Source organism: Sinohyriopsis cumingii, chromosome 4, assembly GCF_028554795.1.
Source record: "Sinohyriopsis cumingii isolate HCF-2022 chromosome 4, ASM2855479v2, whole genome shotgun sequence".
In the NCBI taxonomy this organism is placed as follows: domain Eukaryota; kingdom Metazoa; phylum Mollusca; class Bivalvia; order Unionida; family Unionidae; genus Sinohyriopsis; species Sinohyriopsis cumingii.
The window spans coordinates 11,444,475-11,685,979 of NC_142964.1; the positions used below are offsets into that span (position 1 = coordinate 11,444,475).

At 37.2% G+C, this 241,505-nt stretch overlaps 1 protein-coding gene across 3 annotated transcripts; it reads left to right on the forward strand.

Moving 5' to 3' along the window:
* Nucleotides 1-97,284: 97,284 nt before the first annotated feature.
* LOC149800628 (coiled-coil domain-containing protein 87-like) lies at nucleotides 97,285-234,186 on the forward strand. 3 transcript variants are annotated; one of them, XM_089954623.1, is made up of 33 exons: nucleotides 97,285-97,450; nucleotides 98,638-98,792; nucleotides 113,303-113,375; nucleotides 115,741-115,790; nucleotides 117,403-117,516; nucleotides 117,864-117,935; nucleotides 131,244-131,340; nucleotides 131,775-131,856; nucleotides 137,708-137,846; nucleotides 140,807-140,878; nucleotides 142,791-142,881; nucleotides 147,498-147,549; nucleotides 149,282-149,305; nucleotides 158,931-158,973; nucleotides 161,040-161,177; nucleotides 161,574-161,705; nucleotides 164,368-164,468; nucleotides 165,167-165,230; nucleotides 168,247-168,348; nucleotides 170,921-171,037; nucleotides 175,440-175,600; nucleotides 176,916-176,967; nucleotides 180,172-180,201; nucleotides 188,702-188,884; nucleotides 194,121-194,374; nucleotides 195,414-195,529; nucleotides 196,829-196,940; nucleotides 205,893-205,974; nucleotides 211,137-211,271; nucleotides 215,355-215,469; nucleotides 226,548-226,609; nucleotides 227,903-227,983; nucleotides 233,018-234,186. In XM_089954623.1, the coding sequence occupies exons 2-33, from the start codon at nucleotides 98,646-98,648 to the stop codon at nucleotides 233,177-233,179; spliced, it is 3,255 nt and encodes a 1,084-aa protein (XP_089810749.1). In that variant the 5' UTR covers nucleotides 97,285-97,450; nucleotides 98,638-98,645; the 3' UTR covers nucleotides 233,180-234,186. The 3 variants fall into 3 exon arrangements, with proteins under 3 accessions (XP_089810749.1, XP_089810751.1, XP_089810750.1); XM_089954625.1 differs by lacking the exon at nucleotides 180,172-180,201; XM_089954624.1 differs by lacking the exon at nucleotides 149,282-149,305.
* Nucleotides 234,187-241,505: the final 7,319 nt, after the last annotated feature.

The window sequence follows — 241,505 nt, forward strand, 5'->3', positions numbered from 1 at the left end:
AATTTTATGCTGTTTAACTTTAAACTTAGCCCTTTCTTTTTCAAGTGTATGGCAGTTGTTAAAAATATGCTCTATGTCTTCTGGGACCCTGCAGTGGTAGCAGTTAGGGTTATGTGGTTGTGGTCCTATGTACTGTCCGAAGCTGTTAGCCAGCCTGGTTTTGCCCGTGAGTATTCTATTTATGAATTTTTGTTCACTGCCTTTTGTTTTGGGTGGTTTCCTATTTCTACATACTTCTTTAATGATGGTTTTTAGTTTCCTGCCTTGAGTGCTTGTGTTCCATAATTCCTGCCATTTATTATCAATGAGGGTTTTAGATATGCTATTGAGTTCGCATATGCTATAATCTAGGTTGATGTGAGTGGTTTCGTTTAGTTTTTGTTTAGCTGTTATATCTGCCATATCGTTACCTGGTATGTTAATATGGGATGGTATCCACATAAATTCTACTTGTAAGTTATTATTGTTCAGTATTTTTAACAATAAATTGGTTTGCCTAAGATAGTTTTCTCTTGATTTGGTGTTGTTATTAAGTATTGAGTTTATGACGCTTAGCGAGTCACTTATTATTACCGCTTGGGGTATTTTGTTCTCTTTGATCCATTTGAGTGCTTCAAGTATGGCCCAGAATTCAGCTGTGTATATAGAGCAGAGGTTAGGTAGTCTTCTTCCTACTTTAATGTTAAGTTCGGGGATTACGTAAGCTGCTGCTGTTCTGGGTGGTTCTGTAATTTTGGATCCATCAGTGTAAATCTTAATGTAGTTGCAATATTTTGAGTTGATTTCTTCTGTACAGATTGTGTTTAGTTTGAGTTCCTGTTCGTTTTTATTGCCATATTTCGTAATGAGGGTGTTAACTGTGGGGTTGATATTTATCCATGGTTCTTTGTCATAGTGATTTGCAATTTCTGCTTGGAGTTTGTCTATAGGAAGTTGTTCAACTAATTGATGGACTAATTTCCCTGCTGGTATGTTTTGTGATAATTTAGTTCTAAAAGGTATGTTGCATTTATTTATAGCTAGCCGGGTGGGGTGTGTGTCGGGGTGTGTTGTTAGCCTGGCTGCATATCTGAGGGTGAGTTCTTGTCTTCTAAGGTGGAGCGGCAGTTCTCCAGTTAAGATTTGAAGTTCCACTAGTGATGTGGATGGTAGTGCACCAGTGCAAATAATTAGGGCCTTTCTTTGTATGCTATCTAGTTTTTTGAGGTTATTTTGCGGTGCCGAGTTGTAAATTTGGCATCCGTAATCTAGTTTAGATCTAATTAACGATTTATATAAAGCTAGTAAGGTTTCTTGATTGGATCCCCAGGTGGTTCCTTTAAGGGTTGTAAGGAGGTTAAGGTCTTTATTACACCTTTTGACTAGTTCGTTTATGTGGTGTCCCCAGTTTAGCTTGGAGTCATAATGCATTCCTAAAAATCGTGCTACATTTACGAATTTAATTTCTTGATTTTGGATGGTGAGTTTGGGAAACTGATTTTGTAATTTACGTTTGGTGGTGAATAATACTGCTATGGTTTTTTCATGGGATATTTTGAAACCCCATTTATCAGCCCATTTCCCTATTTTGTTTAAACTTGTTTGAATATCGCTGATTACTTTGTGGTTGGAAGGGTTTCCTGCTCTCCATAATCCACTATCATCAGCAAATTGTGAGAGTTCAATTAGTTTTGATGTTAAGTTGGTGTCCAAGTCATTAATCATGATGTTGAAAAGGGTTGGGCTGAGTACGCTCCCTTGTGGTGTACCGTTTTCAAGTGTGTGTGGTTCAGAGTAGGTGTCGCCGACTCTGGTTGATATTTTACGGTCAGCGAGGAAGTTTTCAATGAATTTAAACATTCGACCTGTGATGGCGTAGTGGTTGAGTTTGGCTAATAAGCCTTTGGTCCATACAAGGTCGAATGCCTTTTCGAGGTCAATAAATACTGCAATTAAATTCCTATCAGCTTTGCGTTTGGAGTTGAACGCCAATTTAATTGCGGTTTCTAATCGTATTAGTTGATCCGTGGTGGATCTTTTGTTTCTAAATCCGCATTGACTATCGGAGATTAAATTATTGCTCTCTAGGTGGTGTTTGAGTCGGTTGGTGACTATGGTTTCCATGATCTTACAAATGTTGTTTGTTAGGGAAATGGGTCTGTAGGAGCTAATATCGTTAGGGTCTTTTCCTTGCTTGGGTATTGGAATTACTATTGCGTGTTTCCATTTATCGGGTAGTTTGCCTGAGGTCCATATTTGGTTTAGTAATTTAATAATTGTTTGTTTAATGTTATTTGGGATATTTTTGTATATTGTGTATCCTATTTGATCTTCCCCTGGGCTAGTTTCGTTTTTGGTTTTCAATGCTAGGTCCCATTCGTAAGTTGTAATGTCTTTATTTAGGTTCGAGACTTTGGGACCGAGGTCTTTAAAGAGATTACTATGGGTTCTTTCTACTTTGTCCCTATGTAATTGAAATGCTGGGGTGTGGTTGGTGTTGCTACTCATATCTGAGAAATGCTGAGCTAGTCGGTCAGCCTTTTCTTTATTAGTAATGGCTCCAGCTATTTTTGGAGTGGTGTTAGTTGTCTTTCCTCTAATTGATCTAATCTTATCCCAGACTTGTTTGGTACTAGTTGTGATATTGATATTCGTGCAGTAATTATGCCAAGTTGATTCCTTTGCCTGTTTAATTATGTTTTTAAGGTTTTTCTCCTTTTGTTTATATATAGTGAAATCAATAGAGTTTTTAGTGCGTTTGAATTTATTGAGGGCTTTTTTCTTATCAGTGATGGCTTGTTTGCATTCATCATTCCACCATGGGACTCCTTGTTTATGTGGGTTACCACTGGTTTTGGGTATGTTAGTGGTGGCTGCCTTTAGTATGGTATCAATCAGGTCTTCGTAATATTTATTAATATTATCATTTTCTATGTTTTTGGTGTCTATTTTGCTTAGTGTTTCATTAAATGAGGTCCAATCTGCTTTTGAATATATCCATCTAGGGGTTCTTTTTAGCGAGTTGTATTGGACCGTCATCTGCAGGGTGACTATTACTGGAAAGTGGTCACTGCCCAAGGGGTCAGTTTGATCCACTCTCCAGTCCGCCACCTGGGTTATTGATGGCGAGCAAATGGTGAGGTCGATGGCGGACATGAGACCGTTTTCTGGGTTAAGGCGTGTTTTTGTACCGTCATTTAAAATGGCTAAGTTATATTCTGCGGTCCATTCTTCAATCAATTTGCCTCTTTTGTCCGTCACACCGCCCCCCCATAGCTCGTTATGGGCATTGAAATCTCCACAGATGACGATCTGATTTACTCGTTTGTGATCATTTATTTGTTTGTAAGTAATTAAGTTAGCTGTGCCTGATGTTCCCCCTGGGTCATAAATATTGAATATTTGTATTTGACCCTTGCCTGTATGAATTATGAGGGACTGAATTTCGAATGCTTCGTTGCTACCTGGGGTTGGTGTTATGGTTATTGTTGTTACATTCGGGATGTTATCTGCTATATAGATGGCTAAACCCCCACCTCCTTGTCCCGTGGTTCGATTTTTGAAGTGACCTGGGGCATATCCTGGGAGTTTGGGTATTTGTTTGGTTCTACTTGTTATTTTTGTTTCTTGAATGCATATAATATCTGGTTTGTGTTCTAAGCTTTGTAATTTGGCTTTGAGTTCACTGATATTACTTATTAAGCCTCTAGCATTCCATTGCCATATTATAATGTTCCGGTTTGTTGTATAATCCATTATTGGGGTGGTCATTTATTGATTCTTTTGTGTTGAGGGTTATTATGTTAACTTCAAATTTGATTCGATTTTGCTTATTATGCTTATTATCTGTGTTATTTTATCCACGATGTAGTGGTGGTTGTTGATAAGTTCGGCTTTGATCTCTGTGAGTAACTTTTCTATTGTCGGGTTTGACAGTGATTTGTTTTTGGTGTTAGTGTTATCTGATTCTTCGGGGTGGAGTTGTGAGTCTTTGTGGGATTTGATTAAGAATGTATCTTGTTTATTTAATCTTGTTTGATCTTGTTTGACCTTGTTTGACCTTGGTAGGTTGGGTGTTTGGGCTGTGGTTGCTTCAGTTGCTGGTTTGTTTGGGGTCATGATGTGGTAATTTTTATTACTGGGGGTTAGTTTTTTCGCCGCATGATACGGGATTTGCTTGTTGTTCATGATATCTATGGTTTGATATTCCTTGATAGTGTTGGGGCATTCGTGGGATTTAGGTAGGTGCGGGCCCCTGCAGTTGGTACATTTGGGTGTGGTTCTACAACATACATCTTTGTGGTTTCCCCCACATTTGTAGCATAGTTGGGTATATCTACATCTGTTAGAGAAATGTCCCCAGTGTTGGCAGTTGCTGCAGAACCTGGGTTTGTTTATGTATGTCTCAAGGCGGTGGCGTGTCCCAGAGTGATCTAGTCTTATCATGGTTGAGAGTGGAGAATTTGATTCTAGTATCGCTGTATTGGTTTCCTGTCCTAAATGATTTTTGAGTTTATACGCCCTATTTATGGGGGTACCACTGTCTTTGAGTTTGGCAGTGAGGGTTTCATTGTTTATCCCTTTATTTTGTCCTGTGAGTTTTAGAACTGCTTTAAATGTGGGGGTGTTCGTGCGGGAGTATGTGGCTAAGTCATTTGTTCGTGTGTTATTGTTTATTGCCATGAGGGTCTGGTTGCTATTGTGTGTTTTGGTTATTATGTTCTTTGTCCCTATTTGTTTGTGTCTTTCGACGTTAACCCTAATGTTGTTAATAATTTCAATTTCTAGGAATTTGGCCATTTGACTGCGAGTGCTGCAGTGTACTATTATGTATCTTGTGTTTGGCCTAAATATTTTGAATTGTCCTTGATGAACCCTAAGGAGGGCCTGTGTGAGACTGTTAACAGTTAAGTTTATCAGTTTATTGGAGTTGCTACTGATATAAAGTGTGTGTTCTATGGGGTGGTATGAAAATTTGGCCTGTTTCTTTGGTTCTTTGTGGGGGTGTGAGTTTGAATTATTTTGGGGGGCAGGTTTGTTCTTGGTAAACATGGGTCCCTTCCCTTTACCCTTGCCATCCCACACGTTAGGTTTTGATTTAGTGGTTGGGTTAGCTTGTGTTTTGTTTCGGCTGCTGAGTAATTGTTCTTCAGTTAAGGGTTTTGATGGTCCAGGGGTCTGACTGTTAGGTTTTGATTTAGTGGTTGGGTTAGCTTGTGTTTTGTTTCGGCTGCTGAGTAATTGTTCTTCAGTTAAGGGTTTTGATGGTCCAGGGGTCTGACTGTTATGATATTTCGGTTTGTTGTTACTGATATGAATGGGTGGAGTTATCGTTACCATGGGCCCCATTTTGGGTGTAGTTTTTCCTTTGTTACATGAGTTGGGCCCTATTTTCGGTGGGTTTCTTATTATCATGGCTATATGTTTTTTTTCCGGGGATTGTGCAATGACCATGTATTTGGGGGTGGGTGGCTGGTCTTGTTTTTCGAGTGGCGATATTGGTGTTTCTATAGGTATTGTATCATCCAGGTCCTTGTTTGCCGATGGAGCTAGTAAGTTTTTGAAACTTACAGTTGAGTTGATACTTAAGTCGGCTGCTGATATTTGAATTAGTTCATTTCTCTCAGGGGTGGTTAGATGCGGTGTTGTTAAATCTTTCCTTTCAGGAGTGGATGAGAAGTTGAGATTCTTCTCGCAAAGTTCAAGGTGCTTGGAGTTTTCACTGAGATCCAATTTCCCCGTGATTATTTGCGGGTTTGGTGTCATAGGGGTGGGAGGTTTATGTGATTTCATTTCCTTTTCAAGCCTATTGTTTCTCAGAATTTGGTTTCTAGTGTTAAAGTTAAGTTTGTTTGTGATTGATTGAGACATTCCTACTTTGGTTTTGAATAAGGTTTAGGTTACTTATTGTTGTTAATAGTGGTTGTGGTTATGAAGAAACAATGAGAGATGAGATTCTGTTACGTTCCGTGAATCGGAAAATCTCACAGCGGTTAGCTTGTGCTTGTAATTTGTGAGATTCTGACCAGGCGTGGTATCAGTGTGTTTCCTAGTGCCTGTTTTCGGGAACAGTGCTAACAGCTAGAGTTGTTATTATAAGAAAAAGGTAGTGGTTAGTTGTGTAATTTGTCGAATTTATTCTCTATGATTGAAAATCACACAATGATATTTGGTGCTTGTATCATGTGTGGGTTCAATCCAGTCGGTTCTAGTATGTTTCTTAGAGACTGTTTAAGAGAATAGGCGGCAAATTGAGTAGATACGGAATTTAGTACAAGTAAGGTAAAATATATTATAGTGAGATGTAAACAGCATAGAGTTTTAATTGCCCGCAGGCTTAGTAATTTTCCTACCTTGTACTAAAGTACTTAGCTTTTATACGAGGTGGTATGATCCAAAATGGCTGCGTGGCGGGCTGCTTGGCTGGATTTCCTTTGTCTGATATATTACTATCTTACTGCGTGTTCCTATCGTTCCTTTGTGAGAGTTCCTTAGATCTGTGCAATTCCTTTGTTCACGGCTTGCCGGGTTGCTAATCGTTTCCTCTTCTTAGCATTATTTCTTTGCACAAGTTGTCCTGTTCCTTTTTTTTATATTAATTGGTGTTGGTGGTGGCCGCACTCAGTAGAAATTTTAAAATTATACACCAAGCCGGTTTTAAACAGTAAACAAGTCAAGCAAATTCAGAGATAGTTTTCAAACTTGAAATTGATGTTACCTACATCATGACCAAAAACAACAACGCGCGGACCTAAAAGAAACACTCACTCACTTTTTTTATGCTACCCATCACTATTTTAAAATTTTTTATAAATCACTTCAATAGACTATCCACATACGCAAAGCAATCCAATCTAACCTCAAATCTACACCTCAAACACGAAATAAAGACATCATTTTAATCTACTATCCACACCAATGTACGTGAGCACTTACAAACACACAAACACATACACTCTCACTATCAATAAAGAGTTAGTGTTTATATTCACACTACTCTACCTACACACATTGGCAAATCGATCGTTATTTCTTTTCTAGAGTATTTGGGTAGCCCTGAAAAGGGCTGTTTTTTTGTTTGCTATGGCATTCTTTTTTAGTTTCTAAGAATGCGATGTCCTCTGAGGATAGACTTTCTGGCGATAGGTCTGCTTCTTCGGAAAGAGAAGAAGAACTCTTTGGTGTCGATACGGCAATCGACAAAGCCTCTGTCAGCTTCAGGTTGCTGCTGTTGTTGCTGCTGTTGCTGCTGTCTCTGAAGTCTGTACTTCTCTGTCCATTCTTCTTTCTCCCTGTTCATTTCTTCTCTGAAGAGCTCTTCTATCAGGTCTTCAGTGACTTTTAACATTCTCACATTCTCTATTTCTTCTGGCTTCGGTATCAGACTGTGTCTGACCCTATGCAAATTCACGTAGGCTTCGTTGAGTTTAGCTAGTTTGGAGCACATCTTCTTAGGAGGATGAGTCGACAATGGATGGTTAGACTGGAAACAACCCGGTTCTTAAAGTCAAAGCGCGGACGTGAAGGAAAACATCCCCCACACGGTTTTTGAGTCGCAACGTTTAGTGAGTGTCATCAGAGGGATAGTAAGAAATGAAAGAGCATCAATCCAACATTCTTATAGCTAAACAAAAGACAAAGGCATTTTTTCAAAACACAACATTTTTTATTCAAAAATCACTTAACACTAAACAACAACTCTAACATTTTAAACAATAATCCAACATCATAACATCAAACAATTTTTTTCAAAATACAACATTTTTTCCACAGTCTCATCACATTCCATCTTTAAAGTTTCTCCACTAGGTAAAGAGGGATAACAGTCTTCCATGGTTTCTAGTAATCTAGGATGACTTCTCTCAAACTGTTGATTTCTATGGTATTATCGAATTCTGCATACAGGATGACGTTCACCGTTTCATCAGGGTCTCGGTCTTTAAACTGAATTTCCACACGAATCTGACCGGATTTTATAGGGTGGAAATGTCCCTCGTCGCTGCCTTGGTCTGGAGTGAAATCGAAAGCCCACAAAGCGTAGCCTCCTGCATAATCCTCGTACGTAATACCGTGACTGGTATTGGTTCCTAACTGTCCGGTGGCTTCGTACAGGGACAAGTACGATCTCAAGTAATTCTTCTTGGTAAAGTCAGGTTCGAAAGGTCGGGTACACAAGGTCTTGCCATCGCGACTGACTTCGATTTTGGACACGCCAAAGTGTTGAAAGTAGAAAGGATTTTTTTTCGGCAGCTCCGTTGAAGGCTGTATTCTCGACGATACCAACGATCAAACGTTTGGGTAACTGTCCTTGGAACAGATGATCTTCGATCATGGATCGCTGTCCCTTGGGAATGGTGAAGGTTTTCACTTCCACGCGTCGTATGGGATACTTGGCGGTCGTTCTGCTCAACGTCTGACTGATGTCGTTTCCCACTTTAGGTAACACTTCCACACGGCGTACGTAGAGTCTGGCTTCTAGGATTTTGGTTTTGTAACCGTCACTATCAGCCATCAAATGGAAAGCGGCACTGCTACGATTCAGTCTCAGGCGGACATCCACCCCGTTCAGCAAATACTTTTCTTGCAACCACATGTCCAAATGCAAACGATCCATCAGTTCTAAACTTGTGTCGGCTCCCGTGATTCTCTTTCTTCGTTCTACAAATCCATCATTGTTGTCTTTCTTTTCATCAGTTTCCAATATTTCAAACTTGGTAGGTTCGTCAGCTTCCCATACCACACAGGCATTGAGATGAGTGTTCTTGGCATCTATTCCGTACGTCAAGAGATTTTCCAGGTAGGCACGATAAGGGTAAGTATCCATGCTGCTACTGACCAGTTTGTTATTCAAGTACAAGTCCACTCCACTGAACAAGGAATGCATGAAATTGTTGACGGGAGCTACTGCTTCATCGTCTATAGCACCTCCAGTCTTATCTAGAATTTTGACTTTCAGGTACAAGTAACTGCTATTCAGATCGATGTAATCTTCGGGCTGTCCTTTGATTTCAAACTCGATGGGAGCGGAATCGGTCAGTGAGGAGACGGGGTGAAATTCCACCCACTGGGATTCTTGCATCGTCATCATGGTGGGGGGCATGGCAAACAGATCCAGTTCCGTCTTGGAACAAGCGCAAGATTCTCGGTGCATCATTTTTTTTGTCTCTTTTCTCAATAATCGAAAACGTCTAAGTCTCGAACGGTTCTTCTTTTCTTGGCCTTTCTAGCTTGAAGTCTGGTGAAAGGGTGTTTTCTTCGTCGTCTCTTTCTGCCTTGTCCTTGCTGAATGCCTGACTCGGTAGCGTGCAGGGCATTTATAGGTGTTTCTCGTTGGCTTAAAATGTCTTTGCCCGTTTGCAGCAAGACATTTTTGCCTGCCCTCATGAAGGCTTCTTTAGGGTTTTGTTTGTCGATGATGACATTTTGGAGAAATTCTTTGCCTTGCGTCAGTGCCGCATCTTTCAAGGCGTGCAATCCGCGTGTCACCATCGGTTTCAACACCGGGGCCACCGAACGAAAGGCCGATTTTAACATGTCTCCTAAGCCGTGTCCTCGCTGTCGAGCAACCCCTCGGTACACTGGATACATGACTTACGAGTCGTGAGAGAACCGTTTTCGAAAATGGAGTTTCACCGTGACTTTTCCTTTGGTGAATGGAATATTTTGTCCCAGATCTCCTTTTATAGCAATGTTGACCGTGTCCAAATACGACTTACTGACAGGCAAATAGTGAGGATGGACAAATTCGCGGTGGACGTGGTAAGTGTTTCCACCTTCCTCGTCAGTGTTCGTGGCAGAATCCACTTTGAAAGGAATGACACGCAGTAACGGTACGGAGGTGTGTCCCACAACGTTGTACTCCACCACATCGGAATACACGAACATCAAATTCAGTCCTTGGTTCAGTTCTACCGGGGCACGAAATAACCTGCTAAAAGACTCGTTGTCGTAAACGATGGGTAATTCGTTTTTCTTGATCATGGTCTTTCTCATGTCCATGTATCCGCCCAACATGTCATACAATTCAGGACAAAATAAAACGGACAGGATTTTACTCCGTTCAAATTTCATCAAGAAGCGACGAGCTGCTTTGTGGTACTCCATGGTGACATTTTTGTTGACATGCTCCAAAGCTTTCAGAAACACGACATTAAACCTGGAGGTTATGGTGCTGACCAAATGTTGACCACTAAAATAATAGCCTGGGGGAATGAACAAGTGATAGGTGGTGTACTTTTGTGTACGGGTTTTCTTGTCATATTTGACATTGCTATCCATCCACTGTTGCATTTGCTCGTCATGAACTTCCACATCAAAAAAATTTTGATTGGGAAGGACATTGAGGACTTGGGTCGGGTAAATCATTTCTACTAAAGCCACTTCCCAATGGGCTTCGTGATCTAACTGGATGGCCTGAGGTAATTTGGCCGTGTAACAGCACAACGTGTTCTTGGGAAACACCTCCATGGAACTGTCACTGGGTAAACTTAAGTAAAATTGGTTTTGGTGACTCATAATTCCAGAGTTCTGTGGCTGTCCGAGGGGTTACTGGACGTCAGAGGCGTGTCTCCGCCCAAAATGGGGTTCTGATTGTTGTTGGAGTGGTGACTGACACTGGCACTGGACACAAGGTTTCCGTGGTTCCCGTTCGAGGAGAATTTCAGGGAGGGATTGGGAAGCAGGTAACCGATGAAACTGCTCAATAAAATGGTCCACAATTGTTTGTCTCCTTGTTGCAAACTCAAATTGGCGATGGCTGCCCCGATGACACAATACACCACGAAGATTTGGCAGAAAAAGACGATTTGCGTTTTAGGCACACGTTCTCCACACCACACCCACAAGGGTTGTTTTTGTAAATCTTGCACAGAAGAACTAGATGAAGGAGGAGTGGTCGACGTAGCTGCGTCTGCTGTGTGAAAGGGCATGATGGTCACTTCTTTTTATAGTCGATGACTTGCGAAGCGTCGATCCAAGAATCGAAACTGGGTGGATATCCTTTCCAACGTACTTTGACTTCTTTGACACGTCGTTTGCCCACTTTACGGGTTCTGCGTTCGAGAATGCTTTCGATGTCGTACACGTCGTCTTCTTTTTTGGTGACACGTTGTAACTCGGGCAAATAAAACGTTCCTTTGAGCACTTCTCCGTTCATGTCTTCCAATTTATAGACGGCAGGATGACGGCCATCCACTCGTTCAGTGACGCGAAACAATTCGGTCGTCCAGTTAGGTAAGTAACCTTTGTCAAAAGTGCGTTTGGTTTTGCCAATGCGCACCCAATCTCCTACGGCCAACACTTCACTTTTCTTGGGGACAGCCCTCGTCGGGGACGTACCGAACAGACGCTCGAACACCAGCACTTCGTTGTCGGGAGTCACGTCTTGCAGGGCACGTCCGATGCTTCGATGGTAAGATTGGTTGTACGCTTGCACCAGATGCGGTAAGATGTCGATGTACTTCAGAGTGTGGTGATGCGTAAAATATTTCCACATGCGTTCTTTCAAAGTGCGTTGAAAACGTTCCACGATGCTGGCTTTGGTTTCGGGATTCTCGGTGGTAAAAAAATGAATGTCACGTTTCTTTAATTCTTTTTGGAAAGCTTGGTTCAGAAATTCGGTGCCTTTGTCCGTTTGCCATCGAAGAGGGTGACGACCGCTTTGTTTCAACACCCGTTGCAGGGCTCGCACTAACTCGCTGCTCGATTTGGAAGCCAAGGGCACGACCCAGGCAAATTTGGAAAAGACGTCGATGACACAAAACAAATATTTGTAGCCACGATTGTAGCTGGCCAAATGAGAGACATCGGCTAAATCGGCTTGCCATTGATGATCGATGCCTTCCACTCGGGTGCGACTTCTGGCAAACTTGCGTCGAATGGGTTTGTGTAAAGTGTAGGTAGCTTGTTCTTGTAACCATCGTTGCACTTGAGGTAAACGGAGACTTTTTAGTCGCGTTTTGGCAGCACGATACAATTTTTGAACTCCTGCGTAACCTGCAGGATGGGAGGGATCGTAGTAAATGCTGGCTAAGACTTTTTCCATTTTTTTTTGTTAATAAGTCACCCACTCTTCGGTGATGCTACTTTGGGTGGGACGAAAGGGTGGTTTGGAAACGGATTTACGTGTCCGATGGGCTACGGGAGTAGAAGTCGAAGGTAGTGGTGGTGGAGGTGGAGGTGGCAATGGAATGGCTTTGGTTTTCTTTTCTTTTTTCACTTCTGGTTTCCCTTCTTTCTTTTTCACTTCTGTCGAAGGAGGCGTGGACATCATCTTTTTAACCCAAGCTTTCATTTCTTCTCGTTGGGGTGTGGGGGACGGGGTCAATAAGGATGCTGCAATCTTACTCGAAATGGGAGCTGCTGACGGTGTTTGAAACACTTCCCGCATCTCTTCTTCCTCAGGTCTTTGTGGGGTAGCATCTCTGGTGACCCTTGGGGATGGTAGTGGTGGTGGTGGTAATGATGATGATGGTGCTGGACTTTTCATCAAGGTCTTAAAATCTTTTAGAGTGGGTAAAGCTGTTTCGTCTAAAGCTTTCTGGTGAAAGAGTTGCAGTCTTTGCAAGAGTTGACCGTACTTTTGCGATTTTTCTGTTTCGGACAAATCTTGGCGATCCATCAAGGATTGCAATTCGTGTTGTAACTGGGACATCTCGCTCAAATTGGGATTGGGAGGTAAATGCGGGGTGCGTTGTTCTTGCCACCGATGGTATTCCGTCCATCGTTTGTAAGGCACTAAAGCTAGTTTTCGTCCTTCCATGGGGTTGTCAGGGGTCGATTCTGAGATCTTGGGACTTCCGAGGGCCTTTTATCTTGCTCCCACCAGTCCTCCCAACATGGTTCCCAAGACTCCTTTCAGTATGGGGCCTAGCAAGAGAGGTAAAATGCCTCCACGTTGGACCAACATCTTCTTTTTTTGACGAATGGGAATTTTCTTTCGAACCATTTGGCGAAGAACGTGACGATGTTTGCCTAAACATTGTTTCTGGTGTTTGGACAAAGGGATCGTGCCTTTCAAAACGTTCAAACAGCATTCGCACACGGTATCGATGACCTCTTTGGAGGCCGTTTGAATGAGTTTTTTTCGTAGGGGTGGAGAAGCTTTGGACAGGACAGATAACATGTCCCCATGTTTGGCTAAACGTGGTGGCAGTCCTTTCCTTTTCTTTCCTTGTGGTTTTCTGGAGGGTGACATTTTTACTTGTGGGTTCCGGGACATTCACCGAACAGACACTAACGTCGATGACTTAACGCACACCCTTTTATCTTTTTTTGGGGACTATCGCTTTGTCATAAAGGTGACAATGTTTTTCCCAAAATCGCCAAGGAATCCTCCCCTGTGTTGACGCCTCTTTTTCTTGGAACGACTGTGTCTTTTCTTAGGGTAATGTCGATAATTGGCTAAGCGCTTTGCCGGATGACGCGTCTGCCTTTGTCTCTTTCTTTTGTGGCTTCTTGGAGGTGACATCTTTTACAAGTTCACTGATACCCCGACTTGGTCATAGGCCTTTTTTATACTGGAACGCGTCGCCACTGATTGTCTTTACGTTTTATCAGTTTGAGGACAGGCATGACACGTCGTGCAGGGGTACGCAACGGACTAAATCGAGCCAGTTCTTGCTTGGACAAATCCAGTAAACTTTGTAACATGCCCGATCTTTCTTGGACTTTGATTTTGGGAGAAGGTACTTTGTGAGCAGCAGCCACTGCCGCTAAATTGGAAGGTCCTGCCACTGGGGAAGTTCTTTTGGGGGTCATCAACGGAGATGTTCTTGGTGTGATCAACGTCTCCAAGTACTCTTCAGTTCTGGGTGTCATCAACGGAGAAGTGGATGAACGTGAGGATGCCGGAGACGCAGTCACTGCCGTGGCAGGTTGTGGTTTGCGAGTGTAAGGTTGCGTCCTGGCCGAAGTGCCTCTCTTGCGACTAGTTTTCTTCTGTGGACTTTTCTTTTTCTGGGGACTTTTTCTCTGTTTCTTTTTCTGGGGGCTTCTTTTCTTTTTCCGGGGTGGTGGTGTCTGGTAAGAGGAGGGTCCTGCCACTGGAGAAGTTATTCTTCTTGGGGACCTGGTCTTTTTCTTTTTCTTCTTGGGGCTTCGTTGGACTTTTGTCTTGGGGATAACTTTGGGGGCATTAGGATCCCATCTTAAGAGTGAGCGAATGATGACCACTCCTAGAGTACCGCTCCCTCCAGGTTTCAAAATGATTTGTTTTTTGGTTTGAGTGTCGATGCGGGGATCGGCCAGTTGGACCAAAGCGACTTTGTTTCGATCGAAAAAGCGTTTGGTTTGATGAGGAATCTGAATGATTCCTTGGAGTAATTGACGTGCCGTCACCGTGAACCATCGTAAGACTTCTTTGAGACTAGCTTCTAAGACACGGGCTCGTGTTTGTGGATTTTTTTCTCGACTGATGCCATACAAGGCACGAATCAATTTGACGGGAAGATGCGACTGAAGGGACGTCATGTTCACACTGTGTGAGACAGACGAAAAAGGGTCTGAGGTTTTTATAGATTTTTTGATGGGGAGTGAAATGAAGTCGAGGACGGAGACGTGTACAGGACAGGCCCTCCGTCTTGGCACCAGTGGTGAAACAAGTGGGTACGAAATCGCAAATCCTCGGGGGTCGTAGGTTTCAAATCGACGAGTAAATAGGCGTGTGGCGTTTGAGTGGCATCGTCGTACGCCTGAGTCAGCCAAGGCGTTCCTAACTGTTTGGCTAAGACTTGCACTTGCGATTTATCTCGAGGGCTTTTAAACAAGACCACGTAATGCGCATTGAGACTGATGGTGCGATGGGCTTTACTTTGTTGAAACAAATTTTGGGTGATGTAAACGACACTGGCATTACGGTGATGCCCTTTGCGCGTGAACCACAATTTAATTTCTTCTTCGTCTTCTCCTAACATGTCGTCGAAAATGACCAAATGGGTTTGACGGGAGTCAGAGACGATGCCGTCGTCTTCTTTAGGAATGCCTTCCACAAACACGATGGAATCGCCTTGACTTTCTCGCAAGAGGCTGTACGCCGATTGCCACTCTTTGTACCACCACACGATCCTTTGAGGGGGCCGATCGATCAAATGATGTTTATGTTCGATCAAACGTTTGACGAATTCGGTTTTGCCAGAACCGCTAGGTCCAGCAATGAGCATGTTAAAGGGATGGCGAAGATACAAAGCCTCCCAACTGGCACGATCTAAGTGTTCGTCGATGACTTTGACAGTAGAGGAAGAGGGAGCAGAGACAGTAGAGGTAGCCATGGTGAGAGAAATGTCACTTGTGACACGAAAACAAACAAGACAAGAGTTTATATACTTTTTTCAGAACACGTTTATTGAATGTTTCAAACATGAATACGAAAGACAAAAATGCATAAAAGCCAAAGGCTTAAGTACAAGGATAAAAGGCACATGATAACGATGAACGTGGAATAAACACAAGTGTCTGTACAACAACATGTTTTGGGTAATGTTCTAACCAGTTCTATAGTAGGGGGTAAGGTCACACAAGTGTCCTCCCGAAAGGGTCTTTCAGGTCTGTCCACGACAGTCCTGTCCTGGGTGACGGGTTCTTCTGGCACCGTCACTAACACGGGTTGAAAAGTAACTTTTTTCCTTGAACAACTCTCGTGCATACTGGGCCACTTCTTGGGTCCAAGCCTCAAAATCCCATTCTTTCCAGGCACGGACATCTGTCCAATGGGGATGTAAGTCACAAGGTACACACACATCGTCATACACGTCTTGGGTAGCTAAAAGTTGACGAATCTTTTTTTCCCGTAGAGGTCGAGAAGTATCCAGATGAAAACGCAAGGCTTTGAGCAAAAGAAGTTTTTCGTGACCATTTAAGGCCATGGAGGTGGTAAGTACTGATCGTAAAGAGTCCACAAAGAATCGGCTGGTAAACGAAATCCCAGAAAACAAGTCACTAAAACACACACCACTTGTCGTCCCAAATTGAATGGATACAGTTCTTGTAATAATCGATGGTAATGATCCACGGTTTGAATATGGTCATTGAGTTCCTTCCACGGAATCTGTTGGATGACATGTGACATAAGTCGTGGCATGGCAGCCTGTTTTTATAGTCTCTTTGTTTCGGAAACAATACACGTACTTTCTAGCCAGAGATCTTCGTTCTCCAGTAGGGAATCTAAATCTTGCATACTGTAACCGAAACTTCAGAGTTCGTTTAGAAGTTTCCTCTTCCTCTAAGTAGATTCCACGTAAAATATGTTGATAATCCTTTAACTTGTCTTCCTCAAATGTATTGCTGTAGGTGAATCTCGAAGTAACCAAAATAATGAACATTTCGATCATTCACTAACTCAAAGTGTTGAACAAGGTCTGACCACTGAAACAATTTCTGACGAATCAGTTCTCTTATACCATTCAGGTACCAGTGGTTAAAGATCTGGTGACGTAACGGATGCAATTGTTCTTTACGTTTCACTTGTATTTTCACCAGCTCTCGGTAAATCCTTTCTCTCAACTCCACAGGCAAAGCACGAATGTTCTCTAGCAAAGTATCCATGAATAGGTTATACTAAATCCTCTTTGGTCTGACACAAGAAATGTACTGTTTGCACAAACATGGTTTTACTTCAGTGTCGAATTTAAATCGTTGAGTCACTAATCTACACATTACAATTCGTTCAGAAGTTTCCTCTTTCACCAAGTTGACATTGTGTTCAAGATGTTGGTAATTCGTTAACTCTTCCTCTGGAATTCGATGCAGTACGTTTACAATGATGTAGGTAGAATCGTCCATACCAAACCAATCCTTTTTAAAACTAGAGGATCGTTGATCAATGTCTGTCCGATGGAACACTTTCAATTGAATCAATCCTTGTATAGCCTTCAGGTACCAGTGGTTCAAACACCGGTGACGTAACGGATGCAATTGTTCTTTACGTTTCACTTGTATTTTGACCAGTTCTCGATAAATGCATTCTCTCAACTCCACAGGCAAAGCACGAATGTTCTCTTGTAAAGTATCCATGAACAGATTATTATGGTAAGAAGTTACTTCAATGTCTCGGTCCCACTAAGGGTAAGTAATGACAATTCGGTGACCATCGAGCATGTTCAACGTAGGCCGAATCTTGCGGTTCCCAGTGGTGAAGTGACACACCGCAACTGAAGCACTTGACTTTATCTCCTTCGCCCAAGTAGAAAAATCCGGCTCTGGCTAATTCTTCAGGGGTCGGTCCTCCCAGATACTTAGGCCATTTTCCTTTGAACGATTGAAGACGATTTTCAAAGTCGCAGTATTCCGACAAACGCACAGGAAACGAATATTCGTCTTTCACAGGTTCGTTTCGATGAGGGTTGAGTGACATGGGTAGGAGTTTGCTCAGGGCTGGATGACATCCGTAGGGGGATAGACGTGAAGGTGAACATTCTCCTTTAAAACGAAACCCAGTAAAATGTCCAAGAGGACGAGCAGCATCGCTTTCGCATCCCACAGGTTTGACACGCACAGCATCACTTTCCATGATAGGGGTAGGGGCACTAAAGTTCCCATCATGCTTTACGGCATCGCTCAGGTCACAAGGTACAGCATCGTATCCATCGCAAGGCTCACAATCGCACTCGTCTGCAAACTCCGTTACGCAATTACAATGGTAACCACATGGACAATCGCAGTTTCCTTCCGGACATTTTCCGTCGCAATGCATGGGTCTTATCCATCCAATATTAGTCACACTAGAGGAAGATACAACTTTTTTACAATCCCCAAACTGGAACGATGCCTCTTTCAAAGTATTCATCTTGTTCGCTCGGTCTTGGTAGTCACAATGAACTATCGATCTTGCCTAGGGTTCCTTTTTTATATACAGACCAATACCGACGTGACCGTACGGTAAGGTGAAATGATTGGGAAGTCGCACTCACTTCTGGTATACAATTTGATAGACTTTTTCCAAGGGTCGACTGACGATGTGGTGAGTGGGTAAACGTACAATCTTGTTCGGTTGATAGGTGGTCACTTTAAAGTTTCCATCCTCTCCCGATTGCAAGGCTTCTTTCAATACCCCCAAAGTTGACCACACGACTGGTACGATAATTCAGAGTCAGTCCTTTCACTTTGCACGTTGTGTGCACTTCTCCTTGTTTGTCCCGGTATTCGTAGCCGTAATTTTTGGGACCGCCACTGACGAAACTTAGAATCTTGTCGTCGGGATGCTCGTCTGTCCAGGCTCCTAAACGGTCTCCTTCGATGTTAGGGTGATGTTGAATCGGGTGATGGATGTAAATGCAACTGTCCGTGTCAAAGTACAGGACGCGTTCCCCTAACAGTTCTAAAGCTTCGTACAATTTTAAGCGAGCATGAGCTGTCACGTAAGCCGCAATGATGACATTTCCAAAAGGGTCGTCTTGTGCAAAGTCCAGATCTTCTTCGTAATTGACCAAGATCAAATTCTCTCGAACGACGTCCACGTGTTTCATGTATTTGGTTTTGTCGTGAATCATCTGGAAGTAGCGGAAAGGTTCTGTCAAATACTCCGTCTTGGGTAAACACGGTCGTTGTGCCATTTTACCCCACAAGCATTTTAACATCACTTTGGCAAACGATCGCCTGCCTTCGTTTTTCTCGATGTGGTCTAAAGTGATGCCTTCTTGTTCGTAGTATTTCTCTTTGAATTGTATTTGGTCTTCGGGAGTGTGACACCAGGAAGGATAGCCGCTGGCTTCTTGCTTCAGTTTCAAAAAGGCATCCACGTAGTCGGCGAAAATGCCTTTCTGACTGGGATCACCCTTGTGGTATTGTTGTGTCTTGGGAAAGTGACAAATTTCGTACACTTCTAACAGTTGGTATCCCATGTCCAGAGCTTTGAACAATTCCACGCTGACCCAGGTTCCCGTCAAGGCCCGTTCTTCCTGGCTGTGATGACAAGGCTGGTCTTGGTTGCACGTTTCGGCACAAGTACGGCACAAGGGAAACATCAGTTTGCCTTGACAATGGTGAGGTAAGACGGGATGGTATAGGTTCGTGGGAGGCAAAACTTTACACTTGATCAAGCCTTCGTATTGTCGAATGTTGACCAGGTCCATGTGTTCCGTCAGCAATTGCGGGTGCCCTACAGGAAAGCGACAATATTTGCACACGTAGGGATACAGCGAACACACGTCCAAGTATTTGATTTCTTCTCCTTTCTCTTCGTCGGCTTGGTACAGCAAACAGGTGGCATTGGTCCTTCCTCCGTACAAACTATCCCTCGGGTTCAGCGGGTACATGAACTGGTAACTTTCCACGAGGCGTTTAAACTCGGGATCGGTTTTCATACGGTGATCGTACTCGTGTTCCCACATTTCCACCACTTGGTATCCTTGCTGTTCTAACTTTAGGCGCCGCTGACAAGTGTCCTGGTACAAGTCTTCCATGGTTCGTTGTAAAAACTGAGTTTTAGTGCCACGGTCAGGGTAACAAACAGGACATCCGTGAAATAAGCAACCGTTAAACTCGTACACGATCTTGGGGTTTTCTAAGTCCCAGCCATCGACCGAATACGTTCCGATGGTCTTTTCGCCCCCTCCGTTGCGGGCATGCTGAATCCACTTGTCTTCCTTGTCGCACAAGTAATGTAACCAGCGCAGGGCTTTGACCGAGTATTGACGTTTGACAAAGTGGGTCGTTTGAGGGCTGATGACAGCCACGGTGTTTTCAGGCATGAATCGTTGTCGATACACTAGGGAACACGCTTTGGCAATGGTGCAAGCTTCTTTCAAAGGATCGACCCCTCCGTGTTCCATGAACAGTTCTCGACATTTTCCACAGCAACGCCGTAAAATGTCCACGTCGGAACGACAATACTTTAGCATTTCTTCCTGAAAGTCGAAAGGGTCCGAGGCGTGAATCTGGTACCAAGCGTAGAAAGCTTCTCGTTGTTCGGTACGCATGTTGTCGGGGTCGTAATAGTGAGCCTCAGGCAAATGGGGTAGAACGGCATGTTGATTGGCTTCCGTATTGAAAAAGTGTGGAAAGTACCCTTTAGCCATTTCTGTCATTCCAAACGTTTTAGGCATTCGACTCAAAGGCATGGCCAAATAGCTCATCGAATCTTTAAACTGTACTTGTCCCACTTGCATGAAAATGATTTTGGCTCCGTTCAAAGTCACTTTAGGACGCTCGGTGCCTTGTTCCGTATAGTACCTCAAAAGAAACTGTCCATCGTATCCGGAAACATTGTGAGCCATCACCGTGGCATGACGATGACAATCTCCGTAACGTTCGATGTCCTCTTGGCTCCACGTCTTGTCGACGGGGTCTAAGACCCATTGGGCAAAATCGGCTAACGTGTTTGGTCCCCGAAAGATTTTTTCACGTCCTCCAGGAATCTTGCTGCAGTGAGGGCAATGACTGAAGATAGGTTCTTGAATGCACTTCTCGCACGCTCGATGAGCCACGCAGAAATTAGGAATGTGAATGCCAGTCTCTTGCATGCATTCGAAATCGAAAAAGATGAAATTGCCTTTCTTCTTGTGACCGTCCTCTTTCTCTGTTGGGGGTTGGTATTTTTGCACGCAACATTCGTGTTCCAAGTCCACGATGTGGTGACAAATGTGACAATTTTTCTTTCCTGAACATACGTGTGCCTTGGTATTATTGGTACGTATGACTTGTTCACACGTAGAGCACAATCTCAGGAGTTGACAAGCGCATTTTTTCTGTGAACCTTGCGTCTTCAAATGTTGTTGGTAACAGGTAGGGCTGACAAACGTGCGCAGACAAGTCGAACAAGGCACTGGTTCTTCGCTCAGACAGGGTGAAGAGGCCAAACATCCTGTGCATTTCCATCCACAATGCTTGTGTTGCTCTCGATTGTTATAACCATGGTCACATTTCTCACAGTAATAACCGTATCCCAGGAATCCGGTGATACTGGTAATGGTATCAAAATGGTCATCGTGATGATAAACATGAATGTATTTTCCGTCCTTAAAATCTTGGCCTCGAAACAATAGAGGCCCGCGCATTTCTTGAGGGTGCATTTTCAAGGTGTAGCGTGGAGCTAGGACATCTTGCAATTTTTGCATCTCAGGAATGCCACAGGGTGTGTCTTTGGACAGTCCGGCTTGTTGTAACAGGAGTTCTGCTTCGTTTCGTTGTTTGGCTCGGTCGGAACGTTGAATAGTGTTCCAGGTTCTTTTCCATTCTACCGTGTCGTTCTTGTTGGCATAGGTTCGTCCCACCACGATGGCACGGGCTAAACACATCTGGTCATGAGGGTTGTTAATTCGGACGAGACTCTTTTTGGTGTTGCGAAGGTCGTCCACCAATAACATCTTTTTGCGTCCAGTCCCTTGAGGAGGAGAGACGTGGGTCATGTCCAGTGTGGCTTTACCATCGGTGATGTCAAACTGATCATTAGATTGTTGTACGTGTTGAATCTTGTCCATGACTTTGGAAGCAGTCAATTCTGCAGGGGTGCTAAACTCGATCCAAACAGGGGATTTCAAACCGTCGTGTTGTATGGAAAGTCTCAAGCGATCGTCTTCTTTGGGTTGACATTGTCGCTTGAGTGCAGTGAGCAAAGAATCCCACACCTCAGTGATGAACACTTCTGCTTTCTCTAACGGCACTTCAGCCTTGAAATCTTTAAACTTCACTGTGTATTTGTAAGCCGTGGTTCTAAATTTTCTAGAGGAGCGCTTTTCCGTCTCTCGAATGGAATAGTACTTTTCAGGGTTGACTAAGGGTGGTGAACTTGGTTTAGAGGGTTCGGATTCTGGTTCACTCATGCCCTCTTCAAAATCACTGGCATGAATTTGTGCCAAGATTTCAGCCCTGGTACGAGGCGATAGATCACGTTTCTGCCTCTTACTTTCTTCTTCTTTCTTCTCGAACGAATTAGATCGTTTCATCTTGAAAGCAAAAAGTCAAATGACTCAAGTTCAAACACCATGAGCTACTTTATAGTCATAGCAGACCAGCGTATATAAAAGGGTGTGTGTCTTGTCCTTTCACTATTCATTTCACTCTCAAGCCGAGCACAACGATGGAAGAGACTAACCAGATGGAACGTTTCGTCAGAGCTTTGCGAGGGGTCATTAGAAAATTCTCTTCAGACCAGCCTACGGACTACTCTCCTTCCTTTCGAGATAAAAGTCAAGATACTTGCTATATCTGTCAGAAGAAAGGGCATTGGTCTTCAGAGTGTCCAGACCGTCAAAAAAGAACAAAAACAGGGGCTAAAAAAGACAAAAGTCAAGATACCTGTTATTATTGTAAAGAAAAAGGACATTGGTCTCCAGATTGCCCAAAAAAGAAACAAGAGGAGTCAGAAGAAAAGAGGGATTCTTCAGAAGAAGAGAGGGGTTCTTCGGAAGAAGAGAGGGATTCTTCAGAGGAAGAAAGCAGACAGGTGAAGAAAAAGAAACAGGAGAAGAAAAGAAGAAGGGAAGAAAGTGAGGAGGAAGAAGAGGAAAAGAGTGTGACGGTGAAGAAATTCAAAAAACAGAGAGACTAAACAAGGAGACAGAAGAAGTCAATGAACTTTTAATGAAAGTGTTGTGTTGAGAATTGTGAATTGGATTGTAACAATGGATAAAAGAATAAATGAATGATATAAGGTAAGTGTCTTTGAGTTTTGATTTTAAAATAAGAAGCTACACTCACGCACTCATACACAGACACGTACTATAAGGGTAAAATGGGTGGGTTTTTTTTTTTTTGAGTTATTGGCAAATTGAAATTGTATTTCTTTTCGAGAAATGTGGGTGGCCCTGAAAAGGGCCTTTTTTTATTTATGGTGTAGGGGTGAGTTTAAGCAATCAATTTTAACTGCCTTAAGCCTTTGCCACGGCCAAGGCCTACTTCTGGACTGCGTAATGTTGATGTTGATGATGATAATGATTGGGTTGAAATCACTAAGGGTGGTACGGTAGGCTTAGTCACAGGGTTGACGTGTTTAGCTCGGGAAGGTCGTATTCTCTTTGGTCGTGATAAAGAAGTCTGATACATTTGTTTCAGACTTCTTAACTCCGCTAAAATGTCCAACAGTACCGTAGCCGTTTGATTTTCACCCTCTTGTTTCTTTGCTGCTACTTCTTCTTGCTGTTGTTGCTGTTGTTTTTTTCTTACCTCTTGTTCTTGCTGCTGTAGGAGAAAAGCTTGTTCCGCTTCCTTTTGTCGTTGTATAAATTTCTCCAATTCTTCTTTCTGTCTCTGTCTAAAATTCTCCACTTGCGGTAATGAAGAAGGTAACGAAGGTTCCGGAACAAACTCTTGCGAGGAGAGAAAATCCACAAAATCCCAATTCACCTCTTCTGAAAGTAAGTCCGGGTTCCCTTGGGCGGTCTCCCCTGTTGGTGCACCCCATTGGATCGTTTTCTGAGTTTCCGTCATGTTGAATCACTGTCGCATAGATTGACTGCACACAAGCGCTAGCGAATCTATATAGACCAACTGACGTCACAGACTACTCTCTTCGGATTGGATGCGGGCTGACTGAATTTTGTAACGCGTGTTCGGATTGGTGAATGAACTCAATCCGTTTCAATCCTACCTCTGCCTATAAATAAGCGCAGTTCAGTGCATTGATTCACCTGTTCTCGTCGCTTCAAGATGTGGACCACAGTTGAGTCATCCACCCTTGTGTCTTCAATGATGTTTCGGACAGACTTGCTCATGTATGTCCGATCCAAGTGGACCGTTGTCCACAGGACAAACACCAGCCTGTGGATACGTAGGATTTACGTGGAGAGGCAAGGATGCCTGAAAAGAGTGCTAATTTACGGGCCAACAGTGAGACGCAGCCTAAGGACAAGAAGAAGACCAATGCGGTGCCATTTATGTTAATGAATACATTAACATAAACCCAAAGGCCCTTTTCAGGGCCAGCCATATTTCTCGAAAAGAGATAGCCTTTCCATTGCCTACCCCTTTTTTAAAATTTAAAAAAAAAATCCCATGTTAAATTCCCCTTGTACGTAAAGTGACCCACGATTTATTCCCATGTTAAATTCCCCTTGTACGTATAGTATCCCACGATTTATTCCCATGTTAATTCCCCTTGTACGTATAGTATCCCACGATTTATTCCCATGTTAATTCCCCTTGTACGTATATGTTCCCACGATTGTTCGCCATGTTAAATTTCCATTGTACGTATATGTTCCCAAGGGGGTCTGTAATGCTAATTTCCATTGTACGTAATGTATCCCCCTTCACTACTCACGATGGGGACTATAGGAATAATGGTCTTCAACCAGTCTTATCAACATCTGCTCCATCATTCCTAAGTTGTCTAAAACGTCTTGTAATGTTTGTATTTTGTCCATTTGGTTAGAAGCCATCTTCTTTTTTTATTCTTTGCAGAATGGTTTGAACGATGTTGTTGTTGTTGAGTTGGATTATAGTGGTGTGCGCTCGCAATGAGCATGTACCACTGGTTTGTGGTGCCACAGGCACCTTTTTGATTGCTCCTGGGGGAAGGAATGGTGCCACTTCCTCCAGGCATTTATGTGTTCACAGAACACTTTTTGATTGGGCCGTCAGGTCGAAGTACTTTTGTGTACATATCGACCTGATTGTAAGGCCTATATTTTTGTTTTTATTTGTAAGAGTGGGATTGGACTCAGCACGCACTCTGTCATTCATTTGCATTGATGAGCGACCAGTGGGATTGCACCCGATCTAGTTCGCGTTTAAATTTATGATGCGTGCACTGCACGTATGGGTTTTGATGTCTGTCCGTGGTAAGGGGTGAAAGTGGTCGGGCTCGGGCGGAGTTGTCTTGCCACAGGTTAGCAGGGTTTTTCCGATCCAGGATATTTGTTCTAAATTTCCGTCTTTTGGAATTTGAATAAAAAACTCTGTGCTGTTTTTAAGAGAGGTAGAGTTTATTGAGGTAGATGTTAGCTAATAGGTGACAGCAATTTGATTGGTTTGTTTTGCAGCATTGTGCTGCTGGCCCTGGATGGAATTGGTGTTTTTTCCATCTTATTGAGTAATTATTTAGGGTCCTATTTTTCTAGTTATAAGTTTTGGTTGCAGCCTTGTGCTGCTGGCCCTGATAGTCATTGGGTTTTTTGACTACCTTATGCTTGTAATGTTTTGGGGTATTGTTCTATGTTATTGTTATATTTGCAGCATTGTGCCGCCGGCCCTGATAGTCGTTGGGTTTTTCGACTACCTCATATGTGTAAGTTTTGGGGTCTTAATAAGGGTATCCCTGATGGTCTATTCTTGCGACCACCTTATGCGTTCTATTTTTGGGATTACATAGTTATATCTAGGTTTATCTTGGCTGTCACCTATGTATAGAGAAAAGAGTTTTTGTAGCTGTTGGTTAGGATGTTAGGAGAAGGATAGGTAAGGAGGAGTGGAGTAGGATTTTATTTTCACCACCTACCCCCCTGTACATTTCTTCCTGGTTTTTGTACTAGTTGTTTTTTTTTTATTATGGTTGGTGTTTTCTATTTTATTCTTGTTATTTGTAAAGTTTTATCAGCCAGTGGATTTGTTTTGCTTATAATTGTTTGGATTTATCCTTAGTTTGTTTTAGTTTATCAGGTCCCTGAACGGTCGTGTTAGTCTGTGAACCCACCAGATCTATCCGGCCGTCCCAGTTCCTAATTAATTGTATTTAAATTTTTGTATAAAGTTCGATTTTTTAATGAAAGTAATTCCTTAGTTTGTTTTAGTTTATCAGGTCCCTGAACGGTCGTGTTAGTCTGTGAACCCACCAGATCTATCCGACCGTCCCAGTTCCTAATTAATTGCATTTAAATTTTTGTATAAAGTTCGGTTTTTTAATGAAAGTAATTCCTTAGTTTGTTTTAGTTTATCAGGTCCCTGAACGGTCGTGTTAGTCTGTGAACCCACCAGATCTATCCGACCGTCCCAGTTCCTAATTAATTGTATTTAAATTTTTGTATAAAGTTCGGTTTTTTAATGAAAGTAATTCCTTAGTTTGTTTTAGTTTATCAGGTCCCTGAACGGTCGTGTTAGGCTGTGAACCCACCAGACCTATCCGGCCGTCCCAGTTCCTAATTAATTATATTTAAATTTTTGTATAAATTTCAGTTTTTTTAAGGAAAGTAATGATATTGTTGTATGTGGTGTTTAAGTTGGGGTTTGTGCTATTGAGGAATTCTGGATATGTACTCGTCGATCCTATTTTATTCTGTTCCGTTTTGAAAATTTCCCTTTCTTTCCGTAATTTGTAACATATGTTAAAGATATGGTGCAGGTCTTCAGGCTCCCGACAGTAGTAACAATTTGGGTTGTGAGGTTTTGGTCCTATGTGTTTTCCGTAGCTGTTGGCCAACTTGGTTTTTCCTGTATAAATTCTATTTATTACTTTTTGATCTTTCCCTTTAAGTAAAGGCGGTTTCCTATTTCTAGTGGTTTCTTTGAGTGTGGTATGTAGTTTTTTGCCTGTCTTGCTATTGTCCCAATATTCCTGCCATTTCTGATTTATCATGACTGTGATTAGGCTGTAGATTTCACTAACACTATAAGCCAGTGGTACGTGGTTTAGCTCGCTCAGTTTTAGTTTAGCTAAGTCATCTGCTAGATTGTTTCCTAGTATGTTTATGTGGGATGGGACCCATAGGAAAACGACGAATACTGTGGGTTCTTATACTTAAAGCGCGTACGTGAAGGAAAACATCCCCCTAAAACGTAAAATTGATCTTACCTAGATCATGACCAAACAACGCGCGGACGTGAAGGAAAACATCCCCTACTTTTTCATTTCATATAATAAAACCCAAACTATACTCTCCACATACGCTAAGAAACAATAAACAAATCCATAATCTACTATCCACACAATCGTACGTGAGCGGGTACAAACACAAACTCACAAACACAAACACACAAACACATACGCTAACAAACAATAAACAAAATCCATAATCTACTATCCACACAATCGTACGTGAGCGCTTACAAAACCCAAACTATACTCTTCACATACGCTAAGAACAATAAACAAATCCATAATCTATTATCCACACAATCGTACGTGAGCGGGTACAAACACAAACACACAAACACAAACACACAAACACATACGCTAAGAAACAATAAACACAATCCATAATCTACTATCCACACAATCGTACGTGAGCGCTTACAAAACCCAAACTATACTCTTCACATACGCTAAGAACAATAAACAAATCCATAATCTACTATTCACACAATCGTACGTGAGCGGGTACAAACACAAACACACAAACACATACCCTCACACTATCTTAAAAAAGAGTTAGTGTTTATATTCACACTACTCTACCTACACATTGGCAAATTGATGGTTATTTCTTTTCTAGAGTATTGGGTAGCCCTGAAAAGGGCTGGTTTTTTTTTTGTTTTTTGTTTTTTTTGTTTTTTTGGGGACTTCATGGACACCTGGTTAATGGTGGCACCTTCCAGGCCTGGCGCCACATACACATCTTATCCCCCAGTTACTTTACTTTTTTGGGGGAGAGAGCAGAGGCAGGATATGTCGCTTCAGAATCCCAATTTTCGCTCTCTGGGATTCTGAAATTTATTCTTCTTCTCTTCTTTTCCTTCTCCTCCTCCTCTTCTTTGTTTCTTCTCTCCTCCTCTTTGTATCTTCTTTCCTCTTCTTCTTCTTCTTTATATCTTCTCTCCTCCTCTTCTTTTTTTCTTCTTTCCTCCTCCTCTCTTATCCTTCCCTCCTCCACAATGGCTTCCGCGGCCAGTTCATTCAACAGGCGCCTGGCATATTCCAGATGCACATGAAGTTCCAACAGTTTAGACAGTCTCGTGTTCATTTTTGGTGTTGATCAATCAACAAGGGTAGCTAGACTGCCCAGCGAGTTTCAATTTATAGTGAAAGCGCGGACGTGAAGGAAAACATCCCCCTAAAAAACATAAAATTGATGTTAGTTAGTTAGTTAGTTGGATTATAGTGGTTTTCGTTCTTTTGAACATGTACCACTTTTTTATTCACGCACTGCGTGATTTTTAATTACTCCTGGGGGAAGGAAAAGGAGCCTCATCCCCCAGGCTTTTATGTACTCAAAGAGTACTTTTTAATTTAGCCACTCAGGTGTAGGACTAACTAGTCCTTAACAACCTGACTGAAAGGCTAATAGACATGAGTGGGAATAGTCACACCACACACTCGTGTTTCTTAGTTGGATTGAAATGCCCCAGGTGTCAAACCAAGCAGTATGTGACTCCCGCCACGATTGGTCGGCAGCGATGAGGTCACATTAGGACACCCGGTCTTGTGGCATTGACGAAGTGGCCCGCTTTTTTGATATCATCAATTGCCTTTCCCAGTCCGATATTCCGGTAGACAGAGCCTTCCTTTTTTCCACTCTGTTTAGGTGGTGCAGGTTCATCAGCTTCATCGCCGCTGGATGATGATACTTCCAGGGCCGCTGCCAGCGTGGAAGTTTCAAATTCTTCAGTGTCGTCTGCCAACATTGCCTGGATTTGGCTGAGTATGTTAGTAGAAATAGCTGTGGAAGCTTGATTTAAAAGTTCAGCCAGATGTTGTTTAAGAGACAAGGAGACGGTTAGGAGTATTTTGGTTTTTTTTTTGTTTTTTTTTTGTTTTTTTTTTTGTTTTCTTTTTTTTTTTTTATTCATCAATTCCTTATTTATTTTGATTCCCTATCTTATTGGTTTGGAATGAAAACTTGTTTTTATGGTTGTTTGTATGTTATTATGGAGTCCTGTTTTAATTAATTCCTATTTTCCTATTTTAATTTTTTGTGGCCTTAATTGGTTTTTATTATTCGGGGTATGAACGGCTGTGTCAGTTTGTGAACCTACGAGACCTAGCAGGCCGTCATAATTCCCAAACAGTGATTTTGTAATATTCGTCCTTAACTGGTTTTTATTATTCGGGCTATGAACGGCTGTGTCAGTCTGTGAACCCACGAGACCGAGCCGGCCGTCATAATTCCCAAACAGTGATTTGTTATATTTTTAACTGGTCTTTGATTTACTTTCTTAGATTTTTTTGAGTAGATTGGATTCGTGTATAAAACTTATGATATTTTTGAATGTTAGATTAATATTGGGGTTTGTGTTCATCAAGAATTCTGGGTATGTTGTAGGGGATCCAATTTTATGCTGTTTAACTTTAAACTTAGCCCTTTCTTTTTCAAGTGTATGGCAGTTGTTAAAAATATGCTCTATGTCTTCTGGGACCCTGCAGTGGTAGCAGTTAGGGTTATGTGGTTGTGGTCCTATGTACTGTCCGAAGCTGTTAGCCAGCCTGGTTTTGCCCGTGAGTATTCTATTTATGAATTTTTGTTCACTGCCTTTTGTTTTGGGTGGTTTCCTATTTCTACATACTTCTTTAATGATGGTTTTTAGTTTCCTGCCTTGAGTGCTTGTGTTCCATAATTCCTGCCATTTATTATCAATGAGGGTTTTAGATATGCTATTGAGTTCGCATATGCTATAATCTAGGTTGATGTGAGTGGTTTCGTTTAGTTTTTGTTTAGCTGTTATATCTGCCATATCGTTACCTGGTATGTTAATATGGGATGGTATCCACATAAATTCTACTTGTAAGTTATTATTGTTCAGTATTTTTAACAATAAATTGGTTTGCCTAAGATAGTTTTCTCTTGATTTGGTGTTGTTATTAAGTATTGAGTTTATGACGCTTAGCGAGTCACTTATTATTACCGCTTGGGGTATTTTGTTCTCTTTGATCCATTTGAGTGCTTCAAGTATGGCCCAGAATTCAGCTGTGTATATAGAGCAGAGGTTAGGTAGTCTTCTTCCTACTTTAATGTTAAGTTCGGGGATTACGTAAGCTGCTGCTGTTCTGGGTGGTTCTGTAATTTTGGATCCATCAGTGTAAATCTTAATGTAGTTGCAATATTTTGAGTTGATTTCTTCTGTACAGATTGTGTTTAGTTTGAGTTCCTGTTCGTTTTTATTGCCATATTTCGTAATGAGGGTGTTAACTGTGGGGTTGATATTTATCCATGGTTCTTTGTCATAGTGATTTGCAATTTCTGCTTGGAGTTTGTCTATAGGAAGTTGTTCAACTAATTGATGGACTAATTTCCCTGCTGGTATGTTTTGTGATAATTTAGTTCTAAAAGGTATGTTGCATTTATTTATAGCTAGCCGGGTGGGGTGTGTGTCGGGGTGTGTTGTTAGCCTGGCTGCATATCTGAGGGTGAGTTCTTGTCTTCTAAGGTGGAGCGGCAGTTCTCCAGTTAAGATTTGAAGTTCCACTAGTGATGTGGATGGTAGTGCACCAGTGCAAATAATTAGGGCCTTTCTTTGTATGCTATCTAGTTTTTTGAGGTTATTTTGCGGTGCCGAGTTGTAAATTTGGCATCCGTAATCTAGTTTAGATCTAATTAACGATTTATATAAAGCTAGTAAGGTTTCTTGATTGGATCCCCAGGTGGTTCCTTTAAGGGTTGTAAGGAGGTTAAGGTCTTTATTACACCTTTTGACTAGTTCGTTTATGTGGTGTCCCCAGTTTAGCTTGGAGTCATAATGCATTCCTAAAAATCGTGCTACATTTACGAATTTAATTTCTTGATTTTGGATGGTGAGTTTGGGAAACTGATTTTGTAATTTACGTTTGGTGGTGAATAATACTGCTATGGTTTTTTCATGGGATATTTTGAAACCCCATTTATCAGCCCATTTCCCTATTTTGTTTAAACTTGTTTGAATATCGCTGATTACTTTGTGGTTGGAAGGGTTTCCTGCTCTCCATAATCCACTATCATCAGCAAATTGTGAGAGTTCAATTAGTTTTGATGTTAAGTTGGTGTCCAAGTCATTAATCATGATGTTGAAAAGGGTTGGGCTGAGTACGCTCCCTTGTGGTGTACCGTTTTCAAGTGTGTGTGGTTCAGAGTAGGTGTCGCCGACTCTGGTTGATATTTTACGGTCAGCGAGGAAGTTTTCAATGAATTTAAACATTCGACCTGTGATGGCGTAGTGGTTGAGTTTGGCTAATAAGCCTTTGGTCCATACAAGGTCGAATGCCTTTTCGAGGTCAATAAATACTGCAATTAAATTCCTATCAGCTTTGCGTTTGGAGTTGAACGCCAATTTAATTGCGGTTTCTAATCGTATTAGTTGATCCGTGGTGGATCTTTTGTTTCTAAATCCGCATTGACTATCGGAGATTAAATTATTGCTCTCTAGGTGGTGTTTGAGTCGGTTGGTGACTATGGTTTCCATGATCTTACAAATGTTGTTTGTTAGGGAAATGGGTCTGTAGGAGCTAATATCGTTAGGGTCTTTTCCTTGCTTGGGTATTGGAATTACTATTGCGTGTTTCCATTTATCGGGTAGTTTGCCTGAGGTCCATATTTGGTTTAGTAATTTAATAATTGTTTGTTTAATGTTATTTGGGATATTTTTGTATATTGTGTATCCTATTTGATCTTCCCCTGGGCTAGTTTCGTTTTTGGTTTTCAATGCTAGGTCCCATTCGTAAGTTGTAATGTCTTTATTTAGGTTCGAGACTTTGGGACCGAGGTCTTTAAAGAGATTACTATGGGTTCTTTCTACTTTGTCCCTATGTAATTGAAATGCTGGGGTGTGGTTGGTGTTGCTACTCATATCTGAGAAATGCTGAGCTAGTCGGTCAGCCTTTTCTTTATTAGTAATGGCTCCAGCTATTTTTGGAGTGGTGTTAGTTGTCTTTCCTCTAATTGATCTAATCTTATCCCAGACTTGTTTGGTACTAGTTGTGATATTGATATTCGTGCAGTAATTATGCCAAGTTGATTCCTTTGCCTGTTTAATTATGTTTTTAAGGTTTTTCTCCTTTTGTTTATATATAGTGAAATCAATAGAGTTTTTAGTGCGTTTGAATTTATTGAGGGCTTTTTTCTTATCAGTGATGGCTTGTTTGCATTCATCATTCCACCATGGGACTCCTTGTTTATGTGGGTTACCACTGGTTTTGGGTATGTTAGTGGTGGCTGCCTTTAGTATGGTATCAATCAGGTCTTCGTAATATTTATTAATATTATCATTTTCTATGTTTTTGGTGTCTATTTTGCTTAGTGTTTCATTAAATGAGGTCCAATCTGCTTTTGAATATATCCATCTAGGGGTTCTTTTTAGCGAGTTGTATTGGACCGTCATCTGCAGGGTGACTATTACTGGAAAGTGGTCACTGCCCAAGGGGTCAGTTTGATCCACTCTCCAGTCCGCCACCTGGGTTATTGATGGCGAGCAAATGGTGAGGTCGATGGCGGACATGAGACCGTTTTCTGGGTTAAGGCGTGTTTTTGTACCGTCATTTAAAATGGCTAAGTTATATTCTGCGGTCCATTCTTCAATCAATTTGCCTCTTTTGTCCGTCACACCGCCCCCCCATAGCTCGTTATGGGCATTGAAATCTCCACAGATGACGATCTGATTTACTCGTTTGTGATCATTTATTTGTTTGTAAGTAATTAAGTTAGCTGTGCCTGATGTTCCCCCTGGGTCATAAATATTGAATATTTGTATTTGACCCTTGCCTGTATGAATTATGAGGGACTGAATTTCGAATGCTTCGTTGCTACCTGGGGTTGGTGTTATGGTTATTGTTGTTACATTCGGGATGTTATCTGCTATATAGATGGCTAAACCCCCACCTCCTTGTCCCGTGGTTCGATTTTTGAAGTGACCTGGGGCATATCCTGGGAGTTTGGGTATTTGTTTGGTTCTACTTGTTATTTTTGTTTCTTGAATGCATATAATATCTGGTTTGTGTTCTAAGCTTTGTAATTTGGCTTTGAGTTCACTGATATTACTTATTAAGCCTCTAGCATTCCATTGCCATATTATAATGTTCCGGTTTGTTGTATAATCCATTATTGGGGTGGTCATTTATTGATTCTTTTGTGTTGAGGGTTATTATGTTAACTTCAAATTTGATTCGATTTTGCTTATTATGCTTATTATCTGTGTTATTTTATCCACGATGTAGTGGTGGTTGTTGATAAGTTCGGCTTTGATCTCTGTGAGTAACTTTTCTATTGTCGGGTTTGACAGTGATTTGTTTTTGGTGTTAGTGTTATCTGATTCTTCGGGGTGGAGTTGTGAGTCTTTGTGGGATTTGATTAAGAATGTATCTTGTTTATTTAATCTTGTTTGATCTTGTTTGACCTTGTTTGACCTTGGTAGGTTGGGTGTTTGGGCTGTGGTTGCTTCAGTTGCTGGTTTGTTTGGGGTCATGATGTGGTAATTTTTATTACTGGGGGTTAGTTTTTTCGCCGCATGATACGGGATTTGCTTGTTGTTCATGATATCTATGGTTTGATATTCCTTGATAGTGTTGGGGCATTCGTGGGATTTAGGTAGGTGCGGGCCCCTGCAGTTGGTACATTTGGGTGTGGTTCTACAACATACATCTTTGTGGTTTCCCCCACATTTGTAGCATAGTTGGGTATATCTACATCTGTTAGAGAAATGTCCCCAGTGTTGGCAGTTGCTGCAGAACCTGGGTTTGTTTATGTATGTCTCAAGGCGGTGGCGTGTCCCAGAGTGATCTAGTCTTATCATGGTTGAGAGTGGAGAATTTGATTCTAGTATCGCTGTATTGGTTTCCTGTCCTAAATGATTTTTGAGTTTATACGCCCTATTTATGGGGGTACCACTGTCTTTGAGTTTGGCAGTGAGGGTTTCATTGTTTATCCCTTTATTTTGTCCTGTGAGTTTTAGAACTGCTTTAAATGTGGGGGTGTTCGTGCGGGAGTATGTGGCTAAGTCATTTGTTCGTGTGTTATTGTTTATTGCCATGAGGGTCTGGTTGCTATTGTGTGTTTTGGTTATTATGTTCTTTGTCCCTATTTGTTTGTGTCTTTCGACGTTAACCCTAATGTTGTTAATAATTTCAATTTCTAGGAATTTGGCCATTTGACTGCGAGTGCTGCAGTGTACTATTATGTATCTTGTGTTTGGCCTAAATATTTTGAATTGTCCTTGATGAACCCTAAGGAGGGCCTGTGTGAGACTGTTAACAGTTAAGTTTATCAGTTTATTGGAGTTGCTACTGATATAAAGTGTGTGTTCTATGGGGTGGTATGAAAATTTGGCCTGTTTCTTTGGTTCTTTGTGGGGGTGTGAGTTTGAATTATTTTGGGGGGCAGGTTTGTTCTTGGTAAACATGGGTCCCTTCCCTTTACCCTTGCCATCCCACACGTTAGGTTTTGATTTAGTGGTTGGGTTAGCTTGTGTTTTGTTTCGGCTGCTGAGTAATTGTTCTTCAGTTAAGGGTTTTGATGGTCCAGGGGTCTGACTGTTAGGTTTTGATTTAGTGGTTGGGTTAGCTTGTGTTTTGTTTCGGCTGCTGAGTAATTGTTCTTCAGTTAAGGGTTTTGATGGTCCAGGGGTCTGACTGTTATGATATTTCGGTTTGTTGTTACTGATATGAATGGGTGGAGTTATCGTTACCATGGGCCCCATTTTGGGTGTAGTTTTTCCTTTGTTACATGAGTTGGGCCCTATTTTCGGTGGGTTTCTTATTATCATGGCTATATGTTTTTTTTCCGGGGATTGTGCAATGACCATGTATTTGGGGGTGGGTGGCTGGTCTTGTTTTTCGAGTGGCGATATTGGTGTTTCTATAGGTATTGTATCATCCAGGTCCTTGTTTGCCGATGGAGCTAGTAAGTTTTTGAAACTTACAGTTGAGTTGATACTTAAGTCGGCTGCTGATATTTGAATTAGTTCATTTCTCTCAGGGGTGGTTAGATGCGGTGTTGTTAAATCTTTCCTTTCAGGAGTGGATGAGAAGTTGAGATTCTTCTCGCAAAGTTCAAGGTGCTTGGAGTTTTCACTGAGATCCAATTTCCCCGTGATTATTTGCGGGTTTGGTGTCATAGGGGTGGGAGGTTTATGTGATTTCATTTCCTTTTCAAGCCTATTGTTTCTCAGAATTTGGTTTCTAGTGTTAAAGTTAAGTTTGTTTGTGATTGATTGAGACATTCCTACTTTGGTTTTGAATAAGGTTTAGGTTACTTATTGTTGTTAATAGTGGTTGTGGTTATGAAGAAACAATGAGAGATGAGATTCTGTTACGTTCCGTGAATCGGAAAATCTCACAGCGGTTAGCTTGTGCTTGTAATTTGTGAGATTCTGACCAGGCGTGGTATCAGTGTGTTTCCTAGTGCCTGTTTTCGGGAACAGTGCTAACAGCTAGAGTTGTTATTATAAGAAAAAGGTAGTGGTTAGTTGTGTAATTTGTCGAATTTATTCTCTATGATTGAAAATCACACAATGATATTTGGTGCTTGTATCATGTGTGGGTTCAATCCAGTCGGTTCTAGTATGTTTCTTAGAGACTGTTTAAGAGAATAGGCGGCAAATTGAGTAGATACGGAATTTAGTACAAGTAAGGTAAAATATATTATAGTGAGATGTAAACAGCATAGAGTTTTAATTGCCCGCAGGCTTAGTAATTTTCCTACCTTGTACTAAAGTACTTAGCTTTTATACGAGGTGGTATGATCCAAAATGGCTGCGTGGCGGGCTGCTTGGCTGGATTTCCTTTGTCTGATATATTACTATCTTACTGCGTGTTCCTATCGTTCCTTTGTGAGAGTTCCTTAGATCTGTGCAATTCCTTTGTTCACGGCTTGCCGGGTTGCTAATCGTTTCCTCTTCTTAGCATTATTTCTTTGCACAAGTTGTCCTGTTCCTTTTTTTTATATTAATTGGTGTTGGTGGTGGCCGCACTCAGTAGAAATTTTAAAATTATACACCAAGCCGGTTTTAAACAGTAAACAAGTCAAGCAAATTCAGAGATAGTTTTCAAACTTGAAATTGATGTTACCTACATCATGACCAAAAACAACAACGCGCGGACCTAAAAGAAACACTCACTCACTTTTTTTATGCTACCCATCACTATTTTAAAATTTTTTATAAATCACTTCAATAGACTATCCACATACGCAAAGCAATCCAATCTAACCTCAAATCTACACCTCAAACACGAAATAAAGACATCATTTTAATCTACTATCCACACCAATGTACGTGAGCACTTACAAACACACAAACACATACACTCTCACTATCAATAAAGAGTTAGTGTTTATATTCACACTACTCTACCTACACACATTGGCAAATCGATCGTTATTTCTTTTCTAGAGTATTTGGGTAGCCCTGAAAAGGGCTGTTTTTTTGTTTGCTATGGCATTCTTTTTTAGTTTCTAAGAATGCGATGTCCTCTGAGGATAGACTTTCTGGCGATAGGTCTGCTTCTTCGGAAAGAGAAGAAGAACTCTTTGGTGTCGATACGGCAATCGACAAAGCCTCTGTCAGCTTCAGGTTGCTGCTGTTGTTGCTGCTGTTGCTGCTGTCTCTGAAGTCTGTACTTCTCTGTCCATTCTTCTTTCTCCCTGTTCATTTCTTCTCTGAAGAGCTCTTCTATCAGGTCTTCAGTGACTTTTAACATTCTCACATTCTCTATTTCTTCTGGCTTCGGTATCAGACTGTGTCTGACCCTATGCAAATTCACGTAGGCTTCGTTGAGTTTAGCTAGTTTGGAGCACATCTTCTTAGGAGGATGAGTCGACAATGGATGGTTAGACTGGAAACAACCCGGTTCTTAAAGTCAAAGCGCGGACGTGAAGGAAAACATCCCCCACACGGTTTTTGAGTCGCAACGTTTAGTGAGTGTCATCAGAGGGATAGTAAGAAATGAAAGAGCATCAATCCAACATTCTTATAGCTAAACAAAAGACAAAGGCATTTTTTCAAAACACAACATTTTTTATTCAAAAATCACTTAACACTAAACAACAACTCTAACATTTTAAACAATAATCCAACATCATAACATCAAACAATTTTTTTCAAAATACAACATTTTTTCCACAGTCTCATCACATTCCATCTTTAAAGTTTCTCCACTAGGTAAAGAGGGATAACAGTCTTCCATGGTTTCTAGTAATCTAGGATGACTTCTCTCAAACTGTTGATTTCTATGGTATTATCGAATTCTGCATACAGGATGACGTTCACCGTTTCATCAGGGTCTCGGTCTTTAAACTGAATTTCCACACGAATCTGACCGGATTTTATAGGGTGGAAATGTCCCTCGTCGCTGCCTTGGTCTGGAGTGAAATCGAAAGCCCACAAAGCGTAGCCTCCTGCATAATCCTCGTACGTAATACCGTGACTGGTATTGGTTCCTAACTGTCCGGTGGCTTCGTACAGGGACAAGTACGATCTCAAGTAATTCTTCTTGGTAAAGTCAGGTTCGAAAGGTCGGGTACACAAGGTCTTGCCATCGCGACTGACTTCGATTTTGGACACGCCAAAGTGTTGAAAGTAGAAAGGATTTTTTTTCGGCAGCTCCGTTGAAGGCTGTATTCTCGACGATACCAACGATCAAACGTTTGGGTAACTGTCCTTGGAACAGATGATCTTCGATCATGGATCGCTGTCCCTTGGGAATGGTGAAGGTTTTCACTTCCACGCGTCGTATGGGATACTTGGCGGTCGTTCTGCTCAACGTCTGACTGATGTCGTTTCCCACTTTAGGTAACACTTCCACACGGCGTACGTAGAGTCTGGCTTCTAGGATTTTGGTTTTGTAACCGTCACTATCAGCCATCAAATGGAAAGCGGCACTGCTACGATTCAGTCTCAGGCGGACATCCACCCCGTTCAGCAAATACTTTTCTTGCAACCACATGTCCAAATGCAAACGATCCATCAGTTCTAAACTTGTGTCGGCTCCCGTGATTCTCTTTCTTCGTTCTACAAATCCATCATTGTTGTCTTTCTTTTCATCAGTTTCCAATATTTCAAACTTGGTAGGTTCGTCAGCTTCCCATACCACACAGGCATTGAGATGAGTGTTCTTGGCATCTATTCCGTACGTCAAGAGATTTTCCAGGTAGGCACGATAAGGGTAAGTATCCATGCTGCTACTGACCAGTTTGTTATTCAAGTACAAGTCCACTCCACTGAACAAGGAATGCATGAAATTGTTGACGGGAGCTACTGCTTCATCGTCTATAGCACCTCCAGTCTTATCTAGAATTTTGACTTTCAGGTACAAGTAACTGCTATTCAGATCGATGTAATCTTCGGGCTGTCCTTTGATTTCAAACTCGATGGGAGCGGAATCGGTCAGTGAGGAGACGGGGTGAAATTCCACCCACTGGGATTCTTGCATCGTCATCATGGTGGGGGGCATGGCAAACAGATCCAGTTCCGTCTTGGAACAAGCGCAAGATTCTCGGTGCATCATTTTTTTTGTCTCTTTTCTCAATAATCGAAAACGTCTAAGTCTCGAACGGTTCTTCTTTTCTTGGCCTTTCTAGCTTGAAGTCTGGTGAAAGGGTGTTTTCTTCGTCGTCTCTTTCTGCCTTGTCCTTGCTGAATGCCTGACTCGGTAGCGTGCAGGGCATTTATAGGTGTTTCTCGTTGGCTTAAAATGTCTTTGCCCGTTTGCAGCAAGACATTTTTGCCTGCCCTCATGAAGGCTTCTTTAGGGTTTTGTTTGTCGATGATGACATTTTGGAGAAATTCTTTGCCTTGCGTCAGTGCCGCATCTTTCAAGGCGTGCAATCCGCGTGTCACCATCGGTTTCAACACCGGGGCCACCGAACGAAAGGCCGATTTTAACATGTCTCCTAAGCCGTGTCCTCGCTGTCGAGCAACCCCTCGGTACACTGGATACATGACTTACGAGTCGTGAGAGAACCGTTTTCGAAAATGGAGTTTCACCGTGACTTTTCCTTTGGTGAATGGAATATTTTGTCCCAGATCTCCTTTTATAGCAATGTTGACCGTGTCCAAATACGACTTACTGACAGGCAAATAGTGAGGATGGACAAATTCGCGGTGGACGTGGTAAGTGTTTCCACCTTCCTCGTCAGTGTTCGTGGCAGAATCCACTTTGAAAGGAATGACACGCAGTAACGGTACGGAGGTGTGTCCCACAACGTTGTACTCCACCACATCGGAATACACGAACATCAAATTCAGTCCTTGGTTCAGTTCTACCGGGGCACGAAATAACCTGCTAAAAGACTCGTTGTCGTAAACGATGGGTAATTCGTTTTTCTTGATCATGGTCTTTCTCATGTCCATGTATCCGCCCAACATGTCATACAATTCAGGACAAAATAAAACGGACAGGATTTTACTCCGTTCAAATTTCATCAAGAAGCGACGAGCTGCTTTGTGGTACTCCATGGTGACATTTTTGTTGACATGCTCCAAAGCTTTCAGAAACACGACATTAAACCTGGAGGTTATGGTGCTGACCAAATGTTGACCACTAAAATAATAGCCTGGGGGAATGAACAAGTGATAGGTGGTGTACTTTTGTGTACGGGTTTTCTTGTCATATTTGACATTGCTATCCATCCACTGTTGCATTTGCTCGTCATGAACTTCCACATCAAAAAAATTTTGATTGGGAAGGACATTGAGGACTTGGGTCGGGTAAATCATTTCTACTAAAGCCACTTCCCAATGGGCTTCGTGATCTAACTGGATGGCCTGAGGTAATTTGGCCGTGTAACAGCACAACGTGTTCTTGGGAAACACCTCCATGGAACTGTCACTGGGTAAACTTAAGTAAAATTGGTTTTGGTGACTCATAATTCCAGAGTTCTGTGGCTGTCCGAGGGGTTACTGGACGTCAGAGGCGTGTCTCCGCCCAAAATGGGGTTCTGATTGTTGTTGGAGTGGTGACTGACACTGGCACTGGACACAAGGTTTCCGTGGTTCCCGTTCGAGGAGAATTTCAGGGAGGGATTGGGAAGCAGGTAACCGATGAAACTGCTCAATAAAATGGTCCACAATTGTTTGTCTCCTTGTTGCAAACTCAAATTGGCGATGGCTGCCCCGATGACACAATACACCACGAAGATTTGGCAGAAAAAGACGATTTGCGTTTTAGGCACACGTTCTCCACACCACACCCACAAGGGTTGTTTTTGTAAATCTTGCACAGAAGAACTAGATGAAGGAGGAGTGGTCGACGTAGCTGCGTCTGCTGTGTGAAAGGGCATGATGGTCACTTCTTTTTATAGTCGATGACTTGCGAAGCGTCGATCCAAGAATCGAAACTGGGTGGATATCCTTTCCAACGTACTTTGACTTCTTTGACACGTCGTTTGCCCACTTTACGGGTTCTGCGTTCGAGAATGCTTTCGATGTCGTACACGTCGTCTTCTTTTTTGGTGACACGTTGTAACTCGGGCAAATAAAACGTTCCTTTGAGCACTTCTCCGTTCATGTCTTCCAATTTATAGACGGCAGGATGACGGCCATCCACTCGTTCAGTGACGCGAAACAATTCGGTCGTCCAGTTAGGTAAGTAACCTTTGTCAAAAGTGCGTTTGGTTTTGCCAATGCGCACCCAATCTCCTACGGCCAACACTTCACTTTTCTTGGGGACAGCCCTCGTCGGGGACGTACCGAACAGACGCTCGAACACCAGCACTTCGTTGTCGGGAGTCACGTCTTGCAGGGCACGTCCGATGCTTCGATGGTAAGATTGGTTGTACGCTTGCACCAGATGCGGTAAGATGTCGATGTACTTCAGAGTGTGGTGATGCGTAAAATATTTCCACATGCGTTCTTTCAAAGTGCGTTGAAAACGTTCCACGATGCTGGCTTTGGTTTCGGGATTCTCGGTGGTAAAAAAATGAATGTCACGTTTCTTTAATTCTTTTTGGAAAGCTTGGTTCAGAAATTCGGTGCCTTTGTCCGTTTGCCATCGAAGAGGGTGACGACCGCTTTGTTTCAACACCCGTTGCAGGGCTCGCACTAACTCGCTGCTCGATTTGGAAGCCAAGGGCACGACCCAGGCAAATTTGGAAAAGACGTCGATGACACAAAACAAATATTTGTAGCCACGATTGTAGCTGGCCAAATGAGAGACATCGGCTAAATCGGCTTGCCATTGATGATCGATGCCTTCCACTCGGGTGCGACTTCTGGCAAACTTGCGTCGAATGGGTTTGTGTAAAGTGTAGGTAGCTTGTTCTTGTAACCATCGTTGCACTTGAGGTAAACGGAGACTTTTTAGTCGCGTTTTGGCAGCACGATACAATTTTTGAACTCCTGCGTAACCTGCAGGATGGGAGGGATCGTAGTAAATGCTGGCTAAGACTTTTTCCATTTTTTTTTGTTAATAAGTCACCCACTCTTCGGTGATGCTACTTTGGGTGGGACGAAAGGGTGGTTTGGAAACGGATTTACGTGTCCGATGGGCTACGGGAGTAGAAGTCGAAGGTAGTGGTGGTGGAGGTGGAGGTGGCAATGGAATGGCTTTGGTTTTCTTTTCTTTTTTCACTTCTGGTTTCCCTTCTTTCTTTTTCACTTCTGTCGAAGGAGGCGTGGACATCATCTTTTTAACCCAAGCTTTCATTTCTTCTCGTTGGGGTGTGGGGGACGGGGTCAATAAGGATGCTGCAATCTTACTCGAAATGGGAGCTGCTGACGGTGTTTGAAACACTTCCCGCATCTCTTCTTCCTCAGGTCTTTGTGGGGTAGCATCTCTGGTGACCCTTGGGGATGGTAGTGGTGGTGGTGGTAATGATGATGATGGTGCTGGACTTTTCATCAAGGTCTTAAAATCTTTTAGAGTGGGTAAAGCTGTTTCGTCTAAAGCTTTCTGGTGAAAGAGTTGCAGTCTTTGCAAGAGTTGACCGTACTTTTGCGATTTTTCTGTTTCGGACAAATCTTGGCGATCCATCAAGGATTGCAATTCGTGTTGTAACTGGGACATCTCGCTCAAATTGGGATTGGGAGGTAAATGCGGGGTGCGTTGTTCTTGCCACCGATGGTATTCCGTCCATCGTTTGTAAGGCACTAAAGCTAGTTTTCGTCCTTCCATGGGGTTGTCAGGGGTCGATTCTGAGATCTTGGGACTTCCGAGGGCCTTTTATCTTGCTCCCACCAGTCCTCCCAACATGGTTCCCAAGACTCCTTTCAGTATGGGGCCTAGCAAGAGAGGTAAAATGCCTCCACGTTGGACCAACATCTTCTTTTTTTGACGAATGGGAATTTTCTTTCGAACCATTTGGCGAAGAACGTGACGATGTTTGCCTAAACATTGTTTCTGGTGTTTGGACAAAGGGATCGTGCCTTTCAAAACGTTCAAACAGCATTCGCACACGGTATCGATGACCTCTTTGGAGGCCGTTTGAATGAGTTTTTTTCGTAGGGGTGGAGAAGCTTTGGACAGGACAGATAACATGTCCCCATGTTTGGCTAAACGTGGTGGCAGTCCTTTCCTTTTCTTTCCTTGTGGTTTTCTGGAGGGTGACATTTTTACTTGTGGGTTCCGGGACATTCACCGAACAGACACTAACGTCGATGACTTAACGCACACCCTTTTATCTTTTTTTGGGGACTATCGCTTTGTCATAAAGGTGACAATGTTTTTCCCAAAATCGCCAAGGAATCCTCCCCTGTGTTGACGCCTCTTTTTCTTGGAACGACTGTGTCTTTTCTTAGGGTAATGTCGATAATTGGCTAAGCGCTTTGCCGGATGACGCGTCTGCCTTTGTCTCTTTCTTTTGTGGCTTCTTGGAGGTGACATCTTTTACAAGTTCACTGATACCCCGACTTGGTCATAGGCCTTTTTTATACTGGAACGCGTCGCCACTGATTGTCTTTACGTTTTATCAGTTTGAGGACAGGCATGACACGTCGTGCAGGGGTACGCAACGGACTAAATCGAGCCAGTTCTTGCTTGGACAAATCCAGTAAACTTTGTAACATGCCCGATCTTTCTTGGACTTTGATTTTGGGAGAAGGTACTTTGTGAGCAGCAGCCACTGCCGCTAAATTGGAAGGTCCTGCCACTGGGGAAGTTCTTTTGGGGGTCATCAACGGAGATGTTCTTGGTGTGATCAACGTCTCCAAGTACTCTTCAGTTCTGGGTGTCATCAACGGAGAAGTGGATGAACGTGAGGATGCCGGAGACGCAGTCACTGCCGTGGCAGGTTGTGGTTTGCGAGTGTAAGGTTGCGTCCTGGCCGAAGTGCCTCTCTTGCGACTAGTTTTCTTCTGTGGACTTTTCTTTTTCTGGGGACTTTTTCTCTGTTTCTTTTTCTGGGGGCTTCTTTTCTTTTTCCGGGGTGGTGGTGTCTGGTAAGAGGAGGGTCCTGCCACTGGAGAAGTTATTCTTCTTGGGGACCTGGTCTTTTTCTTTTTCTTCTTGGGGCTTCGTTGGACTTTTGTCTTGGGGATAACTTTGGGGGCATTAGGATCCCATCTTAAGAGTGAGCGAATGATGACCACTCCTAGAGTACCGCTCCCTCCAGGTTTCAAAATGATTTGTTTTTTGGTTTGAGTGTCGATGCGGGGATCGGCCAGTTGGACCAAAGCGACTTTGTTTCGATCGAAAAAGCGTTTGGTTTGATGAGGAATCTGAATGATTCCTTGGAGTAATTGACGTGCCGTCACCGTGAACCATCGTAAGACTTCTTTGAGACTAGCTTCTAAGACACGGGCTCGTGTTTGTGGATTTTTTTCTCGACTGATGCCATACAAGGCACGAATCAATTTGACGGGAAGATGCGACTGAAGGGACGTCATGTTCACACTGTGTGAGACAGACGAAAAAGGGTCTGAGGTTTTTATAGATTTTTTGATGGGGAGTGAAATGAAGTCGAGGACGGAGACGTGTACAGGACAGGCCCTCCGTCTTGGCACCAGTGGTGAAACAAGTGGGTACGAAATCGCAAATCCTCGGGGGTCGTAGGTTTCAAATCGACGAGTAAATAGGCGTGTGGCGTTTGAGTGGCATCGTCGTACGCCTGAGTCAGCCAAGGCGTTCCTAACTGTTTGGCTAAGACTTGCACTTGCGATTTATCTCGAGGGCTTTTAAACAAGACCACGTAATGCGCATTGAGACTGATGGTGCGATGGGCTTTACTTTGTTGAAACAAATTTTGGGTGATGTAAACGACACTGGCATTACGGTGATGCCCTTTGCGCGTGAACCACAATTTAATTTCTTCTTCGTCTTCTCCTAACATGTCGTCGAAAATGACCAAATGGGTTTGACGGGAGTCAGAGACGATGCCGTCGTCTTCTTTAGGAATGCCTTCCACAAACACGATGGAATCGCCTTGACTTTCTCGCAAGAGGCTGTACGCCGATTGCCACTCTTTGTACCACCACACGATCCTTTGAGGGGGCCGATCGATCAAATGATGTTTATGTTCGATCAAACGTTTGACGAATTCGGTTTTGCCAGAACCGCTAGGTCCAGCAATGAGCATGTTAAAGGGATGGCGAAGATACAAAGCCTCCCAACTGGCACGATCTAAGTGTTCGTCGATGACTTTGACAGTAGAGGAAGAGGGAGCAGAGACAGTAGAGGTAGCCATGGTGAGAGAAATGTCACTTGTGACACGAAAACAAACAAGACAAGAGTTTATATACTTTTTTCAGAACACGTTTATTGAATGTTTCAAACATGAATACGAAAGACAAAAATGCATAAAAGCCAAAGGCTTAAGTACAAGGATAAAAGGCACATGATAACGATGAACGTGGAATAAACACAAGTGTCTGTACAACAACATGTTTTGGGTAATGTTCTAACCAGTTCTATAGTAGGGGGTAAGGTCACACAAGTGTCCTCCCGAAAGGGTCTTTCAGGTCTGTCCACGACAGTCCTGTCCTGGGTGACGGGTTCTTCTGGCACCGTCACTAACACGGGTTGAAAAGTAACTTTTTTCCTTGAACAACTCTCGTGCATACTGGGCCACTTCTTGGGTCCAAGCCTCAAAATCCCATTCTTTCCAGGCACGGACATCTGTCCAATGGGGATGTAAGTCACAAGGTACACACACATCGTCATACACGTCTTGGGTAGCTAAAAGTTGACGAATCTTTTTTTCCCGTAGAGGTCGAGAAGTATCCAGATGAAAACGCAAGGCTTTGAGCAAAAGAAGTTTTTCGTGACCATTTAAGGCCATGGAGGTGGTAAGTACTGATCGTAAAGAGTCCACAAAGAATCGGCTGGTAAACGAAATCCCAGAAAACAAGTCACTAAAACACACACCACTTGTCGTCCCAAATTGAATGGATACAGTTCTTGTAATAATCGATGGTAATGATCCACGGTTTGAATATGGTCATTGAGTTCCTTCCACGGAATCTGTTGGATGACATGTGACATAAGTCGTGGCATGGCAGCCTGTTTTTATAGTCTCTTTGTTTCGGAAACAATACACGTACTTTCTAGCCAGAGATCTTCGTTCTCCAGTAGGGAATCTAAATCTTGCATACTGTAACCGAAACTTCAGAGTTCGTTTAGAAGTTTCCTCTTCCTCTAAGTAGATTCCACGTAAAATATGTTGATAATCCTTTAACTTGTCTTCCTCAAATGTATTGCTGTAGGTGAATCTCGAAGTAACCAAAATAATGAACATTTCGATCATTCACTAACTCAAAGTGTTGAACAAGGTCTGACCACTGAAACAATTTCTGACGAATCAGTTCTCTTATACCATTCAGGTACCAGTGGTTAAAGATCTGGTGACGTAACGGATGCAATTGTTCTTTACGTTTCACTTGTATTTTCACCAGCTCTCGGTAAATCCTTTCTCTCAACTCCACAGGCAAAGCACGAATGTTCTCTAGCAAAGTATCCATGAATAGGTTATACTAAATCCTCTTTGGTCTGACACAAGAAATGTACTGTTTGCACAAACATGGTTTTACTTCAGTGTCGAATTTAAATCGTTGAGTCACTAATCTACACATTACAATTCGTTCAGAAGTTTCCTCTTTCACCAAGTTGACATTGTGTTCAAGATGTTGGTAATTCGTTAACTCTTCCTCTGGAATTCGATGCAGTACGTTTACAATGATGTAGGTAGAATCGTCCATACCAAACCAATCCTTTTTAAAACTAGAGGATCGTTGATCAATGTCTGTCCGATGGAACACTTTCAATTGAATCAATCCTTGTATAGCCTTCAGGTACCAGTGGTTCAAACACCGGTGACGTAACGGATGCAATTGTTCTTTACGTTTCACTTGTATTTTGACCAGTTCTCGATAAATGCATTCTCTCAACTCCACAGGCAAAGCACGAATGTTCTCTTGTAAAGTATCCATGAACAGATTATTATGGTAAGAAGTTACTTCAATGTCTCGGTCCCACTAAGGGTAAGTAATGACAATTCGGTGACCATCGAGCATGTTCAACGTAGGCCGAATCTTGCGGTTCCCAGTGGTGAAGTGACACACCGCAACTGAAGCACTTGACTTTATCTCCTTCGCCCAAGTAGAAAAATCCGGCTCTGGCTAATTCTTCAGGGGTCGGTCCTCCCAGATACTTAGGCCATTTTCCTTTGAACGATTGAAGACGATTTTCAAAGTCGCAGTATTCCGACAAACGCACAGGAAACGAATATTCGTCTTTCACAGGTTCGTTTCGATGAGGGTTGAGTGACATGGGTAGGAGTTTGCTCAGGGCTGGATGACATCCGTAGGGGGATAGACGTGAAGGTGAACATTCTCCTTTAAAACGAAACCCAGTAAAATGTCCAAGAGGACGAGCAGCATCGCTTTCGCATCCCACAGGTTTGACACGCACAGCATCACTTTCCATGATAGGGGTAGGGGCACTAAAGTTCCCATCATGCTTTACGGCATCGCTCAGGTCACAAGGTACAGCATCGTATCCATCGCAAGGCTCACAATCGCACTCGTCTGCAAACTCCGTTACGCAATTACAATGGTAACCACATGGACAATCGCAGTTTCCTTCCGGACATTTTCCGTCGCAATGCATGGGTCTTATCCATCCAATATTAGTCACACTAGAGGAAGATACAACTTTTTTACAATCCCCAAACTGGAACGATGCCTCTTTCAAAGTATTCATCTTGTTCGCTCGGTCTTGGTAGTCACAATGAACTATCGATCTTGCCTAGGGTTCCTTTTTTATATACAGACCAATACCGACGTGACCGTACGGTAAGGTGAAATGATTGGGAAGTCGCACTCACTTCTGGTATACAATTTGATAGACTTTTTCCAAGGGTCGACTGACGATGTGGTGAGTGGGTAAACGTACAATCTTGTTCGGTTGATAGGTGGTCACTTTAAAGTTTCCATCCTCTCCCGATTGCAAGGCTTCTTTCAATACCCCCAAAGTTGACCACACGACTGGTACGATAATTCAGAGTCAGTCCTTTCACTTTGCACGTTGTGTGCACTTCTCCTTGTTTGTCCCGGTATTCGTAGCCGTAATTTTTGGGACCGCCACTGACGAAACTTAGAATCTTGTCGTCGGGATGCTCGTCTGTCCAGGCTCCTAAACGGTCTCCTTCGATGTTAGGGTGATGTTGAATCGGGTGATGGATGTAAATGCAACTGTCCGTGTCAAAGTACAGGACGCGTTCCCCTAACAGTTCTAAAGCTTCGTACAATTTTAAGCGAGCATGAGCTGTCACGTAAGCCGCAATGATGACATTTCCAAAAGGGTCGTCTTGTGCAAAGTCCAGATCTTCTTCGTAATTGACCAAGATCAAATTCTCTCGAACGACGTCCACGTGTTTCATGTATTTGGTTTTGTCGTGAATCATCTGGAAGTAGCGGAAAGGTTCTGTCAAATACTCCGTCTTGGGTAAACACGGTCGTTGTGCCATTTTACCCCACAAGCATTTTAACATCACTTTGGCAAACGATCGCCTGCCTTCGTTTTTCTCGATGTGGTCTAAAGTGATGCCTTCTTGTTCGTAGTATTTCTCTTTGAATTGTATTTGGTCTTCGGGAGTGTGACACCAGGAAGGATAGCCGCTGGCTTCTTGCTTCAGTTTCAAAAAGGCATCCACGTAGTCGGCGAAAATGCCTTTCTGACTGGGATCACCCTTGTGGTATTGTTGTGTCTTGGGAAAGTGACAAATTTCGTACACTTCTAACAGTTGGTATCCCATGTCCAGAGCTTTGAACAATTCCACGCTGACCCAGGTTCCCGTCAAGGCCCGTTCTTCCTGGCTGTGATGACAAGGCTGGTCTTGGTTGCACGTTTCGGCACAAGTACGGCACAAGGGAAACATCAGTTTGCCTTGACAATGGTGAGGTAAGACGGGATGGTATAGGTTCGTGGGAGGCAAAACTTTACACTTGATCAAGCCTTCGTATTGTCGAATGTTGACCAGGTCCATGTGTTCCGTCAGCAATTGCGGGTGCCCTACAGGAAAGCGACAATATTTGCACACGTAGGGATACAGCGAACACACGTCCAAGTATTTGATTTCTTCTCCTTTCTCTTCGTCGGCTTGGTACAGCAAACAGGTGGCATTGGTCCTTCCTCCGTACAAACTATCCCTCGGGTTCAGCGGGTACATGAACTGGTAACTTTCCACGAGGCGTTTAAACTCGGGATCGGTTTTCATACGGTGATCGTACTCGTGTTCCCACATTTCCACCACTTGGTATCCTTGCTGTTCTAACTTTAGGCGCCGCTGACAAGTGTCCTGGTACAAGTCTTCCATGGTTCGTTGTAAAAACTGAGTTTTAGTGCCACGGTCAGGGTAACAAACAGGACATCCGTGAAATAAGCAACCGTTAAACTCGTACACGATCTTGGGGTTTTCTAAGTCCCAGCCATCGACCGAATACGTTCCGATGGTCTTTTCGCCCCCTCCGTTGCGGGCATGCTGAATCCACTTGTCTTCCTTGTCGCACAAGTAATGTAACCAGCGCAGGGCTTTGACCGAGTATTGACGTTTGACAAAGTGGGTCGTTTGAGGGCTGATGACAGCCACGGTGTTTTCAGGCATGAATCGTTGTCGATACACTAGGGAACACGCTTTGGCAATGGTGCAAGCTTCTTTCAAAGGATCGACCCCTCCGTGTTCCATGAACAGTTCTCGACATTTTCCACAGCAACGCCGTAAAATGTCCACGTCGGAACGACAATACTTTAGCATTTCTTCCTGAAAGTCGAAAGGGTCCGAGGCGTGAATCTGGTACCAAGCGTAGAAAGCTTCTCGTTGTTCGGTACGCATGTTGTCGGGGTCGTAATAGTGAGCCTCAGGCAAATGGGGTAGAACGGCATGTTGATTGGCTTCCGTATTGAAAAAGTGTGGAAAGTACCCTTTAGCCATTTCTGTCATTCCAAACGTTTTAGGCATTCGACTCAAAGGCATGGCCAAATAGCTCATCGAATCTTTAAACTGTACTTGTCCCACTTGCATGAAAATGATTTTGGCTCCGTTCAAAGTCACTTTAGGACGCTCGGTGCCTTGTTCCGTATAGTACCTCAAAAGAAACTGTCCATCGTATCCGGAAACATTGTGAGCCATCACCGTGGCATGACGATGACAATCTCCGTAACGTTCGATGTCCTCTTGGCTCCACGTCTTGTCGACGGGGTCTAAGACCCATTGGGCAAAATCGGCTAACGTGTTTGGTCCCCGAAAGATTTTTTCACGTCCTCCAGGAATCTTGCTGCAGTGAGGGCAATGACTGAAGATAGGTTCTTGAATGCACTTCTCGCACGCTCGATGAGCCACGCAGAAATTAGGAATGTGAATGCCAGTCTCTTGCATGCATTCGAAATCGAAAAAGATGAAATTGCCTTTCTTCTTGTGACCGTCCTCTTTCTCTGTTGGGGGTTGGTATTTTTGCACGCAACATTCGTGTTCCAAGTCCACGATGTGGTGACAAATGTGACAATTTTTCTTTCCTGAACATACGTGTGCCTTGGTATTATTGGTACGTATGACTTGTTCACACGTAGAGCACAATCTCAGGAGTTGACAAGCGCATTTTTTCTGTGAACCTTGCGTCTTCAAATGTTGTTGGTAACAGGTAGGGCTGACAAACGTGCGCAGACAAGTCGAACAAGGCACTGGTTCTTCGCTCAGACAGGGTGAAGAGGCCAAACATCCTGTGCATTTCCATCCACAATGCTTGTGTTGCTCTCGATTGTTATAACCATGGTCACATTTCTCACAGTAATAACCGTATCCCAGGAATCCGGTGATACTGGTAATGGTATCAAAATGGTCATCGTGATGATAAACATGAATGTATTTTCCGTCCTTAAAATCTTGGCCTCGAAACAATAGAGGCCCGCGCATTTCTTGAGGGTGCACTTTCAAGGTGTAGCGTGGAGCTAGGACATCTTGCAATTTTTGCATCTCAGGAATGCCACAGGGTGTGTCTTTGGACAGTCCGGCTTGTTGTAACAGGAGTTCTGCTTCGTTTCGTTGTTTGGCTCGGTCGGAACGTTGAATAGTGTTCCAGGTTCTTTTCCATTCTACCGTGTCGTTCTTGTTGGCATAGGTTCGTCCCACCACGATGGCACGGGCTAAACACATCTGGTCATGAGGGTTGTTAATTCGGACGAGACTCTTTTTGGTGTTGCGAAGGTCGTCCACCAATAATATCTTTTTGCGTCCAGTCCCTTGAGGAGGAGAGACGTGGGTCATGTCCAGTGTGGCTTTACCATCGGTGATGTCAAACTGATCATTAGATTGTTGTACGTGTTGAATCTTGTCCATGACTTTGGAAGCAGTCAATTCTGCAGGGGTGCTAAACTCGATCCAAACAGGGGATTTCAAACCGTCGTGTTGTATGGAAAGTCTCAAGCGATCGTCTTCTTTGGGTTGACATTGTCGCTTGAGTGCAGTGAGCAAAGAATCCCACACCTCAGTGATGAACACTTCTGCTTTCTCTAACGGCACTTCAGCCTTGAAATCTTTAAACTTCACTGTGTATTTGTAAGCCGTGGTTCTAAATTTTCTAGAGGAGCGCTTTTCCGTCTCTCGAATGGAATAGTACTTTTCAGGGTTGACTAAGGGTGGTGAACTTGGTTTAGAGGGTTCGGATTCTGGTTCACTCATGCCCTCTTCAAAATCACTGGCATGAATTTGTGCCAAGATTTCAGCCCTGGTACGAGGCGATAGATCACGTTTCTGCCTCTTACTTTCTTCTTCTTTCTTCTCGAACGAATTAGATCGTTTCATCTTGAAAGCAAAAAGTCAAATGACTCAAGTTCAAACACCATGAGCTACTTTATAGTCATAGCAGACCAGCGTATATAAAAGGGTGTGTGTCTTGTCCTTTCACTATTCATTTCACTCTCAAGCCGAGCACAACGATGGAAGAGACTAACCAGATGGAACGTTTCGTCAGAGCTTTGCGAGGGGTCATTAGAAAATTCTCTTCAGACCAGCCTACGGACTACTCTCCTTCCTTTCGAGATAAAAGTCAAGATACTTGCTATATCTGTCAGAAGAAAGGGCATTGGTCTTCAGAGTGTCCAGACCGTCAAAAAAGAACAAAAACAGGGGCTAAAAAAGACAAAAGTCAAGATACCTGTTATTATTGTAAAGAAAAAGGACATTGGTCTCCAGATTGCCCAAAAAAGAAACAAGAGGAGTCAGAAGAAAAGAGGGATTCTTCAGAAGAAGAGAGGGGTTCTTCGGAAGAAGAGAGGGGTTCTTCAGAGGAAGAAAGCAGACAGGTGAAGAAAAAGAAACAGGAGAAGAAAAGAAGAAGGGAAGAAAGTGAGGAGGAAGAAGAGGAAAAGAGTGTGACGGTGAAGAAATTCAAAAAACAGAGAGACTAAACAAGGAGACAGAAGAAGTCAATGAACTTTTAATGAAAGTGTTGTGTTGAGAATTGTGAATTGGATTGTAACAATGGATAAAAGAATAAATGAATGATATAAGGTAAGTGTCTTTGAGTTTTGATTTTAAAATAAGAAGCTACACTCACGCACTCATACACAGACACGTACTATAAGGGTAAAATGGGTGGGTTTTTTTTTTTTTGAGTTATTGGCAAATTGAAATTGTATTTCTTTTCGAGAAATGTGGGTGGCCCTGAAAAGGGCCTTTTTTTATTTATGGTGTAGGGGTGAGTTTAAGCAATCAATTTTAACTGCCTTAAGCCTTTGCCACGGCCAAGGCCTACTTCTGGACTGCGTAATGTTGATGTTGATGATGATAATGATTGGGTTGAAATCACTAAGGGTGGTACGGTAGGCTTAGTCACAGGGTTGACGTGTTTAGCTCGGGAAGGTCGTATTCTCTTTGGTCGTGATAAAGAAGTCTGATACATTTGTTTCAGACTTCTTAACTCCGCTAAAATGTCCAACAGTACCGTAGCCGTTTGATTTTCACCCTCTTGTTTCTTTGCTGCTACTTCTTCTTGCTGTTGTTGCTGTTGTTTTTTTCTTACCTCTTGTTCTTGCTGCTGTAGGAGAAAAGCTTGTTCCGCTTCCTTTTGTCGTTGTATAAATTTCTCCAATTCTTCTTTCTGTCTCTGTCTAAAATTCTCCACTTGCGGTAATGAAGAAGGTAACGAAGGTTCCGGAACAAACTCTTGCGAGGAGAGAAAATCCACAAAATCCCAATTCACCTCTTCTGAAAGTAAGTCCGGGTTCCCTTGGGCGGTCTCCCCTGTTGGTGCACCCCATTGGATCGTTTTCTGAGTTTCCGTCATGTTGAATCACTGTCGCATAGATTGACTGCACACAAGCGCTAGCGAATCTATATAGACCAACTGACGTCACAGACTACTCTCTTCGGATTGGATGCGGGCTGACTGAATTTTGTAACGCGTGTTCGGATTGGTGAATGAACTCAATCCGTTTCAATCCTACCTCTGCCTATAAATAAGCGCAGTTCAGTGCATTGATTCACCTGTTCTCGTCGCTTCAAGATGTGGACCACAGTTGAGTCATCCACCCTTGTGTCTTCAATGATGTTTCGGACAGACTTGCTCATGTATGTCCGATCCAAGTGGACCGTTGTCCACAGGACAAACACCAGCCTGTGGATACGTAGGATTTACGTGGAGAGGCAAGGATGCCTGAAAAGAGTGCTAATTTACGGGCCAACAGTGAGACGCAGCCTAAGGACAAGAAGAAGACCAATGCGGTGCCATTTATGTTAATGAATACATTAACATAAACCCAAAGGCCCTTTTCAGGGCCAGCCATATTTCTCGAAAAGAGATAGCCTTTCCATTGCCTACCCCTTTTTTAAAATTTAAAAAAAAAATCCCATGTTAAATTCCCCTTGTACGTAAAGTGACCCACGATTTATTCCCATGTTAAATTCCCCTTGTACGTATAGTATCCCACGATTTATTCCCATGTTAATTCCCCTTGTACGTATATGTTCCCACGATTGTTCGCCATGTTAAATTTCCATTGTACGTATATGTTCCCAAGGGGGTCTGTAATGCTAATTTCCATTGTACGTAATGTATCCCCCTTCACTACTCACGATGGGGACTATAGGAATAATGGTCTTCAACCAGTCTTATCAACATCTGCTCCATCATTCCTAAGTTGTCTAAAACGTCTTGTAATGTTTGTATTTTGTCCATTTGGTTAGAAGCCATCTTCTTTTTTTATTCTTTGCAGAATGGTTTGAACGATGTTGTTGTTGTTGAGTTGGATTATAGTGGTGTGCGCTCGCAATGAGCATGTACCACTGGTTTGTGGTGCCACAGGCACCTTTTTGATTGCTCCTGGGGGAAGGAATGGTGCCACTTCCTCCAGGCATTTATGTGTTCACAGAACACTTTTTGATTGGGCCGTCAGGTCGAAGTACTTTTGTGTACATATCGACCTGATTGTAAGGCCTATATTTTTGTTTTTATTTGTAAGAGTGGGATTGGACTCAGCACGCACTCTGTCATTCATTTGCATTGATGAGCGACCAGTGGGATTGCACCCGATCTAGTTCGCGTTTAAATTTATGATGCGTGCACTGCACGTATGGGTTTTGATGTCTGTCCGTGGTAAGGGGTGAAAGTGGTCGGGCTCGGGCGGAGTTGTCTTGCCACAGGTTAGCAGGGTTTTTCCGATCCAGGATATTTGTTCTAAATTTCCGTCTTTTGGAATTTGAATAAAAAACTCTGTGCTGTTTTTAAGAGAGGTAGAGTTTATTGAGGTAGATGTTAGCTAATAGGTGACAGCAATTTGATTGGTTTGTTTTGCAGCATTGTGCTGCTGGCCCTGGATGGAATTGGTGTTTTTTCCATCTTATTGAGTAATTATTTAGGGTCCTATTTTTCTAGTTATAAGTTTTGGTTGCAGCCTTGTGCTGCTGGCCCTGATAGTCATTGGGTTTTTTGACTACCTTATGCTTGTAATGTTTTGGGGTATTGTTCTATGTTATTGTTATATTTGCAGCATTGTGCCGCCGGCCCTGATAGTCGTTGGGTTTTTCGACTACCTCATATGTGTAAGTTTTGGGGTCTTAATAAGGGTATCCCTGATGGTCTATTCTTGCGACCACCTTATGCGTTCTATTTTTGGGATTACATAGTTATATCTAGGTTTATCTTGGCTGTCACCTATGTATAGAGAAAAGAGTTTTTGTAGCTGTTGGTTAGGATGTTAGGAGAAGGATAGGTAAGGAGGAGTGGAGTAGGATTTTATTTTCACCACCTACCCCCCTGTACATTTCTTCCTGGTTTTTGTACTAGTTGTTTTTTTTTTATTATGGTTGGTGTTTTCTATTTTATTCTTGTTATTTGTAAAGTTTTATCAGCCAGTGGATTTGTTTTGCTTATAATTGTTTGGATTTATCCTTAGTTTGTTTTAGTTTATCAGGTCCCTGAACGGTCGTGTTAGTCTGTGAACCCACCAGATCTATCCGGCCGTCCCAGTTCCTAATTAATTGTATTTAAATTTTTGTATAAAGTTCGATTTTTTAATGAAAGTAATTCCTTAGTTTGTTTTAGTTTATCAGGTCCCTGAACGGTCGTGTTAGTCTGTGAACCCACCAGATCTATCCGACCGTCCCAGTTCCTAATTAATTGCATTTAAATTTTTGTATAAAGTTCGGTTTTTTAATGAAAGTAATTCCTTAGTTTGTTTTAGTTTATCAGGTCCCTGAACGGTCGTGTTAGTCTGTGAACCCACCAGATCTATCCGACCGTCCCAGTTCCTAATTAATTGTATTTAAATTTTTGTATAAAGTTCGGTTTTTTAATGAAAGTAATTCCTTAGTTTGTTTTAGTTTATCAGGTCCCTGAACGGTCGTGTTAGGCTGTGAACCCACCAGACCTATCCGGCCGTCCCAGTTCCTAATTAATTATATTTAAATTTTTGTATAAATTTCAGTTTTTTTAAGGAAAGTAATGATATTGTTGTATGTGGTGTTTAAGTTGGGGTTTGTGCTATTGAGGAATTCTGGATATGTACTCGTCGATCCTATTTTATTCTGTTCCGTTTTGAAAATTTCCCTTTCTTTCCGTAATTTGTAACATATGTTAAAGATATGGTGCAGGTCTTCAGGCTCCCGACAGTAGTAACAATTTGGGTTGTGAGGTTTTGGTCCTATGTGTTTTCCGTAGCTGTTGGCCAACTTGGTTTTTCCTGTATAAATTCTATTTATTACTTTTTGATCTTTCCCTTTAAGTAAAGGCGGTTTCCTATTTCTAGTGGTTTCTTTGAGTGTGGTATGTAGTTTTTTGCCTGTCTTGCTATTGTCCCAATATTCCTGCCATTTCTGATTTATCATGACTGTGATTAGGCTGTAGATTTCACTAACACTATAAGCCAGTGGTACGTGGTTTAGCTCGCTCAGTTTTAGTTTAGCTAAGTCATCTGCTAGATTGTTTCCTAGTATGTTTATGTGGGATGGGACCCATAGGAAAACGACGAATACTGTGGGTTCTTATACTTAAAGCGCGTACGTGAAGGAAAACATCCCCCTAAAACGTAAAATTGATCTTACCTAGATCATGACCAAACAACGCGCGGACGTGAAGGAAAACATCCCCTACTTTTTCATTTCATATAATAAAACCCAAACTATACTCTCCACATACGCTAAGAAACAATAAACAAATCCATAATCTACTATCCACACAATCGTACGTGAGCGGGTACAAACACAAACTCACAAACACAAACACACAAACACATACGCTAACAAACAATAAACAAAATCCATAATCTACTATCCACACAATCGTACGTGAGCGCTTACAAAACCCAAACTATACTCTTCACATACGCTAAGAACAATAAACAAATCCATAATCTATTATCCACACAATCGTACGTGAGCGGGTACAAACACAAACACACAAACACAAACACACAAACACATACGCTAAGAAACAATAAACACAATCCATAATCTACTATCCACACAATCGTACGTGAGCGCTTACAAAACCCAAACTATACTCTTCACATACGCTAAGAACAATAAACAAATCCATAATCTACTATTCACACAATCGTACGTGAGCGGGTACAAACACAAACACACAAACACATACCCTCACACTATCTTAAAAAAGAGTTAGTGTTTATATTCACACTACTCTACCTACACATTGGCAAATTGATGGTTATTTCTTTTCTAGAGTATTGGGTAGCCCTGAAAAGGGCTGGTTTTTTTTTTTTTTTGTTTTTTTTTTTTTTTTGGGGACTTCATGGACACCTGGTTAATGGTGGCACCTTCCAGGCCTGGCGCCACATACACATCTTATCCCCCAGTTACTTTTTACTTTTTTGGGGGAGAGAGCAGAGGCAGGATATGTCGCTTCAGAATCCCAATTTTCGCTCTCTGGGATTCTGAAATTTATTCTTCTTCTCTTCTTTTCCTTCTCCTCCTCCTCTTCTTTGTTTCTTCTCTCCTCCTCTTTGTATCTTCTTTCCTCTTCTTCTTCTTCTTTATATCTTCTCTCCTCCTCTTCTTTTTTTCTTCTTTCCTCCTCCTCTCTTATCCTTCCCTCCTCCACAATGGCTTCCGCGGCCAGTTCATTCAACAGGCGCCTGGCATATTCCAGATGCACATGAAGTTCCAACAGTTTAGACAGTCTCGTGTTCATTTTTGGTGTTGATCAATCAACAAGGGTAGCTAGACTGCCCAGCGAGTTTCAATTTATAGTGAAAGCGCGGACGTGAAGGAAAACATCCCCCTAAAAAACATAAAATTGATGTTAGTTAGTTAGTTAGTTGGATTATAGTGGTTTTCGTTCTTTTGAACATGTACCACTTTTTTATTCACGCACTGCGTGATTTTTAATTACTCCTGGGGGAAGGAAAAGGAGCCTCATCCCCCAGGCTTTTATGTACTCAAAGAGTACTTTTTAATTTAGCCACTCAGGTGTAGGACTAACTAGTCCTTAACAACCTGACTGAAAGGCTAATAGACATGAGTGGGAATAGTCACACCACACACTCGTGTTTCTTAGTTGGATTGAAATGCCCCAGGTGTCAAACCAAGCAGTATGTGACTCCCGCCACGATTGGTCGGCAGCGATGAGGTCACATTAGGACACCCGGTCTTGTGGCATTGACGAAGTGGCCCGCTTTTTTGATATCATCAATTGCCTTTCCCAGTCCGATATTCCGGTAGACAGAGCCTTCCTTTTTTCCACTCTGTTTAGGTGGTGCAGGTTCATCAGCTTCATCGCCGCTGGATGATGATACTTCCAGGGCCGCTGCCAGCGTGGAAGTTTCAAATTCTTCAGTGTCGTCTGCCAACATTGCCTGGATTTGGCTGAGTATGTTAGTAGAAATAGCTGTGGAAGCTTGATTTAAAAGTTCAGCCAGATGTTGTTTAAGAGACAAGGAGACGGTTAGGAGTATTTTGGTTTTTTTTTTGGTTTTTTTTTGGTTTTTTTTTTGTTTTCTTTTTTTTTTTTATTCATCAATTCCTTATTTATTTTGATTCCCTATCTTATTGGTTTGGAATGAAAACTTGTTTTTATGGTTGTTTGTATGTTATTATGGAGTCCTGTTTTAATTAATTCCTATTTTCCTATTTTAATTTTTTGTGGCCTTAATTGGTTTTTATTATTCGGGGTATGAACGGCTGTGTCAGTTTGTGAACCTACGAGACCTAGCAGGCCGTCATAATTCCCAAACAGTGATTTTGTAATATTCGTCCTTAACTGGTTTTTATTATTCGGGCTATGAACGGCTGTGTCAGTCTGTGAACCCACGAGACCGAGCCGGCCGTCATAATTCCCAAACAGTGATTTGTTATATTTTTAACTGGTCTTTGATTTACTTTCTTAGATTTTTTTGAGTAGATTGGATTCGTGTATAAAACTTATGATATTTTTGAATGTTAGATTAATATTGGGGTTTGTGTTCATCAAGAATTCTGGGTATGTTGTAGGGGATCCAATTTTATGCTGTTTAACTTTAAACTTAGCCCTTTCTTTTTCAAGTGTATGGCAGTTGTTAAAAATATGCTCTATGTCTTCTGGGACCCTGCAGTGGTAGCAGTTAGGGTTATGTGGTTGTGGTCCTATGTACTGTCCGAAGCTGTTAGCCAGCCTGGTTTTGCCCGTGAGTATTCTATTTATGAATTTTTGTTCACTGCCTTTTGTTTTGGGTGGTTTCCTATTTCTACATACTTCTTTAATGATGGTTTTTAGTTTCCTGCCTTGAGTGCTTGTGTTCCATAATTCCTGCCATTTATTATCAATGAGGGTTTTAGATATGCTATTGAGTTCGCATATGCTATAATCTAGGTTGATGTGAGTGGTTTCGTTTAGTTTTTGTTTAGCTGTTATATCTGCCATATCGTTACCTGGTATGTTAATATGGGATGGTATCCACATAAATTCTACTTGTAAGTTATTATTGTTCAGTATTTTTAACAATAAATTGGTTTGCCTAAGATAGTTTTCTCTTGATTTGGTGTTGTTATTAAGTATTGAGTTTATGACGCTTAGCGAGTCACTTATTATTACCGCTTGGGGTATTTTGTTCTCTTTGATCCATTTGAGTGCTTCAAGTATGGCCCAGAATTCAGCTGTGTATATAGAGCAGAGGTTAGGTAGTCTTCTTCCTACTTTAATGTTAAGTTCGGGGATTACGTAAGCTGCTGCTGTTCTGGGTGGTTCTGTAATTTTGGATCCATCAGTGTAAATCTTAATGTAGTTGCAATATTTTGAGTTGATTTCTTCTGTACAGATTGTGTTTAGTTTGAGTTCCTGTTCGTTTTTATTGCCATATTTCGTAATGAGGGTGTTAACTGTGGGGTTGATATTTATCCATGGTTCTTTGTCATAGTGATTTGCAATTTCTGCTTGGAGTTTGTCTATAGGAAGTTGTTCAACTAATTGATGGACTAATTTCCCTGCTGGTATGTTTTGTGATAATTTAGTTCTAAAAGGTATGTTGCATTTATTTATAGCTAGCCGGGTGGGGTGTGTGTCGGGGTGTGTTGTTAGCCTGGCTGCATATCTGAGGGTGAGTTCTTGTCTTCTAAGGTGGAGCGGCAGTTCTCCAGTTAAGATTTGAAGTTCCACTAGTGATGTGGATGGTAGTGCACCAGTGCAAATAATTAGGGCCTTTCTTTGTATGCTATCTAGTTTTTTGAGGTTATTTTGCGGTGCCGAGTTGTAAATTTGGCATCCGTAATCTAGTTTAGATCTAATTAACGATTTATATAAAGCTAGTAAGGTTTCTTGATTGGATCCCCAGGTGGTTCCTTTAAGGGTTGTAAGGAGGTTAAGGTCTTTATTACACCTTTTGACTAGTTCGTTTATGTGGTGTCCCCAGTTTAGCTTGGAGTCATAATGCATTCCTAAAAATCGTGCTACATTTACGAATTTAATTTCTTGATTTTGGATGGTGAGTTTGGGAAACTGATTTTGTAATTTACGTTTGGTGGTGAATAATACTGCTATGGTTTTTTCATGGGATATTTTGAAACCCCATTTATCAGCCCATTTCCCTATTTTGTTTAAACTTGTTTGAATATCGCTGATTACTTTGTGGTTGGAAGGGTTTCCTGCTCTCCATAATCCACTATCATCAGCAAATTGTGAGAGTTCAATTAGTTTTGATGTTAAGTTGGTGTCCAAGTCATTAATCATGATGTTGAAAAGGGTTGGGCTGAGTACGCTCCCTTGTGGTGTACCGTTTTCAAGTGTGTGTGGTTCAGAGTAGGTGTCGCCGACTCTGGTTGATATTTTACGGTCAGCGAGGAAGTTTTCAATGAATTTAAACATTCGACCTGTGATGGCGTAGTGGTTGAGTTTGGCTAATAAGCCTTTGGTCCATACAAGGTCGAATGCCTTTTCGAGGTCAATAAATACTGCAATTAAATTCCTATCAGCTTTGCGTTTGGAGTTGAACGCCAATTTAATTGCGGTTTCTAATCGTATTAGTTGATCCGTGGTGGATCTTTTGTTTCTAAATCCGCATTGACTATCGGAGATTAAATTATTGCTCTCTAGGTGGTGTTTGAGTCGGTTGGTGACTATGGTTTCCATGATCTTACAAATGTTGTTTGTTAGGGAAATGGGTCTGTAGGAGCTAATATCGTTAGGGTCTTTTCCTTGCTTGGGTATTGGAATTACTATTGCGTGTTTCCATTTATCGGGTAGTTTGCCTGAGGTCCATATTTGGTTTAGTAATTTAATAATTGTTTGTTTAATGTTATTTGGGATATTTTTGTATATTGTGTATCCTATTTGATCTTCCCCTGGGCTAGTTTCGTTTTTGGTTTTCAATGCTAGGTCCCATTCGTAAGTTGTAATGTCTTTATTTAGGTTCGAGACTTTGGGACCGAGGTCTTTAAAGAGATTACTATGGGTTCTTTCTACTTTGTCCCTATGTAATTGAAATGCTGGGGTGTGGTTGGTGTTGCTACTCATATCTGAGAAATGCTGAGCTAGTCGGTCAGCCTTTTCTTTATTAGTAATGGCTCCAGCTATTTTTGGAGTGGTGTTAGTTGTCTTTCCTCTAATTGATCTAATCTTATCCCAGACTTGTTTGGTACTAGTTGTGATATTGATATTCGTGCAGTAATTATGCCAAGTTGATTCCTTTGCCTGTTTAATTATGTTTTTAAGGTTTTTCTCCTTTTGTTTATATATAGTGAAATCAATAGAGTTTTTAGTGCGTTTGAATTTATTGAGGGCTTTTTTCTTATCAGTGATGGCTTGTTTGCATTCATCATTCCACCATGGGACTCCTTGTTTATGTGGGTTACCACTGGTTTTGGGTATGTTAGTGGTGGCTGCCTTTAGTATGGTATCAATCAGGTCTTCGTAATATTTATTAATATTATCATTTTCTATGTTTTTGGTGTCTATTTTGCTTAGTGTTTCATTAAATGAGGTCCAATCTGCTTTTGAATATATCCATCTAGGGGTTCTTTTTAGCGAGTTGTATTGGACCGTCATCTGCAGGGTGACTATTACTGGAAAGTGGTCACTGCCCAAGGGGTCAGTTTGATCCACTCTCCAGTCCGCCACCTGGGTTATTGATGGCGAGCAAATGGTGAGGTCGATGGCGGACATGAGACCGTTTTCTGGGTTAAGGCGTGTTTTTGTACCGTCATTTAAAATGGCTAAGTTATATTCTGCGGTCCATTCTTCAATCAATTTGCCTCTTTTGTCCGTCACACCGCCCCCCCATAGCTCGTTATGGGCATTGAAATCTCCACAGATGACGATCTGATTTACTCGTTTGTGATCATTTATTTGTTTGTAAGTAATTAAGTTAGCTGTGCCTGATGTTCCCCCTGGGTCATAAATATTGAATATTTGTATTTGACCCTTGCCTGTATGAATTATGAGGGACTGAATTTCGAATGCTTCGTTGCTACCTGGGGTTGGTGTTATGGTTATTGTTGTTACATTCGGGATGTTATCTGCTATATAGATGGCTAAACCCCCACCTCCTTGTCCCGTGGTTCGATTTTTGAAGTGACCTGGGGCATATCCTGGGAGTTTGGGTATTTGTTTGGTTCTACTTGTTATTTTTGTTTCTTGAATGCATATAATATCTGGTTTGTGTTCTAAGCTTTGTAATTTGGCTTTGAGTTCACTGATATTACTTATTAAGCCTCTAGCATTCCATTGCCATATTATAATGTTCCGGTTTGTTGTATAATCCATTATTGGGGTGGTCATTTATTGATTCTTTTGTGTTGAGGGTTATTATGTTAACTTCAAATTTGATTCGATTTTGCTTATTATGCTTATTATCTGTGTTATTTTATCCACGATGTAGTGGTGGTTGTTGATAAGTTCGGCTTTGATCTCTGTGAGTAACTTTTCTATTGTCGGGTTTGACAGTGATTTGTTTTTGGTGTTAGTGTTATCTGATTCTTCGGGGTGGAGTTGTGAGTCTTTGTGGGATTTGATTAAGAATGTATCTTGTTTATTTAATCTTGTTTGATCTTGTTTGACCTTGTTTGACCTTGGTAGGTTGGGTGTTTGGGCTGTGGTTGCTTCAGTTGCTGGTTTGTTTGGGGTCATGATGTGGTAATTTTTATTACTGGGGGTTAGTTTTTTCGCCGCATGATACGGGATTTGCTTGTTGTTCATGATATCTATGGTTTGATATTCCTTGATAGTGTTGGGGCATTCGTGGGATTTAGGTAGGTGCGGGCCCCTGCAGTTGGTACATTTGGGTGTGGTTCTACAACATACATCTTTGTGGTTTCCCCCACATTTGTAGCATAGTTGGGTATATCTACATCTGTTAGAGAAATGTCCCCAGTGTTGGCAGTTGCTGCAGAACCTGGGTTTGTTTATGTATGTCTCAAGGCGGTGGCGTGTCCCAGAGTGATCTAGTCTTATCATGGTTGAGAGTGGAGAATTTGATTCTAGTATCGCTGTATTGGTTTCCTGTCCTAAATGATTTTTGAGTTTATACGCCCTATTTATGGGGGTACCACTGTCTTTGAGTTTGGCAGTGAGGGTTTCATTGTTTATCCCTTTATTTTGTCCTGTGAGTTTTAGAACTGCTTTAAATGTGGGGGTGTTCGTGCGGGAGTATGTGGCTAAGTCATTTGTTCGTGTGTTATTGTTTATTGCCATGAGGGTCTGGTTGCTATTGTGTGTTTTGGTTATTATGTTCTTTGTCCCTATTTGTTTGTGTCTTTCGACGTTAACCCTAATGTTGTTAATAATTTCAATTTCTAGGAATTTGGCCATTTGACTGCGAGTGCTGCAGTGTACTATTATGTATCTTGTGTTTGGCCTAAATATTTTGAATTGTCCTTGATGAACCCTAAGGAGGGCCTGTGTGAGACTGTTAACAGTTAAGTTTATCAGTTTATTGGAGTTGCTACTGATATAAAGTGTGTGTTCTATGGGGTGGTATGAAAATTTGGCCTGTTTCTTTGGTTCTTTGTGGGGGTGTGAGTTTGAATTATTTTGGGGGGCAGGTTTGTTCTTGGTAAACATGGGTCCCTTCCCTTTACCCTTGCCATCCCACACGTTAGGTTTTGATTTAGTGGTTGGGTTAGCTTGTGTTTTGTTTCGGCTGCTGAGTAATTGTTCTTCAGTTAAGGGTTTTGATGGTCCAGGGGTCTGACTGTTAGGTTTTGATTTAGTGGTTGGGTTAGCTTGTGTTTTGTTTCGGCTGCTGAGTAATTGTTCTTCAGTTAAGGGTTTTGATGGTCCAGGGGTCTGACTGTTATGATATTTCGGTTTGTTGTTACTGATATGAATGGGTGGAGTTATCGTTACCATGGGCCCCATTTTGGGTGTAGTTTTTCCTTTGTTACATGAGTTGGGCCCTATTTTCGGTGGGTTTCTTATTATCATGGCTATATGTTTTTTTTCCGGGGATTGTGCAATGACCATGTATTTGGGGGTGGGTGGCTGGTCTTGTTTTTCGAGTGGCGATATTGGTGTTTCTATAGGTATTGTATCATCCAGGTCCTTGTTTGCCGATGGAGCTAGTAAGTTTTTGAAACTTACAGTTGAGTTGATACTTAAGTCGGCTGCTGATATTTGAATTAGTTCATTTCTCTCAGGGGTGGTTAGATGCGGTGTTGTTAAATCTTTCCTTTCAGGAGTGGATGAGAAGTTGAGATTCTTCTCGCAAAGTTCAAGGTGCTTGGAGTTTTCACTGAGATCCAATTTCCCCGTGATTATTTGCGGGTTTGGTGTCATAGGGGTGGGAGGTTTATGTGATTTCATTTCCTTTTCAAGCCTATTGTTTCTCAGAATTTGGTTTCTAGTGTTAAAGTTAAGTTTGTTTGTGATTGATTGAGACATTCCTACTTTGGTTTTGAATAAGGTTTAGGTTACTTATTGTTGTTAATAGTGGTTGTGGTTATGAAGAAACAATGAGAGATGAGATTCTGTTACGTTCCGTGAATCGGAAAATCTCACAGCGGTTAGCTTGTGCTTGTAATTTGTGAGATTCTGACCAGGCGTGGTATCAGTGTGTTTCCTAGTGCCTGTTTTCGGGAACAGTGCTAACAGCTAGAGTTGTTATTATAAGAAAAAGGTAGTGGTTAGTTGTGTAATTTGTCGAATTTATTCTCTATGATTGAAAATCACACAATGATATTTGGTGCTTGTATCATGTGTGGGTTCAATCCAGTCGGTTCTAGTATGTTTCTTAGAGACTGTTTAAGAGAATAGGCGGCAAATTGAGTAGATACGGAATTTAGTACAAGTAAGGTAAAATATATTATAGTGAGATGTAAACAGCATAGAGTTTTAATTGCCCGCAGGCTTAGTAATTTTCCTACCTTGTACTAAAGTACTTAGCTTTTATACGAGGTGGTATGATCCAAAATGGCTGCGTGGCGGGCTGCTTGGCTGGATTTCCTTTGTCTGATATATTACTATCTTACTGCGTGTTCCTATCGTTCCTTTGTGAGAGTTCCTTAGATCTGTGCAATTCCTTTGTTCACGGCTTGCCGGGTTGCTAATCGTTTCCTCTTCTTAGCATTATTTCTTTGCACAAGTTGTCCTGTTCCTTTTTTTTATATTAATTGGTGTTGGTGGTGGCCGCACTCAGTAGAAATTTTAAAATTATACACCAAGCCGGTTTTAAACAGTAAACAAGTCAAGCAAATTCAGAGATAGTTTTCAAACTTGAAATTGATGTTACCTACATCATGACCAAAAACAACAACGCGCGGACCTAAAAGAAACACTCACTCACTTTTTTTATGCTACCCATCACTATTTTAAAATTTTTTATAAATCACTTCAATAGACTATCCACATACGCAAAGCAATCCAATCTAACCTCAAATCTACACCTCAAACACGAAATAAAGACATCATTTTAATCTACTATCCACACCAATGTACGTGAGCACTTACAAACACACAAACACATACACTCTCACTATCAATAAAGAGTTAGTGTTTATATTCACACTACTCTACCTACACACATTGGCAAATCGATCGTTATTTCTTTTCTAGAGTATTTGGGTAGCCCTGAAAAGGGCTGTTTTTTTGTTTGCTATGGCATTCTTTTTTAGTTTCTAAGAATGCGATGTCCTCTGAGGATAGACTTTCTGGCGATAGGTCTGCTTCTTCGGAAAGAGAAGAAGAACTCTTTGGTGTCGATACGGCAATCGACAAAGCCTCTGTCAGCTTCAGGTTGCTGCTGTTGTTGCTGCTGTTGCTGCTGTCTCTGAAGTCTGTACTTCTCTGTCCATTCTTCTTTCTCCCTGTTCATTTCTTCTCTGAAGAGCTCTTCTATCAGGTCTTCAGTGACTTTTAACATTCTCACATTCTCTATTTCTTCTGGCTTCGGTATCAGACTGTGTCTGACCCTATGCAAATTCACGTAGGCTTCGTTGAGTTTAGCTAGTTTGGAGCACATCTTCTTAGGAGGATGAGTCGACAATGGATGGTTAGACTGGAAACAACCCGGTTCTTAAAGTCAAAGCGCGGACGTGAAGGAAAACATCCCCCACACGGTTTTTGAGTCGCAACGTTTAGTGAGTGTCATCAGAGGGATAGTAAGAAATGAAAGAGCATCAATCCAACATTCTTATAGCTAAACAAAAGACAAAGGCATTTTTTCAAAACACAACATTTTTTATTCAAAAATCACTTAACACTAAACAACAACTCTAACATTTTAAACAATAATCCAACATCATAACATCAAACAATTTTTTTCAAAATACAACATTTTTTCCACAGTCTCATCACATTCCATCTTTAAAGTTTCTCCACTAGGTAAAGAGGGATAACAGTCTTCCATGGTTTCTAGTAATCTAGGATGACTTCTCTCAAACTGTTGATTTCTATGGTATTATCGAATTCTGCATACAGGATGACGTTCACCGTTTCATCAGGGTCTCGGTCTTTAAACTGAATTTCCACACGAATCTGACCGGATTTTATAGGGTGGAAATGTCCCTCGTCGCTGCCTTGGTCTGGAGTGAAATCGAAAGCCCACAAAGCGTAGCCTCCTGCATAATCCTCGTACGTAATACCGTGACTGGTATTGGTTCCTAACTGTCCGGTGGCTTCGTACAGGGACAAGTACGATCTCAAGTAATTCTTCTTGGTAAAGTCAGGTTCGAAAGGTCGGGTACACAAGGTCTTGCCATCGCGACTGACTTCGATTTTGGACACGCCAAAGTGTTGAAAGTAGAAAGGATTTTTTTTCGGCAGCTCCGTTGAAGGCTGTATTCTCGACGATACCAACGATCAAACGTTTGGGTAACTGTCCTTGGAACAGATGATCTTCGATCATGGATCGCTGTCCCTTGGGAATGGTGAAGGTTTTCACTTCCACGCGTCGTATGGGATACTTGGCGGTCGTTCTGCTCAACGTCTGACTGATGTCGTTTCCCACTTTAGGTAACACTTCCACACGGCGTACGTAGAGTCTGGCTTCTAGGATTTTGGTTTTGTAACCGTCACTATCAGCCATCAAATGGAAAGCGGCACTGCTACGATTCAGTCTCAGGCGGACATCCACCCCGTTCAGCAAATACTTTTCTTGCAACCACATGTCCAAATGCAAACGATCCATCAGTTCTAAACTTGTGTCGGCTCCCGTGATTCTCTTTCTTCGTTCTACAAATCCATCATTGTTGTCTTTCTTTTCATCAGTTTCCAATATTTCAAACTTGGTAGGTTCGTCAGCTTCCCATACCACACAGGCATTGAGATGAGTGTTCTTGGCATCTATTCCGTACGTCAAGAGATTTTCCAGGTAGGCACGATAAGGGTAAGTATCCATGCTGCTACTGACCAGTTTGTTATTCAAGTACAAGTCCACTCCACTGAACAAGGAATGCATGAAATTGTTGACGGGAGCTACTGCTTCATCGTCTATAGCACCTCCAGTCTTATCTAGAATTTTGACTTTCAGGTACAAGTAACTGCTATTCAGATCGATGTAATCTTCGGGCTGTCCTTTGATTTCAAACTCGATGGGAGCGGAATCGGTCAGTGAGGAGACGGGGTGAAATTCCACCCACTGGGATTCTTGCATCGTCATCATGGTGGGGGGCATGGCAAACAGATCCAGTTCCGTCTTGGAACAAGCGCAAGATTCTCGGTGCATCATTTTTTTTGTCTCTTTTCTCAATAATCGAAAACGTCTAAGTCTCGAACGGTTCTTCTTTTCTTGGCCTTTCTAGCTTGAAGTCTGGTGAAAGGGTGTTTTCTTCGTCGTCTCTTTCTGCCTTGTCCTTGCTGAATGCCTGACTCGGTAGCGTGCAGGGCATTTATAGGTGTTTCTCGTTGGCTTAAAATGTCTTTGCCCGTTTGCAGCAAGACATTTTTGCCTGCCCTCATGAAGGCTTCTTTAGGGTTTTGTTTGTCGATGATGACATTTTGGAGAAATTCTTTGCCTTGCGTCAGTGCCGCATCTTTCAAGGCGTGCAATCCGCGTGTCACCATCGGTTTCAACACCGGGGCCACCGAACGAAAGGCCGATTTTAACATGTCTCCTAAGCCGTGTCCTCGCTGTCGAGCAACCCCTCGGTACACTGGATACATGACTTACGAGTCGTGAGAGAACCGTTTTCGAAAATGGAGTTTCACCGTGACTTTTCCTTTGGTGAATGGAATATTTTGTCCCAGATCTCCTTTTATAGCAATGTTGACCGTGTCCAAATACGACTTACTGACAGGCAAATAGTGAGGATGGACAAATTCGCGGTGGACGTGGTAAGTGTTTCCACCTTCCTCGTCAGTGTTCGTGGCAGAATCCACTTTGAAAGGAATGACACGCAGTAACGGTACGGAGGTGTGTCCCACCACGTTGTACTCCACCACATCGGAATACACGAACATCAAATTCAGTCCTTGGTTCAGTTCTACCGGGGCACGAAATAACCTGCTAAAAGACTCGTTGTCGTAAACGATGGGTAATTCGTTTTTCTTGATCATGGTCTTTCTCATGTCCATGTATCCGCCCAACATGTCATACAATTCAGGACAAAATAAAACGGACAGGATTTTACTCCGTTCAAATTTCATCAAGAAGCGACGAGCTGCTTTGTGGTACTCCATGGTGACATTTTTGTTGACATGCTCCAAAGCTTTCAGAAACACGACATTAAACCTGGAGGTTATGGTGCTGACCAAATGTTGACCACTAAAATAATAGCCTGGGGGAATGAACAAGTGATAGGTGGTGTACTTTTGTGTACGGGTTTTCTTGTCATATTTGACATTGCTATCCATCCACTGTTGCATTTGCTCGTCATGAACTTCCACATCAAAAAAATTTTGATTGGGAAGGACATTGAGGACTTGGGTCGGGTAAATCATTTCTACTAAAGCCACTTCCCAATGGGCTTCGTGATCTAACTGGATGGCCTGAGGTAATTTGGCCGTGTAACAGCACAACGTGTTCTTGGGAAACACCTCCATGGAACTGTCACTGGGTAAACTTAAGTAAAATTGGTTTTGGTGACTCATAATTCCAGAGTTCTGTGGCTGTCCGAGGGGTTACTGGACGTCAGAGGCGTGTCTCCGCCCAAAATGGGGTTCTGGTTGCGATTGAAGTGGTGACTGGCACTGGACACAAGGTTCCCGGGGTTCCCGTCCGATGCTTCGATGGTAAGATTGGTTGTACGCTTGCACCAGGTGCGGTAAGATGTCGATGTACTTCAGAGTGTGGTGATGCGTAAAATATTTCCACATGCGTTCTTTCAAAGTGCGTTGAAAACGTTCCACGATGCTGGCTTTGGTTTCGGGATTCTCGGTGGTAAAAAAATGAATGTCACGTTTCTTTAATTCTTTTTGGAAAGCTTGGTTCAGAAATTCGGTGCCTTTGTCCGTTTGCCATCGAAGAGGGTGACGACCGCTTTGTTTCAACACCCGTTGCAGGGCTCGCACTAACTCGCTGCTCGATTTGGAAGTCAAGGGTACGACCCAGGCAAATTTGGAAAAGACGTCGATGACACAAAACAAATATTTGTAACCACGATTGTAGCTGGCCAAATGAGAGACATCGGCTAAATCGGCTTGCCATTGATGATCGATGCCTTCCACTCGGGTGCGACTTCTGGCAAACTTGCGTCGAATGGGTTTGTGTAAAGTGTAGGTAGCTTGTTCTTGTAACCATCGTTGCACTTGAGGTAAACGGAGACTTTTCAGTCGCGTTTTGGCAGCAGGATACAATTTTTGAACTCCTGCGTAACCTGCAGGATGGGAGGGATCGTAGTAAATGCTGGCTAAGACTTTTTCCATTTTTTTGTGTTGGTTGGTGTGTTAATAAGACACCCACTCTTGGAGGATGCTACTCTTCTTCTCTTGGAGTATTTTCTTGGATTGCAATGCTTTGCGTGTGCGGCCAGCAATAGGTGTCGAAGAGGAGAAGGATGTCTGAGCGGGGGATATCGGTTCTTGTTTCACTTCTGTCTTCACTTCTGTCTTCGCTTTCTTTTTCTCTTGTGAGGAAGAAGGGGTGGCCATCATCTTTTTAATCCATCCAATTCTGGAGGTAGGTGGTGTTGTTAACTTGCGTACTTTTTCTGGTGGAGTTTGACACCCTTCCTGTTCTTCTCCTTTTTCTGTCTTGGTCACGGGTACTGGTGGTACTGGTACTGGTACTGGTACTGGTGATGGTGCTGGACTTTTCATCAAGGTCTTAAAATCTTTCAGAGTGGGTAGAGCTGTTTCGTCTAAAGCTTTCTGGTGAAAGAGTTGCAGTCGTTGCAAGAGTTGACCGTACTTTTACGATTTTTCTGTTTCGGACAAATCTTGGCGATCCATCAAGGACTGCAATTCGTGTTGTAACTGGGACATCTCGCTCAAATGGGGATTGGGAGGTAAATGCGGGGTGCGTTGTTCTTGCCACCGATGGTATTCCATCCATCGTTTGTAAGGTACTAAAGCTAGTTTTCGTCCTTCCATGGGGTTGTCAGGGGTCGATTCTGAGATCTTGGAACTTCCGAGGGCCTTTTTATCTTGCTCCCACCAGTCCTCCCAACATGGTTCCCAAGACTCCTTTCAGTATGGGGCCTAACAAGAGAGGTAAAATACCTCCACGTTGCACTAACATCTTCTTTTTCTGACGAATGGGAATTTTCTTTTGAACCATTTGGCGAAGAACGTGACGATGTTTGCCTAAGCATTGTTTCTGGTGTTTGGACAAAGGGATCGTGCCTTTCAAAACGTTCAAACAACATTCGCACACGGTATCGATGACCTCATTGGAGGCTGTTTGAACGAGTTTTTTTCGTAGAGGTGGAGAAGCTTTGGACAGGACAGATAACATGTCCCCATGTTTGGCTAAACGTGGTGGCAGTCCTTTCCTTTTCTTTCCTTGGGGTTTTCTGGAGGGTGACATCTTTGAGTCTTCAGGAGCACCAAAAAAACACTGATACCCGACTTGGTCACAGACCTTTTTTATACTGGAACGCGTCGCCACTGATTGTCTTTACGTCGTATTAGTTTGAGGACAGGCATGACACGTCGTGCAAGGGTACGTAACGGACTAAATCGAGCCAGTTCTTGCTTGGACAAATCCAGCAAACTTTGTAACATGCCCGATCTTTCTTGAACTTTGATTTTGGGAGAAGGTACTTTGTGAGCAGCAGCCACTGCCACTAAATTGGAAGGTCCTGCCACTGGGGAAGTTCTTTTGGGCGTCATCAACGGAGAAGTTCTTGGTGTGATCAACGTCTCCAAGTACTCTTCAGTTCTGGGTGTCATTAACGGAGAAGTGGTGGACAAACGTGAAGCTGCCGGAGACGCAGTCACCGCCGTGGCAGGTTGTGGTTTGCGAGTGTAAGGTTGCGTCCTGGCCGAAGTGCCTCTCTTGCGACTAGTTTTCTGTGGACTTTTCTTTTTCTGGGGGCTTCTTTTCTTTTTCCGGGGTGTTGGTGGTGTCTGGTCAGAGGAGGGTCCTGCCACTGGAGAAGTTCTCCTTGGGGACCTGGTCTTTTTCTTCTTGGGGCTTCGTTGGACTTTTGTCTTGGGGATAACTTTGGGGGCATTAGGATCCCATCTTAAGAGTGAGCGAATGATGACCACTCCTAGAGTACCGCTCCCTCCAGGTTTCAAAATGATTTGTTTTTTGGTTTGAGTGTCGATGCGGGGATCGGCCAGTTGGACCAAAGCGACTTTGTTTCGATCGAAAAAGCGTTTGGTTTGATGAGGAATCTGAATGATTCCTTGGAGTAATTGACGTGCTGTCACCGTGAACCATCGTAAGACTTCTTTGAGACTAGCTTCTAAGACACGAGCTCGTGTTTGTGGATCTTTTTCTCGACTGATGCCATACAAGGCACGAATCAATTTGACGGGAAGATGCGACTGAAGGGACGTCATGTTCGCACCGAGAGTGAGACAGACGAAAAAGGGTCTGAGGTTTTTATAGATTTTTTGATGGGGAGTGAAATGAAGTCGAGGACGGAGACGTGTACAGGACAGGCCCTCCGTCTTGGCACCAGTGGTGAAACAAGTGGGTACGAAATCGCAAATCCTCGGGAGTCGTAGGTTTCAAATCGACGAGTAAATAGGCGTGTGGAGTTTGAGTGGCATCGTCGTACGCCTGAGTCAACCAAGGCGTTCCTAACTGTTTGGCTAAGACTTGCACTTGCGATTTATCTCGAGGGCTTTTAAACAAGACCACGTAATGCGCATTGAGACTGATGGTGCGATGGGCTTTACTTTGTTGAAACAAATTTTGGGTGATGTAAACGACACTGGCATTACGGTGATGCCCTTTGCGCGTGAACCACAGTTTAATTTCTTCTTCGTCTTCTCCTAACATGTCGTCGAAAATGACCAAATGGGTTAGACGGGAGTCAGAGACGATGCCATCGTCTTCTTTAGGAATGCCTTCCACAAACACGATGGAATCGCCTTGACTTTCTCGCAAGAGGCTGTACGCCGATTGCCACTCTTTGTAACACCACACGATTCGTTGAGGGGGTCGATCGATCAAATGATGTTTATGTTCGATCAAACGTTTGACGAATTCGGTTTTGCCTGAACCGCTAGGTCCAGCAATGAGCATGTTAAAGGGATGGCGAAGATACAAAGCCTCCCAACTGGCACGATCTAAGTGTTCGTCGATGACTTTGACAGTAGAGGAAGAGGGAGCAGAGACAGCAGAGGTAGCCATGGTGTGAGAAATGTCACTTGTGACACGAAAAACAAACAAGACAAGAGTTTATATACTTTTTCAGAACACGTTTATTGAATGTTTTTTTCAAACATGAATACGAAAGACAAAAAATACATAAAAGCCAAAGGCTTAAGTACAAGAATAAAAGGCACATGATAACCATAAACGTGGAATAAACACAAGTGTCTGTACAACATGTTTTGGGTAATGTTCTAACCAGTTCTATAGTAGGGGTAAGGTCACACAAGTGTCCTCCCGAAAGGGTCTTTCAGGCCTGTCCACGACAGTCCTGTCCTGGGTGACGGGTTCTTCTGGCACCGTCACTAACACAGGTTGAAAAGTAACTATTTTCCTTGAATAACTCTCGTGCATACTAGGCCACCTCTTCTGTCCAAGCCTCAAAACCCTGGTCTCGGTGATGTCCAACATTTGACTCCTAACCAATCTGGTTTCTTCTTCGTCAACGACATGGTAAGTTACTTCAATGAACAATGAACTATCGATCTTGCCTAGGGTTCCTTTTCATATACAGACCAATACCGACGTGACCGTACGGTAAGGTGAAGTGATTGGGAAGTCGCACTCGCTTCTGGTATACAATTTGATAGACTTTTTCCAAGGGTCGACTGACGATGTGGTGAGTGGGTAAACGTACAATCTTGTTCGGTTGATAGGTGGTCACTTTAAAGTTTCCATCCTCTCCCGATTGCAAGGCTTCTTTCAATACCCCAAAGTTGACCACTCGACTGGTACGATAATTCAGAGTCAGTCCTTTCACTTTGCACGTCGTGTGCACTTCTCCTTGTTTGTCCAGGTATTCGTAGCCGTAATTTTTGGGACCGCCACTGACGAAACTTAGAATCTTGTTGTTGGGATGCTCGTCTGTCCAGGCCCCTAAACGGTCTCCTTCGATGTCAGGGTGCTGTTGACTCGGGTGATGGATGTAAATGCAACTGTCCGTGTCAAAGTACAGGACGCGTTCTTCTAACAGTTCTAAAGCTTCGTACAATTTTAAGCGAGCATGAGCTGTCACGTAAGCCGCAATGATGACATTTCCAAAAGGGTCGTCTTGTACAAAGTCCAGATCTTCTTCGTAATTGACCAAGATCAAATTCTCTCGAACGACGTCCACGTGTTTCATGTATTTGGTTTTGTCGTGAATCATCTGGAAGTAGTGGGAAGGTTGTGTCAAATATTCCGTCTTGGGTAAACACGGTCGTTGTGCCATTTTACCCCACAAGCAATTTAACATCACTTTGGCAAACGATCGCCTGCCTTCGTTTTTTTCGATGTGGTCTAAAGAGATGCCTTCTTGTTCGTAGTATTTCTCTTTGAATTGTATTTGGTCTTCGGGAGTGTGACACCAGGAAGGATAGCCGCTGGCTTCTTGTTTCAGTTTCAAAAAGGCATCCACGTAGTCGGCGAAAATGCCTTTCTGAGTAGGGTCACCCTTGTGGTACTGTTGTGTCTTGGGAAAGTGGCAAATTTCGTACACTTCTAACAGTTGGTATCCCATGTCCAGAGCTTTGAACAATTCCACGCTGACCCAGGTTCCCGTCAAGGCCCGTTCTTCCTGGCTGTGATGGCAAGGTTGGTCCTGGTTGCACGTTTCGGCACAAGTACGGCACAAGGGAAACATCAGTTTGCCTTGACAATGGTGAGGTAAGACGGGATGGTATAGGTTCGTGGGAGGCAAAACTTTACACTTGATCAAGCTTTCGTATTGTCGAATGTTGACCAGGTCGATGTGTTCCGTCAGCAATTGCGGGTGCCCTACAGGAAAGCGACAATATTTGCACACGTAGGGATACGGCGAACACACGTCCAAGTATTTGATTTCTTCTCCTTTCTCTTCGTCGGCTTGGTACAGCAAACAGGTGGCATTGGTCCTTCCTCCGTACAAACTATCCCTCGGGTTCAGCGGGTCCATGAACTGGTAACTTTCCACGAGGCGTTTAAACTCGGGATCGGTTTTCATACGGTGATCGTATTCGTGTTCCCACATTTCCACCACTTGGTTTCCTTGCTGTTCAAGCTTTAGGCGTCGCTGACAAGTGTCCTGGTACAGGTCTTCCATGGTCCGTTGTAAAAACTGATTTTTAGTGTCACGGTCAGGGTAGCAGACGGGACATCCGTGAAATAAGCAAACGTTAAACTCGTTCACGATCTTGGGGTTTTCTAAGTCCCAGCCATTGACCGAATACGTTCCGATGGTCTTTTCGCCTCCTCCGTTGCGGGCATGCTGAATCCATTTGTCTTCCTTGTCGCACAAGTAATGTAACCAACGTAGGGCTTTGACCGAGTATTGACGCTTGACATAGTGGGTCGTTTGAGGACTGATGACAGCCACGGTGTTTTCAGGCATGAATCGTTGGCGGTACACTAAGGAACACGCTTTGGCAATGGTGCAAGCTTCTTTCAAAGGATCGACCCCTCCGTGTTCCATGAACAGTTCTCGAAATTTTCCACAGCAACGCCGTAAAATGTCCACGTCGGAACGACAATACTTTAACATTTCTCCCTGAAAGTCGAAAGGGTCCGAGGCGTGAGCCTGGTACCAAGCGTAGAAAGCTTCTCGTTGTTCGGTACGCATGTTGTCGGGGTCGTAATAGTGAGCCTCAGGCAAATGGGGTAGAACAGCATGTTGATTGGCTTCCGTATTGAAAAAGTGTGGAAAGTACCCTTTAGCCATTTCTGTCATTCCAAACGTTTTAGGCATTCGGCTCAAAGGCATAGCCAAGTAACTCATCGAATCTTTAAACTGTACTTGTCCCACTTGCATGAAAATGATTTTGGCTCCGTTCAAAATCACTTTAGGACGTTCGGTTCCATGTTCCGTATAGTACCTCAAAAGAAACTGTCCATCGTAGAAATTGTGAGCCATCACTGTGGCATGACGATGACAATCTCCGTAACGTTCGATGTCCTCTTGGCTCCACGTCTTGTCGATGGGGTCTAAGACCCATCGGGCAAAATCGGCTAACGTGTTTGGTCCCCGAAAGATTTTTTCACGCCCTCCGGGAATCTTGCTGCAGTGAGGGCAATGACTGAAGATAGGTTCTTGAATGCACTTCTCGCACGCTCGATGAGCCACGCAGAAATTAGGAATGTGAATGCCGGTCTCTTGCATGCATTCGAAATCGAAAAAGATGAAATTGCCTTTCTTCTTGTGACCGTCCTCTTTCTCTGGTGGGGGTTGGTATTTTTGCACGTAGCATTCGTGTTCCAACTCCACGATGTGGTGACAAATGTGACATTTTTTCTTTCCTCGACATACGTGTGCCTCGGCATTGTTGGTAAGTATGCCTTGTCCACACGTAGGGCACAATCTCAGGAGTTGACAAGCACATTTCTTCTGTGAACCTTGTGTTTTCAAATGTTGCTGGTAACAGGCAGGGCTGACAAACGTGCGCAGACAAGTCGAACAAGGCACTGGTTCTTCGCTCAGACAGGGTGGAGAGGCCAAACATCCTGGGCATTTCAATCCACAATGCTTGTGTTGCTCTCGATTGTTATAACCATAATCACATTTCTCACAATAATAACTGTATCCCAGGAATCCGGTGATACTGGTAATGGTATCGAAATGGTCATCGTGATGATAGACATGAATGTATTTTCCGTCCTTAAAATCCTGGCCTCGAAACAACAGAGACCCGCGCATTTCTTGAGGGTGCACTTTCAAGGTGTAGCGTGGAGCTAGGGCATCTTGCAATTTTTGCATCTCAGGAATGCCACAGGGTGTGTCTTTGGACAGGCCAGCTTGTTGCAACAGGAGTTCTGCTTCGTTTCGTTGTTTGGTTCGGTTCGATTTTCGAATGTTCTCCCAGGTTCTTTTCCATTCTACCGTGTCGTTCTTGTTGGCATAGGTTCGTCCCACCAGGATGGCTCGAGCTAAACACATCTGGTCTTGAGGGTTGTTAATTCGGACGAGACTTGTTTTGGTGTTGCGAAGGTCGTCCACCAATAACATCTTTTTGCGTCCTGTCCCTTGAGGAAGAGAGACGTGAGCCATTTTCAGTGTGGCTTTACCATCGGTGATGTCAAACTGGTCATTAGATTGTTGTACGTGTTGAATCTTGTCCATGACTTTGGAAGGGGTCAGTTCTGCAGGTCTGCTAAACTCGATCCAAACAGGGGATTTCAAACCGTCGTGATCTATGGATAGTGTCAAGCGATCGTCTTCTTTGGGTTGACATTGTCGCTTGAGTGGAGTGAGCAAAGAATCCCACATCTCGGAGATAAACCCTTCTGCTTTCTCTAAGGGTACGTCGGCCTTGAAATCTTTAAACTTCACCGTGTAGGTGTAAGCCGTGGTTCTAAATTTTCTAGAGGAGCGCTTTTCCGTCTCTCGAATGGAATAGTATTTTTCAGGGTTGACTAAGGGTGACGAACTTGGTTTAGAGGTTTCAAATTCTGGTTCACTCATGTCCTCTTCAAAATCACTGGCATGAATTTGTGCCAAGATTTCATCCCTGGTACGAGGCGATAGATCACGTTTCTGCCTCTTACTTTCTTCTTCTTCTTTCTTCTCGAATGAATGGGATCGTTTCATCTTGAGTGCAAAACGTCAAATGACTCAAGTTCAAACACCATAGACTAATTTATAGTCATGGCAAACCAGCGTATATAAAAAGGGGGTGTGTCTTGTCCTTTCACTATTCATTTCACTCTCAAACCGAGGAGAACGATGGAAGAGACTACCCAGATGGAACGTTTCGTCAGAGCTTTGCGAGGGGTCATTAGAAAATTCTCTTCAGACCAGCCGACGGACTACTCTCCTTCCTTTCGAGATAAGAGTCAGGATACTTGCTATATCTGTCAGAAGAAAGGGCATTGGTCTTCAGAGTGTCCAGACCGTCAAAAAAGAAAAAAAAACAGGGGCTAAAAAAGACAAAAGTCAAGATACCTGTTATTATTGTAAAGAAAAAGGACATTGGTCTCCAGATTGCCCAAAAAAGAAACAAGAGGAGTCAGAAGAAAAGAAGGATTCTTCAGAAGAAGAGAGGGATTCTTCGAAAGAAGAGAGGGATTCTTCAGAGGAAGAAGAGGAAGAAAAAAGACAATTCTATTTAAAAGAAGCAAAGAAACAGGAGAAAAAAAGAAGAAGGGAAGAAAGCGAGGAGGAAGAAGAAGAGGAAAAGAGTGTGACGGTGAAGAAATTCAAAAAACAGAGAGACTAAACAAGGAGAAAGAAGAAGTCAATGAACTTTTAATTAAAGTGTTCTGTGGTGAATTGTGAATTGGATTGTAACAATGGATAAAAGAATACATGAATGATATAAGGTAAGTGTCTTTGAGTTTTGATTTTAAAATAAGAAGCTACACTCACGCACTCATACACAGACACGTACTATAAGGGTAAAATGGGCGGGGTTTATTTTTGAGTTATTGGCAAATTGAAATTGTATTTCTTTTCGAGAAATGTGGGTCGCCCTGAAAAGGGCCTTTTTATTTTGGTGTAGGGGTGAGTTTAACCAATCAACTTTAACTGCCTTAAGCCTTTGCCACCGCCAAGGCCTACTTCTGATGATTGGGTTGAAATCACTAAGGGTGGTACGACAGGCTTAGTCACAGGGTTGGCGTGTTTAGCTCGGGAAGGTCGTATTCTCTTCGGTCGTGATAAAGAAGTCTGATACATTTGTTTCAGACTTCTTAACTCCGCTAAAATGTCCAACAGTACCGTAGCCGTTTGATTTTCACTCTCTTGTTTCTTTGCTGCTACTTCTTCTTGCTGTTGTTGCTGTTGTTTTTTTCTTACCTCTTCTTGTTGCTGTTGCTGTTGCTGTAGGAGAAAAGCTTGTTCCGCTTCCTTTTGTCGTTGCATAAATTTCTCCAATTCTTCTTTCTGTCTCTGTCTAAAATTCTCCACTTGCGGTAATGAAGAAGGTAACGAAGGTTCCGGAACAAATTCTTGCGAGGTAAGAAAATCCACAAAATCCCAATGTACCTTTTCTGAAAGTAAGTCCGGGTTCCCTTGGGCAGTCTCCCCTGCTGGTGCACCCCAATGGATCGTTTTCTGAGTTTCCGTCATGTTGAATCACTGTCGCATAGATTGACTGCACACAAGCGCTAGCGAATCTATATAGACCAACTGACGTCACAGACTACTCTCTTCGGATTGGATGCGGGCTGACTGAATTTTGTAACGCGTGTTTGGATTGGTGAATGAACTCAATCCGTTTCAATCCTACCTCTACCTATAAATAAGCGCAGTTCAGTGCATTGATTCACTTGTTCTCGTCGCTTCAAGATGTGGACCGAAGTGCAATCTTCTACGCTTGTGTCTTCCATGATGTTCCGGACGGACATACCCATGTATGTCCGATCCAAGTGGACCATTGTCCACAGGACAAACACCAGCCTGTGGATACGTAGGATCTACGTTGAAAGACAAGGATGCCTGAAAAGAGTGCTGATTTACGGACCAACAGTGAGACGTAGCCTAAGGACAAGAAGAAGACCAATGCGGTACCCTTTATGTTAATGAATACATTAACATACACCCAAAGGCCCTTTTCAGGGCCAGCCATATTTCTCGAAAAGAGATAGCCTTTCCATTGCCTAAATTTAAATTTAAATTTAAAAAAATTTTAAAAAAAAAAAAAATCCCATATTCATTTCCCCTTTTCCCTAGACAAGCCCAAACTCTATTCCCATGTTAATTTCCCCTTGTCCCTAGACAGACCCAAACTCTGTGTTAAATTCCCATTGTCCCTAGAGTTGCCCACGATTTTTCTCCATGTTAAATTTCCATTGTCCCTAGAGTTGCCCAGGGTTTTTTTTAATGCTAAGTCCCATTGTCCCTAGGGTGCCCCACTTAACTACTGTCGCGTTAGCCGGGTGGCCTTTCGCGAGAGGTACTTTTGAACACAAGCTCGTCGGTGCCAACGGATTCTGGCCGTAAGGAGCGGGTGGCAGTTGGTCAGGGGGCCGTTCAAGAGGGGGACTACTATAGTGCTTAATCATACATGCTACGAATTTATATACTATCACACGCACAAGACAGAGGAGTGGAGACAGGGCTTAAATTTTATTTGTTAAAGACAAGACACGGACAAAGACATACAGGCATAAAAGTAGATATATGGCAACAAATGAGTTGTATATATCTTTTTCTGAGAGAACTTATTGATCATGAAAATGGTGTTGTTGTTGTTTGACCTTTCTGTTGTCCTGCGTCATTTATATGATCGATATTCAGTACAACTGCACCTCCCGGACCAGGTTCTGCAACACGGACACATCTGATCGTTGGTTCTCCATTTCACTACGGAGACGGAAAGTCTAAAATGTATAGCCTCTCTCTCTCTCTCTCTCTCTCTATCTCCCATCCTTCCGTTTGCATCATCAGAACCTGTTCTGGCTGTTTATATTGCTGCTGATGGTGTACTTGCTCTCACAAGAGCTATTCGTCTTCGTGTTTTCCTCAGACGAATCCTTTCCCACCATTACATTGTCTAGTTCTTTTGCCGTTCTCAGCGTGATCATCTGAAGATGCTTGGTGTTGGGGTAATACACTTGAATCCCTTCCATGCGCTTCTCCACCCTATCTAACCAGCAGAGGTTTTATGGCTGTGCGGGTCCGGTGAGAAATTAGGACACTGTCCCCCTCAACCTAATTTCTATATCCATGAAATATTCGTAGAAAACTACAGGTTTGTTTTCAAAATCAAATTTAATTTTAATTAATGTGCTTTTATTATAATATGTATTAAACAAACTCCAAACTTTTCGGGACCTCCATAGCTTCTGGGCCCGGTTGATTGCACCTTTCGCACCTCTCTAAGACTACTACTAATCTAACAGTGCTATGGCCCAAATCTCATCCTCTACAATGTTCTCTCATTCCTGTCGAGTTATCGATGGATGTCAAGACTCGCGAATGCACCGTTTCTACGTTAGAGACCCGGAAGGGAAGGGAATCATCCAGTTGAGACACTAGTAGTAATATGAGGCAATATAGGGACACATAGGACTTAATGTTAAAAAAGGGTGGATGTACCATGGGGACAAAATTTTATAGGGACACATAGGACTTAATGTTAAAATATGGTGTATGTACTTTGGGGACATAATGGGAAATTTAACATAGGTTGGGTTTGTATATGGACAATAGGAATGGAACAAGTGGGCTAACGTCACGGTGCTGGACATTGGCAACAATGTTGCAAGTGGCTGACCTCAATCGGGCCAAACAGGGACAGCGGGGGAAAAAGCTAGAACGCTTGGCGGGACGGGACGCATAACTTTATATAACGCCTGGCGGATAGAGACATATAACTTTATATAACGCCTGGGTGGCGGGACATATAACATCTTTTTAGACACAGACAAAGAAACACATGCACAAACAAACAAAAAATACATAAATACGGTAAGAGAGTAAATATTTTCGAAGCATATGAGTGGACCTGAAAAGGGCCTTTGGTTTTATGTTAACACCATTCAAGTGACATAGAGGGCATCGCATAAGTCTTCTTCTCTTCCTCATACTTCGTCTGAACTCTGGTGCGTAGACGAGGAATCGCTTCAGATAGCCTTGCCTCTCCACATAGATCCTTTGTTTCCAAATGGTCGTATCGGTGATCTTGATGATTGTCCACGATGATTTAACATACATGGGTAAGTCTGTGCGGAACAGCATCGACGATGCGAGGGTAGATGATTCTACGTTAGTCTACATCTTGGCGTGAGAACAGGTGAATGGAATGAGATAGACCGCGGTTATTTATAGTGGAAGCGGATTTAGTTTTTCTCACCAATCCCAACTAGCGTTACAAAATTCAGTCACAAAATTGCTTTGACGTTGTGGGCATCCTAAAGACCAATGCCCTTTCTGCTGACAGATATAGTATGTATCTTGACTTTATCTCGAAATGAGGAGGAGTAGGCCGTCGGCTTCTCTGACACCTCGCAAAGCTCTGATCAGAAATTCGATCTGTGTTGGCTCTTCCATCTTTCTGGCAGGAATTAGAGTGAAATGAATACTTTGAGGGAAGGCAATGACCTTTTATATGGAGAAGACACTGGTCTTACATTGATATAGGGGACCATGACGTTTCAAATGTTGTCATTTGACTTTTTGCCATCAAAATGAAACGATCGCATCATTTCGTGCAGAAAGGAGAAGAAGAAAGTGATAGGCAGAAACGTGACCTATCGCCGCGCACTGTAGCTGAAGTCTTGGCTCAGAGATCCAGAGAGTCTACACCAAACCAAACTTCACCCCCAGTAACCCCTGAAAAGCACATTCGAGAGATCAATAAACGCTCCTCTAGAAAATTTAGAACCACAGCATACGCAGTGAAGTTTAAAGATTTCAAGTCAGAATTACCGTTGGAGAAAGCAGAAGAGTTCATCACCGATATGGGGAATTCTTTCTTAACCACACTGAAACGACAATGTCAGGCCAAGAACACGATCGCTTGACAGTCTCCATTTATCACGATAGTCTGAGTCCTCCGTTTGGATCGAGTTTAGCAGACCATCAGAATTGACACCTTCCAAAGTCATCTACAAGATTCAACACGTACAGCAATACAACGACAAATTTCACATCACCGATGGAAAAGCGACACTGAACATGGCCCACGTTTCTCTTCCCAAAGGGACCGAACGAAGAAAATGTGTTATTGGTGGACGACCTTCGCAGCATCAAGCTCACTTTCGTTCAAATTAACAATCCTCAAAACCAGATGTGTTTAGCTCGTGCCATCGCGGTGGGACGAACGTATGCCTCCAAATAATGACACGGCAGAACGGAAAAGAGCCTGGAAAACTATTCGACAATCGGACCGAGCCAAACAACGAAGTGAAGCAGAACTCCTGTTACAGCAAGCCGGCCTATCCAAAGACACACCCTGTGGCATTCCTGAAATGCAAAAACTGCAAGACGTCTTAGCTCCACGCTACACCATGAAAGTACACCCTCAAAAAGTGCGCGGCAATCTGTTGTTTCGAGGCAAACATTTCAAAGACTGAAAATACAATCACATCAATCATCACGATGAACATTTCGATACCATTACCAATATCACTGGATTCCTCGGATACAGTTATTACTGTGAGAAATGTTGCTATGCCTATAATAATCGAGAACAACACAAGCATTGTGGATCGAAATATGAAGGATGTTTGGCCCCTAAACCCTGTGGACGAAGGAAAAGAACGAGAGCATTGTCCAGCTTGTCAGCGCACTTTCGTCAGCCCTACCTGTTATCAACAACATCTGAAGACGCAAGGTTCAAAGCAGAAAAGTGCTTGTCAACTCCTGAGATTGTGTCCAACTTGTGGACAAGTCATACGTACCAATTGTGCCAAGGCATACGTATGTTCATGGTAGAGCCGATGTCACATTTGTCACCAGAAGAAATTCAATTTAATTTTTTTTCGATTTAGAATGCATTGCAAGAGACCGGTATTCACATTCTTAATTTCTGCGGGCTCATCGAGCATGCGAGAAGTGCATTCAAGAACCCATCTTTAGTCATTACCTGCACTGTAGCTAGATTCCTGGAGGATGTGAACAAATCTTTCGGGGACCGAACACGATGGCCGATTTCGCCCAATGGATCTTAGACCCCATCGACGAGACGTTGAGCCAAGATGACATCGAACGTTACGAAGATTTCCGTCGAAATTCCACGGTGATGGACACAATTTATTGGGGTACGATGGGCAATTTCTTCTGAGATACTACACGGAACAAAGCATCGAACGTCCTAAAATCACATTGAACGAAGCCAACTCATCTACATGCATATTGGGACTAGTGCAGTTTAAAAATTCGATGAGTTACTTGCCAATGCCATTGAGTCGAATGCCTAAAACTTTTGGAACGACAGAAATAACCAAAGGCTGAATCCGCACTTTTTCAATACCGAAGCCAATCAACATGCCATTCTACCCGATTTGCATGTCTCACTACTATGACCCGGAAAACATGGCACCGAACAAAAAGAAGCTTTCTACGCTTGGTACCACTCTCACGCTTCGGACCCATTTGACTTACAGGAAGAAATGTTAAAGTATTGTCGACCCGACGGGGACATTTTACGGCGTTGCTGTAAAAAATTTCGAGAATTGTTCTTGGAGAACGTATTGATCGATCCTTTGAAAGAAGCCTGCACCATAGCCAAAGCATGCTCCTTAGTGTACCGCCAACGATTTATGCCCGAAATCACAATGGCTGTCATCCGCCTCCAAACGACGAACTTTGTCAAACGTCAATACTCAGTCAAAACTCCTACGCTGGCTAAATTACTTGCAAGACAAGGAAGACAAATGGATCCAACATTCCCGAAACGGAGAAGATTAAAACCCTCGGATCGTGAACGACAGAACGGTTGCTTATTTCACGGATGTCCGAACTGCTGCCCTCACCGGTACACCCGAAATCAGTTTTTACAACGTACCATGGAAGACTTGTATGAGGTCACTTCTTAGCGGCGCTAGAAGTTAGAACAGCAAGGATTCCAAGTGGTGGAAATGTGGGAACACGAATACGATCACCCTTTGAAAAATGATCCCGAGTTTAAACGTATAGTGGAAAAGTTACAAGCTGGTGGACCCACTGAACCCACGGTATAGTTTGTACGGAGGACGGACGAATGCCACGTCTTTGCTGTACCACACTGACGATGAGAAAGGAGAAGAATCAAATACTTGGACGTGTGTTCATTGTATCCTTACGTGTGCAAATATTGTCGCTTTTCCACAGGGTACCCACAATTGCTGATCGAACACATTGACCTGGAAAACATTTGACAATACGAAGGGTTGATCAAGTGCAAAGTTTTACCTCCCACGGACTTGTACCATCCCCTGTTACCTCACCATTGCCAAGGAAAACTAATGTTTCTCTTGTGCCGTACTTGTGCCGAAACGTGCAATCAAGACCGACCTTATCAACACAGCCAGAAACAACGCACCTTGACGGGAACATGGGTCAGCTTAGAATTGTTCAAAGCTCTGGACATGGGATACCAACTGTTAGAAGTGTACGAAATTTACCACTTTCACAAGACACAAAAATAACACAAGGGCGACGAGACTCATATAGGCATTATCGCAGATGGATGTGTTTTTGAAACTGAAACTAGAAGCCAGAGGTTATCCTTCCTGGTGCCACACTCCTGAAGACCAAAAGAAATTCAAAGAGAATTACTGGGAGCAGGAAGGTATCACTTTAGACCACATCAAGAAAAACGAAGGCGATCGTTTGCCAAAGTGATGTTAAATTGTTTGCTGAGCAAAATGGCATAACGACAGTGTTTACCTAAGACGGAGTACTTGACAGAATCTTCCCGGTACTTCAGATAATTCACGACAAAACCAAATACATGAAACACGTGGACATCGTTCGTGAGGATTTGATCTTAGTCAGTTACGAAGAAGAACTGGACTTTATACAAGCTGACGATTTTGGAAATGTCATCATTGCGGCTTACGTGACAGCCCATGCTCACTTAAAATTGTAAGAAGCTTTAAAACTGTTAGGTGATCGCGTCCTGTACTTTGACACGGACAGTTCCATCTAAATCTATCACCCGGGTCAACGTCATCCTGACATCGAAGGAGACCGTTTAGGAGCCTGGACAGACAAATACCCGGACGAGAAGATCCTAAGTTTTGCTAGTGGTGGTCCTACAAATTATATACCCAATTTGACACCAGTTCTTCCTCATTTGATGAAAAAATGGAAACCCACGTCTCCAAGAACATCTCCTCCAGCGGTGACACCCCCCTCCTCTTTAGCTGCAGTGGCAGCTGCTCATAAAGTACCTGCTCCCAAAATCAACCCCCAAAAGAGATCGGGCATGTTACAGAGTTTACTGGATTTGTCCAAGCAAGAACTGACCCGATTTAGTCCGTTGCGAACCCCTCCACGACGCGTGATGCCTGTCATAAAGTTGATACGACGTAAAGGCAATCAGTGGCGAGGCGTTCCAGTATTAAAAAGACCTGAGACAAAAAATGGGCATCAGTGTTTTTTGTGCTTCTGAACTCCCAAAGATGTCAACCCCCAGAAGTCATCCTTCTTCTAAGCCCTAAGGAAAGTAATGGAATGGACTGCCTCCTCGTTTAATCAAACATGGGGACATGTTGTCTGTCCTGTCCAAAGTTTCTCCACCCATGCGAATAAAACTCATTCAATCTGCATCCAAAGATGTCATTGACTCAATTTGCGAATGTTGTTTGAACGTGTTGAACGGCACAATACCTTTGTCTAAACACCAGAAGCAATGCTTAGCCAAATATCGTCACGTTCTTCGTCAAATGGTTCAAAAGAAAATAACCATTTGGCAAAAGAAGAAGATGTTGCTATAACGAGGAGGAATTTGGCCTCTGTTGTTAAAACCCTTAATGAAAGGAGTATTGGAAGCCATTCTGGGAAGACTCGTAGGATCACGATAAAAGGGACCCCAGGGTCAAAAGATCTCAGACGTGACTCTTTAAACCGAATGGAAGGACGAAAACTGGCTTTAATGCCTTACAAACGATGGGTGGAATACCATCGTTGGCAAGAAAAACGGACCCGCATTTGCCTCCCAATCCGAATTTAACCGAGATGTCCCACTTAAAACACGAACTTCAGTCATTTATGGATTGCCGCGATTTGTCCGAAACAGAAAAATCGCAAAAGTACAGTCAGCTCTTGCAAGGAATGCAACTCCTTCACCAGAAAAATTTAGACGAAACAGCCCTACCCACTCCAAAAGATTTTAAGACCTTATGAAACGTCCACCACCACCACTACCACTAACCCAGTGGTCAAGACAGACGCAAGCCCATAAAAGCCTGAGGAAGAAGAGGTACAAGAAGTCTTTCAAACACCGTCAGCAGCTCCCATTACTAGTAAGATTGCAGCATCCTTGTTGACCCCTTCCCCCACACCACAACGAGAAGAAATCAAAGCTTGGGTTAAAAAATATGTCCACTCCTCCTTCGATAGAAGTGCAAAAGTAAGAAGGGAAACCAGAAGTGAAGAAATAAAAGAAGACCAAAGCCATTCCATTACCACCTCCACCACCACTACCTTCGTCTTCTACTCCCGTGGCACATCAGACACGTAAATCCGTTTCCAAACCACCCTTTCTCAGCGTCCAAAGTAGCATCAGCGAAGAGTGGGTGACTTATTAAAAAATGGAGAGGTGTTAGCCAACATTTACTACGATCCATCCCATCCTGCAGGTTACGGAGGAGTTCAGAAATTAAATCGTGCTGCAAACACCTGACATGAAGTGTCCTTTTACCTCAAGTGCAACGATTGTTACAAGAACAAGCCACGCACACTTTTCGATGAAACTTTTCCAGAAGTCGCACCCAAGTGGAAGGCATTGATCATCAATGGCAAGCCGATTTAGCCGATGTCTCTCCTTTTACCACCTACAATCGTGGCTACAAATGTTTGTTTTGTGTCATCGATGTCTTTTGCAAATTTGCTTGGGTCGTGCCATTGACTTCCAAATCGAGTAGTGAGTTAGTGCTAGCCCTCCAACTGGTGTTGAAACAAAGTGGTCGTCACCCTCAACTGACAAGGTCACGAATTTCTGAAGCAAGCTTTCCAAAAAGAATTAAAGAAACGAGGCATTCATTTTGTCACCACCGAGATCCCGAAACCAAGGTCAGCATCGTGGAACGTTTTCAACGCACTTTGAAAGAATGCACGTGGAAATATTTCATGCATCACGACACTCTCAAGTACATGGACGTCTTACCGCACCTGGTCCAAGCATACAGCCAATCTTACGATCGGAGCATAGGACGTGCCCCCCCCTCCCAAGAAGTGACTCCCGACAACGAAGTGACCGTTTCCGAGCGACTGTGTGGTACGTCCCCGACAGTGGCTGTCCCCAAGGAAAGTGAAGTAATGTGCTAGCAGTAGGAGATTGGGTGCGCATTGGCAAAACCAAATGCTCTTTCGACAAAGGTTAGTTACCCAACTGGACTACCGGATTGTTTCTAGTTACTGGACAAGTGCTTGGCCGTCACCCAACCGTCTATATATCATAAGACGTGAAAGGGGAAGTGTTAAAAGGAACGTTTTACTTGCCCGAGTTACAACGTGTCACAAAAAAGAAGACGAAGTGTAAGACATCGATAGCAATTTTGAACGCAGAACCCGTAAAGTGGGAAGACGACGTGTCAAAGAAGTCAAGGTACGTTGGAAAGGATATCCTCCCAGTTTTGATTCTTGGATCGACGCTTCGCAGGTCATCGATTATAAAAAGAAATGATCATCATGCCCTTTCATACAGCCTCAGCTACAGCTACCACCGCAGTAGCCATTCCTTCGCCGAGTTCTTCTCTGCAAGATCTACAAAAACATCCATTGTGTGGAGAACGAGTACTTAGGACTCAAATCGTCTTTCTCTGCCAAATCTTTGTGGTGTTTTTTGTCATGGTGCAGCCATTCCCAATTTGAGTTTGCAACAAGGAGACAAACAAGTCTGGACCATTTTACTGAGCACTTGCATCGGTTACCTTCTTTCCAATCCTTCCCTGAAATACTCCTCGAACGGGAACAACGGAAATGTTGTGTTCAACGTCAGTCACCACCCCAAAAACAACAACATTTTGAGCTGAGACACTCCTCTGACTTCCAGTGACCCCTCGGACAGCAGCAGAACTCAAGAATTATGAACATAAATAACCAATTTTACTTGACACTACTCAGTGACAGTTCTGTGAAGGTGTTTCCCAACAATACTTTGTTGTCACACTACCAAATTACCTCAGGTCATCCAATTAGGTCATGAAACCCACTGGGAAGTGGCTTTGGTGGAAATAATTCACCCGATACAAATCCAAAACATCACTAAGAATCAAAACACTTTTCACGTCGAAATCCTGAACGAACAATTGCAACAAATGTTGGATGCCGAAGATAAAAAAATTCAAAGACAAAAACCCATCACTAGCCAAAACTACATTAAGCATCTTTAAAATGGAAATTCCAGTAGGCTATTATTTTAGTGGTCAACATTTGGTGGACACGATTAAAACAAAAACCCATCACTAGCCAAAACTACATTAAGCATCTTTAAAATGGAAATTCCAGTGGGCTATTATTTAGTGGTCAATATTTGGTGGACACGATTGCCAGTATTTTCAACGCTCAGTTTGTCAAAGTCCCGATCAAACAACTGAACAAACCTGTTACCATTGAGTACCATTAAGTGGCTCGTCGCCTACTAATGAAATCTGAGGATCCCAAAATGTTGTCCATTACATTTTGTCCTGAATTGTTTGAAAATTTGGGTGGAGATATCTTATGGTCCCCCAAATCCATTCACATTAACAATAACGATCGATTTTGTAGATATTTTAAATCCGCTGTAGAACTGAACCGAGGACTGAATTTGATCTTTGTGTACTCCGATGTAGTGGAGCAAAACATGGTGGGACACACCTCCGTGCCGTTCCTGCGTGTGATTCCTTTCAAAGTGGATTCTGTCACGAACGCTGACGAGGAAGGTGGAAACACCTATCACGTTCACCGCGAATTTGTACATCCTCAATATTTACCCGTCAGCAAGTCGTATTTTGACACTATCAACATTGCTATAAAAGGAGATCTGGGACAAAATATTTCTTTCACCAAAGGGAAAGTCATAGTGAAACTCCATTTTCGAAGACGATTCTCTAACGATTAGTAAGTCATGTATCCAGTGTACCGAAGCGTTGCTCGACAGCGAGAACATGGTTTAGGAGATATGCTGCAATCGGCCATTCGTTCAGTGGCCCCCGTGTTGAAACCGATGGTGACACGAGGATTGCACGCTTTGAAAGATGCCCCGTTCACGCAAGGCAAAGAATTTCTCCAAAATGTCATTATCGACAATCAAAACCCAAAAGCAGCTTTCTTGAGAGCAGGCAAAAATGTGTTGCTGAAATGGGCAAAGATATTTTCGGTGGAGGAGAAACGCTTATAAATGCCCTGAAAGCTGCCGATTAATGCATTTCTGCTTCCTTAACGCCACAGCTAAAGAAGGCAGACACAGACGAATAAGAAAACACACCTTAAGAGGCCTTCACACTCATAACGCTAGAAAGACTAAGACAAGAAGAACCGTCCGAGACTTAGACGATTCTGATTATTAAATCTTAGAGACAAATAAATGATGTACTGAGAGTCTTGTGCCTGTTCCAGGTCGGAACTGGATCTGTTTGCCAAGCCACCCACCATGTTGACGATTGCAATAATCCCAATGGGTCGAAATTCACTCCGTCTCCTCTTTGACTGATTCCACTCTCATTGTGTTTGAAATCAAAGGACATCCCGAAGATTACATAGATCTGAATAGCAATTACTTGTACTTGAAAGTGAAGGTGATCGAACCGGCTAACAATTAGCTAGACCCCAATGATGTAGTAGCTCCCGTCAACAATTTCATGCATTCCTTGTTTAGTGAAGTGGATTTGTATTTGAATAACAACTTGTCAGCAGCAGGATGGATACTTACCGTTACCGTGCCTACCTGGAAACATTTTGACGTACGGAAGAGGCCATCAACACTCATCTAGATGCTTGCGTGGTATGGAAACCTGACACGCCAGGCCATTTGACAAAACCGAAGTGGATGTAGGAAAACATAAAAAATATGGAATTTATAGAGAGACGAAAGAAAATTGCTGGAAGACGTAGTTTAGAAGCAATGGATTGTTTGCATTTGGACATGTGGTTGCAAAAGAGAAGTCTTTGCTGAACGGCGTAGATGTCCGACTAAGACTGAATATAAGCAGTGCCGCTTTCCATTTGATTGCTAAAGGTGATATTCTTTTCAAAACTGTCATCGAAGAAGCTAGACTCTACGTACAACGTGTGGAAGTGTTACCTAAAGTGGGAAACTACATCAGTCACACTTTGAGTAGAACGACCGCCAAGTATCCGAAACGACGCATGGAAGTGAAAACTTTAACCATTCCCAGGGGACAGCGATCCATGATCGAAGATCAACTGTTCCAATGTCAGTTACCCAAGCTTTTAATCCTTGGCATCAAGAATGAAGCCTTCAACGGAGCATAGAAGGAAAATCATTTCGAGTTTCATCACTTTGGCGTGTCCAAAATCTAGGTCAGTCGCGATGGCACTAACTTGTGTACCAGACCCGTCGAACCTAAGTTTGTTAACGAGAAGATTTACTTGAGATCGTACTTGTCCTTGCATGAAGCTACCGGGCAGTTAGGAACCAACACCACTCAAGGCATATCGTACGACGATTATGCAGGAGGCTACGTTTTGTGGACTTTTGATTGTACTCCAGACCATGAAATTTTCACCTATAAAATCCGGCCAAATTCGTGTGGAAATTCAGTTTGCACATCGAATTCCTGAAGATACAGTGAACGTCATCCTATGTGCTGAATTTGATAATACGATAGAAATCAACAGTTTGAGAGAAGTCATTCTACACTATTAGAAGCAATGGAATACGCTTATCCTTCTATGAATGGGGGATAATCTAGCATGGTAGGATACCGTGGAAGCAGAACCCCAAGACAAAGACGAAAAGGACATAGTGATGAAGTCCAGATGACCTGAACAAGAACAACATTTAGTCTCCTGTCTTGCGAAACACCTGGCAGACAAAATTACGGAATAGATCAAGAATTATTGCTATGGATGTCAAAACGATCATCCCAGTCTAATTCAACACGATAAATGTCTGATGCTGAGTCAAGAAGAGAAATTGGACGAGTATCTGGACGAAGCTTGGAATCTCATCTCAAAAGAAGTCGTGTTGCATCAGTGATATAAAGACTTACGTAAACATTCCTGTCTTTCATTGATGACTCTAGAGATCCATCACATCGAAGCTCTCTTGGCTCAGAGTGCAGAGACGAAACGAAGAAACGGTTATTTGTCAGACATTTTCAAGCAAAAAGTCAGGATTGAATTGATTACTTATCAATACCTGTGAAGAAAAACAAGAAGAAAAAACAACATAAAAATGGATACCTGGGAACTTTATTACCTTTTGAACCACATTTCGTACACTGCTTCTTGGAATCCTGTCGTGTGTGGTAAAGATGAACTGCCTTATCACAAACCTCAAGACCATCAAGCTTATGTCGTCAACACGGACGACAGCCATTTCCCAGGAATCCACTGGGAAGCCGTCTACTTTCCTAAAAAAGGTTTTGTGGAGTATTTTGATTCGTATGGATTCACCCTTTGGAAGACTATATCATTGATTTTATGAGAAGAAATGCCCAGACAACACGATTCAATAATTGAATTTACAAGGCACGGATTCCATGGTGTGAGGTCAATATTGTGTGTATTTTCTTCATTATCACAGTCTTGGATATTCTTTAGAACATTTAGTGACTGATTTTGATCGTCACTGATCTAGAAACGATGACAAAGTAGATCAATGGTTTGGTGACCATTATGGTTATCTTTTGTATTTAGCTAGGAAACGTAGTGTACATCAATGGCCCAATGACTTCCAATGGTGCAAGTCTAACTTAAGTTCACAACGTTGTCAACCTTGTCCACAATAGATTGTTATAACAAGAAAATGTTTGATTGTTTAAAAATTGTTAATTATTATTTGTTGGTTGTTAGTTATCTGAATAAAAAATGTTGTGTTTTGAAAAAATGCGTCTGTCGTTTGTTTGCCATTTTTATCATGAACCATGTTCTTTGACTTCTCTCTATCCCTCAAATCAAACTATCCTAGCGTTCCGACTCTAAACAGTGTAGATACGTTCTATATCGCGTCCGCGCTTGAACTATATAAAGTGAGGCAGTCTCCAGTCTGGCAAACAACGCCATTTACTATTCGAAAATTGGGGAGAAAAATCGATACCGGAAGTAGGGTGCATCCCTTCGACTGAGCTCGATGATCCTTTGCCGCCTCCAGACATGTACCAACTAGGTGACTGCGTGTGGACCATTCCCACTCACCACTAGTCCCGTGCGACATAAATGTCTCGAAACCGGACAAATCAAATAGCACTTCTTAAGTGCATTAATGCGTTGGGGGAAGTGGCACCATTCCTTCCCCCTCGAAAAAATCAGTCATTCCCAAATGGGAAATAAATCGGTCGTACATGCCCGAAAATGCGATAAACGACCTTAATTCCATCAGTCAGTCAGTCTGACCATCCATTGTTGACTCATCCCCCTATGAAGATGTGCTCAAGACTAGCCAAGCTGAACGAAGTTTACGTGAATTTACATCATGTCAGGCAAGGCCTAGAGAATGTCAGAATTTTGAAAGTGACTGAAGACCTGATCAGAGAGGAAATAAAGAAGGAGAAAGAAGAATGGATGGAGAAGTACCGACATCAGAAACAGCAGAGAGAGCAGCAGCAGCAGGAACCAGAGGTTTTGTCGACTGCCACGTAGACACCAAAGAGTTCTCCTTCTCTTTCCGAAGAAGCAGACCCTATCCTGTGGGAAAGCCTGCTGCCAGTCGGGATACAGTCTTAGACAATAAAAGATTGTCGTAGCTCCTCGTCCACAAAAACAGCCGTTTTCAGTTATACCCAATACTCTAGAAAAGAGATACTAATTCAATTGCCAATGGAATGTTAGTATGTTAGAAACAATAGAAGTGTGTCTATAAGCACTTTATTTCTTTAAGTTTATTAGAAGTGACTGTAAGCACTTCGTTTCCGTAGCTTGTCAAATAGTCAGTGAGTTTTTTTTATAGTAGTTAGGGTTTGTAAGCAAAAATGTGAGTATTTATTTTAAGTCCGCGCGTTCCATGTTAGATGGGATAATGATATAGGCAATGTAAGTTTGGTGATGTTTTTTTTTTTCCTCCACGTCCGTGTTTGGCACGTATAAAGGGAGCGCTTCTTAGTCTGGCTACTCATTGTCAAAGAGAAAACTAAAAGAAGATGAGCAGACTCACCAAGCTTATTGAACTCCAGATGCACCTGGAGCCTTCCATGCGCCTCCTGGATGAGCTTACCGTGGAAGTAGTCCAGGAAATGGATAGGATAGAAGAGATGGAGGAAGAAAAAAAAGAAGAAAGAGGAGGAAAAGGAAAAGAAAAGAACTATTCAAGCTCACCTCATGCTGAGACCTCTGTGTGAGGTCAAGCCTGAGGTGAGGAGACCTACACAGGCGCCACCAGTACCACATACACTACCAACACAGCAGCCTCTTCTAGTAGCAGGACAGGTACGTGTGGAAAATATAAGAGTGATGGAAGTCTTCACTATCCCTGAAAGTGAAGATTGGGAAAGTGAAGCGAATCAACACCCTCCTCTGCGCTCCCAACAACAACGGTGAATTGGGCGAACGATTGGAGTCGCCGTTGTATCTGTGGTGCCATGCCTGGGAGATGTCACCATTAGCCAGGTGAATCTGAAGATATAAAAAACCAGCCCTTTTTCAGGGCTAACCCAATACTCTAGAAAAGAGACGCTATTCAAATTGCCAATTTGAGATAGTGGGGAGTAGTGTGGTTATAAACACACTCTTTTACTGATGTGATTGTGTGTGTGTGTGTGTGTGTGTGTGTGTGTGTTTGTATGTATGAACTCACGTACGTTTGTGTGGATCTTAGAGAGTGTGTTTCAATAAGTGAGTATACGTTTGTGTGGATAGTGGGTTTTGGGGGTTTGTAAGCGTTCGCGTACGTTTGTGTGGATAGTAGAATATGGTTTTTTTTGTCTTTTTTTTTTACCTTTCCTTCTTTGTGAATGGTATTTTTAAGTTTGTTTCTTTTTCCTTTCCCGTGTGTGGATAGCAATATTGTGGTTATGTTAATAGTATAGTAAGGTTTTTTTTATCATTCTCGTGTGGATATTATAATTTGGTTTTCTTTTTTTTTCTCTTCCGTGTGTGTGGATAGTATACTTTGTTGTTTTGTTTTTGTTTTTTCTTCTTCCCCTGTGTGGATAGTAGATTTGGGTTTGTGGATAGTATATAATAGTTATTATCCTCTCTGCGTGTGTGGATAGTAGATAATATGAGAAGTGAATGTAATGGATGTTTTCCTTCACGTGCGTGCTTGACAAATATAAAGTCAAAGCGTTCGTCGTTCGCGCCATTCTACGGAATAACAAAAGAAGATGACAACCGCTTTATTAAACATCTTGAAGGACAGTTGGTACTGGATGGTGGATGCCACCTATGTAGTGGAAAGGCTTGAGATGGAATGGAGGTATCCAGTTACAAAAGACTTTGGAACAAGACAAGTGACAAGCTTAAAAGTAGCCACGGATCTTGTGAAAGACATGATAGAGGAAGAAGTGAAGAGATTAAGAGGCTTCATTCACCCTCAATATCTGAGAGTGGGAACATTGAAGGAGGCCATTGATGATGTGATGAAAGTCAGGTGTTTTTTTACAAGATATATTGAATTACACAGAGTGGTCTTTTGTAAAGTGGGGGCTGGACCAGCTAAAGAAAGTCATTCTGGCATCCACAAAGAAAGTTTTGTTAGTCTTACCCCAACTTCGTCGGGTCTTCAGATTGCACCATTGTCGTTGTTTTTCTAACAAGTACAACTGTATGCTTTGTTCCGAAAATAACCTTTCTGACATGTCTGCAAAATCCAAATTTAAGTGATAGTGGAATCGCACATGAACATTCTTCATCATCATTTAACATTAATCTACGTACCGCAAATCCCAAGTTGAATTCATCGCTCATTGATATTACTGTACAGGTCGGTCCTTCCCCTGTAGCGTTTCTTACGTTACCGATATGTACGTTTCTGCTTTCTGAATGATCAGTTGTATCCATTGCAAACATCATTGACCGACCAGCTGGTCTCGAGTAATCATCGCTGTACCTTGCCATGCCAAATATCATCATGGTAATATCGACGTTTTTCAGGCATAATTCAATGGATCTTCCGTCAATCATGTATATGGCATTTTAAATAACGCCATAATACCATTGTTAACAAAACCAGGTCGATCACCATTTCCGATTCCTGTACCATCTGCTTCTGAAAGTCTACCTTCTACTTCAACGAATGCCTCAGCCGGAAAGGAATATCTGCTTGTATCCTGAACTTTTATTCGATTCTTCCACATGCGTTAGATTCACGTGCGGAGTAAGAATAATATTGATAATCGCGCATAGATTCATCTTTGAGAACTGGTGCATCCATGTTAAATGCGGGATCAGATACACGTTTGAACATTATTTATATTCGTTACAGTCTAACACGAAGACCACTTCCTGCTATTAAACTAGCAGCTATATATTTTTTATTTTTCTGACATGGGTATACCAGCCAACTCTGCTAGTTTTTTATTTGCAACTTGATTCGTTATTTTACTGACATTTGCAGGCATAACTTCAGTGCTGGGTGGTTTAACTGGCTGAGGTTTTCGTCGTATTCATCGTGAGAGTCTATCCTTGATTGCTGAGAATGCGTTGCTAGCAACATCACCAACATCTTTCTAACGAACAACGTCAATAGCCTTCACTCCCAGTTGCTTTGCAATCGGTATTGCTTTTGGTGCTATCCTTCTAAGTAGAGACCGATATACATTAATATGCATGATACTGCCTGTAAATAATCTCTGACAAATAGCAGCTGTTTCATTGATGATTTCTGGGGAATTATTGCCGGCTTGTTTTCCGCCAGTCAGAATTTCTAATCGTTCAACATCGGCAAGGACGAGTGACCCAATCGCTCAGACCACTTCCAGTTGTTTCTTCTGCTTTTTTCTTACTTGGTGAACGTAATTTCTTCCTGCGTCTAATTTCTTCAAATTCCAAATCTTCTTCTTCTTCTTGTTTCCTTGCTCATTCAACCTCTTTAAGTTTCGACTTTATTTTTTTTTTCTTTTCGTTTCATTGCTGCTTTTGATTTTGCAAGTTGCTGCTCCATGTCTTCATATCTTTGTCCCCTTTCCTGCATTGCTTGTCTAAAATACTCATCTACTATCCGGTTAAAGATGCCAAAATTATTAGCATCTTTCTCAGAAGTATCAGTAGCAATGCGATATACATCCCTTATCGACATATATCATCGTTCTCACATATTCGGGAAATACATATTGATCTCGTTCATAATATCCAAACGCGGCAATATCAATTATTTGGTCTTGGTCCTTGATAGCGGCAATATTTTCAGGCGTGAATTTATCTGTAATGTTAATTCTAACTCTTGGCAGAGGTTGTGGTTGAGAAGGTTGCTGGAGTGGTGGTTGAGCTCCTTGAAGACGACCAACACTATCAACAGGTAATGTCTCAAGAGCTTTCTGAGCCGCCTCAGTTGCTGTGACAATTTTCTTTGTTGGTTTGATAATTGGTTTAAATAACTGTTCTGTACCTTTTCTATATTTCACCTGAGACCCCTTACGCGCTTGTAGTTGTTGTTTGACAGAATCATGGACTGGAAGATATTTCTTAATTGCCTCTAGTCGCTGTCGAGCTAGTTTAGTTGTGTGAGATTCCATTATTGATATAAAAATGATTTAATTACACCACACTGGATCAGCAGAGAGTGTGATGACAAATATTGAGTGTCCGCGTGGGTAAACGAACATGCATAAAAATTTGAAAATACAAACGTCAAAAATAAAATAACAAAATGAGCTAACCCAATTAGAGAAAATCTCGGTTGGTTAGAGGCTTCAATTTGGCTTTATTGACCTTGTATTTTTTTTTTTTTCGTAGGAATCTTTATTTTCAAAAAAGACTTGCTCCAAAAGTTGTAGGGTTCACCCTCCCTACTTCTGGAGGTCACGTGTTCGGACCCAGCCGATTCATACCAAAGAATTATATTTAAAACATTGTACTATCGGCTGGCTCGCCAGACACTCGTCATTAAGAGGTTAGTGTTAGGACTGGCCGGCCAATTATCAGGATAATGTGACTTGGTGAACCATGATGCTTGTCTGCGGCCCTTTCACCAAAAGGACCCGTTTAGCGAAAAGGACCGATTTCACCACTTTATTTTAAAAAAGTTACATTAAATGCGATGAGAAATGGGTTACTCCATGCAATAATTTAATTTGTGAAATATAAATATTGACTGAAACTTTCAGTAAAATCATCGTTGGTCCTTTTCGCAGACGGCAAGTCCTTTCCGCACTTCATTCACTTAGTCTGTTTCAGAAATTGTATTGTAAACCATTCAAGGAACTTGACAACACATCGCGGACACTAGAAAATGTACAACAAGCACTGATAGCAGAAATTTAATTGGAATTATATTTACTTTATGACATCGACATAATAAATAAATAGGAAGAGTGATAAGCATTATGATTCTTTTGAAACGACTATTCCGAAGTAGCATAACTGTAAGTCTTCTGGGCGTTCTATGTCGCGAAGATAAACAAATATGGCCGCTGCTGCTGATTCTGCGTTCGCTAAAGTTTCAGGCACCGTAGACTCTTAAGAACCTGCAAAAAAACTCAAAAATAAAACTGTATGAAATTACCTGGATATATACATCAGTATATTCCAAGATTATCAAATAGCTTATTAGTGATTTTTTAAAATCTAATTTCGTGATCATTGAGGGCCCACTTTTCGATAAATTGTTGGCAAGCTATATTATTCGTCTTTCCGTTCACCAGACTTTTTATTGCTTAAAATTTCCATAACTCTTGGAAATATCATGAAACTTTGTATGTTTTGTGTCCTGTAAAATATGGATTCTGATCAGCAGTTTAAAAGTTATCCCCATATTGTTTTATTACCAATGATGTCCACTCATCATTCACAATTTTGTCTGGTAATAATATCTCCAGAACCATTTAGATCTTTTCATAAAACTTGTTATGCACAATAATTATATCATGATATGGCTTTATCAGATTAGTATGTTTAGAATTTGTATCCCTTTCATTTTTGAACATTGTATTTACACATATCATGTGGAGAGTACTCCATAATCACACACCCAGTGATAGGTATAGTTATGTCCAGCTGATATTGTATACAGTGAGGAATACTAATGTATTTGAAGTAAGACAGTGCGCAGCTTTTTTTTAAAAAGTTGAACCACAGGAGTCTGACATTTTATCAATAAAGTATGATGAAATCTCAGACAACACGAAATCAACTTATCAGTACTATAAATTAAACTAGGAGTGCAAGTGTAACTCCAGCTATCTGCTCAATACAACTTTTATCACATGTCTTTTATCACTTCAAAATCACTAGAAGACTGAAAAATGGATATGTGTAGCTTTTTCATCATTTCTTATTGATAAAACGTCAGACTCCTGTGGTTGAACTGAGGCCATGTGTGAATGCATGCATACATGATTTGACTTTTTTTTCGCAAGGTATATCTGTCCCATGTTGTACAGAATTAGCATTTCATTCCATTTATTAATTTCTATGATCCACATGTTCAAAAGTTTTATTCCTGAAACTCAGAAATTCTAATCATAATATTGTTCCACTTTTAAAAGACTTTCTTAGATGATATAAGCTATTTTGTTCTTTAGCTATCAGTGTCTTATGTATTCTATTTCAGTCATAAAAATGCCAGCTGAAACAAAAACTGTCCAGTTCCGAGGATTCAAGACAGACTCTCAATTCCAGAGGCACAAGCAGGATGGGAGTCACATACCTGACCGTCCTGAAAAACATGGAGATATGTATTCAATCAAATGGCCAGACTTTGACAGTGTTAGTATTTTTAAAAAGTATGAAAGAAACTTTTCTCCAAGTATCATGGTTCATGCTTGGGTGGGTGGGTATTCATCATAATACACTTCAACCTTGATAACTCACGTACAAAAAGGGTCCACACTGCAGTTTAAAAATGAGAGTGTGAGTTACCAAGGCACCTCTGATAATTTAAGAAGGGTATGCCATTCTGGCTGGCATGAACAGCAGGAAGATGAGTGGAAGGGTTTAATACTCATTTTGTAATTGTCAATAGCATGCTTTTTCTAATGAAGTTGTTGGCATTTCTGTATTAATTATCAATAGCATGCTTTTTCTAATGAAGTTGTTGGCATTTCTGTATTAATTGTCAATAGCATGCTTTTTCTAATGAAGTTGTTGGCATTTCTGTATTAATTATCAATAGCGTGCTTTTTCTGATGAAGTTGTTGGCATTTCTGTATTAATTGTCAATAGCATGCTTTTTCTAATAAAGTTGTTGGCATTTCTGTATTAATTGTCAATAGTTATAGGTTATTGCATTTGTTTGGGAAAATATGAACTAGTTTTTTGGATGGAAATACCGCATGACCTTGTGAGTGCAGTATATCCATTCGACAAAACAAGTTAATATTTTCCCATACAAATGCAGTAACCTTTTTATTATATGCTCATTTTCTTATTATACCTAATATTTTTAAAAAATACACTACAAGAAACAAAGTAACTGAATGTATGCCACATTCCAAACTAAATACACAAGCGTAGAAAGAAACAAAGTAACTGAATGTATGCCATATTCCAAACTAAATACACAAGCATAGATTCATCATTACACAACAACAATATTATTAATGCGCACATAATTCCACCCATATCAATTTGAATTTAGTCACATGCTAAACATAACTTTCTAAAGAAAATGGCATTTTGGTCTTCTTAAAATTTAAATTTGGAGTCATATTGTGAATGAATGTGCATTGCAACAACTTTTCCATTTGATCTGGAATGAATAGATTTTGGAATTTTTGTTGTTTCTATGAAATTTTGTGATTATGGACTGGATTTGTCTATACCAATTCTACATGAAGTACATCAGATTTCAGCAGCAACAGAGCAGCGTGTTGACATCTGCAAGTGTGTTTCTGTTCAGTCATTGAATGTTAAAATTATATAATGTGGGGAAAATATAAAGTCTTTCAGTTGCAATTATCCAAAAGATGCCATGGAATATAATGTTTATTTTATTTTGAGTGCAGTAAGGAGGATCTAATTGTACTTTGAATATAGTCGAAATTACAATACAATTTCGAAATGTGTAGTCAAGCTTGAGAACCCATGACATGGCTTGTGTAATTCGGATTTGCAGAACTAAGAAAATATATTTTGAGGAAATTCAGGCCGTAAAACAGTAAGAATATTTTATTGACATTCTTGTTACAAGCTAAAGAAGACAGTTTATTCCTTGTCACTTGCATGTTATTTGTAGGAACCCAGCAATTATATGAAATCTGGCATCTGTTGCCTGCCTAAATCTGAAACATTGTATCAAAAAAGTTAATGCAAAATGTGGCAAAGCAGCTATGTGGCAGTCCACAAAACATCTGCTTTAGTTCATTCAGAAACAAATGTAATCTACCAAAATGCAAAGTGCCTACTACGTTTGTGTACATGATTTGTTTACAAAGTAGTTATCATACAGCAAATGCTGCACATTTCTGATATCACATTCAGTTACCTGCTTCATTGAAAGTTTTTTTTTAGTCTATGAATTCATCCACATTGTCAACACTGGCATCTCTACTTTCAAATGGCTCAAACAGTTGGTTTACTTCATCCACAGACAAATAAAATAAATCAAAAGTGCTGGTGTTTGTGTCCATTGTTTGTTTACGGATAGAAAGTAGTTCCTTTATTCACGTGACTTCATTATGAATTGCATGCAAGTTCAATATTGTAAAATGCTGCACGATTCTGACAATATAAACTTGATGGAGAAAAAATGTGCATATAATAAAATGTTTTTTCTAATGAAGTTATTGGCAGTAAAGTGCTTTTTATAATGCAGTTGTTGGCATTTCTGTATTAACTATCTTTATTTTCAAGATAACCAACCTTTAATAGAACACTAAAATATTACTCCAAGAAATTTAGAGACACAAGATGTGTTCCTTCAAAGATATTGTGTATCACATCACTACTTTTTGCATGAGAATGTGAATATATTAGAATGTTATTGTTAAATCAAAACAAAACAAGACTCTTCTCTTAAATACTAAGGACATTTGGTTCATGAAATTTGATTTGTTACAAAATATTGTTTTGTTAGTAAAATATTGATAATGTGATTTGATTGCAAGTAATTGTAAAATTTCTGCTTTTTCTTGCTCAATCTTCTAAGTTCTGATTTGGGAATTTTTAAGTTGATTGCTAACTTTGGATCTCATATCTCTGTATACCTGTGAAATAAAGCTTTTTATACACAAAGTACTCCTTTCACAGTGATTCTCTTGCTATTGTTGATCACATTTGTGAATGATGATTAACCACTAATTAATGTTAGATACTTTATGTTATCTGCATGATACTATTTTCAAGTGTTATACTGGTGAATTAAAATTACATGCTGTTGTGACTGCAAGCTCTGTACTGGTAGGAATTGCTTGCCTTTTAACTTTTTCTTTTCTTATTCCACTCCTAGTATTTGATTTGATAAAAAATTATTATTAAGTTGACAATACAAAGCTGGTCAACTTTCAGTTGATTGTGACAATGCAACAAATATTTTGCAAATCAGAAATCAAAACACAGTTAGCACTTAATTACATTTTCAGAAAAATTTCCAGACATAGGTGTGACTGCAGATGAATTCTTCTCACATTTGAATACAAGAGGGCATATAGCATTTATGATGATTACACTGAAACCAAATTAGTTGGTACAATTAAAACACTATATGATATTGTGCAGTGCATGCTCAGCCATTTAACAAACTCATCATCAGCAAGATGAAGAGCCTGAACTCAACCAGGGAACTTTGTCAGTGGACAGTTGTTCACAATGTGTTACATGGTCTGTAGAGCTCCACAGCAATAGGAAGAGTCAGTGGCCTGGCCCCATCAGACAAGGCTGACTGCACAATGACCCTGTCCTGTTCGAAAGTGGTTCAGCATGGTCCACATATGACATGGAAGGTAGAAGCCAGGGGAGCAACAGATCGCTCAGCTATGAGGTTGTGGTTTACAACATCTGTTGAAGACAACTGACACTTCATGCTGAAATAGCTGTCATATCCTCTGGCTACAAACCTAACCAGATCGGGCATCACAAAGCCAAGCGGACTGCTGGATGTGAGGTGATGTCCATGTATAGTGGAAGTTGTTCACTGGCTTAGAGCAGGACGTAGTGTTCCAGAGATTATACGCATTGTTGTATTGAGCTGGACATCAGTTAACTTGGTGTGGGATGATCAAGCCCAGGCAGGAGGGCAATATTTAGCTGTTGAATAACAGAGGGCCATTGCTGATGTCTTGAGTGTCTGAGCACTAGTGCCTCAGGTTGAGCCAGCCAGTTCGCAGAGTAGGTTGTTTCGAGTGCTAAGTTTTGCTGCAGTTTTCCTCAGGTGTCTGTAGAATGTCAATGATCTGTCCAGAGTCACACCAAGGTATGTTGGTGTTGGGTCATGTTTAATTTGCTGCCCATTGAGGAGGATACAAAGCTTATGGTTCACATTTGCATTGTTATGGTGGAAGATGCTGGAGACTGTCTTTGTGTTTGGCTGTAGATGCCATTTCTTCAAGAAGTCTGTCATAACATTAGACTTTCTCAGTTTTAAAGGACACACTAATTTCACTTTACAGCTCTTATTTAATTTGCATTTATTACTGAAAGTGCTGTTACCAGTAGGTATTACTGATATTTTCATGGATCAAAATAAGGTACAATATGTTACTAACTTTTTTTATGTGGAAAACTTAACAAATTATATGACTTCATATTAAAAAGTTGCAAATTTTATGATGTTGAATCAGATTTCCAAGTACTGACTGCCCTTTTCTTATATAACAAGATATATCAAGTTTCATTTACTAGTTTTGATTGTGATTTCTACACTCACATTCAACAAAGGGGGGCCAGATTTAAGGATATTTTCTCATAGAAAAAAATGGGATCCAAATCTGATCCCTTCTGCAGATTGAAAGTGTTTTTTAAGAGCAGTGACCTTTGTATCACAGATGTGAGTAGTAATTAAGTATAAATATAATAATAATAATAATAATAATAATAATAATAATAATGCTTTATTTATAGAGGGTGACTCATTAGTCAAGGACTATTCTCCCTTGAGGCCCTCTTAAGGAGAGTATAACAATGCACATTATATGAAGATGGCAATAATTACTGTTTATTTTAACATGTTTAGTATTAAAATACTAAATTCCATTATCTGTTAGAAACACATACTCTTGCTCTTGACTGAGTGTCTCGAGTGGCCAGAACGAGCCGAAATCAGAGCAATAGACCTTGCTCTGCAACATATAGAAAAGAACCGTATTTTAAACTGTATCATCTTCTCCGACTCGCTATCAGTACTCCAGTCACTACACAATAGAAAACTGGGGAACCCATTATTGAAAAACATACTTGTAAAAAATACCGAGCTGAGTGTCTCCCACAATATAATATACTGTTGGTTACCTAGCCACATTGGTATTAAAGGTAACGAAAAAGCAGATCGCGCTGCTAAAATGGCCCTTTCTCAAGAACCAACTGATTTTAAAATACCATATACTGATTTTAAACCTTGTATCAGAAAGTTCTTACGTCAGAAGTGGCAGGCATCATGGAATGATGCTGTAAATAACAAACTTCACGCAATCAAACCGACTCTAGGAGAATGGACTCCTTCCTACAGAACCATTCGTAGGGAGGAGGTAGTCATTGCAAGAATCCGAATTGGTCATACTTTTATCACCCACACCCACATACTAAAAGGTGACGACCCACCAGAGTGCGTTTCTTGCAATGAACCATTCACTGTCAAGCACTTTATGATAGAGTGCTTTGACCTACAACCTACGCGCGATCGTTATTACATTGTGCATGACATGAAAGAACTTTTTGATAATATAAACATCACTCGTATTATAGAGTTCTTGAAAGCCGTAAATATTTACTCTAAACTCTGACTTTTATGCTATCACCTTGTGCAGTTTTATGCAATATATATACCGTCCCATTTTAATACCTATTGATCATTTTTACATCTCCCGTTGAGCGGGAACCTTTATTTTGCACCGTTATCATCTTACCGTTTTTTAATTTCAACCATTTGTTCTTTTATATCGCTGGTCGATATAGGACCTTTTGTAAGTTTTAAAAGATTATAGAAATAACACTTTGTTTGGCGCTAAATAGCCTAAAAGTGCTGATGCGCCGTTAAAAATCAATCAATCAATCAATCAATCAGAAACACATACATGCTCATGATATCTTTTCTTAAATATTCTAATATTTTCAGCAGATTTTACATGTAGTGGAAGCTTATTCCACAGAACTGTACCAGAGTATTGAAAACTCTTTTTAAATTGCTCTGTTCTTGGTTTTGGTATTAGAATGTTTCCATGTGATATTGATCTCAACTGGTATTGTGCTGAAAAAGGCCTGAATAAGTCTTGAAGATACTCTGGTGCAGTTCCATGTAGACATTTATATAAAAGAACTGCCTTGTGAAAATCTATCCTGTCATATATTGTGAGCCATTTGAGTTCTGTAAATAATGCTTTTGAGGGATGATCAACAGATGCATCTAAAATTACACGTGCTGCTCGTTTCTGAAGTTTATAAATCCTGTCAAGCTCAGATTTGGCACAGTTTCCCCATACATTAGAACAATAATCCATTGTTGGAAGAATATATGACTTGTAGTATAGATTGCGAGTTTCCATAGGTAAATATTTCTTGATTCTGCTGAGAAGGGCAATTTTGGATGACAGTGTTTTACAAAGCTTATCAATATGGTCATTCCATAATAAATTATTATCTACAGACACACCTACAAGCCTTTCATGTTTGACATTTTCTAATGGATGATTATTTATTGCAAGAGACAGTTTTGGGTTCCCTGACTTGTGTAGCTTTTGTGATGTCCCCAAAATCATACATTTTGTTTTACCTTCATTAATTACCATCCTATTTTGTTGTGCCCAGTTTTGGACTCTGATAAGGTCTGAGTTTAATTTCATTTGGATAACTTCAGTATCAGAACTAGATGTATACAAAGTTGCATCATCTGCAAACAAATCTGTGTTTGTGGATTCATTATTTAATGGTAGATCATTGATATAGATAAGGAAGAGGAGAGGGCCCAAAACTGAGCCTTGAGGGACTCCTGAATGAATAGTGCGAGTTTGAGAGCTAATATTGCCAATGCTTACTTGTTGAGACCTTTGGTTTAGGTATGATCTAAACCAGTTTAAAGAAGGATTGTCAAATCTGTAACAGTTCAACTTTTGCAGCAGAATTTCATGATCAACAAGATCAAAGGCTTTCTTGAAGTCAAGGAAAACAATCCCAGTCATATGTCCATTATCCATTTCCTTCAGCCAAAGATCAATTAATTTGGTAAGTTCTGTTTGGCACGAGTGGTACTTTCTAAATCCTGATTGAGCTTTATGAAATAGAGAGTATGTTTCGAAAAATTTATAGACCTGAATGGCTACATGCTTTTCAAATAGTTTTGACAATACAGGTAGAATTGATATTGGTCTGTAATTTCCTGGATCCTCCTTTTCTCCTTTCTTAAAGATAGGTGTAACCTTTGCACATTTCAATGTTTCTGGAAAATTACCACTCATTATACTTAAATTTATGATATGCGTTAGTGACTTTGTTATTACTGGTGCAGCAATTTTAAGAATTCGTGGACCAATACCATCCAATCCAGAGGATTTATTAATATTAACCTTAATTAGCATATCAAAAACATCACCTTCACTAACATTAGCTATTGAAAAATAATTTTCATCAGGAATTTTAGCTTTTCTAAATAATAGAAGAGCATCAAGTTCAATTGGGATATTAGTCTGGTTCTGAATACTCTTACTGGAGATGCTTATGAAGAAATTGTTGAACATTTCCACAATGTCTTGTACAGATGTTGCTATATCATCATTTTGCTTAAGTCTAGGGGGAAGGCAACTGTTCTTGCGTGGGTTCAGCTCTTTTAGATGCTTCCACAATGTTTTGGTACTCTTACTTTCATTAATAGCCTGTTTATAGTAGTTCTCTTTTGCCTTATCTATCAGGTACTTAGTTTTATTTCTCCACTTTCTATAGCTTTTCATGTCTTTTTTCTTGTGGAAATTATCTCTTAGGTGCCTAGCCTCATTGATCTCAGGGGTAATCCACTTGGATGTAATTTGGTGTTTAACCCTTTTTGTTTTAATTGGGGCATGCTTGTCTAAGGCTGCATTGAACATCTGATACCATTTGTCCAAGGCAGTGTTGACATCAGCTATAGTGCAGACTGATTGGAAAGGTTTGCAAACTAAATCATTTAAGAACATTTCCTCATCAAACTGTTTGAAGTCCCTGTATTGAATTTCAATGTGTTGGCCATTTTTAGATGTTTTCGGAACATGTCTAGTTATACAGACTGGGTAGTGGTCACTCAGTGCATACACTGGTACCTTAATTTCACTTACGTTTTCAGGTTTATTAGTATAGACATGATCAATGATAGTAGCACTTTTATCCGTTACTCTAGTTGGGGTGTTAATTAATTGAGTAAAGTTGTAAGTTTCAAAGCTACTTATCCATGTTAATGGTGGAGTTTTCATATAGTCAATGTTAAAATCACCTAATATGATAATTTCTAAATCTTCCTTAAGTAATGCTTTTTGAATTTGAACCTCAAATCTATCAATCCAATCAGCTGTGGAACTAGGTGGCCTGTAAACCGAACATAAGAGTATTGGCTTTGATTGGGCAAGGGTTACTTCGATCCAGATGCTCTCTACCCCAATAGTCTCTAGATCAACACGTCTGTTATAACTAATGGAACTGTCTACATAGAGAAGAATACCCCCACCCCCCATGGATTCCCTATCTTTTCTTTCAAAGTTGAACCCCTGTATTTGGAGAGCCAAATCATCAGTATCATCGGAAAGAAAGGTTTCACATAGACCTAGAATATTGACTGATCTAGTTTGCTGTAATATTAACTTTATCTCATTCAGTTTAGGGAGGATGTGTTGAATATTTAGGTTGATTACTTGCAGACCTCTTTTGAGGAGGCCAAATACATGACAATTTTGATCAGAGGATTGATCTTCAGACAAGGTAGTATGCCATATATTGTTTTTAGACTTGACAGATTTCTTTACATTGCCTTGATTATTTACATAAACATATGAAGAAGATAACATACAAGATCCATCTGTTGTACCATGACCACATGTAGTGGATATTTGAGAATGTTCAATATGAGACTGATTTACATACATACAAGAAGACATTGACATATTAGACACTTGGGGGGCCTCAGAGGGAGAAGTAACTTGAACAGTATCACACAGTTGTTTACATGTTAACAAGTTGCACTTTGTACACAAATCAGATAGTGCCTGAAACCTGTTTATAGAATTATAATTATTACATTGAAAAGTGTACACATATTCTAATGCATTTTGTTGCTGGATATGTGTTGCATAGGCCTGTACATCATAGCCTTCTACCTATTGGTATGTGCACAACTTTTGCTTATGTCCTAGTTCATTACAAAGATGGCAGCGAATCTGTTTTCCATGCAGACACCGCTGTGTTACATGACCGTGCTCTCCACAATACAAGCAGTTGTCTGACTCATGCCTAACCCCTTTTATAAGTCTTATGTACTGGTCTATATTCCTAAGGAGCATGGCAGTACCTCTGTTGGACAAGTGGATTTGGTCTCGCTGGTACAATTGTTGGTTCACTCGATTGTCTTTGAAGAAGGTCCAGTATTGCGGAACAAAGAGTATTTGGAAATTTTCACACAACATACTTAGGGTGTCATTTAGTTGAGTCATAAGTGCATCCCTTCTTGGCGGTAGACCTGAGATGATTATTTTACACTCTGCGTTTTTGGACCTGATGGCATACAGCAGACTTTCATAATCATCCTCAATGCCCTTCAAAGATTGGCCATTACTGTAATTATTGCCACCAATGAGAAGAATTACAGTATGATATGGTGACATATCCATTTCCAATATTTTTTCTGTAATAGTGTTAATAGTAGCACCTCTATGAGTTTTTACGTCAGTTTTATATAACCCTCTTGTTCTTACTCCTTTGATTATTGATGATCCTATGAGAAGAGATCTGTCGTTAACTATGTTGTTGATTTTGACCAGTGGGGGGTTCAGATGCATTGTTTGAACTTCTTGATTTCCATGACTAGACTGACTGAGAGTTTGGTGACTGCTGTATTTAGTATTTGTATTTAATTTAGCTCCTTGTTGTGGATAATTGGAGGTTGTCTTTAGAACAGTTTCTTCAGTACCTGGATTTGATGTCGAATGAGACACATGATGGTCAGTGTTTACAGCATGTGCTTTAGTTAACTTTTGGCTCTGCCCATCTAATACCTGTAGAAGAGACTCATCTTGTTTAATTGGTGTGGTTGCATCTGTTTGTGTGCATAATGATTTTTTTCTAATAGCTGGTTTTGGTATGGTCTGAGTGCCCTGACATGCTTTCTGGTCCTCTGACATGTTTGTGTATTGCGTTGTCTGGGTTTTCTGGCACACTTTTTTGGCACCTGGTTTATCCATTTGAGCACTGTGTAGACTCTTTGATTTTAGTGCAGAGAGTTCCTGTTCTAACCTTTCTACTTGGGCCTGGAGAATACCTATCACTACTAAGCACTGTATGGAGGTACAAGGCTGGTTATGGGTTCCATGGAACTCAAAGGAATTTGTTGCACCTATCATAAACTGGGGTCCTGGAGTTTCCTCCACATTGATAGCAATCTGGCTTATTTCATGTAAAGCTGTGTTACTGTTGACTGGATTTGGAAATCTGTGGGCTTCAGGGATGGGTGTTGAAGCCCTTGGCTGAGAGGTAATTGATTTCAATCTGGTGTTGTCTACCGTTTGCTGACAAGTGCTGATAAAACAATTTACCCATTCTGTGTAGCCTGGCCCTTGTACATGAATTTTACCAGTTGTTATGTATAGAGTTACTGTGGCAGAATCTGTATCCATGGATTTATAGATCAGTCCATTGTGTGAGTGTCCCTGCTGGAAGTGTAGATTCTCATCCAAGAATTTCTTGATTGTTGGAATTTTGTTGGAGTCAGCTGTGATTGTTATACTCTGCATATTATGTTGGATTTTAAGAAAGCTTGGAACTGAAGAGGAGTCAGAGGAGTCAGCCATGTTGGATTTTGGTGTTACACAATCTTGGTAGGTTGAATCTATTTCAAGTGAATATTTCTCTGCAGTATTGAGTGTGTCTATATCCTTTGTATCATTTAAGAGATCATCTTGGGTAAATCCTGAAAATGAATCTGATGAATCTGATTTGAAATATGAGTAGATCCACTGAGACAGTGAAGAAGTGGCCATATTTGTTTTACTGTTCTTTTGTCTGAATATGCAAAAATGCAAATCTGTACTTATATCCACAGACTGAGTTTACTAAGTTACCCTGACACTTTTTGCACTGCCTAAATTAGTTGCTGGTAGCACTTATAACTAGTATATTTTCTTCTGTACAGCTGTATTTCCGAATGTTTCAGGAGCTGGTTAAGAGTCTCATACCATGGCGGCCATTTTTAAGTTATCAATGTGCCAGCTTTGCTATGTTTATATCATTTGAATTACACCATAATGTATTACAGTAGTCTAAATAGGGTTGTATGTAACTGTTATAAAATAGTTTTCTGTGCCTTTCAGGGAGAAAATGTCTTATCCTACTGAGAAGCCATAAACTTGAATTGATTTTTTTACTGATATGTTTGATATGTTCAGTCCATGATAGGTTATTATCTACCAGAACACTAAGTAGTCTATCATGACAGACCATTTGCAAATTTGTATCCTTCCATGTCAGACATAGTTCATCACTATCAAGATTTGTCCTTCTTTGCCATGTTGAGATAAGTAATATTTTAAGCTTACCAGTATTTACCACCGTGCCATTACATGTGCACCAGTTTTCCAGTTTGTTTAGGGCATTCTGTAAAGAAATTTCGAGTTCATGCTTTGTGTTTTGGATGTCTGACAATGTTGTGTCATCTGCATAGAGATCTGTAGATGATATTGAGTCTCTTAGTAAAAGTGGTAGGTCATTAATAAATAAAATGAATAGTAATGGACCTAGAATTGAGCCTTGTGGTACTCCACATCTAATTGTTTCAGGTTCAGACAGAACATTATTTGTGTAAACATGTTGTGTTCTCTCACTTAAGTAAGAAGTAAACCATCTAATTGTTCTTTCATCACACTGGTAGATTTTCAGTTTCTTCAAAAGGATTTCATGATCCACCATGTCAAAAGCTTTCCTGAAATCTACAAATACATTTCCTATTATTCTACCTTGGTCAAGTGCTTGAAGCCATTTATCAGTTAGGGAGATCAAGGCAGTCCCACAGGAATGGTTCTGTCTAAAGCCTGATTGATTAGGGTGTAACAGCAAGTGTTTGGTTAAATATGACATGAATGAGTCATGGACATGTTTTTCAATCAAATTTGACAAGTTTGGTAGTATTGAGATTGGTCGGTAGTTATCAGCATCATCCTTACAACCAGATTTATGAATAGGAGTTACTTTTGCAGTTTTCCATATTTTGGGGACAGATGAGGTTGCAATACTTAAATTAATTATGAATGTTATGCTATCTACAATAGCAGAGGCAGAAGATTTAATGAGTCATGGACCAATCTGATCAAGTCCTGTAGCTTTCTTGGTATCAAGTTAACTGAGACATGTTTTGACAAAGTTTTTTGATACTGGTGGGATAGAGAAACATACCTCCATTGAGATTTTGCTGCTGCAGAACTTTTTCAGTTCATTAAAGTTGTTTTCTGTCACTGTTTTTTCAAACTTTGTGGTAATGTTGGTGAAAAAATCATTGAAAACATTTGCAATGTCAGTTTTGTCAGTGACTATGGTGTCATTTACCAGAAGTGAGTGAATTTTATTTGTCTGTTTTTTGTGCGTTCCTCCAGTGAGTTCATTGAAGACTTTCCAAATGGAGTTTGTGTTGCTCTTTTTGTTTTCAAGCAATGATTGATAATAAGTTTTGTTAGCTTTTTTAATCATACTTGTTATTTTATTTCTCCATACTTTATATTGTGCATGGTTTCCCATAGCCTTGAATTGGTCTCATGTTTTCATAGCATCTAGGATTTCGGTAGTAAGCCAAGTAGGTTGAATTTCAGTCTTTACTTGATGTACTTTTAGTGGCGCATGCTTAGATACTACATCCATGAATAAGTCAGTCCACACCCTCATGGCATCATCTATGTCATTCAAATTTTGGATCATATTCCATGGAACTTTATATAGGTCATTGAGAAATTGTTCTTCATTAAAAATTTTGAATGATCTGTAAGTGATCGTTTTATGTGTATTTTTCTTATTTTTCTTGCATTTAACCTTTCTTGTCAAAAAAGTAGGATAGTGGTCACTAAGACCAACATTCGGTACATTGACACAAGCCACATTGTCTGGTAGGTTGGTATAAATCTGATCAGTAAGAGTGCTCAATTTTTCTGTTACCCTTGTAGGCTCATTTACCAGCTGGTCTAGGCCTAATGATTCAATAAATTCCATCCAGTTGTTCCTTATTTGAGTATTGAGAAGGTCCTTATTTATATCCCTGAGTATATATGATCCTACTCCTGTGCTAGAACATTTTCCATTTGTTTCAAAAAGTTATCATTCCAAAATGCTTTGGAGGAAGGTGGCCTATAAATGAAACCAACTAAGATTGATTTTGCATTATTTTGAAAATTTCCACCCAGATACTCACAATTTCATGTGACTCCAAGTCAAGTCGCCTTTTTACATTTTCCCTAATGTATACAACAAGATCCCCCCATGCTGTCTCTCTGTCCCTATGTAATGGTTTATTGTAGCCTTGACAGTGAAATAGATCATCATTGTGGTTAGCATTTAATTTGGTTTCAGTGAGTCCTAAAACATGTATATTATTTTCCTTGGAAGACAACATTAACTTAATCTGGTCTATCTTTCCCACTATACCTTGTACATTTAAGTGACCTATGTTAAAACCTTTTGTATTTAGTTTCATATCAATTATATGTATGTCATCATGCAATGGGGTACTCACTGAGATTGTCTCCATTCTGGGGCCCAGAGTGGCTGAGTGGTCTAAAGTGTTCTCCGTTACGGATCACTGCCATCTCACCTCTGTCTGTGCCGGTTCGAGTCTTGGATTCAGCCAATGTGGGTATGTGAGAAAGCATGCCAGTAGCTTCTCGTGGGTCGGTGGTTCTTTCCGGGTTTTCCCGGGTTCTTCCTCCATCATTAATACTGGCCACCATATATAGCCTATTGTGTGCTGAAAAATGGCGTTAAACCCCACAACAACAACAACAACAACAAAGTCTCCATACTACTTATATCATTCTTACATTCAATTTCTATATTTAAATGTTCATATATATTAGCATCTTCAAAGTCACATACAAACCCTGATGACATGCTTAGATTTTTAGGCTTTTATAAGAAATTGTTTTGCACATTTTTAAGTTTTTGACCAGGGGTTTCAGTAGCCAGTGATCTTTTACCATTTATTTTTAAGTCTTGATAACACTTGTTCTTTTGATTGAGCATCACTGGAAATGCTTGCCTGACATGATTCAACCTTCTTCAAAGAGAACCATTCATAATCAGTCTCATTCCTTTCATGTCCAATTGATTATGATCAGGAATGCAGATGACATGCCAGTAATTAAGCAAAGAAAGCACACATTCAACTTTTGGCTAAATAAAAAGTTAAAAAGTGGTTTGTAACAAATTGAGTTCTGTACGTCATGTTATATGGAGTGAGAGGTTGGCATGCAATATGGAGACAGATTAAATATATGAGCAATTCAAGAGACAATTGACATGTTACATATTTAAACCCTTGTTTACTTAAACTTTTTGGCAAATACCAAATTGGAAATACTAAGTAATATCCATGTGAGGTAAACAAAATTAAATTTGGTGGGCGTATCTTGCATTCAAATGTAGATGGACTGTGTTGATCCATTTGTAACATGCTTTAATGCTTATTTTTCCTATTTTAATGCTACCTCTGAAATTGAGAGTACTCTATACATGTGCTTTTTGATGTTTGGCAATTTGTCAGTCATATTACAAGCAGGGAACATCATTGCTTCCCATTAATTTAAATCGAGTAAGAATTGTTATTTTTATTCATTAGCTTTTGACCTAATTTACTTTGAATGGTAGGACATTTAACTCTACATCCTAGTAATGTCTTTGTATTATAATTTTTCTTGTTTCAGATGGATGTCGAGAACAGGATTCAAAACGTTCTTGGTCCTTTGTCATTGTTTGATCCCACCTCTAATGAAAGTGGTAAGTACAAAACTTATTGATTAGCATACATGTAGGTATGTGGCATGCAGATCCATACTGAAAAATGTCTGCTTTTTCCATGCCATGAATATAAGTCTTCAAGTCAGATTTAGTACTTTTGGTCTTGCTGGATTTTTTGTTTGCACAGCATGTAACTTAATTAAAAGTTTGTTTTATTTTTCTTTATAAGTATTGGAATTTGTCCAATACTATGCTTTTTATTTTTTAAATTAGATATGGTACTTTGTTTTAATACATTTTTGCACCAGTTATTAATTTGAAGGCAAAGGGTAATAATGGAAGACAAACATTTTGAAGTTGCTCAACTTCATTCATGGATTTTATAGATAGTAGGCTTTACAGAAATGTCTTTTATAGATGAAATATTTACAGCCAGGAATGCACTAATGATTGCTTTTTATTGTTCTGTCAAAAACTTTAATAATAAGAATTAATAATGATAATAATAATGATAACTTTATTTAAAGAGAGTGACACATTTAATTATATGGAACTAGACCTCTTCGTGTCCTACAGTATACACATATTTGCATACATAGTACATAGTTGCATAAACAATAAAGAAAGACATATACAACTCTTTATTCTTTCAATAGAAAGAATAAAATACCATCAATACACAACTTTATACTTGGGTAAAAAGCCCACTGAGATTTATTTCCAAATTATTGGCTCTGAATATTGAAAACATTTCTTAAAGAGTTCTTTATTTGGTTTTTGAATGGAAAGATGATTAGCTGAAATAGATCTTAAAATGGTGAGGGAAAAAACAGGAGGACTTGGGAAAATTCTACAGCCTATAATTGTGACCTAATAGCCCATGCATATTATGGCATTGGGGCTGAACTATAAAAGACTGTCAGTCAAGCTCATATACCTTATTTGTATATTTACATGCACAAACTCATTTTGTTAGTATCTCTGAAGAGATATTCAACAGTACTTTTGATATCTGAAAATTTGTGGAAGAAAATAAAGTAAATATTCTAAAGCTTGAAGTGCAGTCGGAACTGAAATTTAACTTCAAGTTTTTAGCTAGTTTTAGTTTTTGCAGTTACATACAAAACCATTTGTTAGAAGTGAACAACACGTGTTAAGAACCATTTTTCAGACAATGACTTATTGTACAGCTAAAAGCTCTTCACTGATTGCAAGGGTAGTTGACGTGGTTTGATTAATTAAAAGTAGAAAAGAAAGTAAAGAAGAAACAATGACAGAGAGGCTGCTTATATTCATAATTTGTTATCATGACAGAGAGGTTGCTTATATTCATAATTTGTTATCATGTCAGAGAGGCTGCTTATATTCATAATTTGTTATCATGACAGAGAGGTTGCTTATATTCATAATTTGTTATCATGACAGAGAGGTTGCTAATATTCATAATTTGTTATCATGTCAGAGAGGCTGCTTATATTCATAATTTGTTATCATGACAGAGAGGTTGCTTATATTCATAATTTGTTATCATGACAGAGAGGTTGCTTATATTCATAATTTGTTATCATGTCAGAGAGGCTGCTTATATTCATAATTTGTTATCATGACAGAGAGGTTGCTTATATTCATAATTTGTTATCATGACAGAGAGGTTGCTTATATTCATAATTTGTTATCATAACTATTTTGGGACTTATGGTTATGTGTTATATTTAAGTGATTGACATTTGAGTCAGTGAGTGTGATGAATAGGTAAACATTGCCAACTTAATCTGGGACTAAACAGTATATGCAGCTTGTATCAGAGTTGTCAACATTTTACCATCTTTAGAGGAGTATATTAAAATTATAGGCAAATTGAACCAGGGAGAACAGAATTTATTGCATAGCTGAATTAGGTGATGGTAATTTATTGCACAACTGTATTAGGTGATGGTAATTTTTTTCATAGCTGTATTAGGTGATGGTAATTTTTCCCATAGCTGTATTAGGTGATAGTAATTTATTCCATAGCTGTATTAGGTGATGGTAATTTTTTCCATAGCTGTATTAGGTGATGGTAATTTATTCCATAGCTGTATTAGGTGATGGTAATTTATTCCATAGCTGTATTAGGTGATGGTAATTTATTCCATAGTTGTATTAGGTGATGGTAATTTATTCCATAGTTGTATTAGGTGATGGTAATTTTTTCCAAAGCTGTATTAGGTGATGGTAATTTATTGCATAGCTGAATTAGGTGATGGTTATTTATTGCACAGCTGTATTAGGTGATGGTAATTTATTGCATAGCTGTATTAGGTGATGGTAATTTATTCCTTAGCTGAATTAGGTGATGGTTGAACTGCATAAATTGTAAAGAAATTTTTCAGTTTTGTCAGTTGAATATTTTTTATATTTTCAGCTGATGGGCAATCCACACTAGGTTTGGAGAGACCTGTAACACCTGTAGATGTGAGTCACTTTCTTGTTCTCTTCACATATCTCAGAAATTATTTTCCAGTTTAACTGATCTAAATTTTGGAAATAACCCTGAGAGAGAGAGACAGACAGACAGACAGACAGAAAGAGAGAAAGAGAGACTTTTAAGTTGTTTCATAAGGTGGCTTTATATACCAGTTTTTCATTCTGTATTCAGACATTGTATGCAACTGCCCTTGGTCCCAGCTGTCTGGTTTTGGAAGCCTTATTCTGACACAAGTATGTGTATATGAATTCAACTTGGAAATTTTAGTTTATGTGGGTTGGTAAAAATAACAGAAATCTTGGTGCTTTATGATTAAAGCATATAACGAAAATGTTTTGTTTAAAACAGACTGTATCTTGTGGTTGTCACTCAACACATGGATTGGCAAGTTATCAGTTTAAATTAAGCTATGACCGTTGCTGCTGTGTTTTCTAGTAAACGTAACCACCATTTTTCTGGTCAGCCCAGCTGTACATTTACTAGTTTGTAAATCTGCAATTAGTTATTGCCCCTTGCAAAGAGGTCTGCATACTTTGCCTCATCCCATTGAAATATAGATATGCAAAACTTTTATGAGCCAGTAATCGGACAGTTTTCAGCTTTAGTTGGATGGGTTTTGTTTACTCTTATATGGGATTCACCCGTGTAAAATGCACATCTATTTGCAAAAGCAGTGTTCACTTAATGCACCAGCAGGTTAAAGATGATTGTTTATGAAATGTTTGAGTGTTTAACTTTATTAAAATTTTTATATAAATTTATATAGCTATGGTTCTGTGAGATCCAAAATCACTTGAAAATATACAGATTGGTGTGTTCCTTTCTGATTAACTATCCGCATAAAATCGTAAATGAAATGTTCAATATAAATTCTGTTCTCCCAACAGATCAGTATCTATAATGCCTGCAGTTGGATACATACTATAAATGTATATATGTTGTTCATCCTTCAAGTTCAAGGATGACCATGACATCACTAACTGGTTTGGTTTCTTTGAATATCTGAGTAGCTGCTCAGGCTGATTGGGTTGTCTGTGACACACATGACTGTGGATGCCAGTTGGGTTTGCTTGATCAATAGAAAGCATGCTGCAATTCTGAGATTCATGCTGCACTTGCTTCTGCACTGCCTCTGCAATTCTCCTCAGTTCATTCTGTAGCTCCAGTATTGATCAGACTGTTGGGAGCACCCCTATGTGAGATTTCCCAAGACTCAGTGTCAGTCATGGATGACTTGAGGGAATCTTTGAAATGTTTCTTCTGACCACCCTGAGGATGCTTTCCCTTCTACAGCTAACCACTGAAGATCTTTGGTAGTCACTATTCTGCAACCTATCTACCAGAAATAACTTTTCAGAGAGATCCAGAGGTAGCTGTCCACTGTTAGTCAACAGTCACATGTAGTACTGTCTACTGTTACATTTGGTAGCAGGCATAGCTTGACCAGACCTACAGGTCATGAACATATACAGTATGTTTCACAATCTGTTTTAATTATTTTAAATAGACTTCATAGCAATTTATATGAATGGCCATAAATATTGTAAAATTTAAAAAAATAGAGCTTGGGATAATTAAAGATGAAATATTTGTTTTCAGGAGGAAATAAAGGTACAGCCTACATCCTTTGACCGCCTAGCTGGTTTCATCCGGAGGAGAGTTGCCGCCAAGCCTGAAGTTCCCTACCTATCAATAGAGGATCAACAGAGCTTGGTAAAGTCATTAGTTTGTTTGGAGACCACAATCTGTTAAATTTTCATCATTGTAGACCTTAATGATAGCTCTAAAATGATATGTTTATCATTTATCAGGTCATAAAAAAGGAATATAAAGGAATAATTTAATTTTTTTTCCAGTTCATTCATAGTGAAAAAAATTTCAGAATTTATTTATCATTGTCAAGATACCAGTTCAGTGTAGCTCATTTTGATCACATGACAATTCTTTGAGAAAAAAAATAGTTTTGATAACATCTTTTGTGATTTTATAAAAATAATTCTACCCTGGGCTCTGCCTTTGAAATCACAAGACTTTAGTTTACAGAACACATGCTTTTTCAGGCTGGAATTCTGATGGGAGAGGTCAATGGAATATGGTCGGACATAAAACGCCAGATTGATGACCCCTTTCTTGTGAGTATGGAATATGACGTCATTTAGAAGTGTTTCAACTTTATTGTTGCATTCTTTAATCAAACAGCTGCTTAAGATGTTTTATGTGAAAAACATTTACAGGTACAGATCTCCAGGGAATTTCTTTGAGGTGAAGAAAACAGTGCTTCATTGTGATAAGTTGATTTTACATTGTTTTGACTAGGCTTGTTACCAATCTAGAAGTTTTATTGATAAAGAGATTTTGATGAGACTTACTATATGTCCATTGAAAACTCCTTGAAATTAAACAAAAGTTGGTTTTATCCTGGAAAAGTCGTTGACCTTTTTTTAAATGGTATAATCTCCAGATTTTATCCTGAAAAACTTTGAATTTGTTTTTAAATTTGTTATAATTGCTAGGACAAGATTTATATCACCATTTCATTCCATTTGGGAATCAGTATTTGTCCCTATTAAGTATTAAGCCACTGCAGAATTCAGTAATGATCAAATATTGTATTAACTAGGAGGCTATAGGACACCTGAAATTGCTATTGGCTATTGTATCAGGTCTGCCAGGTAAGCTCTGTATCAGTACCATGCCTATCACATCAGAACTTCTAAGCATCTTGTAATTAATCCTCCCTTGTATATGATATAGTACTTGTGTATTTTACAGGACCAGGTATTGAATCACTCGCTCTGGTTACTCGGAGCCTATCCAGAATTTAATATTAAGTCTGAAACAAACCATTTTTGAGAATTTTAAACTTCTCAGCAGTTAGTATCGGTCAATGACCAAAACCTTCCTAAGGATTTTATACCTGATTCTCCAACTTCTGATTTTATGAGCTTCCAATGGACACAATTCAGTCAGCATGGTAATGTACTGGTATTGATAGTTTTCCCTGCCCAGGATGTCAATTGCATTACTGCCAATATCCTGAGGAGTACAAGTATAAGGCATGAAACATCTTGACACTATCCCATAATGATGCAGTATGGCTGACAGTTGTAGGCTGGCACTGAATAGACAATTGCTTTATGGGAATTTAGGCTGTAAAAAAATGACATTGACCAAAACATGAAGTGATGAGCTTATTTAACAGAGAATATAATTAATATGAATTTATCCAAAATGATTTAATTTTTGTTAAGTAATGGCATATGATCCATCCCTCCATGTTGTATCTGCTCCCCATGTCTTGGCAGACACCCACATCAAAACTGCCTACCCTTCTGCACATGAGATTCTCAAGTGAGATCTAACTCAGGTTAGTCACATTTGCAATTTAACATGCAAATTAGGTAGAACTCACGTGAGCAAATAGATTCTAATAAGAAAATCACATGCAGGAATTGTTAACAAGAGCAAGATGTTGCTCACATGAGCAAAAAACATTTATTTAGTATTTAGTTTTTATTGAATACATACATCTTTTACAAGAATGAAACAGAGTAAGATCAATATTCAGATCTAGTAATCATAAGCATATTGGAGTTCAATTAGTGATCTTTTAATAAGATTTCTCACACAAGAAAAAAGACAACTAGTGTATGTATGTATGTCTGTATGTATGTGTGTACCTGTTATATTTAATACATCACATTTATTCTACAAACTTTAAGGTCATAATGAAATTTGCTTCACATGAAGACCCTTCTTCACAGTTCCAGAAATTTCAAAGAAAACAGAATGTGTAGTTGACATTCCTGCTTTGAATTTCATCATATGCCAGTCTGCAACAATATTTTCACTTGGAGATTGTTCACTTTGAATCAATGCACTTCCTGTAGACCACTGAATTTAAGTTAGCAGGCTCAGTTTTGAACTGTTGAAAACTGAAACCTGAAATGGAAATGAAAAAGTTGGTAGAAGTTTTTTTTTTCTGATCACAGCATTTGAGACATTCTGTAAGGTGGATTTTTGAAGATTCGTTTGACAAGGTAAAGGCAAAATACATAATTGTAGTTTGGATTAGATGGCACTTTTAACACAGTGTCTATCTCACACTGTGAAAATAGGAACCGACTGTTTTTCTAAGGACACACTTACGCAGCCGACCCAGTCTGAAAATTCATCCTTTGGACTATGAGTCAAATTGCTCTACCAATAGAGCTACCATAGTTCAGTAGCAAACATATAAACTGCACTATTGATGAGATACGTGCAAGTCACATCACATATTCCAAATTTGGCTACTTCTGGATAAAGATGGCAGTTGGTACCCAGGTATTCTCCCATTGAAAATAACCTGGGTAATAAAAAGAACAATTGGGTACCCGTTAAAAAAAGTGTTCCAAGCTCAGATCGAGACAGACTAATGATTACAATTCGAGGCTTGTGTCATGTACGCATTTATTCATCACAGGAGCTCGTATGGTTGCTTACAATTTACTTGTAATACTTGTTCTATATAATAATACAATCCTTTCTTGAGTGACCTATTTAACAATCAACGCTGATATTTCAAGCTTGACCGTCCTCACTTCATGCCTGTCCATGGTTCGTGTGCCAATTTTCTCGTGACTTAAAATACTCATTTTCAGATCCTGATGATATTAACTGGGTCAAATAAAAGAAAGCACAAATTGAATGTCTGGATGAACCATGGCAGATCAATGATAATACAACAATCATCATTTATGGACTTTACGACAATTCGCGAAAGTTACTGTAGACATGTACACTAGTCGAAGTGACTGCTATGCACAAAAAATTTATCAATTTTTTTTGTGTCTATTCTCATCCTTACTACTAATCCACATGAATTTAGCTGATTTGTGGCAAAATTTTTAATTGCATATACATTTTTCATAGTTTTCTGTAATATGGCATGTAATATATACTCTTCTTTGCTCAGATTATGCTTTTTGCCACTTATATTAGTAATAATTATGCTTAGAGCTCTTTTTGGGGTTGGAACATGTGAACCTACAACAAAGCAGTTCAGCGTCACATTTAATACAATTTCCTTTTGATCGTATACTCTGGTAACCAATTGTTAGGAATGATGGGTACACATTAGAAATTTTTTTAAAAATTGACATCTCTCCTTCTGGAACAGTCCTCAGATTTCTTTAAAACTTGTAGGATACCTTTTTCCAGTATATGTACGTTTACAATATATTATAAAGAAATTCAAAATCTGGTTTCCAATTTCTATATATTTTTAACAAACATATATTGGGGGTCAAATTTTAGAGTCTGAAATGCATATGTATCATGTGTATTACATCAAAAAATTTGAAGCATATTATACATACCCTTTACTGGAGTCGGAATTTCCTCTAGCATGGCAATGGGGTTTTGTCTGACTTCTTCCTGTTGCTGTCGATGTTTTGCACTTCTTTCAGATGATTGCTAACTTTGTTGTGTTGATTAAATTTCGTGACCTTCAAGAAGTTTAATCTGTAAAAAGATCAAAATTAGTATAATTAATCTTTTTTATCTATGCAGAACAGAAAGAATGCACTGAAATGGGAAAAAGATTTGGTTGGCAAAAGAGTCCTAGTGTATATAAGCATTAAGAAAAGCTGTAATCCATATCCAATTAAATCTCTATTTTAAATTTACCAATCAAAAGACTTGACAGACAGGGCAAATGTCTTTTAGGAATAAAATCATGAGATAAGCTACTGCATTTGGTTCTCAGTCATGTACGTGCTGATCTTGCTTCACCCAATCAGCAATAAAATAATACGAGGAACATTTATGTTTGTCCAGATTCAGATATGATTTAAAACTGAGTGGCCAGGTTACTAATTGTTTCAATTGGTAACGCAAGTGCTCCTCACTGATGCGCCCGCAGAATTATTGGGGTGGGTGGGAGCCAGACATGGTTGCACAGTTGAATTGTGGAAGGCATAAATAAATATTCAATGATCGTGTGGTTATATTTTATATATCAACTAAATGATATTTTATTATCAGATGTTTCATAAAAACTGAGCTATAAGTGAATTCATGTCATTAATAAGTTAATTAATATAGATGTAGTTAATTTTTATGTTTTTACAGTAGCTTGTGCTGAGCCATGCCCCATAGGACACTCTAATGGTTCTAACAAGTCAATTCTTCCACCGTGTACTCTGATAACCTAGTTCAACCAAACACGACAGGATTATGGCAGTTTCTTATGGATTTATTAAATTTTATGTACAGTACATATCGTTCGATGGCAACGATAATTTAGTGTTAGCATTAGTGAATCCACTGACAACTAATAGAGAAGCTGGATTCACATTTCCATACAATAATGTCACTGAAAAAAGACTAATGGAGCACATCGTTGCCAGTAATAAGGGGCTGTCCATTTAGTATGTATGCATGGAGGGTTGAGGGGGATAACCCACATGCATATGCTTGCATATGTTTTTTGTGGTTTTTTTCTGATAATGTTCATACGCATAGGAAACTGGGTGGGGGTGAAACCTAGATAATAATTTGTCCTATACGCAACCTTTGCCACTGGGTTCAGTCAGCATTTGAATTTAGTGGACACTAGACAAATTTTTAATGTTACGCAGCTTATTTCTTTGATGCTGGACATTCAACGTCAGTGGACAATATTTTATTAAACACATTAATATTATTAATCCTGTATGGTCTCTGTGTAGATTAAATATAGGCCATTCTATATAATTCGGAGGGGGAGCATCGAGCTTACATACGCGGGGGGGGGTAAAAAAGTATGCATGCATACGGGGGGAGGGTTCAAGTTTTGCTAGATTTTTGCGTATGTACTAAATGGATGACCCCTAAGCTGAATTACAGAATTCAGTAAGTATAAGATTGTATTGACTTTTGTGCGAACATTAGGCATAGAAGAAAACGACGTAGTTTATGTAGTTCTCCAAATTTTCTGGAAAATGGCTTGAGAGTTTATTAGGCCAAAATGTCTGTGCATCAGTGTTTATTTTTTTCAGATATGTGGCTATGTATTTATTTTACAATTTTATAGTGGAGTTTGAGAAGTTTGTGAATAAAGGGGTTGCATCATATGTTTATGGTACATAACATTCATTTGGGGGCAAAAGTTTTATTTCCTTTTCATATTTGTAAACTGCATATTTTGGGGAGAGAAACATTTCACCTTTTTACGGATTACTGAATTAAACATCAACCATGATCAGTATGCAAGTAATTAACTCTTTGACAGCTGTTAAAGTTTAATGGGTAGTCTGGTTATATGAGACCTTAATGCTAAATTGTTTCATTTTATGAACAGTGAAATGAACCTTAATATGTTCAAATTCAAGGAGACTGCTGGGTCAAGGTAAGACTAAAACTCACTGTGAGAAAATAAGTTGACAGATGTTTTAAAATTTAAAAAAAAAACAACAAAGCAGCAGCAAGTGCAAAATAGAAATAATGTCAATTTGACAATAATGGGGATGCTTGACATTCAACATTTACACAAAATATTTAAGTCCAAATTGCTCATGTGATAACTCACATGAGAAAATCCAACTTTGAATAAATTTGAAGTAAGTGTTTATTCAGAATCAAAGTCCAAGTTTCTCATGTGATAACTCACATGAGAAGCTAGAACTCTGCCTAATTTTCAAACATGGTTGTATGTAATGGAAAAGAATGTTTTCTAAGTTCTACTTTCTCATGTGAAAATTTAGATTCTCACGTGAGCAAAATCTGCACACGTGAGAATCCGGATAGTTTTTCCTTGGCTCACAAGATCTAACAAAATGTACACAAGAGCTTGCAAAATCTACCCAATTTGCATACATTTCTAACAAGGTTCTCATGTGCAGCTTATGAGCAGCTCATGTGAATTGGTGAGATTTTTCTGTACGGGCATGTACTTACTTCCTGTCATAAGCAGTTAGTTAAATGTCTCTTTTAGTACTGTTTAATAAATAAATTGATGCATTATATTTAAATTAGGTCCCAACTAATTTTAACTTTTCTGGTATGGTACATGAAACAAAAGAAATTATATATGGTTGAGAGGGCATATCAGAAGTGTTATAGTACTCCCTTGTAAACATGGTTGAGGGGGCATATCAAAAGTGAAACAGCTGCCCCTTGTTAACATCACTCTTGGTAAGTGGTCATTAAAATAAAAATTTCCCATGCTTCCAATCTCTGTCACTAGGGGAATGGTTTGATTCAGAGGCACATTTTGCAGTATTACATGGCCAAGCCATCCTAAGATCAAAGAAAAAATAAATAGATGGCACCAAGAGCTACCTTGCTTGATGCTCAGCATTAAGAACTTATTTGGTCTGCACAGGCAGTGGGCAAGATAACTCTTGCAAGAGAAGATTTAAGACAATCCCATCTCACTGAGTCTTCCTACCTATGGGTGAAATAGGGTGGTGGTAACATGATATCACTGGGTAATGAGATCCTAGGAAAGCATCATAGAATGAAATGCCCTGGGTCTTGGCAGATATCCTCAGCCTCTGTGATGTGAGGAGAAAACTGAGATGGAAGTGAGAAGACCATGAAGGAGCAGAAAAATACAGGGAAATTAACAACTGGATTAAGAAGAGCTTAAAGTAGGTCAAGAAAAGCTGGATAGAGGACCAGTTTAATGAAGTCAAGAAAAGGTAGATGAAGGACCAGTTTAATGAAGTCAAGAAAATCTGGATAAAGGACGGGTTTAAGGAAGTCAAGAAAGGCAGGATAGAGGACCGGTTTAAGGAAGTCAAGAAAAGCTGGGTAGAGGACCAGTTTAAGGAAGTCAAGAAAAGCTGGATAGAGGACCAGTTTAAGGAAGTCAAGAAAAGCTGGATAAAGGGCCAGTTTAAGGAAGTCAAGAAAGGCTGGATAGATGACCGGTTTAAGGAAGTCAAGAAAAGCTGGATAGAGGACCAGTTTAAGGAAGTCAAGAAAATCTGGATAAAGGACCAGTTTAAGGAAGTCAAGAAAGGCTGGATAGAGGACTGGTTTAAGGAAGTCAAGAAAAGCTGGATAGAGGACCAATTTAAGGAAGTCAAGAAAGGCTGGATAGAGGACCGGTTTAAGGAAGTCAAGAAATGCTGGATAGAGGACCGGTTTAAGGAAGTCAAGAAAAGCTGGATAGAGGACCAGTTTAAGGAAGTCAAGAAAGGCTGGATAGAGGACCAGTTTAAGGAAGTCAAGAAAGGCTGGATAGAGGACCAGTTTAAGGAAGTCAAGAAAAGCTGGATAGAGGACCAGTATAAGGAAGTCAAGAAAGGCTAGATAAAGGACCAGTTTAAGGAAGTCAAGAAAGGCTGGATAGAGGACCAGTTTAAGGAAGTCAAGAAAAGCTGGATAGAGGACCAGTTTAAGGAAGTCAAGAAAAGCTGGATAGAGGACCAGTTTAAGGAAGTCAAGAAAACCTGAGCCAGAATAGCAGCAAAAAGTCATACCGATTGTTGAAAGACCTGATAACAGAGAAATAGGTGAGATCAACCATGATGCAGGACAAGGCATGTAAGAATCTCACAGAAGATCAAGATATTCATAACAGATGTTCAGAGCTTACAACCAGGAGACTTCTAGAGACCAAACTGTACTAAATTTCCAACTGACCACAACAGTTTGACCACCACCTGATCCTCATGGAGGAAGTAGAGGCTGCAGTAAAGGTACTACAGAAAGGAAAGTCAGCTGGGGTAGACAATATACCAGCAGAACTTGTTCAAGCTGGAGGAACCTCCATGATAGATGTCCTCAACAATCTGCTTCAAAATCTGGCAAAAAGGAGAATGGCCCACCCCATGGACCCAATCTCAGATCATCTATCCTCTTAAGAAAAAGAATCTGAAGCTGTGCTGGAACTACTGAACAATCAGTCTCATCAGTCACCCAAGCAAAGGTTATGCTTAAGATTATCCTAAAAAGAATGAAACCTCAAGCAGAGCACATCTTTGCTGAAGGACATTCAGGTCTCATTGCAGGACATAGCACTATAGAAAACATTGTCGATCTTAGAACCCTATGGGAAACGTATTTGCCGGATCAACAGGACCTCTATCATGTTTTCATTGACTTCAAGAAGGCTTTCAACAAGGTATGGCATGCAGCCTTGTGGGCCATCTTCCAGATATACAGCAAAAATACAAAATTTATCATCACCATAGAAATCCTATATGACAAGGCAACTAGTACAGCTCTCATCAGTGGCAGCATAGGAGATTGGTTCAGAACCACAATTGGAATCAGACAGGGGTGCCTTCTCCCTCCCATTCTCTTCAACATCTACCTGGAAATAATCATGTCTGATGCCTTGGAAGACCATGAGGGCAGTATCAGTTTTGGAGGCAGAACAATCACCTACCTGTGCTTTACTGATGATATTGATGGCTTAGCAGTAGATGAACAAGAACTGGAAACCTAATGAACTGTCTCAACCAAGCATCATAAGGTATGGGATGGAGATCAATACTCAAAAGACAAAGCTAATGACAATCAACCTGAAATAAGAGCAAATAGACAGAAGCTGAACACAGTGACAAGCTTCAAGTGTCTATATACTATAACCTCTCATGAAAGTTCAAAAACTGAGACTTCTTTCCGGGATTGCGCAGACAACCACTGCACTGGATAGGATGAAGTATGTTTGGAAGGACAGCAACATTATGCTTGGGTCCAAGATTAAGCTTATGCTCTCCCTCATGTCCATATTCCTATACACATGTGAGACAGGAACCCTGCTGCAGAACTAGAAAGAAGAATCCATGCTTTAGAGATGTGATGTTATCGAAGGACCCTGAAAATGTCATACTTAGACCACCTATCGAAGGACCCTGAAAATGTCATACTCAGACCACCTATTGAAGGATCCTGAAAATGTCATACTTAGACCACCTATTGAAGGATCCTGAAAATGTCATACTTAGACCACCTATTGAAGGATCCTGAAAATGTCATACTTAGACCACCTATTGAAGGATCCTAAAAATGTCATACTTAGACCACCTATTGAAGGATCCTGAAAATGTCATACTTAGACCACCTATTGAAGGATCCTGAAAATGTCATACTTAGACCAGCTATTGAAGGATCCTGAAAATGTCATACTTAGACCACCTATTGAAGGATCCTGAAAATGTCATACTTAGACCAGCTATTGAAGGATCCTGAAAATGTCATACTTAGACCACCTATTGAAGGATCCTGAAAATGTCATACTTAGACCACCTATTGAAGGATCCTGAAAATGTCATACTTAGACCACCTATTGAAGGATCCTGAAAATGTCATACTTAGACCACCTATTGAAGGATCCTGAAAATGTCATACTTAGACCACCTATTGAAGGATCCTGAAAATGTCATACTTTGACCACCTATTGAAGGATCCTGAAAATGTCATACTTAGACCACCTATTGAAGGATCCTGAAAATCTCATACTTAGACCACCTATTGAAGGATCCTGAAAATGTCATACTTAGACCAGCTATTGAAGGATCCTGAAAATGTCATACTTAGACCACCTATCGAAGGACCCTGAAAATGTCATACTTAGACCACCTATTGAAGGATCCTGAAAATGTCATACTTAGACCACCTATTGAAGGATCCTGAAAATGTCATACTTAGACCAGCTATTGAAGGATCCTGAAAATGTCATACTTAGACCACCTATTGAAGGATCCTGAAAATGTCATACTTATACCGCATCTCTAATGAAGAAGTGTGCATTAGAACCCAAAGTGCCATTAGGCCTTAGGAAAGTCTGCTCACCACCATAAAGAAACACAAACAAAGATGGTATTATCATGTCTCAGGCTCATCAGGACTGTTAAAGATAGTCCTACAAGACATAGCAAGAGGAGAGAGAAAATGAGGCAGACAGCAGAAGTGATGGGAAAATAAAATGAAAGCATAGACAGGCACTGACATTGCAAACTCCTGAAGAGCCATGGAGAACAGGGCGAAATGGAGAGAGATTGTTGCAAAGTAATGAATTAAATGAACATATTTCTTCAAAACTTGGCACAGAAGAGTGCTTCAAAATCCCTAAAATAAGCCTTGAATTTCATTTTAAATGAATTAGACCAACTTAATGTCACAAGAGCAACAGGTCTAAATGATATATGTGCTAAATTCATATAACTCTCATCTCAAGTGGTTGCACCTTCACTAGCATATATCTTCTATCTAAGTATCTCCACAGGTTTTTTTTCAAACCGGCTAAAACTGGCAAATGTAACTCCAATGCATAAGAAGGGAGATTTTTCTGATATGAATAACTATTGACCTATATCAGCTTTATCATCACTTTCAAAGATATTACAAAGACATATTTGTAATGAATTAAAAGATATGGACAATTACAGATTATGGAGAAACAGAGTCAAGTCAGTGATTCAAAAGGCAAAGAAAACGTATTATTCCACTGAAATATCAGATAGTATTACAAAAAAGAATCCTAGAAAACTCTGGAAAACCTGCAATGACTTGAGAGGCAAATCTGTCAATAAGCTGCCATTTACATGTATTAGTGATGAAAGGCAAATCTGTCAATAACCTGCCATTTACATGTATTAGTGATGAAAGGCAAATCTGTCAATAACCTGCCATATACATGTATTAGTGATGAAAGGCAAATCTGTCAATAACATGCCATTTACATGTATTAGTGATGAAAGGCAAATCTGTCAATAACCTACCATTTACATGTATTAGTGATGAGAGGCAAATCTGTCAATAACCTGCCATATACATGTATTAGTGATGAAAGGCAAATCTGTCAATAACCTGCCATATACATGTATTAGTGATGAAAGGCAAATCTGTCAATAACCTGCCATATACATGTATTAGTGATGAAAGGCAAATCTGTCAATAGCATGCCATTTACATGTATTAGTGATGAAAGGCAAATCTGTCAATAACCTACCATTTACATGTATTAGTGATAAAAGGCAAATCTGTCAATAACCTGCCATATACATGTATTAGTGATGAGAGGCAATTCTGTCAATAACATGCCATTTACATATATTAGTGATACAAATGGTGGTATTAAGCAAGAACCTCTTGAAATTGCAAATGCACTCAATGATTACTTTGTGAATATAAATGAAAAACATGCGGATTTTACAACTCCTTGAAGATTCTCTCGTGATAAATTAAATGAACATATTTCTTCAAAACAGAAGAGTGCTTCAAAATCCCTAAATTAAGCCTTGAATTCATTTTAAATGAATTAGACCAACTTTTATCTTCAATCTAAGTATTTCCAAAAGTATTTTTCCAAACAGGCTAAAATTGGCAAAAGTAACTCCAATATATAAGAACGGAAATCTTTCTGATATGAATAACTATAGACCTATGTCAGTTTTATCATCACTTTCAAAGATATTAGAAAGACTTGTTTGTAATGAATTTAGAAACTACCTGAAATCATTTAATTTGATACATTCATGACGATCAGGCTTCCTTGAATGACATTCATGTCAGACTACACTAACTAGAATGGTGGATGATTGGATAACACCAATAGATCTAGACAACCTTGTAGGCACTGTGCTTCTTGACGTTTCAAAGGCTTTTGACCTTGTAAATCACAAAATCCTGCAGGAAAAGCTCAGCATATATCAAGTTAACCATGAAAGTGTAACTTGGTTTCATTCCTATCTTGAATTCAGACAAGTTTCTATTTTAAATAAACTTTCAGTTTAGAAACTGATAAAGTCAGGTGCTTCACAAGGATCAGTTCTTGGACCATTGCTCTTTCTGCTGTACATCGATGATTTACCATATCACATAGAACTATCCACCACCAACGTGTTCACAGATGATACAACATTATATAACATTGGATCAACAAGCCATGAGATTAGAACTAAATTTAAAAAAAATTTGGTAAAAATAAATAACTGGTGTGAACACAATGGTATGAAGATAAATGCAGCCAAATCAAAAGCTATGATCACAGGTAGTCGAACAAGAGTAAAAGCTGAGAAAAATTATTTCAAAGTTACGATAAAAAGAATGGATGTACAACAGTCTGAAAACGAAAAACTACTCAGGAAAGATTACTGAAATTACTTAAAAGAGCAGCGATTTATTCTTGATGGTGATTGAGATACACCATCAACAATCTTTTTAAACCCTAAAGTGGCTTCCATTTCAACAGAGAACTCAATTTCAGAAGGGTTTACTAGTCTGTAAATCCTGACATGGTTTGGCTCCTGATTATCTTAAATGTAATTTTAAATTTATTAAAAATGTACATATGTATGAACTAAGAACAAGTTATATTCACCTAAACCCGATTCAGAGTTTTATAAGATGCATTTTGCTTTTCCTGAAAAAAAAACTGTGGAATTCCATAACACCTTATATGATGTCAGCTGACAAATGCCAAGCTTTTAAAAAACTTCTTAGTCAGCATCTACAGGAATAATCATTTGAATGATTTTTTTTATTTAGTACTACTACTTTTTACAACATTGTTATCATGTACTCACCTTTAATGTTTTACACATGTTCACTACTACTATTTGTATGAATCCTGTATGTACTCATCCTTGAAGCCTTGTACATATTTTATTGTAGCAGTAGATCAGTTGTGAAGTTTTTAACAGCATCTGTTGTCTAAAGACACCTTATCTTGTAAAAATTGTGCATTATATATACATATTTGAAGAAATGTTGTTGTAGAAGGCCTCATCTAAGATTGGTCAGTAGACCAAATCAGCTTTTTCTTTAAATAAAGTCATTATTATTTTTATTGTTATTATTATTATTATTATTATTATAAACTCATCAGTACCCCTTTATCCAGCCATGCTATGGAGAAATTAAATGAAAAATGATGGTGTTATTTGTCTCTTCATGTAAGTGTATATGGTTATAGAGTGGGATCTTTCTGGTTCCCATGATGTGACCAGTGAGCATGTCCATTACCCTGGGCCTGTGTTGGATGGACATATCAATTTATCTCCTTATGCCTATTAAATGTATATAAAGTTATAAGATAGTGATCTTAACAGTTTCCAAGTTATAAACCCATGAACATGTCTCTTACTACAGGGTCTCTATTGGATGTATATCATATTTTGTCTCCCCTTGTTTTTCAAACTTATGAATGAGTATAGGGTGGAAATCACAATTTAAAAATGAAGACCTAGGGATGTAATCAGAGAATCCATTTTGTGTTACATCTCTGCCTTTCAAAATGAGACCAGCTTTCAGATATCCACCATATTGTTCTGCATAGCATATCCCAAATGTTCAAATCTGTGTTTTCAGCCATGTAGGAGGTACACTTTACTAACATATAGACGGACAAATAGATTGACATGATGACATCAATCCCATCCTTTTTCAGAAAGCAAGGGAATAGTATTGTCTTATACTTTCATTATAAAAGTAATATAGTTCCTTCAATTCCATTTCAGACTCCTGAAGAAAACAGAGAATTAAACAGAAGGATTTCAGTCCATATTGTCACAGTTTGTGAACAACTTTTCCAGCATTATTTGAAGAAGGCACAGGGTATCTTTCTTTGTAGCCTTAGATTTTTTATGCTATCTCATTGAAACTCCATGTTTCATTTATTTAATAACATATTTTTACAGAAACTTTAAAGATTAAAATATTTGACACTAAATATTTTCCGCAAGATTTAGTTCTGTTCCCACACAAATGCAGTGTGACATTTTAAACCAGAAGAGATTTGAAATTTTGTAACATTCATTGTAGAGAAGAAAATAGTTGGGTTGTACTTGTCAGATTTATGACAGATCTAACATTTAAAGTTGATTTATCTCTTCTATAAAATCTATAAAAAGTGTCAGATTTAGAATTCACAATTCTTTTTTTATATGTACCATTGAATTTATTTTTTGTTACTTATCCTATTGAAATGAATGTATTGCAAGATAAAAATCATTGATATGACAAATAGTTATCATTAATTTATTTTTCAGTCCTGAACAGGAGAGGAATTTTCAGTGGCCCAGCAAATATGAGTAGACTTAAAGCCCAGCTAGCTTTGGATGCCAACAAATTGTAAGTAAAAGGACAGCATAAGCAACTTTCAATATTCAGTCTGTTAGCACTTACAAGTATGTGTCTGTGCTGTTCAGCCTTTCAGTATTCAGTCTATTAGCACTGACAAGGATGTATCTATAATGTTGACAGAACTGGATGGAGGCTGCAAATGTTTTTAATTTCTTAAAGATTCAAACATCTATCACATTGAAATTTGGCTGCCCAACAGTACTTATGTAATGCATGCGTTTCTCCATGAGCCACATTTAATCAGAACAGTCCACAATTAAAGACAGTCCATTAACTCCGCAGGAGGAGTTACTATTTCATGTTCATCATCCACCCAAGTCTCCCCAACAACATAGAGACATTGGGTCACATAGTACTGCCTGCCATTGAAGAGATCTTGACAAAGACCTCTTTTACGTCCTTGTTGATGGACATGAGTTTGATACAGAAAATGCCAATGTGGTATACATTTCACCCATCAGTTAAGGTGGCAGAGGAGGAAGAGATTTATTCTTTCAATAAAGCATTAAACAAGATTTACTGTGTCTGACCTTTGTCCCAGACATTCAGTTTCTTGTCACTCTAAAATCCTTTCCAGTTTGGGAAAACTTTATGGGGCAAACACAATCAGACCTCTTGTTGCTTCCTTACCCAGTTATGATTGAGGAACTCTCTCAAAGGTTTATCAAGGGCCAAGATTTTACTTGACAACATAGGGGTTGGTCTGTCTTTTCCTCTTTGTTGCATCTCTTGGTGGCTGCTAATAGCTACAAGGTTCATACCCCTTCCTAGCCCATAAACTGGCCACCTTGGATGCTGGCACAAGCTGAGATTCCTACAGGAACCCAGGTTTGCCTTCCAAAGAAATCTTTCTTCTCCTTAGAGCAAAAGGTCACTAGTAATGATTGCCTTGCATGCTCATCTCTTTTCAGCAGCCTCATTGAGCCTGCTGAAAGAAAAATCTGTCACCAATGGCTTTTCATTGTTTGTTGGAAGCAGTGGCAAAAACATCTTGGCATACAATGTCCTTGTCCATAACCATGTCAATAGAGCTTGTCCACTTTTGCAGAGATGTAACACTGGATCCTTCCAATGTCTTACAAGAGCACAGCAAGAACCTTCTGAGGGCTGAGCCCCTGGAGGCAGAGACTCTTCAGAGGGCTTATCCCCTCTATGGCTACTCAGGATTAAGAGACCAACATCACTAGTCCTTTTGGATCCTGACTGCCCTCAGGGTCTTTAAGCTAAATTTCTTAAAGCTGCACAGCCACAGTTAAAGCAACAACCCCATTTCAGGGCTCCCCTTCATCAGTCAGACCCTCAATGGGTTCACCACAAAAGCTGAGGAAAGAAGTTTGCAGGCCCTTCCCCTTTCCTAAACCCAAGTGTGGACAGCACTTGGGACTCGCTCGCTCTCCTGTAAGGCATACCTCAACTGTTGGTTCCCACTGGCCCCACACTAAACCTCTTGTCAGAGGCACTTAAAGGAAGAGGTTCACTTTCTTCTTCAGAAGTTTGCATCAGAGAGGTGTTAAATGCAAAATCTAATACTCAAAGATTTTCCTGGTTCCTGTGAAAGGGAAAAGTCACATCTAATTATCAACCTTTTGATCCTAACCAGATATCTGCTGGAGGAATGATTTTAGATGGAGACCTCATTCATGTATGCCATAAGACCTAATGTTTTGGTGGTCTCCATTGATCTTCAGGATATGTACCTTCACATCTCTATCTTTCCTCCACACAGGAAGTACCTGCAGTTTTGCTTGGATGGAGATCTCTTACAGTTTTGAGCTCTGTCATTTGGCCTAATCTCTTAACCCAGAGCTTTTACTAGAGTCATGGGAGTAGATGCAGACAATTTAAGATCACTATAGTTTTTTTCATAAATCCCTGTTTGTTTGTACCCCTCTACTGATTTCAATAAAGAAAATCTTTAATGTGATAAAAATGCACAGAACATAGTCATTTCATTCATTGATTTATAATTTCTAATCTGACTGTGACCAGGGTGGCCCTAACATGGTTATCATCTTCACAATTCATGCTTAACAAAGTTTCCATACTTCAAACATGATTTTGGTCTTCCATAAAAAGCTGAACAAATTTTAAAGGTGGTTTTGAGGGGCAGTGCCCCCAATCCGGGGTACAGTGGGTCTTTGGCATTTTACACTCATAAAAAACTGCTCCTGGTGCAACTTATTATCATAAAATAAACCAAAATAATCATCTGAAAAACTAATAAACTTACAAAAAAATGATCAACTTGACTCTTCAATAATTTCACAATATTTATTATAACATGAATTCGTTCTCCAATACTATTGATGCTGAAGTTATTTCGTGTGCATATCAGTGTTTACATCATAATTAAGTCATAATAATTTTTCAGTGTTTGCAGCAAATATGTTATACTTCTCTCTTTTCATCACAAATCTGTAAAATAAATACCCAAGTACATCAACTGTATACAAATAATTCCATACATTCACTTGTCTTTTTCTCCAATGGACACAACCTGTTGATATGCCAGTTGAGCTCTTTTTGTGGCTTTGGCAAATATTTCTTTAGCCTTCCTTTTTGTCACCACTAACCTTTTTTGCTCAGTTTGTAAGTTTTTAGTTTCCTTCTCAAATAGAGCCTTTTTCCTTTCAAGCTGGTGCTTGTATTGGCAACATGCAGTGCACATATTTTGACAGATGGCTACATCTGTTCTCTCGTGCAAGAAATCTTTCTTCTGATGTAATTAATTGCACTTTTTCCAGATGCCTTCTGAGCTTGAATTTTTCCATATGCAGCTTTTTTTGTAAGTGCTGTACCAAACTCTTCCAACCGCAATTACCTTAATTCAGGTCTTTCTTGCAGAGGTCACAAAATGCCAGTCCTCTAGCGTTCAGTTTTCTTATAAACAGACCAACTAAATTTCCGTCAACTTTTCACTCCAGCCATTCCTATTTCCATACATTTTTTAAACCTTTATCTAACTTTTTGTGTCATGGTCTCTCTCAACAACTCGGGATGCCATATTTTGTAAGCATGCTTCTTCTTTCCATTGCCATCAGTTTCCATTACACAAAGATTCATTGGATGAATTTAAACCTTTGACCAATCAGAATACTCTTTACAAGAGTTGTGTGCTAACTAATATATGAAACAAATGATTTACAAGGGTCATTGCAGAATGGGGCCGGAAAAAACATTTTTTTAAAACCAGATCAGAGATGATATAAAAAACGGACTACATCAAGAAAGATCTGATTCAAGTCAGGAGAAAAGCAAAATTCTGCTTTAAAATGGAGAAAAATCATGTCTGATACTAACATGGTTCTAAATTATATACACCTTTCAAGATGATCCCGGGGCCCCGAGTGGCCGAGTGGTCTAAAGCGCTCTTCGTTACGGATCACTGCCATCTCACCTCTGTCTGCGGCGGTTCGAGTCTAGGATTCAGCCAATGTGGGTATGTGAGAAAGCTTGCCAGTAGCTTCTCGTGGGTCGGTGGTTCTTTCCGGCGTTTTCCCGGGTTCTTCCTCCACCATTAATACTGGCCGCCATGTATAGCCTATCGCGTGCTAAAAAATGGCGTTAAACCCCACAACAACAACAACAAGATGATCCCAAAGATTCTATAAAAAGCTAGGCATGCTACTGCTCAGCTTATTTTGATTGCCCCTATGTGGCCCCAGTGATTGTGGTTCAGCGAGCTAAGTATTACATCATTAAATTAGTTTTAACATTGCCTCTCCCAACCTACAATTTCATTAGTGCGTAGGAGATTGTTATATTGTGTTGTTGATATGGTTTTGTGTATGCATATGCATGAAAAACTAGGAAATCTCAGCACAGGCAACCATGGGTGATGAAGGAACATAGCGGATTATTGCCTGTTGCTTGCAGCGATGCATCAGTATTTGGTAATAATATATACTGCGTAGTTGGGTAGGTAGTCAGGTATGAATAGCTGGATGGATTTTTATGTGAGGCAGAGAGGAATGAAGAAGAGAGAGAGAGAAAGAGTGAGAGCGGGCAGTCTGGAATTACTGTTAATAATTTGTAAATTGCAAGTTGGTCAACAAATGGCAATTTTACAGCTTTCTTGAAGGATTTGCTTTTAAACTGCTGTCAGATGAGTGATTTTGTCATTCTTTAAAAATGCTTCCAGATTGTGATTTTGCCTTTCTTTAAAAATAATGCCAGATTGTGATTTTGCCTTTCTTTAAAAATGATACCAGATTGTGATTTTGCCTTTCTTTAAAAATAATACCAGATTGTGATTTTGCCTCTCTTTAAAAATGCTGCCATATTGTGATTTTGCCTTTCTTCAAAAATGATGCCATATTGTGATTTTGCCTTTCTTTAAAAATACTGCTAGATGAGTGATTCTGCATTTCTTTAAAAATACTGCTAGATAAGTGATTTTGCCTTTTTTTATGGCAGATGATGATGCATGACCCACGTTCACATGGTTCACATAAGCCACATGGATATAAAATGCAGTTCAAAAATGTCCACTTACAATATACCATGGCACATATACCAGCACTGTCCCTAGCAGTATATCTGTTAAACTACACTCTTAATTTGCAGTAATATTTAGGTAATAAACACAACAATTAAACTACACTCTTAATTTGAAGTAATATTTAGGTAATAAACACAACAATTAAACTACACTCTTAATTTGAAGTAATATTTAGGTAATAAACACAACAATTAAACTACACTCTTAATTTGAAGTAATATTTAGGTAATAAACACAACAATTAAACTACACTCTTAATTTGCAGTAATATTTAGGTAATAAACACAACAATTAAACTACACTCTTAATCTGAAGTATTATTTAGGTAATAAACACAACAATTAAACTACACTCTTAATTTAAAGTAATATTTAGGTAATAAACACAACAATTAAACTACACTCTTAATTTGAAGTAATATTTAGGTAATAAACACAACAATTAAACTACACTCTTAATTTGAAGTAATATTTAGGTAATAAACACAACAATTAAACTACACTCTTAATCTGAAATATTATTTAGGTAATAAACACAACATGCCAAAATAACATATGATATCCAACTTTGTTGGCAAAGTTAATAACTTGGATAAGCTAGACTTGGTACTTCAGTCTATGACAAAAACAATGATGACAGAATACATCCATGTTCAACTGCAAGAAGGGATTCTCTGGTTGCACTGCACATGCTATGATATATTCTTAGTTTTGCTATTCTATTGAGACAGTCCCTAAATTGAAAACTACACTCTGAACTGGCTGCCAGCACTGCACATGCTATGATGTATTCTTAGTTTTGCTATTCTTTTGAGACCGTCCCTAAATTGAAAACTACCCTCTGAACTGGCTACTGTTTTAGAAAAATTGAATCCATGGAAATCTTGGTATAGTTGAATTATTTTATATGATGGTTTATTCCAGTTATGGATATGATTTCTTATAGTGGTCTTTGTATTCAAAAATGCTAAAATTGATCGTTTGTACAGTTTTGTCTAAACTGAAATTATGGTTTTTGACACTAATAGAAGAAAATGCTGATTTAACTCATTTTGCATGTTCTGTAGGAAAAACTCCTGGTTTTTATTGCATTCAGTTCCAGATAATAGGTAAATTTTGATAATAGGTAAATTTTAATAATAGGTAAATTTTGATAATAGGTAAATTTCCTTTGAAGAAAAAATGGGTAAATATTAAACCATAGACTAAAAACTCTTCAAATAAATGCATTAGGGTATGTTTGAAATTGAAATTTAGCACAGTATATATATATATATATATATATATATATGATTATGATACTTTTTAGGTAATTGGAATATCACTGCTGTATTTTCAGTTTGAACATACTGACCATCAGACGCTATATTGTAGCAGATATCAGGGGAAGTAAGGAACGAGAATCAGAGTCTGAAGACTTTATCTACACCCCCCAGAAACCTGAATCTGCTGTCCCCAAGTTATCATACAAAGGGCTAGTAAGTACTTCTGAAGAAATATACTAATATTGTTAAAAAAAGTCAAGTTATCCTGAGTTTACAGGTGCTTGATATTGCCAGAGTCTATCTTATGTCCACTGCATCAAGCTACTAAGAGTATATTAATACCACTAGATGACTGACCAGTCCATCACAAGTTAACATTCTAGTAAATTTTGGAACCTACAGGCTCCATTTAGATAGAACAGACAAAGTTTTGATCTAATTTTTGTCCATACTTATGTTCTGAACAAACCAGTTTGGCTTAGACTATTACAGTTTGGCTTAGACTATTACAGTTTGGCTTAGACCACTACAGTTTGGCTTAGACTATTTTGGTACCTACTCAGGGCTTAATACTAGATATTTAGTCTGAACCTAATTGTATTTTTAGATTGCTTGATGTAATAAATTTTTAGTAAATTGAGCATAGCAAACTATTTTGTCCAAACCTAACTGTATATATATAAGAGGCCCATTTACAGCCTTGTTACTAGCAGCAACCGAGGTCAAGGACACAAAGCATTAACCACTTTGGGACTCAGACAAATTGCCACTCTTTGCACCCAATCCTGACTGAGTCCACTAAGTCAAATGCTAGGTCAGGCTACCTTCACATTAAAATTACAGGGCAACAATTCAATAGATATTTACACCAATCTCTGAAACTGCATGTTCATTCAAGGGAAATTTACTGTAATTTCTTTAATATTTAAACTGTCCAAGTTTGCAGAAAAAAAGTTAACTTTACACACATATATATATTTATAGTGTAACATTGGCATATTTAGTCTAACATTGCCACATATAATAAAGCATTGCCATATATAATATAAGATTGCCATATATAATATAACATTGATGTACTGTGTATAATACAACATTGCCATGTATAAATATTACATTCTTTCTTAAATATCCCTGTTAATGATATCATATCACAATAAGTTCACAAACTGCAGATAAATAATAATCTCAAAGAGATACAAATATGATTTAAATATGAATTTAGCCTCAAACCCAAAACTGCTTTATCCATAACTTACAACTGGAGACAAAATGTTATAGTAATTGTTATATAGAGACCTTATACACTTGATTTAAATTTGGCAGGATGTGAAGCAATTCTTCATTCTTAATTCCCATGGACTGCTATACAGTTTCATTAGTCAGGCAATCATTCTTCATTCTAAATTCCCATGGCCTGCTATACATTTCATTTGTCAGGTAATCATTGTTCATTCTTAATTCCCATGGACTGCTATACAGTTTCATTAGTCAGGTAATCATTGTTCATTCTAAATTCCCATGCACTGCTATGCATTTCATTAATCGGGCAATCATTCTTCATTCTAAATTCCCATGGACTGCTATACATTTCATTAGTCAGGCAATCATTCTTCATTCTAAATTCCCATGGACTGCTATACATTTCATTAGTCAGGCAATCATTCTTCATTCTAAATTCCCATGCACTGCTATGCATTTCATTAATCAGGCAATCATTCTTCATTCTAAATTCCCATGGACTGCTATACATTTCATTAGTCAGGCAATCATTCTTCATTCTAAATTCCCATGGCCTGCTATACATTTCATTTGTCAGGCAATCATTGTTCATTCTAAATTCCCATGGACTGCTATACATTTCATTAGTCAGGCAATCATTGTTCATTCTAAATTCCCATGAACTAATATGCATTTCATTAGTCAGGCAATCATTGTTCATTCTAAATTCCCATGGACTGCTATACATTTCATTAGTCAGGCAATCATTGTTCATTCTAAATTCCCATGGATTGCTATACATTTTCATTAGTCAGGAAATCATTGTTCATTCTAAATTCCCATGGACTGCTATACATTTTCATTAGTCAGGAAATCATTGTTCATTCTAAATTTCCATGGACTGCTATACATTTCATTAGTCAGGTAATCATTGTTCATTCTAAATTCTCATGGACTGCTATACAGTTTCATTATCATCTACAAGGCTATAATAACATAAGTTATACCTAAAGTGTCAAACTGATCTGACTCTAGGGCAGTATGGTTCATTCACCTCAAATTTTCAACACAACTTGGAAATGATATGCTAAAGCTTTTGAAGCATAATTTTAAAGATGGTATGTTTATATGCTTATAAGCTGGGTTTATTATCTTGGCTTTTTATGGTTTGTCATTAAGAATGTATGTTGTAAACAGGCTTAAATCATGAACAGCAGCCTAGACAGTAAAATAAGGACAATACTAAGGAAAAACGGACTTAAAATGAAGCAGTTTGCAGAGTGCTTGTTTATTTACAAAAGGAAATGATTATTAGTGTCTGTAATGGAAATGTTACTAATATCAGGATAGTCAGCAAGCTATTATGCCATGACTGTCACGAATTAAAAATTTACTCCCTGTGACCAACTTTTTCAAAGAGTCTTAAAAAAGTAAGACATGATTTAATGCAGGGGTCTCAAACTCAAACCACCCTGAGGGCCTGCATAAGGGCATTTTTGATGACCCAAGGGCTGCACCACCTTTATTATCTCTCATCTCTTCAGTCATTTTGTGGGCTTCAGGATACAGTTTGACGGACCACATGCAACCCATCAGCTGCATGTTTGAGACCCCATATTTAATGGCATATTTGTCACTTGAAATAGGGAAAAGTTACATTTTATATAACTTTAGAGATGATATTAGATAGATTATAATGAATGTACAAACATTAATGTTTAATTTGATTAATGATGTAAATTCATTTATTTATTTGGCTATAAAGTTTAGTTATTTTGCTGTGCATAAATTCTTGAATAAGGAGCTCCTATTGAATTGACAGAACAATCATTGTTCATTAGGCCTTTAAATTTACTGTTTGTAGCAACCTTTGTACCTGTAAAATTTGGTATTCTAAAATAAAATTGAATTGACAGTATATAACTTAAAGTGTGATGCTGTTTCTCCTTCAGATTGAAGCAAGTCGACCAAAATCCAGGGTGAAGAGATTTAGATACCAATCTCCAGAGCAGGAAGCTAAAAAAGTATTATTTACATAATTTGCAAAAGCATACAATTTCTCTGTGAATGTAGTAAAGAAAATAAGTTTTCACAAATATTTTCATGGTAAAGACTGCAAATGAACATTTGATCATTAAGTTGCATAAAATTAGAAATGTTTCACATTTGCCAAATATATTCATAAAACTAGATGAAACTATCATACAATATTCCCTCATAGATAAGTCACATTTTTGCAATTTTTTATTGTTACAATGTTAGAACTTAACATTGAATTGGCAATATATCACCAGCATTGTGTTAACATGCAGTCGAATTCCATCCATCTGTCCATTAAAGTGTTCCTTGGCCAATAACTTCATAATGATTGGAACAAATTTTATGAAATTTTTCCTGAATTTATATGATGACTTGACAATGCATGTCACATGTCATGATCAGATTCCCTACCTCAAGGTCAAGGTCACAGAAAACAGGTAATTTTATGACTTACATTCTTATCTAGAATATAAATTTTGACCCACGGAAGATAATTTAAAGCTTGGCCCAAATATGTGTCATGGCTAGGTAATGTGTTGTGTGCTACAGTCACATCCCAGCTTTCAAGGTCAAGGTCACATCAAGGAAAAATATAATTTTGACTTGTTTACTTGTCTGGAATATAACTTTTGTACCACTGATGATGGTGGCCTCGAGTGGCTGAGTGGTCTAAAGCGCTCTCCATTATGGATCACTGCCATCTCACCTCTTTCTGCGTGGGTTTTGAGTCTCGGATTTGGCCAATGTGGGTATGTGAGAAAGCATGCCAGTAGCTTCTCGTGGGTTGGTGGTTCTTTCCGGGGTTTTCCCAGGTTCTTCCTCCACCATTAATACTGGCCGCCATGTATAGCTTATCGTGTGCTGAAAAATGGCGTTAAACCCTACAACAACAACAACAACCACTGAAGATATTTTAATGAAACTTTATCACTTGTATATTATATATAGATGGGGTGTAGCATGCTATTACCATAAGCTCAACATCAAGGTGAAGGTCATGGTGAAGGATTTGTAACTCTTGCTTGTACCATTGAATGGAGTATAACTTTTTAAGCACTGAAGAAATTTTAATGAAAGTTTTACATTTTATACATAAAGACTAGACAGTATATCACATACCATAGCCATACCCCTGCGTCTAGGTCAAGGTCAATGCAAGAAAAAATATAAGTCAATGATGTCAATTCTTTTCTGCCTGTGACTTTTGAGTCAGTAATATTTCATTAAACTATTATATATCTTGACTTTACATTTTTTGCATATTCAGTCTTACCCCCTGCCTTTAAGGTCAAGGTCACAATCAAGGACAATTTACATCAGTGGAATGTTTCCTTATCCAGGCTATCATCTTTTAATCCCTGTATATGTTTTGATGAAATTTTGCCAGGTCAGCTTGCTATCGTACAGTAATCAAGTCATTCAAGGTCATCTGTAATAAAAAAGACAAAATATGGACTCAACATATGCAGTGTGCAGTTCTCTTTTTTGTTGCAATAAAATATCAAAGAAACTGAATTACATTTGTGCTATCAGTTTGACAGTTGTTTAGACTACACTATAATCAGTGCTTTTCGGGTAGTAGTGTCATTCCAATTATAAATTAACAAGAATGCTGAATACTATGATTACAGGCACAAATGTCCTGATATATTGGCCAAAAAGCTTCTCTGAGACTAAATTAAATTTTGAGACGATGAATTATTGTTATTGATCAGAGGCTTATTGCATACAATCACCATTAGTAATTATATAATTACACTTTCCTTTTATCCAGCTGTGCATGAACTTAAATAGTATCATGATATAGACATATCATTCTCCCATATTTGTTACAGATGTTATTATGATATGGCGTTTATGTACATTGAATTATAGCATTTGTATTTTGTCTCATAGATTTCCAGCAACATGCCAACTTTGGATACCAGCAAGTTAATGAGTTTAATTGCTCATCTACCAGAGCGCCCATTAGAGACACCCTCAGAAGGTATGTTATGTGGTGTATTATTTTTATTGTTGTTAGTGATAATGTTATTCTTGATGTTATTGTGTATGCTTGTCTTTTTCTCAAGATGATATGGATAAGGATGATCATGATGTCAGTGCCTTTTCAAGCTTATGCATTTGTATAATACTCAGTACGAATAATATGAAGAATAATACTCAGTAATATTAATAGGAAGAATAATGATCAATAATATCAGGAATAATACTCAATAATTTGAAGAATACTATTCACATATATGAAGAATAATACTCAATAATATGAAGAATACTGCTCACTAATATGAAGAATAATCCTAAATAATATGAAGAATACTACTCACTAATATGAAGAATACTACTCACTAATATGAAGAATAATACACAATAATATGAAGAGTACTACTCACTAATATGAAGAATAATACTCAATAATATGAAGAATAATACTCAATAATATGAAGAATACTGCTTACTAATATGAAAAATAATACTCAATACTATGAAGAATACTGCTCACTAATATGAAGAATACTACACAATAATATGAAGGGTACTACTCACTAATATGAATAATAATAATAATATGAAGAATACTACTCACTAATATGAAGAATAATACAATAATATGAAGAGTACTGCTCACTAATATGAAGAATAATACTCAATAATATGAAAAATACTGCTCACTAATATGAAAAATAATACTCAATACTATGAAGAATACTGCTCACTAATATGAACAATAATATGAAGAACAATACTCCATAATATGAAGAATAATTTTCAATAAAATGAAGAATACTACTCACTAATAAGAAGAATAATACTCAATAATATGAAGAATAATACTCAATAATATTAATAGGAAGTATAATACTCAATAATATGAAGAATAATACTCAACAATATGAAGAATAATGCTCAATATTATGAAGAATACTGCTCAATTAAATGAAGAATACTATTCACTAATATGAAGAATAATACTCAATAATATGAAGAATAATACTCATTAATATTAATAGGAAGAATAATACTCAATAATATGAAGAATAATGCTCAATAATATGAAGAATAATACTCAATAATATTAATTGGAAGAATAATACTTAATAATATGAAGAATAATGCTCAATAATTTGAAGAATACTACTCAATTAAATGAAGAATACTACTCACTAATAAGAATAATAATACTCAATAATATGAAGAATACTGCTCAATAATATGAAGAATAATACTTTGATATTAATATGAAGATTAATGCTCAATAATATGAAGATTAATGCTCAATAATATGAAGAATAATACAATAATATAAAGAACAAGGCACAGTGATAATAATATGAAGATTAATGCTTAATAATATGAAGAATAATACACAATAATATGAAGAATAACACAATAATATGAAGAATAATAGACAATAATATGAAGAATAATACACAATAATATGAAGAATGACACTCAATAGTATCAAGAATAATAGACAATAATAGGAAGAATAATGATCAATAATATGAAGAGTAATACTCAATAATATGAAGAATACTACTCACTAATATGAAGAATAATACTCAATAATATGAAGAATAATACTCAATAATATGAAGAATAATACTCAATATTATTAATTGGAAGAATAATACTCAATAATATGAAGAATACTGCTCAATAATACGAAGAATACTGCTCATTAATATGAAGAATACTGCTCAATAATATGAAGAATAATACTCATTAATATTAATAGGAAGAATAATACTCAATGATATGAAGAATAATGCTTAATAATATGAAGAATAATACTCATTGATAGGAAGAATAATAGACAATAATAGGAAGAATTATACAATAATATAAGAACAATGCAGAATGATAATAATAGGAAGAATAATACTCAATAATATTAATATGAATATGAAGAGTAATACTAAGTATTATCACATAGTTGGTACACTTTACATATAGCATGTGTAGTTTCATATTTTTGAAATGACAGGTTAAACATCATTTTATATGATTCTGATTGGTCCAGATAAGCCAATGAAATTCTTATGCAGTATTCTCTTTACTAATTGACTGCAATCATGAGAAAATTTAATTACCCTGCCTGCTGGAACTTTATTGTTTTTACTATTATTACTAACAGTTTTGGATACCATTTTTCTGTTCAAAGGGAATTATGGAAAAAAGGTGATGTCTATCTGAATAGGGTGCATTTCCCCCCCCCCACACACACACACATGGGCTTGTTATGCCATGTTTAAATTATCATTTGCTGAAAGATAGCATTAAACCCCAAACAACAACAACAGCAACAAATAAACTATAGGAAATGGTCAGTTGATACCGTGCATGTGGAAAGGGGTGGGTGATATACCTGTAACGTTGAATAGACCCAATATACAAGAGTGGTTTAAAGGTTAGGTTACAGGAGTAAACTCACCTCTGTTCACAGAAGGATGTGGACATTAACTGGTCTCCGAACTGACAGACTGTTATCCAAACACAGCATGTTTACACTGTAAACTAGCTCTTATGAAGTGTTGCATTTCTGAATTTGTCTGTGTCTGATATAGTCTACTGTTCCAAATTGAATAATGCAGATATCTGGTCACAAATACATTAAAGTCTGGAATATCTGTATCCATAATCATCATTTCATATATTCAGCAATTTGAATGTTTAGAAGTGAAACTGACAGTGACACACTCTCACTGTTAAACATTTCTCTAACCAAATTAAAACTATTTGATACAATACTGAACTTATACATCCTGTGTTGTAAAAGTATGTTGTTTGAATCAAATATTCTATTAATTTGGAAGGATAGTTGCTCTTTGAATTATAATTGTTGAAATAAAACTAATAAAATTTACTAGTTGTAGAACAGCACAGATAATTCCAGGAACTATATTTTATGTGCAGTGACTGAAAGGTGCAGCAATAGAGTCAGAATGAAGGAAATTATTTCTTCTTCTTTCATTCCTATTTCTATTAAAATAAAAACTTTCTGATAAAGAGAATCTCAAATGGGTAATAATTTAATATTACATTGATGAAACTTGTTGAATAACTTCAACATTAAATCATTATCCACATGATATCATATGTATATTAATATGAACATCAATACTCAATAATATTAATAGGAAGAATACTACTCAATAATATTAACAGGAAGAATAATACTCAATAAAATTAATAGGAAGAATAAGACTCAATACTATTAATATGAAGAATAATGCTTATTAATATTAATATGAAGAGTAATACTCAGCTATATTTAAAGGAAGAATAGTACTCAGTAATATATAAATAGGAAGAATAATACTCAATTATACTAATAGAAAGAATAATGCTCAATAATATTAATATGAATAATGCTCAATAATATTAATAGGAAGAATAATATTCAATAATATTAATAGAAAGAATAATAATAATATTAATATAGAAAGAATAATACTCTATAATTATTATATGAAGAATGATACTCAGTAATAGTAATATGAAGAATAATACTCAGTAATATTAATAGGAAGATTAGTACTCTATAATATTAATAAGAAGAATAATACTCAATAATATTAATAGAAAGAATAATACTCAATAATATTAATATGAAGATTAATACACAATATTAAAGAATAGAAAGAATACTGCTCAATAATTTTAAGATGAAGAACAATACTCAATAATATTAATAGGAAGAATAATGTTCATTAATATTAATAGGAAGAACAATACTCAGTAATATTAATAGAAAGAATAATACTCAATAATATTAATGGGAAGAGTAATACTCAATAATATTAATAGGAAGAATAATACTCAATAATATTAATAGGAAGAATACTGCTCAAAAATATTAATATGAGGAACAATATTCAATAATAGTGTTAGGAAAAATAATGCTTAATAATATTAATATGAAGAATAATACTCAGTAATATTAATAGGAAGAATAATATTCAATAATATTAATAGAAAGAATAATACTCAATAATATGGATATAGAAAGAATAATACTCTATAATATTTATATGAAGAATGATACTCAATAATAGTAATATGAAGAATAATAGTAATATTAATATGAAGATTAGTACTCTATAATTTTAATAGGAAGAATAATAATCAATAATATTAATAGAAAGAATAATACTCAATAATATTAATATAGAAAGAATAATACTCTATAATATTTATATGACAATAATGATAATAATAGAAAGAATAATACTCAGTAATAGTATTAGGATGATTAATACACAATATTATTAATAGAAAGAATAATACTCAATAATAGTATTAGGAACTTTAATACACAATATTATTAATAGAAAGAATAATGCTCAATAATATTAATCGGAAGAATAATACTCAATAATATTAATAAGAATAATAATACTCAGTATATTAATATGAAGTACAATACTCAATGAGAATAATATGAAGAATGTGTTAGACAGACCCAACTATATATATCTGCATTTTTTAATTCTGTCCTTCTTAGTGACAGCTGGTTTCCTTCTAATTGTAAAGGTGGCAATGATTTCCATGTAATTGTTACCCAAAAATGTTTATTATTTAAAATATTTTTTTTCTCAGAATCTGAGGGTACACCATCAAGAAGTTCTGGGAGGGACTCTAAAGAGATGAGGTAAGTTATAATTAATAGGTTCTGTCATGAGTCGATGCTCTCAAAATAAGTAACAGAAAAGAGTGAAGAAAACAAGCTTTGTAAAATTTAACAAATAATTTTTTTCCCTAGAGTACATAAAATAAAAATAAGAAACAAAAATTACAGTATTGCTAATTAAATCCAGATTGTAATACAAGAATTAAAAAAACCACAAGTCCTATCAATGAAAAGTTCTAAGTGAATCACAGTTCAAATCCCAATGAAAATCCAAGATGGAAGGCAATCATGTATGCAATAGTCAGCAGTGTACTGATGTGTCAACAGTCTCTTGTTGAATCACAGAAACTATTATCCAGCTTTTGAATTCCATATAAATTCCAGTAAATATCTTTGTTGTCCAAGAATTAATTTAAGCACTTTTGTATTTCCAGGGAAAACAATCACTTGAATTCAATAAGTTGAAGAAAATAAAAATTCAGCCCTAAACTGGACACAACATAAAACAACTTGACTTCTCAAATGTTAAGGCATGACTGACAGAATTCTTTTCATAACATCAGTTATAAGACTAACTAAAATGCAAAACAGGTTCCAGATGGGGGTCAATAGTTCATTCTCCTGGAAAAAATAGAAGTTTGTTTATGAATTAACATGTGCTTCATGTCACGTAGTCCAGGTATGACCTTGACTCAACTAAATGTTTTTTACTCTGAGAAAGAATTTTTTAAAAATTAAAAGTTGTCTACTAAAACAGTCAATGATTTTAAGATCAGCAACTAGATACAATGTTTCTGTTATTAGGTATTTACACCAATTAAATAAATTAAAAAATTCAATCAAGTCAAACAGAACTGAACTTAATTCTATAAAAAAATCCAGTCCAGTAAACAATATTACATTACAATAACATGTAATGGAATAAAAAATATTTTAAAACTAACAGACAGACAATTAATTTAATATACATAACAAGTACTAACCACAGCTTGCACAAATTCTCTTTGTACAATACAATTTTTTACCTGCATTAATTATAGATTTGCTCCAGAAATAGATGGCAATTTATCAAGCATATTCCATTATTATTTTGATGCAAAGGCTTTCTTTATGAAGTGATAATGTATATATGCATGTACAGCAAGTTTTTTCTCTTGTCAGTAGTTGCTTAATTATGTAATTCATTATATCTTTATACATAAATAGGAAATTCGCATTTGTCTTTTTTTCTTGTCCTTACAGTATCTGGCTTTCCTTTGATGAAATTAGCTATGTGCAGCATCAAATGATTATGCTTGTCTTTGATCCTCATTTATTTAGAATCTAAAATCTAAGAATAATTCCAAAGCTGAAATTAATATTTAAATTGTAAAGCTGTTATTTTATCAGAGTTTAAATTTTATTTCATGTAATTTTTTAACAGAATGAAAATTACTTGCATTCCTATTTCTTTGTTATCTTTTAATTCCAAAATCTGAAAAATATACCTTTAAACACTGCAGTATTTAGAGAAAGTAAAGAAGTAGCTACACATACCAGTATGAGAAAGAAGTACAAGATTAACTTCTGTGGGATTTTTTCTTCTCTTTTTGTAGAGAGCAACAATGTTCTTGACCCAAACAAAATCAACATACTTCATTCCTTATAGTTAATATGCATAGTGTATATTAAAACTTGTCCCGATATTTTTGTAAAGTTCGTAAAAATTGCATTTATTACCCAAGAATTATCCATAACCACTTATGTTATAAAGGCCCCAGTTTGAAAAGAAGGTTGGGTAAGTAGTGATATGATGAAGTTTTAATAGATGCTATTCTGTTTTACCTTTTCAAGCTATCCGATCTGAAACAGCAGCTGTTTATTCTTTTTCTGATTAATTCTCATATATTCATGCTGTAAATGCTTTGATTTTCTCTTACATATCCATTTCGACTTAATGCTTAAAATGAAGTCTCTCTGCTGAAGGATTGGCGAGGTTGAATGATTATTGTGCATTTATCTAATTTTTTTGTCATTGATAGATAGCATTTGGTCATGTCTTGACAACTATTCCATATTGTTAACATATTCTAAGGTCAAAATATATAATGATTACTTCTCAACTCCTCTTCATAACCATCTCTCCTTTCATTCTGCTTGGGTTATGGGGCTTTCTGAGCATTAACTGTGATTTTATTAACCACAGATGTAAATGACTAAAGCATGCTATATAAGAGCTTTGATTTTTGTTCTTCAAATATTTGTAAATTTGCAAATGAAATTATGTGTTAGGTTGCCAGTTACAAACAAGAATAAACATAAAAAATATAGCAATTTAGGTTAAATAAGTGAAGCAATTTCACTGGACCCAAAAGGTGATGTGGTAAAACATTTGCTTTGCTAGTCCCAGGTTTACTCCAGTTGTTTGTACATCAGCAAGGACAGGTGGTTGCCCATCCAAGTTTGATGGTATTTCTCATGGTTCTCCAGTTTGCTCCAAAGCTAAGATCAACCCCCGCCAACATCTGATCCATCAAGGGAGCCTAAAATAAATATTTAAAACTTTTCCTTTTATGTCCTCACTGCTTAAAATTGGAGCATTTTTCAATCTGGTCCAGCCCATATGTCCTGAGAGCCTTGTTTGCAGGAGTGTACAACACTGAGAAATGAAATTTGTCTGACATAATTTTGTGTATGTGTAGATGACCTGATTAGAATTTCATGCCATTACAGCAAGTTGATAGTATGTAGTACTCTTTTAACAATACCCTTTAGTCAACCCTAGTTAGAGTAGGTCAGTCCATACTCTGCAGTCAACCCTAGTTACAGTAGGTCAGTCCATACTCTGCAGTCAATCCTAGTTACAGTAGGTCAGTTCATACTCTGCAGTCAATACTAGTTACATCATGTTACTCCATATTATGCAGTTTGTACTCAGCAGTTGATCCTAGTTACAGTAGATCAGTCCATACTCTGCAGTAAACCCTAGTTACAGATGGCCAGTCCAAACTCTGCAGTCAATCCTAGTTACAGATGGTCAGTCCATACTTGGCAGTCAATACTAGTTACAGCAGGTCAGTCCATACTCTACAGTAAACCCTAGTTACAGATGGTCAGTCCATACTCTGCAGTTGATCCTAGTTACAGTAGGTCAGTCCATACTCTGCAGTCAACCCTAGTTACAGATGGTCAGTCCATACTTGGCAGTCAATACTAGTTACAGCAGGTCAGTCCATACTCTACAGTAAACCCTAGTTACATTAAGTCAGTCCATACTCTGCAGTTGATCCTAGTTACAGTAGGTCAGTCCATACTCTGCAGTCAATCCTAGTTACAGTAGGTCAGTCCATACTCTGCAGTCAACCCTAGTTACATTAAGTCAGTCCATACTCTGCAGTCAATCCTAGTTACAGTAGGTCAGTCCATACTCTGCAGTTGATCCTAGTTACAGTAGGTCAGTCCATACTCTACAGTCAACCCTAGTTACAGATGGTCAGTCCATACTTGGCAGTCAATACTAGTTACAGCAGGTCAGTCCATACTCTACAGTAAACCCTAGTTACAGATGGTCAGTCCATACTCTGCAGTTGATCCTAGTTACAGTAGGTCAGTCCATACTCTGCAGTCAATCCTAGTTACAGTAGGTCAGTCCATACTCTGCAGTCAACCCTAGTTACATTAAGTCAGTCCATACTCTGCAGTCAATCCTAGTTACAGTAGGTCAGTCCATACTCTGCAGTTGATCCTAGTTACAGTAGGTCAGTCCATACTCTGCAGTCAATCCTAGTTACAGTAGGTCAGTCCATACTCTGCAGTCAATCCTAGTTACAGTAGGTCAGTCCATACTCTGCAGTCAACCCTAGTTACATTAAGTCAGTCCATACTCTGCAGTCAACCCTAGTTACATTGTCATTCCATACTCTGCAGGGTATGTCATTCCATAATTTTTGTTAAGAAAAAGACAAAGAGGATTTTCTCCCATTCTTGCCTGAAGTGTTTACTCTCTGCGGCACATAAGAACTGTATCGAATGATTAGTTTATTCTGCACAGATATCACACTTGACAGTAAACAGAATATTAGTCATTGACAATAAGGCAGTCACTATTTTTGAACCAGGTCACTCTTCATTAAACAACCTATTGGGAACAAATCATACTAGAAAAGCACATTTGTAATTTACATACATATATTGGTCAAAAGAATTCATGAAAAATATACATATTCAAGATATGCTCCATATTTGATCTTTATTTTAAAAATTGATACGGTTGGACAAAGGAAAATGAGTAGGCACATATATATTCATGTATGTATATAACATGATTTGAAAATATTTTATACTTTTTAAACTTATTAACATGCTTAGATTTTTTTTGCACATTTGTAAAAAAAAATTGAAGCTAAATGACTTGATTTGGACAGATGAAATTATTTGTGCATGTTTGTATCATTCTGTGGATGATCTATTATATTTTTTAATCTTTGTTGGAATTGGACTTCTGGGTCTGCACTGGAGGCACATGTTTTACAAATACAAAAAATAAGTTTTATAAACTTTATATAAAATTAGTAAAGTTTACTTTTTCCCCAGGAACTAAACATATTTTGTTTCGATAGTGGGTCTTCTCATCAACAATTCCCAAAACTAAATGTGTAATATAATCAACTCATCCTTTTACAAATTTAGGATTTCTTTCCCAAATGAAGATCTTTATATTTTAGTCTCAGCCATATTGCAGAGTATAATCTTGACATATTTTTAGCCTTTTTATTACTTGTTAAAATTGTTTTGCATTTTTTAAGCTGCTATATTGATGTGTTGCTTCCTATAATGTCCTAGCTTTTTCAGTCCATGTGCTTCATTCATGTATGAGTTATGTATTGCTGAAGGTTTCTCTTCTCCAAATGTATTCCCTTGTGTGGTACAAATCAACATGATATTTAAATGAGTGGCAAAACCATGAGTTGCATTTTATTCTTTTTCTTACCACTAGATGAAATTTATTTGCATAGATTAAACTCACTCTTCAGCACAAACCCCACCCCACCCCACCCCATTTTCATAATTCACTTCATTTTCATAGGCTGATCATATAAATATGAATCTTAAGAGAGCAGTAGAATCGAGATGACCTAATCTGTAATGGTAAATTACATTTTTCACATTTTCTAAACTAATTGCTGATATCTGACAAAAAACCAAGTTTGATTCAGCATTGCATCACAGCAGGTTTATTATTTTGTCAAAGAAGTAAAGGGAAAGAACTTCATTGAGATTCAAATGGAATTGAGTCAGATTTCTTCAGCAAAAATTAATTTCTATGTCTGAAATGTAATGCGGTTTCTGTTTATTTGTTCTAGCTCACAAAGCGTTCATTTTATTTGCTGCAGATATAACTTCTATAGGCACACAGTCAAGCATAACAATGGCATCCTGCCCAACAAGTCCACTCCGTCACTCTGACGTTGTCGAAACCATTCCGTCATCACTCGGTCATGCTCAGTACTCTTACCAGCTTTCATAGTTTTTCTGTTCAGTCGCTTCTTGGAATCACTGTCTGAATAGAATTTCAATATTTTGTCCCTGCACTTCTGTATATCATAAACAGTTGATGAACCAATACCATATATCACACAGCTTTTGCATGGAAACACCACGGTTCAGTTTTTTCAACAGTTCTTCTTTATCTTGTATCGATATTGACTGGTGTATATGCTTGACACTACCACTGACACTTGCATCTTTCTCAGAAGCCATTGCTAGGGTTAAATGTAAGTAAAATAAGCTAAGAATTACACAAAACACAAGTATCACTACCAACAACTGCAGTGTAAACAATCCAAGTGAATGTGTGCCCAGTAAACTAATTTGGCAGTGCTGGGAATTTCAAGTGCCCTCTACTAATTTTGTCAGGATTAAAAGAGGTGCCGGACATCTGTTGCTGGAAAATTGGTGGCTTACCTGTACATTAAACAATCATGATAATGTAATAATAAAAATAATATAAATAATATTCATTGCATGGCATTTGTTCAAAATGAATTTTAAAAGGTAAACGTGTACAGCAATGACTTGTTTGAAACAGTCAGTTGTGCCTTCTCCTATGAGTGACTGCTGTTAATGGTTTGACTACATATATTTGTTTCAACTTCATATTTATCATAGAGTGTGTAATAGAGATGAAAAGAATAACCATGCTAGTTGTGTTGTGGGCTATTAGCTTTGCCTCCCATAATAATAATAATAATAATAATAATAATGACCTTATTTAAAGAGGGTAACACAATTAGCTAAAAACTAATCTACCTTGAGGCCCTCATACAAAGGAATTTATTTATTTAAGCTGCATCTCTGAAGCCACTGAATATATTGGGTTTGGAAGAAGGAAATAGAGTGGGCATTTCTAATCTCAGCTGGAATACTATTCCAGAGCAGAGTTCCAGAGTATTGGAAACTTTTTTTAAATAACTCCTTATTTGGTTTGGGAATTTTATACTGTTTGGTAGACATGGATCGCAGGTGGGGAGTATTACCAGGTAGCCTATACTGGAATAGTGATTGTAAATATTCAGGAGCACTATTCTGAGATATCCTGTACATTAATTTGGCTTTTCTCAAACAGATTCGGTCTTTAATAGGTAATATTTTTAACCTACCAGCTAAACTTTCCTTGCTTTCTTTCTGGATTGATATTAGCCCAAATGCTCTTTTTTGAAGATGTGCCAGCTTTGCTATGTTTTTATCATTTGAATTACCCCATACTGTACTACAGTAGTCCAAATAGGGTTGTATGTAACTGTTATAAAATAGTTTCCTGTGCCTTTCAGGGAGAAAATGTCTTATCCTACTGAGAAGCCATAAACTTGAATTGACTTTTTACTGGTATGTTTGATATGTTCAGTCCATGATAGGTTATTATCTACCAGAACACCAAGTAGCCTATCATGACAGACTATTTGCAGATTTGTATCCTTCCATGTCAGACATAGTTCATCACTATCAAGATTTGTCCTTCTTTGCCGTGTTGAGATAAGTAATATTTTAGTTTTACCAGTATTTACCACCATGCCATTACATGTGCACCAGTTTTCCAGTTTGTTTAGTGCATTCTGTAAAGAAATTTCGAGCTCATGCTTTGTGTTTTGGATGTCTGACAATGTTGTGTCATCTGCATAGAGATCTGTAGATGATATTGAGTCTCTTAGTAAAAGTGGTAGGTCATTAATAAATAAAATGAATAGTAGTGGACCTAGAATTGGGCCTTGTGGTACTCCATATCTAATTGTTTCAGGTTCAGACGGAACATTATTTATGTAAACATGTTTTGTTCTCTCATTTAAGTATGAAGTAAACCATCTAATTGTTCTTTCATCACACTGGTAGATTTTCAGTTTCTTCAAAAGGATTTCATGATCCACCATGTCAAAAGCTTTCCTGAAATCTACAAATACAGTTCCTATTATTCTACCTTGGTCAAGTGCTTCAAGCCATTTATCAGTTAGGGAGATCAAGGCAGTCTCACAGGAATGGTTCTGTCTAAAGCCTGATTGATTAGGGTGTAACAGCAAGTGTTTGGTTAAATATGACATGAATGAGTCATGGACATGTTTTTCAATCAATTTTGACAAGTTTGGTAGTATTGAAATTGGTCGGTAGTTATCAGCATCATCCTTAGAACCAGATTTGTGAATAGGAGTTACTTTTGCAGTTTTCCATATTTTGGGGACAGATGAGGTTGCAATACTTAAATTAATTATGAATGTTATGCTATCTACAATAGCAAAGGCAGAAGATTTAATGAGTCGTGGACCAATCTGATCAAGTCCTGTAGCTTTCTTGGTATCAAGTTCACTGAGACATTTTTTAACAAAGTTTTTTGACACTGGTGGGATAGAGAAACATACCTCCTTTGAGATTTTACTGCTGCAGAACTTTTTCAGTTCATTAAAGTTGTTTTCTATCACTGGCTCTTTTAACTTTGTGGTAATGTTGATGAAAAAATCATTGAAAACATTTGCAATGTCAGTTTCATCAGTGACTATGGTGTCATTTACCAGAAGTGAGTGAATTTTATTTGTCTGTTTTTTGTGCGTTCCTCCAGTGAGTTCATTGAAGACTTTCCAAATGGAGTTTGTGTTGCTCTTTTTGTTTTCAAGTAATGATTGATAATAAGTTTTTTTAGCTTTTTTGATCATACTTGTTATTTTATTTCTCCATACTTTATATTGTGCATGGTTTTCCATAGCCTTGAATTTGTCTCGTGTTTTCCTAGCATCTAGGATTTCAGTAGTAAGCCAATTAGGTTGAAAATCAGTCTTTACTCGATGTACTTTCAGTGGTGCATGCTTAGATACTACATCCATAAATAAGTCAGTCCACACCCTCATGGCTTCATCTATGTCATCCATAAGGTGTTTGGCTTCATGGCTTCATCTATGTCATCCATAAGGTGTTTCCTTCAATGAAATTCAAATTTGTCATAAATATTTTCAGAAATATATCTTAGCCTATTCAGACAAAGGAGTTCTTGAGTAGTCTTTGACACTTCATGGAAATCTTCTTTAAGCACAATGATGGTAGGATTATTGACTGATCAAGTTGAATCATATTTGAAATATCAGATTACAATATTCATTCTATGATAAGCTCAGATGACCTCTATTATCATTATCTGCAAGGGTAAAATGCTTTGTTAAATAAATATTATCCAAAATGTGGTAAAACTAGAAATGGCCTTATCATATGAGAATTTAAATAAGTCAAAATAATAAACAAATCATATTGGCTTGGACCTGAAAGTTTTATTCATCAGACAATGAGAACAAAAACTGGAGCTTCTTCCATGGCTGGTTGTGGAAAATCCCCATGACATCCCATCATCTGCCACCAACTGTGCCTTGACCCAGGGCTTGTAACACGAATTCACTCATCGTAAATATGAGCACAGTTAAATGATCAATTGATCAAGACATTTTCCTGATTCGAGTAGTGCTAAAGTCTTATAACTTTCTTCCAAGTTATTGCCTTATGTTTAACACTACATGTGACTTGAGTAATTTATACATTGGTATATACATTGTAACAATGTGATTAGTACATGTACCTGTGACTTGAGTAATTTATACATTGGTATATACATTGTAACAATGTGGTTAGTACATGTGTACCTGTGACTTGAGTAATTTATACATTGATATATACATTGTAACAATGTGGTTAGTACATGTGTACCTGTGACTTAAGTTGTTGTTGTTGTTGTGGGGTTTTAACGCCATTTTTCAGCACACGATAAGCTATGTGACTTAAGTAATGTATACATTGATATATACATTGTAACATTGTAATCAACTGAGGCTGCTGCAGCATTTTTGTTAGTCATGGCTCTGAAGCAGGCATGTATTGAAAAACACAGGTTTTACACTGCATCTTTTAAATTTTCTGTTCTTAAAAATTGTTGGATGGCATTAATTAGAGTTGTGGCATTAATTAGGGAATAGTGTGTTTGTGTGTATAGAGAGAGAGAGAGAGAGAGAGATAGCATATTTTGTGTTACAACCCCTGCTGTCAGTGCATATACAAAGTTTAGTAAATAAAAATATTGACAAATGTAACTGTAGTTGCAATTGTTTTGTATTTGACATTGATCCCCTCCAATGGACCACAAGGAATGGGTTCAAAACTCATACCACTCTTACAGACTGGGCAAGATATGCACCAAGTTTGGAGAATTTCCACCTAGCTGTTTAGAACATAGAGCTTTTGGACACAGAAGGACTGACAGAAAACAAATGGATGATACCACAAAATCCCCAGCTAAAACATACTGGGGAATGGACAGTGCAGATTGCCACTCATAATAGTCTGTAAAACTGTTCCCCTCATTTAGGATAAAGCTGATGTATGTTTTATATAATGTTGCAAACACAGAATGGTATGATCCAGCTCTAGGGATAGCAGGTTGTATTATTTTTTTCTGAGTTTTAAATAAATAATTGTTCATGCAAAACTTTGGAGAAACTTACTCTTTCTTGTTGTGGTCACTATTTTACAGCAGAGTGAAGTTCTCTGTGTACTTATCCAAAATTCATTATATAGGTTTGTTTATAATCAGCATCCTCCCAGTTTATATGTAACTGATTGTATTTGTTAGGGCAGATTTATCTCTCTTAATCAAATTCAGAACATCCTAATAAATATCCAGTCTGACCCGGCTTATTTAAGACATTACTTTTGAACTGAAATTTTAACCTTTAAAGTAACCAAAAGTGTTAGCATTACAAATTGCTTTGCTTTTGAAATGTTTTCTGTTGATCCATAAAGTGTTAATTTACTTCTTTAAATGAAGTCTCAAGTGGGTAGGTGGGTGGATTTATGGTAAGAACACGATAAATTTAGATGAATGTTAATACAGTATTGTCTAGCCACTGACCAGGAGGTTGTCTGAGTTTAATATGTGTTGTTAAACATGAAACTGATTAAAATGATGATCTCAGATATAGTAGAGATCTCACACACTCAGAAACAGTAAAGTTAATATTCTCATGTGGTTTGAGATTCATTGTCCTCTTATTTATAGAAACCCTCTGATAAAGCAATATACTTCATGTTATGAAGAGTTGACATTAATGATTTGGTCCAAATGATATTTTGCACCGTCAAAAATATGCAGACTTTAATTTGATTAATCCATGAATAGAACACCACCTTATTTTGGTGTCCATGATTAATCAATCAACAGAACACCACCTCATTTTGGTGTCCATGATTAATCCATCAACAGAACACCAACTTATTTTGGTGTCCATGATTAATCAACAGAACACCACCTTATTTTGATGTCCATGATTAATCAATCAACAGAACACCACCTTATTTTGGTGTCCATGATTAATCCATCAACAGAACACCACCTTATTTTGGTGTCCATGATTAATCAATCAACAGAACACCGCCCTATTTTGGTGTCCATCAACAGAATACTGCCTTATTTTGGTGTCCATGATTAATCCATCAACAGAACACCACCTTATTTTGGTGTCCATGATTAATCAATCAACAGAACACTGCCTTATTTTGCTGTCCATCAACAGAACACTGCCTTATTTTGGTGTCCATCAGATCTGCTTCTTGTAAGTAGATCTTGCTTTTTATCAGATTCTAAAACCTGTAAATCGTAATTGAAAAATTCTTGCATGGTCAGATTGAGGCTCATACTTCAAACTCTGTATTTGAGCCTGGTGCTCTGCTTGCATATTTTGGAATAATCTTCCATAGACAGTGAAAACGACAGTTGACTTTAGAAATGGATTGTATTTAATACCTTGAATGTTGCCACCTATATTTTTCATATGCAGTAAAAAGAACTTAATTTGTTATGCATGAATGAACTCTATTAGATGTCCTAAATATATGTATTTCAGGATGACTGAAGAAGAAAAGTCACACCAGAAAGTTTTGCTGAAGGTATTTAGTGACATTCAATAGAAATGTATTATATTTAGGATGAAATGTTACACACTGTATTAAAGGATGCAGTAAAAGTGACAGTATTATATAATGATATGGTTAATTGTTTCCTTATAATCATGAAGTGCTTATGGTATGGTCTGTTTGTCATGTGTAGTCTGTTATCCATCATCTTTCCATCCATTTGCACGTTTTCTGCTCCTAAATTACATGTCAGAATGCCATAAAAATGTACACACATTCATCACAAGGTCTAGTTGGTTCTAGTATTCAACATGGCCACCACAGCAACCATCTTAATAATCTTGTAATTGCTACTCTTCCTGTTCAGATGGTCATATTGACATGGGGTTTTCAAAGTACTTCTTATTATGTTTAGTTGGTCCTAAATGAAAATAGTGCCAATCTAACATCCAGTATGGTCACTGTAGCGGTTATGTTGAAAGTCTATTTTAAGCTACTCCTCTTGTGTGCATGGGGCTTTCACACAAAGACTTATTGTAATGCATGGGGCTTTCACTCAAAGACTTATTGTAATGCATGGGGCTTTCACTCAAAGACTTATTGTAATGCATGGGGCTTTCACACAAAGACTTATTGTAATGCATGGGGCTTTCACACAGAGACTTATTCTAATGCATGGGGCTTTCACACAAAGACTCATTGTAATGGATGGGGCTTTCTCACAAAGACTTATTGTAATGCATGGGGCTTTTACACAAAGACTTATTGTAATGCATGGGGCTTTCACAGAAAGACTTATTGTAATGGATGGGGCTTTCACACAAAGACTTACTGTAATGTATTGATGGTTCTCAATGAAAATGGTACTGATCTGACATTCAGTTTGGCTGCCATGACAGACATCATGAAAGTTTTGTTAAAACTACTCTGGAAGAATTAAAACACATAATGACATGGGGTTTTCACCAGAAGACATCTTATGATGTCAAGTTTGTCAAAAATAATATTGGTTCAGTTCTGTCATCTAATATGGCTGGCATGGGCAGCCATCTTGAAAATCTTGTTATGACTTCTGCTTCTGGATTGATGGTCATGTCAGTATGAGAAAACAAAAAATAAATTGTATGGTGTTTAGTTGGTCCTAAATGAAAATGATTGTGATGTAATATCCAGTATTGCCATTGTGGTGGTCATATTGTTGCTACTGCTCCAGAATGCATGGTCATACATTTGTCATCACTGGGTTTTTCATCAAAAGACTTCTTATGATATCCAGAATGAAAATGGTGCTGATATTACATGTGATATGGTCATGACAATGCCTATCATGAATTTTTAAAAATTATTACTTCTCCAGAATGGATGGCAATATCAGCATGGAGTTTTCACCAAAAGACTTTTTTTGATCTCTGCATAGTCTGAAACAACGTTAGTCTTACAGCCAGTATGATTTCCAAGTGTCCATCTTGAAAAATCTTCTTATCACTTTTGGATATCAGAATCGATTTCAACACTCCAGCAGTTAAAAAGAAAGAAAAGTCTTGGCTTGGACTCTGAATTTTTTTGTGACCAGCCAAGTATTAGTCCCTTCAAGGAATTCAGTCCCTTCATTAATAAGCCTATTCTATTTACCAAAAACTCCATTTGTATGTACTGTTTGTATTTGTGCATACCTTCTTGTAGTGTTTACCCAGGTGTTCTTTGCATAAACACATTTTTTAAAGTGAAGATGGCGATTACGATCTAGTGTTTGATTATTTATGTATGTTAATGATAGTTTTACTGTTGCAAATATCCACTTTATGGACAGGCTAATGTATTGCTGGTATCACTTGTGAAACTAATTTTATGAAAGTAAATACTGCATTAACATCAACAGATCCTCTTCAAATACCAGTCAGTTTTCCCTTAAGTTCACAAAATATGAATATCATGTCTAGACATGTGTGTTTTAACTATAATGTTGTCAACCATACAAAAAAACAAATGACATTTGTTGGTATTTGGATTTATTCATGTCTCTTTTTGGCAAAATCAGCATATAATTTTGTCATGACTTTATATATTCTAGACTTGACTGTTTGCATTTTATTTGTTAGAGAGTCAAGTCCTTGCCAGAAATTCCTCCAGCTGAAAATTTGCTTGAAGAACTTGGAATAGAGGCCAGTGTTAAAGAGGACACTCTTTCAGAGTACGAAGTCCAGTTTATGAAAAGAGAAAACCATAGGACAACAGAGGTAGCTCCATCTCCTTATCTTTATAACTTTGTTTTTTTCATTGCTGTATTTTGTGGAGTAAATTAGTTCATGCAAATTACAGTGCATTGATACTAGGTTAACAGCTGTGCAAACATTTTGGAAGATTTTAAATCCTTTGAACTTGCCAAAGAATCCTTGTCAGCTATGTTCTGTGCCAATCACTGATGTTATTGGTAATAATTTGCTATTATGCTTTAATTATCACTAATCTTATGACTCCAGAGTTAAGAAGCATTAAAACAAGGCATATCTTTTACCCTTACTTGTACATGTTGTAAATTGTATATTTTTGTGAGAGAGAGGTCTTGAACAAAAAAAACAACAAAGGACTTTGTGCATGTAGGATTCTAAAGATAATCTCGTTCAACTTTTCAGAAAGCTGTGATGGAGGAGAGTAAATCCCCGAGGGTTGGTACACGAGAGTATGCAGCAGAAGATCTACGTCAACTTGTGTCCCAGTCTCAAGAAGAATTTAAAGTGGAAGAGGATATGCCACCGCTTCTTCAGGTTTGCATTATTGACATACAAACAAAATATAAACCAAGCTTGATGGCCATCCACATGCCTGTCTGGTTTGTATATCTTTCTGTTTGCCTGTTTACTATTCATGGTGTTTCAGTCAAACTTTTCATACACTGAATTTCTGCATTCAGTATTTGTTGTTACCATGTAAACCAAGTGTAGTTTAAATAGATTAATAATTTACAATACTAGACCATAGAGTGCTAGCCAAATTAGTATAGTAATTGAGAGTACTAGACCAAGGGTGCTAGATGATGTAGTATAAGAATTGAGTGTACTAGACTATAGAGTGCTTGCCAAAGTAGTTGAGAGTACTAGACCACAAGGTGCTAGCTGATGTAGTATAGCAATTGACAGTCCCAGACCGTAAGGTGCTAGCTGATGTAGTATAGCAATTGACAGTCCCAGACCATAAGGTGCTAGCTGATGTAGTATAGCAATTGACAGTACCAGACCATAAGGTGCTAGTAGATGTAGTATAGCAATTGAGAGTACTAGACCATAAGGTGCTAGCTGATGTAGTATAGCAGTTGAGAGTACTAGACAATATGGTGCTGGATGACATAGTTTAAGAATTGAGACTACTAGACCGTAACATACTAGCTGAAGTATTGTAGCAATTGAGAGTACTAGACAATAAGGTGCTAGCTGACATAGTAATGCAGTTGAGAGTACTAGACCATAAGGTGCTAGCTGACATAGAATAGCACTTGAGAGTACTAGACCATATGTGCTAGCTGACATAGAATAGCACTTGAGAGTACTAAACCATAAGGTGCTAGCTGAAATATTATAGCAGTTGAGAGTACTAGACAATATGGTGCTGGATGACATAGTTTAAGAATTGAGACTACTAGACCATAAGGTGCTAGCTGACATAGAATAGCACTTGAGAGTACTAGACCATAAGGTGCTGGCTGACATATAATAGCACTTGAGAGTACTAAACCATAAGGTGCTAGCTGACATAATATAGCAGTTCAGAGTACTAGATGATAAGGTGCTAGCTGACATAAAATATCACTTGAGAGTACTAAACCATAAGGTGCTAGCTGAAGTATTATAGCAGTTGAGAGTACTAGACAATATAGTGCTGGATAACGTATTTTAAGAATTGAGACTATTAGACCATAAGGTGCTAGCTGAAATAGTATTACAATTAAGAGTACTAGACAATATGGTGCTGGATGACATGGTATAAGAATTGAGAGTAATTGAAATTGAGTGCTATCCAAATTAGTATAGCAGGTGAGATTATTAGACCATAGGGTACTTACAGCTGGAGTTATTATGTAACTTTACATAAGCACAGCAGGGCATTGGGGGAAAATATAATCTCTAGATGACTCATGTTAGAAATAAGTTCATGTCATGTGTGTGAATGTTTTTATATATGTAGATGTATGTGTGTGTGTTAGAACTTGTATAGAAATGCTTTTGATTTCATGGGAATGTGAGTATTTGTTGTAAAGGTATATGTATTTATTACTTAAAAAGAATGAGACCTACCCACAGGTTTCTGGTCCTGCATATTCAAAAAGTACATTATTACCAATTAATGAACTCATTTTACACAACTTTATAAGCAGAGTCTTTAAAAGATCTTATTACCACACTTTTGAAAGTTTTAAAATTGTGTCATGCAATTGTTTTGCAAAAGGGTTTATGGTTTCAAGGTTGTTTCAGTTTTTGAACACTCCCATATACACCCAAGGGGAGTTAACCCAACGCAAGATTTATACTGCAAGAACTTGAGTTGTTGTTGTTGTTCTGGGGTTTAACGCCATTTTCAGCACAAGATAGGCCATATATGGCGGCCAGTATAACTGGTGGAGGAAGAACCCTGGAAAACCCAGGAAAGAACCACCGACCCACGAGAAGCTACTGGCAGGCTCTCCCACGTACCCACGCTAGCCGAGCCTTGGACTCGAACATACGCAGACAGAGGTGAGATGGCAGTGATCCGGAACGGTGAGCGCTTTAGACCACTCGGCCACTCGGGGCCCCAAGAACTTGAGTAAAATGGCCACTGTTATATATAGACCAAACTGCAATCATATGACATAAATATAATGCCATCATAAGGTAATATAATCTGAGATGTACTTTTTTCTGACCAACTGAAATTTGAAACTCTTTTGAACATAAATTCAAGTTTTTTTCTCCAGTTTAACATGGATTAACATTAAAATAATTAACTGCCTGAGATGATTTAAATGTGTTTTGGGATTAATTGGTATACATAATTTGATCTTTTCTAATACAGTACAAGCATCTTGAATATTTAAAGGATACTGGCATGCCTCTTTGCCAATATACAATCAACACTGGTTTAATTGGCAAAGCCTGATTTAAGTTTTCAAATTTTCTTTAGAATCTCCAATACATGAGTCCACCTTATTTACCCAGATGAATCAGGATTCAAGCAATTTAAAAAATGGATGCTTAAACATCAAATATATGACACTGAACAGAAACAAATTAGGAAGGTCAGTGTGCTGATTTTTAAAAATTAGATATTCTTGAAAGTTCCAGATATTTTGACAGGGGATTCAAGGTTGTATGTGTTGGGGTTACCATGTGTAAGCATTGTAGGAAATAAAGATTCATTTGTGTGAGGCTACAACTTAAATTAAATTTATTTCAGGCAATCACAAGAAATATTAAGTATGATGGGAGAAAGGAGATTCTAGATCAACAGCTCAAAGAACTGGAAGAAAAGGAAAGAAAGGAGAAGGAGAGACAAAAGTGAGTGATCAAATAAATTTTTATTTATTGTCTGAAAAGTAAGAAATAACCTTAACATATGATACTACATCATCATCATAGTCATCATAATCATGTTGTTTATTGGCCTCAGTAGATTTATCCGGTTCTTGTTTTAAAAAGATTTATTTTTCTTCATTCTTCTTTAGATATGTTGCCCAGTCTTAATACATTAGGAGTACATTCGCTACATTACAAATCCAGCCGACCCAAGTCAGAAAAGCTATTTTAACTGCATTTAGCTTGGTTTAGTATCAGTGGTGCTGAAGTCATCACATTGCTTAAAATGCAAGTTAGGCCACAGTAGTCTCCTCTAGAACATATGGATTTATTTCCAAACCCCTATTATCATCAGTTGCACCAAAAGTAGATTTTTTTACTTGGGATGGCTGGATTTATGAGGTAGTGGTTGTACTTCAAATGTATTATGATCAGGTAACTATAACAGAAGAAACTTTCTGCATTTGAAAAATTATCTCTTTCAGGGTAAATGTATGTTGACCTGTATTTCAAAGCATGTTTTTGATCATTTTGAAAGAGAGAAAAAAAGCTGTTGAGGCAGGGGTGGGGGCATACAAGATACTGGTCATGGTATTGTTTTGGTGTGTATATTTATTGCCTTTATGAATTTTGTTGTATAGCAATGTGCAGCATAGTGTATTATCATAAATGTTTTCCAGCATCCCACTGAGGAAGCCCATCCATCCTCAACCAGCCACTACTACAGCCAAGATGCCAAATCAGGTAAAGAACAAAGATTTTGTATTCCTTGATTGCCTTTTTTTAACAAACCAACAGCAATTCTTATTTCTAACACATCATGCTGATTACCTCATTGTTTCTCACTGGTGTGTTCCATTTAATACTCATTCTTGAGGTATTTACACTTGTTGTCTTTACTTGAAACAGATTATTAGTTTTTATTCCCTAATAATTCTCAGCATAAAACGTTTAAATGTTTTGTATTGTGTGTTTCCAATCTTTATAATAAGCAGTATCATTCATTACCCTTTTATACATCGCCAAGCACACATAAGTAAACCTGTTAGTATCAAGTTATTCATGCACACATATTCACAAAAAAAGTACTTTAAGTTTTATGTTTAACCCTTTACCTCATACAAGCGTCTTTGGACGCCTCTACTCCATTCGCATGGAAGCACCTTTTGACGCCTCTACAAGATTCGCATAGAAGCGCCTTTTGACACCTGCGGTAAACATCAGCCATTTTGAGCTAGTTTTCGTAGCGCCACCTTCGGGGAAAACCCCCCTATTACATACTACATTCATTTCTGCGAATGACAGTTACGTCAGATCACGTGGTCGCTATTCATGCACTGGTCGATATCTGCTATTTAAAGTAACCGGGTTGTAATCTCCACTCTCCAAAATGGCAGCTGCGGATTTCATTCAGTACGTACGAAGTTTTCACGATTAGAATAACAACCACGAAAGATTCAATAAATAAGGTAAAGTCTCTGATATTGATGTAGGCAGCAATTAGTTTTTATAAATTATCAAATTCAGATGACTTAGTGATATAGACGCACACGAAAACCTTGTAAATTTCGAGTATTGGAAATAGCAGCTACGGTTGGTCACGCGGCCTCACGGACATGACGGTGAATGAGTTCTCTCAAGATTTTGAAGCACACAAAAAAATTCTTCTGTGGAAAATAATTACACAGCTATAACAATCAGACATTACTCTTAAATTTTTCCACATATAATATATGTGTACCAAAAATGTAAAATGGTTAAAATTGTTGTTAAATGTAACATACACTAAATTGCTTAACAGTTCACAGGCAGGATTTCATTCAGTACTTATGAAGTTTTCACGAGTAGAATCACAAACACGAAAGATTCAATAACCTTGGTAAAGGCTATGATATTTATGCAAGCAGCAATTAGTTTTTTATTGATTATCAAATTCAGATGACTTAGTGATGTAGACGCAGACGAAAAACGTGTAAATTTCGAGTATGGGAAATGGCAGCTACGGTCGGTCACGCGGCCTCACTGACATGACGGTGAACGAGTTCTCTCTCGATTTTATAGCACATAAAATATTCTTCTGTGAAAAATAATTACACAGCTATAACAATCGGACTTTACTCTTCAATTTTTCCACATATAATAAATGTCTGCTTAAAACGTAAAATGGTTAAAACTGCTGTTAAACGTAACACAACTACATTGCTTAACAATTCACAGGCATGCCTATGCGGATGCGGTCTGCTAGGTAACAGGTGTTCTATTTATAGCGTGCTGCACTTTGTCACTAAGCTCTATGAGGTAAAGGGTTAAACATTATTTTATAATCTGATAATAACTTCTTTGATTAAATCAATGTTTGTCATGTTTATTTACTAAAATGCAGGTGCTTTATGCAACCACCTTTAACTAATGACAAGAAACAGAGTAGGTTTCCCTTCAATGAATACCATGAAGCAGAGTGTATTATGATGTCCATCCATCTGTCAATTACCAATTTTATGCACAATAACTCGGGTTGTCCATCTACAGTTGCCAAGCTTTGTGGATGGTTTGCATTTTATGGTCAAGATTACTGTGACTGAAAGAATAAAAATGATTTTCACACAGTAACTCAAGTTGTCCATCTGCAGTTGTCGAGCTTTGTGGATAGCTTGCATGTTGTCCATCTTCAGTTGTCAAGCTTTGTGGATTGTCTGCATGTTGTCCATCAACAGTTGTCGAGCTTTGTGGATGGTTTGCATGTTGTCCATCTACAGTTGTCAAGCTTTGTGGATTGTCTGCATGTTGTCCATCTACAGTTGTCAAACTTTGTGGATGGTTTGCATGTTGTCCATCTACAGTTGTCAAGCTTTGTGGATTGTCTGCATGTTGTCCATCTACAGTTGTCGAGCTTTGTGGATTGTCTGCATGTTGTCCATCTACAGTTGTCGAGCTTTGTGGATTGTCTGCATGTTGTCCATCTACAGTTGTCAAGCTTTGTGGATTGTCTGCATGTTGTCCATCTACAGTTGTTGAGCTTTGTGGATGGTTTGCATTTTATTGTCAAAATTACTGTGACTGAAAGAAGAAAAATGATTTCTGTACAATAATATGATTTCTTCATCACATAGCTGGACCAAAATTTGTGGACTTGTACTTAAGTATGAAGCATATTAATTTGGGGGTCCAAAGGTCTATGTCACTTCGACTGAAAAAAAGAAAAATGGTTTCTGCACAACATATTTAGTTATCAACCATTTACCTTAACCAAAAGTTTATAGAAGAGTTGCATGTTAGGTAAGAAAGAAGCCTTTTGATTTTGGGGTCAAGGTTAGGGTCACTTTGACAGAGAAAAAAATGTATATTGCATAATAATTTTAATACCTTGACCAACGGTTATGCGTGTACTAAAGGCATGGGAAAGGCTGGTTGATTTTGTGGTTAAGAGGTCAAGGTCATTGTGGCTAAAATGAAATGGATTTTGCAGAATAACTTATGTTCTAGAATAAATTCCTTGACCAAACATTATAGATGGCTAGCACTTAAGACAATAAAGAAACTTTGAAATTCTGATGTCTAAAGGTCATATACTATTGTTGTGGTAAGTTTAACAAGAAATTAATGATTTCACAGATCAATGATGCAATACTAGTGCCTGTGTATATGAGTTCTTGGTACTCTTGTTCATAATGATCATAATGTTTTAGATAAATGTATATAATGTAGTAATATTATGAATAAGTAAATAAATAAATTTGTCAAGGGCATCTTTTGTATTTAGATGAAGGTGCGGACATCAGATATCCGAGTGTCTGAGAGAGTGTGTATGTCCTCAATCACACTCAACCGCTTTACAACTGTCTACAATGACCTTGTTGATGATGTAAGTATCAATGAATGGATTATTGTAATTTGTACCTTCTCTTAATGTTGTTAAGGTTAATGTTTCAAAAGCTTTGTGAATTTAATGCAGCATATGAAACATAATTTTTAACTCATCTAGCCATAATTTAAAGTGAGTTGATGGTGTGGCCATTTATCTGTTGTGCATCATGCATCTGTTCATCAGCAGTTGCTTGTTGCCACTTTGGAATCCATATTTCTGATCCCATTTCAGTAAAACTTGGAATATTGGATTTTATCATCAAAAGCTAGGAAGAGTTTGATAATAAGTGAGATACCTGCATATCAGTGAGGTGAGGAAGAGTTTGATAATAAGTGAGATACCTGCATATCAGTGAGGTGACCTTGTATCTGATTGGTATTACTACTCTGAAGGCTGTTTCTTTCCAGTTTTGGTCAAACTTGAAATATATACATATATCGTTATGGTCTTCAAAGAGTTCGATAATGAGCAAGATGCACACTTACTAATATGATAAGCATTCATCTGATTGGCTGATTCTTCCATTCTAGAAACCACATTTATGATCTGATTTTGTTTAAACTTGGAATATATGCTTATGTTATTAAGATATCAGATGAATTAGCAAGATATACTAATTGGGTGATCTTGAATCAGTTTGGCATTGCTTATTAGACCTCTGGAAGCAATATATCTCATTTTCATCCAATTACATATTGATATCACCAAGATCTTGAGTATGTTCAGTAATGAGCATCATCCACTTGTATAAATGAGGTGATCTTGCATCTGGTTCACTGACCTTCTTTCCACTCTCGATGCCAGATTTTTTATCCAATTTCGACCACAATAGGAATATATGCTAATATCAAGATTTTGTATAAGTTTGACAATGAGCAAGATGCATGGTATGAGCTGGTCTTGCATTTCATTGGCTTAGGCCACTCTGGAGACTACATTTGAGATTGCATCTCATTGGCTTAGGCCACTCTGGAGACTACATTTGTATTAAATAGCACATAATCTACATATATAAGTATGTATATTCTTCCATAATAACTCTGGAGACTACATTTGAGATTGCATTTCATTGGCTTAGGCCACTCTGGAGACTACATTTGAGATTGCATTTCATTGGCTTAGGCCACTCTGGAGACTACATTTGAGATTGCATCTCATTGGCTTAGGCCACTCTGGAGACTACATTTGTATTAAATAGCACATAATCTACATATATAAGTATGTATATTCTTCCATAATAACTCTGGAGACTACATTTGAGATTGCATCTCATTGGCTTAGGCCACTCTGGAGACTACATTTGTATTAAATAGCACATAATCTGCATATATAAGTATGTATATTCTTCCATAATAACTCTGGAGACTACATTTGAGATTGCATTTCATTGGCTTAGGCCACTCTGGAGACTACATTTGAGATTGCATTTCATTGGCTTAGGCCACTCTGGAGACTACATTTGAGATTGCATTTCATTGGCTTAGGCCACTCTGGAGACTACATTTGAGATTGCATCTCATTGGCTTAGGCCACTCTGGAGACTACATTTGTATTAAATAGCACATAATCTACATATATAAGTATGTATATTCTTCCATAATAACTCTGGAGACTACATTTGAGATTGCATCTCATTGGCTTAGGCCACTCTGGAGACTACATTTGTATTAAATAGCACATAATCTACATATATAAGTATGTATATTCTTCCATAATAACTCTGGAGACTACATTTGAGATTGCATCTCATTGGCTTAGACCACTCTGGAGACTACATATGTATTTAATAATCTACATATATAAGTATGTATATTCTTCCATAATAACTCTGGAGACTACATTTGAGATTGCATCTCATTGGCTTAGGCCACTCTGGAGACTACATTTGAGATTGCATCTCATTGGCTTAGGCCACTCTGGAGACTACATTTGTATTTAATAATCTACATATATAAGTATGTATATTCTTCCATAATAATTTGATGATGACTAATTGTTTTCTTATCACTTCCACATGTATTTGTTTGAATTTGATTTTATAAAGTTAAGGTTTTTGCAGGGCATATATTTTGTATCAAATTCCATCATTTTATAATAAATATACGTCATACATCAGGAGTGTCATTTTGTAATGCAACACTTTCTTTTGGGAGGAAGTTTTCCTCACTAAAAATAACTTCTACAAATGAACAAATATGAAAATAGAAAAGATTTATTTTAAAGTGTGATAGTTCATCCCATGTTACCTACAAGAAACATATCTTTAAAACAAAGAAAACATTTTTATAAAATTTATTAAATTTGTTAGGAAATGATTAATATTATGTATTTTGAAGTTGGATTGCAATAGCTGTGTTCATTGTGCATATATACCATGTAGACATATGTATCAACATTTGCATGTTTATATTTAAAGAATACTTCCTTGTTCGTAAAATGTATTGATCTATTGATAGAGCTTTCAAAGGTTGGTTTACACCAAAGCATTCCTTGTTATTGAAACTGTATCGACAGATATAAATTGTACTCTGTGAAATTGAGGCTGTTTATGTTTTTCCTCATTGTATAGATTGATGCACACACTGTGAAGCTGTTGGACAGAAACCTGTTCCTTGGAGAAGAGATCAAGGAGGTGTACCAGGAGATCATGAAGACTGTGCCTACTACACATCTTGAGCTGGATGATGTAGGATAAGTTTATTTAGCTAACATGTCACGTACAAGGAGAGTTTATGGGATGGCCTGTTGTGTGTCATCCTTCAGTCTGTTAGCACAAGTTTGTTTTGGTTACTCTTAAACTACGTTGAGAATTGCCATGAAACTTTACAACACATTCATCCCATGGTCTAGTTGGCCTGTAATTAAAACTTTGCTGCTCAGACATCCAGTGTGGCCACCACAACAGCCATGTTGAAAATCTATTTGCTACTCCTCCTGAATGGATGGTGAACATGGGATTTTCATTAAAAAAAACTTCTTATAATGTCTAGTTGGTCGTAAATAAAAATGATTCCACTCTGACATCCAGTACGACTGCTATGGTAGCCAACTTGAAAATATTATTGCTACTTCTCATAAAGAGAAAGTCATATTGACATGGGATTTTCACCAGAAGACTTCTTATTATGCCTAGATGGTTTTAAGTAATAATGGTTTTAATATGACATCTAATATGGCTAATAAGCCAGCCAGCTTGAAAATCTTGATATTACTACTCCTTCTAAATGGAAAGACATATTGACACCAGAAAAGTACTTTGATATCTAGTTGATCCTGAATAAAAGTGGTGCTGATATAACCTCATATAGGCTGCCACAGAGAACATATTGAAAATCGTGTTACTAAATCTCCTGATTGGATGGTTATATTAACATGAAAATTGTCACCAAATGTCTTCTAATTGTTTATTCTAAATGAAAATGATCTTACATCAGATATGGATCCACAGTCACTAGTTAATTTTAAAATCTTATTGCTGACAAATATCAGAGATGGTTTCAACATTCAGGAGTTAAAAGAAGTAATGGTCTTCAATCCCTTGTTTTCTTGCTTTCCATCTTACTACTACTTCTACTACTTTGCTACTACCACCATTAAAATCCCCACTAACACCAACCCCACTACCACTACTACATGTACCAAAACATCAGTTCCTTTTCTTCCTCTTGCTAGCACCAGAGGTTCTGCCAAATTTTGTGACTATGGAAATCTTGCAAAATTTGTACGAATTAATGTACTTGGAGAGCAATGATGTTTAAGAACTCCCAGAATTAGTTTGAAGTCATGCATAAAAATGATGTTTAAGAACTCCCACAAATTAGTTTGAAGTCATGCATAAAAATGATGTTTAAGAACTCCCACAAATTAGTTTGAAGTCAGGCATAAAAATGATGTTTAAGAACTCCCACAAATTAGTTTGAAGTCATGCATAAAAAATGATGTTTAAGAACTCCCACAAATTAGTTTGAAGTCATGCATAAAAATGATGTTTAAGAACTCCCACAAATTAGTTTGAAGTCAGGCATAAAAATGATGTTTAAGAACTCCCAGAAATTAGTTTGAAGTCATGCATAAAAAAACATGCTCTGCACAGTATACAACTCAGTGTTATTTCTAAATTAAATGTAGAAAAGGCAGAAAAACTTTAGCAGCATTTCTGTAGCAAAACATCAGTCACCACCACTTAATTAATACTAAGGATTTTAAGAACATAACTCAGTTGGCTATAGAGTTTATACATGAACTTTAATCCACCCAGTGGCCCATTTTTTTTGCAGCAAACAGGGTCATACTTTTCCTGAAATATTAAATAGTCAGCAAACCATGACCATCTATCTGTCTAACTAGCTTTTTTTATAGATCTTGCAGTTGTTAAGCTGCATATTTGCATATTTTATGCAGATAAATTTGCTAACAGTACATAGGCATTCAAACAAGACAAAACAATTGAACCTTAAGCAATACCTCTTAAGCTATTAGCATATAATTCCAGCTGTATGAAGGTTTATTCAGATCAAACAAACTTATAGGAAAACTCACTTCAATAGATCTATATATTTTAATGTACCAAGTTAGTCTTGGTCACTAATCCATATAATGCTATGAAATGGACATGATAAATGTCTTGATTTTTAATTAGTCTGTGTCACTAATCCATATTATGCTATGAAATGGACATGATAAATGTCTTGATTTTTAATTAGTCTGTGTCACTAATCCATATAATGCTTTGAAATTGGCATGATAAATGTCTTGATTTTTAATTAGTCTTGGTCACTAATCCATATAATGCTTTGAAATGGACATGATAAATATCTTGATTTTTAATTAGTCTGTGTCACTAATCCATATAATGCTTTGAAATGGACATGATAAATGTCTTGATTTTTAAATTAGTCTTGGTCACTAATCCATATAATGCTTTGAAATGGACATGATAAATGTCTTGATTTTTAATTAGTCTTGGTCACTGATCCATATAATGCTTTGAAATGGACATAATAAATGTCTTGATTTTTAATTAGTCTGTGTCACTAATCTTTATGATGCTTTGAAATGGACATGATAAATGTCTTGATTTTTAATTAGTCTGTGTCACTAATCCATATAATGCTTTGAAATTGACATGATAAATGTCTTGATTTTTAATTAGTCTTGGTCACTAATCCATATAATGCTTTAAAATTGACATGATAAATGTCTTGATTTTTAATTAGTCTGTGTCACTAATCCATATAATGCTTTGAAATGGACATGATAAATGTCTTGATTTTTAATTAGTCTGTGTCACTAACCCATATAATGCTTTGAACTGGACATGATAAATTCTTGATTTTTAATTAGTCTGTGTCACTAATCTTTATGATGCTTTGAAATGGACATGATAAATGTCTTGATTTTTAATTAGTCTGTGTCACTAATCCATATAATGCTTTGAACTGGACATGATAAATTCTTGATTTTTGATTAGTCTGTGTCACTAATCCATATAATGCTTTGAACTGGACATGATAAATTCTTGATTTTTAATGAGTCTGTGTCACTAATCCATATAATGCTTTGAAATGGACATGATAAATGTCTTGATTTTTAAATTAGTCTTGATCACTAATCCATATAATGCTTTGAAATTGGCATGATAAATGTCTTGAATTTTAATTAGTCTGTGTCACTAATCCATATAATGCTTTGAAATGGACATGATAAATGTCTTGAATTTTAATTAGTCTGTGTCACTAATCCATATAATGCTTTGAAATTGACATGATAAATGTCTTGAATTTTAATTAGTCTGTGTCACTAATCCATATAATGCTTTGAAATGGACATGATAAGTGTCTTGATTTTTAATTAGTCTTGGTCACTAATCCATATAATGCTTTGAAATGGACATGATAAATGTCTTGAATTTTAATTAGTCTGTGTCACTAATCCATATGATGCTTTAAAATTGACATGATAAGTGTCTTGAATTTTAATTAGTCTTGGTCACTAATCCATATAATAATTTAAAATTGACATGATAAATGTCTTGATTTTTAATTAGTCTGTGTCACTAATCCATATAATGCTTTAAAATTGACATGATAAATGTCTTGATTTGTAATTAGTATGTGTCACTAATCCATATAATGCTTTGAAATTGACATGATAAATGTCTTGATTTTTAATTAGTCTGTGTCACTAATCCATATAATGCTTTGAAATGGACATGATAAATGTCTTGATTTTTAATTAGTCTGTGTCACTAATCCATATAATGCTTTGAAATGGACATGATAAATGTATTGATTTTTAAATTAGTCTTGATCACTAATCTATATAATGCTTTGAAATTGACATGATAAATGTCTTTATTTTTAATTAGTCTGTGTCACTAATCCATATAATGCTTTGAAATGGACATGATAAATGTCTTGATTTTTAATTAGTCTGTGTCACTAATCCATATAATGATTTCAGATGTCTAGATATTTAAGACTCAGCCTGGTAGTATAAATTTGTATTTTGCATTTTTCACAAAATACTCCATCATAATTTTTATTAAATTTCTGTCAGTGCAAAACCAGAGAGTAAAATACTCAGTTTATTAAATTCTTATCAAAAACTCTATGTCAGGAAACTGTGTTTAATTATTGTTTCCACTGAGCTGTCTGATAGTTTGATGGTTGTAGAAGCTGCTACCTTGCAAATGTATAAAAAAATACACCTGTTTATTAAATGTATAATTAGTTGGCTGTATACAGTACAGGTAATTGCATTTTTTCCCCTTAAATATGCTTAGCTTGTTTAATCGTTTGAACTGTTACTAGATTTGGCAAGAAAAGAATAAATGTTATAAAAACTTTCATAAATATCACATAGTTAGAACACTTTCATTAAACTCTTCTTCCTATATAGGTGTGTGCCATTGTGGTTTACACTGGTGCACTCAAACCACTTGTTTGAGTTTTGAGTTCAAGTTTTTAAAAATTGTAAAATATTGAATTTAGTGTTTCTTGAAGGCAAACAGGTTTCCAGAAAAACCAGTTTTAAAGCATTACTACGTCTTGCAAATATTTGGAATAATAGATCTCATCCTTCCATAGGATGTGATGGTAACTCCAGCAGCAGATAATGTGAACTTGTCTGGTATGATGGCCTCGGCAACTTTAGCATTACGTAAAACTGACCGTGTTATCAACCCCAGTCTCCACAGAGAAAGGCTACCTCCATGGGGAGAAATGGATCCCAAACAGTGGGTGAAAACGTAAGTTACTTATTTATATTACCTGCCATATAATATTGAAAGAACCCATTTTTAAGGAAATTGTATTGAGTGGAAAAACACTAAGGACAGGGACTTTCTGTTCTGAATTTCCTCTGAAGAATCAGTCTCTGCTAATATTTGTTTTTTAAGGTAATATATACCAATTTTTTTGCAAGTTTTTAAAAAAAAATTCATAAGATTTTAAAAAGTTAGTGTAAGATAAATTGATAGAATGAGGTGAACTATTTCATTTGATTTTGAATAACTTTTATAACAGACCAGTTGTTGCTTCATGCATCATTGTTATCTGTACATACTTTGTATTCATAAGACAACCCCTTATGCTTCATGCATCATTGTTTTCTATACATACTTTGCATTCATAAGACATCCCTTATCCCAACTTTTACATGTCCGCCATAAGACTGAGCATATTATCATTGTCTATCTATTCATTAGTTGGTCAGTCCATTAACAGCTTCCTTTATGAGCAATAATTTTTATTCTGCTTGTATCCTTTTCCAAACTTTGTAGCTGGGCTGCCCAATCCAAACTTTTCAGATTAGTTGATCTCTAATGACAAAAATGCTGTTGATTTTGAGGTCAAAATATCAAAGCTCAGATGGGTTACTCTGTTGAGTATAAAGAAACTTGTAAGTTTTGGATTGAAAGGTAAAAGGTCAAGGTCACTGTTTATCAAAACAAGTAAGATTATTTTTGCATAGTAACTTGAATTATACTATGTCTTTACTAACTATATTAGATACAATGGCCTTCTTGACATAAAGTAGTTTGTTGATTTTGGTAACTAAATTTTAAGGGTCAAGATCACTGCCAACTTAAAAAGAGAAATAAGTTGTTTCATAGGAACTTAGAGTATTGAACATAATTCACAAATCTTAACAGGTACATATAGGTTGACCTTTATAATCCAAGGAAGCCCCTGATTTCAGGATTAAAAGTGACAGCTAAGGTCACAGTGACCCTCAGCAATGAAGGCAGTGGGCTTATTTTATACAATTTTGGACTAGACTTGTTATCAAATGTTATTTCCATGTACATTAAGAATAAATGCTTCTAACTTGCACCTCTTCATTTACAGTGATGCAGGTTAAAAAGACTGTCAGGTATTTGAAAGTAAGATTTCACCAAAGCCAAGAAATGAAATTTGATCTTAAATTTTCTTTTGTTCCCCAAGAATTAGAATTTTCAAATGAATAAATTTGCAATTGTATTTAAAAGCAGTTATTATAATTTTGAAGGCTTGATTCAAAAAAGCTTTGGCTATATGAATTGTTTTATATTTTGTCATTAGACCCAGCAACCCTCCCAAGAATTTCCAGGGAGAGGATGTGTTTGCCCCACTGGTAAGCATCATTATTGTTAATTATTCATGATGTACATATATGCTGGAAAAAAAGAATAACACTGACAGATTTCAATGTAGTACTGAATAATTATACATATCCATTTGGCTGTTTTTGTTAAATTATTCACTTTGATCTTGATGACTTATGACTTTTAAAAATAGATATAAAATGGTAACAATGTTTTAGCAGAAACTTTAATTTGTTGTGTACTTTGAAATCAGTTTAGTTGTGAGTGATATTTTCTTCATGTTTTTGCAACAAAAAAGACCTTGTTGTCATACTTATATTTTGGGCTATACAGAGGATATAGCATGCCCTAAATATTGGCAAAAATAACACCAGATGATGCAACAGTTAGCATTCTTTTTAATTGTTTTATGGAAAAAAATATTACTTTTGTAGCTGTCTTTCCATTTTTTATCAACTTTAGAGAAGTACAGGGTAAAACTTTGACAACTCTATTTCAAAACTAGATTATCTATATCATATGATGTTGTCCATCCATTTTTTCTGTACCAATTTTGTTTTTGCAAAATAATTCAAGTTCTCCACCATTGTCAAACTTTGTGGATGGCTTCCACTTTGGCCAAGCAAGAACCCTTTCAATCATGAGGATCAAAAGATAACGAATCTAGGTCACAGTGACTGAAAAAAGAAAAATGTGTTTCTGCACAATGACTTGAATGCTTCATTATCTACAGTTACCAAATTTTGTGGATAGCTTTTACTTGATGTAAGAAGAAAAACATTATTGATTTTGGGATCAAAGGTAAAGATCTCTGTGATTAACAAAAACATGGTTTCTTCACAGTAACTTGAATTCATGATCTATAGTTACCAAATTGTTGATGGCTTACACATAGAGTAAGGAAGAAGCCTATTACTTTAGTTATCTTAAAGGTCAAATGTCAAGGTTACTGTGACTAAATGAAGATCAGTTGTTTCTGCAAAATAACAATAATTCCAGGTCACATACAGGGACCACATTTTGTGGATAGTTTGCATTTGAAGTAAGAAAAAGACTGTTAGTTCTGGGGTCAAATGATCAAAGGTCAATGTCACTGACTGACAGAAGAAATGGTTTCTGCACAGCAACATGTTTTCATCATCACATACCTGACCTAAACATTGTTGATGGCTTGTTCTTGGGGCAGGAAAGTCTAGTTTGTAGTCAAATTATTTCAGATCAGAGTCACAATGACTGAAACAAGAGAAATGGTTTCTGCACAGAAATTTCCAGTAATCATCCATGTACCTTTACCAGCGTATATGGGTGACTTGTATGTTTGGTTATGAGAAAGAAGCCTATTGATTTTGGGGTACAGATATCAAGGTTCAAGGTCACATTGACTGAAAAATAAAATGTTCTTTGAATAACAACTTTGGTACCTTGACCAAAGTTTATGGAGGATTTGTAATTAAGGTTTGGAAGAGGCCCATTGATAAAAAGTATGTGCTCAACATGCCAAAGGTTTGGGTTGTTATGTTAATAGGTTTGGGTTATTATGTTAATAGGTTTGGCTTATGTTAATAGGTTTGGGTTAGTATGTTAATAGGTTTGGGTTATTATGTTAATAGGCTTGGCTTATGTTAATAGGTTTGGGTTATTATATTAATAGGTTTGGGTTATTATGTTAATAGGTTTGGCTTATGTTAATAGGTTTGGGTTATTATGTTAATAGGTCTGGCTTATGTTAATAGGTTTGGGTTATTATGTTAATAGGTTTGGCTTATGTTAATAGGTTTGGGTTATTATGTTAATAGGTTTGGCTTATGTTAATAGGTTTGGGTTATGTTAATAGGTTTGGTTTATTATGTTAATAGGTTTGGCTTATTATGTTAATAGGTTTTGCACAACAACTTTGTGTTTAAGTAAATTCCTTGACCAAACTTTTGTGGATGACTTGCACTTAAGGTAATAAAGAAATCTATAAATTTATGAGTCTAAAGGTCAGAGGTCACCATCATGGTAAGTATAATAAGAAAATAATGGTTTGTACACATTAAGTTCAGTTCAAGACCACATACAAAACCACAGCAGGTCAGGATCATTGAGACCCTATAGTCAGCAATCTCCCGATCTCTCTTATGTACTTGTGTCTACACAGAGAGTCATTAAAAACAGGGCATGTATCTAATGTGTTATTCACAGTATTCTTGTTTTGCCAAGAAAATTTGGCTGATGCATTCAACTTGATTTTCTGTCACTCAGACTCTAGCCATGATATGTTGGTCACTGTTAGAGTCTGAACATGATATGTTGGTCACTGTTAGAGTCTGAATGTGATATGTTGGTCACTGTTAGAGTCTGAACATGACATGTTGGTCACTGTTAGAGTCTGAACATGACATGTTGGTCACTGTTAGAGTCTGAACATGTCATGTTGGTCACTGTTAGAGTGAGCATGATATGTTGGTCACTGTTAGAGTCTGAATGTGATATGTTGGTCACTGTTAGAGTCTGAACATGACATGTTGGTCACTGTTAGAGTCTGAACATGACATGTTGGTCACTGTTAGAGTCTGAACATGACATGTTGGTCACTGTTAGAGTCTGAATCCAGTCAGTAGCAATTTTCCTGGCAAACATAGAGCAGAAAGTAATAACATGAAAAATATCAAAAGAGACACAGTTATTATGTGGTTTCATGTTTGGTTTCTTATTATATTCTCTTTGGCTGTAGGTTTCTTTTGTTCACCTTGAGCAACACTGTGACATGTCTTCTTTCAAACTGTTACTATAGGCAGAGAAACAACAGTTGCTATGTTTTAGGTACATAATTGTAGTGTTTTCTCTGTGTTGTATTATAACAGGATGATTTGACAGCAATTAATTTGCCTTTTTTAAAATAATTCCAATGATATGAACATCAGGAACAAAATGTCAGTATTATTTTTGATATAAAGAAATTCCTAAATTTTTGACAATGTAAGAATGTTGTTATCCTTAGTATACTTCTTGATTTATGCTGTAAATTGTAACATTTCATCATCATAACATTTTCAAGAATACAATTAGCTCAACATATTAGCGACTGATCTTCAGTACTATACTCAATATGTTTAACCAGAAAACATTTTTGCAAGTGTACTTTCCACATACAATCTGCAAAAATTGTGTTTTAAGTATTTTGATTCACAATGGTCGACATCCACATGTCAAATGTTTGCAGTACATTAATTCTTTATTGCCACTTGCAGGAAGAATTAGAGACATATTTAGTACAGATGGTGAGGAGGTGTCCGTTTGTTTGCTGAGAGTTTCCTTCTAATCTTGTTATGCAATGATATGTATCACAAATGGCATTTGTTGATATTATATCAGATTGTTGAATTTGCTTCATAATTCAGCATCATGAGTGACTGTTTGTAGTTTTTAAAAACTTTAAACTCTCAATTTTAGGCATCTAATAAATGTTTTGAATGGTATTGCTTCTGCCTATTTAATAGATGCATGTGTATATTTTTAGCAAGACAAGTTTTTTCTAAAGCCAACTCAAAAGATGGAATGATTTTTAGCTAACCATGTAACATTTATTTGTTTAAACGTGTTCAGACCAACAGCTGTCAAATTTCTTTGTATCATGATTTTCATTTTCTGGCACAAAAATTAAATTATTTTGTGGTCAACGTAGGCATTATTCCTTTGATTTATTTTTGTATGCCTGCTTATAGATTGGTTTTTTATGATGCATATTGCCTTTGAAGCTGGATGTCAAAGAGGGTAAATTAAAATTTCTGATCCAGATATTTAGACATTAAGGTCTTTGTAGATGAGCTAATGGAAATTATGGCTCCAGAAGGTAATGTAAAGTCTGGGAAACAAATATAGCCATTAAATAAAAGTCACTGGCTAATTGTATTATTTATCATGGAATAAAGAAGCTTTTATATTTGATAATCTTAAGGTAAGCAGGTTGGTTAATTTCATGAGAAATATAGATTTTTTTTCTTCTTCATAAAATGGTACTTTAAAATGCTGTCTTTTGATTCCTACAATTTGGATTGAACCATGCCAGTAAGTTAACAGTACAGTCTCAGAAAGATTGAACTAACATGAAATAATCAATTTTCAAAAAATGCACAGCTACACAACTGATTAGAAGTTGTCTTGTGATACATTTTGTTAGTAGACAGGTTAGGCCATTCAGTGGGGTCACCTGTGGCCAATGATTGTGAAATTATGCTTGATTACAAACTAGCATAGAGACATTAACATTGTACTATAATATTTACATATTTGGAAATTTTGTTACTTGATATTACTTAAGTGCAAATGAAACAAAATTAACACAATTGAGTTAATTGAGTCGAACACAACTGAGTTGCCACACATTCAGAACAATCCATAATTTGTCACATTCGAACATGACATAGTGCTAACCAAGATAATTTATAAATATTACATAGAAGATCAAAAAGTCCAAAAAATATATCAAATCCATACTTCGGTGATTCTTTAATCTTGAAAATCAAATCTGTTTTTTTTTTTCCTCCTTTAACTCACCTGAAAGCCAAGCAATTCAAAGCTTAGGACCAGCATATGAGATTCTTTTTATGTAAAATGTCACATCCAATTTGCACACTCAAAATATTCTTTCTTCCTTCCTTCTTTTCTTGATGTAGAATATTTGTTTACACCTCTCCCTTGATGACTTGCATTCAGTTTTTTTTGTTGAATCAATCCTCCATACCAGTCTGTATATTGTCAGCAACTCGAAATGTACTCCTGTTGACTAGGTGATTCGTGTTTACAAATAAAGATCTTGTTTATTTATAACATACAAGCATTTAATGTAAAAATAAGAAAACTGATATTCTGAAAGAAATATTTCAAAGTTCAATCTTTATGTTTTGTCACATCAGGCGATGTTTTTAGTAAGTATCTGTTTGTGTAGCTTATTCACTGCTGATCTGATATCTGGTCTGTTCATAGCTCTTTCTTTTCAGTTTTTCAGTACAGTAAGAAATATAAATAAAAATAAGAACCATTCAGTAGCAATTTTATTTTAAAGAGTGCACAGTCTTCATATCACAAACTGTTTATTTTGTTGTTCGTTTATATCTTTAATACCTCAGAGTGAATAGCAAGTAGAAATTTATCAAGTAAATTGTAAATTTTATTTTGCTTTTGTTTAATAGTAAATTATATTCCTAAAGTATATTAAATTGTATTAATTCCAGGAAAGTAAAACCAATGCAAAAAAATAAATGTTCAACATATCTGTATGCATAGTAGTGTTTAGCTGTTCTGGTAATTAACCAAAAGAGCTTATGGTATGATGTATGTTGGCCATCATCCATCATCCATCCGTCCATTCATTTGCATAAGTTTGTTATGACTACTCCTCCTAAACTACTCAGAGGGATTGCCATGAAACTGCAAACACACACATTCATCCCATGATCTAGTTTATCCTAAACAAAAATGGTGCTGATCTGATGTCCAGTATGGGCTGCCCCAGTGGTCATCTTAAAAATCATGTTACCACTACTCATGACTGGAGGACCAGATCAACATGGAGATTTCATTGCATGGCATATTACAATGGTCCTAAATGAAAATGATGATGATCTGATATCTAATATCACTACAACATTACGATGGTCCTAAATGAAAATGATGATCTGATATCTAAAATGACTACAACAGTGTCAGTCTGGAAAATGTTATAATTGCTACTTCTCTTGAATGTAAGGTCAAAGTAGTATTGACATGGAGTTTTCACTACAAGACCTCTTATAATGTCTAGTTATTCATATAAAAATGATGCAGATCTAATATCCAGTATGACCTTAGCAGTGGCAATCTGGAAAATCTTGTTATTGCTACTCATCCTGAATGCAAAATGACATGGGGTATTCACCAGAAGACTTCTTTAAGATGTCTAGTTGGTCTAAAATTAAAATGGTGCTGATTGGATGACCTATATGGCCATTATGGTGACCATCTTGAAATTTATATATTATTGCTTCTACTTATTGGATGGTTATATGAACTTGGGGTTTTCAGTAAAAGACTTCTTATGATATCTAGTTGTCTTAAATGAAAATAGGGCCATTGTGGTGTCCAGTATGGCCACAACAGTGTCCATCTTCAAAATTTTGTTATCGTTAATCCTCCTGATTGAAAAGTAATATTACCATGAGGTTTTAATTGCAAAACTTCTTAAATGATCTCAAGTTGTTCTTGAATGAAAATGGTGCTGATCTGATGTCCAATATGGCCACCTTGCACTCTTCTTGAAAATCTGATGATTTCTCCTCCAGAATGAAAAGGAGCCCTGGGTGAGCAAGACTGGCCCTGGGTGAGCGAGTGGTCTAAGTTGGTCACCTTTACAGGTCACTCACAGATATTATCTCTGTTCATGCAAGTTTGAGTCTCAGCTCTACCAATGTGGCTATGTGAGAAAGTTTGCCAGTAGCTTCCTATGGATCATTGGTTCTTTCTGGGTTATTTCTCCACCAAATACACTGGCTACCACATGTAGCCTATCATGTGCTGAAAAATGATGTTAAACCACACAAAAACCAAAATGAAAAGTCATATCAAAGTGGGGTTTCCACCAAGAAAAATGGTGTTAAACCACACAAAAACCAAAATGAAAAGTCATATCAAAGTGTGGTTTCCACCACAGAAAAATGGTGTGAAACCACACAAAAACCAAAATGAAAAGTCATATCACAATGTGGTTTCCACCAGAGAAAAATGGTGTTAAATCACATAAAAACCAAATGAAAAGTCATATCAAAATGTGGTTTCCACCAGAGAAAATTGGTGTTAAACCACACAAAAACCAAAATTAAAAGTCATATCAAAATGGGGTTTCCACCAGAAGAACTTCTTATGCTGTCTTGTTGGTCATAAATAAAAGTGGTGCCAGTCTGACATCCAGTATGGCCACCACAGCAACTAATCTGAAGAATATTTGAGATGGTTTCAGCACTCAGCAGTTAAAAGGAAGAAATGTCTTATCTTGAATTCCTGGAAATTTGTTTCAGCCAGTAGAGTGTCAGTCCCTTCACCGGCCTCTTGTTTAGTTTTGGAATCTCTTGTTTGGAGTGAATTATATTTGAAATTGACTATATAGATGCTATAACCATATAGATGCTATAACCCATCAAATTATATTTGAAATTGACTGACTATATAGATGCTATAACCATATAGATGCTATAACCCGTCAAATTATATTTGAAATTGACTGACTGTATAGATGCTATAACCCATCAAAAGCATCATGTACCTTTCTAATAGTAGGAAAATTTCATGTGCTTTTCCATTATTACAGTAAAATAAAACTTTGCATAATTTTAATAATATTTTTTAAGATCTTTGTAATTTCAGTGTAGGTGTCATATTTTTATAATGTATGTTTATTTGTGTGTGTGTGTGTGTGTGTGTGTGTGTGTGTTACTTGAAAAGTTAAAGCTATTAAAAAAATACTAATTTTTTAAAACAAATATTTAAGTTTTGCTTGTAAAAGCTTGTCCCAGCAGTGAAGATAGAAATCAAGTTTATCCATAAATTTATGACAATTTAAACTGAGATACAAAAATTGTCATTTTATTTTTTTTCACATTGATCTTTGTTTCCTCACAGATGCTCTAATTAAAATGCAAACTATTATGTTGGGTCTATTCTAGAACACACAGTTGTGGCATTCATGCTAATTTCTAACCAATTACGCCAGGAAAAAACTGAGTGCACAAAAATTACCACCATATTTTCAGGCCTTAAATCCCACCTATTTTCAGAAGAATTCCACCTTTTTTTCAAATTAAGGAGAAAATTTCCTCCACTCTATATCCAGTTCTAGAACAGACCTTGATTATGATGTACTTATGTCATCATTGTCATCCTACGCATGCATATACCTGTATCAAACACGTATTGATGATATTTTCAGCATACGCATGCATATACATATCAAACACGTATTGATGATATTTTCAGCATATGTTTGCTTATACATATATCAAACACGTATTGATGATATTTTCAGCATATGTTTGCTTATACATATATCAAACACGTATTGATGATATTTTCAGCATACGCATGCATATACCTGTATCAAAAATGTATTGATGATATTTTCAGCATACGCATGCATATACATATCAAAAATGTATTGATGATATTTTCAGCATACGCATGCATATACATATCAAACACGTATTGATGATATTTTCAGCATATGTTTGCTTATACATATATCAAACACGTATTGATGATATTTTCAGCATATGTTTGCTTATACATATATCAAACACGTATTGATGATATTTTCATCCTACGCATGCATATACCTGTATCAAAAATGTATTATTGATATTTTCAGCATATGCATGCATATACATATCAAAAATGTATTGATGATATTTTCAGCATATGCATGCATATACATATCAAACACATCTTGATGATATTTTCAGCATATGTTTGCTTATACATATATCAAACACGTCTGTGTATTTTCTGCACATGATGTACTAGTATATATTTATCATTCTTCAATTTCAGCAATACATTGTCTCATGTTCTTGTACACGGCAACTAAATATAATCTTTGAATGGCAACATTATACAAAATAATTGAACCATTTTCATTTTGTACCACTAGACACGTAAAGTATAGCAAGGTATTTTAAGAGGATAGTCTTATAAATACAAAAGTAATTTTGTTACCATTAAACATTCATCTTGACAACATATTCTATGTAAACTCAGAGTTCAAAAATTGCTCATGCACCCTAGCGTCAAAAGTGGTGTTACCTTCTTGGTCAAAAAGTGGTCTTATACTCTGCGGTCAAAAAGTGATTTTACACTCTGTGATCAGAAGTGGTCTTATATTATGAGGTCAGAAAAGTGGTCTTACAGTCTGGGGTCAAAAAGGGATCAACACTGGGTTCAAAAAGTGATAATACATTGTGGTTTCAAAAAGTGACCTTACACTCTCAGGTCAAAAAGTGATTTTATACTCTGAGATTAGAAGTGGTCTTATATTGTAGGGTCAAAAAAGTGATTTTATACTCTGAGATTAGAAGTGGTCTTATATTGTAGGGTCAAAAAAGTGATTTTATACTCTGAGATTAGAAGTGGTCTTATATTGTAGGGTCAAAAAAGTGGTCTTACACTCTGGGACAAAAAGTGATCTTACACTCTGAGGTCAAAAAGTGATAATACATTCTGGTTTCAAAAGGTGATCTTACACTCTGGGGTCAAAAGGTGGTCTTACATTCTGGGGTCAAAAAGCAACCTTACATTCAGGTTTCAAAAAGTGATCTTACACTCTGGGGTCAAAAGGTGGTCTTACGTTCTGGGGTCAAAAAGCAACCTTACATTCAGGTTTCAAAAAGTGATCCTACACTCTGGGGTCAGAAAGTTGTCTTTTACTCTGATGGTGAAGAAGCAGTCTTCATTCTATAAAAAGTTTGCAATGGTGAACATTTCTGTATCAAGCAACCACTATTCTAAGCTATTATGGTTTTTCCTAGTATAAAATGAGGTACCATCAAAAGTCTGTGTCATTTATTCAAGTTATGAGTTGTAGTAAACAGTGTAGACTTGGATAGGCTGACTTAATGTTTCAACAGATCTGGGTCTATGCTATCCAGAGTTTAATGTATACTTGAGGTAATACTATACACTGAATTTTGGTGATCATTTAATTTTAAACTGGGTTGTGTGGTAGCATATTAATTAGTGATATGAGATCCATGACTAATACTGTGGTTATCCATTTATAAAGGCACACTCTTGGCAGAAAAATCATGGTCTTATAAAACTGACCTCTTATGAGAAGGGGGGTGTCAAAAGATTTAATGGTTTTAGTATCAGCAAGATGGCATTATAAAATTGGTGACTTTTATTGTGATGGAGACCACAGTATCATAATAATTTTATCTACTATAGATATGTGTTACCTGTAGTTTTTTGTGATAAATTTATTTAATGAATATGATTCACATATCCAAGCTCATTTCTCAGTCTGCCGCAAAGGATTACTCTCACTTAATGCCACACATCAAATATGGTTTGTTAACACATACTATAAACATGCTTATAGGTAAATATTGACAAAATCATAATCATAATTACCCATAATTATTGTTCAAATCATATTTCATTTATATTGCTTTTTGGCTTCAAAATGTAAATACATGCAATAATTTTCAAAATGAATTGATACCTAATATACATCATATAGAAATATTTACCTCATAATTTGTGTTTTTACTTCAACTTCATTCAATTCTGTTCTTGTGAAAAATGTATTTTTTAAATTTAAATCGGTTATGTAGCTTTTGTTCCATATTGATCCCAATTTACTACCAAATATTTATTTGCAGCAATGATCATCATCATCTAATATTAACATTTGCATGTCCAAAACAATATTTTATAACAGTTGCAGAGATTTTTTCATTAAACTTTGCCCAAGTATATATGAGTAAATGATGCCCCTCCATCAATCATAGCCTTGTCCCATCCCTCAGAGTCAAGATCTAAATGCGTAATTCTGTGGATTGTGTCCTTGTCTGTAGCATAACTTTTGATCTACTTAATATATTTTAAAGAAAATGTACCTAATTGTGTATCATATATAGACAGTATATTGCATACCACAGCCATGCCCTTGCCTTGACATCAAAACCATGGCATGGGAAAATTTAATTCTTGGACTTGTATTTTTGTCCAGAAAACATTGAAACCAGCGAAGATATGTTAATGAAACTTTAGCCAAGTTTATGTCATATTTTGACAATATGTCATGTACCATAAGGGGAAGGTAACAAAAGGGGAAATTGTAATTATTACTTATTTAGTTTTTAAACTTCTAAACAATTGAAGATGTTTTAATGAAATTTTAAATAGTTATATATCATGATTAGACAGTACCATAGTCATGACCCCTGTCTCAAGTTCAAGGGCACAGTAAGGGAAAACTATAGATCAGCAGTCTCTAGACATGCATGGGTGTAATAACATTTGAAGCAATGAAGATATTTTAATGAAACATTAGTCTTTTATAGATCATGGTTTGAGAATATTTTGTATATTTACAATCATACCCCTTGCTCTCAAGGTCAAAGTCAAAACAAGGGAGAATGTAAGTGATTGGTCAGTTTCAAGGTTGTCACATTCTAACGTGTGCAGATATTTTTATTAAACTCTACCCAGGTATGCACCTTAACATGCAGGTCAAATCCCTATCTAAGAGGTCAAGGTCATGAGCATGGAAAAGGTCATGAGGCATGTATATTGTGTTATTTCTTGTATTCATGCTCTTTCTGCGCATTATGTAGGCTATATTTTGTTTAATATTTTGTTTCTTTTAAAAGTTCCAAACATCCAAATGTTTAAATTAAAATATTTGATCTCTATTCATCTGCTGTTTATTTCTGCAAGTCTTGACTATTTCATGCTATGTTTTGATTTCATCTGAATCACTTCTATTTTAATTTATTACTTGTCCAAATTATTTGGAGTTTGAAGTAGCAAGCAAATTTGTAGTTTAGCTTTGTATAACACATGTCACATCATATTGAATTTTACATAGAATAGCTGTCAAAAAAATTTATAATATAACTAGTGTTGGTATGACTTTTTTATTTTGGCAAACAATGCAGATGACTTTTGTTGAGAAGTGGTAAATAAAAAGTTTAGCTTGAAAAATATTCAAGATTTCTTTGTTGTCTCATCAGTTTTTACTTCTTTTTGTAGACACCAAATCTTGACAAAGTGCATGAAGTTTTGCGAAACCCATCCAAAATGACCCAGTTATTATCATCTGAGAGCATGCCAACATTTGTTGCTGACAAAATGGCACGTACCTATGCTTCATGGCTTCAGTGGTGGAAGAGCACTGTTACCAGTGATGACTACATGAAATATCTATCAACACAGGTAGGAACAACACATACGACCAGTCATCTCTTAGATTGGTTCTATAACTGTTTTGTTTTGGGCACGTGTATGTTCATCGATTTGATCTTCTTTCTTACCATTAATAACATTAGATGATTGTGACATGAATACCATAGAATTTACAGGCAGACGTACCATATTAATTCTTTATTTACCATAAACCAATTTTCCATATTGTGAAAATCAGTGTTTACATTGTTACTGTTTTAAGACTCTTAACTTTCATTGAAACTGTTGCTTTGTTATTAATTACTCATAGCATTAAGTGAGAACAGTTTGTAGGGTCCTACCCCTCCCCATTTACCTTTTTCTCTTTGTACACAAAAAGATCACAAGAAATGCATCAGTAGATATCTTGTTTTACATCAAGGATTGTGCTTTTGATATTATATAATATTTATCTATATCATTCAGTGGACTGTGATCAATGTAGACCCAGAGCTGACAGTGCTTAGGGCATTGGTAGATTGGGGTCTGTTATACCATTAGTCACATTTGATGAGGTTGATATGAGAATTTATTAACAACCCCAGAAAATAAATATTGGTCAGACAGATATCGAGATGCTGCTAGGGCATGTGAGTGTTTTGAATCACAAAATTTCTATGAATTGGCACACTTGGAGAACATTAATGCATGAGAACTTCTGCAAATTACTTTAAAGTTGTGTGAACAGTTTTTATTTAACTCTTAAGATAAATGTACAAATTTTAAAAAATGCAATTAAAAAATAAGGATATTGTTTTTATAAAAATACCCCCATCTGAACAAGCAGGCTCTTGCAGTGATGGATTTGCAACCCTAATCCACCTCTCCCTCGATAACTCGCACACAATGGGGTTCACAAACATAGATCGCACTATAAGCAAGATGCAAGTTACAGAGGAACCTCCAAAAATTGAAAAAGATTGCTTTGACATTGAGAAAAACGTGGGGGGAGGGGGGCGGCATTAGGGAACTGGGCTGTTTAATGACTGAGTCCTCAATTTACAATCACGTTGATAATAATTTTTAATTTCCTGCTTTTTCTAGTTAAGTTGTTTGTTATTTTGTTTAAATAACATTTATTTTCAAAATGTCTTTATATGCCATGAAATAGTCAGAGTCAAAATGTCTTTATATGCCATGAAATAGTCACAGTGAAAATGTCTTCATATGCCATGAAATAGTCACAGTAAAAATGTCTTTATATGACATAAAATAGTCAGTGAAAATGTCTTCATATGCCATGAAATAGTCACAGTGAAAATGTCTTCATATGCCATGAAATAGTCACAGTGAAAATGTCTTCATATGACATAAAATAGTCACAGTGAAAATGTCTTCATATGCCATGAAATAGAGTCAGAATGTCTTTATATGCCATGCAATAGTCACAGTGAAAATGTCTTCATATGACATAAAATAGTCACAGTGAAAATGTCTTCATATGCCATGAAATAGTCAGTGAAAATGTCTTCATATGCCATGAAATAGTCAGTGAAAATGTCTTCATATTCCATGAAATAGTCAGTGAAAATGTCTTCATATGACATAAAATAGTCACAGTGAAAATGTCTTCATATGCCATGAAATAGTCAGTGAAAATGTCTTCATATGCCATGAAATAGTCAGTGAAAATGTCTTCATATGCCATGAAATAGTCAGTGAAAATGTCTTCATATGCCATGCAATAGTCACAGTGAAAATGTCTTCATATGACATAAAATAGTCAGTGAAAATGTCTTCATATGCCATGAAATAGTCAGTGAAAATGTCTTCATATGCCATGAAATAGTCAGTGAAAATGTCTTCATATGCCATGAAATAGTCAGTGAAAATGTCTCAGTGAAAATGTCTCATATGACATAAAATAGTCAGTGAAAATGTCTTCATATGACATAAAATAGTCACAGTAAAAATGTCTTTATATGCCATGAAATAGTCACAGTAAAAATGTCTTCATATGACATAAAATAGTCATAGTAAAAATGTCTTCATATGCCATGAAATAGTCAGTGAAAATGTCTTCATATGACATAAAATAGTCATAGTGAAAATGTCTTCATATGCCATAAAATAGTCAGTGAAAATGTCTTCATATGACATAAAATAGCCACAGTGAAAATGTCTTCATATGACATAAAATAGTCACAGTAAAAATGTCTTCATATGCCATGAAATAGTCATAGTAAAAATGTCTTCATATGCCATGAAATAGTCACAGTGAAAATGTCTTCATATGACATAAAATAGTCAGTAAAAATGTCTTCATATGACATAAAATAGTCACAGTGAAAATGTCTTCGTATGACATAAAATAGTCACAGTAAAAATGTCTTCATATGCCATGAAATAGTCATAGTAAAAATGTCTTTATTTGCCATAAAATAGTCACAGTGAAAATGTCTTCATATGCCATAAAATAGTCACAGTAAAAATGTCTTTATATGCCATGAAATAGTCACAGTAAAAATGTCTTCATATGACATAAAATAGTCACAGTGAAAATGTCTTCATATGCCATGAAATAGTCAGTGAAAATGTCTTCATATGCCATGAAATAGTGAAAATGTCTTCATATGACATAAAATAGTCACAGTAAAAATGTCTTTATATGACATAAAATAGTCACAGTGAAAATGTCTTCATATGCCATGAAATAGTCAGTGAAAATGTCTTCATATGCCATGAAATAGTGAAAATGTCTTCATATGACATAAAATAGTCACAGTAAAAATGTCTTTATATGACATAAAATAGTCACAGTGAAAATGTCTTCATATGCCATGAAATAGTGAAAATGTCTTCATATGACATAAAATAGTCACAGTGAAAATGTCTTCATATGCCATGAAATAGTCACAGTAAAAATGTCTTTATATGCCATAAAATAGTCACAGTGAAAATGTCTTCATATGCCATAAAATAGTCACAGTAAAAATGTCTTTATATGACATAAAATAGTCACAGTAAAAATGTCTTTATATGCCATAAATAGTCACAGTAAAAATATCTTCATATGCCATAAAATAGTCACAGTAAAAATGTCTTCATATGCCATGAAATAGTCATAGTCAAAATGTCTTCATGTGCCATAAAATAGTCAGTGAAAATGTCTTCTTATGCCATAAAATAGTCAGTGAAAATGTCTTCATATGCCATGAAATAGTCATAGTAAAAATGTCTTCATATGCCATAGAATAGTCATAGTAAAAATGTCTTCATATGCCATGAAATAGTGAAAATGTCTTCATATGCCATAAAATAGTCACAGTAAAAATGTCTTCATATGCCATAAAATAGTCACAGAAAAAATGTCTTCATATGCCATGAAATAGTCACAGTAAAAATGTCTTCATATGCCATGAAATAGTCACATTAAAAATGTCTTTATATGCCATGAAATAGTCAGTGAAAATGTCTTTATATGCCATAAAATAGTCACAGTGAAAATGTCTTCATATGCCATAAAATAGTCACAGTAAAAATGTCTTCATATGCCATAAAATAGTCACAGTAAAAATGTCTTCATATGACATAAAATAGTCACATTAAAAATGTCTTTATATGCCATGAAATAGTCAGTGAAAATGTCTTTATATGCCATAAAATAGTCACAGTGAAAATGTCTTCATATGCCATAAAATAGTCACAGTAAAAATGTCTTCATATGACATAAAATAGTCACAGTAAAAATGTCTTCATATGCCATAAAATAGTCAGTGAAAATGTCTCCATAAGCCATGAAATAGTCACAGTGAAAATGTCTCCATATGCCATGAAACAGTCACAAAGGTCAATGTCTGAATCACAAGTTTATCTGTAGCACAGACAGGAACAAAAAAGTTATATTTATCATTCATTTTACATTTTATGGGTGAAGGAGATTTTTAAGATGTGCAGTTATCATACAATTTATGTGGAATATTAGAGCTTTTGCTTATTGGGAATCATGAACAATTTTGTTATGAGAAAATAATAAAGAGGATGAATATTGTCATTTCTGATACATGGAATAAACTTTATTAAACAACTTTCAGTCAGGATGAAAATGGAGAGGAAGAGAATTTTAATTGGAGAAAAGCCAGTTGAACAGGAAATGAATGTCTGAAATCATGACATCCCAAAAGTTTGTGTAACATAATTGATTCAAGGAATGGCAGTATGAAATACATTTAATTTTTAACTGTGTCACTTATTTTGTTTAACTTTGTAAAGACTTTAATTTTTGTAGTATTCGGCGTCTTAATTTGGTTTGTTATGAAAGGCACCAAAAGGTGTCATTGTTCAGTAAATGGTCTGGCATCAAAACATTTGTGCAGTATAGGGTTCCAGAAAATTTTGCAAGGTCTGAAGGGGTTAAATAATTTTCATTGAGATTATAATAATTCCAGATAAATACTTTCAGAAATGGAAGGTGGGGTATGATTCATAATAGATAAGCCATGGACTGTAGGAGTTGTGCAGCATTGTGGCTTGTAATATTTAATATAAGCCTATTTCAGTAATATCTATCTGTCATACTTTTTCAGTGATGAATATCTATCCATCATACTTTTTCAGTAATGAATATCTATCCATCATACTATTTCAGTAATGAATATCTACCCTTCATACTATTTCAATAATGAATATCCTTCATACTATTTCAGTAATGATTATCTATCCATCATACTATTTCAGTAATGAATATATATCCTTCATTCTATTTCTGAAATGATTATCTATCCATCATACTATTTCAGTAATGAATATCTATCCTTCATACTATTTCAATAATGAATATCCTTCATACTATTTCAGTAATGATTATCTATCCATCATACTATTTCAGTAATGAATATCAATCCTTCATACTATTTCAGTAATGAGTATCTATCCATCATACTATTTCAGTAATGAATATATATCCTTCATACTATTTCAGTAATGAATATCCTTCATACTATTTCAGTAATGATTATCTATCCATCATACTTATTCAGTAATGAATATCAATCCTTCATACTATTTCAGTAATGAGTATCTATGCATCATACTATTTCAGTAATGACTATCTATCCTTCGTACTATTTCAGTAATGATTATCTATCCATCATACTATTTCAGTAATGAATATATATCCTTCATTCTATTTCAGAAATGATTATCTATCCATCATACTTTTTCAGTAGTGAATATCAATCCTTCATACTTATTCAGTAATGAATATATATCCTTCATACTATTTCAGGAAACTGATTACATGGGTGTCATATTCCACTTTTATGACTCAGAAGATGATGAGGATGATCTTGAAGAGCCTGCAGCACCACTCTTCCAACCTGCTGGTGTTGGTCTGATGGCACCGGCAATGCAATTTCAACAGCAGATGAATTACCAAAGCCAGCAGCAGCAAATGCAGCATCCAGTGTTTCAGCGTCACACCCCTGGAAAAAAGTCAGCTTCCAGGACCACCTCCTCCAGCAAAGCCACAGAATTGCAAAAGTATAATTGTCATTTTATGATTTTCTTTTTGTTTTCTTCTACATTTACTGCTGTTTAAAATAATTTTACATGTAGTTTTCCAGTATCATTAATAGCAGTGATGTCAACTTTGTGATGATGACGATCAGCAGCAGCAACATTAACAATATCTCCATGGCAACAACAGAGACTTTAAGAAAGAATTTCATAGTCTTGATAAACAAACCATCTTTTGGGCACTTTAATTAACTTTTGTAATTCTAAAAGTCAAATAACTTAAATGCAGAAAAAAATGTAAGCAGATGTGTCTTGAATTGTTTGGAAAGGATGATAAACATTTGTTCTGTATAACACGGAGTGTGTGTGTGCATATATATGCAGATTTTTTCATTTAACTCTATAGAAAAGTACTGGATGTTCCAAAGAAGTAATTGTTCTTGGAAAAGTTTTGTTTTTTTCTACAGAGTAAATGTCAACTATTGGAGACTTTTGCAGTTTAGATTAATTGGATGTAAATTCTCTTTTGTACATTTTTGTAAAGATCTAAGTTGTCAAGGTTTTTTTGTAACTGTGGCAACCTTACTTCACATCACAAAAACTAAATATATAGTTAGCAGAACTTGCATAATATTCATTGTTAAACCATGGAACCTCTATAATCTCCATTTATCATTAAGAGTGCCTGATAAATAGAATTGTATTGCAAGTTTTAATTGTAAGAACATTTCTGTTTTAAACACTGACTATAATATTAATTGAAATAAGGTAATATAAATTTTTATTTGCTTTATTTGCAGCCTAATTGCCATTTATACTCACTTATAAGTCAGGACCAACTGCAAACAACATAGACCCTGATCTCCATCCCATATTGTGCTGCAAAATGGGTTGGATTAGTTTACAGTTGGACTCAGTTTTTAAGTATATGTGTTATATAGTATGCATTGTGACAAGGAGGGAATTTTGAAAATCTGTGTTTAGAATGGATTGAATCACTGAATTTGTAGAACTTTGATTATACTTAATATATTATGACTGACAGAATTTACATTTATTTCAGAGAGAGGGAGAAAAAGATTGAGGATTTGAAGAAAGTGAAGACAGAATATAAGGAAGGTCTTTGGAATGTCAACTCTGTTATGATGGGTGGACTTGGCAAGGATCCAGTTCTAGAAGGCATGGTTTCTGTTTTTCCTCATCTGCATTAGCAGATGGTATTGAATATTGGCAGTGATGACAGAGTTGAAATTGTATTATCATCTTCAAAATGTTATGATTTTCTGCCTTAAGTTTGTGTTAAAGTTTTCGCAGGTCATAGAGCATCTTAGTACAATGCTCAGAAACAATTTGCTTTATTGTATGTAATTTGTGTACACTAATGTTTTTTCATGTTCAAAATAAATGTAAGTACAAGTATTTATTATTGTCATTCTTATAAGTATCATATCTTGAACAAAATATTACAGGAAAAAAATAATTATAATTCTCATGGAAAATTAGGGGTACACATAATTACAGACAATACAGTTCTGCAGAACCATTCCTTTGTCTCAGTAGTTACAGTTAATTTGATGTAAAAGAGTTTGATTCAGGATGCTTTTGTAGTGCTGTGGTAATATACTTGCCTTGCAGCTCTATTGCACTGGGTTGGATCCCTAATAAATTTAAATGTAAAAGTTATTGGACACCCATCCATGGTTGCTTCTTTCCTCCAATTCACTGCTGTCCTCCACTTTTGATGTTCAGTTCATACTCATGACTTTGGGTAGTTAATGTTCGCCTCATATTCATGATTTTGGGGTAGATAATGTTTGCCTTGTACTCATGATTTTGGGTAATTAATGTTTGCCTCATACTCATGATTTTGGGTAGTTAATGTTTGCCTCATACTCATGATTTTGGGTAGTTAATGTTTGCCTCATACTCATGATTTTGGGTAGTTAATGTTCTCCTCTTACTCATGATTTTGGGTAGTTAATGTTCTCCTCATCCTCATGATTTTGGGTAGTTAATGTTCTCCTCTTACTCATGATTTTGGGTAGTTAATGTTCTCCTCATCCTCATGAGTTTGGGTAGTTAATGTTCTCATACTCATGATTTTGGGTAGTTAATGTTCTCCTCATCCTCATGAGTTTGGGTAGTTAATGTTCTCCTCATGCTCATGATTTTGGGTAGTTAATAAGATATTGATCGTTAATGACATCTAATATACTTTATACAGTAATTTACTGTTTTTTAAGAATCTTTTTGCCTCTATTATTTCTCTCTGCTTTTTTCTGTTCTTTTGTCTCAATTGATCTGTTTCTTCAAGATTTTACTTTTTTTTCTAAAGATAACTTTTGAACATAGTAGCATAACTATAGAAGAAAATACAATCTATTTAAATATTATGTCATAAATATTTGTCCCACAGTTGATGTAAAAGCATAAACACATCAAAATTTATTGCTCACCTCCAGTTTATGCCTCTTTCAGAGGATGAAGACCAAGCTTTGTCCCGAAGTATAAAATCTGCTGATACATCAAGGTCTGCCAAAACATTGCAGGAGAAAGCAGCAGCTAGACTGTCTGCTAAGATACAGGCCAGGTAAAAACTTTGGTCATACCATCAAGAAAAAAATTTGCTTAAGTCATGTTAAAATCTTCTTCAACACAATCCAGAGTTTTTGTTAGTGAAAATCTGTGCCCTAGGGGCATCCAGATTCCACCCCAATTTGCTAAATTTCTCAAAGTGTCCCCTCAAATTCAGATTTTTAATTCTCTTGCTTCTGAATTTAATTGGACTTTTTGGCAAAGTTAAAGATAGTTAAAAAGATGAAAAATGTTCACATTGGAATATTTTTATTGTTGAAAAGAAAAAGGGTAGAGGAATTTCTCTGTTTGGAGAAAATCTCAAGTTTTGCTCATTATTATAATTAAGAACTGTGAGATTTCGGTATCAATATCATAGCAACAAGCACCAATTTATGACCCATAATTATCATTTATATTATTTAAATGACATGGCTTTTTAACTCAGAAAATGTAAATACCAGGGGTGAAATGATTCATCAGTATATCAATGCATCAACAATTTTGCTGTAATAATACACATATCGATAGAAGACATGGAGAATCAATACAAAACAATACTTACAATATGCAAGGCATTTTAATCTTCAGTAATCATGAGTAATTATTATTAGATCGCTATTCTTTAAATTTTGAATTCATCTGAAACAACATCTGCAGTCACAGCACTCATTTTTATTTGTAAAAATGAAAAAGACTGTTGAGAATACTTGACATCTACAAATTAACATAAAGTGATGTGGTTCATAATCTGCGCCCCACTCCAAATTCCATGTTAATTATCTTAACCCAGCAGCATGTTCAGCATATTGGATAAATTCTAAATGTGTTCAAATGTATAATGAAGTATTTACTCATCACTGAATAACCAAAGTTTCTATGTTGAATTGTATCTTGTCTACTTTGGTCGATTTGAAAGCTACACTACGGGTGTGTCACAAAGTGAAATATGTTACATTGAACTCTCATTGGTGGTTATTGCTTGTTCTGGTCAAGGTTAAACAATAACCAACATTCAGAAATTAATTTAGCTTATTTACTGCATGATAAAAAGGAAGTATTGGGAAAAGCAACAGAAATTTCAAAGTCAATAATTGATATTTAAAGTACTTAAATAGAGATACCGTCAGTTTGTGCAGTTGTGTGAATCATGCAAAGTTTGTATGAATTTGCTCACTTGGTGAACAGTGATGTGCAAGAATTAGTTGCAAGTCCTGCAGATGAAAATCTGCTTGGTGAAGTATACAGTTTAATATTTAACTGTTCTTATTGTGATATTTGTTTTTTCGGGTAGGCAACTGTTTATTAATCTGAGTTCTTCAAACATGACATGAATGGTTGTTAAATTGACTTTGATTTGCACATTGTGTCCTGGAATAAGCATTATGGTATAGTTTGAACCTTCCATCAAGAAAGTTTACAAATGCATGTTTAAAATATGGGCTACATGGAAAACCAAAAGCATCTGATCCCCAGCATGATTCATCTCCAGATTACAATTACATCTGGAAAATGCTGGCTGATGATAGTGATGATGAAAATAATTTTTTAAGTTATGAATTGTATCAGATTATTGGAGCTCAAAAAGTGTTTATGGAGATATCTGTGAGTGATTTTGAACCAAAAATGGTGTTAAATATGAGGCAGATGTACATGTTGGATGGACAAAAATAGACAGCATAATGGTCAGACTCCCTTTCAGCAGTATTTTGAAATTGAATGTAGAAAGGGCAGAATATTGAGCCTTATTAAAATACAGACAATTCAGTTTAAAGTAGAATGCATTTCCATATTTTTAAATCCATCAATTTAGCCTCATAGATCATATGGTACAAATCCATTTATCGATATCAGGGTTAGGATAAAAATGAATAAAAAAGGATGAAAAAATTAAATTAAGAATTAAAGATATTTATGTGAATCCCTCTGTGTACACAAGCAGACTATGCCATTGATGGACTAAAAACCCTAACACCGCATCATGGAACAGATAAGAAATTTGGCATAGTAGTCAGTAAATTACTGATTTAACAAAGAAAGTTTATGTTGGTGAAAAATCCTATTTTGTAGCAGATGTATCCTAAAGATAATATCTGTGAGCTCTGGAAAATTGTACATAACAGTCATACAGATCAGTTTTCCAACATATTCAAGCTGACAAAGCTAGCTATGTATATGCCCCTTCAGAACAAAGCACAGAACAGTATTCATACGCAGATAAGGAACAGAGTATGCTCAGAAATTATTGACAAATTAATGCTTTTACAACTAGAGGTGACATCTTTTAAAGATTTTAATTTCATTAGAGCTCTAAGAAAATGCTGAAGGAAGAAAGAGAGACATAATGAAGTGTTAGTTAAATATTGAACTATGGCCATTTCCTCCTCCCCTTCCTTCTTTTCTACTCCCCCCTTCTTTCGGTGACAAAGGGGGAGGTCCCAGTTAAGATAAAATCCTGGCAGCATCTCTCCTTAAATTGTTCATAGGGAACAAATTTGGAATTTCTCTTTTTTTGTGCAGGGATATTAAGCAGTGAATGAAGGTGCTGTTGGAATAAATAAAATTAGCAAAGGGGCACATTTAAAACTGTTCAAATTTATCACCTTGTGTAAATTTTTAGCGAATTATAGAATAGGATTAGTTGTCAGCAGTTTTCCTTCTTCATTAACAAATACAAATACCTGTGGTTAGATCAGTCTTTTGAATTAGCAGACAGTACTCATTCTCAGATTTGTTCTGGATGAGATTTTCTTTGCATGAGAAATTTAATTATTCTTCTGTTTTGAAGATAACATTGTAATGTCTTCCAGGTTTAAGTGAGGCATGTAATTGGTAATAAGATATTTTCAAAGCATTCATGCAGTGTAAAACAAAGAGCCTAGTGGCTAAGTGAGTTAAATGGAGCCAACATTGAATGGCCTAAAATGTTTAATAAAACTCAGACAACTGAAAGTGGTCAGTTTCAAAGTATTTTTGTTATCTTGTCATCGAAGAGAATTGCATATAAATATATTATAAATTAAATATATTATAAATATATGTCTATCTGTAATCTGCATACTGAAAATACAACCAGTATGTCAACTTACATAAAAGGGCACATCCTACCTTCCAGAGATGGAAATACTATCAGGTTCATATTTGTATCAATATGTATCATATTGCAGGCTGTGTATCATGAACCTTATCAATACACAGCACAGGTGTATCTTTTCACCCCTAATAAATACTAATTTTCAGAAAGAACTGATGCCATATGCATCATACAGTAATATTCACCTCTTTTCTGTTGCTATGAATGATGATAATACATGTAATAAGCCATCAGGCTCAGGCTTCAGTGACCCCCACCCACCTCACCCCTGTGATTCAGCAAACTTAATACCAGATAAAAAAATAATTGCTGTTCTTACATAAAAAGAAAGAATGTAAATTTTTAGATTCAGGTTCAAATTTCTGTAATGAAAGTGCTGATCCATTATTTTGGCTTTACTTAATCCTTTTCCAAGGCAGCCAATCAGCTGACAAATCAGTTGAGTGCCTCGCATGAGCATCAACTTTGAAATCTGTTGAGATATAATTACTTTAGCAAGTCATTCAGTATAATAAATCTATATAGCAAATACCTTATCTAAATATCTATATAGCAAATACCTTAAGTTGACAGGTAAATATGTGATATATGAAACATATTTTGATTGATGTGCAAGTCTGGGAGGGCTGAATTCTTGAGGTAGCAGAATTTCTAACATTAATTTGATTGGGTAAGTATTTTCAGAGTATTGGCATAAACATGACAAGGTTGGTATTAACAAGAGACATGCTTTTCACAAGGACAGACAGAGGCAGCCAACCTAGGCAACTGAAAGTCTAGGAATAGTACAGTTTCAGCTGATAGAAACCTATATTTGGTACCTTAGAAAAAGAGTTCCTGATCTCACTATGATCGAAAAAAGTGTATCCAAGTTTCCATTCCAGGAAGCAACAAATATACATGATACTCTGAAAACAGAACACCAGCCCATGCAGCTTAACCCCAAGCTTATGGATTTACCTATGTACATTTTAGTTGACTATACCAATTAATGTTATTGCAAATATACGTGATACCCTGGAAATAGAACACCAGCCCATGCAGCTTAACCCCAAGCTTATGTATTTACCTATGTACATTTTAGTTGACTATACCAATTAATGTTATTGCAAATATACGTGATACCCTGGAAATAGAACACCAGCCCATGCAGCTTAAACCCAAGCTTATGTATTTACCTATGTACATTTTAGTTGACTATACCAATTAATGTTATTGCAAATATACATGATACCCTGGAAATAGAACACCAGCCCGTGCAGGTTAATCCCAAGCTGATGTATTTACCCATGTACATTTTAGTTGACTATACCAATTAATGTTATTGCAAATATACATGATACACTGGAAATAGAACACCAGCCCGTGCAGCTTAACCCCAAGTTTATGTATCTACCCATGTACATTTTAGTTGACTATACCAATTAATGTTATTGCAAATATACATGATACACTGGAAATAGAACACCAGCCCATGCAGCTTAACCCCAAGCTTATGTATTTACCCATGAACATTTTAGTTGACTATACCAATTAATGTTATTGCAAATATACATGATACCCTGGAAATAGAACACCAGCCCATGCAGCTTAACCCCAAGCTGATGTATTTACCCATGTACATTTTAGTTGACTATACCAATTAATGTTATTGCAAATATACATGATACATTGGAAATAGAACACCAGCCCGTGCAGCTTAACCCCAAGCTGATGTATTTACCCATGTACATTTTAGTTGACTATACCAATTAATGTTATTGCAAATATACATGATACCCTGGAAATAGAACACCAGCCCGTGCAGGTTAACCCCAAGCTGATGTATTTACCCATGTACATTTTAGTTGACTATACCAATTAATGTTATTGCAAATATACATGATACCCTGGAAATAGAACACCAGCCCGTGCAGCTTAACCCCAAGCTGATGTATTTACCCATGTACATTTTAGTTGACTATACCAATTAATGTTATTGCAAATATACATGATACCCTGGAAATAGAACACCAGCCCGTGCAGCTTAACCCCAAGCTTATGTATTTACCCATGTACATTTTAGTTGACTATGTGTTACTGATGATCATTGTTAGATGTAGATGCATGTCAGCATATTTAATTCTATTTGCATAATAGATTATTTTCATAAATAACAGTCACAAGATTTTGTTGCACAAGGCCTTTGGAAATGTGTGTCTTAAGTTGAATGTTATTCGGTAAAAACATAATATGATAAACTGTTACTGGATAGCCTTATGATAATTACCAAAAGAGTATTTAAAATTCCATCCAAAAAGTGTAGGTTACTGTCAGTATGTATCCACCATATAAATGTGAATAAAGATAGACTATAATATGCTACAGGAAAAAATGGAAGACATATTATTACAGGTTGTATGTTGTTTTTTTTTCTAATTTCAGAAGATTTTGTTTGCATTTAGTTTTCTTCTGTTTTCTTTGACAGTGATGTCATTTTCTTTCATAATGTTTGTATTTGGTTATTTATTTCTCATTCATTATTTAATATGATGCATTGTTGGTATAACATCATAATGATGGTACTTAAATGGTCAAATTGTATTGTGGAATGTACTGTAGGTTGAAGTCTTCACATAGGTCAATTATCAGATCATTGATTTCGTTCACCTTGGTGTCCACACAAGGAGGTAGTCCTGATATTATTATTTTATATGTATTTGGGCTGCAATACCTAGCAGCATACAGTAAACTTTCAAAATCTGTTCTGATTTGATTTAGTCACCTTCCCTCACCTGCTTTATTTTCACCTACAAAGATAATAATTTGGTTGTATTTGGTTAGGTCAGTATTCATTATTCTGTCCTGATGTTGTCAATTTTTTTACACAGTGGCATGTAGCTTGAAGCATTGGTTTCAGATCTTAAATAAAACACAGAAGAAATGGGAAATTGTTGTACCTTGTATTATACATTTATATATTAAAAAATAATACTAGCCCCTGTATCAATGCAGGTTTGGGGATTGGTTTATCGAATTACAAGACAAGCTGATTTTACAGAAAAGTCAGGCCTTGTTTATGCACCAATATAGTATATAATTTTGAAGGTATTTTGTCAAAATTTAAATCAACCCTTTTCTATGTTTTTTTTAAATGAATAATGTTTAATCAAGTCATCTTAAGGAGTTTATGTTTGAAAAATCTTGTTTGGGATTTTATTGGCACAGATAAATTCAGGGTTAAACTTTTTAATTACAAGATAAGATTATAATACTTTGCTTTTATTGTTTTGTTTTTTTCATACTGTGATAGCAAATGTTTAACGTACATACATACATACATACATACATACATACATACATATTGCCCTAGAGTTCTTTAGAATTAAAGGTTTGAAAGGAAATAGAACTAATTTATGTTCATTATGTTGTTTCCACATAGCAACATATAGCATGGCAGCAAAGTAAAGTTAGAGATTTTATTCTGCACATTGAAATGACTTTACTTGCCAAATTATAGGAATATAGTCAAACTTGTTTTGTGTGATACATTTTTTGGTTTTGTGCATGATCATCTTTTCTGACTTAGATGTTTTAGAGAGTCTTGAAAGAGGAACATCTTTAGATTTAAAAATGTTTATTTTATAATCTAAAATGTATTTTAATTCCATTCAGTAATGGTCATATTTGAACCTTGAAAAAATTTATTTCATCCTGGAAAAACCCTGGAAATGACCTGGAAATTTATCTTTAGAAAAGTGCGGGAACCATGTGCAATAGACATGTTTGTCAGCAATTCCTTTTTCCCATGGACCGTCAGAACTGCTCATAATGAATGAACTGTGTCAAGTTGATTGTAAAATTTCTTATGTAACAGCTCTGTCTCAGCTTTAATAGCATACATTTTATTTCCATGGAAATTAGAAATTAATGAAAACCTACCTTTAAAACATATAACAAGTGTTTTATATAGCAAGGACCATCTGTAGATAAACTCTGGTGTTTTATATAGCAAGGACCATCCGTACATAAGCTCTGGTGTTTTATATAGCAAGGACCATCTGTACATAAGCTCTGGTGTTTTATATAGCAAGGACCATCTGTACATAAGCTCTGGTGTTTTATATAGCAAGGACCATCTGTACATAAGCTCTGGTGTTTTATATAGCAAGGACCATCTGTACATAAACTCTGGTGTTTTATATAGCAAGGACCATCCGTACATAAGCTCTGGTGTTTTATATAGCAAGGACCATCTGTACATAAACTCTAGTGTTTTATATAGCAAGACATCTGTACATAAACTCTAGTGTTTTATATAGCAAGGACCATCTGTACATAAACTCTAGTGTTTTATATAGCAAGGACCATCTGTACATAAACTCTGGTGTTTTATATAGCAAGGACCATCTGTACATAAGCTCTGGTGTTTTATATAGCAAAGACCATCTGTACATAAGATCTGGTGTTTTATCTTTGTGATTAGCAGTATTATTTTTGTCCATGTACACCATTGGTAAAAGCTAATTAAATCTTGTCCACAACAGATTATACTTTGATCTATTTTATCAGATTTGCCCCCAACCATCCTTACAATTTGCAAGGCATTTCACAAAATTTGTCTCAACCTTCCTTACAGTTTGAAAGGCAATTGATGAGATTTTCCCCCACCCTCCTTACAGTTTAAAAAGGCAATTGATGGGATTTGCCCCAATCTTCCTTATAATTTGAAAGGCAGTTGATAAGATTTTCCCCAACCCTCCTTACAGTTTAAAAGGCAATTGATGAGGTGTGTGCCAACCCTCCTCACAGTTTCAAAGGCAGTTGATAAGATTCGCCCCAACCCTCCTTATAACTTGAAAGGGCGATTGATATGATTTGCCCCAACCCTTCTCACAGTTTGACAAGCGACTGTTAAGGATTGCACCAAAATAAACACAAATGCAATTAGGGTTTTAACTAAGCACTGTTTTCTTTTAATGATTCTTTTATTTTTATGCTTACTATATAATCCTTGAATAATACCATATGAAGAATATAAATATTTTACTTACTACCAGTATAGATAAACAATTTCATCATGATAAGGGATTCTTTAGCTTTTATTGGCTTTCTTAGCATCAAGATGAGTTGCCAAGATTAATTTTAAAAACTTTCAGTAGAAATTTTTGCAGAATGTTTTTGGCTTTATTTGTGTTCTGTTATATTCATGTTCTGTTAGATGTTATTTCTATAAATTATGGTTTTTAGTTGCAAATTACCAAATTTATCCATATAGGATTATAATATAAATAAGGATTTTGTTGATATGAGCAATATAGAAAATGGATCTCTTCATTACATGTACTTTGTAACAATACCAGTGTGCTTATTAGATAAACTGAAAGAATTATATGAAATGTTCGCCATAATGAATGAATACTATTTTTAAACTACAACAAAGACAATGCTGCATTTTGTTTATTAGAGATTGCATACTTTCATATTGGAACTTTCTTCTAACAAGAAAAAGACATCTTTATCAAGTCACAAATTGTCAGCATGTTGATAATAATTGGAAGATCTATTTAATACAGCATATACATTTGGCTTTATCTGTACTTTTAATACAGCATATACATTTGGCTTTATTTGTACTTTTAATACAGCATATACATTTGGCTTTATTTATACTTTTAGTACAGTATATACATTTGGCTTTATTTGTACTTTTAATACAGCATATACATTTGGCTTTATCTGTACTTTTAATACAGCATATACATTTGGCTTTATCTGTACTTTTAATACAGCATATACATTTGGCTTTATTTGTACTTTTAATACAGCATATACATTTGGCTTTATTTGTACTTTTAATACAGCATATACATTTGGCTTTATTTGTACTTTCAGAGATGCAGCTCAGTCTCGTCTTTCTAAGGTGACCACTTTAACCACTATGAGTAAAACTGACTTTGATAGTCCATCAGGAGAGGTAAATACTGGTTTAAAAAAATATCACTGTGTTTATCTGTTGATCCTATTTTCTTAGCATAAATCCAGCTGCTTAGTTTTCTCTGATAATTTTTGTACCCTCTGTCAGTATTATCCCTTGACAGCTTTGTAAAAAATTTATAACCAGAATAGTCCAACATGTGGTTTAGAATTTAGGGGGACCTCTATGTATCTTATCTGCATAAAAGGTCAGGTGAAGTTATTATATGGCCCTTCACCTGTCATGCATTGTCTGTTCTATGTCAGCTGTTATGCATTGCTCGTTTATTTTACAAGCAAAATAGTCAAACCTGTGATTCGGAATTCAGGGGGACCTCTGTGTACCTTAAATATCTGTAAGGTCAGATGAAGTTATGATACGGCCCATCATCTGAGATGCGTTGTCATGTGTCAGCTGTTATGTATTCTTCATTCACACTTTTTATTCACAACTTCTCAAAAAGCACTCATTTAATTTACACCTTTATCAAGGAAGCATCCTGGCATCAAGGTCTTTAAATGGATGATTAATTAAATCATTTTCTTGGGAAAAAGTGATAAATGGTAAAATGTTTTAAGTAATCAATGATTTAGTGATTAAAAATTATTGCAAATTAATTACCTTTGAAAAGTGAAGAAAGAGATTTAATGCTTCTGTTGCATGAGATGAGACAAAAGAAAGCAGAGCTTGTCAACAGTCTTATATTCAGAGATGATAGGGTGTTTTAAAGTGTGTGGTACATTTTTGGCCAGCAAGCCTAGCATTAAGAAGACTTGTCCAACTCTGACCCTGTAGCAGTCTATAGGGGCCAGACCCTGTAGCAGTCTATAGGGGCCAGACCCTGTAGCAGCCTATAGGGGCCAGACCCTGTAACATCCTATAGGGGCCAGACCCTGTAGCAGCCTATAGGGGCCAGACCCTGTTACAGCCTATAGGGGCCAGATACAGAGTCAAAGGAAACTCGGACTATGCAAATATCAAGCTTGCTTCTAAATATGGTGTTTCTTGTCCCAAACGAAATAGCACACAGAAAAGTCAGATTTGAATGCTATCTGAATCTTCATGACTTCAACCTAAGAGGACTGCTTGATCTTAGCAGTTTTTTAGGTAGACTTTCACATATTCCCGTATTCTGGCAAGGACTCAAATTTGAGTCAGTAACACTGACACAAATCCACCATGGCTTTAATTCTTCCCAAAATAATGTGAAAAGTAGTTAAAGATGCATTATGTCAAGAATTGAAGTTCGTTCTTTGAGCTTGACTGGTTGCACATCCATATTTTGCACATCCATTTAGTTTGCTTTAATTCAAGAAAGCAGGCATGAGTAGATTTAAGGTGCCAAATTCAAGTCACATTACAAGCGTCATGGCGAACAAATGAATCCTTTTCCTTTTCTTCATTGCTTCAGTCATTTTCCTTTCTTCTGCTTGCTTGGTGCAGCCACTCATCCTCTGTGAAGGCACTTGCATAAACAATTGTTTTTCTTTTCTTTGCTTTTGATACCACAACTCTTTTAAGCTGTCAAACATGTCAGAAATGGACTTTTTCCAAATTTCTTCAACAGCAGATGTTGTTAATGATACTCCAGGGTCCTCATCTAATTGTTCAAGGGCTGTACTTAAAGGCCATTCGTGATAGTGGTGGGTATATTTTTGGGGCCTCAGCTACTGGAGTTGGGGCTGATCCTAGGATTTCTGCTGCTGGTGATGGTGCTGTTACTGGTGTCTCTGCTGGTAATGAAGAAGCTGTTCCTGTGCCCTCAGCTGCTGCTGGTGATGTTCCAGGTAGATCATTGTGGCTGTGCTGAATTACCACATTGGATACAGCTGTGGACTCTGTTGTATCTATATTCATCTCTGTATTTCCAACAAGTGATGGGGCCAAATCATTTGACTTAAGGATGGAGAGGGTAAATGATGAGCAAAGAAATTTGGCATAAACTTTACCAAAATCTTGCCAAATGCAAGCCTACTTTCTTCTCTGCCTGGATTTTCTTCCATAAATAGTTTGCTTTCTCTTTTGTAATGTTCTTTCAAAGGCTTGAAACACCCCCTGTCAGTGGCTGTAGTTTGTGTGTTGCATGACCATAACGATTTAAAGAACTACCGCCCAGTTTCTAATGTCCCATTCATATCAAAAATCTTAAAAAAGTTTGTTCTATCCCAGCTTGTATCTCATCTGAATTCAAACAGTCTTTTTAGCAATGTACAATCTGCATATTGCCCTTGCCACAGTACTGAAACTACTCTTCTAAAAGTAGTTAATGACATTCTCTCTGCGTTGGATAGCAGAAAGATTACAAGGCTGCATATCTTGAGCTGAGAAGCATCAGCTCAATTCACAAATATCTTTCAGTTGATGCCACTAAAACACTTGTGTGCTCATTAGTACTTTCAAGACTGGACTATTGTAACTCAATTCTGTCTGGTTCATCTCAATATCTACTCCAGAAACTTCAAAAAGTTCAAAACACAGCTGCTCGGATCATACTTAGAGTACCACGATCAGAGCATACCTCCCCGCTGCTCTGTACCCTACACTGGCTATCCATTCGATCCAGAATCAAACACAAAATTTGTTCTCTGTGCTATATTTCACTGTCGGACTCTAGTCCAACATACCTATCCGATCTCACCCATGTGTACACACCAGCAAGATACTCACGCTCCTCTTCTGACAATCGTATACTCATTATTCCCACTATGAAAACAAAGTCATATGGACAGCGTTCTTTTGCATACCAGGGCCCAGCAATGTGGAATGAATTGCCCACTGAACTTAGACACAAAGACACAGTGATGACATTCAAGAGGGCTCTCAAAACTCACTTATTTCGACTGCAAGAACAAACTTAAAGACCTAATAATGTTTCCTACCTGAAATATTCTAAGCATGTTTTTTATTTTTTTTTTAACGTTTTTCTAATTTTATGGTGTTTGTTTTTGTAATAATATTATTATATGTTTTTATCTTACAGGTGTTGTCTAATGTTGTAAAGCGCTTAGAGCTTCTAAAGATTAGGCGCTATACAAAGTCATTATTATTTTTATTATTATTTTGTGGAGGAAGTGCAAAGAGAATTATGCTTTGCTGTATTTTCTCACAACATTCAACTTGACATGACTACTGTGACCATCAATTACTAGTTATACTATTCTTGCTGGTGGAATGTGCCATACAGAATGCTCAGTTACCCATGTTTCAAAGAGCTCTGAGTATATCCAACCAATTTGACTGATGCATACTCTAGTACAAGGTGATGTACCCTGCAATGTATCGTGATACATGCCCTGTTGACCAGTGAATATTGCCTATTGTGGGATGAGGAGGCCGGATATAGGAATGCCTTTTGCCATTTCTAAGCTGTAGAATTTGATGGCCTCCTGCATAGATTTTATATCTGATGTTCTTCTCACTTTTTCTTTTCTTATTTTACCTATTATTCAATGAAACTTTATTTACCTATTATTCACTGAAACTTTACTTACCCATTTTTCACTGAAATTTTTATTCAGGGTTAGCAGATAGAAAGCTGTAGAAGCTATAGAATATAATACTGGATGAGTTAGGTGAAAATATTAATATCGTGTCTGCTATAGTGATATTGCAAGATGGAAAAGTGATTCATGATTCTTGTTAAGAATGAATAAATTGCATCAAGGGGTTTCAGAAATGTTTAAATAAACACCATAATAAAAAGATTAACAGTCATTTCTGATGTCAACAAAGCCAGAAAGGTCACTACTGTTTTGCTATTTACTAACATGAGTACAACAATAGAAATTATTACATCATACATGTTAAAAGGCAGGATCTGATTCAGCTATGCTTAAACTACTTGTCCATGATTGTCTGAAGATAAGGATTATTATAAACTTTTCGGCACTTCTTAATGATGTGTATTACACTGTTTTATTAACAGTATTGATGAGGTGTAGTGATGAGATATTTGAGACTTTTTAAAATGATATATTTAATTAATAATAATGATAATAATAATAAACAAAATGTTGGTGAAAAGATTGTATTTTCAGTGGTCAGGGTTAATGTAGAGTACTGGCAAATTTGTATGATTCTGAATTCATTAATTAAACATATTCCAAATGTCATCAACAACTTATCAATGCAGTTTTGTCAGGAATACCTGCTAAATCATTTGCAATATCAATTGAAGTGGTTTTTATCTTCATTACAATCTTAATTTACTTGAAATATTAACCTGACTGTTGTATTTAATAATCACCTACAAAGAAATACAGTGTAGGTGCCAGACTAGACAGATTAGATGTTCAGTCAAATAGAACAAGAATTGACCTTTACCATGTCAGATTCTTAAGCAATATCAAGCATATATTTTTTTACTGGGAATGCAATATTACAGTTTTGGAAGTAACTGTTTGAATCCCAGAAGTGCTGCCAAAGTCACCAGTTTTAGTACAAATCACATTTTTAACCTTTCTTATGATTGGAGGATTGTCATATTTCAAAATGATAGGTGGGAAGAGGTCAGATGTTACATATGATAATGTAGTTATAACTTACTACCTTGCAATAAATAGTTCTAAATATTTTTATTGTTTTTCTATTAATACATGTTGACCAATAACACCTCGATTGACATTACATGTTATAAGCCAAATCTAAAAAAGAAAAAAAAATGTACATGGTATAAGCAGTCTTTAAAAAAATTAGCATTAATAGTCTTTCCTGTGTTTTTTTTCTTCTTTAATATGCACACTTTTGGCCAGCTTTCCTGTGTTTTTTTTCTTTAATATGCACACTTTTGGCCAGCTTTCATGTGTGTTTTTTATCTTTAATATGCACACTTTTGGCCAGCTTTCCTGTGTTTTTTGTTTTCTTTAATGTGCACACTTTTGGCCAGCTTTCATTTACTAAAATTGATGCAGATTAGGATAATCTTCTTGAATTGTATTGAACTGCCATCAAATCACAGAAAAGTTAGTTTTATTCCAATCACATCTACAGGAAACTGTAAATGTCATAAAAGTCTCTTTCACTTTTTCATTTCAAACCTATTGGGGAACAAATAACATGCATCATATATCTAGGATTTCTTAGGGACTAGTTACTTGTATTTATAACAATGTATATTATTGCCAAATATGGAAATTATTGTATTACATAATTTGACATGTTAGAGTGAGATGGAAGCACCCCTGACACCCCAAGAGAGGTTGGAAAGAGTGTGGAAGAATCTTGAGATGCCTGACTCTCAGAAATTGGACATGGCAATAAAGTACAGCTGCAATGAATTCTACAACAAACTCAGTGAGGTAGTACTATTAATATTTATTTGTACCTTTTTCATTGATATACATTTTTTATTATCATATTATAGTATCCTTTATTTTCATTGGTTTAAACAATATTATAGTGCATGAGTAGAAATGAAACACCTGTCAAGATAAATCACATAAGCTGAACTTTAAAAGAAGCCAATGCAGCCAACAACACAAAAGCTAATCAGTTATTACAGTACATGTGTATGATCTCTTCTGTAAAACAATGTCCATCACATTGAACCATCGATTACTTTCTAATGACTGTGGTGTTAACACATTAGGTGAAGAATATAAAATTCAGCTTAGACCCCTGTAGTTTTGGATAATTTCATTCCATGCATGAACCCAACAATTGATCAGCTGCCCTTGCTTGATGTAATTAACAATTAGTGTCAGCAATTTATGTATTCAGAGCCCATCAAAGTGCAAAGATGTCAACTAAATTGCAAAACAATGAATCACTCCTTTCATTGAGCCTGCTTCATTTATACACCAACTTCAACCACTAGACTGTACTTAAAGCCTTGAAAATCATTTGGATTCATGCAGAATATAACATTGCAGCTCCTGCAAAATGTCTCAAAGATTGGACCTAATTATCCACTGGCTTTGAGAATGCTAGATTTATTTAATTCCACAATTTTAGAAATATTGACAAACATTTGTGTATACCAGCAGACATGGTTGACATGATGCTGATTCATAGGTTTTGTTTGAAAATCAGTGAGGTGTGAGCTTCAATCCATAATGATTGATGTATATATAGAGTGTTTCATTATTAATTGTGCTTCTGGACTAAGAATGCATGGATAAAATTAAACATGCTTTCACAAGAATTTTAACTTTTCTGCAACTATTTCACTTGAATAAAGAATTGATTTGAATAAAGAATAAATTTTGAATAAAGAATTGATTTGAATAAGTATTAAAACTAACTTTCATTTATAGTATTATTTCTTATACTTCTTCCTTCCTTTCTATCTTTCATATGTGGCTTTTTTGTGTGTTGAGCCTTTAAATTCTTGGTTTAGGGCAACAATGAAATCAATGAAAATTAGCAATACTACAGTACCTGATATTGTAATTAATTTACATCAAGAAATTTGTTTTGTACAGTTTATTATCCCTGCCTATCAGAATGCACCTGAAATTCAACTATGAAAAATTGTCATACTGATGGAAAGGAGCCTTTGTATGAAAATAATTTACATTCTTAGTGTTTTGTGCTTGTATGTGCTATGACGAGAAAATTGTTTCTTGGTTTTATATTCATATATGAGAGATATTTTGACCTAGTTCATTTCACCTTTTTATTTTGTATTCTTTCAGACAGATTTGTATACAATTGCTGTTATAATAGAAAGCCCTCAAGTTGGGGGTTTGAAGTTATGTTGATGGTGACTAGGTTTTTGTTTCATCTGGTCATAGTCATAGAAAGCTTATAGATGGTCTGTTGTCCATCATGTGTCCCTTCATTATACATCCATGAGTATATGTTTGTTATCATTAATCCTCCTCCTCAACTACTTGCACAATTGGCATGAATCTTTAAACACACATTCATTCCAAGATCTGGTTGGTCCTAAGTAAAAATGATATTGCTTAACAGCCTATATGACTACCACAGTGGCCAGATTGAAAGTTTTGTTATTGCCTCTCCTTCTCAGTGGATGCTTATATCAGAATGGATTTGTATCCAAACGATTTCTATTGATGTCTTGTTGCTCATGAATGAAAGGGGGGCGACTCTGAGAGTTTATATGGCCAGCACAGCAGCCATCTTGAAAATCTTATATTGCTGCTCCTCCTAAACAGAAAGTCTTACAAGCATGGGGATTTCACAAGAATGCTTACTATGGCATCTAGTTAGTCATAAATTAAAAGGATGCTGATTATTTGTCCAGTATGACCACCACGATGGTCATCGTGAAACTTTTGTTATTGCTAGTCCTTTTGACTGGATGGTTATGCCAGCATGGGATTTTCAACAAGAGGCTTATTATAATGTGTGTTTGTTTTAAATGTAGTGGTGTTGATCTGATGTCCAGTATGTCCACCATAGTGGCCATCTTGAAAATCTTGTTTTAATACTTCTTAATTCATAATAATATAAACATTAAGTTTTCAATAAAAAAATATATGATCTTGAGTTGGACCTCAATGAAAATGTTTCATATCTGAAATCCAGCATGTCCACCATGGTGGCCATCTTGAAAATCCTGTTATTGCTATTCATCCTGAGCAGACTGTCATATCTTCATGGGGATTTCACTAAAAGTCTTCTTGGGTTTTCTAGTTGGTCCTATATAAAATTGTGCTGATCAGTGATGGCCTTTATGTCACTACTTCTCTTGACTTGTTGGTCATAAGGTTTTCACTAAAGCACTTCTCACTATTTGTAGTTGGTCTGAAATGAAAATGGTGTCATTGTTTTGAAATTGAATAACCATCCTGAAAATCTTTATATGGCTATATTTCCAGACAGATGGTTTCATCATCATGGGGTTGCCACTAACCACTATTATAGCAATATTTAACAGGTTCTTAATAAGACAGTGGTAGTCATCTGACTTCCAACATGGCACTATAGTTACAGATTTAAAATCACAGCTACTCTTGCATGATTGATTGCATTAACCGAGGGTTTTCATCAAATACTTCTTGCAATATTTCATTTGGTTTTGAATACAAAAAATGCAGATCAAACCACCAAGATATGTACATTGTTGTGAAGGAGTTTTGAAAACCAGATTTAATTGGCCTTGGTGTTAGAACCAAGTCAAATCATTGCTTGCATTTTTGTACTTCACTGAGCTTAGGAACATAGCATCTTGTTGATATACAAGTCAGGTTAGACTGGACTTTAGTAGCATTCCAATGAGCAGCCTTGGATGGCTGAGTGATCTAAATACTCACCTTTACCCATCACACCTATAATGTCTGAATGGGTTTCAGTCTGCGACTCAGCCATAGTGGGTATATGAGAAGGCTTGCCAGTAGTTTCCCCTGGGTCATTGGTTCTTACCAGGGTTTTTCTAAATTTTTCCTCCACCAGTTATACTGGCCACTATATATAGCCTGTCTTGTAATGAAAAATAGCATTAAACCCAAAACAACAATAACATTAGCTTTCCAATGAACAAGTTGATTGCCAGCACTTTGGCATTGATTTGAAAGTCAAAGGTTTTGGCTTAAGGTTTTTAATTGCTTTGACTTATGAGCATGTGAACACAAACAAGTTTGAATGGATTTTTATCAAATCCAGTTTTTGAATATATCTAATGAAAGCATTTAATGATGCTAGTTAAATAATGTGGGTGTTTTATGAAACAGTATTAAATTATTGATTTAAAACTTTGCATATTGGTATATCTTGACATCAAGACAAGTTTAATGATTTTCTATCCATGATGCCTGGTTGAAGTCAGTGGCCATAATATAAAATTATAATGGACGCTTACAGCTTAATATGTTAACTCAGTCATGCAAGAAAATAATTTATTTTACCAAATTTGTTATCATGGAGATTCTTAAGAATATCAGAGATGGTTTTAATACTTGTCAGTAAAACAGAAGAATTGGATGTATCTTGAATCCCTGGATAAAACTTTTGACTAGTAGCATGTCAGTTACTTTTTTGTTGTTAGGTACTTTTATGTGGATATACAGCCTGTTGTTATGTACTTTTATTTGGATATACAGCTTGTTGTTAGGTACTTTTATGTGGATATACAGCCTGTTGTTAGGTACTTTTATGTGGATATACGACCTGTTGTTAGGTACTTTTATATGGATATACAGCCTGTTGTTAGGTACTTTTATGTGGATATACGACCTATTGTTAGGTAATTTTATATGGATATACAGCCTGTTGTTAGGTACTTTTATGTGGATATATGGCCTCACATTCTCATATTTTATACTGTCCTGCATTCAGGACATCTCCAGAGTATTCTGTGATCTGAAAGATGCAAGTAAACCTTGTCAAAGCGATATTGATCTGAGCCCTTAAAGGCTGCCTTTCTTCATCTTCAGGTATGCTTTATCTTTATGAATGTTCTCTTTCTATTCCAGGCCATATTAAGGTGGGAGAAGGTGACAGAACTGATACTAAAGAGAGAGGATCTGTTGACAAAGTTGGAAAGGTTTGAAAGGAATGCTTCCGATCCGAACCGATTTTTTGAAAAAGGTATCTTATGAATTCATAATATCCAACATTTTAGAGTTTCCACATTTTGATGTTTAAGCTTCTTGGTAGTATCTTTTTGTCATCAATCCATTTGTATGTCTGTTTGCTTTTGCCTTGTGACAAGTATAGCTCAGTATTCATGATATAAATTGGAACCTTGCTGGCTTAAATTCTGATTGGGGAGGATGGGGCACTTAGTTTGGGTGTACTCAAACACCAGCATTCACACAAATGGGTTCTTAAGTCGAATTAAATTTTTAAAAACTATATAACAAAACTGCAGATGGCTGGTATAGCCCTCTCTCAAGTTCAAAAAATGGATCCATGGTTCCCTGCTTTGAATTAGATTTATCATAAAAGCTAGGTCACCATGGGCAACATGCCACTAACATTTACTCCTCGCTTGTTAAGCAGTTTTTATGGAGCAGATATTTTAACAAAACAAAACAAAATAATGCCAGTTTATGGGTTTATTTATTAATTGATGTACACATTTAATTAGCAGTTTTTATCCAAAGCCTACAGGACACCACCATGTTAGTTAAACATTATTTCTGCTTTGAATACATTGCCAATTATAATACCTTATAAGTACAGTCAAACCCGGTTATCTCGATTACGTCGGGGGTGTAAAAAAATCGTCGACATAACCGTGTCCCGAGATATCCGGGTTCATAAAAACCGGTAATTTTAAAAATGTCCTTGAGCATTACTCCTGTCTCTTGCTGGTGTTTACTGGAATCCCCTCCCACTGCATGTTACAATAAAATAAACAAAACGCTTAATTGATAATAAAATGAAATGAACTAACCTGGTGTTGTTATCATTTATTCCTTTTTTATCATCATAAGTAATTTATTAAAGAAAAAATATATCTATGAACTCCTTATATCACATGTAGCGTATGCATCCATTACTGTAGTGTGCATCACTTATGTCAGATAACACACTACGCATTTTTATAATTGATGTGAATATTGAAAAACAAATCATGTTTGGTTGTACTCAGAGGTTTGAATATGTTATCAGATTGAAAAATGGATCAAAGAAAATCACAAACGAGAGAGTGAGAGAGAAACATCCACCGATTGCTTTCAGGCACCCGCCATTCACGCATAACGCGGTGTTAGGTGCAAAATAACCAAGATTGTATTATATCCAGGTTAATATATGACAGTATCTCGCAGATAAAGATCAATAAATGTTTTCGAAAATACATGTACATGTACATGTACATTGACTGTGAGTGCAAATGACACTCCTTTCACTAGCATGGGTTACAAAGAGTATTTATTAAAGCAAGTTAATGTTGAGTAGACTACTTACCCCGCAGGCATCAATGCGAGTTTGTATCAATTATGATTCCAGATGGCAAATAAATAGATGCGCGGGTGGTGAATAAACACATCCGGTAGCGAGCAGTAAACTAATTCTTTGAACTTACCGGCAGGATCGCATTGATAATAGACAACTGCCGTGCTCACCCACGTGTAGAAGGGTTACAAGCAATCACAGTGTATTTTCTTCCTCCCAATGCTACCAGTAAGCTTCAGCCACTCGACCAAGGAATAATTCAGGCTTTTAAAATCCATTATCGGAAAGCTTTAGTTTGCAATTATTTGCTTGCAGTTGAGGAAAAGCGATCCTATAAACCAACTCTGCTAGACGCCATCATGTATGCCCGTGCAGCTTGGAATAGTGTATCGCCGAAAACCATTCAAAACTGCTGGTTCCATTGTATTTTTCCGGAAATTTCTGATGAAGAATTTCACCAGCAGTGTTTAATTGCACAAGAAATTAAAGAGCCTCAATCAGAAATAGGTCTTGAAGCGATGGCTGATGAGATTGCGGAAATAAACATGTGACTACTGCCGTAACGGACCAAAATTGTGCCTGAAAATCGATCGCTTTTGCTGACTATTTCTTGTACAATTTCTGTGAGATTGACGTTAAAAAGTTGCATTTCGTCGAATTAAGCGGGTCCACATGTTACTTCGGACCGAAACTTATGCCCGACATAACCGGGTTATCGACTTAACAGAGGTCGAGATAAGCGGGTAAAAAATAGCATAACAAAGAAGAATTTTTTCGGGACCGGACCAAAACGCTCGACATAAGCGGGTTGTTGAGATAACCGAGGTCGAGATAAGTGGGTTTGACTGTACCACTACCTTACAAATCCATGGCCATCTTGAGAATCTTGTTATTGCTTCTCCTCCTGAACAGAATGGCATTTTCACTAAAAGACTTCCTATGATCTCCTGTTAGTCCAAAATAAAAATTATTTTGATCTGACTTCCAGCATGATGGCCACAGCAGCCATATTGAAAATCTTCTTATCACTACTCCTTGTACATGGATGGTCACATCAGCATGGGGCTTTTCAGTGAAACACATGTCTGATTGGTCCTAAATGAAAATGGTGATGATATGATATCCAGTATGGTTGCTAAGACAGTCATCTTGAAAACCTGGTGATCACAACTTCTCTTTCACAGATGGTCCTATCAACACAGGATATCACTAAAAGACTTCTTATGATGTGTAGCTGATCCTAAATGGAAATGGTGGTGATCTGGCATCCAGCATGGCCATTACTGAAGCCCTCTTAAAAATCTTGTTATGACAACTCTACTTGAACATAAAGTCATATTGATATGGGATTTTCATCAAAAGACTTCTTATGATGTCTGTTTGGTGTTAAATGAAAATGAAAATGATCTGACATCCCATATTGTCATCACATCAGCCATCTTGAAAATATTGCTTTTGCTACTATCCAAATGGATGGCTATTTCAGGATGGGGTTTACACCATTAGAATTGTTATGATGCCTACTTGATCTTGAATGACAATGTTGACAGTCATACATCTGATGTAACTGCCACAACAGTCCTAAACTCTTCTTATCCCTTCTTTTCCCCCTGAATGGATCATCATTTTGAAATGGATTATTTTTTTCTCCAAAAGACGTCTGATGTTGTCTGCTTTGTCCTTAATGAAAATGTGACAAGCTGACATACATTATGTGTACCACAGCAGCTGATTTGAAAGTCAGTGTTGTCACTGAAGAATATAAGAGATGGTCCAACACTCAGAAATTACAAGGAAGAAACGGTCTTATTTTCAATTCCTGGAAATTCATTTTACCCTGTAGAGCATCAGTCCTTTCAAGAGATTATTTTTTTCCAATTTTAAAACATTTAGAAATTTCTGGTGTTTTGTGATCCATGGATGATCTTCTGAAGAACAACGAAGAACAAATATCTTTATCATGAATATATAATGCATTTATGGCACAACTTGAATATACAATGCGTTTATGGTCCAACTTGAATAGATAATGCGTTTATGGCCCAACTTGAATACATAATGCGTTTATGGCCCAACTTGTATATATAATGCATTTATGGCCCAACTTGAATATATAATGCATTTATGGCCCAACTTGAATATATAATGCATTTATGGCCCAACTTGAATACATATTGCATTTATGGCCCAACTTGAATAAATAATGCATTTATGGCCCAACTTGAATATACAATGTGTTTATGGTCCAACTTGAATATACAATGTATTTATGGCCCAGCTTGAATATACAATGTGTTTATGGTCCAACTTGAATAGATAATGCGTTTATGGCCCAACTTGAATAGATAATGCATTTATGGTCCAACTTGAATATATAATGCATTTATGGCCCAACTTGAATATATAATGCATTTATGGCCCAACTTGAATACATAATGCATTTATGGCCCAACTTGAATATATAATGCATTTATGGCCCAACTTGAATATATAATGCATTTATGGCCCAACTTGAATACGTAATGCATTTATGGCCCAACTTGAATAAATAATGCATTTATGGCCCAACTTGAATATATAATGCATTTATGGCCCAACTTGAATACATAATGCATTTATGGCCCAACTTGAATATATAATGCATTTATGGCACAACTCGAATACATAATGTATTTATAGCCCAACTTGAATAGATAATGCATTTATGGTCCAACTTGAATATATAATGCATTTATGGCCCAACTTGAATACATAATGCATTTATGGCCCAACTTGAATACGTAATGCATTTATGGCCCAACTTGAATAAATAATGCATTTATGGCCCAACTTGAATACATAATGCATTTATGGCCCAACTTGAATATATAATGCATTTATGGCCCAACTTGAATACGTAATGCATTTATGGCCCAACTTGAATATACAATGCATTTATGGCCCAACTTGAATACATAATGCATTTATGGCCCAACTTGAATATATAATGCATTTATGGCACAACTTGAATAAATAATGCATTTATGGCCCAACTTGAATATATAATGCATTTATGGTCCAACTTGAATATATAATGCATTTATGGCCCAACTTGAATATATAATGCATTTATGGCACAACTTGAATATATATGAATTTATAATGCATTTATGGTCCAACTTGAATATACAATGTGTTTATGGTCCAACTTGAATATATAATGTATTTATGGTCCAACTTGTATATATAATGTATTTATGGCCCAACTTGAATATATAATGCATTTATGGCCCAACTTGAATACATAATGCGTTTATGGCCCAACTTGAATATATAATGTATTTATGGCCCAACTTGAATATATAATACATTTATGGCCCAACTTGAATATATAATGCATTTATGGCCCAACTTGAATAAAATAATGCATTTATGGCCCAACTTGAATACATAATGCATTTATGGCCCAACTTGAATATATAATGCATTTATGGCCCAACTTGAATACGTAATGCATTTATGGCCCAACTTGAATATACAATGCATTTATGGCCCAACTTGAATACATAATGCATTTATGGCCCAACTTGAATATATAATGCATTTATGGTCCAACTTGAATATATAATGCATTTATGGTCCAACTTGAATATATAATGCATTTATGGCCCAACTTGAATACATAATGCATTTATGGCCCAACTTGAATATATAATGCATTTATGGCACAACTCGAATACATAATGTATTTATAGCCCAACTTGAATAGATAATGCATTTATGGTCCAACTTGAATATATAATGCATTTATGGCCCAACTTGAATACGTAATGCATTTATGGCCCAACTTGAATAAATAATGCATTTATGGCCCAACTTGAATACATAATGCATTTATGGCCCAGCTTGAATATATAATGCATTTATGGCCCAACTTGAATACGTAATGCATTTATGGCCCAACTTGAATATACAATGCATTTATGGCCCAACTTGAATACATAATGCATTTATGGCCCAACTTGAATATATAATGCATTTATGGCACAACTTGAATAAATAATGCATTTATGGCCCAACTTGAATATATAATGCATTTATGGTCCAACTTGAATATATAATGCATTTATGGCCCAACTTGAATATATAATGCATTTATGGCACAACTTGAATATATATGAATTTATAATGCATTTATGGTCCAACTTGAATATACAATGTGTTTATGGTCCAACTTGAATATATAATGTATTTATGGTCCAACTTGTATATATAATGTATTTATGGCCCAACTTGAATATATAATGCATTTATGGCCCAACTTGAATACATAATGCGTTTATGGCCCAACTTGAATATATAATGCATTTATGGCCCAACTTGAATATATAATACATTTATGGCCCAACTTGAATATATAATGCATTTATGGCCCAACTTGAATAAAATAATGCATTTATGGCCCAACTTGAATACATAATGCATTTATGGCCCAACTTGAATATATAATGCATTTATGGCCCAACTTGAATACGTAATGCATTTATGGCCCAACTTGAATATACAATGCATTTATGGCCCAACTTGAATACATAATGCATTTATGGCCCAACTTGAATATATAATGCATTTATGGTCCAACTTGAATATATAATGCATTTATGGCCCAACTTGAATACATAATGCATTTATGGCCCAACTTGAATATATAATGCATTTATGGCCCAACTTGAATAAATAATGCATTTATGACCCAACTTGAATATATAATGCATTTATGGCCCAACTTGAATAAATAATGCATTTATGGCCCAACTTGAATATATAATGCATTTATGGTCCAACTTGAATATATAATGCATTTATGGCCCAACTTGAATATATAATGCATTTATGGCCCAACTTGAATACATAATGCATTTATGGCCCAACTTGAATATATAATGCATTTATGGCCCAACTTGAATACGTAATGCATTTATGGCCCAACTTGAATATACAATGCATTTATGGCCCAACTTGAATACATAATGCATTTATGGCCCAACTTGAATATACAATGCATTTATGGCCCAACTTGAATACATAATGCATTTATGGCCCGACTTGAATATATAATGCATTTATGGCACAACTTGAATAAATAATGCATTTGTGGCCCAACTTGAATATATAATGCATTTATGGTCCAACTTGAATATATAATGCATTTATGGCCCAACTTGAATATATAATGCATTTATGGCACAACTTGAATATATATGAATATATAATGCATTTATGGTCCAACTTGAATATACAATGTGTTTATGGTCCAACTTGAATATATAATGTATTTATGGTCCAACTTGTATATATAATGTATTTATGGCCCAACTTGAATATATAATGCATTTATGGCCCAACTTGAATACATAATGCATTTATGGCCCAACTTGAATATATAATGTATTTATGGCCAAACTTGAATATATAATACATTTATGGCCCAACTTGAATATATAATGCATTTATGGCCCAACTTGAATAAAATAATGCATTTATGGCCCAACTTGAATATAGAATGCATTTATGGCCCAACTTGAATATATAATGCATTTATGGCACAACTTGAATATATATGAATATATAATGCATTTATGGTCCAACTTGAATATATAATGTATTTATGGTCCAACTTGTATATATAATGCATTTATGGCCCAACTTGTATATATAATGCATTTATGGTCCAACTTGAATATATAATGTATTTATGGCCCAACTTGAATATATAATGCATTTATGGTCCAACTTGAATACATAATGCATTTATGGCCCAACTTGAATATATAATGCATTTATGGCCCAACTTGAATATATAATGTATTTATGGCCTAACTTGTATATATAATACATTTATGGCCCAACTTAAATGTATAATGCATTTATGGCCCAACTTGAATATATAATGCATTTATGGTCCAACTTGAATATATAATGCATTTATGGCCCAACTTGAATATACAATGTGTTTATGGCCCAACTTGAATATATAATGCATTTATGGCCCAACTTGAATATATATGAATATATAATGCATTTATGGTCCAACTTGAATATACAATGTGTTTATGGTCCAACTTGAATATATAATGTATTTATGGTCCAACTTGTATATATAATGTATTTATGGCCCAACTTGAATATATAATGCATTTATGGCCCAACTTGAATACATAATGCGTTTATGGCCCAACTTGAATATATAATGTATTTATGGCCCAACTTGAATATATAATACATTTATGGCCCAACTTGAATATATAATGCATTTATGGCCCAACTTGAATAAAATAATGCATTTATGGCCCAACTTGAATATATAATGCATTTATGGCCCAACTTGAATATATAATGCATTTATGGCACAACTTGAATATATATGAATATATAATGCATTTATGGTCCAACTTGAATATATAATGTATTTATGGTCCAACTTGTATATATAATGCATTTATGGCCCAACTTGTATATATAATGCATTTATGGTCCAACTTGAATATATAATGTATTTATGGCCCAACTTGAATATATAATGCATTTATGGTCCAACTTGAATATATAATGCATTTATGGTCCAACTTGAATATATAATGTATTTATGGTCCAACTTGAATACATAATGCATTTATGGCCCAACTTGAATATATAATGCATTTATGGCCCAACTTGAATATATAATGTATTTATGGCCTAACTTGTATATATAATACATTTATGGCCCAACTTAAATGTATAATGCATTTATGGCCCAACTTGAATATATAATGCATTTATGGTCCAACTTGAATATATAATGCATTTATGGCCCAACTTGAATATACAATGTGTTTATGGTCCAACTTGAATATATAATGCATTTATGGTCCAACTTGAATATACAATGTATTTACGGCCCAACTTGAATATATAATGCATTTATGGCCCAACTTGAATATACAATGCATTTATGGCCCAACTTGAATATATATGAATATATAATGCATTTATGGCCCAACTTGAATACATAATGCATTCATGGCCCAACTTGTATATATATGAATATATAATGCATTTATGGCCCAACTTGAATACATAATGCATTTATGGCCCAACTTGAATACATAATGCATTTATGGCCCAACTTGAATATATAATGCATTTATGGCCCAACTTGAATATACAATGTGTTTATGGTCCAACTTGAATATATAATGCATTTATGGCCCAACTTGAATATACAATGTATTTATGGCCCAACTTGAATATATAATGCATTTATGGCCCAACTTGAATATACAATGCATTTATGGCCCAACTTGAATATATATGAATATATAATGCATTTATGGCCCAACTTGAATACATAATGCATTTATGGCCCAACTTGTATATATATGAATATATAATGCATTTATGGCCCAACTTGAATACATAATGCATTTATGGCCCAACTTGAATATATAATGCGTTTATGGCCCAACTTGAATAAATAATGCATTTATGGCCCAACTTGAATATATAATGCATTTATGGCCCAACTTGAATATATAATGCATTTATGGCCCAACTTGTATATATATGAATATATAATGCATTTATGGCCCAACTTGAATACATAATGCATTTATGGCCCAACTTGAATATATAATGCATTTATGGCCCAACTTGAATATATAATGCATTTATGGCCCAACTTGTATATATAATGCATTTATGGCCCAACTTGTATATATAATGCATTTATGGCCCAACTTGTATATATAATGCATTTATGGCCCAACTTGTATATATAATACATTTATGACCCAACTTGAATATATACTGCATTTATGGCCCAACTTGAATGCATTTATGGCCTAACTTGAATATATAATGCATTTATGGCCCAACTTGTATATATAATGCATTTATGGCCCAACTTGAATATATACTGCATTTATGGCCCAACTTGAATGCATTTATGGCCTAACTTGAATATATAATGCATTTATGGCCCAACTTGAATATATACTGCATTTATGGCCCAACTTGAATGCATTTATGGCCTAACTTGAATATATAATGCATTTATGACCCAACTTGAATATATACTGCATTTATGGCCCAACTTGAATGCATTTATGGCCTAACTTGAATATATAATGCATTTATGGCCCAACTTGAATATATACTGCATTTATGGCCCAACTTGAATGCATTTATGGCCTAACTTGAATATATAATGCATTTATGGCCCAACTTGTATATATAATGCATTTATGACCCAACTTGTATATATAATGCATTTATGGCCCAACTTGTATATATAATGCATTTATGACCCAACTTGTATATATAATGCATTTATGGCCCAACTTGAATATATACTGCATTTATGGCCCAACTTGAATGCATTTATGGCCTAACTTGAATATATAATGCATTTATGACCCAACTTGAATATATACTGCATTTATGGCCCAACTTGAATGCATTTATGGCCTAACTTGAATATATACTGCATTTATGGCCCAACTTGAATGCATTTATGGCCTAACTTGAATATATAATGCATTTATGGCCCAACTTGTATATATAATGCATTTATGACCCAACTTGTATATATAATGCATTTATGGCCCAACTTGTATATATAATGTGTTTGTGGCCCAACTTGGTTCTTTCACATTATGTCATAATTAGCCTTCATACTTTACTTGATGTTAACTGTCATTCAGAAGGGTATACTTGTGACTAAAACTGCATTTGTCATCTTTCAGAAACCATTTTCATCACATGACTTTGGCACTATGACATAATCCATATACCAATTGGAACTCTTATCTGCACTGCAACATTTTATGATAGAGATTGATCAGTCATTGAAAATGTATTTTTTTATGATCTTTTAAAGGGTAAAGCAAACCTTTGATCTTTATGATGGAATATTCTTCTTCTAACTCTGGCAGCAGTTTCCACATCACAAAAGTGCATAATTCCTAGATATTTTGTCATTTTTAGGAATTTCATATTTACTGTGAAAATGTCAGAGGATATTATGTAACTATTTATATCTGGAATTATTTTTTCAGATGTAGGAAAATATGTAAAAGCTTTCTACATTAATTATAATTGTGTTAGATATGATGAATAGATTTGTATTTGTATATATTAATAGATTTGTATTTGTTTAGATGAATAGAGTTGTATTTGTATAGATGAATAGATTAGTATTTGTATAGATGAATAGATTTGTATTTTTGGGTCTTATTTCTACATTCATATTTGACAGCAATATCATGGGGATGATAACTCCTCCAAAGTATTCAGTATTCAAATATTCAGTATTCCCCTGGCTGAGCCATACCAAAGACTTATAAAAATGGTATTAACAGCTGCCTTGCTTGGTGCTCAGCATTAAGAGATTAGTATTAGGACTGGTTGGCCTGGTGTCAGGGTAATGTGACTGGGTGGGACATCATGCTACATATCTATGGCATGATGCCCCAGTGATAGATATCAATATAAACTGCCACACTGCAGACATCGTAGCAATATGACTTAAAAATTGTTAAAGCTACATTAAAATTCCAAATCACACACATACACACTCCTCCAAAGTAAAGACAAAAGTTAGATCTAGGTTCAGATAATTGACTTCATGCTAGAATTGAACTTCACATAAAGAAGTGTCTTTATTAATGCTAAAATGAACCCCACAAGAAATGTTGTCTTGATCACTTTAGACACACATGTTGATGTGTATATATCCATTGCAGGCCCAAAAGGACATTCAGTCATGAGATTGAAAGAGGCACAGCAAAGGAGCTATTATACCAAGGTGAGACAGAAGCCATTTTATATGAATTCACTTTCATGGGGTAGCAATTTCATGAGTTTTGTGGTTGCTTCACATCACAAATTTAAAAAGTTCATGAGCAGTGTTCCTTCCCAAGAAATAACAGGACCCCATTGCCAATTATAAATTTTAAGTCCTGATGAAAATGTTACATTTTGAAAAAACATGAAAATTGATATCCATGATAAATAAGCTCACATTATCACATTACTACTGTATTATTCTACCACATGACTACAGTACAGTTGTATCATGGACCTACTGTATTATTGTATCACATGACTACTGTGTTATTGTACAACATGACTACTGTATTATTCTGCCACATAAACTACAGTATTATTGGATCATGGGCCTACTGTATTATTGTATCACATGACTACTGTGTTTTTGTATCATGGGCATACTTTATTATTGCATAACATGACAACAGTGTTGTTTCATGGGCATATTGTATTATTGTATAACATGACTACTGTGTTATTGTACAACATGACTACTGTATTATTGTATCACATGACTACTGTATTATCTACTTTACACAGACTAATAGGCACAACCTTTCATGGTGCTGTCTTCCAGGTACTTTTGTTTGAGTATTGTCATACATGCTTGCAAGTGAAATCCAATAAAGACCCCGATTTTCCATTGCATAATGCACCCACAGACCAGGGTTATTGTTGTTTATTCTACTGATTACCCCTAAAATAGACCCAGATCTGCTGGTGCATTACACAACAGCAGATCTTGGACTGTGCAGTTTGCAATTAAAATACAGTAAGATTTGGGATAAAAGCTTGGATTAATACAACCTTCATAGACATCAATAAATTTTTGAATGACCAGCAATAAATAATGAGGCATAATGGAGATGTTACATAAATCAGGCACTCAGAAAAACATAATTTGATTGACTGGTCTGTATGCAGATGTAGTTAAATTTGCTTGTCAAATTAACAATTTTCATCTGTATCCGTATGCATTTACCTTCATACTGTTTATCACCAATTTGGATTTTGCTTTGTAACCTTTGAATGATTTATTGGATTTTTTTTAATTTGGTGCTGAGTTTTGTATGAACGAATACTTTTATGATCACCTCTTTTGTTGAACATTTATATCAGGCTATGACCTTGTTTGATGACAGAAGTTTGTCTTTTCATCTTGAAGCAAAATTCTGCAATTGTACCATCTTGTGGACATCTGTGCCTGCTTGAAACTCTTACAGCTTTTATTGTACAAAGTTTATTTAACAAGTAACTACATTTTTTTCAGAGGATTGATTTCCTGGACTCAGAAATTAAAGTAGAGCTACAGTACATCAAAGAAAACTTCAGAGATGTTATCACTTTTAAGGTTGGTGCTGATTATTAGTAATATACTTAGTAATGTTAAGTCACTATTTTTGTTTTAGCTGAAGATTATTCATAACGTTATTGTAGCACTAAGATAATTTCCATTTTATTTGAAGAGAATGCTTAGTATTTCATATATCTTATCTGGTGTATTTAAAAAAAATTGTTTTTCAACGTTCTTATAACAGTAGTCAGGGTTCACAACTAATTGTTATGTACTGAACAGACGGCATAGGGAAAATGATCACAAATGATATGAATGAGTGTATTTGTATGATGGGGAGGGGTAAACAGAGTTTTAGTCAAATGTATATAATATTGTTATTTTTCACTGCATGGTATTTATACATTTAATTTTGACAACTAATTATGTCCACTAATAATATTTTAAAAAGGAAATCAAGATACAAAATTGTCGTGCATTTGATAGATCTTATCAGAGGAGTAAGAATAAAACAGTGATATAAACACCTCATTTTAATAAATGTGCTTGCCAATTACAGCTGCATGGCAAGAAATTTAAAGTGATTTAATCTGACTTGCCACAAAAATAAAAATAAATTCTTGATTACATAATAGCTCACAAGCACATTCATCACTTCTACACACATTTTGTAATTAAATGAACATGTATCTAAAAAGTGCACTACTAGCTAATGTCAAGTCAATAAAATATCTAAAAAGTGCACTACTAGCTAATGTCAAGTCAATAAAATATCTAAAAAGTGCACTACTAGCTAATGTCAAGTCAATAAAATATCTAAAAAGTGCACTACTGGCTAATGTCAAGTCAATAAAATATCTAAAAAGTGCACTACTAGCTAATGTCAAGTCAATAAAATATCTAAGAAGTGCACTACTAGCTAATGTCAAGTCAATAAAATATCTAAAAAGTGCACTACTAGCTAATGTCAAGTCAATAAAATATCTAAAAAGTGCACTACTAGCTAATGTCAAGTCAATAAAATATCTTGTCATCACCAGTTACATATAATGGTAAGCAAATGTCACACCATATACAGCATGCTTTTAGCAATTGGAAAACACAGAATAACAGAAATAAGAAAATAACAAATATACATACATGTATGTAATCCATTTAAAATCCATTGATGTCTGAAACAAAAACTGCTAATCCAAAATAGAATAAGCACTGTCCACTCACATGGTGTGTATTCCCTATTTGAAGTGTTTCATGACTTTGTCATTTGAGACCTGTTCATTCTTGTCATTTTGCAAAGTCTGTGATATTTCTCAGCTGCATAATATTCAGAGTCCTGGCTTTCTAGTACTATCAGTCCTTTTGAATGCAAATATGGCTTTGGAAACAGCAGGGGGTGCTTCTGGCAGTTTCTCCTCTTCGACATCAATAGTAGATCCTACTTCCAGTCACAAATAACTTCAATGCAACTTTCTTTTGCGCTTCACTAGGTTCTTTAAAACATCCAACTTATCATTCACAGAATAAGCTTTCCTTTTCCTGGACATCTCCTTTAGGAGATTAAATATTTCAATTCACTATAATCTAAATAAATGAACAGTGTTCTGTCTTAATTCACTTGTAAATAATGATAATGCAGAACTTACTTTTGAATCTAGCTGCTTTCATAGTAAAGTACTACTTAATTATTTTCACAATAGAGTACTTCTTAGTTATTTTACTGTACCTTTATTTATAACTGCATACATAATACAAATGAGCTTCTGTCAGTGACTGTCACTCTTTCACTGGTGATTGGATAATGCATTCTAAGCTGCACTGCAGCAGATAAAAGAAAGTGATGGCAAGTACAAAGACATGCTACCACAAAACGATTCTGTGATCTATGGCTGCCTGGGTGTGAACAAACAATGATCAAAAATTGATTGAAAATATATTTTACAGAGATTAAGTTGCTGATCTGCTAGTTACCTTTAACAATTAAGGTAAATTCGAGTATCATGTGTACTGTAACCAAATACAGTTGTTGACACAGAATAATGGTAGTTGTGGCTTATTAGAGACATCGGTAATTTTGGGTGTGCAATAACCGATCAGAATACAATATCTGACGTGAATAGAATAGTGGGTAATTGGAGTAAAACTGTGAATGTTAAAGCACATTCTGGTGATGTCAAATCAAGTACAGTAGTTTTGATATAAAGTTTTCAGCAGATGTTAAAAATTATATCAATAACTTTTGTATTATAATTTTTATATTGTTAATGGGATCAATAGCATTACCACATTGTGTCAAGAATCCATTATAATGAAGCATTTTATAACAAAGGAGAGCTATATAAAGGTTTTCTTAATTTCTCATTCATTGTTCTTTCTTAGCTAAATTGATCTTAAGGCTACGTAAGCTTACATTGGTATGGTCCTTCGTTTGTTGTTCATCTTGTCATCCATCATTCATTAATAATTGCTACTTAAAACTTTTCCAGAAAACTGTTCAATTTCAATTTGTCAATACAAACCTGACTCCTTCCTATTTTCTCATCCCTTTGCCATATTTAAACAGGGGAGAGTCATGTCATCTAAAAATTTTATTCTAACAGCACCCTCGTTAAACATTGTCTTTTTTAATTCTAGCTTATGGTATGGATTTTCATTTTCATCATTAAAACACAAAGAGCATAACAAGAGGATGATAAAAAGTTTACCAATAATTTGTTCTGCTCTTAAACGTCATTATTCGAGTTTCTGCTCTGTGAATAAAGATAAGTCTTTGCAACTACCAGTAAATACTAGTACAAATTTGGTGCATAAATCTTTGTTGTCAGTTACTTATCTGTTGCCTTATATATATATATATATATATATATATATATATATATATATATATATATATATATATATATATCTTACTTTGGTCACATTGCTATATATCTGTTGTAAATAAAAGGCATTTTTAAGAAACTGTTTTAGAATTTTTATCTTATTGGTGTTTTCTTAGACGTGTATTGTTATTTAATATTTGAAATGTATGAGCTTTTTATGGACCAAGGTGTATGAAATAAAGACTTTTTATGGACCAAGGAGTATGAAATAAAGACTTTTTATGGACCAAGGAGTATGAAATAAAAGACTTTTTATCCTTATCTTATCTTGGCCATTCATAAGAAATGGAGAATGTTTTATATCTTGATAATACTGGAAACTAGATCCAACTGTTGCAGGACTTTCATATCAAATGCAGGCAGGTTCTTCCAAATTTACAATTTTGTCTCTGTCCCAGTTAATAAACTTAATGATGATTTGGACTAAGTTCCCACTTTCTTTGTATAGTATGGCCATCTTGGTTATAGGCCTTATTCTGGAAGTTGAATCTTGATTTTTCCATGTCAGTATTTAACACATGTACGGCAACTTTTAAGTGATCGTCTTTAAGATAGTATGTTCACAAAGAAAGTTTCAGACAAATTTGTTAGGGTTTGACATCTTTTCAACATTTACAGAAATAGTATGCCTGCAAATCATGAGTGAATATTTCAATAAACTGCCTAAAACAGAGCATTAAACATGAGTACAAACTACTTCAGATAGGACCAGGGCAGCAGAGAGGATCTGAGAGATATAGGAAAAGTTCTCCAGTAGGCCCCTATGAATTACAAATTGTAACAGTGGTGGACCCCCTGACTGTTGTGGGCCCCTGAAATTTGTCCTAACCTGTCTGCAGTCCTGGTTAGACTTACAAAGTTGAATGATCCATTTCTGAAAGGAGAGGGGTGGGTGGATGATGTTATCATGTGGCCAGAATTACAGTTTGGGCAAATCCTTGTGTATTTAGTTGACTGTTCATGACTGTATACTAGAGAAAACTTGAAGGCTTACAAATTTCTTGAAGCATATAATTAGTTTCATAATGGATGGGTTCATACTTGTTACATCAAAAACACAGGTGAACACAGCATCATCATGGCCAATATAAACAGATCCCAAGACATATCCAGAAGCTACATGAGGTTTGGGTTACTTTACACAGACCTGCAGTTAGGACAATAAGACAACAGATAGAGAGAGAGAGAGAGAGAAAATTAAATTGCTTATAGTTCACATTCATTCCCATTTAATTTTTGAACTCAAAGGCGAGTCTGATTGAGGAATCTGATTGTTTGATATATGATGAGCCTATTTTGGTGTTCAATGTTAGCAGTTAGTCAGACAAGTTAACTTGTTTATTATCAGATTATTCATTGCCATTCAGTCACGGGTGGGGGTAGTTACGGAGAGTGTCACAATGCAGTAACATAAAACAATAGATACCCACTTATTGTTACAAAATACTTGAGGAAAATGTACTTCATTACTCATCGGCTGGCATATTACTGTTTACTACTATCAGCAGCAATCTATAATGACAAATTTTCTTTTCATGCAATACATGTATAGGTCTACCAACAAATTCTCTTTTCATGCAATACATGTATAGGTCTACCAACAAATTCTCTTTTCATGCAATACATGTATAGGTCTACCAACAAATTCTCTTTTCATGCAATACATGTATAGGTCTACCAACAAATTCTCTTTTCATGCAATACATGTATAGGTCTACCAACAAATTCTCTTTTCATGCAATACATGTATAGGTCTACCAACAAATTCTCTTTTCATGCAATATAGGTCTACCAAGTTGTCCTCTGTCAAATGTACATGACCATACTGCAGGCAGCTATGGGATAAGTTTGGCCAGCTAAAAATAGTATCAGAAAATGATCTATAATTCCATATTTGTGTTTTTCTTAATGAGAATGGCAGTAATGTAAAACTACTGTTACAGTCATATGTGTTGGCATTAGTTATTATGTGCCAACTACTTTAGATAAAAAACCTAATAAATGTAAAGTTCTGTTACATTTAAAGAATATGACAAGCTCCATTTATGTACAGCATATGCAAGATTTACCTGTATTGTCACTTGGTTACCTATAAGTGCTGTGCTTTTCCTGTTCCAGAGAGAGGACATTAATTTATTTCAAGTTGTTTGAACTTGTACAATCAAATAAGAAAAATGTTGAAGATTTTAAAGTGTGTGTATCATCCTTTCAGGGTCGTCCCTATGAGGACAAGATGAAGTGGGATCGTATTGAGATGCTTCACTGGCTACAGGAGGAGAGAAAACAGAATGCTATTAAATATGAGGCATTAAAAAGGCAGAACAATCAACTGGAACCCCTGCCACCCAGAATGCTGGCCCCTAATGTCTCATAGACTGAAGTAATAAAGTCACAAAGCATGGCTTTATAAGCCCTATCACTGTGATAGTTACTGAACACAACAATTTAACCTTTGTTCAAAATTAACCTCCATAAACCATTTATGAAGTCTCTCAAGATCATTCATGTGTGACATTAATCTGAATGGAACAGCATTAACATTTTCTTGTGCTAAGTTATATGATTGTGTTGTGTTGTGCAAAGTAATACAAGATGGAATGTTTAAAAATGGAGAATGAGCACCAGTTTTGCTCTCAAGATGTTTTATGATTTTGCGGCCTTATATTTACAAAGAAATCTGTGCATTAGTTCTCTATGGGATTATGCACTTCTATGAAATTTTGCATTTGTGCTGCCTTACCCATTTAGAACTTAAGTGATGTTATGTAATAATCTTTGTTGTCTCTGTTGTGGTGATTCCTCACTGCTACAGTATTCAAGAAAGCTGTAACATGTAACAATGTACCATGCTAAGGATGAAGTAACTATTATAAATACTGTATAAACTTGCTTATGAGCCCAACTGCAAACTGCACAGACCCACATCTGCCATTGCATAACGTAGTAGAACAATTTTAATTTTATAACAGTTTTAGAACAGTCAGTAGAACAGACAACAAAAACTCTGATCTGCAGGCTCATTATGCTACAGCAGATCAGGATGTTTGTTGTTTGCAGTTTGACTTGACTTATAAGCGAGCATATATGGTAGTATTATTATTACCCACCTTGTAAAACAGACTGTTATATGGATGTGCCTTATAGTGAAGAAGTACTCGGCTAGATTTGTAAACTAATTTTCTTCCAGTTGAAATAAATGTTAAAAATGTTTGATTTATGTGTGATATTTCAAATCTAGTTTTTTTTAAAAATTAATTTCAGTACTTGAAGATGAACAATATTCATAAAGGGTTATTTTTGTAACAACCCAGGGAAAAATAAATATTGCACACACTTTATGCAATAAAAGTTGAAAATGGAATAAAACTTTTAGCCTCTGTATCATTAAGTTGTATTTTGATTAGTTGTTCTCTGTGTGTGTGTGTGTGTGTGTGTGTGTGTGTGTGTGTACCAGTGCATTCTGTATAAAATAGTCAGCTCTAACAGAGGTACTGGTTATTTTCTGCATGTAAGGGCAAATATGAACATTATTGATGATAAATATTTGTTCAAATCTGCATTGTAGAATTGTCAAACAAAGCATTCCATTCTGTTTATGTATTTTTTTACATAAGCAGAACTTCAATAAGAAAATGTGTAAACTTTGCACAAAATTTGAAATGACATATATTTGCTGATAAATTGATCACAACTGCCAACTGCACAAACTCGGATGTTTCATTGCATACATATCAGGATCCTACAGTTGTTTGGAGTAATCAGTGCAACAAACAGCATAGACCCTGATCTGCGGGTGCATTATGTGATGGCAAATCAAGGTCTTTTTTGCTTGAATTTGGACTCAACTTGTAAGCGAGTATAGATGGTACCTCTCCACAGTATCAATGACATTTAGAGACAAAGTCGGAGTTGAGGTTGTCCCTGATAACTTTTATTGTTATCCGAAGGCATGATTTAAATCATCATAAGGCTTTAGAAATGTGACTGGGGCAGTATTTCATGTAGTGAACCTGCCTCTAATTTAGACCTGAAGAAAGCATTTGACACGGTCTCCCACAAGCACGTAGTGGCAGGTCTGCAGTGACATCTAGTGAACCCACACTGAATAGAGCTTGTGCATCTGTACACAGACTGTATGACCTCCTTTAAGGTAAATGGGAATCTCAGCTTGGAAGTTCTTATTTCATGGGGTGTCAAACAAGGAGACCCGCTGTTACCTCTCTTGTTTAACATTGCTTTAGATCCTATCTTCTGCCTAATAGAGGACCAGCAAAATGGGTATTGTTATATAGGGAGTACCTGTATTGGCTTGATGGCCTATGCTGATGACTCCTCCCTCCTGACAGAAGGTCCGAAAGAGTTGCGGTGGTTCTTTTTTAGGGTTTTTCCAGGTTCTTCCTCCACCATTAATATTGGCCGCCATGTATAGCCTATTGTGTGCTGAAAAATGGTGTTAAACCCTACAACAACTACAACAAAATCCTTTCATGTGGCCTCTGAATTTCTCCACTCCAAAAACCAGTGGTTGTATATACAAGTTTAAACAGTCAACAATGTCGCCAATAATGAAAGAATCGCCATATGGTATATTTTGTCGCCAATAAGGAAAAAGAATCACAGTTTGTGACATTGGCGATGCCCTACATGATCCCAGAATAAACTTTTTACATGTTATTTTTTATACTTTTAAGAAGATTTTTTTTTCATGTACAAGAAAAATACATACAAAATTTCAAGAGCCATGCCATGATCGTCTTATATTATTCATTCACGATCTCTTCCCAGAAATTATAATAAACTTTTTACATGTTTTTCATACTTTTAAGAAAGAATTCTTTTTTGATGTAAAGAAAAGTACATGTATATAAAATTTCAGGAGCCACAACAACCACCGTGTTATAGCTGAAATTGTGTTATAACCGAGCGTGCTATTGCAGGGTCACGCTATATATATGTTTATTCAATTTTAGGTTGATTTAAAGTTAATGGGATTGGTCTTACCGTCTTGAATAGTACAAGTATCATTAAGGCTTGCCATCTTGGTCTTACCATCTTGAATAGTACAAGTATCATTAAGGCTTGCCATCTTTGTCTTACCGTCTTGAATAGTACAAGTATCATTAAGGCTTGCCATCTTGGTCTTACCATCTTGAATAGTACAAGTATCATTTAGGCTTACCATCTTGGTCTTACCGTCTTGAATAGTACAAGTATCATTAAGGCTTACCATCTTGGTCTTACCATCTTGAATAGTACAAGTATCATTAAGGCTTACCATCTTGGTCTTACCGTCTTGAATAATACAAGTATCATTAAGGCTTGCCATCTTGGTCTTACCATCTTGAATAGTACAAGTATCATTAAGGCTTGCCATCTTGGTCTTACTATCTTGAATAGTACAAGTATCATTAAGGCTTTCTTCATTAAGTATTCATTACCATCTTGAATAGTACAAGTATCATTAATACTTACCATCTTGGTCTTACCATCTTGAATAGTACAAGTATCATTAAGGCTTACCTTCTTGGTCTTACCATCTTGAATAGTACAAGTATCATTAAGGCTTTCTTCATTATGTATTCATTACCATCTTGAATACAAGTATCATTAAGGCTTACCTTCTTGGTCTTGCCATCTTGAATAGTACAAGTATCATTAAGGCTTACCATCTTGAATAATACAAGTATCATTAAGGCTTTCTTCATTATGTATTCATTGCCATCTTGAATAGTACAAGTATCATTAAGGCTTTCTTCATTAAGTATTCATTACCATCTTGAATAGAACAAGTATCATTAAGGCTTACCATCTTGATCTTACCATCTTGAATAGTACAAGTATTATTAAGGCTTACCATCTTGAATAATACAAGTATCATTAAGCTTTCTTCATTATGTATTCATTGCCATCTTGAATAGTACAAGTATCATTAAGGCTTTCTTCATTAAGTATTTTCTAACATGTTTTAAAAGTTGGAATGGTCTGATCATTAACAACAGGTTTTTAATGCTAGAATCAGGAGTATTTTGATATTGGAAATAAGGGAATTTTTGCTTGTTATTAATGTCAGTATTATGTGTAACATTATGGATTATATTTAATTACCATATGTACTTGATTATAAGTCAGGTCCAACTGCAAACATCATAGACCACAATTGATGTCGCATAATGTGTCAGTAAATCAATGTCTGATTTTTGTTCTACTGATTATTCTTAAGAAACTGCATACAGACAGATATGCCAGAGCATTGCAGTTGGACTTGTAGGCATATATATATACATATATATATATATATATATATATATATATATATATATATATATATATATATATATATATATATATATATATATATATATATATATATATATATATATATATATATATATATATATATGTGTGTGTGTGTATGTGTGTGTGTGTGTGTGTGTGTGCTGTTTATACTGCTAGAGGGTCTAAACTAGGTGTTGCATGCAATTCTCTGCAGTACACTGTAAACAGCCAGAGGAAACAACATGTAAGGTACATTTTATCTCTGCAACTAACAAAAATATAGCAGAGAACGAATAATAATTAATGATCATACAACTTGTTCAATTTCAGCAGCTGGAACAGACCCTCTAATCATTTATCAGGCAAACAGTGCAGACCCTGATCTGCCATGTCATTATGTGACAGCAGATCTGTGTCAACAATATTCATGCTATATATGAATGTACATGGTATGTAAGTGTGGAAACTAATGTTGAAGTTATCAATATGAAATGCTAGTAAAGGTTTTTGTTTTAAGCAAAGAAAATTGACCCTTTTTTTCTTCTCCCCCATGAAGATTTCCTTGTTCAACTTGCTGCTCTCCTTTGGACTGAAACAAGTGAGACATTCTCAGATTTACAGTCTAGCCTTGTGTATCCAACTTTTTTCTCCTCAGCCATTTTGAGGCATATATACCTAGAATCAGTACAAGAAAGGACATCTGATTAGCTGAAGGGACACACTAACATGCTTGTAGTATATTAAAAATTGTTGGTGTATGTGGATTCTGCATGTCTTTTCTTACAGCAGTTTCAGTTGGCTGAAAGGTGTCAATCACCAACTGGTGAAAGATCAAATTGTTACTTGTGTATTTTTGTACATGACAATAAGGGTTATCTGCTGGTTATGCATATTTATGAGATCAAGTGATGTAAATCTTATATTGGCATCTGAAATTTTAAGAAGTTTTACGTATCATGATACTTACCACATATATACCTGATTATAAGTCAAGATCAACTGCAACAACACAGACCCTGATCTGCTGTTGCAAAATGCACTGGGTAGATCTGTTGTATGTTCTATTGATTACTATCAACAAACTGCACAGACCTCTATCTGGTTTGTGATGTTCAACCAGTGTGTAAGAGAGGCATTTCGTGTTTGCATAAACATGTCTAATTACAGGTCTCACATAACTATCTGATTTCGCTATATGTTATCATATGAAATATTTAAATTAAAACTTTCAACAAATATTTTAAAAATTTCCCTGTACCTCAGTTTGTAGGTTTTTCATGGACATACAGAATGCCAAAGAGAAAATTACATGTTGTGCAGCACATAAATACAATTATAGCCTCTTGAAATGGTCCACCATCAAACATGCACATTTATGCTTCTTTTATGCTCCACTTTAAAACAAAAATTATGATGCTGTGGGAGCTGCAGTGACTCAGTGGTTAGCATGCTGGACTCCCAATGAAAAGGGTGCAGGTTCAGATCCTACCATTGGATCAGTCTGGGTTAGCTACTGTGGTGTGTCCTTGGTCAAGTCACTTTACTCAAGTTGCCCCTGCACTAAATAACTGACTTGTATTGCTGTTCTATCAAGCAGGAAACCAAAACACCATGCCATATAACCAAACATATCATTTAACTGAACAAAGATTACACATGTATCCACTTACCTATAGTATACAAACATGGTGAGGTTGAAGGGAGGCTGTAAAACTATGGAATGCAGTGAAGCAGTTACCAACTTAAAATGATGCATATTAAATGAGAAAAAAAGTGATAACATATTTAATATTTATTTTGGGGGCAGAGAACCATGCATTGGTAGATACATATATATGTATAAGAAAAATTGTTGCTGAATAGTGCAAAATACATTATTTGTACTCACCAGCCAATCTCGCTGTATCCATAATAGTAATTTCATTGAAAATGTGCAAAACGAAGCATAATATTTAAAATTTTCCAGCTAGATCCATATGAATCCTAGTAATTAAGTTCTTGCTAATACAGACAAACTTACAAATCAGTGTATTTTCCAAAACATTCATGTATGCTAAACATATCCAAAGGGACTGATTTTTGACAAACAATAAAATGCATAAATTCTATATTGACCTTGTAACGTATTTAAGAAGAATAATTCACTATATGTAAGACTTCTCTGGTGGCCTAGTGGTTAGAGCATCCGTCTTGGATGTGGGAGGTCATGGGTTTGATCCCCAGCCAAGTCATACCAAAGACTTACAAAAATGGTCTCCAGTCCTAGGTATATTTGTAACAGGTGGCCTGGAGAAGAAAAAAAAACATAGTCCTCATCTGATGCCTTAACCAATAATAATAATAATAATAATAATAATAATAAACATTAATGATAATAGTAATAATAATAATGCTTTATTTATAGAAGGTAATTCAAATGGTGCAAAACTATTCTCCTCTGAAGCCTTCTTTACAATCTACTTATTTACAACATATAGAATGTTTAACACGAGTTGAAAAAGAACACTTATTTCCTTTTTAATGTTGGGATGATTTGATTGTTTATATTTAAAGGCAAGCTGCTCTAGCCAAGAACCCCTGAGAAAACTCAAGTTATTTTTGAATTGCTGCATTTTAGGTTCTGGTAACAAAATATGTCCAGTTTCTGCAGAGTGTAGTGTGTAACTTGATTGCACATCAAAACAGGTCCTGTAGATATGAAGGTGTAATTCCAATTACAGGTCCTGTAGATATGATGGTGTAATTCCAATTACAGGTCCTGTAGATATGATGGTGTAATTCCAATTACAGGTCCTGTAGATATGATGGTGTAATTCCAGTTACAGGTCCTGTAGATATGATGGTGTAATTCCAATTACAGGTCTTGTAGATATGATGGTGTAAATCCAATTACAGGTCCTGTAGATATGATGGTGTAATTCCAATTACAGGTCCTGTAGATATGATGGTGTAATTCCAATTACAGGTCCTGTAGATATGATGGTGTAAATCCAGTTACAGGTCCTGTAGATATGATGGTGTAATTCCAATTACAGGTCCTGTAGATATGATGGTGTAATTCAAATTACAGGTCCTGTAGATATGATGGTGTAATTCCAATTACAGGTCTTGTACATATGATGGTGTAATTCCAATTACAGGTACTGTAGATATGATGGTGTAATTCCAATTACAGGTCCTGTAGATATGATGGTGTAATTCCAATTACAGGTCCTGTAGATATGATGGTGTAATTCCAGTTACAGGTCCTGTAGATATGATGGTGTAATTCCAATTACAGGTCCTGTAGATATGATGGTGTAATTCCAATTACAGGTCCTTTACATGTGATGGTGTAATTCAAATTACAGGTCCTGTAGATATGATGGTGTAATTCCAATTACAGGTCCTGTACATATGATGGTGTAATTCCAATTACAGGTCCTGTAGATATGATGGTGTAATTCCAATTACAGGTCCTGTAGATATGATGGTGTAATTCCAATTACAGGTTTACATACTAAAACAGCTATAATATAATCCCACTTAATTTATTTAACATAACTTCTAAAGGTGCATGAAATGGTTCTATAAATGTCATCTCTTGATCAGTTTCCTGATACATTAAGGTGACAGTCTAGTACTGGTGGAATATCTGTAGGCATTACAATGTGGGATTATGACATCAGGAGGGAAGTATTTCTTAAGTTTGGTGAGCAGAGATATCTTAGAAAGTGATTCACATACATTATTAAACTGCCAACACCACTGATAAAAAAATGTTAACATGAATGAAGAAGTTTGTGATTTTAAGCACTTTCAATAGCTATATTTTTAAGATTTAAGTACAGATGTTTCTGGTTGATGTGACCCAATTTCTGAGCTATGATTATTAACATACACTTAGCCTTATTTTGATTGAAAAGCATTTTCTTATCTTACAACCTTGTTAAATAATCTCCCTATGTTTAATTTCATTTGGATGGCATTTAAGGAGCAGATGCATGTAATGTGCCATCTGCAAGCAATTCCATATTGGAATTCTTAACAGGGGGGGACCAGGGATATATCCCTGGGGCCCGGGGCCATAAGGGAACCCGGGCCAAACAACACTTTTTAATTTTATAAAAGAAATATTTTGTTTGAACAAGAATTAGGTGAGGCCCAGATGTTTCTTACCCTAGGACCCATGATCACTTTCTTTGGCTCTGGTTACAGACTTGGAAATTACTGGTACTGAAAGCTTCAACAAGTTTGGTCCACAGAATTTAGTCCTGCCACATAGTTGACATATAGGTCATGTGTTTTATTTTGTTTCTCCTGTGTTCATAATTTCCCCAATCTGTCCATTTATGAAACTTGTCTCAAAAATCTCTGGAATAATTAATGTCATTAAAAGGCCCATGAAGTAGTCCATTAAGAAAAGTCTCTTCATTAAGTTAAAT

What these genes read in the sequence shown, in the direction of transcription:
- LOC149800628 (XM_089954623.1), top strand. Translation starts at nt 98,646, where the DNA reads ATGCCAGCTGAAACAAAAACTGTCCAGTTCCGAGGATTCAAGACAGAC. An exon ending in AATGGCCAGACTTTGACAGT is followed by an intron (nt 98,793 to 113,302) that starts GTTAGTATTTTT and finishes TTCTTGTTTCAG; the next exon opens with ATGGATGTCGAGAACAGGAT. An exon ending in CAAGGATCCAGTTCTAGAAG is followed by an intron (nt 195,530 to 196,828) that starts GCATGGTTTCTG and finishes TGCCTCTTTCAG; the next exon opens with AGGATGAAGACCAAGCTTTG.